The 288,358-nt window shown below is 45.7% G+C and overlaps 1 protein-coding gene across 3 annotated transcripts; it reads left to right on the top strand.

Annotated features, from left to right (window-relative positions):
- The first annotated feature begins 2,623 nt into the window (after positions 1–2,623).
- Positions 2,624–243,412, top strand: FHL1 (four and a half LIM domains 1). 3 transcript variants are annotated; one of them, XM_078688583.1, is made up of 7 exons: positions 2,624–2,949; positions 94,330–94,409; positions 213,809–213,990; positions 224,200–224,374; positions 237,630–237,799; positions 239,045–239,231; positions 240,885–243,412. In XM_078688583.1, exons 3-7 carry the CDS (start codon positions 213,835–213,837, stop codon positions 241,037–241,039), a joined length of 843 nt encoding a protein of 280 aa, XP_078544709.1. In that variant the 5' UTR covers positions 2,624–2,949; positions 94,330–94,409; positions 213,809–213,834; the 3' UTR covers positions 241,040–243,412. The 3 variants fall into 3 exon arrangements, with proteins under 3 accessions (XP_078544709.1, XP_078544710.1, XP_078544707.1); XM_078688584.1 differs by lacking the exon at positions 94,330–94,409 and having other exon boundaries at positions 2,780–2,949; XM_078688581.1 differs by lacking the exons at positions 2,624–2,949; positions 94,330–94,409 and adding an exon at positions 183,915–184,185.
- Positions 243,413–288,358: the final 44,946 nt, after the last annotated feature.

The following is a 288,358-nucleotide window of genomic DNA, read 5'->3' on the forward strand; positions in this document are numbered from 1 at the left end:
GGATAGCTGTGAAGAGACTTTGGGTGTTTGATGACAATTATGTACTGATTGCAAGAATACTTTAACCTGGATGCAGGTGGACTTTGGGTTGACTATAAAGTAGAAGCTACGAAGGCAATTGCATAGTTAGTGCTGATCATAAAAAACATGCACAGTAATATATTGCATACTATTTTTCTTTATACTGAGTGCTATTTTCTCTGTAGCTTTAAGAACATATATTGCATGAACAAAAAAACTGCAACTCGAACATAATGGTATCATGCAAGCAAAGTAACACAAATAAACATGTGGAGCGATTAGTTAATAAGACTATATTTTTATAACAGGCTTAGGAATCCAAACAGAATGAACAAAGCCATAACCCAGTAATTAAAATGTTCTTTGTTCAACAAAGTAAATACATCGAAGAGCCCACTCTTGCTGTAGTCTAACAATAGGGCTACTTGATTCCCCATCTTCAAAACCTAATGCAAACACAAATGGGACAAGGTAACCATCCACAAAGTGACACGGCTATCACGCTACCCAGGAAGGGACTGCACAAGCCCGACCCCAGATCTTATCAAGATCCTCACGGAACAGGACAGCCTTAATTCCGCTGCCGCTCCATTGCAATTGCACCTCGGCTAAGAAGCCGCCCTGGGCCCCCCCAACCCGCGCTAAGGCCGTTTTTATCACGAGGAACTCCTTCTGGATGTGCCTCCACGCTGCCTGCATTATCTCGAATGCCTCTTTAGGTTTTCTAAACTACTGTTAAGCCGGCTACATCTATTGTGAGGCATTACACCCAGACGCCTCGTTCCTCCACTGCGGTGGAACTAGGCGCTTTAAATCACTCAGGCAATAGCACAATAACTAGTCCTGAAGATGATCCCAGTTAATAATTGGAGCTAGGGATCGAAACGTCACGTCGACTTTCTTAACAGTACTGCATTTTTCAACTGTATAAAATGTGTTGCAGTAACTGTTGGTTTGAGCTTACGCAAGATTGTATTGTATTGTAAGCCACCTTCTGCTCCACTCTGTTTGCCTGTTAATTTCTTTCCTGTATTGTTTTCTTTCCCCTCTACTTGGTACAGGCTTGTACCCAGTTCATAAATTGTTTCGTGTCTCACGTATTCATGAATCCTTGTCAAAAATTTTGAAAATAAATATTACCTTGTCCGGCTGGACATTGGAGAAAAAGAGCCATAGATCTTATTTAAGTCTGTGTTTGCTATCCACAAATATATTCAAAAGCTAAGGACCTTTGTTCTTTATAAAACTACGGCCTCAATGGGCAGCCCATCAAAGCAATAGGAAACCATGAAAACCAGAAAGACAATAATTGAAGGGGGTTTATCCAGATCCCTCTGTCTGTCCTTCTTTATTGTACTTGGCAGTAGGTCATCCATAGAACCTGTGGCGTCTACAGGTAGACCTAAAAATCACAACCTTCAACGGAACGTAGTCACACACACACATGCAATGCAGACACAGAGAGACCATAGGTTAAACCTCACTGAACTCACGAAGGCACTTCACACTTGATAAAACAAAATACCACTCTAAGACAACACATAATTCAGCAACACCCCTCCAACAAGGCACAGATCCTCTGGTTTAAAGGGATAAAAAAAGAATCTTACCAAGGCACCACGCTCTCCAATACCACTTACTTCAAGTCAAATAATTCACGTCAGTCCTCCCAAATGGCATGTGCATGGTCTGTCAATGACTATAGACTACACACCCAATCCACTAACTACTATAACACACAACCAACCAAACATGTACACAAAAATAACATATTAACTACACAACTCTAATTATCCAACATAAAGAGCCAGACATCAGACTCACTTCTGTGACTTAATCCTCAAGACCAGAAAGTGCTTTAAGGTCATACTAATGGCCAGCGCTATACAAACCTCTGTAACAAAACGTTCCAGCGGGCTCACTAAGATCAAAAGAGGCGCAGTAGTGGATCAAAACCACCTTGCACTATCCTGATGGTTTCCTGGTGCCTGGGATCCAGGGTTGAAAACATGCCTCACTGCCAGTGTAAATGCCTGAGATTAGAAATATTTAAATTGGACTACCGTGGCCATTTTAGAGGACGGATACAGCATTCGATCTACAGTTGGTCGTTTCCTGTGGGAGTAGTTCCATCAAAGCTCAGAGTGCCTCAGTGATACGAGAGGCTATAACTGCTAAAATGATGGTGGTAATCTTGACTGGAGGGGTCTGTAAAATATTCTGGTTACCCCGTACCAATTGTCTAGAGAAGATTGTTTTGAATATTGACGATGTCATGCCTAGCAAGAATAACATTCTTCATCCTCTGAAGTACAAGAAAACAAGATGAACGTAAAAAATAGAATGATGAGAAGTGCAGGCACCGTGGCAAATAAAAGCTAGACCACAACACACCCGATTCAGGCGGTAGGCTCCCGATTTAATTAAACAAAATAATGGTTTTATTGTGCATTTCTCCCGCCTAAAATTACTCCCCCCTCTTTTAATGCAAGTCAGTGAGCAAAATAAATTTTGCGACATGTCCATCTTTTCTGCTTACAGTTGTTTACATGTATGCTTCCTTTGAGCACACAACCCATTCGTCTTGTCCACTGCATTCATTGTAAAGGAGAGCTGAGCCTGGACCAGCAAGCCACCTTTATTGGGCCCCTTCTGAGGGGAGGAGGAGGCTGGAGGGGTAGCGCGCGCTCCTCTACGCGCAGGTGTGGGAGGCGCGCGCCCAGCACGCAGTGTGTACCGTTTCCTTTCTCTCCAGTATCAATCAGGCCCAGCCTCGGCGTCCGCGTGCGCACGCAGTGTCTCCGGGCGCGCGCACTCTTGCTTCCCTGGTCTTCCCTGCAGTTCATGGTCGCGCTCAGTGCATCCTCCTCCAAGGCTGCCGCAGCATCGCTCGAGCGCCAGAGCCCGCTTCCCGGGCTGCAGCATCAGGTAAGACGCTTCTCCTTCGTCTGCAGGCGAGAGGCAGACCACCTCCGCCCTCCCCGGGGGCTCTGCAGACTACCTGGAAACTTTGAGCAATACCAGAAAAACTTCGGGCTCCTCTTTTCTACTACGGCGCGACTTTTCTTATTTGTGGTATATGTCCTTCCCTGTATTGTTAAGAGCATTTTCTGTGATTAGTGAGAGTGACCGCTGTCGTCGAAGTCGGGCTCCTCTGCTGGTTTGCCCCTCAGCTCTAAAGTGAGGGGTTCGTAGTTCTTAGATAATTTACATGGAGCGTCCGAACTTCATGATAATACGAATAATAAATAACCATGCGTTTTCTGTAGCGCGTCATACCACGCGTCGGCCCTTCTAGGAGCTGTAAATACCACGATACTACTGTTTTCAGTAACAAACAAAAAAGTGAGTTCCTACTATTTCCGTTCAAAGAGTTTCTCCAGTCAGCAGGTCAATGTCAGAAGATCCTATTGTGTGTTTTTAAAAGTAAAGTTGAGAGCTTTAGCCCTAATTTCATGAAAGTTATGGTAGAGGGCAGAACTTGTCTGTGCTGGGGACGGGGCGCTGGGACCCTCCTTCGCTTTTCGAAGATGAACATTATAACTCTGGCCGCAAAGCCGTTGAAGGTTGTTTTCCTCTCTGACTAAAACCGACCCGTTTCGAGCCCTCAGATGCCACACCTCTCCAGCGACTGATACACACCGAGAGCCCTTAGCAGTGGCACGCCTTTGTCATATGACTCTAACTTTATTGAGAGCTGCTGCCTCATTTTCACCCAGATTAAGTATATCGTGTTGAATATTAACCTGAATTTTCTTCCAGTATTCTATAGCTCACAAACACAACAAACTTTGCAGGACATTTCGGAATAAAGCAGGTGGGTGTTGCACCAGGCAGGCTGTAGATCTGCACAAGGGCAAACCTAGAGCAAGCTAATTTCACATGCTTTTGTCGAATTTACACAACGGGAAAAACTGCTCAAATGCTTATTACTCAACTTTTCAAATGTGAAAAATGATCTTAGGTTAGAGCAAAATGGTTTTGTGCTACTCCTTATTATGGATGAAGCAGCAATAGTGCAACATAAGTTTGCCTTTTTTTTTTGCAATACAGGTTATTTCAAATGTAAAATGACTACTATTTATGAAGCAGGAGCATGCCATATCCCTTAATTTGCTTCCTGTAAACTATGGGGTATATTTACAAGGGGATAGTGCCACCAGAACATAGTATTTTTGTGACGTTCTGTTGGCGATATGTCCTTCTCTATATTTACGAAGCAGCGTTAAGCCAATTTTTGTGGCTTAGCTTTGCCTTGTAAGTACAGCCCTTTTACATGCATCACTGTGCGTGAAAGGGGTGTGCAATGGGTGTTGCTGTGGGTGTTCCACCGCAACACCCATTGTTTTTTGACACTGCCCCAGATTTACAAGCATGTATAAATCTGAGGCAATGCCCAAAACTAACGCTATTCAAGAGCGGTGCTTAGAATGGCGCAATTAGGAGAAAAACTTTTATTTCTCCTCGTTTTTGCTTTTACCATTCAGCACACATAGAATGAGCAAAACGCCATTAATGATTGTTGATGTGCAGGAAGGTGTACCTTCCTGCACATAAAGGTGTACCTTCCTGCACATAAACAATAATTCCCTGCAACGCAGGCACCCTTCCACTATGGTGCAACGGTGCCTGCGTTGACCCTGGGCAGCTAATTTTAGCACCAGCGCTAGGGTAAACACAGGGGTGTGCTGTATTGTAAAAATGGTGCATCCCTTTGTTTTGGAAATGTAGGAGCGCAGCACTGTCAAATTTGACAGAGCCCAGTGCTCCGACATTTCGTTGTAAATATGCCCCTATATGTCTTGACATGACAAAGAAATGTGCCTGATACGGGTTGCAGATTGATTGACAATTACATTTCAAAACGAAAGTGAGAACCATATTCTGGGTAATATTACAAATAACTTTATATAGCGCTTCATACTTCGTTTCTAAGGCCCAGATGCATCAAGCTCAAATTCGCTCGCAAAGGGGCAGATTCTCAGAATCTGCCCCTTTGCGACCGGTATTTTTGAATTTGGGATGAATCATCTCAAATGCAAAATTCGCAATTTAAGAAATCGCAAAACTGCGATTACTTAAATTGCTATTGCATTAAAGGAATCTTGAGATTCCTTAAATGCAATGCATTAAAGTTAAAAGAATAGCGATTTCGCTAATAGGGGGCGCAAATTACCATGAAGTTGAACTTCATGGTAATTTGCAAACACTTTGAAAAATGCACTAAAGTGCATTTTTCATAGTTCCATTTTACACACAGACATGCCCTAAGGGCATGTGTGTGTGCAAGATGTACCCATCTGCAGATTTCAGGGGTGCAACAGGGTTTCCTTTTGACACCCTAGCACCCTTGAAATTGCAATCTCAATTTGCGATTCTTTAATTGAGAATCGCAAATTGAGATTCCTATAGGCCTCAAGGCCCATAGGAATGAATGGGGAGGTATTCCTTAATTGCGACTCGCAATTTGCGAATCGCAATTAAGGAATTTTAAGAAATCGCTATTTTTTAAGAGAGTTCTTCATGCATGGCATTTTGCTATTCCTTATTAGCGAATCCTTATTTTTCACTAATAAGGAATCGCAAAATGGATGCTTGATCCATCTGGGGGACTGTGTTGTAAATAACAGGTGGGACTGTTACTCAATTAAATCGTACTCACTTTACTGACCTTAGCAGGCTGGAAGGCTGAGTCGACCTAGCTAAAGTTTGAACGCATGACCTGCAGATCACTAGCTTTCCCAGCGGCGAGTATTTAACCCACTGAGACTTCCTGACTGAATTTGTTATCCTTATTATCCACAAGTGTTACAGTTCAACCATGTGACAGCACAGCTAGTTTTATTAATTAGTGGAGGTAATTACGCAGAGGTGTAGATGGTATTCCTTCTTATTAGAATAGTGTGTTATGAGGGACATTGCATTATCTCCTCATTGAGTAATTATAATGGTATGATGCAGCAGGTATGTCACATTAATTTTGATATCTCATTCATATTTGAGATTTTTATGAATGTATCTGTATCTTTATTTTCATATCCAGAGATGGCAAAGGTACTTTTTAAAATATTTCGCCATCTATCGTGTTTACTGGATAGTCTTAGAAAGCAGCATTGTTCACATGCCAAGCACGCCGCCATATTGCATGAGTGTCAAAAGTACAAATAATGTTTGGTTGCATTAAATGCTTATGATCCTTGCAAAACTTCTGCGGTGCAAAACTGCTATGTAGTTTAGTGGCTCTGCAAGATGCAAATGTCTTTGCGATTCACAGTGTCAACATATTACGTATGAATTGCAAGAAAACGGGGGGGGGTTGCAAGGAGGGTTTACATTACCATTGAAATCGGAAGGAAATGTATCAGTGCTGTAGGATTAATTCAGTAGACTCCTGGCTTCCCTTGTAAAGTCAGTAAGCATTCTCATAGTGGACGCTGTCTGGGACTGACAGCTGGGGGGAAGCAGACACATTGGTGAAGCAGGCGCTGCTCTCATGGGATGCAGCATGCTCCCTCCTGATGCCCACTACGCAGAACCTTTTTTGGCACTGCCACCCTCCTCTTGCAAATGTTCAAAATATAAGTTTGCTCCCAGCAGGCCTTTGGGCACGTGCAGCCACCACCTCAAATTAAGGGCTTGCAAACATCCTCTGTGCCGGATTGATACATCCTGTAAAGACAAAATAAGTGGCAGTTAATGTCACAGATGGTGCCCAAATGCTTCGCTGTGATACAACACGCGCAAGGGTGTAGCTATTATTCGTGCAACAGGGGCCCATAGTCTTGAGGGGCCCCTTGATCCCTGATCAATGCTGTATTTTACTACCCCAGCAGCAAACAAAGTGGCTTGTGTCCTGGCTTCCACCAGGACCTGTAGCATCCTTGCTTCGCTACTGACCCAGCCAATAATCCATCCGTCCTACATGTTCTTAAGAAGTGTAGGATGCTGGGGAGTTTCAGCCTCGGGCAAACAAACAAGCAGGCATCAAGCCTTTCTCAACCAGGCAGTCTGCACTCGACGTTTATTGTTTATCTTTATTTGAGAATGTGCGCTTGGGGAATGTGCTTTGTGGTGCACCGCCATGTTTACTAGCACAACACACATTCCATGTCTCACCAGATAAGTTCACATATTTTGTTTTCATTTCACTGGTTGAAATTCCATTCAGCCATCTGTGAAAAGGCGTTTTGCTAGTTGCAGTTGCGGCACTGGGTTTTGAACATTAAGTAAAGTATGCCCAGTAGGAAAATATAAGGGAAATTTTTACAAAGTAACAAAAAAATTAATAGAAAGGCACATTCAGCGTCAAACTGTTTCAAAATGCAAGTAACTCGATTTAGCTCGAAATGTCTTCATAGCAGATCTTTAGATTTTCAAAAACTCACATCCCAGAACACAGGCAGGCCAGTTGCATAGCACTAAAACAAACCCCAGCCTGATGTATTGATGTAGAGGAGAATATGTCAAAATAATATTTTATCAGATTCCGAGTTCGACACAACTTAATTGAATGTGCAACAGCTGCTGAAAATGTAATATTCGCACCTGCACTTATCACAAACACAGGTGTGTGCACAACGTAATGATTAGGTATAACAATGACAGAAATACTTCGACAGCTGTGCAAACGACGGTGCAGAAATCAGCTATTGGGGTTCCATAGTGTCACATTAGGGAAAGGCGAATGCCAGTTAGATATGGAGAGATCGGTTTATGTTTCTAAATACCCTATGCTTGTGAGGAAAAGGCAGCATGGTTTTATGCCCTCAAAATTTACCGTAAGGTCGTACCGTACAATGGGGGTTGGGTCCTGGAATGGATTGCATGGGTGTCGTGCCCCACGTGTATGCAAAAAGAAATGCATGCATAAAAAAAGGGGAATATAGTAGTGGTGCACAAATCAGTGTTTGCATGACTGCATATTGTTTCTGACATGGCTCCTTGATGTGTGGCACACTTTCCACATGACGCACACGGACATTTACAAATTATTCTTTTGCCCCACCCGTGCACATGTCTAGAGGGGTAGGAGAGGGATGTCATCCTTATCCATTGTGTTTACAGACCCCTCCAGGAATCAGGAGGAAAGCAGATCGGGCAAAAAGAACTTGAAAACGGACCATCGCTCGACCCCATCCCAAAATAGATCATGAAAAACAGCATAGCACCAGTTTTTAGGAAAAGTAGGCTGGGACTGTAATATGTGTGTATATCATGTAACTAAGACCTTCAGAAGCGTGGGGGGCGCAGGGGAGTCATTATTCTACAGGCCCTTGCATGTTGAGAGCCTGTGCTCATGCTTCACCATTTGTTTATCGATTTTATCAAGCACAGCTGTCCTGTTTATAAGATTAGATGGCAGCTGAAGCTGGGTGTGCGTTTTTTTCTCTTTGCAAGACATTTTGAAGCCCGGAACAGGTCCCTCGACAGGTCTGATGACGCAGGCCCGCTCCAACTTCTGACTTACCTGGACGTGACTTAGACAATCGTGATTTGCTGTCTTGGTTTCTAGGTCAACTGGTTTGAAGACTCGAGCAGGACAGCATCTTGTCAGGCACACCTACATAAACTGAGCATCTTATGCATACATTGTGTGGCTTTAGTATTAAAGAATCGATTGAAGGCGGCCTTCACAGGATGTGTGTTCAAGGAATTCACGATGGCATTGAATGGCTTTATTAGGTCTCGCCTAGCGTTGCAACCTGCATGCGCTGTTCGCTTTGCAAAGCATGCAGTATACGGTATAGCGGGGACGCTCCGCCCACTTTCTGGCCAGTTTTTTCATTGGCTTAAATTCTAAATACTGTATTGTAATTGGTTTTCAGCTTGATAGTCCCGCCTCCTGACGGCCATGTAATCATTTTTATCCTTCTTGGCTATCAGCCCCATTACTTTAAAAACAAATGTGTTCCCTTGCCTCCCCCCCGTTCCCTCCCGCAGTCTGTGACTTCTCGTCCCACCACCAACCCTAACCTCCTCTCCTGTGCGTGCCTTCGTCGACATCCCCACTTCCGTTAAAAATGAAATAGGTCTCGTATAAATACGAGTCCTATTGCATTTGCAAATGCTTGTTTTGTCATAGGATTGGCTGGGTGAATTCACACTGTATTTTGCCTGACCTGTCCATAACACATGTGCAACAGCGACAACTCGCCGCCGTCATTTAGCAGAGCATCACTTCCTGTACTTGACAGCTGATGGGTGCACGGAGCACAGACAAACAAGAACGTGCAGGGTCAGCCAGCCTTTAGCCAACTGAGAGTTGCTGCAGACCCCATAGGAGCCCCGGCGGGGGATGCATGTTTTGTTAGTTTACGCCGCCGCTCGTCTGTGCATGTTTCCATTCCTGCTTCCTTTTTTACTTTTTAAAAGCCAACGTGATGTTAACTGTAAACATCTTAAAATGCCATTGTGAATTTACTGACGGGCTAAAGCATGTGCGCGCAGCTTCCCTGGGGGCGTTTCACACTTTAATGATGTACTGGAAACTGATCTTCCTCGCCTCTGCTTTCAGTGCTGCGCTCCCCGAGATACATCTCTTTTGCTGGGGTTGTAATAACACTGCTGCCCTGCAGACTTTACAAACCTCTGACATTTGGTTGATGTAGGGGAGCTAAGTTTGATTGTGTGGTCTCGTCTTTACTGAGGTGTCCTAACTGGGGGAGAACATATTGCATCAAACTACCCCCCTCATCCCTCCCCCTGCACCCTCTCGCACGAAGGAGAAACAATGGCAACGGCGAGGAGTGTAACCTAACTTGCAGCAACCTGTGTACACAAGTTGGTGCAGTTAGGAGAAAATTCAATGAAGAACTCCTTGTTTTAAATAAGTTACCAGCTGACATTTAATGTAGATTCCGGTTTAAATTCTTCCCATAATTCAACTGTTCGTGACGGGAAGCCTTATGCGTTCGTGGCCTCGTCCCTTCCGTGCTCAATTTGTTTATGCGTGAACTCTCCATGTATTGCAATTTTTCTACCTGTTAGCCCTCCCTAACCCACCCCATACATACACATAGGCTTAGTAGTCATGTCATGTTACCATGTGACTGCGTAGCAACACATACCTTGTTGCCGTACCCACTGAAGTGGGTGTAAGGTCTTTTAGCTTGGCTTGTTACCCTCCACAACCCCGGCATTTTCTCTTGAGCATGTGCTGTTTGCTGGCATCAGCTTCTGGTGGCATAGAGGCATGTTATTCATCACAGTGTGCCGCACAGTTGTATATGTGTATCGGGTCCATGACCAGGGCAGTGAGCGAGGCTTTACTCAAGGGAGTGTAAAAAGAACTCAGTGAGTACAGCCCTACGCAAAAGTACAGAGTGAATAGCCTGGGTAGCAGTAGGAGCACAACCTGCTCTAAAATGCCCCTGAAAGAGTTCTCTCTCTTGTGCACCCTTCTTTGCCCTCAGCTGGGCACCATCATTTTCGGGTGGCATGCATGAAAACAAGTCTGTACATGCTGGCACCACCTGTCAATTGGCACTGCTGCTCACACCAAATACTTTTTTTGCAATATAGCCCAAACTCGAGCTGAAAGAAGTAGAGCACTTTGCATGTGCACCAGTTACATTACACAAGGACACACTCGTTTTTGATAGGTACAGGAGCTTAAGAAATTTGCCCAGAATCACAGCATGCTGAGCTCACACGAGGCTCGGACATAGTCCCCAGGTCCAATCAGACAGCTCTCCTCTTACACCACATCCACTCTCAACTGGCCGTGTTGTCTGCTTGCTCGGACTGTCCTTATCATAGATACAGAAGCATAGCATTAGATTGCAGCTAGCAAGTGAATTAATGTTTTTGTGTCAGGGTCGTCCACATTGATTATGCCAACTCTAAGCCCTTATAGGACATAGTCTCCTATATTCTCTTTGCACACATGGCTTTATAGACAAGCATATTGCTGACTGTATGGTGAAAGCATCTTTAATCTAATAACAGAAGTGAAAGGACGGGCGATTCCCAGAGAAAGGTGTCATAAAGAGAAATTTCTGTAATTAAAGTACGTTGCAATAATATGCGATAATATGCTGCATGGCCAAATACTTATAAGGTCCCAAAGGCGAGACCAAATGCATTGCAAATGCTTGTTTTTTTAATAGGGTTCACAATAATGAGCTTGTTAGACAAATTATTATGATTTTTTTATAATAATGGAAATAATAAACAAATAGATGGGCCTGAAGGGATTCTCAACACTGACCATTTCAAGTTCTATTTTGAGAACAAACTCCTTTCCAGATCGTGTATCCTTATTTCCAGATTACGAATCTCTAATTACCTCTTGCTGCTTCTGTATCGTTGCATGTTAACTGTGGAAACCTAATTTGCTCTTGCTGCTAGGGCTGCACTGCATCTGCAGTGGTACATGCCCAGTTTTCAGAGTGGGGGGTGCAGCTGTCACAGGGGTTGTGAAAAATCCAAGTGTTACACAGTGTTGCAAATGAGCCGCGCCCATTCGTCCGAAGAATGGGTAGCGAATACTGTAACATCGGTATTGCATTTTGGAACACATTGCCTTAAATAAATTAATAAAACATGGCATGCTCGGGTCCTGCCTTTTACAAAGAGCACATTTTCCATTGAAATAGCCTCTTGAACTGGCTACTAAATTTGCATCAAAACACACAAGATGATGGACGGAATGTTGCACAATGGCAAAACATTCACCCCCAGTCACAGATCTGGGTTTAATCCATGGTTATTTTGCTCACCAAGCCACCCCAGTTCAGACATGGCCATATGCAAATCAGTCTTGACCCTGTGCCTCATGGGAACAGTCCAGCCTGAACTACCAAGCCATGTCTTCCCTGGAATGGAATCAAGCATCCTAGGACCGGTTTCTGGCTATCAGCTGTCTTCAGCCAGGATAGCTTGACTCCAGTGGCTTAGTGAGCACGGGACCCACGTCTGGGCATACCCTTCCCACATAGGGTGAACAGCAAAACACACAAGATGATGGACGGAATGTTGCACAATGGCAAAACATTCACCCCCAGTCACAGATCTGGGTTTAATCCATCGTTATTTTGCTCACCAAGCCACCCCAGTTCAGACGGGGCTCTCAGCGGGCAAGGGCGGCTAGGCTCCTGGGTGTCACGGCCCTAGGAGGGGGCGAAGGGGCACAGGACTCAGCTCCGGCGGAAAGGAAGCACACGGCACGGTTGAGGACGAGCGAAGGCAAAATGAGCCCACTGGTCCTGGGGCTCAGGTCAGGGGGCTAGCTCAGATCAAGCCCTTGGAGATCATTTCAAGCACAAATGAAGCAAAGTCCTTTCTGGTCTTTTCCTCTCCTTTCTCAGCAAGGCACCACTAAAGGCCAGTCCTTCAGGTCAGGGACAGTCTCTCCTCCTTGAGCTTCTCTTGGTCCTTCTAGTCGGGCAGAGGTTCTTTGTGGTAAAACAGGATCTAATTTCTTAGGAGCAGGGCTCCTATATTTATACTCAGTTTCTTTTGTCTTTGCAGGCCAGGGGGCCTGAGCCTGGTTCAACCCAGTTTTGGAGCACTCTGTTTACAGGAAGCTGCCTTCTTCTTTCAGGGTGCAGGGCAGGGACATCAGACGCTCCGCAGGAGGTGGAGCCAGCATTGTGGTAGCAGAGCACAGCCCTATTCAGAGTCAAGGGGCACTCCTCCCACCTAGCCTGGGGGTAATCCCTCCATTCACCACCTGGCAGCCCAGACTGTCCCCTGGAATTCCCCAGCCCTGTCACTCACACAAACCAGACAGCAGATACACATCCTGGCAGAGGTGGGCTGAAATGGTCAGGCAAGCAAATGCTAACTTTATAAAAGTAGCATTTGCAAACACAGGATATTAAAATAAACTTTACTAAAAGAAGTATTTTATTATTCTGAGTTCAGGCATACTAAACGTGACTTTCTACCATGTTCCCTGAGCCTGCTGGGATTATAAAGTGGAATAATTCCAGCAGCCCATTCTGGCCTATGAGAACAGGTAGAATTACAATAGTGAAAAATGAAAATGGCTGTAATTCACTATTAGGAAATGCCCCACACATCAGGGTTTGTACTACCTTATGCTTACAATGCACCCTGCCCTAGGGCTTACCATAGGGGTGACTAATATGAAGTTAAGGGAAGGTTTAGAGGCTGGGAAGCGTGTGCACTTGCTCAGCCAGCATGACAGTACCAGACTGCACGCAGGTTTTGCAATGGCAGACCTTAGACACATGTTAAAAAGCTGCTTCTGTGGGTGGCGTAACCCGCGCTGCAGGCCCACTTGCAGCATTGGTATTTACAAGCCCTGGCACTCCTGGCGCACTTTACTGGGGTACGACAGTAAACCAAATAAGCCAATAATGGAATCCAAACAATGTATACATTTTACAGTAGGGAGAGCATATTCACTTTAGCACTGGTTAGCAGTGGTAAAGTGCCCAGAGTCATTAAACCAACAAAAACAGTTCAGAGAGAATATTGGAGGAAGGCAAAAAGTTCAGGAATGACCCTGCAGAAAGGGCCAAGTCCAACACAACCCCTTTCCAGCCAAAACGCAGGGTAGACCAATCACTACCGTGATGGGTTTCCCTGCTTAGGGCGATAGAACATGGACCTGACCCGCAACAGCAGGGGCATATTCCAGTTCTACGCCAATCTGAACCCATCTCAAATCCTCTGTCCATACTCTCAGAGTCCACCAAGCCAATCCATGGGGCACCCTTCTCTTCCTCTGTGGACACCACCTGTGCAGCATCTAACCTCAACTTGCTCACAGGTGCGTCCCAACAGACAGACAGCAAGTCATAGTGCCCACTGACATTAGTCAGGGATGAGACCCAGGCCTCATACCTCTCAGGACTCTCAAACCTCTGTGGCCTCAGAGAGCGGGGAAGTAGTCCCAGGTGCTTGGCACCCTTTGTCCACTCTCCCTCCTGTCAGGTCAGGTATGATATTCTGGCACTGACCCACCAGCCCCAGGCCTGTACCCAGCGGCTGGACCAAAGACTGGGGTGGGCTCTCCCACACCCGGTCCTCTTCCTTGGAGCTCTGTACCCTCCCACTTGGAGCGATACCCCCTTCCAGAATTGTCAGGGCACCTGTGGCAGGTGATCTGCACAATTCGCCCACCAGTTCAGGGGTGCTATCCTGCAACTGGGGTACCAGGTCAGGGGGGACACCCTGCACCTGGCCCTCTAACCTAGGGTCTAAACCCTCAAGCTGTACCAGGGTCAGAGGCAAGGACTCCCTCCCTCTACACCCCCTTCCAGACGGCTGTACACCCCAACTGGAGCGGTATACCAAAAAAGACAGACTGGTAGGGACAGTGATTACAGATGTCCCTCCCTCCAGGTCAGGCAATCCCTGTACCTGGCTTCCCAACTCAGGGACCCACCCCTGCAGTTGAACACTTGCCTGGAACACCAGGACTTCCTTGGGAGCACGCATGCCCCCCTGAGGGTAACACATAACTCCTGTGTTGTGTGTCAGTCTGCCTGGTGCAGATCTCCCGTCCCCTGTCCACCTGACAATGCGCGAAGACCCCCCAGGACAGAAGTGGTGTCACCATGGTCATTCCCTGGGAACGCAGCCCTTCTGGCTGGCCTCTGACCCACTTGTTCTTCCACTGGGGACTCTTTCCCCCTCTCACCCCTCCATCTGGACTTCTGCACCCTCCCAACTGGAGTGGCACTGCCAGACACCAGAACTACTGGAGCTCTGTTTACAGAGTCTCCACGTTCTCTAGATGCAGGGAGATCCTCCTCAAATGGCCTACAAGTACAGCCTAGGCCCCCGACCTGATGTTCCCTTAAGAAATCTTCCAGGCCCTGAGACTGGGTTTCGGGTACCTTGGGACAGAACCCACACTCACTCCTCCTCCTCTGAGACAGGACGCGAGCCCCTACACCCCTCCCACTACACTGAGACTTAGCTGGGCTACACTGAACCTGTTCCATCACACAGGACTGGAAGTTACCTGAGCCACCCATGTTGGAATCACTCCCCAATGCTTCTTTAGACCCTCTGGAATCCACCAAAGGGTCAGCCTCCAATGTGAGCTCCCTGGGGTCAGAGAACTCACTCTCAAACAGGTGTTGGCATAGCTCTGGAAAACAAGGACTTAAAATATGCTCTCCCAGAATTGGATCACACAGCCCCCTACAAGGGTCAACCAAACTATCCTTCACCTCATCATCCAGTGCCTCACACACATACTCCACATCACTCTTTTGAGACTGGCGAGACAGTATCTGACTGTCTCTGTCCCACAACCCACACTCTTCTGCGCAGTCTCCATACTCACATTCCAGGACCTCAACTTTGGGGGATCCCCTCTCCCTGTACCTCTCATCTAGAGTCAGTAGAGTGTCCCTCCCACTACTAGGACCATGAACCCCTACGCTGGTTGCCCTATTCCCTTCAGGGATACTGCGCACTACTGGAGCTATCTCATGACCGTGAACCTCCTGGTGTATGTTAACCCCCTCCAAGTCAGGTGCCACATCTCTGGGTGTGTGTACTACTCTCCCAGCACTAGATACCTGAATGTTGCTGCCACCATCTGAGCTGGACTCCACCTCCAACTCAGCAAAGCTCAATCTCTGAGCTACACACATTTCTTGTTGCTGGGCTGAAACCCTCATGGCCTCAAGCCCCTCGAGCTCCAAATCAAGTTTCCTCATTCTCAAGTCATGCGCAAGCTGCATTTTCTTTTCTTCCAGGGCTAACTTCCTAGCTTCTAGCTCCAGTTGCCCATTTATTTTTGCCATCTCCATTTCATGTATCCTGGTCTCCTTCCTGTCTGCCAATTCCTCTGGCGACATACATTTAGCAGAAACACTGCTACCCAATGGGGATGTTGCACCCCTCCCTTCTGGACCCAGTTGTCCCTCCAGCTGCTGCTCTGCATCCTCAAATTCACTCTCATTTCCAGGGGCATTCCTTGCCTCGACCCAGGCCCTCAGCGCCTTTTGGAACTGCTCCCTTCTGGAGAGTCCGTCATGGAAATTTTAAAATGTTTGCAGAAGCTCCTGAGCTGTTTGTTGGCGTAGTTTTCTAGTTTCTCCCAATCACAGTCAATACATGAATTGGATGCTGCCTTTTCCATTCTCACTGACACAGGCATGACTTTTCCAAAACACATGGAGATTTCCAGCAAAACGAAATTCAATAAATCTGTGGCTGCGTTATAGGTCTGCACTCACTATGTGATGATCAATAATTTACTGTACATAAATCATAAATGCACAATCGAAATCCTTACCGCTGCCTCCAATGTTAGAATTGGGGGTCTCTGGTTGGCACAGGTTTGCACTTGTGACAAACAGGGACCCTCTCCTCTAGTCAGGGCAAGGGAACTACTCCTCAGAATAACCCCTGCTCACCCTCTAGGTTGCGTGGCGCGAGCAGACAAGGCTAATCTTCAGGGCGCTAGTTAGTTAGGCATTTATGACCACATACAGTAAACACAATGACCCACCACAAATGGACACCAGGCGTAAGATTTGTATAAAAAATACGTAGGCTTTATATAAAAATACTTAGTTATGCAGAGTTATCACAAGACCTTCTAACGATTAAAAAGGAGGTCACAAGATGTAAAAACAATGGCAAGTGTTCTTTTAAAGTCTTAAGTAGTTTAGGCTGCTTCCACAAACTGCAAGATACAAGCGTTATTCTGTTTTGGCAGTGCGTCTCACTGCTGGGCGCTTCGTAGCGCTTTTGTACGCTGTACGCGATGTTTCAACGTAGCCTTGCCAACCCTCACGCGCCTCGTGGACACGGTCGTCCGAGGCGCGGCGTATCACGCGAGGCGTACACCGCTATAGCACAACAAAGGGGTGCGCGTCATCACACTCCCGTGCGAGGCGCATCTGGCTAGCGTACTCAGAGGGCTGTTAACTTCTACGCGCCTCGCGTATGAGGCGTACTGCGCTAGGTAGGTAAAGACAAACAGGGCTGGCGGGGAAAACAGAATGGTGCGGACCCCGGGTCCGATGTAGATTTGCTCGTGAGTTGCAGTACCTTGTTTCAAGTGTGGCAAGTACAGCGCTCACGTCCACACGGTGTCTCAGGCGGGGACGAGTCGTACTCTCTTGGTTCGCGCCGACGGGCAAGCGTGCCCTCGGATTCTCAATGGCTGGCGGCTTCCGACAGGAAGGTGCGGCCTAGGGCCTCCAGTACGGTCCGTATTGGGGGTGCTTCCGGGGGGCGGCACTGCCTTCTTCACGAGTTAGAGGGCAAAGCGGGGCAGCCGGGTACTTTGAAACGTACGGGCGGTCGTCCGGGACGTTATTCGCGCTCCAAGTGAAATTCCGGCGGGAGGGGCGAGTGAGCACAAGACGCGCTCCAAATAGCAGGCGAGGTGACAGGGAAGCAGGCGGCCTGGCCCGACGAGTAGAGAGCGACTCTGCAAGAGCGCGGCTCTCGGCGGGCAAGGGCGGCCAGGTTCCTGGGTGTGGCGGCTCTAGGAGGGGGCGAAGGGGCACAGGACTCCGCTCCGGCAGAAAGGAAGCACACAGCTTGGTTGAGGACGAGCGAAGGCACAATGAGCCACTGGTCCTGGGGCTCAAGTCAGGGGGCTAGCTCAGATCAAGACCTTGGAGATCGTTTCAAGCACAAATGAAGCAAAGTCCTTTCTGGTCTTTTCCTCTCCTTTCTCAGCAAGGCACCACTGCAGGCCAGTCCTTCAGTTCAGGGACAGTCTCTCCTCCTTCAGCTTCTCTTGGTCCTTCTAGTCGGGCAGAGGCTCTTTGTTGTAAAACAGGATCTAATTTCTTAGGAGCAGGGCTTCTACTTTTATACTCAGTTTCTTTTGTCTTTGCAGGCCAGGGGGCCTGAGCCTGGTTCAACCCAGTTTTGGAGCACTCTGTTTACAGGAAGCTGCCTTCTTCTTTCAGGGTGTAGGGCAGGGACATGAGACGCTCCGCAAGAGGTGGAGCCAGCATTGTGGTGGCAGAGCACAGCCCTATTCAGAGTCAAGGGGCACTCCTCCCACCTAGCCTGGGGGTAATCCCTCCATTCATCACCTCACAGCCCAGACTGTCCCCTGGAATTCCCCAGCCCTGTCACTCACACAAACCAGACAGCAGATACACATCCTGGCAGAGGCGGGCTGAAATGTCAGGCAAGCAAATGCTAACTTTCTAAAAGTCCGTAACAACAATGGATATGGCTCTAATCAGTAAGGCTGAGCCCATATAAGACAAAACAACCAGAAGTGCCAGTACTGATCACTGTTTAAATCATTTTAACGGACACATGCACCACGTCAGAATGTGTCCAGATAAATCAATTATCTTTATTTGATTGAAAAAATACTAAGTTCAAAACATTTTATACAAACATTTATTATTTTTTTGAGAAGATTAGAGTTCGGACAGAAAGTTGTTACAAACACCTGACGGTCCATTGCATTCTTTGCATTTCTCTGAAGTAATGTCTCTCTTGGTGTCCAGCGGGCTCTTTTCATTGTAGATTTTAATAGTTTTTTGGGTAGCCCCGCTCAGAGAGCCTCTTGCTCAGATTGTTGGCATGGACATTGTATTCATCCACAAATGTACAATTCCGGCGAATCCTCAAAAATTGGCCGTAAGAAAGATTCTCCTCGAGGCTTCTTGGGTGGTTTCTCGAAAACATAAGTGCCTTGTTTCTGTCCGTGGGTTTTATGTACAGTGTTGTCGCTAGACCTTCATTGGATGGATATCTGGGTCTAGCCGAAATTCCAATTGAGCTTTTGCTGCCTGGGTTGTTGTATATAGTAGTGTGGATGTGGAGTATGTGTATTTGGATATGTGATGTGTAAGTTTGAATGAATCTGGTGGTGAATGTTTCTCAATATTATCCCTATTGTATACAGAGTAGTATTTTTCTTTTCAGGTGGTGTTCAGATAATTTGAATTCTTTCCAAAAAGATGGCGTGAAGTTGTTTGTAAAAAATGTTTTGAACTTAGTGTTTTTTCAATTAAATAAAAATAATTGATTTATCTGGACACATTCGGCCGTGGTGCATGTGTCCGTTAAAACAGTGATCAGTACTGGCACTTCTGGTTGTTTTGTCCAACTTTCTAAAAGTAGCATTTGCAAACACAGGATATTAAAATAAACTTTACTAAAAGAAGTATTTTATTATTCTGAGTTCAGGCATACTAAACTTGACTTTCTACCATGTTCCCTGAGCCTGCTGGGATTATAGAGTGGAATAATTCCAGCAGCCCATTCTGGCCTATGAGAACAGGTAGCCTTACAATAGTGAAAAACGAAAATTGCTGTAATTCACTATTAGGACATGCCCCACACATCAGGGCTTGTCCTACCTTATGCTTACAATGCACCCTGCCCTAGGGCCTACCATAGGGGTGACTAATATGAAGTTAAGGGAAGGTTTAGTGGCTGGCAAGCGTGTGCACTTGCCCAGCCAGCATGACAGTACCAAACTGCACGCAGGTTCTGCAATGGCAGACCTTAGACACATGTTAAAAGGCTGCTTCTGTGGGTGGCGCACCCCGCGCTGCAGGCCCACTAGCAGCATTGGTATTTACAAGCCCTGGCACTCCTGGCGCACTTTACTGGGATCTTACAGTAAACCATATAAGCCAATCATGGAATCCAAACAATGTACACATTTTGCAGTAGGTAGAGCATATGCACTTTAGCACTGGTTAGCAGTGGTAAAGTGCCCAGAGTCATTAAACCAACAAAAACAGGTCAGAGAGAATATTGGAGGAAGGCAAAAAGTTCAGGGATGACCCTGCAGAAAGGGCCAAGTCCAACAACACTAATATTCTTATTAATAAGCAGTAGTTTGTCAGAAGACACCCCATGGCATTTCACCTCTATCTCTGAACTCATAGCAAATGCAACAAGATAAAAACTAAAGTTAAAGGTCTCTTTATTGTCCTTTCCTCTCTTCTGAACGTCTGGAAGGTTACCTTGTCACCCCCTCCCCCAGGTCCCCCCCATTTCCTGCACCTCTGTATATCTGCGGTAAATACATTGCAATACAGTTTGGCGTAGTACACCTGACAATCTGGAACTGTAGGCATATTAAAAGCCCCCGTCCTTGGGTATTGCAGCATGTGGCCTCTGCGGTTCCATGGTCATTGCTAGAGGCCTCTACTGTAAAAAGTTCAATCGGGTCGGGGACAATCGATATTTGCCCGGCGGTATTGCCTCTGTGACCCTCTAGTTATTTAAATCAATGAAGAGGCAGGCGCTGGAGACTGGAAAGCAGGAAACAAGGTTTTTATTCTCTCCGGAGGAGAACACAACGAAACGGACAGAAGGTATCGTTCTGAGGTGCTCTAACTGCATCCCGGAGGCCTGGCCTCTTATACACAAGTTTATCTCTTTATTACATGTAACACATTCTCGTTGATACTTTGATGTACGGAAAGACATCCTCAGAATTCCCCTTTGGGCCCGTTCCCACACACATTTACAGTTGAAGTCCCCACCCTAGTCACAACAGGTGATGAGCATCGCGCAGCTGGATAATCCGCCGATTCACGGAATGTGGGGAGTTTGATCGGATCTCATGGGGTGGGGGCTTTGATCAACCCGGGGATTCTTTGATGGGGGAAGCTTTCTATTGTACGGGGAGGGGCAAGGATGGTATCGGCAGAGCTGGGTGTCAGCTTGGGAACGGGGAGGACAAAACGGGCACACGGGGAAAAGGGGGTTTACATCTAAGGGCCGGAGATCATGAAAGGAAAACAGGGAGGTGTCGCGCTGGGAACAGGATGAGGGCCTGGGGCAGAGCAGCGCCGGAGAGGGGTTTATGACTCAAGGCAGGTGCAAGCAGGGGGTGGTCAGCGTGCAGGCTTAGTGAAGGAAAAGGGCTATGTCAGGGGCCAGCGGCATGCAAAAGGGTTTGTTCTGATCGGGGCATCTTAAAATGGCGGGCGCGCACGACAAAAGTGTGGCATCAGGGGAAGAGGCAAGATGGCGCAGATAATGTTCACCAAAACGCACTAATTTTCCACAGTCCTCCCTTTAACATATTCAAGACATCTTGCTGGTTCATTTTCTATTCGGTTCTACTGTGGTGAGCGTGAGAAAGAAAACGGTAGGAACCCTAGATGAAAAAGAGTTGTAAACAATACATTTTGAGGTTTCTAGTTTTTAGGAGGTGCACCTATTTGATAAACTTTGATAAATTTGTTCAGCAGGAAAGTCATAGGAATGAAATACAAAAAATGGCGAGCAGCAAGTACATATCATAACGTGAACTGGCAGGTTAATACATATTTCAGATTCGGATTGGAGCAGGATCAATACAATGGTGGCTGGGAGAGAAATGAGGCATAAAAAACGGTGATTGAGGATGTCAAATGTTCGAAGTTTTATGAGTTCTCATTGTTCTTTGTGGTCTTTCGTTGGCGCTGTTGAGCACCGGCGGTGGAGCTACGAGTCTAGCTCTGTTCTAAGTTCTGCGTTGCAGGGCACGACCCTTTCCTCGCGTTTCTGGTCGGAAAGGTCCTTTTCGCCCTGTGTCCTTTGAGGTGATTGTCAGAAAGTTCCGATGGAAGAAGAGCGTTCAAAACAGTCCATAGGGTAGGTCAGAGGAAAAAGGGGGATGGAGCAAGGCCAAATTGGGAACAAACTAGGGGAACGAGAGACTTCAAATAGGCGGGCGTGCGACGGAATTCAGAGAGCGGGGACTTGTCGAAAGGCACTGGACGTCGAGCAGGGGCATCAGGTCGACCCTTTCTTTTCATGCTGTCGAAAACAGTGCCTCGTCCTGCAGCTCCTTTCAGTCGTGGTCTCGCCTTGGCTAATGTCGCAGGTGTCCCTTAGTCTGCAGTCGGGCCTCGTGCTCCCACATCCGGTCCTTCTCTCCTCCAACAGCAGTACCCTTAAACAAGTTTGAAAAGACAGTCTTTAGAAAATTTGCAGATGAAGATAATCAAAAAAGTCTATTTCTCTCCCAGCTCCAGGCAAAGAATGAAAAAGTCCGTTATATTTAATGTTCACAACTGGCATATGAATGACCGGTGGCGGACCTGTTGGATTTACTATGACTTTCCTTCATAATCATTTATTACAGGCATGACAGTTCATCTGATGGTAACCCACCTTCGGGAGACAAATCTGGCAAAGATATGCCGTTCTCTAGAGTTTCACATTTACAAAGGGGTACAGTGAGTCGTCAACATGGTACTACACAGGTATTTTGCTGAGAGACGAACATGGCTAAACATTTCCTTTCTATCGGTGCATCCTGTTTTTCAACTACTGCGGGGTTCATTTTGATGATTTCTTTACCTTGGTCTAGTCTGTTAACCTTGTAAAACATCATTCTGGGTCCTACGTAACCTTTTACAGCCCGGTTACTTCTAGGAAGGACAGGGGTTTTATGGGAAACAACCAGGGACATAGACAGGGGAGGTAACGGGGGTGATCGTTTTTCTGGTTTGGGTATTGCGACGATTCGGGGAGGGGAGGGTCGCGTATTCTGAGGTCCTTGTTTTATACTATAGGAGCCGTTGACATGTAGTTCCCTTATTTCGGGCCAGATTAGGGAACCTCTGTCGTCTTACCTGTCCTTTCCCTTACGGCCCAACCTGGGTTCATTGACTTCTAGCGGAAAAGGAGAGGTAATGACGCGGCCTCAGGGTGATTGTATTAAAGACAAGCGTTTGTGCAAATACTGACGGTATTTGAAGCCAATTAGGTGGTGTGCTAGGGGTGGCAATCTGCCAATTTCGGGGCTAACCACTCGGAAGAGTGGTAGTGCAAAAATAGAGAGAGAGAGAGAGAGAGAGAGAGAGAGAGAGAGAGAGAGAGAGAGAGAGAGAGAGAGAGAGAGAGAGAGAGGGAGAGAGAGAGAGAGAGAGAGAGAGAGAGAGAGAGTGCAACGGCAGGCTAAATAGTACACGTGCAACAGAGAGGGCGGCAGTGCATTCAAGAAAGGCTATTTAGTGCATTACACAGTAAAGGGTATTCACGAGTCCGCGTTAGAATCTTGTAATCATGCAGTTTGAGCATTAGACAGGGTAGAGGGGACGTGCTTTGAGAAAAGGAAAGAAGAAAAAGGAGGTACCATTTTGTCGCACTTTCTCGTATTCTCGGTCCTTTGACCAGTTGGGTCAACGCCTCAGTCACACACACACATTCCCTCATAGTTTCGCATCATACGTGACATGGGTTCATTCATCCGGTCTGGTTTAAGGGTGATCACTTTTTATCAGGTTGTGCTAATTTTTCGGGTTTGTTCGATACGTGAGTAGTTTGCAGGCGTGCTTAGACACCACCTTGCGGCGCTAGTCCGCTTTGTGTATTAGACATGGCAAGGCTTCAGATCTTCGCCACGCCTCGGCTGTAATTTCTGACGTAACCTGCAGAGGGAGGAAAAGAGGGGGTGGGGGTGGGGGAGACAGCATTCGCGCGCATTCAAATACATGGATTCATAAGTCCTTTACTTACCTCTTACTCGTCTTTCCTCCTTGGGGCAGGGTCCCCGGGGATATGGTTTTCGGAGTCGGGGGGGGGTAGTGTGTTCATGTAGGGCGTGTGCGGGGAAACATAAAAAGGAAACCAGAGGTGCCTAGTGCGAGGTATCTAGTCAAAGGATATATCTCACTATCGGGATCCTTAACCCTCTTTCAACGCCGTGGCGTTCTAAAGTTCTTCGGTTCTTGAGTCCCTGCTACTTTGGAACGTTGTACTTTACAATATTTACATTATTTCATTTCACCCTCCTTTTACATTCCCTCATTTACACCATTCGTTTTACCCATCCTTGGAAGTCAAGGTCTTCCTCTACGCGAGAGTTCATGGGTCAGTCGCGTACTTTGAAGGCGGAGTGTCGTGTTGTTGATCCGATCCGTCCTCCAGGGCTGGGTAACCATCTTCCTTTAACCTTAAAGAGAGAGCAGAGTAGGGTGCACAGAAAAGAACTTTCCCACCCATCCCATATTGTTTTTTAAAATAAAGCATGCAATACCCGTCCATAGTTTCAAAGACTTTATTTTGCAAATTCATTTCAGCATATGGATTAGGAGGGTGTGGTCGTATTTGGTCGGTCGTGGCAATGGCTAAAGTGCGTACAGTGGGGGGTGTCGTTTGCAACAATAAAAACATCGGAAAGTTTTACTCATTCATTTGTAAGAGACTAAAACGTCTATTAATTGGCTGGGGGTTCGGGGGCATATATTTTCATAATTTAGAAGCATAATCATAACAGTTGTAATCAGATTTCCTATATGCATACCGTACGTGTGCGTCGTAAATGGGGTTTACACCAGTTATAAAAATATAATACTTTGTACATTTGTAATCAACATTTGTAACGGGGATCTTTTCACACTATTTGTCGAGTGAGTTCTCTTTGTCTTTTCTAGCCAAGTGTACAAGGGATCATATAAAATCTCAGAACATCAAGTTTATATTAGTGCGAAGGAACACCACGAGGTGTTCGTAAGTTCCGATTGATACCAGCGCCATTTTGGGCGGGGCCGGCACAGTCCGGAAGCAGCATCAGGGGGAAATGTTTCCATTACTGGCAGTTTGGACCAGAGTCCTTTTCGGCAGTTCTAGAATTCACGCTAACAGAAGGTGTGGCAATGTCATGTTTGTTTCGTTGGCGATCGAGGCAGCCGTCCCTTACCGGAAACCTGCAAAGGCCGAAGGTTCCGCCGGGGACCTTTGTATGATCTTCAAGGCTGCGAAGATGCTGTCGGAGATGGGGGCTCGTGCTCCATGGGACAAATGTTCGAGTTGTATGGCTGGCCAAAGTTACTCTAGTGGCCGGGGCCCGCCTTCCAGCGGATCCAGACGCCATTTTGAGGCCCTACAGGGGCCACTCTCGTCGAGTTTGCAAGAATGGAAGAGACCCTTCGGAGTGAAAGGAAGAGGTCCCTGTTTTGTGAGAGCGGGACGTTCAGCTGGGGTGCAGCAGTGATGTCCCCACCTGGGGGGGCGAGGGAGACTCGTTCACATCGTCTCCTTCTCCCGGTGCACTCCATGCCGCTCCTTTTCATCGCCCCGCATGAAGGCCTCTCCACATCCGGTGTTCCCCAAGTGCCACCATTGTACGTTCGGTGCTGCGCAAATACTGGGGTGCCACCATTGTACGTTCGGTGCTGCGCAAGTACTGGGGTGCCACCATGGTGTGTCCGGTGCTGTGGAAGTATGGGCACCATCGCCTGACTGGGGGTGTTCGGCGTCGGGCTGGGGGCTGGGAAACCTCCTACCGGTGGAGGTGGGAGAGGCTCGTCCGCGTCGCCTCTCCCTCCCAGCCCAACTTGGACAAATTGTTGTGGAGGTACGTGCAGGACATCCCGCCGTCCAGGACTGCTGCGGCTGTGACGGAAGAGAAAAGGAAGAGGTGCCTTGTTCTCCTCTAGGACATGTGGCGGGACTACCTTAGTCTTTCCAGGCCCGTTGCGGCCGGCCAAGGAGACATGTGGCGGGACTACCTGCAAATGCCCAGGCTGCGGGCTCCTGCCTCTCCTCCGGCTCCCCCATACGTTAAGATTTCCTGACCAAGAGTTGGCGGCGGGGCTCGCCTTATATGGGTTGCCGTTGGTTGGGCGTAGCCGTAACCCTGCCCTACTTTGGAAGGTTCCAGAATGGGGGGGGGGCGAATGTTCTGTTTGACTTTCATTTTCTACAGTTTATCGTTATTATTCCTTGTTTGTTGTGTTAAATTAAAAGTTCAAGTTTATTAATGGTCTACGGATTTTGTTTTACCATTTCTTTCTTTCCAGGTTGCTTTGATGCTAGGTTTCTGCTAACAGAGGTCGAGTAACACGGAAACACGTGTAGAGGGATGACGCAGATTTGTACATTACATACACACAAACTCAGACGGGGGACAGTACAAGTACGACATACAAAGACCCAAGACAAATATAAAAACAGTTATTGGTCATAATTATCTGTTTCCGTCTGTGAATTTTAAACGAGGCTGGGTTCCCGTCTTGACATTGCCCGACCTAGGAGAACTTGATCATGCCGCTGAGATTTTCCTGGCGAAATCTGTGCCATCGGGCATAATCAAACGTGGTGGTTCTGTCTGGTCTGTCTATGTAAGTCGGGTTCTTCTCTGTCTCGCGCCTTTTCTCGTACTGTCGGTCTGTCGTTCTTGTCGGCCCTTTGCCTTTACTCACGCTCAGTAGAGTCGGGCATTGGGCTTTCCAGTGTCCGACATACCTACAAAAAGCGCATTGGTCTGACCCTAAGTCTGGTCGTCCTTTGCATAGTGTCGGGGGATAAGTTGTGGGTAGCGGTGTCCTGGGGTTGTCCTGTCGGTATATTTCCCTACTTGGTTTATCCTCGTCTTTTCTCTGTCGTTTCGTAGCCTCTCTGCGCCACATACCGAGACTGTCGAGCATAATTGGCGTCGTCTTATTATTTCGAAGGGCTATTTCTAACGTTTCTATTTTATCAAGGTCAAAGGATCCTGCCAGTGGCCACTGTTTGTCTTGGCTATCTTCGGTATACCTGTGCCATAATTTATTATAAGCTATGGTGACTAACCCATAGTTTATGAACATGTCCTTATTAGGGGTGCCTTCTAGTGGAGCTATATGGTCCACCTCTAACACCCGGTCCGGGCTAAACAGGCTATTTATCAATGGGGAGAAGACAGACATGACGGCTCGTAACGAGGGACTAAAAAGTCAGCACTGCCTATCTTATCACTAGGTGCAAAGACTAGACAGAATATTTCTATTCTACGTTGTTTGCAGGTAGTGAATACCTCATGGATCCAAAAAAAATATAAAACCAAACGACCAATAAATAACAATGGGGAGAATGAGTAGGTCCGCAAAGATCTGCGTTACCTACCCTTTTCACTATCTGCAAAAAGGGTGGTCTCTTCCCTACTTGCAGACAGGGAATCTCCAGGAAACCATAGTTTGCGAACAACAGTTCAGTTTCAAGCAATTATTGAGTGGGGGAGAAAAAGAACAAGCACGGCTGCTACCCTACTTATCCTCCACTGCTTGCAAAGGGAGAGGGAGCCTGTTGTTTCTCCGTTTGCAGACAGTGAATCTCTAAATAAAAATAAACAAAAAGCAATACTAGTATTTTGAACAATCAAGCAATCAAACAAATTTTTCGCAACTTGTCGTGGCAACACGACCTTACCCGGACCATGTGGACAGTTTCTTGTCTTCCGAATCCAGCGCCCGATCGTCCTCTTTTTCTCGTATTTCTCACGGCACTCCTGATGGTTCCCAGTCAGGACCGTAGATCACTCGAGAGAGGTCTGTTCGGAACTAGTGAAGTTCGGATGATCGGCTGCCAGACGAGGGTCTATTGGGCAAGAGCTCTCCCGATCGTTGCAGTCGTTCACTCTGTCGTCGGGACCTCTCCCACTGGATCCACGAGTCGCTGATGGGCCCCACGCTTGGGACGCCAATTGTAAAAAGTTCAATCGGGTCGGGGACAATCGATATTTGCCCGGCGGTATTGCCTCTGTGACCCTCTAGTTATTTAAATCAATGAAGAGGCAGGCGCTGGAGACTGGAAAGCAGGAAACAAGGTTTTTATTCTCTCCGGAGGAGAACACAACGAAACGGACAGAAGGTATCGTTCTGAGGTGCTCTAACTGCATCCCGGAGGCCTGGCCTCTTATACACAAGTTTATCTCTTTATTACATGTAACACATTCTCGTTGATACTTTGATGTACGGAAAGACATCCTCAGAATTCCCCTTTGGGCCCGTTCCCACACACATTTACAGTTGAAGTCCCCACCCTAGTCACAACAGGTGATGAGCATCGCGCAGCTGGATAATCCGCCGATTCACGGAATGTGGGGAGTTTGATCGGATCTCATGGGGTGGGGGCTTTGATCAACCCGGGGATTCTTTGATGGGGGAAGCTTTCTATTGTACGGGGAGGGGCAAGGATGGTATCGGCAGAGCTGGGTGTCGGCTTGGGAACGGGGAGGACAAAACGGGCACACGGGGAAAAGGGGGTTTACATCTAAGGGCCGGAGATCATGAAAGGAAAACAGGGAGGTGTCGCGCTGGGAACAGGATGAGGGCCTGGGGCAGAGCAGCGCCGGAGAGGGGTTTATGACTCAAGGCAGGTGCAAGCAGGGGGTGGTCAGCGTGCAGGCTTAGTGAAGGAAAAGGGCTATGTCAGGGGCCAGCGGCATGCAAAAGGGTTTGTTCTGATCGGGGCATCTTAAAATGGCGGGCGCGCACGACAAAAGTGTGGCATCAGGGGAAGTGGCAAGATGGCGCAGATAATGTTCACCAAAACGCACTAATTTTCCACACTACGATGGGGATCCCAAGCTGCTCTCAGCATTTGCCTTTTTTTATTTCATTTTATTTTATGTGATTTTATATAGCTCGAACATTACCCGAAGGTGTCAGAGCGCTTTACAAAAGAAGCAGTTGCGTTACATAAGGACTTTTGATTACATAAGTTACATAAGAGATACAAACAGAAAACATTGCAAATGTACAAGGTGTAAAGTCACTCAAGGAAGAGATAAAAACAGGAAAAACTGCACATGAATAATTAGATACCTGCAACTGCGATGTAATGTTCTGCTCACAGCTCTATGTCCCAGTGCCACTGCACTTGCTGCACTATTGACAGCTACACCTATGTTAAACAGTATGTACTAGAATTCAGAAACATTATCCAAAGAACTGCAAGGGAAACATTGGCATTCACCTTGCTTTTCTGGGCTCAAGCGACCTTTAGAGGTAAACTGTGGATAACAAATCCAGCTCTTCGAAGTGTTGCAAGAAGTTACATTACTTCATCTTATAAAAAATATTAAATGTGAAGCCAAAGCAGTCAGCTCTATAGGTCATAGAGACATTTTAACTATTGCATCTTAGGTGTTCAAAAAACTGTTGCCCATAAAACACACTGCAGCTCTGCTAAGATGGCTCTTTGTTCCTCCATTAAAAAGAAAGTAGTGTTGGTATCCTGCATCCACAAGTCTATGTCAGATGAATGTTGACTGCCCAGATACCCCCTCACCCCTTTCACTGTATGCTTTACCACTGAAGATCGCATTTGGACTCCTTGGGCATACAGTTTGAGAGCAAGCCATGTATCTGAAAATGTGCCACCTTCCTCACTGTTATATCATCCCTGCTGGGAGGGGAGAAGGACACCATTATGAAGTTCTGTGCTGTGCTGGTTGACAATGGAATTAACCTGTCTTGGGAGGCAGTAACATCATTAAATCAATGGTATTCGTAATATCGATTGTTATTCAGTTCACAAGCAGGTATCAGTTTGAGACACCGAATAGGGACAACCTATAAAGGGCCACTTTTTCTTAACCTTGGATATTAATGTACAATTTCTTCCACAACACTTTTAGCCAGTTCATGGAAATCAGTAGCTCCTGACAATAGTTGCGATAGGCCAGTTTATTTAATACAAGTTTTTCTATAAATTGCTCTTTCTCAGAGGTGCTTGAGTATATCAACCCAAGTGGATCGCATGAAAAGTAAAAAGGAGAAAAGAGAAGACAACAATCAATCAATCAATCAATCAATCAATCATGCCATTTGTATAGCGCACTACTCACCCGGGAGGGTCTCAAGGCGCTTGGGGGGAGGGGTATGCTACTGCTCGAACAGCCAGGTCTTGAGTTGTTTCCTGAAGGCGAGATGGTCCTGGGTCAGCCGAAGGTGGATGGGGAGGGAGTTCCAAGTCTTGGCAGCCAGGTAAGAGAAGGATCTTCCTCCGGCGGTGGCTCTTCGGATGCGCGGTACGGCTGCGAGGGCGAGGCTGGTGGACCGTAGCTGGCGGGTGGGCGTGTAGAAGGTCAGGCGGTCGTTGAGGTACTTGGGGCCCAGGTCGTGGAGAGACTTGTGTGCGTGGGTGAGGAGCCGGAACGTGATCCTCTTGTCGACGGGGAGCCAGTGCAGGTTCCTCCGGTGGCTGGAGATGTGGCTGCGTCGGGGGACATCCACGATGAGTCGGGCGGAGGCGTTCTGGATGCGCTGGAGTCTTTTCTGTAGCTTGGCTGTGGTTCCGGCGTAGAGGGCGTTTCCGTAGTCCAGTCGGCTGGTGACGAGTGCCTGGGTGACAGTCTTCCTGGTCTCGGTCGGGATCCAGCGGAAGATCTTGCGAAGCATACGCAGGGTGTTGAAGCACGATGAGGAGACGGCGTTGACTTGTCTGGTCATTGAGAGGGAGGGGTCCAGGATGAAGCCCAGGTTGCGGGCGTGGTCGGTTGGCTTGGGTGCGGTGCCCAGGGCTGGGGGCCACCAGGAGTCGTCCCAGGCGGAGGGCGAAGATCCCAGGATGAAGACTTCCGTCTTGTCCGAGTTCAGTTTCAGGCGGCTGTCCTTCATCCACTCGGCGACGTCTTTCATCCCTTCGTGTAGGCAGGTTCTGGCGGTGTCGGGGTCTCTGGTGAGGGAGAGGATCAGCTGGGTGTCGTCGGCGTAAGAGATGATGTTGAGGTTGTGCTGGGGTGCGATGGCTGCGAGACGTTTCATGTAGATGTTGAAGAGGGTGGGGCTGAGTGAAGATCCTTGCGGGACGCCGCAGATGACTTCGGTGGCCTCAGAGCGAAACGGGGGGAGGCGGACTCTTTGTGTTCTTCCGGCGAGGAACGAGATGATCCACTCCAGTGCCTTCTCTTGGATACCGATGTTGCTGAGGCGCTGGACTAGGGTGCGGTGGCAGACCGTGTCGAACGCAGCGGAGAGGTCCAGGAGGATGAGGGCCACTGTTTCCCCCTTGTCGAGCAGGGTCCGGATGTCGTCGGTGGCTGCGATGAGGGCGGTCTCGGTGCTGTGGTTGGCTCTGAAGCCGGACTGCGAGGGGTCGAGGGATCTGTCTCGAGGAAGGCGGTCAGCTGTCTGTTGACGATCTTCTCGATGACTTTAGCAGGAAAAGGGAGGAGCGAGATGGGGCGGAAGTTTTTGAGATCGGTGGGGTCCGCTGTAGGTTTCTTCAGGAGGGCGCTGATCTCGGCGTGCTTCCAGCTCACCGGGAAGGTGGCGGTGTTGAAGGAGGCGTTGATGATGTTCCGGAGTTGGGGTGCGATGGTGGAGTCGGCCTTGTTGAAGACGTGGTGTGGGCAGGGGTCGGTCGGTGATCCGGAGTGGATGGTGTTCATTGTGCGGGCTGTGTCTTCGGTGGTCACCGTGGTCCAGGTGCGAAGGGTGGCGGTGGGGGGCATTGGTTCGACGGTTGGGTGCGTGGGTGGGGCGCTGAAGCTGTTGTGGATGTCGGCGATCTTGCGGTGCACAATAACGTGGTAGATGATCTTGTGTTAATGACCTAATCTTTTTTTACTCCTATTTGTTATGAGTCATTTACAAGGGAAAGTAATTGTCACTTACTAGGCCTGTTGGCTCTGACAGCTCGTTCATAGTTTTGTCTGCAAGTTGTTGATTTCTGTATTGTAGGAGCCCCTAGAGGGGTTGGGGCTTGTAACCTTCCCTTGCCCTTGTGTATGACTGTTCAGTGGGTCATCTCTTAGCACACATTTGTTTGCTAGTTGTCTGTGTCCTATGGATATAGCCCTGTAGTTGGTTTAGGTCTTGTCACCTTCACCAACATCAGTATGTGGTTGGTCAGTGTGTCTAGTCTCTGGGTGAGACTGAAGTCTGCTAATTGTGCCTTTTCTTATGATGGAAAATCCATGAAGGTGTTTATCTTCTTAGTCTTACCTCCCAAACACTAATGTACAGGTGGTGAGTAGGCCATGTCTTCAGTTGTCTTGCCTGTATTCCCAAGTAGAAAAGCTCGTGGGATTAGAACTAGCAATGTTCCCCATTCTTTGGACATGTAAGGCTGATGGTTGCATGGTGGAGGTGCATGGGGGTGATCAGGGCATGAATGATGGCCTGGCGGATTGTGCGGCATTAATGTGAGAGGTGAAGTGGAGTCCGTGGGCTGGGGAAAGAGGAGTGCTGTGAGATGGCATGACTGGGGGTCGGTGACAGTATATGTAGGGATTTTGAGTTTTGGTTGATTGGCTCAGGCTGCGAGAGCGGGAGTCAGGAATTGGAGAGCTGAGAAAACGTGAATGGATGTGAGGAGCTGTGTGTTTAGTGTCAATTGTTTTACCTGGATGTGTTATTAGCTCAATAGTGGGCCAAAAAATCCCAGTGGTAAACATAAACCCAAATTGAAAGCGGGTCCTTATTGAGGTGTGGATATGGGTTACTAGATCATTTAATGATGCACCTTGATCATCTTAGGTGGCATGATGGTAATGGCTGGTCTGGAAACCAAAATGAGCCATGGCAAAATGTTTAAACAAACTCCTCACTACCACAACTTGAATGGCACCACAGCGCCATGGTAGGGTCATGGCAACCCATCCTGCTCTGAAAACAGCCCCTTACCCTACAGTTCACCTGGAACATTTCAGAAGAGCAGTATGGCCAGTCCAGTCGTGATGAGAAAGATGTATGCAAGTGCATTCTCACAGGTAGCAACAAATGGGCACATAAGAAAGAACATAAAATAATGTCCAAACATTTAATCACATTACGCCACTGCAGAGGTCCAAGTTTCATAGTCTCAAACTATTTAGGGCTTATTCCAACAGCACATATTTCATATTCGAAAACTATTGTCAACATTTTCCATCTTTGACTCATATACAACACTTGTGAAAGCTTAGAACGGCACATGTGGTTAGTATAAACTTTTACCAAATAAGGCTTTTAAAATACTTAGCTTTTCCAGCAGAAATTCCACTTCGTTCACTTATGAGAGACAGAAAATAAAGAAACAAATAAATGTGACTGCTGCTTTCCAAACCCCACATTCCTAAATCTGATGTCATCTCAAGGCTCTCAGCTTCTGAAATGGTTTATATCTTCTTTTCATGATAACCCAGAGCAGTAGCTCTAGTCGGTAAGTGTTACCAGCAGCCACTGAACATATGCATAATGAATAGCGGGGAAGGAACGAGAAGTGACTTATAGGCTGTGGTTCGGATGTGTCTGCAGCATTGTCCCATTGCACTTTTCTGCCCCCGTTTGTAGATTCTGAGTCAGCTGTATTTATTTCATGCCCTGAGATCACATAACTAATCCCCCCACGGGTGCTTCGTATTTTTGTTGAATATTCTTTCTCCAGCATAGACTGTTTAGTGTAGGTTCTTGCAAGATAGACAAACTCCATGCTGAAACATCTGCAGCAGCCCCGCTTGCCTCCCACCCTCTTGCCAATGGCCTGGATGAAAGAAGATCGTTTCCACACAATAGCGTGTTAGTGGGCAAATGGATGTATATGTTAAATACACACTTGACCATTTGGTACTGGAAGTTCGCCCCCTCCTTTTACTTTGGCAAAAGTCCTGAAAGAGATGCATTTCAAAATGCCAAAGGGTCGCTCTAAATATAAGGACTTCAACCTTCAGGATTGAACCGGAGACTCCGCTTCAGCTGCCCCAAACTTCTGATGAACAATACTGCCTTGGTGATGGCAGCATTTTGCTCCAGAGAATATGTCTTAGCACTAACCAGCTCCCAGTCAAGAACACCTTTATGTGACCTTGAGTGGGGCATTGGTTTGATCCCAATTTCAACATATATGTAGACCACCACATCTAACGATGCCATGGGTTCACTGAGCCCTTATATGGAGACAGCCGGTCCTAAGATTGCCATGGACTCGCTAGGTATGTATATGGGGACCACCAGACATAGTTTGGCCATGGGCTCAGTGGGTATGTATGTGGAGGCTACTAGACATAATATTGCCATGGGTTTACTGAGCACTTATATTGAGACCACCATGCCTAAGATTACCAGACCTACAATTGTCATGGATTCAGAGAGCACGTATACGAGACCACAAGATTGCCATGGGCTCACTGAGCACATACATGGAGACCACCAGACCAGAGATTGCCATGGCTCACTGCGCATGTACGTGGAGAGCATATACGTGGCGACTACCATTACCATGGAGACCACCATGTCTAATGTTGCCATTGGATTACTGATCCACTTTTTTATTTTTTTGCAGAGATATATAGTGTGAACTCGACCCGAAGGTATTGAAGCTCTTTACATGAGCACCAATAACGATACACAAGAACACTTCATTTTTTGTTAGGCACGGGGAGATTAAGTGATTTTCCCAGAATCACAGGATGCTGATGCAACGCTGAGGCTCGAACCCGGTTCCCCGGCTCTAGAATCGACAGCTCTAGCCGTGAGGCCACATCTTCTACCCAATATATGGAGAGTATCTCCTCTTGAGATTTTGTCCAACAAAGTGGATGGAGCATGACTCTAGGCTAGGGCATACTCATAGAGGTCTTCTCCGTCCTGCAAGGTAAAGACCTCTGATAATGAGGAAAAGCAAAAACTTTGGTCAGAGGCAAGTCACTGTCTACAATATTCAGCATCTGGTTCAGTCTCTTCTAATAAGACGTACCGCTTTCTTTTCACCACTCATACATTAACCCTCCCCTCAGGCATCACATACAATGATTCTACAAGGCACATAATAACACAGTTCACCTGGGTGTGTTCCTGGGAACTACTCACGCGGTCGGTGGAGACGCGGGCTGGTGAGCGCCGTGTGTTGGACAGGAGGCGGTGCCGGCTGCCAGGCGGGAAGCGGCAAGATGGCAGCGGAAGGCCACGGAAGGCGATGACTCGCTGCTGCACCATGAGAGGCTGCTGGTGATTTGTGGGGAACCCGGCACATGCAGACGGGTCTGCAGGAACACCCTTGGTGGGCCGCGCTGAATGATTCCCTGTCAGCTGTGATCGGAACGACTGGGTCCTGGCTTTGCCTGCTACTGCGTCATGGCCCCATGCATTTGATGCGGTAGGGGGACTCCGCTGCTGATATACTTCTGCCCGGTTGCTATCTACTGCAATGAGGAGGTCGGTGCATGCAGGCGAGACTGTGGCACTGCAGCACTATTTATGAGGACACTGGAAGCGCTGAGCGGGTGATAGAGGGGAGAGCTACACAGCTGCCACTTACGAGACGCTTGACCGAGGAGGTCAGACGGGGCCTGCGGGGGGGGGGGGGCTACTGCGGGGTCCACGCTTATACTGGCACTGCGATGCTGCCCGGCGTTCTGTCCTGCACTGTGGAGTGACACTGAGATGTACCAGCTGGGAGGTGAATTTATCCCTGCTAGTGAATTGCCGGAGGCGTTCCCCCCATGAACTGTTCTTCGATACTTGCCTCTACTAGGTGACCTGATGGGTGTTGGTGGGGGTGGGCCCCCCACCCCTACCTGTTCGCACATATTCAGTGGGAGACAGACCTGTCTGGTTGGCGGTGCAGCCTGCACGCAGTACACAGCGTGACGACCAAGGGGGGAAGCTTTTGCGAGAGTTTCTTGCACGGATCCTGTGGAGTGCAGGTATCGCTAATTGCTCCAATGGGCCGCCCCAGGGCAAAACAACCTGACCCTCCTGCGTCAGGCGACCCGAACACTGCTTGTGCTCAAAGATGGGCCACAGGGTTCAGACACGGAGGTGATGCCTCCTACGGGGTCTGACCAACACCATGATAAGCTGGACCTTATCCTAAAAGAGATACGTGACTCACGTAGGGAGATAGAAATGCAAATTGGGGCACTCACCACTAGCTTGAACCTGGCTGCAGGCAGACTACAAGAACCTAGCTGAAAAGGTGAAGTCAAATAAACTTGCACTGGATGATCTGATACCTCAACAAACTATACATACCTCCCAAATGGAGCAATTCCAACGCCAGCAGCGGGGACTACAGGACAAGGTGGATGAGGCCGTGGGATGCTCCCGCCGCAACAATGTTCCTTTGCTGGGTATACCTGAACGTAGTGAAGGACGCAATCCCACCCAATTCGTGGAAACATGGCTGCAGGAACATGTGGCGAAAGAGGGCCTATCGGAACTTTATAGTGTAGAAAGGGCACATAGGGTGCCGTCCGAGCCTCCCCTAGGTGGGGGCACCGCCTAGAACATTAATAACCAGAATTCGGAACTATAAGGACCGAGACACGATCCTGCGGGCTGCGAGGGAGAACGCCCCCATCCGTTACGAGAACAAAACAATTTCTCTGTACCCGGATTTCACGATCGCAGTTCAGAAAGCGAGAGCTACTTTTCAAAATGCCCCCAAAAAATTGCAACAATGCAACCTGAAATATGCCTTGCTCTTTCCGGCCCGCTTGAAGGTCATGTATGGCAAGAAATCCTTCTTTTTTAATAATCCTGAGGAAGTGGAGGACTGGTTGGAAATCACGTTTACACCGCCTGTATCGCAAGCTGGGACGTCGCTGAGTCGACCTGCAAGGTCCTTGATGAGAGCTGCGGGAACAACGACCTCGGAAGAGGGAACAGGGGACGTGGAGGCGGGGCCAGTGTGAGGCCGGCGCAGATATCGGACAGTCAAAGGGACGCTCTCCTGACGGCGGCGGCTCTGGCGGACCACGACGCCCAATCCCGAGATAAGACTGTTCACACATGGGAGGACGATACAATCCAATCAGACTCTAAGAATAGTTTGACGTGGTTTCCATTGGTTACTCCACAGACTATTAACGAATGTTGATGTGGTGTATGGGCCCCTCCGGAAGATGGTATTGTATACGGTGCTGTTTATTGTGTTTCTAGGTACATAATGTCGCTTGTATGTCCCGTTCTTAAAGATTACATTGAGTTGATGGGGCTGGAGCTGGAGCGCTGAAAATTACGTAACTGCATGCGGGCTGCTGTATGCAACAGTTTGGTGGTTGCCGCTCCCCCCAACGGCGACTGCACTTTGGTATTGTTTTTGGTTATTAGTTCAGTTCTTCAGCGTTCTCTGGGGGACCCTTCTATTGGGAGTTGTATTGGGCAGTTTCGACATGAACCATACTATGGGTTTGCAGCACACTCCACCAGGGGCAGGGACGATGAGACAGGTCCCTTTCCGTAACATAGGCATAGATGGTGCACTCTAGCACATACGTCTTGGAACGTACGAGGGCTAGGTTCCATACACAAAAGCCATAGAATCCTTGCACAGCTTAACTGCAGGAAGGTGCACATTGCTTTCCAGCAAGAGTCTCATCTCACAAAGGGTGGAGCGCTTAAAATGCAAAAGAAATGGAGGTTCCATACCTCATATTCGGCATTTGCTAGGGGAGCCGCAATTTGGATATGGAATGGCACCTCTATCGAACTGTTAGAACCGCGAGTTGATGTGAATGGCAGATATGTGCTCCTGCTGGGTACTCTGGATGGGCGTCATGTGGTACTGGGAAGTATTTATGCCCCAAACTCGGAGCAGGATACATTTTTGGACCTGTTATCCAGAGCATTGGTGGGGTGGGATTCCTACCCTTGGGTGATAAGGGGCAATTACAATGCAGTGCTTGATGTAGATATAGACAGGTCCCACCCACCATTGCTAAATACAGGAAGCAAGAAACAAGCTAAGGCTCTGCGTAGATGAGCGGCTGGATGAGGAGTAAGTGATGTATGGCATGTGAAACACCCGGCAGCTAAAGAGTATTCCTTTAACTCCCCGCCCCACGGCCTTCACACCTGTATAGACAGAATTTTTTGCTCGCTGTCCCTAGTGGCTAATGTGTTGGATACTACATACTTAGGTAAAACTCTCTCCGATCATAACCCGTTGGCAGTAGTTGTGAAAGGGGGAATGGTGCCTACACCTCTTCCGACATGGAAACTGCAGCCCATTCTGCTGGAGGATTCAGTGTTCAGGGATGCGCTATCCACAGCGATAACTAACTATTTAGAGGCGAATGCCCATACTGCCAGCATGCGTCAGCTTGAGAGGGACGCATTCAAGACGTTGCTGCGGGGAGTTTCAATTAGTACATAGATGGGGGCCCGTTCTGCTATACTTAAACGCCTCAAAACTGTTGAAGATAAACTCGGTGAGTTAGAACGGGTGGCTATGCAGAATGCCTCTGGGAAGGCGGAACTACAGGAAGCAAATATTCAATATGCAGAACTGCTGGAAGACTTATGAGTACTAGATTACACCTTGTATACCCAAAAGCAGCATACAGAGGCTGATAGGGCAGGACCGTTGTTGGCCAGGATAATACGTAACGCCCCACAGACGGCTCCGATACTTGAAATTAATATGCAGGAGGGGGTACTCGCCACCACACAACTAGAAATAAATGAGGCCTTGCAATTATATTATGAGACGCTATGTGCCGCCTCGGCAGAGCAAGATCAGAACGAGTTTGACTCTTTCTTTGAGGAATTCCCCCTCACACAGATATCAGATGAGATTAGGAAGGAGCTTGAGAGCCCAGTGACGGAGGCAGAAATTAGGACTGCTATTAGGGCCCTTTCCAGAAATAAGACCCCGGGGTTGGATGGCCTGCCGGCTGAGTTTTATGTGACCTATTTCCCTTGCTGGTCCCTCACCCACTGCAAATGTATCAGAAATATCTGGCACTTGGCTCTCTGCCAATTACCACTCTTCAGGCGCTGGTGGTCTCTTTACCCAAACGGGGCAGGGACAGTAGAGATAATGCGGGTTATCAACCCCTTTCACTGCTCAATACTGACTATAAAATTTTAAGTAAATTGTTAGCCAATAGGCTCCAGTGTCACATTCCCCGTCTGATTCAGACGGATCAATGTGGATTCGTACCGGGACGTAGCACGGCCCATAACATCCAACAGCTGCATCAGGTTATGTCGCACTCTGGGCTGCACCCTCAACATCAGGGGTGTATCTCATTGGACATGTGTCATGCCTTCGACTCTCTCTGGTGGGACTACATTTTACGAACACTACTGAAATAAGGTATACCTGAAGCATTTACAAAATGGGTCTCCCTTCTATACACTAACCCTACTGCCAGAGCTTGCACGGGACAATATATATCGAAGCAATATGCAGTGGCGAGAGGTACGAGACAGGGTTGTCCGCTCTCCCCCTTAATATTTGTGCTAGCTCTGGAACCGTTATTGGAAAAAATCCGTAGGCTGGCGCTCCACAAGGGCATTACAACTAGCCATGATACGCATGAGGTCTCAGCTTATGCAGACGATATTATCCTATATCTCGCGAACCTCGGTGGCGACCCCTCGCCCCTCCTTGAGCTATTCCAAACATTTCGCGCATTGTCAGGGCTCGCCATTAATGAGACTAAGTCATATGCCTTCGCGTTTACAGAAGGGTTGCTGCCGGAGGCTATACAATTTGGGCAGTGGTCATTACGGGTAGCGCCAACTACAATTAAGTATCTGGGTATCAACGTGTATAGGGAACCAGTGGATGTCATTGATGGAAATGTGACCTGTGCGATAAATTAATTGAGAGGACAAATAAAGTTCTGGACGTCGCTCCTCCTTTCGGTGGCCGGTAGGGTGGCTATTGCCAAGATGATGATGCTTCCAGGGTTACTTTATTACTTCATGAACCTACCAATTGTGCTCCCAATGCGCGTGTTCAAGTTGCTGGACACACTGTTGGTAGAGCTGATCTGGGGTCCGGGTCGGTGCAGGATAGGATTCGCTAAGTTACAACTGTCCAGTAGAGGTGGAGGTATGGGTGTACCGGATTTCAGGGCATATTGCTACGCAGGACAACTACAGTGGTTGGCATATTGGGTTGCAGGGTGCAACCTCCAGGAAATAGACATGTCACAGGGAGAATGGAACAGAGGCACCTTACACTCGCTGCTGCTGCCCGGTGGAGTGATTGCCCCATCCGCTTCACCGTTACTGAAGGTGTCAATAATATACTGGAAAAGGGCACTAACTTACACGAAGACACGTACTCCATATGCACCTAATATACCCCTACTCGGTATAACTACACTGTTGCGACCAGTTTCGCAAAGACAAATTTCTACGTGGGCGGAGGCGGGTGTAGATACTGTTTGGATGTTGTTCATAGATAACACACTGTTGAATCATGACACCTTTGCAGAGGAGAGAGAAGTACCGCACTCCTGTTCCTCCTACACGCAACCATAGTGCGATACATCAGAACCACTTGGGCCCCGACTGGTGATGAACCCCCGACACACGCACCGGTACATTTACAATACTTGATGGAGAATGGCCGTTATTTGACTAGATGGCTCTACCAGGGTATTCGGTCTCATGCAGGAATATTACTGTAGGCACTTCGAGATGAGTGGTCGCCGAACCTGAATAGAGCATTCACAGATAAGTAATGGGATGCTGTGTTGAAATATCCAAGAAAGGTGTCACGCAATGCAAAATTTAAATTTATCCAACTTATGATTGTGCATAGGGCATACCTGACACCCCGCAGACTACGCACAATGTATCCGAACACGTCAGATGCATGCCCACGGTGCAGGAGCCCTAGCGCCTGCCTGCTGCATATGCTATGGACTTGTCCTCGCTTACAACACTATTGGGTGAAGGTACACGAGGTCGTAGGGGAAGTGGCCCCGGGGAGGCGAGATGTATTAGCGGAACATTCCTTACTGGGGGTGGGTATGAAGCCCAAAAGTGGCAACCCCACAATCAGATTTGTTAACCTAGCGCTAATCCTGGCTAGGCGTGCAATCACTAAACGCTAGAAAGCCACTAGGGCACTGTTGGTGACGGAGTGGTATAGCGAGGTGGTGAGATGGGGCAAAGCAGAGAGCGCTGCAGGGGGAGGAAGACCGGGGTCTGCGCATAAAGCCTACCTCTCTAGAGTTGAACACGATACTGGCAGACTTTAAGGTGAAAGAATTGTAAAGGAGACATAGCGGGGTCTGGAGGTTACATGGTCCAGCAGTTATATATGCGCAGCTGTGTAGGAGGTGTCCAAGACATGGTACAAGAACATTTAGGTAACATTTTGTATGCAGGAGAGTTGCTGCTAGACTGTACTTTGCTGGAGTGTGTTGTATTTTTATACTGGCCACCTATAATTTCATGCGGGTTCATCGGGTGGGATGGGGGGGTTATTTCAGTAGTTCTGTTAAAAGTGTCACAGACTATGTTTCATATTGTATATTGTCGGCAAAATGAGAAATGATCCTCAATGCAATGCAGCTGGCTACTTTTTATTACAGCCTAGGTGTGGCCGGTTTAAACTTAATAAAGACGAGACATTGGGTGGCCTTGCCAGCAGATTGCCAAAGGCTAGTCCATCTTCACCAACCCGAACCCACAATGCCCCCACTTCCGGCAACCAATGTTGTTCATTCAAGGAAGTAATTCATGGTAAATGCCCACTTATGTATGAACCAGAATCATTGCTTTCCCTATTTTTAAGATCCCACATACTAGACCTACTAAGTATCAAGGCCCTGAAGCAGGAAAACGTATGGCATTCCATTGCACTCCATAATGTCACACGCTCTTGTAATGTACCTTCTGTTGGTCATCAATGAACGAAAATCAGACCCATTGGCGTAACGATAATTGAGGGGGCCCCCCTGCCAGGTACGTGGAGGGCCCCCCTCCGGACAATATTAGGAACTCTTAAGGCCGAAGTGCAGTGCTGAGGGGGGCCCCTTGAGCTTGAGGGCCCCCCGCACTGCGGGGGATGCGTGGGCCTGTGTTACCCTCTCTAATGTTTTACTGCGTATGTCCTTGAACCTTGGCTCAGCATTAAAAAAGCTGCAACTCAGGAAGGGCCCTAATTTATAACCATAATCTTGAGCTGCATTGTCTCAGTGAGACCAGACTAGGAGCAGATTGTGACCCAGTGTTAAGGTTTCTTATTTCAAATAATTGTGAGGGCTTTAATTGGACATTGCACTGGCAATGGTCTAAAAATTATAGTGGAATATCATGTGAAAACCATAATCACTGGCTCTAGCCAGCACACATCTCTGGAGATATTATCTGTTGAAATATCAGCTTCATCTTCTTGTTCATGGAGCATTTTGCTAGGTTATCACCCCCACAATTCCCATTTATAGTTTTGATTTGTTAACCAAACATCTATACTTGTGTATGCTTGAAATCTTGTATACCGTAATAATAGGTGCATTAAATATTCACTTTGCTAAACCTTTAGTATTAATGCCACTGGTATTTCTTGAAATGTTTGCAATAATTTACATAATTGTAGGAAACATATATACCCTGTATTGTAAATATCACATGTTGTTGGTTCAAACTCTTCTACTCTCCACAAAGGTTCCTATGGCTTTCCTGTGGACTGATTATACTGATAATCCATCTGAATGGCATTGCGATTCTTCAGCTGCTCGGAGTGCTGCTGGCAGTGCCTTAAAAGCCATTGGAACAGGAAGAATATTTAAATTGAGTCTTTATCTTCTACTCCATAGAGTCAATTTGTTTCCCTGATCAATCTTGCTCCTCAAGTAGATATCCGCACTTATTGTTAAAGGACTGTACTGGGTGTTTGAAGGAGATGCTTGATCCAATTGCTTCTCTAAGACAAGCTTGATTTAGTGCGAAAAAAGAGGGACAATTTGTGATATATGCAAGATCCTAGTGAGATGAAGAAACAGTGTGGCTTCCTTCAACGTCATTGGTGCAAGGATTACAGTTCATCTCTCAAAATACGAAGGCAGCCACAAAGCCAGAATTACAAGTTTGGGGTCAGATTCACCAAATCTTCGTAATGCATTTAAAAAACGTTCACTACCCCGAACAATTACAATTCAGACAGAATATTTTCACCAAGAAAAGAGATTAGAGTGCCTAAGAAATCATTGACTATAAGGGGTTGGATGGAAAAACGTAATCCATTTGCTAACCGGTTCCTGGAAAGATTCCTTGTCTACTCGTCTAACCCTAATGTTGCCACCTGTCCTGGGAAATGCAGCGAAAGAGCCAGGTAGACGTGGTGCGTAAGACAAACAGCTATTCTATGTCATATCTAGGACCATTCAGTTCAGGCTCTCCTGTAGGGATTAGAACAATTCCACCTTGGTTCACAATCGGGAAATAAACAGGTGTGTTCAGGGTGCTGGAGCAAAATGGGTGCTTATGCGTCTGACTCAAATGGTGTCTGGCCATGCCCCCTTTAATTATGTGCCACTCAGCCAAATTTGCATGTCAGAGGATATTAGTTGGTGTAATTGCCATTTTAAAAAAAAATTCTGTGGTGCAAATGCCTCTAACAAATTGCCCACTAAAGGAGACAATCGACAGGAATCTGTGCAACATTACTGTGCTTCGATATGTAACCTAGCCCTTGTTCTTCTTCGCAGCATGCCACAGCCTTCAAGGTCCTTGATAATCTGTTACACACTTCATGGCGCTTTGCCCCAGTGAGTCAGAATGTTAGGCGGGAGAAACCTCTTTCAGAAACAGAAAACCAAGAATGGCTCTGGATTTTCCTTGTAAGGGCACTGAATCAAAAGCGAAGATATATTCTGCCAAAATTAAGAAACCCACGAAATCTTATTCCTCAAAGCTAGCCAGTTTCATGAGTCACCTTAATTTGTGCCGGAAATGTGGCCTCAATACTCCCAAAGAGAAACATTGAGCAGTAAAACTGTCTTTTCTTTCCTGTAAAGGTTACTTCAGGCTTCTCTATTTTCTGACCCAGCAGCAGTGATCCTCTCGCCCTCTGATTAAAACAACTCCGAGGGGTACTGCTTTGTATTCAGAAGGGTTTCCGCACCTTAAATGCCGCAAATGGCGATGGCTAAGAGTGCAGATGCTTGTATACCTGAGCACTGATGATGACTCCTGCGGTTGGATAACATGGAGTCTGCACACATTGATAGTTCTCAGTACAATTTACTTGCTGTCCCCTGTATCTTCAAGCTTCTTCGAAGTAGTCAACACAGGTTTCTGAAGCTAACTGCTTCCATGGGGCCTCATGTAGTCACAATTGTGCATCCACAGTGTGCTCTGGGCACACTGTTATAGCACACACCATAGGCCTTGCACAGATAGCAACATCTACTTGTGTTTGCCCACAGGAGGAAGGACAAGGCTAAGGCCCTCATTTACTGGCAGAATCAGGAGTATATGTAAGACATTAGAACTGCATTCCCGCTGTTTCCACGCTCCTACCGGCTAGAACTAAGGAGTTTTCACAGAACAGGTGCAGGCCAGGGAAGGCAGAGCCGGAACCAATAGGGACCCACAAGCAGCGCTATCAGGGAACGGGGCACGAAGCCTACGAAAAACACACACAGGCAATTGCCGCATGGTTCGAATGGCCCAATCCAAGAAGTTTGGGCGGGGTGGTTGGGAGGTCAAAAGGCAGGGCAGGGGGCTATTGTCATGAATTGACCTCTCCGGTCTCTATTTATTTATTTATTTATTTATTTATTATTTATTTATGCATTTTTATATAGCGCGGACTTTACCGGAAGGTGTCAGAGCGCTCTACAAGTTCGCTGCCACATCACAGTTTGCAGCGTGCCACTGGATCGCTGGAAGCGGCGTAAAGAGAACTCTCTCATCGCTTGCAGTGGCTGAGGACTGCTGGAAAACGGCCACAATTTATAAGTCATGCCCAGGCACAATTTATAAGTCGATACAGAAAAGGGGGTGGTGATGAACAGAGTGTCTGAATTAAGCAGACCACTCTTACCCAGTCCAAAGATCAGGGCTTGATCCATCACCGTTATTTATCTCACTGCCCCATCCCAGCTCAGAACCCGGCTATATGCAAATTAGTCTGTCCCTGGCCCAGTGCATCATGGGAACAGGGCAGACCAAACTACCAAGCCAATTCTTCACCAGAAAGGAGACAAGCTACCGGGGACCGGTTTCTGGCATTTCAGCCTCTTCGGCCCGGCTTGCTTGAATCCTGATGGAGCAGTGAGAAAGGGACTCATGTCTGAGTATACCCTGCCACACCTATAGTGGCCAAAAACGATACAGAAAAGGGGGTGGTGATGAACAGAGTGTCTGAATTAAGCAGACCACTCTTACCCAGTCCAAAGATCAGGGCTTGATCCATCACCGTTATTTATCTCACTGCCCCATCCCAGCTCAGAACCTGGCTATATGCAAATTAGTCTGTCCCTGGCCCAGTGCATCATGGGAACAGGGCAGACCAAACTACCAAGCCAATTCTTCACCAGAAAGGAGACAAGCTACCGGGGACCGGTTTCTGGCATTTCAGCCTCTTCGGCCCGGCTTGCTTGAATCCTGATGGAGCAGTGAGAAAGGGACTCATGTCTGAGTATACCCTGCCACACCTATAGTGGCCAAAAACGATACAGAAAAGGGGGTGGTGATGAACAGAGTGTCTGAATTAAGCAGACCACTCTTACCAAGTCCAAAGATCAGGGCTTGATCCATCACCGTTATTTATCTCACTGCCCCATCCCAGCTCAGAACCTGGCTATATGCAAATTAGTCTGTCCCTGGCCCAGTGCATCATGGGAACAGGGCAGACCAAACTACCAAGTCAATTCTTCACCAGAAAGGAGACAAGCTACCGGGGACCGGTTTCTGGCATTTCAGCCTCTTCGGCCCGGCTTGCTTGAATCCTGATGGAGCAGTGAGAAAGGGACTCATGTCTGAGTATACCCTGCCACACCTATAGTGGCCAAAAACGATACAGAAAAGGGGGTGGTGATGAACAGAGTGTCTGAATTAAGCAGACCACTCTTACCCAGTCCAAAGATCAGGGCTTGATCCATCACCGTTATTTATCTCACTGCCCCATCCCAGCTCAGAACCTGGCTATATGCAAATTAGTCTGTCCCTGGCCCAGTGCATCATGGGAACAGGGCAGACCAAACTACCAAGCCAATTCTTCACCAGAAAGGAGACAAGCTACCGGGGACCGGTTTCTGGCATTTCAGCCTCTTCGGCCCGGCTTGCTTGAATCCTGATGGAGCAGTGAGAAAGGGACTCATGTCTGAGTATACCCTGCCACACCTATAGTGGCCAAAAACGATACAGAAAAGGGGGTGGTGATGAACAGATTGTCTGAATTAAGCAGACCACTCTTACCCAGTCCAAAGATCAGGGCTTGATCCATCACCGTTATTTATCTCACTGCCCCATCCCAGCTCAGAACCTGGCTATATGCAAATTAGTCTGTCCCTGGCCCAGTGCATCATGGGAACAGGGCAGACCAAACTACCAAGCCAATTCTTCACCAGAAAGGAGACAAGCTACCGGGGACCGGTTTCTGGCATTTCAGCCTCTTCGGCCCGGCTTGCTTGAATCCTGATGGAGCAGTGAGAAAGGGACTCATGTCTGAGTATACCCTGCCACACCTATAGTGGCCAAAAACGATACAGAAAAGGGGGTGGTGATGAACAGAGTGTCTGAATTAAGCAGACCACTCTTACCAAGTCCAAAGATCAGGGCTTGATCCATCACCGTTATTTATCTCACTGCCCCATCCCAGCTCAGAACCTGGCTATATGCAAATTAGTCTGTCCCTGGCCCAGTGCATCATGGGAACAGGGCAGACCAAACTACCAAGCCAATTCTTCACCAGAAAGGAGACAAGCTACCGGGGACCGGTTTCTGGCATTTCAGCCTCTTCGGCCCGGCTTGCTTGAATCCTGATGGAGCAGTGAGAAAGGGACTCATGTCTGAGTATACCCTGCCACACCTATAGTGGCCAAAAACGATACAGAAAAGGGGGTGGTGATGAACAGAGTGTCTGAATTAAGCAGACCACTCTTACCCAGTCCAAAGATCAGGGCTTGATCCATCACCGTTATTTATCTCACTGCCCCATCCCAGCTCAGAACCTGGCTATATGCAAATTAGTCTGTCCCTGGCCCAGTGCATCATGGGAACAGGGCAGACCAAACTACCAAGCCAATTCTTCACCAGAAAGGAGACAAGCTACCGGGGACCGGTTTCTGGCATTTCAGCCTCTTCGGCCCGGCTTGCTTGAATCCTGATGGAGCAGTGAGAAAGGGACTCATGTCTGAGTATACCCTGCCACACCTATAGTGGCCAAAAACGATACAGAAAAGGGGGTGGTGATGAACAGAGTGTCTGAATTAAGCAGACCACTCTTACCCAGTCCAAAGATCAGGGCTTGATCCATCACCGTTATTTATCTCACTGCCCCATCCCAGCTCAGAACCTGGCTATATGCAAATTAGTCTGTCCCTGGCCCAGTGCATCATGGGAACAGGGCAGACCAAACTACCAAGCCAATTCTTCACCAGAAAGGAGACAAGCTACCGGGGACCGGTTTCTGGCATTTCAGCCTCTTCGGCCCGGCTTGCTTGAATCCTGATGGAGCAGTGAGAAAGGGACTCATGTCTGAGTATACCCTGCCACACCTATAGTGGCCAAAAACGATACAGAAAAGGGGGTGGTGATGAACAGAGTGTCTGAATTAAGCAGACCACTCTTACCCAGTCCAAAGATCAGGGCTTGATCCATCACCGTTATTTATCTCACTGCCCCATCCCAGCTCAGAACCTGGCTATATGCAAATTAGTCTGTCCCTGGCCCAGTGCATCATGGGAACAGGGCAGACCAAACTACCAAGCCAATTCTTCACCAGAAAGGAGACAAGCTACCGGGGACCGGTTTCTGGCATTTCAGCCTCTTCGGCCCGGCTTGCTTGAATCCTGATGGAGCAGTGAGAAAGGGACTCATGTCTGAGTATACCCTGCCACACCTATAGTGGCCAAAAACGATACAGAAGGGCTTGAGTCTGGGTACCACGTGGGTGGACAGCGTCCCCCCACTTACCTTACAGGGGGGACGCTGTTCCCCCTGCCAAACAGCTGGACTTCACCTTTTTGGCCTCTCTGGGACGAGATCGGAGCCACCTTTCGTGACGTCACTTCCTGTCGTGACGTCACTTCCGGTGACTGCGTCCCCCCACATCTTTTTTTAGGACTTGTGTTGTGCCCTGTAAGTCAGACAGTTGCATGAGGAGAAGTGTGCTGTCCGTAAAGGCTACAGCGGTGAGTGCCTTTGTGGCTCGGTTTAAGTAAGAGGCAAGCAGCTACGTGAGCGAGAGCGCGCTGCCAGATGGAAGAGGCTCTGCAGGTCCTGTTGGAGAAGACGCGCGGGCTGGTGACCCAAAAGGGGAGAGATTTGGTTGGCTAGCAGATTCTAGGCCAACTGGAACAGGGCCCTGCCAAGTGACGCCAACTGGCTCCGGCCCCTCAACCCGCTGAAAGAGCGCAGAGGCCCTCTAAGCCCATTAGCCCCGGTCAGAAAGGGCATGCAGATGGAACAGCGGCCTCCTCCAACAAGGGCAATGAGAACCGTAGGCAGAGGGGGGCCAGGGTCCAACCAGCAAAAGAGAGGCGGCCCGGGCTCAATAGGCAAAAGACACGTTGGGCTTAAGGACAACAACGAGGACAGCAACAGGGAGCAGGTACAACCCCCATCACACTTCCTGGGTATTCCATGGTGATCCTGGTCCAGGGCGGGGAATCCTTTTTCCACAGGTTATCCCCCCGTGCCCTGGCTGGGCATGCATCTCTGCCACGGCCAAGGGTTTTGGGGCGATGGTCCAATGCAGCCAGCGTCCGGTTCAGAAGGCAAGGACCTGGGGCCGGGGGCAAGCACGGGGCTGACTGGGCACACCGGCAACACAGGATCCTCGGCCAGGGGACACAGGACCACGCCCACAGAAAGATAACAACAAGGGCACAGGGGCAGCAAATCCAAGTACCAGTGACATAGCAACCCCTAAAGAGACCTACCCCACCAAAGCATGGGTTAGGTGGAGGGGTCCTGCTGGGACAAGCAATGGTAAACTGGCCAGTGAGTACATATGCTGCTCCTCCAGGGACCCTTCCATTACAGCCTGGGAAACTGGGCTAGTCAGTCTCATTCCTCATGCATTCGAGAAAAGAATCTGTTGCAAGGAGTATGGCAATATTTTCTTATTCATAGAGGTACGCAAAGAAGGGTTAGAACTGACCTCGCTAGACAAGAAGAGGAGAACAGGAGGGACAGGCGCAGACCTAGAGTAGAGAGGTCAATTGAGAATTGGTTAAGGGCCTTTAGAACCCTGGCTTGCACATTTTTGGAGAAGTTCTGACAGAGCACAACAGCACTATTTTTCCTTGAGCAAAGAGTACATGCAGCTCAACAGAAGTATCAAGGTGAAGCCTAGCTACGATATGATGAGGGCTTCCGGGAAAAGATGCAAACATAGCCTGTGATAAGAGTGGGTCCAGCAGGATGTTGAGTGCTTCACCAATCATATGGTGGTAGCCAGGGAAGGGGTGAGCACACAGGGCCACCTTTTATGCCCCACAGGGACAAGGAAGGGGCACAACAGTGCAGCACAGGGCGCCATGGCCAACACTGGGGGGAAATCCTGGAGGATTCACCTCACAGCCTGTTGGAAGTATGATATGGATGAATGCAAGTGGGGGAAAGCTTGCAAATGTAAGCATGCCTGCAGTGACGGCGGTGGGGCCCAACCACCAATTAATTGCAGGAAGACCAAGGGAGCAGGAGATGGCAATGACACCAGCAACAAAAAATAGGGTGTTGGCAGCGGGCCATCAAGGGAGGGAAGCTCAAGCACCCCTAACAGCCTTCACGACCCCCATCAGGATCAGGGCGCTCACCCAGTTACTTAGCAGATACCCAGAAAAGGAGAGGGGCAGCTACAAGCACACGGTTTTGACAGGCTTCCATATCCCCTTAGCAAAAACTTGAAATCGGTTAATGGTAATTCGGAGATGGCCAGGCTGAAAGTGACGAAAGAGCTCCTCCTAGGGATAGTAGCTGGGCTGTTCTTGGCCCCACCCTTTGACAACTTCGTAGTCTCCCCTCTGGGTGATGGACCCAATAAGGAGGACGGAAGTACCACCCCAGCCAACATTTGCCACACCCACCGGGCGAGTCGGTAAACGATGGACTGGACCCTGACAGTTATTCTGTGTCCTACGCATCCTTATATGACGCAGTGGATCTGATCAAAGTGGACCCTTGACCCTCGGGTAGGTCACTTCCCCGCCGCTACAGCGCCTCCTCAGCCTGCCAGCTAGCCGCCTCCTCAGCCTGCCAGCCTTCTCCTGCACCCCCGTGTTCCAGCAGCCCCTGACCCTGCGCCACCGCTTTTCCCGCCGCTGACCCCCGCCGTTTTTTCCCGCCATTGACCCCCCCTGCGGCCTGCGCCCCGTGCCCATTGGCAGCCTGCCCTCCCGCCTCCCAGCTGACCCCAGTTAAAGGGAGGCTGCTGCGCGACGGAGACAGCGACCCTTGACCCTCGGGTAGGCCGCTTCCCCGCCGCTACAGCGCCTCCTCAGCCTGCCAAACAGCCGCCTCCTCAGCCTGCCAGCCTTCTCCTGCACCCCCCGTGTGCCAGCAGCCCCTGACCACGCGCCACCGCTTTTCCCGCCGCTGACCCCCGCCGTTTTTTCCCGCACTGACCCCCCCTGCGGACCCGCCCCGTGCCCATTGGCAGCCTGCCCTCCCGCCTCCCAGCTGACCCCTCCTCCCCCTCCCACTTATGGAGACAGCGCAGCGACCGCGCAAGCCTGTCTGCGCCCATCCGTGCCTGGATCGCGCCCAGCACCAGGACCCCTGGCCCCCGAAGATGCCAGCCAACAAGATGGACTTACAACGCCGCCACCCTCAACGCACTCAAACCCGACCGGAACCCCGCCTGCCACCGAGCCACACCGAAACGCACCAACGGGCCCTTCACCTGCCAAGCCTGCAAGTTCACCTGCCTCTGGACCATCACCGCACCCGAAAGGTCAGGCACCAGCAACAACTACCTCAAGTGCATCCTGCTCAACACCCGCTCCGTTCACAGACACGCCGTCGAACTCTGGAACCTGCTCGACTCAACATCTCCAGACATCGCCTTCCTCACGGAAACATGGATGAACGCCTCCTCAGTACCCGACATCGCCATAGCCATCCCGAACGGATACAAGATCACCCGGAAGGACCGCATCAACCAGACCGGAGGAGGCATCGCCATCGTCCACAGGAACACCATCAGCATCACGACCAACTCCGACGACACCCTCACCGCCGCCGAGCACCTCCACTTCCAGATACACACCGACCCCAAGATCACCCTCAGAGGCACTCTCATCTACAGACCCCCGGGACCACGCACACAATTCAGGGAAGCCATCGCAGACATCATCAGCCCGCACGCCCTCGCCTCCTCTGACTACATCCTCCTAGGGGACCTCAACTTCCACCTGGAGAACAACGACGACAGCAACACCACTGCCCTGCTGGACAACCTCACCAACCTCGGACTCAAGCAACTGGTGAACACCCCCACCCACTACGACGGCCACACGCTTGACCCCGTCTTCTTCGCCAGCAAGCACATCGCCTTCAGCCACTCCACCGGACTTCACTGGACCGATCACAGCTGCGTCCACTTCAGCTTCAAGAGAACCACGACCCACCACCACCCGCAACAAGTTCCTCGCAGGAGCTGGAGCAAGATCACCACTGACCAGCTCACCACCTCCCTCAGCCAGAACCCTCCCACCAACATGACGGACCCCAACGAAGCAGCCCGCATCTTCACACAGTGGCTCATCAACTGCGCCGATGACCCCACACCACTGAAGAACCCTCCCAGCAGACACGGCAGCAAAAAAGCCTCGTGGTTCACCAACGAACTCAAAACATCCAAGAAAAACTGCCGCACCCTCGAAAAAGCCTGGCGCCACGACCAGACCACAGGAAACATGACCACCCTCAAGAACGCCACCCGCACACACCACCAGCTGATCCGCACCACCAAAAGGACATCATTCAAAGAAAGCCTGGACAACAACACCCACTTCAGCAAGGAACTCTTCAGCATCGTCAAAGAGCTCTCCAACCCCAGCGCCGGAAACAACGACATCACACCCTCGCAAGACCTCTGCGACTCACTCGCCTCCTTCTTCCGCCGCAAGATCGCCGACATACACAACAGCTTCGACGCACCAACCACGCACCCAACCACCGAAACAACACCCCCCACCACCACCCTCTGCAACTGGACCCCGGTCAGCACCGAAGACACCACCCGCACGATGAACACCATCCACTCCGGATCCCCTACCGACCCCTGCCCCCACCACGTCTTCAACAAGGCCGGCTCCATCATCGCACCCCAACTCCGGAACATCATCAACATCTCCTTCAACACTGCCACCTTCCCGGAGAGCTGGAAGCATGCCGAGCTCAGCGCCCTCCTGAAGAAACCGACAGCGGACCCCACCGACCTCAAGAACTTCTGCCCCATCTCGCTCCTCCTTTTTCCTGCCAAAGTCATCGAGAAGACTGTCAACATACAGCTCACCGCCTTCCTCGAGACGAACGGATCCCTCGACCCCTCACAGTCAACCACAGCACCGAGACCGCCCTCATCGCAGCCACCGACGACATCAGATCCCTGCTTGACAACGAGGAAACAGCTGCCCTCATCCTCCTGGACCTCTCTGCAGCATTCAACACAGTCTGCCACCGCACTCTAATACAGCGCCTCAGCAACATCGGAATCCAAGGGAAAGCACTGGAGTGGATCACCTCGTTCCTCGCCGGAAGAACCCAGAGAGTCCGCTTCCCCCCGTTCCGATCCGCGGCTACCGAAGTCATCTGCGGCGTACCTCAAGGATCCTCGCTCAGCCCCACTCTCTTCAACGTCTACATGAGCCCCCTCACAGCCATCGCACGCCAACGCAACCTTAACATTAACTCATACGCCGACGACACCCAGCTGATCCTCTCCCTCACCAACGACCCGGCCAACGCCAGAGCCAGCCTACACGAGGGAATGAAAGACGTCGCCGAATGGATGAAGAACAGCCGCCTGAAGCTGAACTCAGACAAGACAGAAGTCCTCATCCTGGGATCGTCCCCCTCCACCTGGGACGACTCCTGGTGGCCCCCTGCCCTGGGCACCACCGCCAAGCCAACGGACCACGCACGAAACCTAGGCTTCATCCTGGACTCCGCCCTTGCAATGACCAGACAAGTCAGCGCCGTATCGTCATCCTGCTTCAACATCCTGCGCATGCTCCGTAAGATCTTCCGATGGATCCCCACCGAAACCAGGAAGACGGTCACCCAGGCACTCGTCACCAGCCGAATGGACTACGGGAACACCCTCTACGCGGGAACCACTGCCAAACTACAGAAAAGACTTCAACGCATACAGAACGCCTCCGCACGACTCGTCCTGGACATCCCCCGCCACAACCACATCTCCGCCCACCTGAGAGACCTGCACTGGCTCCCCGTCAGCAAGAGGATCACTTTCAGACTCCTCACCCGCGCACACAAAGCTCTCCACGACCTGGGCCCCAAATACCTCAACAACCGCCTCACTTTCTACACGCCCACCCGCCAGCTGCGATCGACCAGCCTCGCCCTCGCCACCGTACCACGCATCCGCAGAGCCACCGCCGGAGGAAGATCCTTCTCCTACCTGGCGGCCAAGACATGGAACTCCCTCCCCATCCACCTACGGCTGACCCAGGACCATCTCTCCTTCAGGAACAACTCAAGACCTGGCTTTTCGAGCAGTAACGGACCCCCAGCGCCTTGAGACCCTTCCGGGTGAGTAGCGCGCTTTACAAATTGTTCTGATTGATTGATTGATTGATTGATTGATATATAAGGGGGCACAGTTAGCGAAGACAGACATAGCGTTTGCCTTTCTCCTCCTGCCAGTTCATCTGGATAGCTCCCACTGATTCGCTTTCAGCTGGGCAGCACCTATTACTATGACAAATGCCTGCAAAAGGGTTTCACAATCTCCTTTACTTATTTTGAGATCTTCAGCAGCTTTCTGGAGTGGGAGTTAGGCACACGGCACGCAGAGGGAGGACGGATATACTCAGGCCCGGTTCTAAACAGGATCCTTGGCCCTCGCAGTGAGGGCTTGAAGGCAGGCGTCTTTGGGATCTAAGTGCTTCAAACCTCCCCCGTCGCGTGTGTCAGCCCGGGCCGAGGGGCGCAGATTCACAGACAGTTTTAGAAATTATCGCAGCCGCACCCGAGTACTTCACAGGTCTTTAAAGACCATTTAGATGTTAACGAGGCTTGTTTATTTTTTTCACCCGTTCATCTCTGCATGGCGAAAGGCGACAAATCCTTTCTTTGACAAGGGTAACCTTTGGTAACCTTTGCTTACTGTTCTGCTGCGTTTATATTTATTTTGATATGCAGCGCAGGAGAAAAGAAGTTTCTTTATTCCTATTCACATTTCCTGACCCCTGCAGTGGCTTATCACATAAGGCTGTGACACAAAGTTTGACTAATGGAGTAGGTAAGAGAATGTGTTACTATATATTTTTCTTTTTAAAATTTGCACAGGCCCAGCAGTACATATACGTGTTTGCTTCATTTAAACAGTTTTTATTATTATTATGGCCGATGCAGGACAACAATCAGAATACAACATGCACAATTAACGCTGGTGATTAATAATCCTGCTGGAGAGCAATCATTTGTCTGTTAGTAGTTTTCAAATGCAGATGAACTGTATTTTATGTGGATAGCTCCAGGGCTTTGAGTGGGATGAAAAAAATGGGGGGGTCTCTCAAAGGGGCGTGGCCAATGTAATTGAGGACGTGGCTTAAAAACAGTACGTAAAAAATCTGTGTTTAGCAGTGTGCAGCCCGACTTGTATTATGCTGTTTCTGTCATTGCATCCAGGTATTTGATACAAGTAACATCAAACCTACAAGTCAGGACTATTGGCTTTGTCAATGGTTGTTAGTTGCATAAGATAAATAACAGCAACTATGGCTTGTATATAATTGCAAAAGCTTCCACTTAAAGCACTGGTGACATCAAAATAATGTTGCTGCTCCTGAGTTTCAAAAAGAGAAGGGGAATCCAGAGAGAAAATGACTCTCTTTAAAAGATTTCCCTTCCCCCTACAACGCTCACCTGGCATGACTTCATGCCGTAACATTCCACTTGTGAGTAGGGTGAACAGGGTACACCGATGTGCCTGCTGTCGCGAAACGGGTCTCTATTGGGCTCTGTTTTGTGCCCTGGCACTTTTTTCCAGACTCAGTCTGCTGTCACTGCAGTTCGGAAAAAACCGGACTACCTGTGACCAGCGCACAAAACAGACCCCGATAGAGAGCCGTTTCGAGGCCCCTTTAAAAAAACTGCCAGTGCTCAGACCCAGTGAGACCCGGCCCACTTAAAGCCCTGGATAGCTCAGTGGGTTACTGCTTTTGTCACAGAGATCCTTGTGTTACTTGCAGTTCAGAAGTTAGAATCCTAACATAGGACAGTAACCAATGAACTGTCATCTAAGAGCTGCATACAAACATGAATGGTATAGTTAGAACTTCGCTTTTTTGGTTTTGTGATATAGTTAGAACTTCCCCAGTCTTTCATTATTCTAATGTTGTTAAAATGAGTATGTTTGGGCAGATATACATGTTTATCAGTAAAGCTGACCCCCACGGAATACTCTCTATATCCTAAGGTTGTGTTTCCCCAGACCAAACTCTCTTAAAATATCCCGCCCACCAGTATGAATGACATGTGATTCATACACCTTGTAATCCTCATTGGCTTATGTGACATTCCCTATAGACTGATTTACATACTTGTATGATTCATTGTATCTGTATAATGTGTGCGTTGTGTAAAGTACTGACACACATTACACTGATATGAGTAGCGCTATGCGACAAATTAAATGCATATGAGAGAGGGGCTACGTAAAGATGAGGGGCGCTGTTGGAGGGTGGCAGTGAGGGAATCCGAGGAGGAGGTAGTGGGAGGGGCTATGGAGCGATGAGGGGCACTGGTGGAGGGTGGCAGTGAGGGAATCCGAGGAAGAAGTCATGGGGTGGAGGAGGGAGTTAGGGAGAGATGAGGGGCACTGGTGGACGGTGGCATTGAGGGAATCCGAGGAGGAGGTCAATAGGGGGAGGGGCTATGGGGAGATGAGGGGCACTTGTGGCATGTGGCTTTGCGGGAATCCGAGGAGGAGGTCAATAGAGGGGGCATTGGGAGATGAGGGGCACTGTTGGAAGGTGGGAGTAAAGGTATTTACGGAGAAAGAGGTTATTGGCGCAGCGCCCGAAAAAGACTTTTGCATCAGCGCTGAAGCCGGCCTTTCTGTTTTTGTTTATTTAATTAGCAGTCGGGTCATAAGGGCTACTGTGGAAAATACTTTAAAGTGTGTGCTAATTATATGTACTGCTATATTCAATGTTTTAAGTTTGAAGGTGATTTTCCTAATGTTTTTACCGGGAAAAATGAAAGTGGAGCCCAACGGTGCCTGATATGGGGCTGGGATCCAAGGTCAGCTATGAGATAAGGTGCACTGGAGAAGAGTAGTGGATAATCAAGCCTGTAAGGGAGTGTGTTGCAGAGTCCGTGTTCAGGTGGAGGTAGTAATGAAGAGGGATTCTCCCTGAAGGCTCGCACAGGGGGAGCCCGAGAAGTGTAACTTGCCTGATACTGCCACCTCAGAAACCTCCTCTTACCATCAAAGGGACATTACACAGAAAAAACACTTTTTGAGAGTAATCACATTTAGAAAGAGATTTGGGGAAAAGTGCGTTTTACTGGGCCTTGTACGACTAAGAAGAGATAAAGGATGGCCCTGAAGCAGGTCTGCCTAGAAATATATGCAACAAATCGAGCCCGCAGTGGCCCACCCAAATGCACCCTTGGCCCACCCAAATAAAAATTCCTGGAACCGGGCCTGGATACACTACCTCAATAACTTCATAATTATTGGCAAATTAGGCACCACAGAGTGCGCTGACATGCTGTGCCACTTCGTGGAATTGGCGGAAGAGCTAGGGGTACCGCTGGCGAGCGGAAAGACTGAAGGCCCAGTCCCACGGTTGTCTTTCCTAGGAATTGAGCAAAATACTTTGGTGGGGGTATGTCGGCTACCTGGGGTCAAAGTGGCTGAGCTGCAACTCATAATGGTGTGGCTGCTCGCAACAAAGAAGGCGACCCTGGGCGAGCTGCAGCAGCTGCTGGGTAAGCTCAATTTTGCCAACCGCATGATCTCGGCAAGAAGGTCATTTGCCAAATTGCTTGTCAGGTTGACAAAGTGCCTCACAAAGAAACATCACATAGTGCAGCCCCCAAGGGGGATGAGGGAGGACCTGGAGCAAAAGGTAGGCTTCTTAGCCAACATCAATGGGACACTCATATGGTGGGAACTATGGGTGCCTACCAGCCCCTCTGGAGCTACTCACGGATGCTGCTGGAATCGAGGGCCAATTTGGGGCCACCCTATGCGTAGCATGTACAGATTCCTGCTGGTCGAACGCTTGGCATGCCAAGGGGATCACCAAAAACATTGCGCTGCTGGAGCTCTTCCCCATTGTCGTGCACATTCAACATATTGTGCACTTCCTTCCTGTAACAATTACAAACGGAGTATTTTCTGTTACAACCCAACTCTAAACCAGACAATGGGTGACTGCTGGGGGTAGTCGGGCGCAGGGAGCTACCCTGTACTTGCCCTTTGGTAGTAGTGGTACTCCTCCTGGCACTAATCTAGTACCCCTGGTCTCAGGAGTCATGGAGGCAGCTTTAGGAAAATAAAGTAAACATTCTGCGTTTTACACTCGTAGCGTTCCCCCATCCGTGGATCAAGAGACAATAATACACAGATAATGGTGGCAGGGGCCCACTGTGATGGTATCGGGTGTCGAAGGGCGCATGATGTCATTCCTGCTACCTTAGGCAGTCTGTAGAATTCTTTAATCAGGACATCGGCTCCAAGCATCCGGAATTCGGGCTCCCTGACCCCAAAGTCACCAGAGGCTGGGGCAACATGTGCTTGGCGGCGGCCCAGCCAGACACCGCAGCAGCAGTGCCAGCCAGAGCCGCAGTGTCGACGCCCGGCTCCCGAGGGAGTCTGTGCTCTGCTGGAGAGGTCGAGGTTGTTATTTTGGTCTCCATTGTACTGAAGGGCAGACAGAAAATGCCAAAGGGAGCGTCCAACAAACGGAGAAGTGGTAAATAGGGGTAAGTAAGTAGCCTCCGGTGAGATGCAAAAGTGAAGGAGCAAAAATAGCTGCCTCTAGTATGACAATTCATGTGAGTGAGACAGGCGTTTTTAGGATAGTGAAGAATGGTTCGCTCCCTGATAAAAAGTTTGAAAAACAGTACAGTTTTTTCATATAAATGAACTAAAGCTACGTGGTTCTGAAGTGTCATTAATGAATCCCGTATAGACAGAACCAGTGAAAACAAATATTGTTTAGCTAATAATGACTCTGACATATGGCAGGAAGTGCTCCTATCTCATCAGCAGATGGGGCTCACACTCTAGCCAGTGGGGTGAGCCTTCTGCAGCTCTCAACTCACACAAACGTGTTCAGTGCCTAGAATGTTATATACCCAGAAGATTCCCTACATTCAGTGCCTACGATCCCCTACAGCTGATGGCAGGGCACAAGTCCTATAGAAAGAAGTGGGGGGACTTCCAACACAGCACATTACATCACGGCGCGTGACATCCCACATGGCATCACAGAAGTGACCTCACTGGAAGACTGCATTAGGACGAGTAGCGCTATAAAAGAAATAAAATAGTGCTATTTATATTATTTGTGTAAATAATGGGACAGACCTTCCCATCTAATATTCTTACAGTGCTTGCATTTACACACAGGGACTGAAAAACTAAAAAGCATGCATCTCTTAGCTATCTGTGAAGAGATAACAAGCTGTGTGCTTTTGTTTCCTCTCCTGTGCATTTGCATTACATTGAGAGGTTCCAGGCCGCCTCCCATCCCATATTCGAACAAAAGGAGGCCTGATGGCCCCTTAACTCCTGCCTTTATCTTTGGCAAGTCTGGAAGTGTGAAAAAACCCTAACTGCCTGCACGTTATCGCTCAGAATGAAAAGCAGACAACGTACAGGAGCTGTTGAACGTGTCCCAGGGTCCAGAAATTGACACTGGGACAAGTTCAACATATTTCTATGGTGCCTAACTTCTTGGCAGGGGGGACGGCGTCCACCCTGTTAAAATAGTGGGTGGACGCCGTCCACCCGCGTGTACCCCTAACTCGTGCCCTGGGTGATGGGGAACATCCTTTACGACGCGGATGTTACCCTGCGCTACCATTACGATGCGTCTCTTACAACGCAAGTCGTAACCACGACTTGCGTTGGAGGGCGCTCAAGGACAAGGAATAGTTAATTTACTATTCCAACACCTTCCCTACTATCCACGGGGACTGGTGTTGGAATAGTAAATTAAACTATTCCTAAGTCCGCACCCTACAGCACAAGTCGTGGTAACGACTTGCGTTGTAAAAAACGCGTTGTAACGGTACGCGTGGTAATAGCCCGCGTCGTACCGTCATACATCCCTGGGTGATGGATGGCTCTGACAAACTGCAGTGCATGCATCGAATCTCATACTAAACTGGTGAGGCTGACGCACTGGATTCAGTCCCAGAAGCGCTTGCAGTTGACAGGTCTCACACAAAGCACTACATGCCTAGAACCGCAACATCTCAGTGCGATTGCAGATGGGCACTAGGGCCCAGGATGCCACATAACTGTATGATATAGCTAATACCACTCTCACACACTGCAGTCTAGCCCTAGACACACATACCGATGAGGGCTGTCTCACCCATGGATCTGTATTCTGAATCTTGCACAATTCATGGGTGTAACACACTTCAGTCAGTAAGAATACCACGCACCTTGTCCGCCTTACAAACAGGCCGGGACCGGCCTTAGCGGGCACCAGGTGTGGGCCGGAAGGGTGGAGGCTGATTTTGGACCGGTGGGGGCCGTTTTTGCTACTGGGGGCCAGTTTTGCCAGTTCCTTGAAACAAAAGCACAGCAGCAGGGTTTAGCACCAGCGATCCTCGTTCCCACCCCCGCAGGGGTCAGTTGGCCATATTTGCCATGGTTGGTTTGCGATCGCTGTCCGGCCCTGCTTACAAAGTGAAGTCAGTGTTGGACTGTCACACAGGTGATGAGTCTCACACTATAAAGTCTGGGCTGGGGATCCCACACAAATGTTGAGTATCATTCAAGCTGACGGCAATGCCAAGAATCTACAGCAGTTCCGGATTACCACATAGGCAAAGTAGGTGCCTGCCTGTGGGCCCCACTCCTTTTAGGGGCCACGCAACAGCAGATCAAAATAATATTGATTTGATCTTGAAAGAAAATTACAATCCATCTTTCTTAAAATGTTTCCAAGAGATAGAAAAAAATGAATGAACTCGAAGAAAAGAAAACTTAGGGGGTCATTAGGATGGCTGGCGGACTTTGTCCGGCCGGCATCCTTTTGTGGATTGGGACTGCCCGCCATCGGTGTGGGGGTCCCGTTGCAGACATTAGGATGCGCCCGCCACACTGGCGGGCGCATCCTGCATTCCTGACATTGCTGCGGGCAGTGCTCTCAAAACCGCCCACCGCAATGCCAGGAAGGCATGTCGTGCACTTCCATGCACAACGTGGCAGGCACCGCGCTGTGCCTGCCATGTTGTGCATGGAACTGGGGGGGGTACCATAGGTACCCCCCATGTGCACCCCCCACCCCCTAGAATCCCTGGGGACCCGCTACGGGCCCTCAGTGGCAAAAACCGCCTGCCTTTCCGTGACGGAAGGCACATCCCCGCATTTATGCTAATATGTATGGCGGTGTCTCCCAGACACCGACACTATGTTAGCTGCTTTTCCGCCCGGTCGACTTTTCTGCGATCGGGCGGAAAACCGGCGGATGGTGGGGCACCCCAAGTGCATCATCTTCTTTCTGAGCATGCCTACGGTCAGCTCGCGGCTGTAGAAGAGCAAGAGTGGTGGCAGGACTGGGCTTTGTACCTATTATCTGCCTTGAAGAGGTGCCTACTGGCATCTTTCCTCTTTTAAATGTATCTGCCAGTGCCCTGCAACTGGGCCCTTCACTCCATCCATGTGGAACATGAATGACATACGTTTGTAGTATTAATGTACAACAGAAAGTGCATGGAGCAAGCATGTTGCATGTGACCGTGGCAACCCAGCAATCCACTTAGATGTCATGAACCAGAGTGGTAAATATGATGGAGTTTGGAGAGAGCCCCAGACCTGACGTCAATTGCCGTGCTCCTCCAAAGCTTACCTGAATAACAGACCTGACTCCAAGGTGTGGAGGAGAGAAGAGAGAACGTCCTTTTGAACTGTAGGGAAATTCCCCTGCCCTTTCCTGCTCCATGGATCCCTAACGGTGTTACGACCAACATTCTTGGTGGTAGATAAGTGGGGAAACCGCTCTCTTTTGTACCTTTGGTTTGGATCTTCCCTGAGAGGAGACTCCCATCTCCACCATTCCATCCTCCTTTCACAGTAGAACAAAAACTCTGCTTGACCATTCTGGGAAAAATACTCGGATGACAGGAACTGCCTCAGGGAACTTGTGGACAATGCAAACTTTGTCTGCAATCTTAATATAAGTATGAGGCAGAAACTACCAGCTAGGGTGCCAAGATTTCTTTACAAGAATACAGAGTCCCTCAGCAGTGGTAACAGATAAATTATTTCATGTATAAAGTATTGACTACCAACTTGCCCTGCTAAGTTTGGGACCAGAAACCTGAGGAGTTCAATAGGCTACTGGGAGGAAATGCCTTAGGCTTGCTTTCAAGGAAAGAGCTGACTAAATGCATCAGAGGAGCATTGAAGGTGCCCTTACATGAGGAAGATACTGTTTAGAAGAAGGGGACTGTCCATAATTGATGCAGGGTGAACTGAAGCTGATAACCTAGAGAACAGTAGAAGGACTAGAATCTCTAGGCCACAGGGTGTTCTCCTGAAACCTGGGTCTCCTAGGAGGGTGTTCCAGAGGTCCCAAGGAAACCGCAAATGTACCTCATAGGTTTCCCACCAAAAGAATACATAGTGCCTGTAACCCCATGTTGTTGTAAGTCTCACCTGAAGTACTAACGCTCCAGGAGGGGTATTGCACCAGGTCAAGATCCCTTCACACAGTAGGTGTGTGCATCGATATGCACTTCTTCATCACTGCTTAGACAGAGGGTTGGCTCTTCACTTTGTCTGGGTCGTGGCATTGTATTCGGGACCTATGAAGATTCCCCACTGAGGAGTCACCAGAGCGTGGGCAGTGCGACCCAAGTACAGCCTTTAGGTCTCGTGGCGATTACAGCGCGAAGCGCTGTCTCGCCAGAGACCTATAGTCACCGGCTCTGCTTCCCAGGAGACAGGAGATGGGCACGCGCAGCCTCAGGAATCGGATAAGGTCACGCGCTCGCTGTGCCCATCTCCTGTCGCCCTTGCAAACCCCTGCCCGTCAACGCGCATGCACCGAAGTCACAGCTCGTGCCCATATACAAAATCCCTCAGTGATGGCGTACGCCCCCCGTTCCCACCTGCGCAGCGATCCCGGCTGCCTCTCCGGTTCCACAGCTGCCGAGACAGGGCCTCCGCCCGTGCACAGCCCCTATTAGCTGGAGCTAGCGGCAGCGCGCACGGCCAAGCATCACTGCGCGAACCGTCTGACGTCACTGGCAGACATTGCTTGTTATTTTGATGATTCGAGTGCGCGCCGCTGTCCCTCATTTATGTCTCCGGCCCCGCTCTTTCACTGCTAGAACCGAGCGGTTCCCCGGCCTGCGCCAATCATGCGGGGCATGGACTCTGCTCCCGCGCCGCTGGAAATGCCAGAGGAGTCTCAGCGGGCATCGGCTGCCGGTGGCATCTCTTTAAAGGAGGACACCCCGCGAGAAGTACCGCCGAAGCCTGGGACCTGTAGTGATTGACCCTTGTTTCGGATCGCACACAGCCCCGTGAATGCCTACCCAGCCGGAGGAGGGATGGCCCCGCCTGACGAAGTTTGTGCTGTCCGCCTGCGCGGCCTCGGTGGCAGAGCTAGGTACTGGCATTTGACCCCAGTATCACTTCCCAGCAGCACCTTTCAGTAGGTTGCTAGTAGGAGTGAGATCTGCACACGGACATTATATAGTGTGTCCCATTATGCGACACCCCGGCGCTTATTCATGTTAACTTTGTGGTCATAATAATAAAGGTGGTTGCATTAGATAGGACCCTGTTAATTGTTATTAAACTCATTATGCTGGAAAAGTTTTAAAAAGTTGAACAACAGCAACACACTATGTAAACACTGGAAGACTCCTTTGATGACACACATGTGATCTTCTGGGGCCTTCATCATTTGTATGTGTATATATGTATTCATGCAGTGGCAGTAATGTGGCCCGATAGCAACTTACTTGGAGCAACTGTACTAATAAACGTACATTAGGAAATGTTGCTCAAAGATGCAGAAACTTGGCAGATTGTAAACTTCACTCGGAAAGTGTGCTTTTCGCGATGTTTGGGTCCACAACTATGGAGAGGCACTACGGAAGGTGCTTGACGCCATGTATTTTCTAGAGGACACTCAAAGGTGTGACAAATATTTTTTGCCGTGGGAAAATCCTCATTCCGCTCCCCCATCCCCCAGAAATTGTGATCACACAGCCAATATTTTGTTTTCAGAAACAGGCACTAAAAATCTGAAAAAAATAAAATAAAAATTACAAATTGTAAAACTCACTATTCGTTTGAAATGTGCATTTTTTTTATTTAAAAAGGTAAAACAATTGATGGTTGTGAGGTTGTACTGGTGTGTGCCTGCAGCGCTAGCCTCAAAACATTCAGCAAACCTGGCCCTGTAACAGTGTGCAATTGGCAGATTGCATGCAAAGGGCACGGCAGTGCAAAATTAAAAACAACATCAGAAAATTCTCGACAGTTAATTGTTAGTTATGTTCAGCAAACACCGTAAATCCCCGAAAGTTACCCATTATGTTATGCAAAGCACAATACACACGATTAATGCTGTTGCATACCGAAACTGGTCAACTTCAGGGCTTCTTTTTTTATGTTTGTTGAACCATACCTAACCTTTAACTGTTTCTTTTTTTAAATTGTATTTATATGTATGAGAAGTCGTAACACAAGAGGCGAAACTTCCAGTGAGTCAAGATGACCCACCTGTCTGTCAACACTGGTAATAACCTCCCATGATACGCCACTTCCCAGCGCTAGGATTCTGCCCAAAAAGGAAAGGCTATTCAGATGGAAGCGAAAAAAGCAAGGTTAGATGCGATTTCCTTAAGGATGCTTCTGATGGTGCCCGCTGAACTTTGAAACGCAGAATATTCCAAATTGTGCAGCCATATATATATAAAAAAACTGCCTCCTAAAATATGCATATATTCAAGATACATAGGTATGAAGTTAAGACTAGTAAACCTATACTTACCTATTTATGCTTACATTCACAATATTATGGTATGGATTGCCATATTTCCTAAGTACTTTTGGGTAAGATAAGAAATGATTTAAAATGCTCCACCCGCTTCGGACTCTAGACATTTCACTGGCTTCCAGCTGAGGTCAGATGTCAGTTTAAATCATGGTCCATTGCCTCTGGCACTTCGCTCAACAGGTCTCCTATTTGTGCAGTAGGTTTCAAGCCCTACAATTCAACGCCCCTAACCTTTCCGTGGCGATCTGCTTCCTCTCTGACCTACATTTCTGCCGTTGCCATCGTGGTGATGCTCCTGTTTTGTTAAGGCTGCCTACCTCTGGAACTCTTTGTTAGAGAAATTTTGTGAATTATGAAAATCAGTGCAACCAACAGGAAGTGCGACAAAAAACAATAGGCATATCGTACGTTGCATGCATCCTAGTTATGTGCTTTTCATAACTTATTGTGAGGTGCAAATCAGTTTCTGTGTGCAGTGAGAATTTGACGCTGGATTTAGCAACGTGAACGTTAAGGGTTAGACGTGTGCTCTGTTCAACACCCAGACGAATGAATGAGGCTTCTAGGCTTATGGGGCTTGGCAGAGTCATTCACAGGCCACGTGGTGGGGAATGGCAGAGTCAGTCACATGTCCGTCGAATTGTGATTTGTAATTGACTCTGCCCAACCCTCAGTATGTCAGAAAATATCACTCTCTTCTTCTATATGCGGGACCAGACATGTAATGTCTGACCTCAAATAGTAGTATTCTGATTAAAATATATTTTATTGTGCAATGAAAACGAGCACTTACTCTATAAGAGGTCAATAAGTCGATGACTTCCACCCAGTCCGGATCTTTTAGGCAACACCTGTGAGCCTGTGGAATTATGGAGATCCATACTTACAAGACATGTGGAACTACAAAACCCAGCATGCTACGTGTTTTGGTTTTTAAAACATAAAAGCCATTGTCATTTTTGACTTTGGAGGGGCGCCACGCTGAGTGTATATACAACTGCCCACCTCAGATATACAAGCCTCTAAAGATGGTGAAACGTTTCTGTTGCCACCCCTTACCCAATATATCCTTTGACCATTTTAACTTGATGTAAAATAATGTTCACTTTTAATGGTCGCCCTGAGTTGTCTCTCTCGATACGCCGAACACCCAGGACTGTAGCTGTGCCTTTATCCTGGTTACAACAGCAGCACTGGTACTTGGTTTCCATTCCACCAATGGAAATCATGAGTTAAGTGGTGTGTTTTTGGCTAGTGGTCTTTGCAGTTTATACTCATGCTCTTGAACAAGCTCAACTCTAGGTTACACATCCAGGCAATTGTTATTCTTGTTGCATCGTAGCTACTTATTGATTAAAATGAAATTGATGGACATATTTTCGAATGCGTCTTAGTTTTTTTTCTCTCCTTTTTAGGTCAACACATAAATGGCTTTGTGATTTACAATGCTAATAGCTCAAACTCTAATAAATGCGAGACCTATTGCATTGCAAATGCTTGTTTTAACCAGTACTGTTGCTGCCCACATTCATCCTGTCAAGCATGCGAATGATCACTAGACACAGCAGAGACTGCACACTCCCATTGGGTGGGCTCTGTGAGGAGACACACAACCCAAAGCTGCGCTTTCCTGCCTCCTATCAGCTTTTGTAGACCCAATCTACAGCTAAAGACAACCAAGGACATGAGGGTACTTTGAAAGAAGGAGACACCCGGCTGAGTGGGGAAACATTGTACTAGGACTTAGTTAACCTCAACTCTGAAAAGGATTCAGCGAACCCGCAATAGCAACTCTCGAGTATTGGTCACTATATTCCCCAGGACACCAAAAGCCTAACGTGCAGTGTGCAGCCATTCAGTACCTGTACTAGCAGCCCCGGCTTCATCCAAACTACAGTGAAGACTATCTGTTAACTATACCAACCGAAGTACCCACTGATGATTATACACAGTATTGTGCCGTGTGCTGAATTAAAGGATTACTTAGTCTCTAAGAAAAAGAACTGGCTGGACCTTGATTTACTGTTAGAGAATATTTCTTCGAGTTCTGAGTTTCTAACCCCAAACCACCTCTTGGAGCCTTGAACTGCTCAAATTTGCAACTATGAGGGTCAGAAAGGGGTTTACTTGCAGCTCCGCTTTTGGTTTAATAGTAGGTTTGCACTCTAGGACACGTGTGGTAAAGGCCTTGATTTTTACAGTCTGAGCCCAGTAACCGCTCCTTGCCCCGGGAACCCCGAAAAAATCCCAAGATATGCCCAGTAGCATAGGAAGGGGGTTGCGGGCGGCCACGGGTGTCTTCACTAAGGGGGTGACAAAATGGCAAACATATGTGTTTTAAACACATATTTTTGCCAATTTGTCAAGCCGGGGGTGACAAGAATTTTAACTCACCTGACCTTGCTAAGCCACTGGATATGCCTTCTGCTCGCTGGATGCTTAGTTTACTGTTTCAGAGACAGTTCTACAGTAAAGCTGCCTACTATGCAACCACCAAGGGGGAAAGCATGTTTTTAAAAACACTGGTTAACGCCCATTTTTCAGGGAAGATGCCGAAAAATGTCACTTTGCCCAGTATACCTGAAATCCGGCCCTGACTGTATTAAGTGATTCTTCTGCAGTTTGATGACCTTCTTTAGTCCAGAGCACCGCATGGCCTCAGTCGTATCCTTGCCTACTAACCACGCTGTGTGCTTGCTCCACTTTTGAAGTGCACAGAAATCTTCCACTCTCGGGCAGCTCTACCATTGCTCTTCCTACAATCTATATGATTCACAGTTTCATTTGGTTCTTAGAAAAATCAATAGTGTTTAGGTTTCTATGGTAGCGTGTAGACCATCTACTGCACATTGCAATCCACATTCCTTGTAGTTTGTCTTTTGAGGCCAGCCAGGATTGTGTTTTATGTCCATTAATAGGTCTACCAGCTGAATGTTATCCTTGACTTTCGCCCTTTCACTTTTGTTTGTCCTGCGGACTACGGGGCATCTCGGGAGCTCCATTTAGACCCCTCTTGTAAGTCTCATGGAATATGGCCAAAGAAAAAATCTGTTGTCCTGTTAGTCCATGAATGTGGGTACCAGGAGGGAGCATGAGATATTTTGGGAGCCATTTGGGCAAATGTGATAATGCCAACTCCACTCTATTAAAGGACAAGCATCAAACACGTGTAGATAGTTTCCACCTAAACACGTGTGCATGGGAAGCCGGGAGGGGAAGATGACATGAAAGGGCATACACGGAGTACATACAGTACAAGAGGCAGGCATCATTATGCAAGGGTGCTATTACAAAATTTGAGGTCACTACGCAGGATTTTAGTATATCAGTAGCACACAATTTACTTGCATTGCTTGCATTGCTTCTGTGTGCTCAGTGGCTTGCCTGCATTATGCATTCAAGACTGGTTATCTTCTGGAGACAGCAGGCTTTCTCTCGTTGTGACACAAAGGTTGAAATCCTGAAAACAAGCAGTAAAGGGTTTATTTTCGGTTTTTATGTAGGTAAACTAACAATGACTGTCGTGGAACAGATTGCAAATAAATACAATCATGCTGATGCTATTTAGGACAACAGCTCCGTTGTAGGGCAACACGCCACACGCAAGTAGTGGTTGTCCTGTGAGCCGTGCGTGTTATTTTTGCAATTGATTTGTGGTAACTAGGATCTGTCAAAAATAAATTGTTGAGGTTCAAAATAGCTGTGGATGCCTTAATCAATAGGACAAGAGAACTCGATGAATCGAACTCGTTTCTATTTTGTGCAGTTGCGGAAATCAGATAAATGTCATCTTTTGTGAGTGTGGGTTTATTGACATGGCTGCACTTTTTCCAGGTTTGAGAGAATACACAAAGGAAAATGTGAAACAGTCACACATTACAACTCATCATACACATTTCACTATACATCACTCCCATATCACTCATCATACCACCTGCCAACAGATGCACACCACACATGATAGCTGACTACATGACTCCCATTATGCAACACCCCAACTGCAAATGCTCCTTCTAGCCACTTCCTTAAAAACACCACACCACGTTATACTTTACCACACCATCCTCATCTTTCCCTCCCCTCTCCTCACATACCACTGAGTATCATCAGCAAAAGGTAGTACCAGACACAAGAGCAAGGGAAAAGCAGACAAGTCTTCAGTATGGGATCAGGCCATGATCAAGAATCTGGAATTCGCTACCATTTTAACTGGGTCAAATATGCCCTTACTCATGAAGTGTTGCAGATAATACACAAAGAACAGCTTCAAATAATTCACTACACATACTTCTAAGATACACCCACTTTGATCACATGGAAGGCCAACAGACCAGGTGATTTTACTGAGGTCTGACCAGGCTCATATATCAATGGGCTATACTATCCTAGCTGCGTGGGTTAGACGGGAGGTGGAAAATCCACAATCCCCACTGTGAAACAAGCTACAGTGGCAAAGCAGGATGTATATCAGCCAGACTCGGGTTGGGTAGGAAGATTTCAAGATTTCGAAAGTGCCACCTTGGCAGCAACCTATACCCTCCAAACGATATCGCAGCACAGCTTCAGTTGTGGGAGAACTCAAAAGGGCCTTAAACCGAGAACTTCATATAGTCCAACGGACAACTTCAGACATATGGCAGCAAATAAAGCACTAAGGCCTCAAGTAATTGGTGGATACTGTGCTACATAAAAAGTACAACATAGTATGACTTGTCCTTTGGTTAAAATGTCGGAGTAAAATAACACCACATCAGTGCAAATGTATGTAATCTGACCTACATTTTGGAGGATTTTCTCTGAATGTTTCTGAATAATCTTTCAGTCAGTTATTTAGCTTTCAAATAAACAGCGAACATTTCTTTGTTGCTTTGGCTTTACTTTGGATAATATTTCAGCTCTTCATGTAATTGAATCAACTCATTACAATGCATTCATTAAAGTATGTTTAAAATAACCCAAAACAAAACGTCTGGAATTCAAGTATTGTTTTGATGGGCGCAGTAGAATGATTGTGGCTGGAAGGAAACCCGCATGTTTCTTCTTGATTGCCCTCATCTGGAAAGGCATTTTAGGTAGCTGCTTTTCAGAAGGCAGATAAGGCTTTTATATATCTAGGAAACACATTTTTATGGTTGATGCACTTCCTTCAATAACGGCGCCAGAGAAAAAGCTGGATAAATGCCACAAAACCCATTTCATTTTTCAGGTCAGGACATTTTTGCCATCAGCTTCTGCAATACTTAACCACAGGGTTAGCGCATTACAATTACATGTGCAAAACACAAAACGTTGCCAGCGTTTTTTCTTTACATTTGCGGCACAGAAGTACCTTTAAAAAAGTGGGATTTGTAAATGGGAATTTCAGCTTGTGTCCAGGCAGATCATCAACCAGAGGGTCCTGAGGCGCAAGGATAGGGTGTGGTCTTGTATGATCTCACTTAAACTTCTTGGGCCTGAGCCTCGAGAGAAGGCTTTTTTGGTGTGTCTGGAGAGCAAGAGCAGCCGAGCCAGATAGACCTACATTCTCACACATGTCCTGCATTAAGCACAAATTTGCAGGTTGAAGAGTCACCTGGTCATCCAGCCTGGGAGATCTGAGTCCTTTTGCACATGATAGGAAAGGAAGATTTTTCTGTGTGTAAATATACGTGGAGGGGGGGGGGGGGTGAGGAAGGAGGGACGGGTCTTCAAACACCAGGAGAAGGCTCTCTATCGTGTGCGTAGTCACATACATCATGAGATATTTTTTACCACAGGCTTCATTTTCTTACATTAACACACATGTAAGGTACAGTTTATTCAGCCTTCGCATGTTTCATACTGTCCAGAGCTCTCTTAAGGATTGGTTTGTATGATTGACATGTTTTTAGTTTGTCCTGATCTATTTCTAAGTGCGTATTACAACATTGGAAGATCAGCCTTTACCTGAAATTGTCACACTAGCATGCAATAGTTTTGAAAGACCTGGAATATCTCTTTGAGTAAAGATAGCTAATATAACAGGCTACAGTTCACATCAAATAGAACATTGTTTGATTTTGCAGCAGAGAGACTAGAAAGAGCAGATAGTACTTAATCTGTATAAAAAAAATAGTGCTGGGTCCCAAAGTTGTTCTTTTTTTTCTTTCTTTTATTTATATATTCACAGCGAAAACACATATACAATACATAGAAATCCATTACAGTTCGCAACCTTAAAAGGAATAAATCAGCCCAGATCATCATACAAAAAGGAAAAGAGAAAAAAAAAGAACTTCATTCTTTCCATTGTTTTTCTGCACGTTTCATAATTTCAACAATTATTAATCCTCATAATTGCGGAATGCGCTCCAAATTTTTAAGCCCAATTGTCTCTTCCTAAAACCCCTAACCGAGAAAAGCCCCCATTCCAATTTGTATAAACTGTACATTCTAGCTCGCCATTGTTGAAATACAGGTGGGTTTTCCTGCAACCACTCAGTAGCTATACACAAACGTGCTATCGTCATAGAGAAGAAAATAAAATGGCGATGTTGATATAATACATCCGATGACCTATTTATAGGAATTTTCCCCAGTAACATCATGGCAGGTGTGATGACTAAAGGCATCTTAATAACCAGTGACAACGCCTTTTCAATTCCTGAAATAAAGCTTTGAAGTTTAACACAACTAAAATAAATATGAATACTATCCGCGTCATCATCCCTACAACGAAAGCATTTGCCCTCATATCCACCCCCCCATTTTGCCATGCGTACCGGAGTATAATATAGGTCAAACAAAGTCTTAAAAAATTGAGCTTTTAAGTTTGCAGACATTAATGATTCTCTCGCCAACATAAGCATATATTCTACTTCAATATCCGGATCCCCTAGCGCAGTAACCCACTTCAATCTAACTTTATCGAGGTCATCTGTTCTTCCCGAAAGTAGGATTTGATATAAAACTCCTATTTTAACCTGTCTTCTAACCCCTTCAACCACTGTGTTTGTTTGCATAACCACCCTAAGACGGGATAAAAAGTCACGTATTAAAAGAAATTTAAATAAATAGGTTCTAGGTAAAGCGAACTGGGCCATTACCTCATCAAATGATTTACAAATCCCATTATCCATGTACAAATCACCCAACTGTCTCACACCCTTCCTCTGCCACTTTTGTGACACATCATCTGAAAATATTCCTGGTAAAATGCCTATAGGCTTTGAAGGGTGTGTAATAAGAAATTTACCCCATTGCAGTTATTTTAACAAGCCATTTCCACACTTTAAATGCACTAATCAATACTTTAAAGCTCGTACATTTATAATAGCTGCCATCTAGCTCAATAAATCAACACTGCTTTGCGATTGGGCCTAATAGCATTTCAAAAATAGTAGGAGAAATAGCCATATTCGCAGCCATCTCCCCCGTGATCATTAGCCTCATTTTTAACAAAAAACAAGTAACATAATAAAAGAAAAAATCAGGCACCACCAACCCCCCTCTGTCCAGGGGTAATGTCATACATTTCATTGCCCGTCTGGGTCTACCAGGACTCCAAATAAATTTACCACACATTGATTGCAAGACCTGTATCCTATTTTTAGATATTTCTAAAGGTATTGACCTGAACAGATAAAGAACCTTTAGTAACACATTCATTTTAACAATATTAGACCGACCAATAATAGTAAAATATAATTGCTCCCACCTATCTAGTGAGGTCTTGATTTTGGCAATCAACGCATTCCAATTAGCATCCACCAATTGTGTCATGTTCGCTCTAATCTGAATCCCTAGATACGTGACTTCTTTTACCACCCTATCATCATGCCATACTAAGGTATCCGAGCACAAGATCTGAGTCTTTGATTCATTGAGTTTATAGCCCTTTACGCTACCAAACTCTTTAGCCAATCTCTCGATTTCTTCAATTGCACGTACAGGATTCACTGTAGCTACGGCAATATCATCCACGTATGCAAACACGGAAAAAGAATAATCAAATACTCGATATGGAGGAATGAGTGCGCTCTGGGTCAGTTGTTCAATAAAAGGGTTAATGTACAGGGCAAACAAAAGAGGGGAACAAGGACAACCCTGCCGAGTTCCCCGAGTAATGCTCAAGGAGTCCGAAAGCAATCCCATAGCAGATATCCTAGCCTTAGGGGATACATAAAGAGACTGAAGCGCAACAATACATTTCTGGCCAAAACCCATTATACCCATAACCCTCCACATATAGCCCCAATGAACACGGTCGAACGCTTTCTCAGCGTCAAGTAAGATAAGCGCGAGCTCACTTTTCTTTACACCTGCAATATCAAGTAAAGTAATTACTTTATTTACATGATCTACCGTGCCTCTTTTCGGTATAAAACCGCGTTGATGTTGCGACACTAGAGACACAATAACTTTAGACAATCGATTAGCCAGGATCTTAGAGTAAATTTTATTATCGGCATTTAATATAGATATTGGACGGTAAGATCCTACTAAATCAGGAGCCTTGTATTTCTTACAGAACACCGCGATCGTGGCATCCGACCAAGATCTAGGAGGGTAACCCGCCTGTGCCATCTGCATAACTCTCAACAGCTCATCCTTGATGATGCTAAAAAACTGTCTGTAAACCTCCCCGGGAATTCTATCAGGCCTTACCTAAAGCCAGGCTTTTTACTACACTTTCCAACTCCAGCATCGTAATCTGGGATTCCAATTCCTGTAAGTTTGTGGGATCGAGTACTTTTAAGCCCTCTTCCAGCATTTCTATCCAATCCGTCCCACCTCTCCCCCACTCTGTTGCGTATATAATTCAGAGTAGAACAGCTGAAAGATCTGGGGTTCGGAGTGTGATACCCCATTTACATCTCTCAATGCCAGAATGTTTCTAGCTGACTCCTTCATCCGTAATCGTACAGCAAGACGTTTTCCAATTGTTTCACCAAATTCATGTCTTTGCATTCTAGATGTTAAATACTTTCTGGCATTCTCTGCGCTCCAATACCCCAAGACATTAGCCCTCTCCTTTACCACCTCATTCTCCAATTCGAATAGATCATTCAAGCCGAAGGCAACCCCCTTAGTTAATGAGGTTTCAGCCTCAATTAAATGCTCATAAAGCGTGGCCAATTCTTTTTAAAATTTATTTTTCTGCCAAAAGGTGAAGCTAATACATTCCCCTCGAAAACACGCTTTAAAAGTGTCCCAGACTATGCTGACTGTGGCCGTCCCTTTATTATTCCCCCACAAAATCTGCAACCATCTATCCATGTGCTCCTTAAATTCCATGTTTAAACCTAATTTCCGGTCGTATGTAAAGTTTAGACATTTAGGTCTGTTAAGACAACCCAGTAATTCAAATACAATAGGAGCATGATCCGAAGTAATTCTTGGATAAACACTTAGGGGTCCATTACGATGTCGGGCAGTTTGCCTCCGCCAGGCTGGCGGTGGCCACCGCCGGCCTGGCGGAGGCAAACCGCCCGACATTGCAAGCCCAAATCCCCTCCACCAGATTAGGATGGCGGAGGGGAAGGCGGCGGTGAAAAACACCGCCCGCCTGTTTTCCGCCCCGGTCGCCTTGCGGCCGGGGCGGAAAACCTGTAACATGGCGGCGGTGTCTGTAAGACACTGCCCGCCATATTACAATGGGCTGTGAGGCAAAGTCAGGTGGTCTTCACTCTGGGGGCCCCCTGCGGGCCCCCAAAGTGAAGGACAGTAGGGGGTGCACACGGGGGTACCTGTGGTACCCCCCTGCATTTGCATAATGAAAGCGGCAGGCACCGCGCGGTGCCTGCTGCTTTCATTATGCAAATGGTGAACAGCATTTTCTGCATTGTGGCGGGCAGTGCAGAGAGCACCGCCCGCCACAATGCTGTAAATACAGGATGTGCCTGCCACTGTGGCGGGCACATCCTAATCTCACCCCCGGGACCCCCGCCCTTATGGCGGGCCGTCCCATTCCCCACTATGGTAGTCCGCCCGTCATCATAATGACCCCCTTATTGTGGACCCGCCCAGTAGTGAAACAGGGAAAGTTGTTCTTAGGAGTCTGCTGCTAGCACAGCGGAATGCTAGAGTTGCCCGATGCCAAGTTTGCCTAGCTTTGGTTCCATATCATCCATCTTTCTTTCAGTATCCCACACTTCATGTCTCTTTATCTCTCTCCTGCAGGTTGTTTTTCTTCCCTGCTTTCTCTCTTTGTCATTGGTTTTCTCTCTTTGCCTTCCTCCTTCTTTCTTCCTTTCCTGCCTTTCTTTCTCTTGTTTTAAGTCAGACGTGATGAAAAATAAGTCTCAGTCCCCAAAAGTTAGAGCTGGTCTCCTGCACTGAATGTGGGTGAGATAGGGGTTGCGGTCATTGACCAGTGTTACAAAGAGTGAGGAAAGCTGATTACCACATTCCAAGTGGCGTTCAGATTTATGTCTTTGATTCAGCTGCTCTTAAAACTGGAAGTGGATGGGAACACTGCAGATTGTAGTTCTGAGAGTGGATAAAAATGGGTCCTATCAAGGCAATGAGTCCCATGTAAGTAACCATGTTCAAGACAATGTAGAACATGTGTCCCACCAACACTCACTCACACACACACACACACAAACCACCCCCCACCCCCACCCCACCTGTAAGAGCTTGGGTTATTAGTTGCGAAGGATGTGCACCCTTCAAACATAAAAGTCTGCAATTGCCTTTTTACTGGGAACCAAGCACTTTATCATAGCACTTGACACTCTCAAGGTTTTGAAGCACAGCATCCAAGGCCTACCAATGTGCAGTGGTGTGGCTAGGAAATCCAGCTCACTTGTACACAACAATAACACTCAATACATCATTGTCTAGTCCGTACTTTTTCTTTTAAAAATGAAAAGTATTTTTGTTACACACACTAATAACTACTTTGCATTAAATTACAAATATGTGCAACTGTTAGATTGGAATACTTATGGTGACACCCTCCTATCACATTACACCCCTATGGGCCCTGTACCCTATGGCCACAATACCCTCCACTTATGGCAGGAGATTTAAACAATATTCACCACAGTGACCTGATGGTAAAAGTGCTCTCCTGTGGATCCTGGGCGGTTTTGGGGGAACCCAGAGGAGAGCAAGCCTTGATCGGCTTAGCCACGTTAATTGCAGAGACATTGCACAGGTATGGAAGTCTCCACATACCCAACAATAGCACAGTGGCGCAGGGTGATAGACTGGTGCGCTAAACAGGAACAACTTATATATACTGCTAGAGGTTGTCCGTGTATGCACCAAAAAGTGTAATGCGAATTGTGGTAATATCATGGGCTGGCAGATGTTTGAGAAGATGTGTCTCTGTGGGATGTCTGGGGGTCCGACACAGTATCTTCTGTAAGATTGGCAACAGGCGTTGGGTTGAGATACTACTTGTACTTGGTTTGGACAAAACCAATAAAATTTCTTTCTAAAAAATAAATCAAAATGTGGCTCTGAATCTTTATTTTACTTTAATCTGACAGCTAGTATGTCGTAGGCGGTATACAGTCAAAATATCGAGTTAAAAATATAGAATTGCATTAATATCAAGTTAAAAATATAGAATGGACTAAATATCGAATGGACAGAATATAGACAACAAAAATCTCGAATGTAATGGACAAACTATCGAATGGACATGATATAGACAACAAAAATATCGATTTAGAGGTAAGTTAATATCGATTTACATAAATATAGAAAGTCAAAATATCGAAGTATATAATATAGATGTTAAATATATCGATTTTTTAATAATATCGAATTTTTTAAAGTGTTTTTTATGTTAGTATATGTGTGAAAAGTGTATATTTATTTTATAATTTATTTTAAGTAATGAATTTTATGGTATTTCATATAACTTAAATCTGTTGTGGGTTTATAGGGGAATAGGGTGGGAAGTAATTTAATTATAATTGATTAAATGGTTTAATTTATTTATTGGTATTTATCTTGAATTAATTGTTAATTCATTTTTAATTGGTAACTAATTAAATTATAATTGGTAAATGTTTTATTAATTGATTGATTAATTGATAATTATGTTAATTGTATTATTATTTTTTCAGTAGCGGGTTGTGGGTTTATAGGGGAATAGGGTGGGAAGTAATTTAATTATAATTGATTAAATGTTTTAGTTTATTTATTGGTATTTATCTTGAATTAATTGTTAATTAATTTTTAATTGGTAATTAATTAATTAAATTATAATTGGTAATTTATTGTTATGAATTGAATACTTGATAATTATGTTAATTTTATTTTTAAAAAATCTGTAGCGGGTTGTGGGTTTATAGAGGAATAGGGTGGGAAGTAATTTAATTATATTTGATTAAATGTTTTAATTTATTTATTGGTATTTATCTTGAATTAATTGTTAATTAATTTTTAATTGGTAATTAATTAATTAAATTATAATTGGTAATTTATTGTTATGAATTGAATACTTGATAATTATGTTAATTTTATTTTTAAAAAATCTGTTGCGGGTTGTGGGTTTATAGAGGAATAGGGTGGGAAGTAATTTAATTATATTTGATTACATGTTTTAATTTATTTATTGGTATTTATTTTGAATTAATTGTTAATTAATTTTTAATTGGTAATTTAACTTATAATTGGTAATTAATATTTATTAATTGATTAATTGATAAATATGTTAATTGTGTTAATTTATTTACTGTAGCGGGTTGTGGGTTTATAGGGGAATTGGGTGGGAAGTAATGTAATTGTAATTAAAATTTTAAATTTATTTATTGGTATTTATTTTAATTAATTGTTAATTATTTTTCATTTGCTAATAAATTAATTGTAAATTGGTAATTAATTTGTATTAATAGGTAATGATTTTTAATAAATATTTTTTATTTTTATTTTTAATTGATTAATTATTATATTATATTAAATTGTTAATTATTTGTAATTAATTTGTAATTGGTATTAATATATTTTTTTTAATGAATATATGAAGTATTTACTTTCCCTACTGTTGCACTCACTGGAGTGGGAATAGTAATTTTTACCCCTACGCTATCCAATGCTTTCCCTACTGTTGCACTCTCTGGAGTGAGAATAGTACTTTTTACCCCTACGCTATCCAACGCTTTCCCTACTGTTGCACTCCCTGGAGTGGGAATAGAAATTTTTATCCCTACACTATCCAACGATTCCCCTACTGTTACACTCTCTGGAGTGGGAATAATAATTTTTACCCTCCCGCTATCCAACGCTTTCCCTACTGTTGCACTCCCTGGAGTGGGAATAGTCATTTTTACCCTTACGCTATCCAACGCTTTCCCTACTGTTGCACTCTCTGGAGTGTGAATAGTAATTTTTACCCTCCCACTATTCAACGCTTTCCCTACTGTTGCACTCTCTGGATTGGGAATAGTAATTTTTACCCTCCTGCTATCCAACGCTTTCCCTACTGTTGCACTCTCTGGAGTGGAAATAGTAATTTTTACCCCTACGCTATCCAACGCTTTCCCTACTTTTGCACTCTCTGAAGTGGGAATAGTAATTTTTACCCCTACGCTATCCAACGCTTTCCCTACTGTTGCACTCTCTGGAGTGGGAATAGTAATTTTCACCCCTACGCTATCCAACGCTTTCCCTACTGTTGCACTCTCTGGAGTTGGTATAGTAATTTTTACCCCTACGCTATCCAACGCTTTCCCTACTGTTGCACTCACTGGAGTGGGCATAGTAATTTTTACCCTCCCACTATCCAACGCCTTCCCTACTGTTGCACTCTCTGGAGTGGGAATAGTAATTTTTACCCCTACACTATCCAACGCTTTCCCTACTGTTGCAATCACTGGAGTGGGAATAGTAATTTTTACCCCTACACTATCCAACGCTTTCCCTACTGTTGCACTCTCTGGAGTTGGAATAATAAGTTTTACCCCTACGCTATCCAACGCTTTCCCTACTGTTGCACTCACTGGAGTGGGAATAGTAATTTTTACCCTCACACTATCCAACGCCTTCCCTACTGTTGCACTCTCTGGAGTGGGAATAGTAATTTTTACCCCTACGCTATCCAACGCTTTACCTACTGTTAATATTACGTTCATATACATATATATATATATATATATATATTAACAAATACATCTGTATTTTTTTTAACTTACATTAATTATTTATTCATTTTAAGGTTATTTACGTATTTTAAGTATGTTTAAGTTAATTATATTTATTTTTTCATTAATTTTTAATTACTTTAAAGCATTTAAAAAAAATCGATATTTTGACTAACTATATTTTTTACAACGATATTTTTGATTCGATATTTTTGTACTTACCTGTTTGGAGATAGGAATTCGATCGTCATTCTATATTTTTTACTTGATATTATGGTAGTTCTATATTTTTGTCATCGATATTGTTTCAGTGATCCGTCGTAGGACCCACCACAAGTGGTTATGATACTCCAGAGTCCAGGAGTGAAAGCTCCAAGTCCAGGAGTGTGTTGATCTGTAACCATCTTCTCTCAGGATCAGGGATTCAATCCACTGGAAAAGGTAGGGTGAGTTTCCTAAAAACATTCTAAGGGGGCTCCTTCATCTCAAGCAGCCCCACACAACACATTAGAAAAAGGTTGGTGGGGCCCCCGTCCCTTCTTTGGGCCACCACAAGCATCAATATTTAACTTCTATCATTCTTGCAGGTCATTGTAGTGCGCTCCGGGCCCAGAGCATTGTGTATTTTATAAGCAGCTTTTTCTGGTCTGTGATTGGTGGCCTTCCAGTAAATGAGCCTTTGGGTTGGGGGCTGCGAGGAGAGCCTCAAGGCCTCCGTAGTTATGTAATGTTTTAGAGTTTATAAAGTGCATAACTGCTCCAACAATGGAGCTTCGCAGCGCTAGTCCTGGGGGATAGATGTATAATATTTACTGGCTGACTGAGAGAAGAAGGAATGAAAGATGGAAAAGAGCTAAGTCTTCAGGGTTTTCCAGAAATGCAGGTGATTCTCAATGTTACTGATGAAAAGGGGTAACTCGTTCCAGAGAGCACAAAAAGAGTGGCCTCCCATTCTTGCTCCCCTAACTCACGGGATAATGACCAAATTAAGATCCGCTGAACGTAAGTGATGTGCAGGAGCTGGCATCTTTCTTTCTCAAGTTCTTCTGCTCCCCTACCCACCCTCTGCATTAGAGGCCAGAGTGCCCCACCCCCATACACAGGGGGCAGGCAATGCACCTGAGCAGTGCACCTGAGCAGTGCACCTGAGCAATGCACCTGAGCAGGTGGCGGTGTCTATTAGACACCGCCAGCCATATTGCAATGGGCTTAGGGAGATGCCTTTCCGTGGCGGCGATGCCGCCACCGAAAGGTATGTGCTCTTCACTCTGGTGAAGGAGAGGTGGGGGGTGCACACGGGGGGGTACCTGTGGGACCCCCCGGCATTTGCATAAACAAAGCGGCAGGCACCGCGCGGTGCCTGCCACTTTGTTTATGCAAATGTAAAAGTGAATTTTTAGCATTGTGGCACCGCCCGCCACAATGCTGAAAATACAGGATGCGCCCGCCATAGTGGCGGACGCATCCTAATACCGCCCGCGGGACCCCCGCCCTTATGGTGGGCGGTCCCGATTACCGATGGGAGGGCGGGCGGACTAAGTCCGCCCGCCATCCTAATGGACCCCCAAGACTCTAACCTGGATCTTCAGCTTCCAAGTTAGCAGCTCAGGCCGCTGTGCCACATCTTCTCCTTATTGTACAAATTCATCTCTATCATTTTGAATACAAACTCAAGATCCACCCATACTCGTACTACACCACCACACCTGAATGGTGCCACGCTAAAAACAATTCTCACTTGCAAATGGGCAGTTGGGCACAGTGCAGAAAATGTTCTTCCACTTACGTAGGAGAGCATAAACTCCATTGAACAAAGATCCAGAGAAGCGAAAACAATTGAAGCCGCATTTGTCCCAATTCTAGCATAAATGACATCTCCCTAAACTTTATGACCCCACATCTAAATTCCACTCTCATCCCAGTGCCAGCAAGAGATTTAGAAAAAAGTGAAACGCCAGACACCTAAGGAAACAATGAAGCCCCAATACTGAAATATACATTTGTTTGCAGGAGGTAACCTCCACTTACCAGAACTCTTGAAGTGTGGCTCACTGCTGAACTCTACACAGTGTAGCTATGAGTCCCTCCCACATAGTCAGTGAAAAAGCTACTGTAAGCCTCCATTAATAGAGAAGGGAATCACAAGTCATTGCACCCACAGAGCACATCAGAATGAGACCGGTGAAAGCTAGCAAAATGCCAGACTTCGCCAAAGATGAGATGCAATCCTTACATAGCCACATATGGAGGTGTTCTAAATTTTTGAAAGTAGCAATTGCTGATATTGAAGCGAGAAGATGCTAGTTATATATGGTCAGTGAGTGAGTGAGTGTGGCTCACTGATTAGAGCGGCAGACCCTGATGCAGAGGTCTGGCCCAGGACCAGGGTTCAATTCCCGTCGCGGCAGGGTCTTGAGCTCAAATGTCTGCGGACCCGATAATTCTCGGCACGGTGCCTACTCTAATCATGGGGTCCCACGCTGCAACTCTGGGCAATAGCTTGCTTAGTCTCCACACCGGCCCTAATCGCTAAGGATGCCTGGCTTCACCAGGGGGGTGCCCAGGAGTTGGCGCCTCACAGGAACAGGCCAGGACGGGTTCCTCAGCGGTTTATTCAGCGCGGGGACACACTGGTAAGTGTAACCATGCGCTTTATAAGCTTCAGAATTACAATTATTTATTTAATTGCTTTCTTTTGTGTATTACATGATGAAGACAACCTTTGTTTCCTCTGATTCTTGCTTCGTAGGTTTACCTCTATTTTGGGGTGGGCCTGGTGTAAAATATTTTCATTTGAGATCTCAGTGCATGTTTCCATTGCTTCAATAAGCGTGCTCTTGCTGAAGTCTCTTGCTTTCAGTCTTGTACCTGTTTGTTCCCTGTTTGTGTTGTATTGTGGATGAGTTTACTGGTGGCATGCAGAATGGAATTAATGGTTGCAGGCTTCCTGAAAATGTAAGATTTAAGTGTATCTCTTTCATCTTTAGAATTTAATATACAAAAACGTTATTGATTCTTTACTCCATGCCCACACACTTAGTTTTAATTTAATGGGAAGTCAACATCAGTAATGTAGTTTTATATATATTTCATAAATCACCTTCCACGAAACGCTCAGTTTCTCCTTTCACATGTTTGCGGAGCACCCTGGGAGGTGGTGGAAATGTACTGGGCTTCCCAAAAGGCATTACAGGTGATGATTCGTGACAGACAGAGACAGACTATAAGCCAGGCACCTCCCTTCCACTTTTCTCTCTTGCCCTTTCCTGTCAGCCTCTGAGCCCCTTGGTTCCCTTTGGGCTGCAGTTGTTAGTTGTGAGCATTGCTTTATTTGTGCAATGAATAGCAGGTCATGGGCCCCACCACTTATTTTCAAACCACATCTTATTTTTTATCTTAACACTTCGATTCAGAAGGAGAAGGGCAGAAAAGGGATGAGGAAGAGAAAGATCGGGCAGGAGTGACAAAAGGAGAACAAATGGTAAAAGTGAACTTACATTAGTGTGAAAAAGTGACAGGTGGTGCAGGTTGGTGGAGGAAGTGAAAGACTTGAGTTGTAATCAAGCAAAGAAATCACTGGTATTTGGTATTGGCCGAATTCACCCGCGGTGGCTGCTAAGGAAACCTTTGGAGCAGTGCACACGTACTGTGTACAAATTAAGAACTGGGTGCGACCAGATTGAGAGTTCTGTCTTATGTACGGGCAGGGCACAAGTCCTAAAAAAAGAAGTGGGGGGACACTGACGTCACGACAGGAAGTGACGTCATGAAAGGTGGCTTGCACCATCAGACTCATTGCCTCCCCTCGCTCACCCCTTAGATGCGATTGCATCAGAGAAGCCAGCACGTGAGCAGCGTTCTGAATGAGCTCCGATCTCGCCCCAGAGAGGCCAACGAGTGAATGTGTGGCTCCATTTGCTCCAGTTATCGAGCTCCCTGTAAAATAAGTGGGGGGACGCCGTCCACCCGCGTGGTACCCTGACTCGAGCCTTGTGTACGGGGTTCTTAACTCCTCAACTTGCACTGAGCGTGCCAGTGACATGGTTGGCAGGATGCAGCCCTCAGGGATAGCGGTGCCTTCCCAGAACGACGACAGCTTTACATTTGCCCAGAGAAAGACAGGCAAGTGTTCTCAAATTATGTGAAACCACACCACTAGAGAAAGACTTAGGACGTCACGGCAGACTGATAGATGAGAAAGACCACCAGCGCTTGCAACAACCTGGGCTCTTGTCCGACGCATATTTAATACATTTAAGAGGATTTCAAAAGCAGCCACGCAGATGTTTTTGTCAAATAAAAAAAATTGGTAAACCTTATCAGCACCTGAAAACAGCAACACTTTTCAAAATGTTCCTGTTTGCTTTGGTAATGGGCAGCCAAAACCAAAGCATGGAAAGATGTGTGCTTATTCCTTCCAGATTTTCTGTTACATTTCGCGGTTAAAAGTAAGAATGTTAAGCATTTGAAACTGGCTTGTGTGGAGCAGTGATCCATTGCATACGTAGGTTCAACAGTGAACTGGACTTGCAAATGCCTGCCGCACACTATTTAGGAAATTACGAAAATGTTCGCTGGCCAGCCTCCCACGGAGATTCTTACGTTCAAAGATAGCTTTCAGAACTGTAACATGAACATAACAATGGAAAGAGGCTAGACAAAAATTCCCACCTGGGCCGTCACAGGAATACACTTATCGATGATAAAACGAGCTAGCAATGAACAAGTAGCTAATAGTGGGACACAGTTTTAAACGTACTCCAAACAATCAGCTAGGGTCAGCCTAAGCCAACAGCACTCTGAAACTCCCACTTAATAGAACTTGGACTTACAAGGACAATAAACATTAGGCATGTGGAAACCGTGGAACACAACAGCCAGCGTGGGGCGCCACTGCAGCAAAACTGAACATTCCCAGTTATTTGTCTCTGAACCATTTTGACAACATTATTCCGGGACCAAGTGTTCTACATCACAGATGTCACTAAACTAGTGTAGTCTAGTGTTTTTGTATAGTGCATGGCCACATGATGGACTCCCAGCGATGCAACAGACACCGTGAGAGGATAGGACTGCAAGGGAATCAGTCACGGAAAAGCCACGTCTTCAGTGCCTAACGGATGGGGAGTTCGAGCTCCACAGAAAGCAGCTCCAGAGGCAGTGCGTTCCAGAGTTTAGGAGCCAAAAACGAGATGGAGCGACCCCCCATCGAGATCTTTTGATCTTAGGAATCCTCAAGGTCTGAGCGGAGGAGGATCTTCGAGTTCTCCCAGGCACATAAAGAGAAGCTTAGGTTTTTTTCGTTAAGGCTCCCGGACATTTTTGCTTGCAGCCCCTTTAAGCCCTCAAATTACTCACTTGGTCCCAGCATCAGCTCCAGCTCCCGGTGACTGTCTCCCCCCGCCGCCGCAGCTTCTATCACCTTAGCGTGGCCGCTGTGAGGGGGAGACTCCAACTCCCAGGGTGCTTAGCGGCAGAAAGCCGCTCCATCGGACTTTCGCGCCTGGAGGCGCTTTAAAACTGAGACCATCTCCGGGGGAGCGGGTGTTTCGTTAAGGCTCCCGGGACATTTTTGCTTGCAGCCCCTTTAAGGCCTCAAATTACTCACTTGGTCCCAGCATCAGCTCCCGGTGACTGTCTCCCCCCGCCGCCACAGCTTCTATCACCTTGGCGTGGCCGCAGTGAGGGGGAGACTCCAACTCCCAGGGTGCTTAGCGGCAGGAAACCGCTCCATCGGACTTTCGCGCCTGGAGGCGCTTTAAAACTGAGACCATCTCCCGCGTCGCGGGACGTGCCGGGCGAAGCCCGGGCAAAGGGCTGGCCGTCTGTGGCCAGAGGAGGTCGGGCCGGGCCAGTCCTCTAACATCGCTATCCCCATGACATTATGAGACGCGTCGGCTAGATAAGTGTGCTTTTCACCAGAACTGAGCGTATCAAATTATTGGCTTAAGCTTATTTGGTGTAGGGGGGCATTCTACTAAGGATTGTGAAGGCGGATCTTGTACTATTCATGAGTAAAACTAGTCGTAGGGGTGGGAAAGGTGGCGGTGGGGTTGGGAGGATAGATGCCTTTCTTAAACGGGCTGAATCAGCAATTAATAAGGAGATAGAACTGGTAGAGAGGAGGAGGCTCTCGTTAGAGCCATTACATCGTTCAAACATAAACTCTGATCAAGACTTGGGCTTTGAGGCCTCTGTTAGTATATGTCCTTATCCCGATTCCCCACAGGTGCTGGTACTTCCTTCTCAGAATGATAGTGTGCCAGTATTACAAATTTCCAATTCTATTAGTTCTCCTACTCCTAGTCCCTCACCCTCTCCCCCCATTACACGGACTAGGCAGTCACAACTGCCTCCTGGGGCTAGACAGAAGGAACATCCAGTAAAGAGAAAAGCTAATGGTCCTCCGAAAGGTAGCCATCAACAAGCTAAGTTAGCTAAGAATAAAAATTCCACATCTGGGTTGGGTCTCCAACCGGAAAACCCTACTCCCTTAATATTTCATCCAGTGCCTAATGCCTGAACTAATATACTGCCACTTCCTTCGAATGGGCTCACTGAAGGAATTTTGCCTGGGTTGATTGGGCACATGGAGGAACTATTTGGAGCACTTCTTCATCTAGTTATGAAGAAACTTGAGTCTATAGAACATAGGCTAGATTCTATGGAAAAATATCTTAAAAATGACTGCCTATATGATGGGGGGGGGGGGCAAAAAACAATAGCATTGATTTCTAACACTGCTGCTCCCATTGCTCTAATAACTAATGTGCAGGGAAGTTTGCAGCCTATCAATACTATAGCTATTTCACCCCTGTATTACCAGCAGTGACACAAAATATTAATCCCCCAGTAAAGCATGCTTCTAAGGGTCCGAGTGGGAGATTATTTCCATCGGCGAATAATTCTTCTAGGGAAGTCTTTCTTCACTTACCCCCGGAGGCTTGTCCCTATACTATCATTTTGGCAAATGTCCCCAAGCTCCCAGAATGCGAGGTGGAGCGCTGGTCAGCGCTCAAAAATAAGGCCCTACATTTTCTGAGCAACAAAACAGTACTGGGAGATCATTTATATGCTAATTTTAAGATTGTTCGTAGGGTATCATGGGTGGGCCATTCAAGCAAGGGTATGCAGGGGGACTGTGTCATCGTCAACTTTAGTTCCCCGGAACTGGTCAGACTTATTCTAAGGCAGACTGGATCAGTTAGGGTCCATCACGATTCTGTAAATGTGCTACCATTGGGTTATTTTTACCTTCCTTCATCCTACCCAGGTATTCAGGCTATGAGTCAGGGTTTACCACAGGTTGTCCCCCCCAAGTGCTACTCTACCACTTAGCAACAGATTTGAGATCTTTAATTCACTGGATAGTAACGATTGACTTTATCTAGAAGAGGGTAGACATCAAGAGGATTTGAGGCTTACTACTAATGATAGAGCACCTCCCCAACTTCGAAACACTTTATTGGAAGCTAATGTCCACCTTGGGTCTGACGGTTCATCAAAGAGTGGAATTGATCCAATTCATGAGCTACCCAGGGAGAGTCAATCATATAGCATAACACCAAGAGAGGGTCAGGTTGATATTGGTTGCCATGTTCCATCCAATAGTCCCGACTCTCCCTATCTATTGACTTTGGTTTCGTGGAATGTGGCAGGGCTGAGAAGTAAGGTAACATCCTTGGATTGTTTATCCTTCCTAGACAGTAGGGATATAATTCTTCTTCAGGAAACATGGTTGGTGTCACCCGAAATTAGACATGGATATCTGAATTTTTATGTCCCGGCTAATCCCAGCCTGCGGGGGAGACCAAAGGGAGGCTTACTTACATGGGTAAAGCAAGATAGTAGATACTCCGTTCATCAGTTGGATACCAATAGTGTAGACATTTTGCTAATTAAAGTTAAATGTCCTGATTGTAAGGACCTATTTGTTTTTAACATTTATTTCAGGGGTCTGCCAGGAGGCAAATCCTCTGAAGTAATTGACCAACTAGACATTCTCCTTGAGTTCTACTGTAATAAGGGTAATATTATAGTAGCAGGAGATTTGAACTGCTGTTTTGAACCCCTAGACAGCTATGATATAGATCTTCTTTGGAAGAAGACCATATCTGGAATATCCCTTAGTTGACACTAGCACCCATTAAAAAATGGTCAGAGGCCGCGCTTCATCTCAAAGTTTTATGTGTAGAGCACGGTTTACGTGCCACAAATGGAAGAACAACCTCTGATAAACATGGCGCTTCTACCTTTAACAATGGTGTATCACATAGCCGCATTGACTATATCCTCACTAACAAAGAGAATTGGGCTAGTATTGAGGATATGTTGATAGTGGAACGGGTGGAGAGCGACCATGAACCATTAATTTGATCATTTAGGCTGTTTAAATCACACCAAAGCGAGGCCCCAGAGGATTGTGTGGAAATAGCCCTTTCTAATGACTATAGACGAATAAGATGGGATAACTGCACAATGGAAGAAGAAAATATTGTTGCTATGAGGGATTTGACTGTCCAGGCTATTGTGGAACTTCAGAAAAATACCACTGTCGAGGAAGTTATATCCAATGTTGGCCAGACCCATGATAAATGTTTTAGCCAGTTAAGGTGTTTTTTTGTAAAAAAAAGGTGACAAAAAAGCATATTAGGCCTGTTAGAAAGGAAGACCAATGGTATGGCAAGTCTTGCAGGGCTGCGTACAAAGCCCTATCAGATGCTGTAAAAACCAAAGATATGGCTAGGATTAAGAATACCCGAGTCATGTACAAAAAAACGCAATACATTGCAAAACGTGAGTGGGACAAGGAATATTGGAGGGAGCTGCTGAGTGCCAGTAGAGAAAGATCAATGTGCTCCTTCTGGGATATGGTAAAATGGGGTAGGGGGCTAAAAGGGGTGAACCCACTAATCATGTTTCGCCTAATCTTTGGGTTTCCCACTATGCGTCCCAGTTCGCGTCTACTGATGCGGTTGGTGACGAGAGTGAGGTCCTTCCCATCTTAAACCAGGTTACTATCTCCCTATCCTTTACCAGAATAGAGGTTATTAAGATCTTGAATAATATCCCAAAGGCTAGAGCCCCAGGTTTAGACTCAGTCCCAGCAGACCTGTTTATGAATGACAAGGAGCTCTGGGCTTCTTACATTCATTTGCTAGCAAACGGCATCGCTATGGGCTCACCCATATCGGAGTCGTGGAAGAGTGCCGAGATTATCCCGGTTTTTAAAAAGGGGGAGTGCTCGGACCCAGGAAATTACAGGCCGATCAGCCTTATTGCTTGTATACAAAAGGTGGTGGCAAGGCTATTATTGCAGCGAATCCAGGGGTGGATTGAGGCCAATGATGTTTTATCGCCCCTTCAGGCCGGGTTTCGCAGCCACACCAGCACGGTTGACCAAGTTTTTAGATTTGTTTTAATTTACTGGCAGGTGGTGCTTTTAGGGGGGGGCATGCTTTTTGCGGCCTTCGTTGATCTTAAATCAGCATTTGATATGGTGCCACGCGCAAAAATGTGGGCAGCCTTTCAAGATCAGGGCATGCCCCTGGATATCTTGTCCCTTTTATTAGATTACACGAGGACAATTTTGTCCGAGTCCGTTGGAACCAGCAGGGGAGTGTAACTGACAAATTTCCAATCGCATTGGGGAGTTGGCCAAGGGTGCGGTCTGGCACCGACCCTCTTTTCACTATACATCAACAGGGTGATCAGCTATTTTGAGCACCCACCAACCGCTGCTCCCAAGTTGGATGGTAAGCTGATCCCCCTGTTGATGTTTGCAGACGACACGCTACTAATCTCAAGGACTCAACGGGACCTCCAGAAGGCCATTGATGTTTTTGAAGTCTTCTGCAATGACCATGGACTTGTCATTAACACAACTAAGACTAAGTTCATGCTCTTACACAAATCCAAGCATGTCAGAGGGAAGGTGGTAATGAATGGGGCACAACTTGAACAGACCCAAGTATTCTCCTATCTGGGCATTACCCTATCATCCAAATTAGATTGGAAACATCACTCAAATCAGCTGGTTACGAAGCATGCACAATTGTCGGGAGCCCTCACCAAATAATTTTATCTGTCACACACTAGGCCAATTACCCCGGTCCTAAAGATTTATGATGCTAAAGTCAGAGCAGCTGTCCTTTATGGTGCAGAATTGTGGGGACTTAGCAACCTAAAGAAGTTGACGAGCGCGCAAAATAAATGTTTGCGTAGCATCACAGGCCTTCCAGTATCAACCCCCCTGATTCCTCTTCTATATGATTTGGGATCTCAAAGCCTCGAAGATATGGCTCGGTATAGATCAGCTGCGTAGTGGAGGAGACTATGGGTTACCCCAGAACTCTCCAAGTACGCTCTGGCCTTTCTCGAGGTTAGAGATGCCGATAGGGCACACAAAATATCATGGTTGAGGGAGGTTAGGGCTATCTACATGGCCATGGGCCTATCCCCTTTGTGGGATGACCCATTAGTGAATTCCTTTCACCCAAGAAAAGTATTCAGAGACTTGTTCTAGAACATGCTTGTGCTAAAAAGATTTGGCCGTTGTATCGGACCATCACTAACGGTGGAATTCCTAGGACTAAAACACTCTCCAGTCTCCAGGGTTATTGTGACTGGATTACCATCCCTGGGGACAGTAAGAAATATCATCAGTTCAGGGTGGGGACATTACCACTCAATGCCTTCACTGCGAAATGGCGCGGGGGACAATGTTCCACCTGCCCCTTCTGCCCCACCCAACAGGAAGGCATTGGGCACATACTTTTTGTCTGTCCTGAATATAAAGTTCCTAGGATAACATGGCTAAAACCTATTTGTTTGCAGTTAGGCTTGAAAACAGGAAGCGAGTCCGTTAGGATTCTCCAAACTGACAATTCTCAGGCCGTGGTTATAGCTGTGGCTAAGTTTCTCCACTGGATGTGGATTACTCGCACGCAAAATGAGCCTACAGTGACATCTTAAGGGGTTCTTTTAAAGCTTTCTATTGGGTTTACGTCACCTGATATTATACACCTTGTAAAATGATGAATTTAGAGTTTTTTTATTGTGTTTTTATTAGGAATGTTTTTAAACGTATCTGTACAATGGAATGAATCTGTTTATTTATGACTCCAAACAGATTTAGCTAATATTTGCCGTATGTATGTAACTTATTGTTTTAATAAACTTACGGATGGTCTTCAATTGATGTGGTTCAAAGTATCATGTGGTATTGTGAAAACTTGATTTCTGATATAACAGTGGGTAATTTTTAATTTGTAAGTACCTAGCTGTTGTAATGTCTTTTATGATTTCTAAATCGAAATAAAGACTTATGAAATTGAAAAAAAAAAATTGAGAAGCTTACGGTCTCACCAAGGAGGGACCTTTGCTATTGAAAGCCCTGTTTAGAACGCAAAGTGTCTTGAATTGTACGTAGCGCTCCACCGGTAGCCAGTGGAGATCCATGAGGATTCACCAACAGTAAAGACTCACTGACGAGGAAGTCTGGTGAGCGGTACTATTCCTTTTGACAGTTGGCAATAATCCTAGCACTGGCTCTGGAATTAGCCTACAAGCAATGAATGTTAGCAAAATGAGAGCCTCCATCGCCATCTACCCTGCAATCATGTTGTCCTTCCGTCACACCCTTTGCACGTGACCGTCAGCAGCATCGCCTGTTGAAGCAGACCTGCAAGCTGCTTTTTAGGCTGGTCATATCAACCCCTCGGTCCTCCCTTACTCGTGATCACTAATTGCAGAGGGATATCAAACACCTAATCCCAGTAAATGACATCAAACAAGTGACCCAATCTCAAGTACTGTCAGGAGTAGATTCTGACAGGTCTTTTCTGTGTGGACTTCCAAAAACCCACCACATTCCTCTATGTAGCTCTTTATGTAGCGGCTCGACCCATTTCAGAGGGAATAAAGTGCGATCACACAACTCCTGCAAACTGTGCATTCTAGTCTGCCATTAACCACACAGGAGCCCAGGTACTCTCTTAATAGAAACCCTAGACTTGAAGAAAGAAGAAAACATGAAAAAATCCATTTTAGGAAGTGATCACAGGGCCTGGAACTCTATACCACCACCAATTAGAACTCTGCCCTTCTACAGCACTTTACAATGAAAATAAAGAACCTACTGTTCTATCACCGCTTCCCCATTTCAGGGACCTTCGTGAATTTGTTTTAAATTAATTCTTCCGTGATTTGGGGTTTTGCATGTGTGGTTGAGGAGTGGATCATTGCCCGCAATAGCTTAAAAGGTGAATATTCGCCAGGGTAGCTTTGAACGTGAATGACTGTGTTTTTTTACTCCGATTAGTCTTTGACCCGCTAGGTGAAGCAGTATGTATGGTTATGTGTACTAGCTAATGAACAACAGAGAACATATTCACAAAGGTAGACACTCGTAGAAATTTATTTTTTAATGCAGAACATTTACAGATCAATGCATTTTGGTCGTTTCCAGATCAAACATCCTGATTATCTTGCTTTAATGTGTCAGGTGCAGTTGGTGGGCTCATTAACGAAGTTACTTCTAACAAAAAAAAACACCTTTTTTTATGGCAAATAAGAACCTGGTTTTAGTCTATGTCGATGTTAAGTAGCATTAATGGTATTAGTCCCTTTTTGAAGAAAAATCTAAAAATATCATCCTTAAAGAAATTTACCACTGGAGTATTTTTACTTTTCCTCAAGCCAAATTTTTAAGCTGCGTTGATACAAAAATGTTCTCTGCAGATTGACATATCAGGCATATTTTAACAACTGTTTCATTTGTTAAAAAAAAAAGCCATAGGCCCAAAGTTTTTCTTATGAATTCCCTGCTGGTGGTGTGGAATACAGGGGTGCTGAATGTCATGATTGCCTAATTTTGATTCTTAATGCTCTCTGTTTCTTGCACCCACATCCACTCCTTGTCTCTTCATCTCACTTTTAAAAAAAAAACATTTATTTATTGTTGAGCAGAATTATAACAAAAGCCGTACATCCTCAAAAATCACAATGAATAGAATTATTTATAACTCGTAAAATCAAATACTTGTCCTTATCTTACACCAGATCCTTTGAAGGCGTAAAGCTATCGCCTAACTAAAGTGCAGATAATAAAGTGCAGTGCTATCAATCCTTCCAAATACCAGATATGCTTAAAAAAAATCTTTTACATTACAGCTTTCTCCTTTTGTGACTATTTTCCTATCTTTATCTTCCTCTTTCTTTCTCCATATTCTTCCGGTCTTTCTTGCACTATCTCAAAGGTTGATGAAGGAAAAAGGTTTCAGTCCCGAAAATGAGGGCTGGTGACTACCACCTGAAACCACTGACTCAAATGAACAATGCTAGGGACCCACACTTCAAGCCCTTTATTTAGAGAGATCCTTAAAATTATAGTTGGCATGCATGTTTTTTGTCGGAGATGCAGTTTATACTTGTTATAGTGTTATAGCTTCTTCTGCTTGTTCATGAGATTAAGTCATGTATTTGACAATGTTGTTTTCATACTGTTTTGTGTAGTTGCTATTGCTATATGCATGCTATTGTTTCATTCTGTAAATACAACACTTTTGGGGTGCAAATAGTTCTAATTGAGTTTGTCGTTTACACTGTAGAAGTGAATAAAAAGAAACAAGTCAAAGAGATGTACATTTTACTGTTGGATAATTAGGCACCGTCATGATTTCTACAAGGATAAGGAATGCACTGTGACATATGGACAATTATTAGAGTAAATTTAGATTAGCCGTGTTTCTGGCCTAGACTAAGGGAAGTGCTTGCTAACTGACCACAGCCTACAACGTCTTTGTGCTCCTGCTATCCAGTGTAGATCTTCTGCCCGCCCTCCCAAGTTTCAAGAGCCAATGGATGAGAGGCAGGCGTGTGGCATTATTAGAGGCCCTCTATGAGAATAGCTGCCCTTGTTGCTAAAGAGGCAACATGCGCTGCTGGAGTTTTAGAAGAACTACACAAAAGTCTAATCTGAAGCTATTTTATGTTGCAAATAACCATGGCATCCAAGCACTGTGCTTGATTAAAGGAAACTTAAACATGAGATCACTTGCGATCTACTACCAGCCGTATGGCACACCTGAAAACAGTGCAATACATATCGCAGCATAACACAAAAATATAATAAATTGTTATTTGGCTACCAATTTTGTTCAAGGCGTTCGAGATGCAGCCACATACTGTAGATATTAATAAGTACATAAAAACAACGAGGCCCGGAGTAGGACCAGATTGCAGATGAAGAGATATTTTACCAAGCTCCACTAATTGTGGCCGGTTGGGTCTGGCCATGCCTGCGCACATTCCCTTGGCTCTTCCCGCAGAGGGCTTTGCTGTCCCTTGGCTCTTCCTGCAGAGGGCTGTGCTGTCCCTTGCCTCTTCCCTTCCTGCAGAGGGCTCTGCTGTCCCTTGGCCCCTCCTGAGAGGGATCTGCTGTCCCTCGGCTCTTCCTGCAGATGGCTGTGACGTCCCTTGGCTCTTCCTGCAGAGGGCTGTGCTGTCCCTTGCCTCTTCCCTTCCTGCAGATGGCTGTGCTGTCCCTTGGCCCCTCCTGAGAGGGATCTGCTGTCCCTCGGCTCTTCCTGCAGGTTGCTGTGCTTTCCCTTAGCTCTTCCTGCAGAGGGCTGTGCTGTCCCTTGGCCCCTCCTGAGAGGGCTGTGCTGTCCCTTGGCTCTTCCTGCAGAAGGCTCTGCTGTCCCTTGGCTCTTCCTGCAGTTGGCTGTGCTTTCCCTTGGCTCTTCCTGCAGATGGCTGTCTGTCCCTTGGCTATCCTTGCCAATGGCTGTGCTGTCTCTTGGCTCATCCTGCCAATGGCTGTGCTGTCCCTTGGCTCATCCTGCAGATGGCTGTGCTGTCCCTTGGCTCATCCTGCCGATGGCTGTGCTGTCCCCTGGCTCTTCCTGTAGATGGCTGTCTGTCCCTTGGCTCTTCCTGCAGAGAGCTGTGCTGTCCCTTGGCTCATCCTGCCGATGGCTGTGCTGTCCCCTGGCTCTTCCTGTAGGTGGCTGTCTGTCCCTTGGCTATCCTTGCCAATGGATGTGCTGTCTCTTGGCTCATCCTGCAGATGGCTGTGCTGTCCCTTGGCTCATCCTGCAGATGGCTGTGCTGTCCCTTGGCTCATCCTGCCGATGGCTGTGCTGTCCCCTGGCTCTTCCTGTAGATGGCTGTCTGTCCCCTGGCTCTTCCTGTAGATGGCTGTCTGTCCCTTGGCTCTTCCTGCAGAGAGCTGTGCTGTACCTTGGCCCCTCCTGAGAGGGATAAGGTGTCCCTCGGCTCTTCCTGCAGAGGGCTCTGCTTTCCCTTGACTCTTCCTGCAGAGGGCTGTGCTGTACCTTGGCCCCTCCTGAGAGGGCTCTGCTGTCCCGTGGCTCATTCTGCAGGTGGCTGTGTTGTCCCTTGGCTCATTCTGCCGATGGCTCTGCTGTCCCTTGGCTCCTCCTGCAGAGGGCTCTGTTGTCCCTTGGCTCATTCTGCAGATGGCTCTGCTGTCCCTTGGTCCTTCCTGCAGATGGCTGTGCTGTCCCTTGGCTCTTCCTGCAGATGGCTGCCTGTCCCTTGGCTCTCCCTGCAGATAGATGGCTGCCTGTCCCTTGGTCCTTCCTGCAGATGGCTGTGCTGTCCCTTGGCTCATCCTGCAGTTGGCTGTGCTGTCCCTTGGCTCATCCTGCAGATGGCTGTGCTGTCCCTTGGCTCATCCTGCAGATGGCTGCGCTGTCCCTTGGCTCATCCTGCAGATGGCTGTGCTGTCCCTTGGCTCTTCCTGCAGATGGCTGTGACGTCCCTTGGCTCTTCCTGCAGAGGGCTGTGCTGTCCTTTGGCCCCTCCTGCAGATGGCTGTCTCTCCCTCGGCTCTTCCTGCAGAGGGCTCTGCTGTCACCGTGCCCGGGTGCATGGAATGCTCCACAGGCCCTCTCAGGAGTTTAAATGAATAATCAACGATGTCAATTTGAACCAATAAGCCTTTTGTTTTGGTTACTGTGGTTAGTGTTGGGGCTCCGGCCAGTGACAGTCCTGGTCCAAAAATAGCCTCTGAGCTCAGAGCTCGAACAATGCTGGGCTCCTGGTCCAGGTCCAGCGCAGCCTCATACAAAGAAGGGCCGCCTGTTCCCAGGAGAGGTGTTTACACAACTCCAGATTAGAAAAAGAATGCAGTGTGTTTCCAATTTACTTTGTTAGAACACTTCTTAGAGCTTTTAAAGTGAATGCATCCAGGGATCACGAGTTGTACAATAGTTGTGTTTAAACCTTTATCCGCAAATGTGAACTGGGTTGTGCTTTCCTTGTTTTGTCCAGGGATTCCTGAAGACTGACTAAAGACAGTGCATGTGACATCCACGCCCACACGTACAGCCCACTATCAATCAAACCTAGAGGTGAGTGTACCGCATCCTCACAGATTCTAAATGGCTCTTTAAATCAGTATTATTAAGTGATCTAGGTTCACCCGGCACTAAACACGCACCTCCTATAATAATAAAAAAAAAAATATGTACTTGCAGAATAATTCTAGTGCATTCCATGGACTTCTTATTTTTTATAATTTCAATCTGCAAAAAACACACCTGGAGATTGTAGTGCATAGAAAATGGCAGCAGCTGGCTATGGTAGGCGTGGTTCAGAAAGCAAGAAGAAAACGAGAAGACAGTAAGAGGTGTGGGAGTAGAGAGGACAGGAATAGAGAGGGCATAAAACTGTGCACATATCGAACAGCGTGGACAAGTTTGTGATAATCACAAATAAATGCTGTTAGAGAGGAATGCAGAAAAATGGTAACATAAAATTATTTTGATTGGTCCAATAGTGGTCATTTATAATCAAATGATTACTCAGTCTGATCTGAAAATTAAGGATATGAATACTCTCTCTAGTATATGTCACATTTTGAAAAACATTTTTGGTGTGAAAATAACCCTGCTTTAAAATGTTTTTCTTTATAAGTAGTACATGGCAAATGTTAAGCAGCGTTTACATACTTTTCTTGATGAGCAATGTCATTACTTAACTAAGCTCCTGCCAATTTTCTTTTCACTCTATGCATGCTCCTCACAAACATTGTATGTTTCAGCGTTTCTCTAACTGCGGGTAGCGACCTACCGGTGGGTCACTAGCTGCTTTTTCAGGTGGCTCGCAAAGATCCTGATCTTCAGAAGGGAAACGAGCATTAAATAAAGATGTCTGTAAACTTTGCATTTATCTAGTCACGTTTGCTGTGCTTCAAAGGCAAAATTCAAATGTCAGGCGATCTCTTCTGACAAATTGCTGCTTATTCTTTTAACATGGGGATTGGTGTTTACTTTTCCTTTTCTAACTGTGAAGAGAGAGGAGTTTTTAATATGGGTGGGCGGACATTTCCGTTCCGCCCACGGAATGTGTGAAAATTTGCACCTTCTGCCTTCCGCAAAGAAGGCGGAAAAACAGGGCAAATTTCTGCACATTCGCGGGCGGATCGGAAGATGGCCTCCCGCCCGCCTTATTAAATTATATTGAAAGGCTAAAATACAACTTAAATAAAACGTACCTTATTGCGCCGCAAACATCCCCAACGCAGCTTCATCGTGGAAACTGCGCAGGCGCGGGAGCCTGCGCATGCGCAGTCCTGCCGAGGAATGCGAATGCGCAGGCTCCCGCGCAGTTTCCAAGACGAAGCCGCAATGGGTACGTTTGCAGCGCAATAAGGTACGTTTTATTTAAGTTGTATTTTTGCCTTTCAATATAATTTAATAAGGCGGACGGGAGGCGGGCGGGAAGCGGACGGCGGGCAGCGGGCTTGCGTAACGGAAATATCGCGGAGAGGCACGGAAATTGGTTCAATCACCGTGCCTCTCCGCGATAGTCCCTTCCGCGACTTCCGCTCACCCCTAGTTTTTAACGTGAACTATGTGGTAAACTTACTGAGATCAATGTGTGTGAAAGGAAAGGCTGTAGGATGTTATTTTTTGTAACACAACAAAATGTAGATACTTGGAAATGAACTCTGGACCTAATTCAGAATATAGCAGCAGTTAGGAAAGCAATCATTACCCACCTTTTTTTACTTCTGAAATGTAATGGAAATTGGGATTTTAAAAAGAACAAAACAAATCAAGGCACTTTACTGTACAAATGATAAATATTCACTGGAACCATATTTCTACACATTATCATTTAACGGTTATATAGTTTTGCCAGTTAAACTGTATGTTTGTGCAAGTTTAGTTTCATGGAAAATTAGCCGTCTGTAGATGACAGCATGTTACCACACTATGCTTTACTAATATATTTGTGTGTGCTCCAAAATACACTACCAGCTACATACTACACTCTTACCACTCTCCTGCTGAACACATTTGCTACACTTGCTCTTTGTGTGAAGCTAGGAATTTTCAGAATCCCTTTGGCTTCAGTGATGTAACAGTGATGTCAGCACCCCCACTCTGAAAATTGTTTCAGCATCATTGGACCAAAGGTGCTCAAATGAGTTCCTAAGTCCAGTTTTAAAACAAACCCTTGCAAGTATTTCCAAGCAAGAGTCCGGGTGAACCTTCCAGTATTTGTTGCTGCTGCTTTTAAACTTCGCAAATCAATTTAAACAGAGAATGTTCTCTCTCCACCTGATCATACTTAATCATCACACTGGTGTTTGACTTGAACATGGGGATTCACCATTACTCATAATTCAGTGATGGTGCCTGGTTGTGGCCTATGGGCTGGCAGAGGAAGCTAATGACCAGTTAAGGGTGTCTGAAGGCTGACTGATGCTTTAGGACTCTGAGGGAATCCTATGAGTCACTGACGACAAGTTCAGGGAGTTGACGGTGGACCAGAAATATTTGAGAGTGGGCTAGAGTGTGGCTAACCAAACAGATATCACGGCCTGGCTGAGGGTCTCCGAGGTCATGCTGTTGGTGTCTGAACGATTCAGAAAAGGGGGTGGTGATGAACAGAGTGTCTGAATTAAGCAGACCACTCTTACCCAGTCCAAAGATCAGGGCTTGATCCATCACCGTTATTTATCTCACTGCCCCATCCCAGCTCAGAACCTGGCTATATGCAAATTAGTCTGTCCCTGGCCCAGTGCATCATGGGAACAGGGCAGACCAAACTACCAAGCCAATTCTTCACCAGAAAGGAGACAAGCTACCGGGGACCGGTTTCTGGCATTTCAGCCTCTTCGGCCCGGCTTGCTTGAATCCTGATGGAGCAGTGAGAAAGGGACTCATGTCTGAGTATACCCTGCCACACCTATAGTGGCCAAAAACGATTCAGAAAAGGGGGTGATTCAGAAAAGGGGGTGGTGATGAACAGAGTGTCTGAATTAAGCAGACCACTCTTACCCAGTCCAAAGATCAGGGCTTGATCCATCACCGTTATTTATCTCACTGCCCCATCCCAGCTCAGAACCTGGCTATATGCAAATTAGTCTGTCCCTGGCCCAGTGCATCATGGGAACAGGGCAGACCAAACTACCAAGCCAATTCTTCACCAGAAAGGAGACAAGCTACCGGGGACCGGTTTCTGGCATTTCAGCCTCTTCGGCCCGGCTTGCTTGAATCCTGATGGAGCAGTGAGAAAGGGACTCATGTCTGAGTATACCCTGCCACACCTATAGTGGCCAAAAACGATTCAGAAAAGGGGGTGGTGATGAACAGAGTGTCTGAATTAAGCAGACCACTCTTACCCAGTCCAAAGATCAGGGCTTGATCCATCACCGTTATTTATCTCACTGCCCCATCCCAGCTCAGAACCTGGCTATATGCAAATTAGTCTGTCCCTGGCCCAGTGCATCATGGGAACAGGGCAGACCAAACTACCAAGCCAATTCTTCAACAGAAAGGAGACAAGCTACCGGGGACCGGTTTCTGGCATTTCAGCCTCTTCGGCCCGGCTTGCTTGAATCCTGATGGAGCAGTGAGAAAGGGACTCATGTCTGAGTATACCCTGCCACACCTATAGTGGCCAAAAACGATTCAGAAAAGGGGGTGGTGATGAACAGAGTGTCTGAATTAAGCAGACCACTCTTACCCAGTCCAAAGATCAGGGCTTGATCCATCACCGTTATTTATCTCACTGCCCCATCCCAGCTCAGAACCTGGCTATATGCAAATTAGTCTGTCCCTGGCCCAGTGCATCATGGGAACAGGGCAGACCAAACTACCAAGCCAATTCTTCACCAGAAAGGAGACAAGCTACCGGGGACCGGTTTCTGGCATTTCAGCCTCTTTGGCCCAGCTTGCTTGAATCCTGATGGAGCAGTGAGAAAGGGACTCATGTCTGAGTATACCCTGCCACACCTATAGTGGCCAAAAACGAAGCTTGTTTCCTTCCCAGTGTAAGAATTGGCTTTTGTAGTCTGGTCTGCCCTGTTCCCATGATGCACTGGGCCAGGGACAGACTAATTTGCATACAGCCAGGTTCTGAAACTGGGATGGTGCAATGAGCTAAAAAACGGTGTTGGATCTAGCCCTGATCTCTTGACTGGGTGAGAGTACTCTGCTTAATTCAGAGACTCTGTCCATCACCACCCCTTGTTGTAAATAAGTTGGTGTCTGAAGGCATGATAATAAACTTTGAGGCCATCATGGGCTGTTTTAGGACCAGGCAGGGGTGTCTTATAGAATGTTGTGGGCCATCACGGGTGAAATGACACTCTATCGGCATGTGCCAAAGAGTCATTAAAGGTTATACAAGCCTCTTTGAAGATGGATTGTATGTGTCTATGAATTAGCTGTGGATTCTGAAGGCTGACTGAGGGGCCTCAAGGGCAAGCTAGTTATAGGACAGTCTCGACTATCGGAGCGCGTTATAAATCTTTATATAACATAACATAACATAACATAATGTGAGCTGATAGTCTGCAGGGATTTTCTGAAGTTCAGACAAGGCATTCTGGGACATTTCGTCTTTGAGGGCCTGCTAGAGGTATCAACAGTCTAACTGAGGCTCTCTAAGGGCTAACTAGAGAAATGAAATAATCAGCTAGGTGACAGAGGGCAGGCCGAGGGTATCTGGGAGCCGAGTTGGGCGTGTGAGGACAATCTGGGAGTATCTAAATAGAGGCTTAGGGTGTTAGGGCTCCCTTAAGCGTCTCTAAGTGTCTGTTGGGAGTGTCTAGAGACAGACCAACAGTCTCTGAGTGGGCTCCAAAGACCATATGAGGGTAGTGGTAGCTGAAGGTAGGCAGCAGGGCCTACTACAAATGTCCATTGATGTGGGTTACTATTATGCAGGCTGAGGGTCTCTAAAGGCCTGCTGGCAGTGTCTGAAAGAATGATAAAAGCCACCTGTGGACTTTCGGTGGTATTTAATGACTAGTTGGGGGTGTTTTGATGTGGATTGAGGTCTGGCAGACTGTAGATATGTATTTATTACCTGGATTGTTGGAATGTTGGTTGATGGTGTTTGAGAACCACTGGCAGTGTCAGAAGGATCTTCGGTTGCATGTGTTCCTGTTCAAAGAGGATCAAGGAACTACATGACAGGATCTGGCTAGGCAGTTCGGGCTGGACTGTTCCAATTGGAGTAGGATTAAAACTGATTTGCATATGGCTGGGTCTAATCTAAGGTGGCCTCTTGGGCAAAAAAATGAAGGGTTGGAATGCTACCCGAGCGATTGCCAGTAGTTAGACTTGTTGCAAGCATCCTTCCATCACATTTTGTGTGATGGATGTTTATCCTCTTCCAGGCTCATGATGAGCCCACCTCGTCATGGGTCACAGTAGAGCTGTAATCATGATAAACTGGGCTCGTCATAACTGCCGTGCTCCGCCCACGCATGATTGATTCCCCGCCTGTGCGGGCGAATTAATCAGTGGGCAGAATCGTGACGAGCCCAGCTCATCATGATCACAGCTCTACTGTGACTCATGACGAGCTGTGCTTGTCACCAGCACTGTGGCGCTGCGGCTCGCCCCCCCCTGCCATGGGGAAATTACCCCCGCAGCGAAGGGGTTAAAGGCAACCTGTGCTTCTAGGTCGCTGAGGGCAGGCTAAGGGTTTCTCAAAGATCATCCAGCTTGTCTGAGAGTAGGCCAGGAATGTTTCAGAATTGTCCAGGGTGAGTGAAAGCAGATAAAGGGTCTCTCTGGTACGAATGAGGGACCTCTGAAGGCCTTCTGGGAGCCTCTGTGTGCATTTCAAAGGTCTCTGTTGAAAGTGCTAGAGGATGTTGAAGGACCAGTTAGATGTATCTAATAGATAACTAAGGGCTATCAGTGGCAGGATGACATGTTTCCTGGATCTGGCCATCCTCCTGCCTGGAGATGAGTGCCAACCCGGCGGGAGTTTTATATATCTTTAAGCGGAGGCAAGCAGTGTTATGGACCAGATGAGAGTGTCTGAAGGAGGTCTGTGACAAGGAGGTGGAGTGAAGCAACTATTTTGGCGACAATGTTAAAAGTAAAATAAAAGCCCTGTAATGTACATGTTAACTGATTTGGTACTTGACGAGTCTATGAAGGATCTTCTCTGCAGACTTCTGTCTGGGAAGTGTCCTTTTTATTGAAGCTTTTATTACGAAAAGACTTTAGAATGAAGGCAGCATCTCAACTGCGTCATACGTATGCCCGTCTTTATGCCAAATCGTTTACTAGCTTGAAGATAAGGCTAACAAAACTGGTGGTATAAGGGCTAATGGAAGGGGCATTTTAAGGTTAAGGGAAGAGGTGGTTTTAGGTTAAGGAAAGGGGCGGTGTTAGGTTAAGGGGAGGGGAAGTTTTAGGGCTAAGGGAAGGGATGGTTTTAAGGCTAAGGGTGTGGGGAGTTTAGGGGTAAGGGCATGAGGGGGTTTAGGGTAAGGGTAAGGATGTGGGTGGGCCGTTGCGTGATTGCGCAATTGCCCAAAACGCTCAGCACCATCCCTGAGGCTCAGTGGCGCTTAAGAGCCAGGAGCGACCTGCAACCTTCCCCGACTGCAGCTGCGGCATGGACCACAGACTGTCCTGGAGTCTGCCCCGCTACCAGACCTGCCTGCAATGCCTGCAGACACCAGTGGGAGAAATATTGGTGCATTCATTCTTTTTGTGTGTTGGACAGCACTCTACGTGCAGTCGTGCTGATGTACTTCGTTAGAGAAACTGATGTGATAATGCCAGCTTCAACCTCAAGTTCTTTTTAATAGATCCTTCGGCCTAATGGCGTTCGTTCTACTGTCATACATCCTTCTCTCACATCTGAAGATATGTCAGTTTGTTTTTTGTTTTTTGTGCTTTCTCTTACATGTGGGATTTTATTCGCCAGCTGCCATGTGTGTATTGGGCAAAACAGATCTACTTGTACAGTGGCTACAGTAGTGTTCGTGACATCAGGAGAGCCATTCAACATGCCACTATGATGCTCTTATTTCTACAGCTATTGTTATTTCCTGTGACTGGACAACGTTGTAATGTTAGATCATGTCACCTGATTTGAATGTGAATGCATTTAATCTTGATTGTGAAATTCAATACACCATAACATTGGAATGTAGTACCTTAAAAGGCAGCTGCTAGCTGGAAAAAAAGTAAGTAATGTGAGAAAAATATCTGAATTGCTGATTATTTAGAAAGCCTGATTCAGGTCTAGCATATCCACAAACCTTATCAAGGCTTCTGCTTTATGGCGCCCACTATGTGGCACCAAATTACAAGAAATCACCAGACAAATACTGTGCTCTTAATGGATGGCCAGCCATATCAGGTGTTTGCCAATGATACTTGTCAGTTTATTAAGATATTCTGGTTCTCCTAGTGCTATTATAGACTCCAAATGTGCTTCATACTGCACACTATTTGCCAAACAGTCTGTAGATTGTTTTTTTTCTTATTGAAGCTTGTCAATTTGCACATATGAATGGCTCTAACAGACACTTCCCAGGCTGTAACTGTTAGTTGGTAGGGGTGGAATGGTCTCAAAGCAGATTCAGATGAGCAAAAGAAAAGATATTTTGAAAAGCATTTATTGAGCTCAAGCGGCATTTGTTTCATCCGCTTTAGTCATCAATCCGGGTAGGCCAGACTATAGGCAGGGATGTAGCCAGCTTTGCCAGAGTTGGGGTGGAAGGCAGATTATATGGTATATCCTGGTGCTGTACGGCATGGGGTAGTCAGGCGTCAGGTGGACATAATCTGGATTGCGTTCTTGATCTAGCATTATCTACTTGAACTTTTGCACATTGAGTTGTGTTTGTGCCTCAAAGATTCATGCATTTGAATGAGTGTCGTGCATTACACGTTTAAGGGGAACAATGCAATTATGTCATAAAAAAACGGAACTCAAATATTTTAGTTGGATGAGACCCCAACCCAATGTAAGACTTGGTGGATGCTCTTTAAAACGCAGTTACAGCTGCAAGTCAGCTGGGATTATCGCTAGAAAATTTGCAAAATTAGATTTGGCAGTAGCTGACATTTCTTCTTTACAAAACTGATCTTCAGATCTTGTCACAGGTATTTGATACAGTAGGTTCTTAGGGGCCCGATGTAGGTAATCTCGATTTGCCTACTCTTAAATACCGAATCATACCGATTCGGTATTTAAGAGTAGGTAAATGGGATGTAGGTAATTTCTATTTTTAAATTACCGAATCGGTAAGATTCGGTAATTACCAAAATGGTATTTACCGATTCGGTAATTGCCATTCATTCCTATGGGCCTGTAGGCATGTATGTCTGCAACATGGCAGCGTTTAAAAAGCAAAAAAAATGCTTGTTCACGGCTTTTCATTATTTACCACCAACTTCTAGTTGGTGGTAAATAATGAATTCTGAAAGCCCTGTAGCACTGATTACAGTGCTAACTACATAGCAAAATACAGATTCGGTAATTTTACTGATTCGGTAATTTTACCGAAAGGGTAAAATTACCGATTCGGTAAAATTACCGAATCTGTATTTTAGGTGGCCCTACATCTCATTTCCCAAATACCGGTCGGTAACAGCCGAAATTACCGAATTTCGGCCGTTACCGACCGGTATTTGCCTACCTACATCTGGCCCTTAGTGAGGCAAACAAGGCACCTTATTGAGCCCCTCCAGTGTAGCTTTAGTTGTGTGCTTTAGATCTTTGGCATGAAGAAAAGTGAACTTCCGTTATAGTTTCTACTTGTAGAGGACAGAAGGATTTCTGCATTTACCTTACTGTGCTTTCGTTCATTTGTATGTCATTCCGTTCTGATAAAAGCCCCTGCCCCTACCATTGTGAAACATCCCAATAGTATGTTGTCGCCTCCACTTGACTCCATAATAAGAGTGGTGTTGATTGTCTTGTCTCATATGTTGGGTTGCCCCAAATGCAAGAGTTGCTTTTTAGGCTGAAAAGTTACATTTTAGTTTTGTGAAACCTAAAATATACTCCACATGGCATATAAGCAGGGCCACTGGAATTATGTGATTCTGTGGCCACATCGTTTTTCTCATATCTGACCCATTTGCCCTTCCGTCCATTATCTGCTCTATAATTTGTAGATTTTTACAAAAAGAATGTAGTTCTATAACTGATGGACAAAAGTTACAAAAACGCAGTGGAATATGTTTCCGTGCACTGGAAGGTCCAACTGAATGTTGACTAGTCACCTTTCAGTTGCTTATTGCTGTATTTTTGTCTTAAAATGGTACTAACGAGGTGTACCCTTTGCCAAGATAGTGGTAAGGATGTAAAGATAATGAAATAATACTATTACAAAATGTGGCCCATTATGGCACATAATTTGTCTTTTTGTTGTTTCATAATTTAGTCAACCCTGACACATAATTTGATCCTTCCCGGGTGCATAATTCCAGTGGCCCTGCCTATAAGCAATATTGATGCCAAATGAACACTTTGTACTGTCTTGGCCAAAAATTCTACAGCTCAGAAGATATTCAGAATTTTACTAATGTGTTATACTCATTGCCCAGTCTGTGCCTTTCCACAAACCTTGTTCCAAAGTTTGTTTGGAAGATTCTTGGAGCTCATGTTTGACCCTTTGCTTAAGAACTGCAGATTTTATCTTGAATTCATGTGAAGATCTACAGTCTGGCAAAAGTGGAGTCCAATGACGGTCTTCAGTTTCATGATTATTTAGCCACTGAGACACAAACTAATTTAGCTATCGATTGTTTTCTAATTATGATATATAAATTATTCCCAAAATATCTGGGCCATGATGCAACTGCAAGCATTAGTGAATCGTTCTGTGTAGTGCCACAAAAAATACAATTGCAAAATCATAAACACAAGTCAATAGTTTATGCATTTTTAGGTCTCTACAAATTAATTATTTCCTCATAGCATTCATATTCTAGTGAAGTCACAAGACTGATAGCTTCACAGATTGACCATTAAACAAGACCCACTCATGTCCTATTTATTGCTTCTGCATACATGTTAGTACACCTGATTCAGACGGGAGACTCTAGGACTTTTAAGTCAAAATAGGCTTCATTTTACATTTTGCCTCTCTGAAATTTTCCCCTCTTCTTTGTACACCTATTAGGAAAATAAATTACTACGATTTTCTTGCAAAATGTACATTTTTCCTGCTTTCAAATGTAGGCATGTACGCTGCTTGCCTAGTGGATGGGCCCCACCTTGTTTCTTTCCGATACTTCACAGGGCAGAAAAGTGAAAAAAGCCTGCATGCTGTTGGTGGCGGCACCTGAAGCATGCTGACCCAGAGTTATGTGCTAGTATTACTAGTACAGTGTGACTTCGATAAGCAAAATATGGGCTGCCAGAGGCAGCATTGGTTGTAGGTTTATTTTTAAAAGTAAATGTGTATGTATATATGCATGTACAGATGTATGTTATATGTATAGCTGAAACCTAGGCGGAAGCACCATATCAATAAACACCAGAGAGGTACATGACTAGCCTGGCTGCCGCGTTCTGTATGGCGCAAAGTCTGTAGATGAGGTGTGCGGTGATTCCCATGTAGAGGATGTTGCCATAGTGCAGTCTGCTGGTGATGAGGGCTGTGTCACTCATGCGTCTGGTGTGCAGGGGTGGCCATTTGAAGATCTTCCGTAGCATGCACAGGGTGAGAAAGCAGGAAGAGGAGATGGTGTTGATCTGTGAATTCATGGTGAGCTTGTTATCTATGATGATTCTGAGGTTTCTCGTGTGGTCTGTTGGACTAGGAGCGGGTCCCAGGTCATAAGGGCTACCATGCGTTGCTCTTGTGTAGTAGTTGTTGTTGCTGAAGATCAGTTTCTTCCTGAATAGAAGTAGTTCTTAGGTTAGTAGAAGTACTGATCCAGATCCTGGGTGTATAGATCGAGAAGCCTGCCTTCTGTATTCATATTCATTACATCTTTTGGTCTCCATTCTGGCAATGCCTAGGTACGTTGGGGTGTTGTTGCTGATTATCTTGTAGGTGATGTAGCTGGTCTTGAAGAGGATGCAGGTCTGAGAGGGAGCCAGTATGGTTGTTTCATAGCTGATGTGATGTATTCAAACTTCCACATTTCCAGATGAGATGTGCTTCAGTGTGAAGGATGCCTTTTAATAGTGCAAGGGTGGAATCTGGGAGCTTGTTGTGTAGACTGTTGCCTCGAACCGGGTGTGATAGGACCAGGACTTGCACTGTCATTCTAAAATCTGTTTCTAAGAGAAAGTGTTCAGCTTTTTCCAGGAGGAAGAATTGATACCAACTTGTCATGGTCTTCGTGCCTATGAGTTATTTGAGAGCGAGGTCTGTGTCAACCGTAAATCCAGGGAGTTTTGTTTCATCTATCAGCCTGGGATGAAACCAACTAAGTTCATGTTGCAGAGCCAAGCTTGAATCTGTGACTATTTGGAGAACACAAGAAATTCTGTGCTTGGTGGGAGGAGCTTCGGGTAGGTGCCTGCCATCCACTTATAGATTAGTTTGAGGTGAGATCGAATCACAGAATGCCATTGAGAGTAAACTATGCAAAGCAGCCATTTGCATCTTTACGAGGGACTTGACTATAGCCTTATAGCCTGCTGTACCGGCTATTAAAGGTCTGCCCCAGCTTTCAGCTCCGGCCTTTAACAAGGGAGCAGGACTTTAATAGCCAGTATAGCCCTACTATGAAGGGCTATAAGGCTATTCGAACATTCTGCCACTAGAGGGCAGAATGTTCTAACAAATAAAACAAAGGCCTTTCAAACCTCGAGGGGATTTAAATCCCCTCGAGCTGCGAGAGGCCTTTGTAAAACATTGGAATGTTGCTTTGCACAGGCCTTTACCAGCCTGTAGCAGCATGAAGCACTCCATTGTCTTCAGTGGAGTGCTCCACATTCCAATGTTCTAATAGTGAACCCGGGGTTTTACCCACCTAGGGCACTGAACGTTGTCTACTGATATTTATTGAAGTAATTTGGAAACTATTTTCCATTCTAGATGTAGACGTTAGCAGCGTACTTGACTAGCAACTTAAAATGGGATAGACAAACATACAGGCTGAGAGTGTCCTCAATTACAGTTTATTAAGTTGAGAGGAATGATGATGAAAAAATGACTTTGTTCACTTTCTGTGGTCATTTTTGCAATAATGATCCTAGGTCAGGGACTGTAATATTCATTACTTGCCCTTCGGATTTGGGTACCTTACAGCTAACATTCGTCTTTTACCTCAGAGCTGTAACTACCAGAATATGATTTCCATATCTGCTATCGTTCAGATCCAGATAAATTTTGGGCAAATTAAATAGGGCTTTAGATGTAATGATGCTTGCGGAGCAAGCCTTCTATTGATCAAAGAGGTGAGCATTTAACCTGTGAACATTTAGACCTAATGCCAAGCATGATGTTCCTGTGGAACGTTTTCTTTCGAGGAGAAACTAAAGTGAAGGATGAGTCGAAAATGCATATTTAATTATATTGTGGCAGGGAACGTGTACTGCAGCCATAGTACGTTTGCTGTCGGTAAGAAAGGTAGCACCGCTGCGCCCTCTTCTGGTGTATCTACCACACAGGCTGGCACCTGTCTCATTTTTTCTCTAAGCATATTTCAGTCATTAATTACAAGGGATTTATTTATATACGCTGCAGGTGGGTATTTACGTACATTACATTTATGCTTGCTGGCATGATTTGTTAGATTGTGTTTCTTGCAAAGCGCTTTAAATCTTCCGTATGGCGCAGCGCTATGTAACTATTTCCCCAAAATAGTTTGGACAGATGTGTAAAATGCCCATATACCAGCAGTTTTTTTCTCATTCTCAGCATCCTAATTGGAAACATAGAACAAAGAAGCAGGGGATTTTAACACTTATGCTGTGGGTGTTTGGTAATGTGTAAAATTCCTTGTTCACAGGCATGCTCCCGTTAGGACATTTTACACCAGTGACAGAACATTACATACACATACACCAAGGCACTACCATATAGTTTGGCATCACTCTACTCTCAACTATCATCACATGCCACACACTTCTATACATCAGAGCACATTAGAGCACATACGTTTTACCCCAAATGTCCACCACAAAACATGCCTGCCAAGCAAATGGCCATGAGCATCGATTGAGAAGACATATAAATGTGTTGGGACTGGCCTCTGGTCTCACCTACATAACTTAGAACCAATGAAAGCTGGCCAATGCACCTAACATAAATGCATTCCCACTCAAGGACTGACCTTACTGCTTCACAGAAAGGATAAGGGTTTAATCTGCAATGGACCTGTTTGTGACGCCATCCCAGGACTACCGAAAGCACTGAGAAGCCATACCCATGGTAGGCAGTGCACTATTTAACACTAGCAACGACAATAGGATCAGCAACACTTTTGCACATAATTTTTTTTACTATTTTGCTGCTTGCCTAGGGGAGGGGTCCGAGTTGTAACTTTGTTTCTTACTGACACTTCTCAGGGCAGAAAAGTGAAAAAAGCCTGCATGCTGTTGGTGGCGGCACCAGAAGCATGCTTATCCAGAATAGTGTGCAAGTGCAGTGCTACGACTTTGAGCAAAAAATGGGCAGCCAGAGGCAACATTGGTCGCGGATTTATTTTTAAAAGTAAATGCATATGTATATATGAATGTACAGGTCTATATATAGCTGAAACCTAGGCGGGAAGAACCATAGCACTGAAAACCAAGGTGGACCCAGCAGATGATAATATCTTAATGAGGCAGGCAGGTAAGCGCTAGTATATTATGATGTGATGCTCCTTGAGTGGCTGCATCTTCAGTTTCTTCCTGAATTGTAGGAAAGTAGGAGCACTTCTTAGGTTGACAGCGCATTCAGTGAAAGACGGAATGGCTGCTTACAACCCGCTCCATATTTAACAGCACTGGTGGTACCCTCCTGCACTTTAAAGAGGGGACAGAGATTTCCCTGCTGGTGGTTGTAGTGAGTATGTCTGGGGTGTCAATAGGACTCCCTTTCCCCTCTCCCGAGGGTGCCTTGACGGGGTCCACTGAATTGTATGACACCTCTTTGTGGCACATGGACCGTGTACCTCCTAAGGACCTGTGTGCCTCAGCACCGACGTCGGTAATAGGGCACGAGCGCAGAGGCAAAGTGATTCCCTCATGTGCTGGTGGCGAATGAGGGAATGCCTTCGCAAATAGCAATGGTGCTACACGTGAGCCAGCGTTGTCACAAATACCATAGTGCCCTGGGTGGAAAAAGGGGCACTATGCACTATGCATAATACAGCCACTGGTGTACTCCTGGGTTTCTTAGTGAATCTGTAAACCGCTGGAAATATACATTAAGTAGAAATATTCACATGGAGCAGATTTATAGCTTTTTCTAAAACAAGAACTGAGAGTGTGAGGGAGCGCCTCTTGGCATCTGATGCACTTACATGTTAGGTATGTTTGGAAGGCATTGTTATCATACCCTGTGCTCTTATACCTTACAAGTCCTTACATCGCTTTTGACCCCCATTGAGTAATCTGGCCTTTTGCACCATGGCCATCCTTGACCATTGCAAGTTCAAAAAGAAAATCAAATCATGTAAGTGGTGGAGTTTTTAATTCGCTTGCCCCTCTAGGTGCTCTTACTGGGAATTATTGATGAAACAGGGGGAACAAGCGCCCAACGTACAGTTGTGGGGTTTGGCTATCTAATAGCCAAACGAGACATAGCTCGGTGTTCGAGGGACCCAAACCCTCGTCAGTGCGTGAGTGGCAAACAGGTAGGGATGACTGCTTCATGCTGAAATAAAGTGTATACACAGTCAGGGGACCCAAATAAGAACATGTCAGAGTATGGAGACAAAGGATGACACTGATATAGAGGCTAAGTCCAGAAACCTAGATGGTGACACTCTATCACACATGCCAGGACTAAAATCCCTGACTCCCTGTTGTTTCAACCCATATTCCTTTCTCCCATTCCGTTCAACCTTTTCTCTTCATGATATGGTTATGTTGAAAAGGTTGTGATTATACTTTAAATCTGACTTTCACTTTCCTAGAGCACCAAGATGATGTTACATGTGTGAGATGTGCAATAGCACTGTTATGTAAACCAAAATACAATTAAAATGCTTGGGGGAAAAAAGAAAGAAGATCAAAGCCCTTCTGTTCATTTTACAGCTCTGCAGCTGTGTCAATATTTGGTTACATGAATAGCCAGATGTCTGCTCTTAAAGTACATTTTTGCTAAAACTTGCGCATTCAAGTTTGCATACCTAACTTCAGTAAACTTTCTTTTAACTCCGATGTAACTTGGGAATCACACACTGTCAGAACCCCTTTCAGAGGACCACAGGGAAAGCAGGCATTATTAGTCCTATTGGGCTCACATAATCGCCTGGGACCACCAAAAGTTTAGACCTGGGGTTGATGATCGCAAAAGGATCATTCCATTGTGTGGAAGCCTCCACAGGCTCTACCTATGTAAGATCTGCATTAAGAAATGAGTAACATGACTGAGGCGGTAACAATACGAGACATGATGATTCAAGCCCACGTAGGAAATGGATGCTACATAGATATTTAGGATTCCACCCTCATACATGCACGCACTAACCTAAACATAAGCGAATAGCTTACTCGACTTAAAAAGATACAACTACTAGATACCATATGAAAGATGCAATACAAAAACAACTTATTGAAGTGGAAAAAATTAAACCACGAAATGCATGTTGATTCAATGTTGAAAATAGTTCTGTATAAATAACAGTAAAAAACATTTGATAACAGAAAATATGTTGTAAAGGTACGCATTAGAATACTTTCCTGTATAATTGCTATCATTAAACCGAATAAAGTCTTTAAAAAATATTCAGTGACACTGCTTAATTTCGGGACAATTAATTACTTTGGGAATAAATCTCAGAGTAATTGATTGTATCAGCATTGGATTGATAACATTGTTTAGTTCCCATTCTTGGTTTTTTTTTTTAGCTTCACGGGGGTGCCCCCATCTCCACCTTTTCATCTTTAATGAGAACCCTCCGTTTGCCTTATTTATTTCCCTTATTTTTACTTTGCAACCTAACACTTTCGCGTAGGTCTATTTTTACCTCTCTGTCTTATTCACTTGTCCCACTGTTTTTATTTACCGATGATTTATTCCCCGATTTTTATGACCATCAAAGTTTTTGATCTGAAATTAACATGTCACTGTACATTCGAAACCTCTGTAACTCAACACTGGGGCCATTCCAAAGCTGAACTTTTGCCCTTTCGAAGTATCTCTTCGTACTAACGTTGACATCCCAGCGGGTGGAGATGTTTTGATCCCTCCTGGCATTTCTGGTAATGACTTGTAGCCTGAGCCGGATGCTGACAGACAACACAAGTCCATCCATTCCAGATGTAGGGAATGCCCCGTTTCCAGCGCCGGATAGGCCTTTGATTCCACCGGGCATTTCCCTGGTGGGCTGGAGCCCCTTGAGGACGTTTTTTAAAGGCAGGGGGCGCTCTGGGTGCCTCTGTCGCTCTCCCCACCTCCCCGAGATTAAGTGCAGCAGGCACGAGGAGGCTTCCAAAGGAAGAGATAACAGAGTCGAGCGCGTTGCTGTTTATTTGGAGCCCCGATATCAAGCAGGGTGTTATAGTCAGGATTTCACTCTGGGACAAGGAGACCTTCTGACTTGACCCAGGTGGCTTTTGCCTGACTTAACAGTGCGTTGAGCTGAAGACGACACAATGCAACTTTTCTGGCCAAGACATTACAGTTCTGCGGATATTACATTGCAAACGCAAATCCAGCATTACCAGAGTGACGTGAACGATTTGCTGCTTTGATAGTTGTGAAGTGGTGAGAATTGACATTACAAGATACTGCAACGTGCATGCTTACTGCTGACAACCGATAATGTTAAATGCATTTGTAGAGGCGAGCAAGAATAGTGTGAAAAATAAAGAGAAGGAAGCGTGAGTTATTCAGCCGGGCACTGGGGATCCATACAGTGAGACTTGGTGCCAAGTGAGAGGCCCATGCCCGGCGGGGCAGTGCCAGGCCTGCCACACCTGCTCCTTCATTCCAGAGACTGGAAGTGGAAAGCTGTGATGCCAGATAACAGAATCAAAACACAAGCCTCAGCGAGATGGAATGTTTTAGTCACCCACTGCATACTTCCCGCCCTTTAATATCCTGCTATAACGGGAGGAACATAAAGGCACACTGCTGTTTAAAAGTGGAACAGGGCTCTGAGCAGGCTCGCACCTGTTGGGCTACTTAAAAATGGTATTTAGGCCACTAATGGGCTCTTCTTGCAATTGTAGCAAGGAGAACGTGATGGAGGAAGGACTAGGAACATTGGCTCCAGCCAGTCGTCGAAGTGGCGGGGATCGGAGTGGCGCGACTGGCCCATACATTTTTTATTTTAGAACAATAGGTCCCCTACTTTGTGTGGAAGAAATTACTGTCCCGGGACGGTTAATCCAGATGGTTGAACTGTTTCAGCTGAAGTGGATAGGAGGGAGTCTCTTTTGCGCTGTGACACCGAGGGGGGAGCAGACAGCTAAACAAGCCTTCCTGCCAGGGTGTCTGCTTGCCTGAAAGGAATCTGTGCGCAACTGGTCAATCTGCAAATGTAAAGGGTGCCTGGAAGCCAGAGTTGGCTTTAATGATGGAATCACTTGAAGTTTCCTGATGGCTTGCATTTATTGTTTTTGATAGGTATTGTCAGGGAACTACCCGCTAAGCTGTGAACTGGGTACTTTTAAAAGACCACTGTAAAAAAAAATGCACTGCATACTGTCGGGTATTACTAAAATCTATATTTTGGAAACACTTTATATAAATTCTTTTTGCACATTTTGTAGCAGCTTTTCTTATATTGCATCTAATGCAAGTTTAAAATAATGACTCACATGTTCACAGTGCCTTCTGTCACACACTAGGACCTTGTAGCACTAAACATACACAACTCACTCATCTCCAGTGCACCAATCAGGATTCAATTCTGTGGCTCTCAGGTGCAATGCATTAACTAATAGACGTGGTGCGGGGGGCCCCAAGCTCCAAGAGGCCCCCTCAGCACTGCACTCTGGCCAGAGAGCTCATGATTGAGCCTGGAGGGGGCCCTTCTACGTACCGTGCAGGGAGGCACCCTCAGTTTTCGTTGCGCCAGTGCCTCCTCGTCTCAGGGGTTATAAAGGCAACATCAGAAACAGAAAGTATAAAGCACTTTCATATCCGTGTTAACTTCCTGTAGTTCCTACACCTTGTCAACAGCAATAGGGAACTGTTGAAGGTCTAGAGGCGGGGGCAGGTAAGCCCTGTTGTGGGGTAGCAAACGGTTAGTGATGCCATGTCCACTACTTGATAAATCAATGTCACTGAGGAGAAAGGGAGAAGCTAAATTATCATTAGAGACATGGAGATTTGATTCAGATTTTGAAATTCACACCAACGGAGCAACAAGTTGAACTCCTGGAACCTACCAGGAGAGTAATGAGTAATTGCCAAATTATGCATACTGCAGGGTGGAGAAAGTCCTCGTACATACTTGTTTCTCCCTCACATTCTGTAGAGAAGGAAATATTCTAGTCAGGGTGCACCATTTCCCTGCTAATCTGGCTCAGGTCACCTACTCCTTCAGGGTGGCACAAGGGGGACGCTCCTTCTCTTCCCACTCTTGTTCCACAAAACCCAGGGTGGTATGTGGATCCAGAAACGTCTATTACTCTGATTGGGAGCAGCATCTGGCAGAGCAAGTCCCTGTGTTGCAGTTACTCTGCGGGTTGTCCCCATGGTCAGGTCAGCGAGACTGGGGCTGCTGCTGTGCACCCCGACAAGCTCCTAACACAGTTACCCAGGTGGATGGTGGGACTATATCTTGCTTATCCCCAGTCTCATGAGGTTGGTCTCCAAGCTTGAGTAAGGCCAGGCACTAGTCAGGGGGATTGGGATCACTAATCATGCCCTCCCATGACATTCCTCCTGCCCTAGCAGCGCTATCTGGTTACCTACTTGTCTCTGGCCAATAGGATAGGCCAGGTGTATTCCACAGGCCATCACTGCAACAGAACTACTGGCTAGAAATGATTTTGCTTATAGGATGTTAGGTAGATGTCTTTTACCATTGGTGGCTTGTGTTACGTTCCCAGCCTTAATCGCCAGACGAGCAAACCTTGATTTTTAACCTCCATGACAGGCTGGGAGAGTGACTATTGTGCACCTTTTGGCTAAGGACAGTGCTGACTACTGCAAACCTGTGAGAGATAATAGGTCTTTTCTCTCTCTCTGGCCGGTGGAGACAGTACTTGGAGCCCCATACTGTCACATTTTGTCACCTCCCTAGCACAGGCCAGAGAGGTGAAGGCAGGTTAGTATTGCTGGTGAGCTTCGGTAGCCTAATGAAGGTTAGGATTGCTTGTGAGATGTGGTACCCTTAGAGCAGCCGCCAGCAGGGGTTACCAATACCCGCACGCGAGTGCTCCTAGGGGGACAGTGAAACAATGCACTTTCTTACTTAGAGTCAGGGAACGCCCAGTTTCAGAACTGGAACACGGTGATAGCGAATAAATTCGAAATGGACACTGAGCCATCATTGTTTCCCTTACTCAGGTTATTTAACTAACGTTAAAATGAAGATGACGGGCGCTCCTCTGATTAGTGCCTCTCAAAATCGAGCTTTAGGAGGAGAGCGCGCGACGCGGCGGACAAGATGGCCGCCCCTCCTTGAGCTCCGTGATTTCGGCGGCGCTGCATTTACGGAGGTCCCGCTTTCAGACAGCGTTTCATTTCGGAAACGGCGAAATTCGATGTCGGAACTGCCCCCCACCACATGGGTATGTTCCTGACTGCGAAAATGCATCCTTGGTGTCCGAATTATGCATAAATGTCGGCTCCTCAGTTCCGGCCGCCATTTTGGTTTTTTTTTCGTTTTTCCTCAACTATTCTTCCACTGCTTTTTCAGCTGCCTGTGACTTTTTCATGAACTTTACTTTATTGTTCCAGGAGGCTCTTGTCTGTTTCTGAGGCGTCTTGTGGTCTTCTGGCACTATTTTTGGCGCTTGCTCATGCCTTTGATTTAACATTGTGCTCGCCTGCCTGGTGCTCCACTACTTCAGCTCTGTGCGCTATTCTCTGCCACGAAGATACATTGTTCATTATTGGGGGTGTTCCTGTCTCCATTTCTGCAGTTCACCTTTTATTCCCCCCACTGCCTGGTAGGCTGCTTCGCTCCTTACCCCACGCTGCTCTTTCGCCTCAGTCACCATGCAGCAGGCACACAACACTAAAGCCTCCACCGCAGCTTCTTCGACACGCAAGGACCCTACAACAACAGGCAAGCGTCTTAAGGCGGATCCCCCGTCCCCTTCTAAATCTCCGTCTACAGTTACCCTTGAAGACCTTATGGATGAGCTTCGTCTAATTCGTCCCTTTTTTGCGGATACTACTACTACTTTGCAGAGGTTAGACGACAAATGGTCCAGCCTAGATCAAAGGGTCACCAATGTTGAACAAACAATCAGTGACGCTCAGGACGTCGTCGCTAAGGTGGATCTCCTCACCAAAGAAGTTCAAGTCCTCAAGAAATCGACCGAGGATTTGGAAAATAGGAATAGACGCAATAACCTGCGTATTTACGGCGTTCCGGAGAATTCAGAGGGGTCTGACATCATCCTCTTTTTGAAGTCACAACTCCTACCAATAGTTGGTTTGCCTAAACATGTTGACTTGAATATTCAAAGGGCACATCGTCTTGGACCAAAAAATTCCTCTTCTTCTTCAAAACCTAGAGGCATTATTGCTTATTTCCTTCTTTATTCTCACCTCATGTCTGTTTTGCATTCAGCCAAGCAACACAAGCAACTACTTTGGTCAGGACATAAACTTTTTTTCTCTCAGGATGTCTCCAAACAGACTGCGATGCGTCGAAAGGAATTTCTGGATATGCGGCCTACACTACGCTCCATGAATGCTAGATACGGACTTATTCATCCCTGTTTCTTCAAGGTCACATACAAAGAAAGGTCTTATAGCTTCGAGGACCCGGCAGATCTCCGCAGATTCATCCACTCTCGCAGAGAAGACTCCATGGAACAAGGCGTCCCTTGATTTCTTCATGTCTTCCTCTCTGTGCTTCGCATATCGTTCATAATGGTGTTGATTTGTTTTTTCTTTTTTTGTGTTTTATTCTGTATGGTCTAATTGGTTTCTTGTCTTCCGTTGTCTTCTAGGTTCGACGTCATATGTTCTGGTTGTTTGCCCCTCATCGTACTGTCCTGTCTTCGTCTCCAATATTCCAATTCGCTGTTGTTCTTGCCTAACTGTTCGGTAAGTCTTCTCCATTTGTTTATATTGTCGTGCTCGGTCTTGGGTTCTATTCCTTTATTCCTTGTTCTTATTTTGTCTTTCTCTTTTATGTTCCTCGGACCGGGCTCTTTGACATTTTCCCTTCTGTGCGGTCGTCTTTCCCTGCTGCTCCCGCTCTCACTTTATTGTCTCTTTTCTCCGTTACTTGTTCTGTATGGCTGGTACCTTTTTGGTTTCCCTTGCCATCCTTCTTCTTTATGTCTTTTTTTGGGTAGCGTTTTGCACCCACTTCCTTTTTCCTTTTATCCTCTCCTTTCCCTTTCTTTTCCTTTTTGGTACTCTTCTCCTTTTTGGTCTCTCTCAGCATCCTTTACTTCACTCCTCTTTCCTTTATTATTCTTCTTTCCTCTTCTCAGACGCATTGGTGTTTTTTTCTACTCTATCTACCTTAATCTCCCTCTTTTTTCCTCTTCCTTTTGGCACCATGTTATAACTCACTTCTTCTTTTTCTCCTCCATTTATATTCCTTCACTTCTCCTTATTCCATCTCCCTATGATGGCTTCCCTCCTATTTCTTTTGCTCTTTTTACTTGGGGTTCTTTACTACCTCCACTGTTCCTCTTCTTACTATATCTGGCTTGTTTTTACCTCTCCTTGCCACTCTTTCTATATATTTTCCCTTTTTACCTGTCTTACTCTCTCTTTTTACTTTTCCCTTAATCTCCTCATATGAAAGGTTTCCGACTCATTTCTTGGAATGTTAAGGGTCTTCGTAACCCTATCAAGAAGCAACGTGTTTTATCTCATCTTGCTCGTTTAAAATGTCAAATTGCCTTTTTACAAGAAACACACCTTTCTACTCAAGAGTTATCGATGTTACGCAGACAATGGGTTGGGGATGTTTTTTGCTCTCTTGCTATTAATCACAAAAATGGTGTTGTTATTTTATTTCATAAAGCGCTGTCTGTTCAAATTTTAAATGAAACTATTGACTCTAATGGCAGGTGGCTGTTCCTTGACTGCATTGTTAATGACATTCATCTCTCTCTCTGTAATGTCTATGGTCCGAATGGTATTGATTCTTCCTTTTGGAATGATTTCTCCTCCCTCCTCTCTTCTAACGCAAATGATGATCTGATTGTTGGGGGAGATTGTAACCAATTGATGGACCCTTTTTTGGACCGCAAATCTCAAGCTCGCTACATTCCCAATAAAATGTAAAAGTCCTTCCACAAAGCTATCTCCTCCAGAGGCCTCATAGACTCCTGGAGGTTGTCCCATCCTGACTCTCTAGAATTTTCTTTTTTTTCTCCTGTGCATAATTCCCTCTCCCGTATTGATTATATTTTTCTCTCCCACCATGCTTTCCAATTTATGACCAACTCAGAAATAGGCTCTATCCTTATCTCAGATCATGCTCCAGTTATTTTAGATATGGACTATCCCTCTCCCACGCCTCAGACCCGCAGATGGCGCTTTAACAACTCCCTTTTACTTGACCCTGTTTTTATTGACCACTTTACTCATTTCATGGATGATTTTTTCACTACTAACTTACACTCCACCTCTGACTTTCATTTTCTTTGGGATGCTTTCAAGGCCACTGCTCGGGGTTGGATTATTGACTTTGTTTCCCGTAAAAAAAAGAAAGCGCTATCCCAAGCTTCCTCATATTTAAAACGCATTAAAGAACTAGAGCATCTTTACTATACTTCTAACTCTCCTGATTCCCTTTCCTCTCTCATTTCCGCTAAACTGCAATTTAATAAACATTCTTGGGAATCGGCCTCCAATCATCTTCTTCAATTTAATGCAAAGGCATATGGTGGTCGCAATAAAGCTGGTAGGGCTTTGGCAAATTATCTCAAAATTAAAAAACAGAAATCGAAAATAGTCTCGGTTAAAGATTCACACGGCTTGCTTCAGTCTTCTGATGCTAACATTCTGGATTGCTTTGTTCAATTTTATTCCTCTCTTTATACTCCTCAGTCTTCTCCCTCTGCAGAGCTATTAGACTCTTTCTTTACCTCTGTCCCCAAATCTCCCAATCCTTTGTTGGATTTTTCTTCTCTCGATATCCCGATTTCAGAAATGGAAATTCTTGCTGCTCTCTCTCTTCTCCCCAAAGATAAGACACCTGGCCCTGATGGCTTCACAGTTCGTTTCTTTCTCCACTTTAAATCTATCTTGATTCCTCATTTTCTTCAGTTAATTAATCACTTTCTCTCCTCTGGTGAATCTAAAGGCTCTTTTTCGCAGGCTATGCTAGTTCTTCTCCCCAAGAAAGATAAAGACCCTTCCCTATGTAAAAATTATCGACCCATCTCCCTCATTAATACTGATTGTAAATTGTACGCGAAAATTCTGGCCCTGCGGATTAATTCTATTGTCCCCAATTTGGTTAACATTCATCAATCTGGCTTTGTTAAGGGAAGATCCATTACAGACAATTCTAGAACCCTTCTGAATATTATTCATCTTTCTGCTAAAATGGATGTTCCCTTGGCTGCCATTACTCTGGACGCCGAGAAGGCATTTGACCGTGTCAACTGGGACTTTATGTTTGGCGCCCTTCGCTGGCACGGTTTCAGTCCCACTTTTCTTAAATTAGTTAAGTTGCTTTATTCTGCCCCTTCTACTTCTATATGGATTAATGGTATGCAATCTGACTACTTTCCCCTTCATAGAGGTACCAGACAAGGCTGTCCACTTTCCCCCCTTCTCTTTGTTTTGGCACTCGAACCTTTCCTTGAAAAAATTAGACAATCCCCTTCCTATTCTGGCTTTCTCTATAAAGATGTTGAGATTAAGTTTACTGCTTATGCAGATGATATTTTGCTTTACATTTCCAACCCTGTTGTTGCCCTTCCTGCCTTTTTCTCTTTATTACATGATTATTCCTCTGTTTCTGGATACAAATTAAATATTGATAAAACTGAAGTCCTTCCCCTTAATAAATTTTGTCTTCCTCACATGTTTCAGGGTTCTGGTTTCCAATGGAACTCTGGTTCTATCAAGTGTCTTGGCGTTCTATATGCTAACACTATTAGAGAAACTATCAAAATTAATCACTCCGATATCCTTAACAAGCTCTCTTCTCTTATAGAACGTTGGTCCCCTCTTTTTCTTTCCTGGTGGGGTCGTCTCTCTACTATTAAAATGATGCTCCTTCCTATTGTGAATTTCTGTCTCTCCATGCTTCCTATTTCTCTACCCCATTTCTTTTTTAAGTCTATCAATAGTCTTTTTTCCAAATTCCTGTGGAATAAGCGTAAGGCCAGAGTCTCTCTCCTCCGTCTTCAACAACCCAAACATCTTGGTGGTGTCAACTTCCCCAACATCTCACGCTTTCATTCTGCTTTTACTCTCAAGCAAATTTGGCCCTTTCTTCTTGAAACCTCGTCTCCCCCTACTACGGCTTGGAGCTCTCTGGAATTGGCTCAACTTCACCCCTTTACCTTCCTCATTGCCTCCAATCTCACACAACCACCTCCTAAGCTACTTTCTCCTATTTTTAAACACTCCAAAGCTTTAACACTTGCCCTTTTTCGTTCATTCTCTGCACCATCTATTCTTCATTTGAATACCCCACTTTGGTATAATAAGTCTCTTAAATTAAGCAATCGCGCGCTCTTTTGGAAGGAATGGATTGATAAAGGAATTCTCACTTACCAACATCTTCTTTCTGACAATTCCTTATTAACCTTTCCAGCACTTCGCGATACTTTTGGTATCTCTAACAAATTCTGTACTCGCTTTCATGAACTTCTGCCCAAACTATCCACTATTATCTTACACAATATCCCTTCGTCCTCTTCACCTCCCCTCCTTGCCTCTCCACCTAACTTTCAGGTTCCTCTTAAGGCCTCTGCTATTTACAAATTACTCTCTCCCTCACTTACGGATAGGCCTAAAACTAATCTTGAACTTATCTGGGAATCGGACCTCAATCAAACTTTCCCCTCACTTACTTGGGATTCTATTTGGTCCAAACTTCACTCCACCTCTCGTTCCGCTAGTACCACACAAACCCTTTATTTTTTCTACAATAGATTATTCTATACTCCCTGTGATTTGTTTAAATTTAAATTGTTAGATACCAAGAAATGTTGGTCCTGTTCATGCACTCCTGGTGACTTTGTTCACATGTTTTTCCTCTGTCCCAAGGTCCAACGCATGTGGTCCCATATTTGGGCTACACTTAATAAGATTTTATCTACTAATGTTCCCTTTTTTATTTCTTATGTATTCCTGGGTGGTTTGGCCCCAGTTTGGGATGTCCCACTCCATACTCGTAAGTTTATTGATCTTTGTATTGCTATTGCTTTTCAAATTATAACAACTAATTGGAAAGACACTACAAACGTGGTTTATAATGCTTGGTGGAATTTGCTCTGCCATCATCATAGACTAGATCGTGCATGTGCTTCTTCTATTCCATTGTTGATAAAACGTGATTTACTCTGGTCCCCTTTAACAGATTTTATATCTAAAAAAGCCTCTTGATCATATGTTATTGTTATATTTATTATTACTGTTATTATTATTACTGTGAACTTCTCCATATTTCATACCTCTTTACTTCCCTTATCATAACTTTTTCTATTGCTGTTCCCCTTCTATTCCCTCCCTTTTCTCTTTCTTCCCTCTTTCTCTCTCTCTTTCCTCCCCACAAAATGAAAAGTCATAAAAGCATTTTTTCCTTTGTATAGCGCTTTCCCCTTTTTGGGGGTCTTTCTTGTTTCTAGGCACATTATTCTCCACAATTATTTTATTCCTACTGCTCTTAATTTGTGCTATTGTACTGATGTTTTACATTGTTGCTTCAACTTAATAAAGCTTTTCAAACTTTAAAAAAAAAAATCGAGCTTTAGGCCATTATTAGGAGTGGTCTGTAAAGCAGATTAAATCAGTGTACGAAACAACGGGGAAACAGACGGGAATTGGAATAGAAATATGTTAGTCCCCCAAAACTGATAATGCATGCTGTTTCCCCATCACCAAATTTGTTGCGGGCAGGGAAATTATGTGAATTAATCTAGGCACTCTTATTTGAAGCCTTAATTGTAACTCCCTGATTTCGCAAATATATGTTCAGGAGTCTATGGTCTTTTAATACTTACTTTTGATAACTGGAGTAGCCTCCCTTGTTCTTTGTGGTCCACCCATAAGCTATTACAATGGGCTTGATTACGAATGGGTCAGTTAATTTTGGTCCATGAATTAATACCTGTTCACGCATGCATCGGAATTACGAGTTTGACGGTATTTAACATAACTGATAATTATCAGAAGCGTTAAATAACTCAACCTTCATTAAATTCTGGCAAGTCAAATCTGTCAAAATTTAACAGGAGAAAAGCATACAGGATTTACTGTTCATGAATTTTGAATTTGAATTTAAAAGCATTTATTTAGCGCGCTTATACCCAGCGGTTTCATGGCGCTATAGGAGCTACTACTAGCAACAGCAGCAAGAGGGGCAGGTTAGGCAGCAAAAGCTCTGGAAAAAAGGAAGATTTTTAGATTCTTCCGGAACTCCAAATAGGAGGTTGCGGATCTGAGTGTCATGGGGAGGGAGTTCCAGAAAACAGGTGCAAGGACCGCAAATTTCGCCCCACCTGCTTTCTTTTTCTTAAAGCGAGGTGTGACCAGGAGTGCCATGTGGGTAGAGCGGAGTTCTCTGCCCGGCAGGTAGGGTTTGATGGCTGAGCATATAAACTCGGGGGCAGTGCCCACCCTAGCCTGGAAGGTGAGGCAACCTAGTTTAAATAAGGCCCGCTCCCTCACAGGTAGCCAGTGCAATGATTTCAGCAGTGGGGTTGCTCGATGGAATTTGGGCAGCCCATGGATCAGGCGGGCAGCCTGATTTTGCACTAGCTGCAATCGGTGTATGGCATAGGCCGGTGCGCCGTTATAGATTATGTTCCCATAATCAAGGCGCGAGAGCACCATTGCCATCACAATTATTTTCAGTGCGGGGAGGGAGAAGAAGCGAGATATCTTCCTAATTATCCGGAGGGAAAAAAAGCAAGAGGAAACCACCGAACTGACCTGGGGGTTTACAGATAGTTGGGAATTGAGAAAGATCCCAAGGGTTTTAACTTTAGGAACCGGGAGGGGGGGACACCAAGTGAAGGGGGCCAAAACGAGGGGGACCAGGGGCTGCAACCACCTCCTGTCAAGACCAGCTCTGTCTTGTCAGGGTTGAGTTTAAGGTGGTTGCAGTTCATCCAATCTTGGATGAATAACATAACGGTTTGAAAATTCTGAACAGAGGAGGGGGAGTGAGAGAGATTAAAGATAAGCTGGAGGTCATCGGCGTAATTAAACACCGTGACCTGGAGCTGCTGCAATGAAAAAATGAGGGGATAGATGTATAAATTAAACAAAAGAGGGGATAAGGAAGAGCCCTGAGGGACGCCGCACTCCACCTTTCGTGATGAGGCAGTAAAACCAGCGAGATGAACAGCCTGTGCCCTGTCACACAGGAAGGAATTGAGCCAGGAGAGGGCAGAGCCCTCTATGCCCGCCGCCCTGACACGAGTGAGAAGAATGGAATGATCCACCGTGTCAAAAGCGGCGGACAGGTCCAAGAGAACAAAGGCTTGCGGGAGGTTGATGTCAATACCCTCGCGGAGTCCGTCCATCACTGAGATCACTACCTTCTCTGTGGAGTGTAGAGGTCGGAAGCCCGCCTGGCAAGGGGAGAGGCAATGATTTGCCTCCACATAAGTGCTCAGGGTACTCGTGACGTGGGTTTCTAAGACCTTTCCCAAATAGGGCAGGAGGGAGATGGGGCGGTAATTAGCTGGGGACAAGGGATCAGCGCCAGTTTTTTTTAAGATCGGGATGATGACTGCTGATTTGTGAGAGGAGGGAACCACACCATTGCTTAGTGAGTCATTAAGAAACGTGAGGGGAGGGGTAGGACAGGCCGAGAAGATCTCTCCTAAAACATGGGCGGGACCAAAATCCAAGGGGGAGCCCGACTTCACCCCTTGAAGCAGAGGGAGGAGTGAGTCCTTGGTCAGCAGAGGAATGCTAGCCAGTTTGGAAGTAGAGGGGGGAGGGGGCGGGTTAACAAAGGTTAGCGAAGGAGGTGGTATATTAATTTTTATCTGTGCGACCTTCTCCATGAAAAATTCATTTAGCGAATCGCAGAGATGTTGAGAGGGAGGGATTGTTGTCGTAACTCTATCGGATGCTGCCAGTTCATGGACGGCAGCAAAGATCTCTTTGGATTGGGACTCTGCCGCTAAAATCCTTCCTGAGTAGTATTCTGTCTTAGCCTCAAGAATGCCTTTTTTGTAAGTCTGTAAGGCAGAATGGTATGCGGATTTCAGGAAAGGGCTATAGGCTCTCCTCCAAGCTCTCCCAGCTCTCCGTGCAGCTAGTTTTTTCACCTTAAGGTCAGAGTGGAACCACCTATTAGCTGCATGGGCTCGCTTAACCGTAATCCGCCTCAGGGGAGCGAATTCGTCGCCCGATTGAATCAGCCAATTATTGATGGATTCCAATTGGTCTGAGGCTGCAAGGCCTGAGAGGTCAGGGCTGGACTCGGACAAGGACGAGCAGAGGGACGGCATATCGGCTTTGCCCCATTTCCTGATCCAGGTGTTCTTGGGGAGCGGGGGCTTAACCTCAGGGGATAGTGCAAGGGAAAAGGAAATGAGAGAATGGTCCGACCAAGGACAGGGAGAGATGGTGGGGGGCGTTGTAGGGACATTTAGGGCCCAGATTTGGTCCAGTGCATGACCATGAATATGAGTGGGGCTATGAATGTGAGGTACGAAGTTGAGGCTAATCATGAGGTCAGTGAAATCCTTGGAGTAAGAGGTTTCGGCGGGGTCGTTAGGCCAATAATTAAAGTCCCCTAGGACTAAGACTGACGAATTATTTATCGCCAGAGTAGCCAGGAGATCTTGAAAACTAGGAATGAAAGATGAAGTGAGTTGAGGGGGGCGGTAGACAAGGACGCAGGTCAAAGGGGTTTGGTATGAGGTCGAGCGCGCTACCAAGTAGTCAACTTCAGGGATTATAGGAGAGGGAAGAATCTGAAAGTGCAAGTTAGCACGAGCTATCAAGGCTACTCCTCTGCCCGTCTTGCCCTCAGGCCGATCCGCTCGGATCTTACTGCGTTAAACACCAAAATCTGCATGCTATTCCCCACTGACTCAAAAAATTGTTATTTATTGCACCCGATAAATACCAAATCCCATGGTATTGTTATTTGTCAGGTGTGTTATAATCAGGCCCTAGATAGCTTGAGTCTGCCGCTATTGCTTACGGTCCTCATTCTGTTTATGGTCTTAGCACCAAGAAACCGCTTTGTCAGCCGCAAGCTTGAGAGATATTGCACATCACATAACATTATCCAAAACATAGACTCTTCCTTTTGCAATCAGTGTGTTACATTTCTAAATAGATTTTCATGGAATTATTTCTTTTGTAAGTAAGAGATACATTGACCTGTCTTTAAGTTTAAATTTGAATTAATTGATGAACGCCATGAAAACAAAAGAGGTACTATGTATGCAAAAACTTACTATTTTAATATCAACTAGTTACATGCATGAGCAAGTTCCTTCAATGTAGTAGTGGTGCGTACTGCCAACTATTGACACTGTTTAACGAGCAAGAGCCAACGAGAGAAACAATAACATGGAAATGTGTGCTTACAAGATTTCTAAAGGAGAGTATGTTTTTTAGCACGGCTGTTGGTGTGTCTCTGCGCAGATGCATGTGCTGTAAGACTTTAGGTTTCGTTGAAGTGTCCTATTGTCTTCATTACACTGATTTCCAAGCATGCATACAAGTATGACACCCTTGTGCACTATAGCACGGTTCAGTAGCAGAGGCTGCTGATGATCTTTGAAATGTTTATGGAATAATTCTGAAAAAGCGGCCAAAAAGTGCACATTACAGACCATTTTCATATACATTTTCAAAAAAGGCATGGTGTCTGAAGGGGAGCTCATAAGATACTTAGGTTATGGCCAAGCAAGCCTGGCCTACCTGGAAGTTTTAATCCCCATCATGTAGCTACCTGAACTTCACAATGAACATTTGAAGAAAATGGTTGCCTCACCCTGGCCAAATTACTGTACACTACACTGCCTAAGTTTACTTAAACAAAACATTTTGCAGTATCAGATCAGCCAATTTGATCATTAATTACTATTTGATGTTTTAGGTTACATCACTGGCATCTGTTAAATAATGGGTGGACTCAGGTTGATATCTATTTGGGATGAAAATCTTTTGGTACCAATATCTGCGTAATCAGCCTCCCAGAGTGTAGCGAGGACCCCAACATGGTGGACAACTTGTAGAAGTGGTATAAAGACCTGATGCCAGTGGAGGATCTTACCCTGTTTTTCTCCATCGAGAGGGCCCACTGAGTCCCTGCGAAGCACCCCCCATTTACCCCCGGGGCTCCCCCACACCTGATTCTTGCCAAGCGCCTACACTTTATAGACCGCAGCGTAATCTGTAGTGGGGCCCACCAACCGAGCCTGGTTCTTTTGGACAATAACCAAATTACCTTTTTTCCCAGACTATGGCCTGGCAGTCCAGCACAAATGGGCCTCCTTCCTTGGGGTCAAGCGCCAATTTTGAGGCCTAGGTCTCAAATATGCTCTCCTTTTTCCCTCCAAATCAAAAGTCTTTTGAGACAACAAATAATTTTTCTTCAAGGAACCTTCCGAGGTATGGAACTAGTTGGAAGCCTCAATGCCAAACTTCACGAAGCAAATGAACTGGCGGGGATCAACCTGGCAATGAGATGGATGCCGCCGACATACACGACAGAGCTGTCTCAGACAATCCCCAGTCCTGGGACACCTTCACATCAGCAAGCCCTGGATAGCTGCCACTCCGCTTTAGAGGCGGCGGCGACCATATCAGAACCACAGAGGGACCACTCAGATTCCTTGTCAGTCCTATCGGGAAGTGGGAGCCCCAAGCCTTCTCCCTGTCTTTCATGGACTTATCCTGCAGGTGACCCCCCCCCCCCAAATGGCAAATGAGGTCCAATAGAATGATAGTCTATACCATACATACAGCCAGCCTTAGTGTATCGATTATGCCATTGCTGCTGACACGAACACTTCTCGGCAAAAGGCAGGGGTCGCCCCTTCCATTCCGTTACACGATCAAGAACCTGGCCACGAGACACTCCTGGATTCTTCCTTCTTCATCTTTTCCCTCACCCAAGATAAACAATACACTATGCTACCCATATTAGTACTGTTCTTTGTTGGTTGTGTTTTTTAACTGTTGACCCAAAGATATTCCTGATCATGCTATCACTCTTTGTACTCCTTGGCAGGGCCCCATCCTATACCTTGCCCGTCCCCACAACCACATCCACACATGCCCCACCATGGGAATAAGGGCAGGAACCCCTACACTTATGAGCCCATGACGATTCAGACATATAATGTCCTGTCTTGGAATATTTGTGGAATGCAAACCCTAGCCAAACATTATCAAATTCTCCCATTTCTCAAGTGAAAGGGAGTACATATTGCTCAACTACAGAAATCACACATCACTCAAGTCGAGGGAGTTATGTTATGTTAATGGGTTCTTGGTAAAGTGCAACGACTCGCCCCTGGAGTGGCATCTCGGTGCTGAGGTGACAGACAGATAGACAAGCAGCCATTAGAATAGCCAGGACTTGAGATGTTTTTTTACAACCAGGGAAGTCAATGTATGCCCGGATGAACAAGGGGAGCCGGTTCCAGTGGTAGGGAACGAGCTAAGAAAAGGCTCGGCCACTGTACCTGGATGTTCGAATACGCTGGGGTATATAAATTAAATTGATTCTTTGATCTAAGATTTCTTCTGGAGGGATAGAGGATGAGTTTATTCTGCAGTATTTGGGTCCATTTCCTGACAAGGCTTTATGAGTCAGACAGAGTAGTGTGAACAGTGTTCTTTTCAGTGAAAGGGATATGAATAATGGGACTGAAGGTGTGCCTGATGGCAGTTTAGTATTCAGGCGAGCTGCAGTGTTTTGGACCACCGGTATTTTGGATAGAAATGACTCGTTAGACGCTAAAACAAAAGATCATTTCCATAATCAAGATGGCAGAGTATCAATGCTTGGGTAAAGGTTTTTTGAGAGCTCAGCTGAAGCCACTGAAAAATTCTCCTGAGAATGTGCATTGTCCTGAAGCATGTGTTTCAGGGTGTGCGGGAGTCTGCCTCCAGAAACGTGAGAGAGGACAGGTTTACACTACTAACTACTCCGCATATGCCAGAGGCGCTCGCATCTGGGTGAGAGCCGGAATCCCCATCAGGATATTTTTGCATGAGGCTGAATTGGAAGGCTGATTTGTCCTCCTCGAAACGCATACCCATCCTTTTCGGCAGCATATAATGCCCGGAACACAGACGAGGCTGGGTTTCTACAGTGACTATCCCTTAGCTTATCCAAAGTGCACAACATCCATTTGATGCTGGTGAGAGTGGGACTTTATCTTTGTTCTAGACCGTTATTGATCGTTTTCACCCGCCATTTCCAGTCTCCCCTACCATTACCAATGCCAAGAGTTGACAGATGCCTAGCGACATCACCACCCAGACACTAGACTTTACTCCTTTTACTCCACAGTGCACTAAGTCATGCATCCCGGTTCCCCCTTCCTTCACTCAATAACACACCTACCCTGCGCCGAGATCCTAGCCTAGACCCACAAACTCCAATTGGCTCCTATTTCATCACAAGGGTAACAAGCTACTTTACTTTCCTGGTGCCCCCATTAAGCTGACCCCATCTAATCTTAGCTGCCAAGAATAGCACCATCCGAAACTGCTCAGAGCACCAACAATCTTCAATCCAGGAGCACCTGCTGGGCATTACATTTCTCATTTCAACGTTTGCTTACATGAATCTCCCCACACCCCCATGTGTAGAGCCTAAGACGTAGATTGGGCCTCCCCACTATCACGGGGGCCTCTGCAACCTCTCATGATGGACCCTCCTCACGCCACCTTCCTTTTTCCACCTCAACACCCCGCCCGTCCTACCTGTATACATATATATATGCATGCAATAAGAACATTTGGGGTTTCCATTTCTTTTCTTTAATCTTTGTGACTCATTTCCCTGGAAAATAATCAGATGAGAACGGAATGCATATATTGTGAAAATATAGTCGTCTTGTCGTTGCTCCATGTATGCATACTCTGTACACGTATTGAAAAACTCAATAAAGAAATGTGTTAAAATAAAAAAAGATTTAAAAAATGAGATGTTCTATGAGGTCTGGTACATTTGTGCCCTCTATTGGTAGTATCAACCACTGAAAACGGATATCCGCAGGGGCTAGGATCTCTTACCAGTGACTCTTGGAGACCAGGCTAGTGTGCAGAAGAAATAACGAAAGAAAAAGTGGAAAACAAGTGTGGCAAGTTCTCACATGGTACAAAAGGGGGTGGTGATGGACGGAGCATCTGAACCAATCAAACACTCACACCCAGTCAAAAGATCTGGGTTTGATCCATCACCGTTCTTTAGCCCACTCTGCCACCCCAGTTCAGACATGGCTATATGCAAATCAGTCTGACCCTGTGCCTCATGGGAACAGTCCAGCCGAACTGCCAAGCCAAGCCATGCCTTCCCTGGACCGGAAACAAGCTTCCGAGGACCGGTTTCTGGCATTCCAGCCGTCTTCAGCCCGGCTTGCTTGAATCCAGTGGCAAAGTGAGCAAGGGACTCACGTCTGAGCATACCCTGCCACACTTATGGCGGCCAAAGCGGTACAAAAGGGGGTGGTGATGGACGGAGCATCTGAACCAATCAAACACTCAAAGTTCTCAAATGGTCAATCTACATACTCCCCCTCTCATGCCAAAGGTCAAGAAAACCAAGTATGAGTACCCTCCTGGGATGCTAGAAAGCTCCTGTTCAAGAAGCCTGCAGCTAACGTGCCCACCACCCAAAAGGGGAAGGAGCCCGTACATAACAAAATCTGGAAGGTCACCAAACCCAGAACCGTTCATATTATGTGCCCATGAAAACGAGGCTATGCTGTACATCATTCAGAACACTTGTCTGGGCTTTGCTTAGGTCTCTCCTAAGCTTGAAAGGCCATTGCCAACACCCTGAAAGTCGAAAAACGTACATGTCTTGCAGATGGGCAGTTTAGGAGAGGCCAGAGCCCATTATCACCTACCCATAAATGCCGCCATCATAAGTCATGTTTAGAGGTACATGATGATGCCGAAAAGACATCGCTATTGGGTCATGGCCTCATAGCCTCAAGAGCAAAACGTATCTAGAAGAAGAAACAAAATGACGTATCAAGGAAACTTGGAAGACTGCTGATCTTCCATGATCGCTACTACATAAGCGACTCCTAGGATAAGGAAATAATGTTCCATATTCCTCCTGCAGCTCCAAAGAATCCAGAGTCCATGGGGTCAGGTGGCGGGCCCTGTGCCCTGTAAATGCATGACCATCCGACCCACTACTTAAGCATCAGAAGTTCTGAGGTCAAAAATAATCATCAACCCTTAAGTAGACCTCCTAAAGGAACAAAAACCTTACCCCAGAACCTAAAGCAAACTTGCAATAGTTGTCAGGAGTCTGAGGCAGTCTGGCCAAGTGAACGAACCTGCAAATGTCATCCACATCTCTGAACACAACCTGTAGTAGAATGGTAATATATGGTATATATGGTGGAAATGATGCACTTTGCTAAACATTGACAAATCAGCAGATGCATCACATGAGAGGTGGCCTTCCTGCTATGATCTACCCACCTCCAGGTCAGTGCACAGGCGAAGGTGATCTCAGGCCTCATGCATAGGAGAGGCTCTAGTTGTAAAACCCTGAGCTTGTAATACTCCAACAAGTCCATCTAGGAGGTGGATTCAGTCCACAGAATAAGGACTATACTTTTTACACTATCACCACGCTATACATAAGTGGTAAATTACAGCAAGTAGTTAAAGGTTGAGGTTATGTAATCCCTCCATTCCACCTCTGCCTTTTATATAATCAGAACTCTACACGTAGAAGTAAAGATGTGGTTTGACAAGCACCGAAAGAGTAATGGTGAAGTAACAGATGGTTGTTCTGTTAACATAAAGTCCCGATCGTTGGTTTCAAGCGTGAGAACGGGCGATGCTTGTGTCCTTTGAGCGTCTGTAATGAATGCATTACAGAGAGTGCTTGGATAGTTGTCATTTTAGAACCGACTGACATTTGATCTTGATATCTTGTGTGCACCAAGTTACCATCATAACACTATGAAAATAAACTCTGGCCTGGCTGTGTGACAAAGGGTTAGTCATGTCTCCAAGTTGATATTAAGAACGAGTCATTCTGCCAGAACAAAAAAAGTGCCGCTTCGCACGGAAGCAAATATTCACAGTGTTAATCATATGAACAGTAAAACGAACGGAGGGATTTGTAGAGTAAACCCAGTAGTTAATGTAGGCATATTAGTAACTTCAAGGCAATGGCTTTTACTAGACGAATATGTTACTGCAATGTTTTGTCAACTGCAGTTACAACAGCCCCAGACACACTGATAATCTGCGATTCAATATTTTGTGTGGTGATGCATAATAAGGAAGCTATTTAAGCCCTTATTAAAAATTTAGAGCCAAATTTGGTTCCCTACGTAAACAGGAGTTCCTACAGCAATCCGAATTACACCTTGTGTGATAATTAGCACATATTCTATTCCCAGTTTTTTCTTGGTCTATTCCAGTTAGTTATACCTGCTGCAAGTTATTGGGGGAAAGGCCTGGACAAAGGGCAAAACATGCAGAATTTAGGCTCTCAGAATGAGCAACCCATGACATTCTAGTATGTGCGTTAATGGTATAGCTGTAGTAAATTCCCAACCCTATTCCCCCAACTTTTAATGAGAGCCTAAATGTAAACCACGTCAATTCATTTGTTATAAACGATGGATCTAAGAAACAGATCTCTTTTAAATCTGAGTGCAACTTCAATGCAGAAAAAGTGGCAGCTACACACCTGGGCCTCCTCACACAGGGGCACACAATTCCGATCATTTGGCAAACTCTTGTTTACAAAGGGATCAGCATTCCAAGTAATTCGGAGCTTACTGGACATGGAAATTGTCAGGTGCATAAACACCCCCCCCTGCACTTTTCCCCAGTTCAGTTTCAGCAGTTGAAACCGGCTGAAAATTACCAGGAAAAAACGGCCTGGTAATTACCAGAGCATTTCGAATTTGGTGCAGTAGGCACCGAAGTTAACATGTTTTGCCTTATTTCCATATCTGAACTCTGAGTAGAACAGAGGTCTTCAAACTTTTTCTCTTTGAGCCCCACTAAGCAAAGTGTTTTGAAGTTGCGTCCCCCTCAAAAACTTTAAGGCAAGTTTTTGGGGAGTGGGAGGGTCATGGTTGAGTGCAGGGGGCGTAGTTTATGAGATCATTTCAGGGGTACTTTTCTGTAGGTCATAATCCACACTAAATGTGAGACTTATAAAAGAGAAAATACATCAAACAAAAACAGTTATTAACCCAAACATAATGTTCCCAATAATTAGTCTGCTGTGAGCCCCTCACACTCGGGTCCCAATGCAGCTGCAACTGCTGCACTAATGATAGTGCAACTGATTAATTATCAGTGAATAATGATAACTGTTGTCCTGAGTAGCAGGTTATCTCCTCTGCCTCCTTCTTCCTTTCCCCATCATGCCTGAGCATCACTTCAATCTTGAAACAGGCTCTGTCCTTTTTAGTAAACAATTGGCTCCCATATGTTCTCTCCCTTTTTGGAGAAAGGATGTATTCTGCCTTAATGCTAAAATGGAAAACGCCTCGTGTTTTTTTTACAATTTTGTACGAAAGTCATAATTGTGATGCTCTGGGCCCCCCAGCCTCCTCAGTCCTAGTGCCACTGCACCTGCATCACTATTTATTGCTTCTGCCTTGCAAAGCGGGCTGTCTTCTTTGCCTTTTGTTAAAAATATGGGCTACCATCTTGCCACATTCCCATCTCGCCACATTCCCATCTCTCAAAAGGCCAAACTAACTCTGCTTCTGTTTCCCCTTCTCCCAGACCATTGCTTTGAGGCCGAAATCAACATTGGCACAGCAAGTATGAATTGTTCCATAATACAAGCAAAGGTTGGGGTTTAGTTGGCCCCTCATAACACTGGGCCCAGGTGCCAATGAACCTGCAACAGCAATTAGAACTACAGCCCATGCTGTCTACTCTGTCCACTCCACTGGGCTATACTGTCTATGCTTCAGGCCCAAAGCAGACTTTCTATCCCTTTGAGTTAAAAAAGGGTAACCTGAACTCACGCTAGCAAGGAAAATGGGCCCCCCGTTCTACCGTTCCGTTTTGTTGATAGGGGTAGTGTAGGGGTGGGAGTAGTGTGTTGTGTAGGTGTAGGGGTAGGGATTTTACTTACCTTGCATACTTTTACTGCGAGTACGGCTTTACCACACATGGCTGTGTAATGGCATGCGTGGTAAAGGCATACTCGTTGTAAAAGTATGCGATGTAATGGTATGCGATGTCATTGACATCGTGTAGTAATACCCGCGTTGTAATAGCACGGGTGGTATTAGTATGCGATGTGTAGACCTACATTCCCCATGATTGGAGTGTAATGGCCACTCACACCCCTACCCCCAGTACTTCCTGCACAAATGGAAGTGACGACTCCTTAAACTACCCCCATAAGTTGTCCCATTCTCTTGGGGTTATCTCTCTGAGGAAGCTGTCTCTGTCTATTTTTAAAGAAAACAAATGAGCCCCAACATACCGCCCATCTTTTGGATCATCTCTTTGACTCACAATCCTTTACTCTTTCTCTTGGGCTATTACTTTGAGGCCTCAGGTGTCCTGAGAATCAGGGCTTTGCCCTTGAATGCAACCCTGCTGTCCTCCTACCTGCTATCCACTTGGAGAGACAGAGCTGAACAAGAAACAAGCCATCTCACCAGGCTTTAATTCATGGAGTCACTTAAAACTTCATGGTGACAAAGATTTATAATTTTTGAGAGCCAATATAAGGTAGTTAGTTATATGCTGAGTTTCTGGAATGCATCCGTTTAATGGACACAAATGTTTGCACTTGGTACTGTGTTATTACTCATTGCTAATACATATATATGTTATGTAGAAAGTGTTTTTTTAATCTTAAGCACTCCTTCATTTAGTGGTAGCCTAGCTTATACTTCATTTTGTGGTAGCCTAGCTTATACTGCATGCAACACTATTTGAAAATAATCACACACACACACACACTGCAGTGATCGCATTAGCCAACTGAAGTTTTATAACATAAAAGAGTACATTTTCAACCAATTAGTTTAACTATGAAGTTATTTGAAGGTGAAAATACCAAAAATACTTTACAGAATATTTTGTTCCTTTTGACCACTCTTTGACCCCACCACCACACTCACTGACCCTGCCCCATGACACTCAGGATTAACTACCCCACACTTTTTTCTGCATTTCTAGACCTGCATGTAAATGAAGACAGCCTGTAATTGCCACAAATAAACAGCAGATCTTCCTATGCATGGATGTCTCTTAAGACTGAGCAAATTCCATAAGATGTGTAGATCCAGAAATCATGGAAAATCATATTTATCGCTGTCAGAAATCCTTTCAGAGGGCCACAGGGCACGCAAGGGCTAATGGGCCCAACTGTGGGGGTGAGGTCATTTACTCCCGATGTGCCAAGGCTCAGCATACTATGGATTCTGAGCAACCGAGCCAAGTATCCATTTTGCACTTGACTATGTTGTACAAGTAGTTGAGCAGTCCAAGGCTCCATCGGGATGGAAGTGTCGATACAGATTTGTGAACACAGGCTCACAACTCAAAATGCAAGGAGGCACAGCAATAAATCTTTGTCCAGCCAAATACACACTTTTATGTTTTCTATTAAGTATTTTTTTTATTTCAAGTGCCTGCCAACACAATAATATGACATTCACAAACAATAACGCAATTCCCCTGATTTTGGGGCTCTAGAGTTTCAATGTCGATTCCCTGTCCCACTCCGTCCTCTTGTTACAGATGGTGGTTATTCCCCCATTCACTGTTGGCAGCATCCAGGGAATGCTCTACTAGAAGTCCATGTCTCAATAGTCCTAGCGCAGCAGGGAGTTCCCCCAGCCGATAGGCCCAAAACAAGTTTTGCCTGCTCTGGTTGTAGTGAAGCATTCAGAGTCCTGTAATCCTACTCGTTCATGGGCACTTGCAGCGGTTCACGTCCCAGTCAGCTAAGTCAGCTGCATAAGGACTTAGTGGCTGGGCTCACCAGACGCAGGCTCTCTCTACCTGTTGGTGGTGCTCTTGCAGCAATCAGAGGCTTCCTGCACTCCTCCTGCGGGATAAGTTTCTCCATGCTCCTAATGGAGGGTGTGATTCCGACACTCTGATCCTCAATCCCGAACCTGGTTGACAAAGCTCCCATGGCATCCTCACTTGCTCAACAGGGTCATACCAATCCTCATTGCTCCTGGTGACCCATGGGTCACCAACGCTCGCAGTCTACGGGCTTGAGCTCGACCAACATTGCACAACACGGCATATTAGGTTTTTACACAGCTTTTACACAAGGCTTGGGCCCTACCGCACAGAAGTCTTTACTATGCGGTTCCTCATGGCATATGGGGACACCTCAATGTTGCAGTGCGAGGCTTCTATCCTTACCACACAGCAGTCTTTTCATGGGCTATCTTCGCGGCATACCTCTCCTTGCATAGGGGGCCCACAATTCAGTCCTGCATACCGGCAGCAACCCGACTGGTGCAGCAGCTGTTTCTTCATAGCTCGCACAGAAGTTCACTCAACAGGGCTCCCACTGGACCTTGCTCCCTCCAACACTCTCCTCTTCCTCACAAGGGACACTGATTTTGGCACATAGGCCTGCTAGTGTTCCAGGCTTTTGACCAGGTGGTCTTGGATTCCATGGGTGATGTCCCCTCACCCAGCACAGAGACTAGTAGGCCTTGGCCTCCAGTCCTGGTCACAGGCAGAAGTCTTGCAGAGCTTCCCACCCTCACACAGCCAGTCTGGCTGCTTGGTAGATACAAATTTATGGGTCCTCAAACTACCCCTCTTACAGTCCATTTCCAGACACCAAATGTGATTTAGGGTATGAGTCTTTGAGGTTTTATGTTGGGGTTCTGGTTCTTTTTTTTCATAACACATTTTATTGCATTTAAACATGCAATGGCCAGAAGGCTGTATATATTTATCAGGTCACATATTAACTGGCCAAACAAAATATTTAAACCGAGGCCAAGTTCATTGTATTTGTATGAGTCAATCCTCGGGTAGCCTTCAAGTCCATCAGGAGCGACTAAGTACAAGTTGCGTCGTCATGTTCCTTGTTTAAGGCCTAGAGTCTATGATATCTGAAATCGGAGGGTGATCTGGAAGTAATAGTCCACGGTACTCAGCTCGTCGGTTCCAAATGTTCGAGTGCTTCTAGGGGCATACCCTACTTTGAAACACCAGCAACTCCAACCCCATACAAAAGTTCATACCTTTTTTCCATGCCCGGTTAGCCTGGGGTTTATTTGATTTCCATAATCGTGCAATATCCCTTTTGGCTAGAGTGAGACCCACCCTGTGTAGATGGCGTTTGTATCTATTATCCCCAATCTCGTCTGTTATGTGAAGCAGGGTAAGCCTTGGAGATCTGGGGACTAACCACCCACAGTACATCGGATAAACATGCTATAACGACGCACCTGACCGCTCAAAAGTATAGACGATTCTATCAGGCAGGTGAATAGTTATGCTGCCCAATCTATATCCAGTATTGTAGGCTCTATGGAGGATTTTGAATTGAATTAATCTCAATCTCATGGAAATGTTGGCGCCGCGCAGGGACTCTAGGGCCTGGGTTCTGTTTCTTTTGAACTATCTACTACTCTGCTCTCTCTTCCTCTTGAAAAGCAGTCTGTCACTCCAGGAGTGTCTCCAAAGCAGATATTCCCACAACAGGCCATGTTCACTTCTACTGATCACTACACAGTATGTTGCCACCACCGCGCTTGTGCTGCTTAACTCCTGGCAAAGGCAGTAACGTTCACTACTATGAGGGTAGTGCTTTTGGCATCCCTTCCGGTCCAACAAGGCCACAATCCATGAGACAGGTATATGTCATGGCAGACACACAAGATCCGTGTTTGCTCATGACAACACAAATCTGCATTAGAGATCCAGATATCAGAACAGTTGGGCACCTGGGGCAGGGCTGCACATCCATTACCATGAAGAAGACTTTATCACCCTAACAACCTCCTTTATGGGTGCAGAGTTTTGAAATCTGAATTCTGATTTGTGTTCACGCAATTGATTTCCTCCCATCAACATTGTGTTTAGGATACAAGTGCGCATGCAAAAATGCCTTTCTAAGAATACAGTTACACTTTTGTTTTTTTATTTATCCCGCCTGAGTCAATCCCTTTTCATACACTCCTAGCAAATGTTTTTGCATAAGAATGGTTTTCAAGCAAGTTTGTGAATACCCACAAAGTTGTGAATTTGTAGGTGCCCCTAACTCTTTAGACCATCCCTGCTCCTAAACACCCAGTCTTCGCTCCGGGAGTAGGATTTATATCTTCAGAACTTTAAACCATTGTGGGGTAATATTACGCATGTGTAAATTCCTTTAATTGTATGACTATCATATCGGAATATACACTCATGAAGTAAGCTATTTGTGCTTGAATGTAGGACTTACACACCCAAAAGGCTTTAACAAGCCACCTCTCTTGCACCACTAGCATTCCCCAACAACAGGCAATAGTCCATATTTGTTTGGAGTGGGCAATTCAATCTATTTCATGACCTCATTTATCCCACTGGATGGTATCAGCGATCCTACCTAAAGCTAAAGCTACCACTGTGTTCTAGTGTTGGCTTGCTTGTTCCATTCACTCCTCAGAAGCTGTGCCACCCAATCAGAACTACATTGGTAGATTTTTGGTGGAGTCAGTTTCAGCTATTTCACCTGATTTGATGCCAAAGATAGTTCAACTTTGGGTCCTTTCTTCAAATCTATGTGCCTTGGTCTCAAGACAAAAGGCAAACTTACACTTATCTGAGAATTACCAGAGTTGTTTCTGTGTTATTGATTTAACGCGGATTTGTAATAAACTATATAAAAATCAAAGTTTGCATTGATCAATTTACAGAATAGCCAACGTGAGCAGAGTCTGCTTTTAGTAGGTCATTCAGTCGCTCAATATCCCAGCTAGTCAAATTTGGTCTCAAAGGGACTATGAAGTAAGTGATCCGATTTAGCATTCTCTCCACAGACAACAACTTGTTCATTCTTGAGTACTCACCAAAACCTCTCTTTTTCCCCCTTCTCTAGATCTACTACCTTGACCTGGAAGAAAGCCCTCCCTAATCTTTGACCCAAGTCCTCTCTGGTCCGGTTTAAGAAATAAACACATACCTCCTCCTCACTTACCAGAATTAACCCGTCTTTTCTGTACCAAAATGTAGTGACTCATATACATCTCAGTTGCCTGTCATTGTTTGTGGAGTTATTTGCCATAGAACTACTACTACTGCGGAATTTAAAGCCTGTTCTACAGACCCACTATTTTTCATTGTAAATTGCGGTGTTACGGTGCTTATGCTGCACATAAACAGTAAAATATAAAAATTTAAAAAATCAATCCAAGCCAGATGCAGCTCATGAACTTTGAAAGTGGGAGGGTGTCTTTTGAAGTAACTGAGTGGTTGTGTTCCTAAGCAGTTTCCCTACAAAATGTTGAACAGACATAAAATCATACATTTGTGAATAGTTACAAACTTTTTGCTGGCCATTTCCCAAACTAAGAATAGAAGTAAGAGCAGTTCAGTAGGACACAAGGAAAGTGCCTTTCCAAAACGGGAAAGGAAATGATGCAGCCCTGAATATCGGCGGTTGGTGAAAGAGTAGGAAATGTCTTCTGGTGAAAAAATATTAAGTATAAAGTATTTCTCTACATTTCTGCCGCTTTTACGTTTGTAGATATTCCACTAAGTGGGAATTCTACTTCCGGAGAGGCAATATGCCTGAATCTGTGACTTTCTTAGTCTTCCCTATGCCCTGCTTCTGGATTTTATAAATCATTGAGAATATGTAAACATAAAGTAATTGTAGCTGGTGTGGACTAGTGGATTTGCGTCCCTCTTGCAAAGCAAGAATGTATGTATGCTTGTGTGTTGTATGTGTATAGTGTGAACGTAGCCTAAAGGCACCGAGTGATGTAAAGGGTCAAAGTCAGTGTGTGATTGAAGGGGTAGCTGGTTTTTGAGAGCGGGAGTGGATGTTATTGAATTGTGATGTAGTGTTGTTTGAGGAGGTCATGTTTTCAAACAGCATTATTTATCAGTTTTATATGTCACAATAAGCTGCTTGGAATCTGACAGATATTACAATTATTCAAGGACATAGCGATCAAACAGTCGATCAACATGGTGGACAGGACTGGAGCATCTGAATACTGTGAGTTCATGCAATTTGAAGTATGTTACATCAAGTAGTACAGATCTACTTCTGAGAGTCTAAGTGTCACTGTGTATACTGCGCATACTCAGTCACTAACAGTTGAAGAAAAAAATTGTTTTGTCAAAGTCTGAAATCTGAAAGTGAAAAACTGACATTTGGGCACTGAAGTCATTCGTGCAGATTTTGACCAACTATATATCCTTTTGGCCTTTGGGGCTGATTTTTTAATAGTCCATGCAAACAAACGCAGAAACAAGGCTTGCTGCATTTCATTGCATAGGGAGAGAGCAGAAATGTGCTATATCGCTTAAGATATGGTGCACTTCTGCTCACCTAGTCTCTCCTAGTGCTGCCTAGCGCTAACGCAGGCACCCTTGTGCGATGCTGTACGGGTGCCTGCTTTACAGGCTGGACTGTTTTTGTGGTGCAAGGAACAAAGGCAATCCAAAGAGTCGATTTTCGCTTTCTATGCATGATGCAGAATGTATCTTGCATAGAAAGAGGAAATAAAGAGGTGAAATATAAATATTTCTCCTTGTTATGCCTCTCAGTGGTGGGCACACCATTTTTGAGCAATCCTAAATTTATTTCCTTTAGTAAATCTAGGATTGTGTCACATTTCATGGGTGTTTGCACAGAAATGGCCATACCCACCCATGCAATGCAAGCCACTGTGTTGCGTTACATTTCTTTCCAAAGTCAAGTATGGTGCCGCAAAAAGCCCCTTGCACGGCTTTTTTAAATCCCATTTAAGGACTTGCTTTGCCTTGCAATGACTTGTGTCACGCAAGGAAAATACACGTGCTTAGTAAATCTGCCCACTATCTAAAGGTGGTTTTATTTTTTACGCTCCAACAGTCAGGCATATTGTTGAAATACACCATAACTTCCACATAGTTGTGATAAGTCAACAACGGGAATTTTTTCAAATAACTTCTGAAAAATATTTGACTCTAGCATACAATGTCTCTACCTCTGGTGTATTACTAACCCGTTTCTACATCTCAGATGTGCCCAAAACCTAAATGTCGACAAGACCAGAGAGTTATGAAGTGAAATAAGTGCAACAGATTCAATCATGTACACATGAGGGAAAGTGGCAAAGGGAAAAGGAGTGCATCTTGTGTTTATATATTCCATTGCAGCGGAAAGGATTACAACATAAAAAGGAACATTTCTGAACCATTTTAATAAAAGCGGTTTAATTATAATATATGTGTGTCTCAACTAGGTGTAAGTGAGTAAGTTGCAGTTATATAATGAGGGATTTAGTAACTAGAGGATCTTCAAGTGCCACTGTCAAGGTCTCGTATATCAAAATGAAGTCTTAATGTAAAAATATCAAAGCTGCTAATCCCCAGAGTGTCTGGAATTAGATACTGGTGTACATATCAAGCATAGGCTTTCCCAAGACACATTTGCTGGACAGCTGGCCACTTGGACAATATATATGTATATGTGTATGTACATACTTACATTATAGAGCAGCATTCACGACAGTGTAGATAATGTTTCAACCAACAACCCATGTAACATGTATTTATATGTTTATAAATAAATTTGGTGCAGATGTACAAGGGTTTTAGTGTTCGCAGACCATTCGATTCAATAAATCAGTGGTTTTGCGAATGATAAAAACCCTTTTTTGATGTACTGAACCCATTTAGTGATTCTGAAAAGTTTTTCTGAATCTTTTAATTGGGTTCGAAATCAAAGCCAAATCGCAATAGGACAGGGCATATGTAGGGCATCCCTTCCAAATTTCAGTTAGTTTTCCTGTGTATCATTGATGTGCAACTGGAATTCTGCCTCCCTCACGACACGTTTACGGGGGTGGAAGAGTACCAAGCAGCACTTCTGGGGATCTGGCCACGTTGGGGGCAGAATGAAGTGTGCAACAGTGCTCCAGCAGTGGGCCTTCTTTCTCCTGGGGGATAGAGTCCTCATGCCCGGACAGGAGATGGGTTCTCAGTTTGAATGTGAGTCCGGGGAGGGGTCCGATTTAGTTGATCGTTGGCTTGGTTTGTTCCTGGTGGTGAGCTCTAGCCACCTGGAGCATTTTTAACATGCCGCCTGGGCTCTAAAGGGTGCACCTTGCAGTGAGATGGATTTACTTGCTCCCTAGTGCCAGTCTTCTCTCCTGGCTCCTGGTGCTCCTCTCCTGTTGGTGGGGGCATCTTGCGCAACCCTCCGCTGACAGCCAGTAGAGGCCTCCTGCTTGCCCTCCTAGGTCCCAGAGCATCAGGGCTGTCTTGCAGGGCTAAAGAGTGAAAGTGGAGTTTAGGTTTTCCACCAGCTGCTCTTCAGGGACATAAGGGGCAGTACAATTGTCTCTAGAGAGACCCATCTAATCCTGGAGTAATTGGAGACGAAATCCTTAGTCCACCTTTGCAGGGCTTCAGGTAACTTTCCAGATGTCAATTACATCATCACAGGATCATTTTTTTTGTCTTTCCCATGTGCATAGGTTTATAAGTGGGGGCAGAGGAATGCTCTAGATACTATGCACACCTACTTAATCCTAGGATGCCCCTTCGTCTATCCACTCTTGTCCTAACCCCTCCTGCACAGCATTCGTGCACAATCCAAAAATGGTACCTTCAAGCTTTCTCAGGGAAGATCTCCTCTGTGGACCTTAGCTCCACCATTAGCTGACATCACTGTCAGATCCTTTCCCACCAAACCTTCAAAGAGGACTCCCTGGTCTATTGGCTCCAGGTGTCTGTGCTTCCTCCTTTGTTCAGTAGGCGTAGGCTGACCCAGGTCAGGTGCAGTTTGACAATGAATTATCAGATGCATATTTTCCCCTTGCCCCGTTCCTCTTCCAGGAACTGGATCAATCACTGATAATTTCTCCCTTTGTGTGGTGAGGCCTTTGTTCCCTGGGGAGCAGAGAAATTAACTTAGCCTAGCAGGTCAGTCAGAGGCTTGAAATCTGATTATGAGGTGAGCCAGACAAATATGACAATTCATGACGTCCCATAAAAAGTGTTTGTATGTTACTGAAACCTGCAAAATCAAACTCTGTGTGCATATTTCACTACAGTTTGACATGTTGCTGGACCGGTCACTCAAAGGCAAATTCCCCCTATAATGCAGTGAAAACACTACAGGTTTTCCAGTTAACCCCACTGACCTATCTGTGAATGGTCACTAGTTTGATAAGGCCTACCTCAGTAAGCACCTATCCTTGCAGAGTCCCTTCTGTTCCAGCTTACCTGTGCCCAATGACCAGGATGTGCACAACAGTAGTCTAACATGCGCAGCCCACACGTGTTCATGTGTAGCCAGCCAAGTGCCCCTTACCCTAATTGTGCTGCAACTGCCTTTTCTTAAAAGGTGGACACAGGCAGTAAACATTCCCAGTCCAACTATTGTGAAATTACAGGGAGTGAGATTCGGATAGTGAGACTCAGTCATAGTAGCGGTCCAAAAAACTGGTGATCATAGTGAAAACTCCTGGTGGACTAATATGGTGAAACACATTTCCAACATCAGGTTTTTAGTATTGTTTTTAAATCTATATATTATTTTCTGGACTGTGCTTGAAAGGTAGTTTATTCTAGGCTGGTGAGCCCCTAAAAGAAATGTTTTTCTTCCAAAATACTTTCTACAGAAGATACAATTTGTAGGTAGATATAGGAAGCAGAGCCCATGTTGATTGACAGAAAGAGGTTTTTAATGGGTAAAGAAAGCCAGCATCGCGTAAACGTATTCAAATGAGTCCTAAAACCATAAATGAGTCATAAAACCATAAATGAATATTTTCACCCATTGGCAATAAAGAGACCTGTCTAAAGGTTAACACAATATGAGTGCTTGGAGTGTTGGGGTCATCAAGAGTGATAAGTAATAAAAGTGGGAAGTATTTTTGAGTATAAGCTACGAGAGTTTTTTAAATTTTCTTAATTTATCATTTAAATTGCACCTCGACAAATGTCTTCAAAGTTTGTCTCTAGGTGCCTGTAATCTGCCAGCATTTGTTTCGCTGAACAATCGCTTCTTCAGTACTTGAATGTCAACGAAAGACACAGACAGCACATCTTACATTGTGAAAGATCATGTTAAAAAACATATTCAACAATTTTAAATTTCATATTCTCTTAATAGGTATTCGTTTCTTTCAGTGACAACCTTAATAAATAAATTCTATACCACAAACAAAAAATAGTTACTTCTTCTAATTTTTCCTCATTATGGCTCTCTCTAGAGAACCATTGAACATTCATATAAATGCGATTGGTTTTATTATAATTAATATGGGTGTGGTAACAGAATGTCACTGTCAGAATATGGTTTGGGATAAATATTGTGTCTTTAATATCGTATACAAAAATATCGTCCCATTGAAGTCATTAGTAGACAATCCACACCCAGTGAGATACTTTTGGTAACGATAATTAGTACACAACATTTATGTCAAGACAAATATTCTGACATACAACCTCAGTGTATTCTCATCTGGATCAATCTGATTAAGAGCGAGCGGGCAATCTTTTGTAAAACTTCTGATGTTACCTCTCAAGTTTTTTTCATACGCAACTCCTGAGTGACCTTATTCTTGTTAATGGCAACTCGAATTCCCAGTTTCTTTGAGTATATTGAGAAGAGCATATATATCCCCTTGAGACCAGGCTGCATGATAATCACATTCTCTGCACTACATTTATAGTTTGGAGAATGTGACCATCATGTCCTCGCACCAAGGGCTCGGAAAGTCTCTGGTGCGTCCACCAGAGTGCTTCACATCTAATAGAGCGCGCAGGTCACCCGACTAGGAATTTACCATACTCACCTAGGCCCATAATCAAATACACATTTCTTAAATCAGGTAACCTACGCTCTGACTACCAGATATTTTACCTACTAGGTCCAATACCATTGACTTACCAATCCTTGTCACTGGTACCTGTAACCTATTGGATCAGGGTGTTAGCATAATAGGAAAAATACTTTTGCACTCATATAATAACCACAGACTCGGTAAAGTTTTAAATTCTTTATCTAAACTTCATCAATGGTTATGATCCAGAGATTGAACACAATAAGACTCTCAATAACGAAAATCAGAAATAATGTATAGCTATGCAAAAGATATATTATGCCAATCATTTAGCAATATATAAAGGGAAGGTAAGAACAGGGAACATGCTATCAAAATTTAAAACAGACTTGCACAATTTGTCTAAGGGTGGGAAAGAGAAGGAACATGCTAAATAACACCACTTTAAGCACTTATCAAAGGGTAGGTAAGAAGAGGGAACATAATATGCAATTATGAAAAATTATTTGAGCATATAACTATAGGGAAGATAAGAAAATGGAACACACTATTAAATCAAATGACGATTTGATCATTAAAAAGGGAAGGGTAAGAAAAGGGAACATATGCAATCAAAGCTTTAACAATTTAGGGAAGGTAAAGAAAAGGACACACAGTAATATAACGACGATACCCACACAGATTTATATTTACCTAGAATGGTGTGAAGACCAACCCTGGTCACGGGTCAGTTAAGGACAGAAACCCCGAAAGTTGCAGTTGCCAGTAGGCCAGCAGGTGCAGATCAGAATCAGGACAGGATAAACCAGATTTGGATCAGGACCGGACCACCAAAGGTTAAGACCAGCACCCGCAGTTCAGTTTCAACGCCTGCGCTACTCCCTCTCTGCAGCTAACAGTCAGAACCCCGATTGGGTTATCGATTTCACCGACAAAGTGCTTCGCCAGCACCTCAGCTTCCCGGACCCCGATTGGGTCAGCCAATCTTCTGACAGAGTCATCCGCAGCCCTCTGCTCTTAGTCACCTATTGAGTGCGTTAGGTCAGTGACAGGTCAGCTATTCGGACAGTCGGACAATTTCTCTAGCTAAACCTACGCTAGTTATACTATTTTCCAGGTCAGTGTACCACCCCCCAATGTTGCAAGTGTAAAGATCCCCAATTTCGATTGGACAAAGGAGGAGGAGAGGTCGTCACACCACACCAAATTTTGACACTTCAGTGTTGAATATTAATTTTATGTTCCCGCCCATTAATTTATTTTCTCATGACATCTTTATTCCACCCAACAATGGAGAACTTAACATTGAATACATTGTAATACAACGGGTACAGTTTAGCTTTCTCTAGCAAGGTGAGGGTTCAGTTTCCCAGGCACATCTTGGCTGTGACTGTCTTTGGCTTGGTTTCAATGACAAATGACTTCAACTTCTCTCAGGAGCTTGTCATGCGCAGAAGGACTTTCAAAATGGAGTAACAACGTTCCCCAGGCCCAAAGATTACGATATATGAAAAGTAGAAACAAACATTATTAGAATACAGAATAAATGAGTAAACTGTATACCATGTATTTCTACTCTATACCCATTATCTTAATTTTAACTATAGCATTAGGATTAGGCAGAACGAACAGCTTGGCGAAAGCAGCAGTGCAAGCTTCTCGCATGTGAGAACATCGAGCAGCCATATTAGCACTAGTGCGCAGAAGCGAAAGTTTTCCCTCCAAAGTAAAGAGTACGTCATGTCACATGAGTATGACAGACGCATGCGCAATAGAAACCCTCGCGTAGCAGCAGCCATATTAGATGCAAGCGTATTAGGATTAGTAAACACATAAGCAAGCTTCACTCGGACACCCCGTGTAGATGTAAAATATGCAAAATTAGTAAAACAAACATATTGGTTATTTTATTAACGTTATTCGAGGTTCATGAGTACAAGCAAGTCGCTTCATGTGCGAATCCTTGCTCCATCACCATCATAGGCCTGCTGCTTGGGAAGAGCTTTCCCAGCGGTCTGAGACTTTGTTTGTTTTGTGACTGACAATCAGCAAGTATGGTGTACTGAAGTCATCACCAGGGATTTTTGTAAGGAATGAATGACGATTAGGGTGTTTATCCCAATCTGCCCACTCCCTGTTGGGGAAAGAGGGTTGTGGGGGGCGTGGAGGAGAGCACACTAGAACAATGAGGGGGCAGCCCATCTTGTCAATAAGCTTTCTTCGATTCTGCGTCTAGAAAGTCTCTTTCTGTCCCCTTGGGGGCAGGTTGGAGGTTTACCCTCAGCCTTCTGATTCTGTGGGGCCAGATTGCCCATTAGATTCCTGGGAAAATATGTTTTTAAATAAAAAGGAATGAGTTGGAGCGTGTCTCATCTTGGCATTGGGCCACACCCCATAGGGGAAGATGAGAGGGGTTACCCCCAGTCATCCCACCTAGATGGCTAGAAAGTCGACTAGGGTAGGTGCTGGGAAAATCATTAAAAAACAATAGGTGGGAGGTGGTCCATTCTGGCATTGGACCATTTTCTCCACACTTTCACCTTGCTAGTCCTGCTGCCCCCCCCCAGAACCCTCCCACCCCCTTTGTGTTCACATTTGGGTGTTTACCCCAGTATGTCAGCCACTGAGGGAAGAAAGCCCACTAGACGCTATAAATAAATTAAGGTAATGGTGTGATAGAGGTTGTCCATCCTGGAATCGGACTTACCCCCCGCATCTCTGGGTTTCTGGCAGTCTTTATGCCCCTTCTGGCGAATATATTTAGGCAGAAAGGCCACTAGACACCAGGGATTGTGATCAGAAAATGTAATGGGATAGGAGAGCAGCCCTTCCTGGATGACCCCACCCCTACAACCCAGGCACCAGACAGTCTGTCTGCGCATCAGGAGGGTATATTGAGGGTTTACCTCCAACCTGTCCTCCCCAGGGAACAAAATGTATTTTGGACACCTGGAAAGAGGTTAAAAAGAGGTTTGGTGTGGGGGTCTGTACTACCTAGCGCCATGCTGCTCCCACTTTATGCCCCAAGACAGTCTTTCTGCTTCCTTGGAGCCCAAGGCCTGAATACTGCAGCCATTTCTTATGAATGAGGAAATTTTGATTTTTTTATGTATAGCTTTGACCTATGGGCCCGTAGGAGGCATAGTTTGAGCTCAGAGTTAATTCGGGTTAAGAAGAAGTGAAGGGATCCAGATAAGTCACACCAGTCTGGGCTCTTTGTGTATCTTATTTTCAGATATGTCTCATTTTGGTTGGTTTTACTGGGTACCGATTGTCCATTTTGGTAGTTTTCACTGGGTACCGACAGACGTGAAGCCCAATAATGAAGCCACCTCCCATTAAAGTGTGAGGATTTTTTTTTAACATAATTACAACATATGCTTGGCGTTGTGGGCAATAAATCAATCGGGATCAATGCAAGCCACACCACTATGGATTCCCCTGGGTCCCTACATTTCAGAATAGCCCTTGGATATTAGGGGTCTATATATGTTGGCTGACCCCGGACCCCAATATTGCAGGAATCCTGCATGGCCAGTGAGAGAAACTTGGGTGTTCTAGGCAGTTATAGGGTTTTCAAGGCATTCTGGTAAATAAATCATAGTAGCATCCATGCAAGCTACAACACTATGGACTCCCTGAGTATCTATATTTCAGACATATTGTGCCATGATAGGTTTTCCTGGGCTCCACAGCTGCCAACATCCCTAGAATGACAGAAAATCAAAGGAACAATCTTGATGTTTCCATGTTGCATATGAGGATTTCCTATCACGAACACAAGGTCTACCAAGACAATCTGTGTACTATTTGGATCAGAAGAAGTGTAGGCATGCTGGCCAGTAGGAATTTTGTTTGCTCCCTCAGATGCAGAAGCTTTTCCTGACAGAAATGTTGGGGAAATCTGTGATTGTAGCCAAAGTTTGAAATGTGCAGGGCCTACTGGGTAAGAAAATCAGTGAGATCCTTGCAAACCATACCACCTGGACTCCCACGTTTTCTAGTTTTCAGGAATGACTGACATTGGTAGGTGTCCCAAGGTGCTGACTGACCCCAGACCCCAATAACCCAACTCAAACGTGAGGAGCTTATCCATTCACGAGAGCTCAAGCTTTCACTCGTCAGGCGTGAGCATCTCGTCATACTCCAAAGAGCTCCATCTGTCGCATGTTAGGTGGGAACAGCTGGCGCAACACTGACTATCAAGCAATCCCTGGTCAGGCAGAGATATGGTCACCCTCCCTGCTCTACACTGGGATACACAGTGAGTATTTTTTCACTTCCGCCCGCCATCCGAGGTCATCCGGACGCCCTGAGCAAATCCGGGGATCCTACAGTGCACCCTCGCAGCTGCACAAGGTAGTGCTGTACCACGCAGACTTAGAAATCCCGGATGAGAGGCTGAAATCGGCAAAGTTTGGGGAGCTGATCGCAGCCGCGAGGCGAGCAAAGATGGCGGCGCCCAGGGTGGAGCAACACGGCTGGGATGATGGCCGGGAACAGAGCCTGGACAGATCAAAGCGGTGGGTGTCCCCCCTTCCTTTGCCAACCGCAAGCCCTGAAATAAGCCCAGAGACGCCCCTCCCCCCCAGCAATCACACTGGAGGGGCAGAGCGGGAGCTGGTGCGGGCTGCACTGCGATCCCGCGCGGCAAGCGCTTCGGAGACAGAGCACCATGAACAGCCAGCTGCAGGAGAGGCAGTGCCCCCCCCCCCCCCACGGATGTGCTCGTGGAGAGTGAGCACACCAGAGACGGGTGCAGAGGTGACGGCTCCTACCGCGCTCAGTATGGAGGCAACATTGAGCAGGTCACCATGCAGCCCCTGCCGGGAAAGGTGAGCCCTGGCTGCGCTGTAGAGAGCGCTGTAGAAAAATGCCATTCTACCCCGGTGATCACCAGGCCCGTCTGATGTTACAAAACAAGGGAAGAAAGATGCCGAAAAACAAGAGTGAGCCCGGGGTCGTCCCCCTTGTTTAACTTTCTTTTTCTGACTTTGTTGCCTCCCGTTCTGCGAACAGCTGCCTTGGCGCCTGAGGTCTTCCTTCCCTGATCCCTGGTCTCCAGATCGAACTCCTCAGCCCCAGCTCCTCATGGACGATGAGGCTGTGACTTTACTGCGGACTGCCTTTCTCCCCCCGGACTTCCTGGCAATGGCAGCCCTCTTCCTGGACTTTCGTACTTGGACCTTTGCACTCCCTGCCATTTTCCTTTCCTTTTATGACTCGCTTCTTCTGCTACCTCTCTCCTCCACCATTTTAGCGTTCTCTGACCTCTCCCCTCTCTGTCCTGGAGACCTTTCTATTGTCTCTCCTGTTGCCTCTGACACACTCCTTGCTGTCTTAATCGTTACTATCTGCTTCCCTCTCTCGTTTGTCTCACTTTCCTGCCCTTCTCTGTCCCTCCCCTGGTGCTGTGACTGCATCCCCCCTCCGACTGCATTCCCCCTCCAACCACATTTAATGGAACTCTTCTGTATATAGAGTTAACTCTAATCACTAGTATATGCAGTAGACCGTTGTGCTCTCTACCATTCCTATGTGACTCTTAGAGTATATCCAGTCATATCCCTTCCCTATGTATATAGAGATAACTCTAATCACTAGTATATGCAGTAGACCGTTGTGCTCTCTACCATTCCTATGTGACTCTTAGAGTATATCCAGTCATATCCCTTCCCTATGTATATAGAGATAACTCTAATCACTAGTATATGCAGTAGACCTTTGTGCTCTCTACCATTCCTATGTGACTCTTAGAGTGTATCCATTTGTATCTCCTCCTTGTGTGTCTTCACATCTTGTACATTTGCAATTTTTTTCTGTTTGTATCCTTTATGTAACGCATGTAATCCTAAGTCCTTATGTTTTTCAACTGGTTCTTATGTAAAGCGCTCTGACACCTTCGGGTAAAGTTCGCGCTATATAAAATCGCATAAATAAATAAAATAAATAAATAAACTACCCACCATCCCAGAATGATTGAAATTCAAAGGAAAAATCATGATGTTTCTGTTTTGCAATTTGGGGTCTTTGTTGTCTCAAGCGATAGGCCCATCAACATAAGTGAGGTATCTTTCTATTGAGAAAAGTGTGGAGATCTGGAACCTAGGGCTTTTATAAATCGCAGATGATGCCAGAGCTTTCCCCTTATATAAATGTGAGTAAATCCGTTGGTCTTAGGTGATTTTTTACATTTGCAGGGCATTCAAGTGAGAAAAAGTCATGGGATCCAGGCAAGCCATACTAACCTGAACTCAATGGTGTCTGCTTTTCAAAAATGTCATGGTTTTGTAGGTTCCACTAGGTTCTATAGCTACCATCACCCACAAATTGATGTAAGTTTGAATCAAAATCATAGAATATTTCCATCAAGCGTTTTTCAGCATTGTTAAGATGCCAGCAAACACAATACCCAATTACAGCAGATATTACCATCACTACAATGTATGAAATTCAAATCAAAATGTTGACTGGTTACATGATGCATTTTTGAACATTCCTTCATTTCCATACAATAGGCTCACTCGGGCATGTGGAGAACGTACATGACCCCACTGGCCAACATCGTCAGCATATATGACCGCTCTGGTCAACATCATCACATCTCATGGTCTCAACAGTATATCCTATGTAGCTGACCCTACCACCACCAGGACCAACTTCCACAGATGCATACCAAGCGTCGCCTACTGATGAAAAACAACTACCTGAAGCTGAAAACGTACAAGATGGAAGTACTGATCTTCGGTAACAACAGCAACCCATAGAATGACTCCTGCTGACCATCAGACCTGACCTAGGAACCTCAACCACACACTCTGACCACGCCAGAAACCTTGGATTCATCTGTAATAACAAACTCACCAGGAAATCACAAATCAACGCAGTCTCCTCTGACTTTTTCTTCACTCTGCAAATACTACCTAAGATATTCAAATGGCTTCCCCTGCTCATGTGAAGCACCGTGCCACAGTCCCTCAACACCAGTTGACTGGACTACAGCAACACTCTCTATGCATAGCATAGAGAGTGCTATGAATCGAGCATGTGCTCGATTCATAGCACACCTCCTACAGAGACTCCAAACCATACAGAAGGCTGCAGTCAGACTCATCCTCGACCTTCCCCGATGAACCCACATCACAACACACCTCACCCCAGGATCCAGCCAGGAGGACCAGAGTCTTCTAAGGTGCGACCCTGTAGGACCCATCAGTACTAACGTGGCCAGATTTATACAGGGCTTGACCCTCCAGTACCAGCTAGGACCTTGAGAGCCAGGGGAGGAACCACCAATGTCATCCTCCGGACACACACTACCAGCAGGACCCAGGAAGCCAGAATTCTTGGCAATCAGAATTCTTGATGAGGCACCTGTCTTCAGATCCTCAGTAAAATCCAAGAAGGTCCAGATAGTGTGACGTCAGAGCAGGTAGCTTCAGTGAGATCATTGAATAGGGGGCTGCAGGGGGACCAGAGCTCCCAGTGTTAAGCTTGTGCCGGTTATTTTATGTGGTGGGCACCTGCACTATTTTGATTTGCATCTGGACATCATATTTTAATCCAGTGGTACAGAAAGAGAGGGAGAAAAAGGGAAAAGGGGAAGGATGAGAGCGATAGGAAAACAATGGCAAATGAGAAATTAGGGAAGAGTTAGATAAAGAGGCAGGAAGTGTGGTAAGAGGTGTGAGCTGGAATAAAAACTAGGCAACCTTTTGTATTCAGCAACCCTGCCATTCTGCAGGGTAGTGGCAATTATACTTGAGAAAAAACTTTGGGCCCTGCAGTTCCCTGTTTACAGATTCAGCACTGACTGAATAAGTGCAGAGTTTGAAGAGCAGATCCGGCTATGACAGGGAGGTCTTTGACAGAACTCGAGAGACCAGGGAGATGCTCTGGATCAGAATTTAACGCTCCAAAAAGTCACAATGCATGTCTGGGAGATCAGAGGGCGTGTCAAGGTGCTACCAGGAAGTCATTTTGCTGGGCAGAGTACAAGTTAGGTTGCTGATGGCGAAAGGCCAATGTGGAGATTGGGAAATTGTTGGGAGGCCAAAACATAGCTGCTGGTTTGGTTGATAGGGCAAATGGCAGAAGCTCAGAGACAAATTGTAAGAACAGGAGGATATATTCCATATGGTATAGAGGGGAAGTTATATTAGAGAGCCAAACAGGACAGTGTAAGGGAAAAAAATGATTTGAAGATTACCATGGCCTTGGAAGTGCCGTGTACTCATGATCTGTGTGCCTCATCCCGCATCTTCCCGGCTATCTTGCAGCCTCGATTGCTGTGTCTCACTCTTTCGTCCTGCTGACTGTGTCTCACCCTCACATCCATCTGTCACTCTTCTTTTTGTTCAAGGGGTCTCTTTATCCCTTTCTGACTGTCTCACATTGCTCTCCTTGATGCTAGCTCTGTTCCGTACTGAGAAAAACCATGGGTCTCTGGCACTGCCAACACTTGAACGTCTCCCTTAATTATTCACCGTCAGCTTCTGCTAAGTTCACAACTATCACCTCATGCCAGGGGGCCCCAGTACAGACTCCACGAGTACCAGCACATTTTTTACCATCATACCTATACTATCTCTGACCCATCATCTGGTCATCTCCTTATCATATATTCTGCCTCTTTCATCTCACCCAGTGCGACAACTGCGGGTTTAGCCCCACCACATGCTATCAGCTAACCCAAGACCCATCTGCCCTACACTGCGGTGTCACAGAGCCTCATGCTCCCTACCTGTCCCAGGGTACCTCCCTTGCCTGAACATCTATCTACTCCTCAACTAAGGTAATCTATCTCGCTACATTTGTGATTTTCAATCAAGATAAAACAAGAGTTCTCCATTTTACCACTTTAGTTGGGGCTAGGTTTTAGCCACACAGTGTTTGTTCCATTTTCTATTAAACAGATTGCAAATGTTTATTTGATGGAGTGTGCTACATCTATTTAAATGAGAGGATATTTCTAACTTAGATTATCGCCGCCTTGCAAATAAGGCCCCTTTTCATGCTACATTTTAGCGTGACATGGGCGGGCAATGGGTGTTGCCATCGGCGTTCTGCCGCAACACCCAGTGATTTTCACGCTGACCTCTATTTACAAGGGTGGCATTCATATGGGGCAGAACCAACAATTAAGCCAAATAAAACCTGGTCTTAACATGGTGAAACGAGAGGAAATTATTAATTTCTCCTCATTTTTGTTGTTTCTATATGTGCAGCACACACAGAAACCGCAAATTGCCATGAATGAGTGTTTCTGTGCAGGAAGGGACACCTTCATCCACATAAACAAATCATTCCCCCAATGCAGGAACATTTGCGCAATGGTGCAAGGGTGCTGCGTTGGCGCTAGGCAGCATAATTTAGTGCCAGCGCTAGGGAAACTCAGGATTGCGCCGTATGATTGTAAATACGATGCATCCCCATGTTTTTGAACTGGCGGAGCACAGCGTTAGCTATTTTGGAGCTAACCTGCGCTCCTCCAATTCATTGTACATATGTCCCCTGTGTGTTTCCAAAATAATTCTCCTTGTACTCACTGTTGACTAGTACTAGATTGACTCCATGAATGTTTCTATACTGAATCCTGCCTTGTGACTCCACACAAAATCATGCTCGTATTTTGTGCGCATTAGTGGGCATGTCACTTTGGATAGGTTGCTGTGTCACTCAGAGTGCCAGTATGCGACTAGGCAGGGTGGTCTATTTTTGGTCTTTGAATGGGGTCTCTCTTTTCTTGGTACATCTGATCAGACACATTGTCAGGTGATGTGGAGCCTAACATTACCTGTGGCTTCACTTGATTGCCTTAGCAGTGTAGTGTTAAGTATGTCTTGCCCTGCATGACAGTACCCTGCCTTTCATGTGTCATATGTGCAGGGACAATCTGCAGTCATCTGAAATTAGATAGAGAATGATATATTTATCATTCTGTACTTGCAAGGACAACAGGTATGGTATAAAGATTGCAAAATGACTATCTTCTTGCATACCGAGAGAGTGTGGGAGTGGGGCTGGGATGTCACCGATCCCTTGCTGAGTATCTGCACTTATGTATTCCCATTTAAAGCCCTGGGTGGAACACAAAGTGAGCTGGAAACCCATGCATAGAGTGGGTTTCCGGTTCATTTTTGAATGATCTGTTGGCAAGAATTTGTTTTGCTTTTTTTTTGGAAGGGGGGTGGTAAAAGCATCTTGCAGCCATTGCTCGGCGCAAAGCCCAGGACCCTCCAAGGTCACGCGCCCTGCTCAGACTGTGGAGAAAAAAAATAGAAGTTGGCGGGTTTATAAATGATATCCGATAATTGTGTGTTTTTCCACAGCTTGTTCCCCGTGTCCGAGGTCTGAGTCAGAGACCTGCTCTAGGCCCTGACATTTAGTAACGAGAGGCGGCTGGCAGCGGCTTCACTGTACCTTCACGGTCCGCACTGCCAGCCGAAAAAGCGGGGATTATCCGGGCCTATTTATACGTTGTTGTGTCAATTGGCAAAGCCAGCCACCTTGGATCTGTTTCCAGAAGTTGACAGATCGCCCGTTTGAGTATTGGAGTTGTACATTTTTGTCCCACTGACAATGCCTGTGCTCTGGGATTTGCTCATGCAGGCATCTTGATGTTTCATATTCTTACACACTGACTGCATTCATAGCAGGTTAGTAAACCCTATAGTCCTTCTTTTCTTTGGCAGTGGCTTTTCTTGATCCAATTAGCTGTCCAGCAATCATTACCCTTACATCGATCCCTTCCGCGTGGCTGCTGGAGGGCAAAAGTTAATTAGAGGTCTTGGTTTGATCAGTAAATCCTGCCTGTCATTCCTTGAGTGTGCAGGTTCTGGCTTGTTCTTCTAGATATCTATTAGTGCATCAGGTGCAGTGACACTGGGGCCCAGGAGTGAGAGAGGCGTATCTGCACCCTAGTTATGGCTGTCATATACTGCCCATCTGGGCCACATGATGCACATTGTACGTGTTTGTACTAGAGGCCACAGAATCATTGCTGAGCCACCATGGGTCTGATGTAGTATACGCGGGTCGCGTAACAGATGTTAACTTTTGCGTCATCTACCACGTGGCCTGAATATATTTTTGCCAGTAAAAGGGGGCCACAACCCGTAGCTGCATAGGTAGGGAGAGTAGTAGGAACCAGCTTATGGGACCTCTTTCCATCTTTCCCCCACAGAAGGGGATGATGATGATGATGAGAATCCCGGGAGGGTGCGGGCACTTGTGTAAAACTTGCACCCTCTCTGTGAGGTGTCTTTTCTAGTTGATGGTGTACTATGCACATTTTAAATGGAGGCGCGAGGAAGGACTAGACTACGTCCTAAGAACTAGACCGAGAGGAGTGCTTATGAAAAATAACCTTCTATAAAGCATCTTCTCGGGGTCCTGTTCCATTTCATGTGTTTAGATGAGGGTGAACCTGATTGGTTCCGCCTCGTACTCCTCCATAATGATATAATTATTCAGTGGATATGTTCCCTGACGCTTGCAGAATTCTACACAAAGCAATCTGTGTGAGGTTGTATGCTTCATTCTCCATGAAGTTCACTGTGTCCTGCTATACTATGCTTGGATTGGATTGTGGGTTGCTTGCTAGGTGTTTCGTTTGACATGCACTGACCTATGCTGCATCCTTGTCTCCACTCTGTATCTGTAAGCCTTGTTACATGCTATATTCTACCTACCCTGTTCTGTTCCCTGCTAAATGCAATCATCATGTCCCCGCAAGATCATTGCTACATGTTGGTACGTGATACATTAAGTGTGGTGATTTGTGCCCTTCTACGTGTTCCATTCTAGATCTGTTAGCGCCTTGCTGCTATATGCTGCATGCCTTGCAGCATAAAAGGAGCTGCACCACGCCACACGTAGAGTATTTGCTTTTTGTATAGCGCGTTATAATGGGGTGTTAGCCTGTTTCTAAATCATCCTCCTTCTGGCAACTACAGAAACTGGTCCAACTACAAATGAGAAGCAAGCATTTGCAATGCAATAGGTCTCGCATTTGCGAGAGTTTGAGCTATTTTAATTGTAAATGACATTGCCTTTTATTTATGTTTCGGTATTTGAAACATAAATAAAAGCCATTGTCATTTACAATGCCAATAGGTCAAACTCGCGTAAATGAGAGACCTATTGCATTGCAAATGCTTGTTGTTATCAAAAAGCCCTTTCTACAGCGCATACTGGCTCTTTTAACGTTAATCACAAAAACAAACAAGTACAGGTAAAGCACGTGATGGATTTGTGTTAACAAAAGCACAATGCTCCAGCACTGGAAGTATAATCAACATAGTGGCAGAACTTAAATCCCATTGGCAGGAGTCAGGAGGCCTCACAAGGAACATATTAACCTGTAATAATGTGCTACAATCTGTTGGAGGAATATGGTTAAAGGCCAGTGTGCACACTGATGAGAGGCATGTGAGTCTAGGACAGTGTCTCCTGTGAATGAGCAGTTCGGACCCTGAGTAACAGTCTCTTAATCATGCAGTTTTGCCATCTGCACTAGTCCTGTTATCATCAGCGCTATTCTTATTGTTATCATCGGCACTATTCTCGTTGTCATCTGCACTATTCTCGTTGTCATCAGCACTAGTCTCATTGTTATCATCAGAGCTAGTTTCGTTGTTGTCATTAGTGTTGTCATCAGCACTAGTCTCATTGTCATCAGCACTATTCTCACTGTTCTCGTTAGCACTAGTCTCACTGTTATCATTTATTTTATTTATTTATTTATTTAAACTTCTAAAGCACGCAGTTACCCGCAGTGGGCTTCCCGGCGCTAAGGGACAGACTGAAGAAGAAGACTGGCAGGCTGAGTTTACAGGCTTCTGATTACTGACAGAAGAGCCACGTTTTAAGTCCCTTGTGGAAACAGAGAAGATTGGTTTATGTCTTTAGAGTCACAGGAAGAGTATTCCAGAACTTGGGGCCTAGATGGGCAAAAGAACGGCCTCCCATTATTGCCGCCTAAATCTGGGAACAGAAAAGTCACCATGTAGTGATGATCTTAAAGTTCGGCTCGGTTTATAAGCCTGGATAAGGTCCCGAAGGTATTTAGGGGCTGAGCCGTGTTTAATTTTAAAAACGTGACACAAAGCTTTGAATTTGATTCTATGGGGAATTTTAAGCCAGCGAAGGTCGCGAAGTGCTGTAGAGGCAGATGTTCTCCTAGGGATGTTGCAGAGCAGGCGGGCAGCAGCGTTCTGCACAACCTGGAGTTTTTTTATAGTTGTTAGGTCGGCTCCAAGATATAGGACGTTGCCATAGTCCAGGCGGGAAACAACCAACGCCTGGACTACCGTTTTTCGTGTGGAAAGGGGCAACATCCACAGGATCTTCTGTAGCCATCTCAAAGTGGCAAAATAGATGGAGGCCACCTTTACAGCCTGCTGTCTCATTGTGAGTTTCTCATCAATGAGAAACCCAAGGTTGCGAACTACGGTTACATCAGAGCTATAGTCATTGTTATCATCAGTGCTATTCTCATTGTTGTCATGAGCACTAGTCCCATTGTTATCATCAGAGCTATTTTCATTGTTATCATCACCACTAGTCCCGTTGTTCTCACCAGGGCTATTCTCATTGTTGTCATGGGCACTAGTCTCATGGTTATCAGTGCTATTGTCATTGATGTCATGAGCAATAGTACCATTGTTATCATCAGTTCTATTCTCTTTGTTGGCATCAGCACTAGTCGCATTGTTATCATCAGTGCTATTGTCATTGTTGGCATGGGCAGTAGTTGCATTGTTACAATCAGTGCTATTCTAATTGTTGGCATCTGCACTAGTCCCATTGGTATCATCAGCGCTATTCTCATTGTTGTCATGGGCACTAGCCCCATGGTTATCAGTGCTATTCTCATTGTTGGCATTGGCACTAGTCCCATTGGTGTCATCAGCGCTATTCTCATTGTTGTCAAGGGCACTAATTCCATGGTTATCAGTGCTATTCTCATTGCTGTCATGAGCAATAGTCCCATTGTTATCATCAGTGCTATTCTCATTGTTGGCATCACCACTAGTTCCATTGTTATCATCAGTGCTATTCTCATTGTTGGCATCGGCACTAATCCAATTTTTTTTTACATGTTGCACAGCAGTGCAAGCTGCAGTACAACGAGGCTTAAAGTAAAAAAGAAGCCAAAAAACCGTATGACTCAGCCAGTGTTCACTGCCTCATAGCGCTTTTTCCCCCTGTCAGCCAGAGCTGCTTTGTAATATGTCTTAAAACAGCGCAGGGTGATTGGGTGAGCAAGCAACACGAGGGAGGAGAGGAACAAAGAACAAACAGCTGAAAAGCAGGAGTGGTAAACAGAACAGACAGATGGAGGAGGGCGAATAGATTAGGAAACAGAACGGCCAACAGGAGGAGGACGGGAAGGGGAAATAGATCAGACAGCAAGAGAAGGGTGGGGGTTGGGGAATAGAAGAGACAGCAGGAGCTGGGTGTGGGGGTGGAGAAATCAAATGAATAGCAGGAGAAGGGCAGGGGTGGTGTAACAAAGACAGGAGGGGAGGGTGCGGAAGAGAGTCTGCATACACATGCACTCTATAAGACTCTATTACAAAAGTAATAAGTATTTAGGTATGCAGCACAATATCCTTGGTGCAACAACATTAACTGTTGCATGGTTAAACACTTATAAGGTCCAAAAGGCAAAGTCAAGTAACAAGTGTGTTTCTGAAGTTAAAAAAAGATGTGTGGTTGAAAACCTCAGCTGCACGCGTTTGCCTCAGAAAACAAACAAACAACATTCCAAATACACAAACCCAGGCAATCGGAAAAAAATGTTGGGCAGTTACCCTAAATGGCGAAAAGCTAAATAAAAAAGCAAGCATTTGCGATACAATAGCTCTCGCATTACCAATAACTCAAACTTTCAGTAATGCAAGACCTATTGCATTGCAAATGCTTGTTTTAAAACCATGCTGTCACTTTCAAAACCAGCTGCAGAGTCAAGGCTGTTCAGCCCTTTTAACTCTCTTGTCACGGAGTGAAAGGCTGATAAGTATTTTGGCGACCTAGCTGAACTGCTGCTCTACAAGGAAAACATCTGCTATGCTTACTGTTTGATTGAAAGCGCCTCTCATGCGAGGGTAAATGTAACCAGAAAATAATGCCCCCGCTGTCTGTAATTAACAAGCTTACATGTAATACATTGCTTTTCAAACAGCGAAAATGAGCAAAAGTACGCTAACAAATTTGTGCAAATTTGTGCAGCCATGTTAAGTTGAATAAATGCCCCATGAAATAATACAAGTGTCGTATGAACAAATAAATGTAGCCGTGCTTGCTGCCACAAGAAGAATTTCTAAATGCAAGTACAAAAGTATGCAAAGATTAGTTAAATGTAGTCTAATGCTAAGACGCTAACAAATGTGTGAAGGCAGAGAACTTAATTAAAGGTTCAAATAAATAGTAAAAGTATTGGAGAAACAAAGAAATGTAGTCAGGAGTTCTCCCACAAAAAGATGCATTTAAATGCATTGGCTAAAGTTCGGAAACATTAGTTACATGGAGTCAGTTGCCAACACGCGAATAAGTGCATGCAGACAGGAAAAGTTAATTAAAGGCCCAATGAAAAAATTCAAGTTGTCCAAGAAACTGAGAAACAAAGAAATGTAGATGGAGGCCACAGCTTAACTACAGCCCACAAGTTTCAGGGTGCTTGAATCCGGTGATCCACGGAATACAGAGCTAGCTGGCTTCTGGAACGGGTTCTGGTACAGTAGTTATATTGCCCTATCGTGATTGAGTACAATGTGTAACTATAAAAAATAAATACCTCTGCAAGCACGCGGGGGAGGAGGGCGGGGACAAACTAGTTGGAAAGAGATTGTAGAATGACTCCTTCCGGATTGATCGACAAACCGCCAAGACATGGGGCCCACGTCCGATTCATACTTCATCGACACTTATCCCGTGTCACAGAGGACCGGTTGGATTCTTTAGTCTCAAAACATTGCCCTTTGGAGGAATTATCCGTTCCTCTCCGACCCCTTATTGGCGTACAAGATACACAGCACATTTTGAAGTGAATACTATCCTGTCCCCGATACCCCATTGATGTGGATGCAGAGTATACGTCTCGCCGCTACCCAGGATCTTCAATACGCATCCATTATCAGGTATGCCTCACTCTTAGTTACCTTGAGTTATATACCATTGTATTTAACGTCATTCTACAATTTCAACCACCAACCCTTTTCTTTCCAGTTTGGGACACTTGGCCTGTGTTTTAACTCTTGACCATCTCCTCAGTATCCTTGACCCCGACCGGGTTGGAAATATCACCGTTACAGGGATTGCACATACCGTCTATTACGACTTGGCCCTGAAGAGTCGGAGATCACTGTTTCTCTGACGAAACACATGTCAGCTGGCTGTTCTTTGTGCCAACAAGTATTAAAAGAAGCAAGAAAATCCACAGCGATTATTGTGTTTAGGTGTAGAATACAAATATACTCTGTTTTGACTTTATGTGTGCACAGGACTGTTGCAATTGTTATATGTGGTTGGTGTTCCAACACAAAGTAAGGGGTTAGTAGGGTCGCCTCTTTCCTGTTAGCACCATAGTAATTAGTTCTATGTCCATTTGACTTCCGTATACCTTGCAGAGCGCCATTGGTTCCTTTACACTAAAACCCTTTCTCTTAGCATCATGGTTGGAAAAAGATGGCCACGTGTTATTGGCTGAGGGGTATTCATAATAGCAAACAAATGCCGGTCTCTGATGCACTTGAGTGAGTTCCTGTCTGGTCATTGCATTGTAATTCCAAACAAGCACTGGCCGCTTTCACAGCCGCGAAAAGGGAAGCTATCGCCCCGGAGTGGTGCATGTCCGCACGCTCGCATTGTGCTCTTTTTCTAAGCACATAGTCGTGCTTGTGGCGTGCCCCTGCATGCTCCCGCAAGGCGTATGCAGCCACAAGCACGAGTATTTCCTCTGAAAAAGAGCTGCACGGCGCATAAAGGTCTCCTATGCAGTGCATACGCACTGCGTAGGTGAGACCTAAAAACAGAGTACCTGCAGGAGCCTGCTGCCAGTGGGAGGACACTGGCCGCAGACAGGGAGCTGTACTTGGTCCATACTCAGGGGCAGGGACATAGTGAAGCCCCAGGAGGACGCCGGAGGTGATGAGGAGACATAGAGCAACAAGAAGGAAGGAAATGAGGGTGATAAAGCCAACAAGTAGTAACCAATTTTAACTAATGGACATGCCCTAAACCCGTTTTAAGGTTTTCTGTTTACAAGAGATTTCGTTAGCACAGAGCAAGTGTTGTGCATGTGAAATCTAAACAGGATAAAAGAACAAAAAGTAAAAAGCATTGGCAAAGTACAGTACTCACATTTCTTTTTAAGTGGATCTGTAAGACTGCCAATTGCTGGAAAAAAATGTCAATTCTGGTTACCTGTGAGCAAGGTCTCCGTAGAGACCGAAACGCGTAAGGTGCTGCTGGCTCGCTGTTGGAAAACTGAATAAACTCTATTATTGACAAAATTGAACGTGTGGCGTAAATTTGAAAGAACACGGGAGTGCACGAAGAAATAACTCTCTGACTAAGGGAAAACGGAATTGATATTGACACGGCGGGTCCTGCCGTGCTTCGCGTGCACCGCCCGAGGAGCACCCGGAGGAGCACCCGGAAGCCTCAAACTTGGACTAAACGGGATATATATATACAACATTTCTGTGGCAGCCAGCCCCACACTTCTCCCAACGGAAGCGGACACCACATTCAATGAGATATGGAATTTGCAGCAAGAGGGACTATTGAATACACAGTTCCAACAAACTGGAAGGGAAGATATCGAAACATCTACACCTTTCAGAAGGAAATCAACGTTCTTTCCTATTATGACCCACGATAATATTGACCTCTACCAAGACCTTATCATTAAAGACTTGAAACAACTATACACGGCTACAAACAAGAAACATGTTATTCTTAGTCGACAGAACCAATGTTACAACAGCCTGGTAAGAAAACTAAAGGCGGATAAAAACATCATTGTAAAACAGGCGGACAAAGGGGGTAATATCGTCCTGTGGCATCGGGACGACTACATCAAAGAAGCAGAATCACAGCTAAGTGATCTGGACTGCTACAGAAAAAGTAACCCCATTGCGATTAAAGCTGCCTGGTCCGACTTGAATGCTAAACTAGTAGCCTGGAAGAGCGCAGGATTAATTTCCAGTGATGAATTGAAATTCCTCAAAAAAGATTGTCCAGTTATACCCACATTATATTTGTTGCCGAAAGTTCATAAGAGTCTGTGTGCACCGCCTGGCAGACCTATACTCTCGGCAATCAACAGCGCAACTGAGAACATCTCCAAGTACATAGACTTCTTTTTAAAGGAATGGGTTTTAACATTACCATCATATGTTAAAGACACTACCGATTTTATTTGCAAGCTGAATAACCTGGTTTGGGAAGATGACTACATTTTAATGACTTTAGATGTCACTGCCCTATATACTTCCATTAAACATCGGGATGGAATGAAGGCAGTTGAACATTATTTGTCTAAACGGTCAGAGAATTGCTCCAACCACAATCGTATGCTTTTGGACATGCTGAAACTCTGCCTAGAACAGAATTTTTTTCTCTTCAATGGGCAGGCATACCAACAGATGAGAGGGGTCGCAATGGGGGCCTGCTTCTCCCCGAGTTTTGCATGCCTCCATATGGGGCTTTGGGAGGAGCGGGTCCTGATGGGCACTTTTGGTAACATTATGACATCTCATGTACCACTGTATCTCCGTTACATTGACGACCTCTTTGTGGTTTGGAAGGGCGAAAAATCAGATGCTGAGCGTTTTGTGGAACAACTGAATGTAAATTCATATAACTTGCATTTTACACATCATGCTGATGAAATAACTGTGAATTTTCTTGATGTTCAGGTATATGTGGAAAATCATAGAATACAAACCAGGTTACACAGGAAGGACACAGCTGGCAACACAGTGCTCCACGCCTCTAGTCAGCATCCCCATCATTTAATTAATAGCATCCCCTATGGGGAGATGCTAAGAATGAAAAGAATTTGCAGTACGGAATCTGACTTCCAAATAGCACAACAGGAATGCAGGAAACGCTTTCTTGAAAGGGGCTACAGTGACAGGGTTCTCGAGACGGCCATAAGAAAAACTAACTCCGTCACGAGAGAGCAAGCACTAACACCTAGGAGTAAAGTCCCCATGGTTAATTCAACTGACACCCATGTAAATTCTAGGGTTATAGTTCCATACTGCCAACAGCACTCCGCCATTAAAAAGATCTTTTCAAGAAATTGGAACCTGATAAGAGGGGACTCTGTAATTGGAAGTGATGTTTCACTTAGACCGGAGATCACTTTCCGAAAATCCCCCTCTATGGCAAATGCTCTTACTAGCAGCCTTTTAGAGCCTGTCACCTCGGGAACATGGGAAGCCATAAGCACGGGCTTTAAAAAATGTGCTTTCTGTAAAGCCTGCAAAATCGGAACCAACAAAACCCATTACATCAGCCCGTTCAGGGATAACCCTATACCCATCACGAAAAGACTCACATGTAAAATGGAGTTTGTCGTCTATGTGCTACAATGCCCATGTGGCTTGAGTTATGTGGGCAGCACTCGCCCGGCAGCACATAAGCGGATTCTCCAACACATTAGGGCCATAGGGAGCAAGGATCAGGCATACCCGGTGGCACGCCACTTTGAAGCTGTGCATAACAGTGACCCGAGTGATCTACAATATTATCTGGTAGACACAGTGATGCCGCTAAAACGGGGGGGCGACAGGGAGGGCAGATTGCGTTTGCTTGAGACAAGATATATTCTTGAAATGAATACTAAGAGCCCGAATGGACTCAATGATCGAGAAGATCTTTATACCTGTCTCAAGGCTCCGTAAATGCTCTTTAGAATATCTCTGATAGTCCCTATGTCTGCGTGATCTAATAAATCCGATGCACCCCTGACCTGAACCCCCAGCTTTCACATCTGGTGGGGGTTCCCTTCGCCATTCCCAGTTGTAGTAGGCTTCATAATATATTAAATATATATTACTGCATAGACTGGTACTAGGGTACACATGATTAACATACACTACTATGTGAATCTTTCCCCTGGGTAACCTGCATGTATCCCAACCTTTTATTGTGAAATATCCCCTTTTTTTATATTTCTTTGACTTTATCCTTATTGTTTATGCAAACACGAGCACTTTATTCAGGTTTTTTTACTTTTTGGAGTTCACAGCTGCACACAAGGGTCATACACATTATTTAAAAGGGTGGTGCTTTGATAAGTTTTCGATTGATATTAGTTCAGTTGTAACGTCAATGATTTTTCGATTGGAATTAGCAACCTTAATCCAATATTAATTGTATTATTCTCAATGATATCACATCTCAAACATGAATATGCATGTTTTTATAGATCCTATAGGTAATGGGTAATCTGTTTAATGTGTAGATATGTAAATAGTGATGAATGTAGATATATGAATTACAGAATACAGTGACATATATATATTTTGGGATATGTCTTTCAAAGTAGTATTATTACAGAGATAGATTGTATATAATTGGTGTAAAATAGTTTCTTGTACATAGTAATGTGTGTATATATATATATATATATTTTTTTTGACAAACCCATTATTTTTAGCTCTTCAATTAACTGGGGTTTGAGATGAAATGCTTTTTTTCCTTCTCTTTTGTAAGTATACATTATGCCGTTACATAGAAATGACTGAACTATGACGATGTTGGGCACTTGCCCTTTATCTTTTGTGTAAAACGAAATTCAGAAAACTCAAATATGCACCTACCACTTTAAGCGCGAAGCCGCTCCCATGTATGGATGTATTTAAGACCCTTGTTTGTTTCAATCCACGTCATGTGATCAAGCCTCGTTGGAGGTGAAACGCGTTATGGCGGATGGCTGGTGGAATATTTAAATAAATCACCGAAAATATCAGCACTAAATCTGGGCTCACTCTCGTTATTCTGTTCGACTGTGGAAAAGAATGGCGTTTCGTTCATATATATATATATATATATGTGTGTATATATGTGTGTGTGTATATATATATATACACACATACATATATATATATATATATATATATATATATATATATACACATATATATATATCAAAGCTCCAAGAGTACCCAACGTACAAGGAGCACCCGGACAGCAGCCACAAGCATCAAGCCTTTAATGGTATGCGCACATCCAGCACACCGATTCCATGAGCAGCACGACCACTGTTAATGCCTTTAAGGCATTAACGGCGGTCGAGCTGCTCATGGATGTGCGCATACCATTAAAGGCTTGATGTTAGTGGCTATTGTCGGAAGTTCACCGTCGTCGCAGCCACATGCCCTGGGGGCCTCCTATCGTGGTGGTGAGCCGCGTTTCACAACACACACAGGCAGAGAACAAAATTGCGTCAACCGACACAAAACAGGAGCACACTCGAGTCTGTGAGTATTTTCTTTATTCGTGCAGATCCCCCCTCAGCACTGACAGGCGGGTTTCGCCGCTCTGGCTTTGTTAAAAAAAAAGATGAAATGCTTGGGGGTACGAGCCGAAACATATTGATCAATATCTAGCCTGCGGTTAAAACGCTTCATGTCGGAACAGAGTGGAGTGTTTCATATAGCTGCCCTGAAGCGTCCGGGTGCAGAGGTGCTGGATGGGTTGGTAGCCTCGCACACTGCACCGTAGGAAAGAGGGGGCAACCTCGAAACAGGCTGCAGAGGAGGACTTATGAACAAGTCCTGGAGCTCTCAACGGGGGGCTCAGTTTGTTAGGGTCCTGGGAGCAGGGAGGCACAGTCGGTTGTAGTGGTCCCATGCAGGGGACCTCGGGTGCAGAGGGCAAAGGAAGAAAAGGAAAATGCACCCCACTTCAACCCATATATAGCAATAAATGCACAAGTAACTTGAGCAATCCCAAACCTTCCTATGAAGTGTCATTAAACAATGTACACCTGTGAAAATTATGCAAAATGATGACTATTACATCATGATTTTAAAGGAATTTGGCCAAAAACTACACATTTACCTGTATTGCCCTATTTCTCTCATTCGCCATTTCTACATTCTTTCTTTCTGTTTATGCTACATTATTTCCTTCTTTCAATCATCTCTTTTATGTGTTTATGTGTATTTCATTATTTCCTTTCATCGTTCTTTCGGTCTATTCTTCCCTCATTCCATCAATCCTTTTTTCTAGCTTTCTTTCCATCTTTATATCTTTTAATGGTATGTTGGCCCTGGTATTCTTTCACACCCTCTTCGCATCATTTCTTGTTGTAGTCCTTCAATGCTTTAATTCTTTTTTTCTCGTCTTTCCTTCAATTGCCAATCCTTTCGTCTCACATTTCTTCTTTATTCTGTCATTATATTTTTTGTCTTTACATTTTTCCTTTTTGTCTTTTTAATATTTTCGATCTTTCCTTTTCTCATTTCCACCCTTCATACTTTATTTTTGTCCTTTTCTTCTTTTACACATTTTTACTTATTTCCTGTGTCCGTTTGTACCCTCTTTCCTTCATGCTTTCTTTTTCTTTCCTTCATTATTTGTATTTTACTTGCTTTCCTTTGAGCTTTCTCACTCTATTGGCCTCTAACTTTTTTCTTTGTCATTTAAATAGTTTGTCTTACTTTCTGTCTCAGTCTTCCATTTCATTTTTCTATAAGTCGAGTACCAAGACATAATTAAGTTAACTGTGCGCTCTCTAAGAATTATTGGTATTAATAAAATGAGAACATACCTAAATAGCCTAAGTTGGTGTTTTGCTCGTTTTTGTGTTCCTTAGCCTCAGCAAACCTTATTTGCAGTTAAAGGATAAAGTGAAAGGCATTGGTTACCCTACTATAGCTCAACTGGTTTGAAGCAGAGTAACATTAAATAACAGCGTATAAATTAAATATCCAGAAAGCAAGGCAAACAGATGGCGCCTTGGTTCCACAGACACACAAACTAGATTGCATTACATTGTGAAACAGTTCTTCTGCCAAGTGGGGAGCTGTCAGTGCACTTTAAAGTGCAGCAAACGGCGTTGGAAACCACCATGCAGTGCTTTGCTAATTCACCACAACACTTGGCTGTCATTACCCACGTGGCGTAACTCAAACGTTTGGGCCCACCCTGCAAAATGTGAGCCTCCATATCTAACAGCTGTGCTATCACAGTTTATTCTTGCTAAATGTATTAGATTTAACTTCTGACTTGCGACGACTTGCAAGCCAAAGTTAAATGTTAGGAAGAGCCATAAAACAATTACATCTGCTGTGGTAGCACCCCTGCTTAAGCTGGTGTAGCGGGTGGCAGAGGGCTTTGGTTGACTGAGCCTGTGCCTCAAAGGCACTCAAGGTTCTCGGTTAGACCTGAAGAAGGGAGGCAAAACAGGACAGCTGGGCCACTCCTGGTGCTGACTCTGCAATGCTGACTTCCCTCTTTGGCTGGTTGGTCGTTTTGGTGTTGGATTCCGGATTGGACTACAAACAAGCTTTCATTGTTGCAAGGGGTCCTGTACTGCAGGCATTGTCGCAGGGTGTCCCCAGTTGGTCCTAGAGTCTTCACACTTGGTGGGGAGATGTATTTGACCTGCTGAAGCACTGTGACCTCCTCTGGGTGGCTGCTGTGTCAGTGGTGCCGGTGAACAGCAGAACGGTGCACTGGACATTGAGTGAGGTGCCTGCAGGCTGCAAGGAAGTGACTCCTCCACTACAAGTGATAAGATGACAGCTTGGTAAAGTGCTGCAGACTCTCCAAGGCTTTTGGAGAATGCACAGCTGCAGGACTAGTTGGGTTGTTGTGATTGTCAGGACAGGAGCAGGTAGGTAGGCAGGGTTTGGTGCCAAAGTCCACCAGCAATTTGCAGTTCTTGCTTCTTCGGTTCTTCTTTGCCCTCTTCCTTCTTCAGTCAGACGAATATAAGTTATTGGTGTCAGGGGCCACCAAAATACTGAATCTAGGGGCATGAAGGAGAGTGAAGGTAGTAGCCAATGGGCTGCTTACCTTTTGGGCTTCTACGCCCCCAATATAAATACTTCCTGTGGGGAGTGTGCATAACACTGTCCCAGAGTTCCTAATTCTACCAACATCAAGATGGTGGAATCCTTATTTTGTGGGGAGCATCAGGCAACCCACCTTAGGGGTCACTTACAGATGTGCTTAAGCTCTTGCCAGTTGGGGACCAATTGAGCAGTTACCTTGTTTTAGCGGAAGAGCTCTGTCACTGTACACCTGGATATAAGGAACCCAGTGCACTTCAGATAAAATTGCATCAACTACCAGGCTGAAGTGGGGGTGATCATGTCAAAAAGGGGCCCTTTCCTACAGTGTAGATGAGACCGAGACCAGGGAATCGGCATAAACACTCTTGGAAAAGAAATGAAATACTCTTTGTCTTAAATATAAAAAACATTTCTGAAATAGTGATAGAAATGTGAGGGCGTGCCTGCAGACCTGTTTATAATGCTTCCTTAGAAGACCCACTATAAAATGGGGTTAGTGCTTACATTTACAAAGCCCCATGTCAGTTTACAAGTAAATTAATGCATCTATTTATATGTGACCACACACAGAGGTACTTTCTTCCAATGACCACAGCAAAGAAGTTAGTTTGACACTATCCAACGAACTTACCACCTCGATCACACTGAACTGATTTGTAACAAAAACAAATGTTCACAGAATGATTCTTATACTTTCACAAAGTTTCCATTCACTTCATCCTTTAATGTATGCTCATAAAACAATGAATATCAGTCGCGTAGTTAGGCCTTTTGCCACCCGTTGTGGTCCCAGCTTTGGTCGCGCCGCGGCAGCCGTAAGAGGCAGGGGGCGGGTTTGCTGGCAAACAAATCTTGTGTTTGCCGTTGCTTGACCACAGGTCAGGTGGGGGGAGGCTGCCCCTCCAAAACTCGTGCTGCCCATGGGCGGGTCACCCTTGCTTCGGCAGTAATACGTTTACAAAAATGAGACTATGTCATTCTGTCCTTTTCACACATTCAAATGGCATCAGTCTTCTATAAAAGCCAAAGCTTCTGGCTTTGATACTGATGTTTATTTCTCTCATAACATCCTTTGCAGGATAAATTACCGTATATGTGCACCCAACTTGCATCATGAGTCTAGTAGCCTTCCAGTGTTCCACAGTTGGCCCTTTTCTAATCCAAGATACAAACACTTTTACTGAATATCATGGATGATCTAGAAATCTTCCATTACAGAATTTCAAAAACAAAAATTGCCTCAAGGAACTTTTTAAAGTCGTCCATCAAACTAAGCAGCCTTCCATCCTTGATGATCCATTGACCAAAGCTCTGGTACCTCATAACAAACTGTCAAGCAGATTTACCAGTAATATTTCCATATTCTGTAATGATATCCAAAATCCCTCACAATGTTTACCTGTAGTCAAGCCAAGCGATCATCAAATACCAACCACCAATCCCAAGTTTCTGGCTTACACCCTTCTACACCACCACTCTCACTTTCCTCACAGTATCAGTGATTGCACTTCATCTAGAAACCTCACCCCCTTGAAACTGCGGAAAGAACTCACAGACACCTCTACCCCTTCCACCACACATTTCATAAACATCGGGTTAATTCCCTCTCCAACAAGCCATCATCACTCTCCTCCTCACATTCAACTCCAAAGCCCTCGGCAAATACAGATCCATTGCAAATGTGTCTGCAGTGCGGCAAACCCGATATACATGATCACCCAACTGCAAACACACACCACGCCCGCACAATCTCTTAAATATGGCTCCAGCTACAGAATGATGCATAAAACATGGACATGCCTTCAAAGCTTTTGGCCTTTTCTTAGTGCTCCTTCAAAGGGCTTTTGTTAATCCCGTAGATAAGAAACTGCTATATTGCCTTTCTGTAGTACACAGATTATTTTATTATTCTCTCTTGGGGTTGAGCCTCTTTTTCTGCTTTTGGACCGATCCAAAAGCCCAAACTTGGGCCCTCTTTATGTGATCCGTATTGTATGCAGTCAACCTGATGTCATTTTGAACATCTAGCACTCCCACCGAAAATACTTCAGGCAGACATATTGTCGGCTAGGTTACTTACACGTATGACATTCTGTTGAGCCTATGCATTACCAATAAGGGCCTCTAGGACCAAACTGCTTGACCTCTGTTGAAGCATGATTGGAGTCCATAAGGTCTTTGACTCAAAATGAAAGAATGATCTTTCACCTGCCTCAGTCCACCTCTGAGCCATGGTATCAAGCCTCACTAACACTTGCACGCTCGAACCCCCAATGGTATATAATTATACTGTATGGCATGGGCCAGGGAGGGCATCACTCTAATTCTTGATGCACACAGTGTTGAACCCAGGCTGATTGTCTCATTACAAAAGCCTAGAGCAGAATCTTCACAGCTTCTAGAATATCTCCTTCCTGAGCAGTGCGAGAGTTGTGTACTGTGGCGGTGCTAGTGCTTCTGTGCAGCACTGTGGTTCTTATTTTAATTTATTTGCGGTTTTATAGAACACTCAGGCCGTTTCTACCATTAGGCAACACTAGGCGGTCGCCTAGGGCGGCAAAATGGCTAGGGCGGCAAAAGGGGGAAAAATGTACTTAAAAAGTGTTTACTTTCTTTGCCCTGAAGCTGCACCTGTGCGTGCGCCAGTGCTTAGCGCAGGTTCCTCTGCTCACAGGGCCCTTGAGCTTGTGTCCCCGACTTTTGTACTACATTATGCGTATAGAAACCGGTTCCAATAGTAGGATCACCGTGTAACCCGACGGACTTGAGGTACGGCTTGTTTTGTTGCTGCCTCCGAGTGCCTATCATACCAGTGTCCTGCCCAGCAGGGACACTCCTCTCCACAAATCTTCAGAGGAAGCCCGAGCGCTGAAATCATAGTCCACACTCCGGGCTGAGAGAGGCTGCCATGGCCACAAGCGCACCAGAGGCCCCCGGCGTCCAGCAGCCCTCGGCCTCCCTTTGCACTGGGTACCCAGCAGCTGCTCTAGGTGACGACGCTTCCTGCATCATTTGCTTGGAGTACTTCACAGATCCGGTGACCATAGAGTGCGTGCACACCTCTGCCTCACCCATTACATGAAGTAGAAGATTTAACCATCTCCTGCCAGAGATGCAGACCTCAGCAAGGCCGCAGATGAGTTTTTGTGAAGGCCACTGTAAAATAAATAAGACAAGTGTGTGTCCGGTGTGCTGGAACCCCAAATCATAAATGTTACACTGGGGGATCTGAAGCGGAAGGCGGCAAAGAATACAAGGTACAGTAAAGTATGTCATCACTTAGTCAACACGTGATGAAGTAATCAATGCAAGCAAGATAATAGTACAAGTAAACGGTTTTGGGTTGGTGGATTCCTAGGTAATGAGGGGCCCTCTGCCACCAGGCCCCCGTAGAGCCCTCTGCATAAGCCATCCATGTGCCACAACCCACTAACTGTGCGCTGAAGCTGCCCCTGTGCACGCGCTCGTGCCTAGGGCCCTCTGTCACCAGGCCCCTGGAGAGCCCTCGTCGTGCCATGCGCCGTACTACCTCCCAGATGGAGACTTCTGTAAAGCACAAATTATTAAACACCAATCCCCAGGAGAAAGATTGTAATGAAAAATGTAGCGCTCTCATCAAAGTGATGGATAATTCTGCTTTCTGTGACCCCGACCCTGCTGTGTTGGTGGTGGGGAGTGGGCAGGGAAAGGGACTGCGCTGCACAGAATTTTAAGGGCAGTGAAAAGGCTTGTTTCCTTTTACACACAAAGAAAATCAGCACCTCTGTTTGAAGTACTTAAAAAATTGCATATTCAGTAATACATGTGAGCCCACACGTGCATCACGTGCAGTGAAGCATAGCAATGATGATGTCATTTTAAAGCGCCTACAACCTGCCGCTTAGAAGTGCACTGGCTCATAGGTTTTTATTTGAATTACCACAGCTACGTGTTACATAAGTTAGCTGCCCAGAACGGCTTATAGTCTGAATAGGCCCTAAATGATCCATTGCTAGTACATTCTAGTTACTCAAGCGCCGTAGCAGCAGGTGTTGAACCCACTGGACAATCCTTAGCTGGTGGGTTGTTAGAAGGCTAGAACCATCAATGTTCTCTTATTTTGTGGTTTTTAACGCTAAGCAAACGATTTGTATTTTGGCAAGTGTTACTTTGTGCTTGAGTCCACACTAATGGAACAATATGCATTATGTAAATGACTTCTAGCCTAAATAAATGGGATGCGGGGAATCTTTTTATATTTGCCCTCTCAACTAAACAAGCATTTTCAAAGCCAATAGGTTTCACCTGCGCCAGAGCTATTGGCTTTGCCAGTGTCTCTTAGCCATGTTGTGCAGCAGCGTGGAATGAAGAGGAGGGGCATAGAGTGGTGTGGCGTGGAGTTGAGTAGAGTGGAATGACGTGGAGTAGAGTGGTGTAGAATGGCGTGGCATAGAGTAAAGTGAGTGGAATGTGGTAGACTAGAGTGACGTGGAGTGGAGCAGAATATAGTGAGTGGAGTGGCGTGGCGTAGAGTACAGTGGAGTGTCAAAGAGTAGGGTGGTGTAATGTGGTGCAAAGTAAACTAGAGTGGCACTGACGCAAAGTGCAGTGGTGTGGCACAGAATGTAATGGCCTTAGAAAACACCATTGAAGTTAGAAGAGCGAAATTTAAAAATGAAATAAAATATAATGAACAGTGCTTATTTAATTATTTAATGTTTGATGTGTTTTATTGTTGAATGCAAGTTCTTTTATATCTAATGCATTAATTATTCTGCCCTGGCACAGGGGGAGAGAGTGATGGTAGTAAAAAGGGAGGGGGTGGCATTTTTCAATTCTCGCCTAGGGCGGCAAAACACCTAGAAACGGCGTTTTGTCAATGTTAGAGCACTCACAAACTCACAAACATGCCCTGATACATACATCTCCTTGTACTCAAAGTCCCGTTCGCGCTCTCATGTCCTCATGATATGCTGGGATGAGTACAACATGCTCTCTGTTCTCCCCTCCTTATGGGCCTCTCAAAGGATTCCATCTTCCAACCAAAGGTCATATCATTTTGATATCAACATCGATTATAATTGAGCCCTTTGAAGTAGCTTCAGCTCTCTGTTGTAGAATGCATTGTCGTCCTGCTGCTTTCAAATGATTTTTTAAATTGATGACTTTGATCTTATAGGACATACTGTACTTATTAATGTGCATCTGACCTTTGTTTTAACTAAATATAGCGGGCGTAGTTGAAGCTGTATTCATGCAGACAAAATTAGCTTGTTCATAAACCAAGGGTGTGGCATGGAACCAATATGGCATCCGTGACATGCACTAGCAAACTTAATCCTCCTTATATGATCGTCAGTCATTGGAGGGCACGTGGCTGTTAGCAACGCGCCCATAACCTAAAGGCGGGAACAAGTTAGCAGCCTTAAAATTATCTGAATCTGGGAGGAACTAAGGAGTGGGAAGCAATGCTTTTTTTGGTTCCTATCTCACGCTGAATATTGTGGGGCAAATTTACAAACCCCTTACGCCAGATTTGCACCATCGTTGTGTCACTTTTGTGATGCAGCGGCGGCGCAAAGCCAGCTCCATGCTGCTGGCTATTTACAACGTGACGCATCTAGGGAGATGCGTCACGTTGTAAAGCCCTGCGCCACATGTGGGCGTTCCTGCAAGGGGGGGGCTTTCCGGCGCAGGAACGCCTCCGAAAAGTGGATGAGTGAAATCTACAAGATTTCACTCAGTCACTTTTATGGCCATGCTGCGTTAAAACCCTGCGCCTGCTTGAAGCAGGCGTAACGATTGCCGCAGCATGTTAGGGATAGGGGCAACCCGAGCCTTGCTGGAGCTGCGTCGCGCTAAAGACACAACACTAGCAATGCGCCGTTTTTCAGCCGAGGATGCGACACACGCATCTGCCCATCCGTGCGCCACGGTGCACCGCATTGTAAATGCGGTGCATCAGTGGTGGTGCATGGGTGGGTAGATGCATCGCAACTCTTCTGGCTCATCCCTGCTGATTAGAAAAAATGCGCCAGAAGTAGTAAATCTGCCCCTGTGTTCTTTCCATTTATCTTTGGAAACTCGTCTAACTGTCTATTTTGGACAACGTTCATTGAGTAGAGAGTTATTATCAGAATAGGGAGGTAACCTAAATGGAGTCTGCAGAGACCTCGGTCGGTCAAGAAATGGGTCAGTCAAGGACCCTCAGTTGAAAGCTATTTAGGCCAACTCAAAAACTATATTTTAAAAATATTTTTGCAATTTAAAAGCATAATGTATCTCTCTTTTGCTTGGAGCATATTGTATGTTTCGATTGTATTCAAAAGCTTCAAAGAGACATATATTTAAACATGGTTTCGCAATTAGTGAAAACGTAGTCGGCCTGCATGTGAGCTCGAGAGATTGACCTCCTTGACAGCCACAAAAATGCATAGTTCTGCCTCTCTCACCTGAACCTTTTCACATATCAAGGTGCAAGTGTTATCACCAAACTAAAATGTACACTTAGAAGCAAACTTAAAGTACGGTCACAGATGATTGACAGTGAATATACTACAGGTAACCACACATTCATGTGCCATGGGCTCATTGAAATGTTGAAATATGCATCTGCCTTCTTTTATGCCTTTCAGGCTTTACATCAGTTAATTGCTCGATTGTTCCTCTCTAAAGACCCTCTTGTATCACTGCTCTTTTGTTCACTTGTGAGTTCCCCGGCCATTGCATGGGGTTCAGTCTCGTCAGATTGGCTGGAGTGACCACTTGTGCCTTTGAAGTCCAGTTTCCAAAACAGTGGGCAGGATACGGAGGCAGCATTACTGGGCAGGCTTCCTAAACTCCAGCCTGCTTCCGGACACCTCACTCCAGAGATGTGCACCTGCTGCTCCTTAATACCCTTTCTATGGCCGCAAGACATGCGGTCTTAGTCGGCGCTTCTCAGCTAAAGAAACAATGTATTGGGTTTGCCCGATTAGTTTAGGCCTATTAGGAGCAAGTGTCCATGCTTTCGTGTGTTTGGTAACTCTGTTTACTAATTCGCTCAATTCAGGCGCGCAACACCCATTGGGCTCACGGGGCTTCAGCCCCCCCCTCCCCCCAAGTCGTGTGTGTCAGCCCAGGCTGACACAGGTTTGAGGCTGGCGACCATCTATAATTGCAGCCGCACCGAGTACTTAGCAGGTCTTTAAAATATCATTTACTTCAATTAGGCTTCTATTTTGTTTTCACACCTTCTTTCAGTCACTCTGTCTATCGTTGGAAAAATGAGTCCCCCCCCCGAAATATTTTTCAACCCCCCCCCCCCCGAAATTTGGCTCTAGTTGCCCGCCTGGCTCAATTAGTCTCTTTTAAGTTAGCAATTAACGCACTCTAACGTGAGATGGGGTTCTTCAGACAGGTACAGATCTCTCTTTTCACAAAACAAAATCTAAAGAAAGTAGCCTGGTTAGTAAAATAATAAAGATAAGTTGAGATAACAATACTACTAAGGTCATATACACACACACACACACACACACACACACACACACACACATACACTCTCTCTCTCTTTCTCTTCCGCTCGCTCTCTATTTCATTTTCTCCCCCTCTCTTTCTCTCTCACTCTCTCCTCATCCTCCCCTTCAAGGGACAACCCCCACACTTGGAAAAGTTTTCACAGTTTATGCACTGAATGTCTCCACTAGAATGTTTCTCTTACTTTATTCTAAGGTTACATTTCGGGTTTTCCTCCAATTTTCATCCAGCATTGTACTGTAATACCATGTTATGAATTGTGATTCTTGTCAGGAGTATGAGAGCAGAGTGACACACAACAGGTTTTTAGCTAGCATTAAAATAATAAGCACAAAGCATTGAGTTTATGACCTTGGTCGGAGACGTGCAGAAGGGGATGGCTATTAAGGGTCTTGATACTCAGGTGTCAATGGCTCATTCAATGCTCTTTTCTGCCTAATAATCAGTGGTGGCAGCTTTGTATGGACATCAATTTAGAGTTGTTTATTAGTGCGAGCCTGGTCCAGTGAACTACAGCTCTTTATAACAGATTTGAATTTTCAGGCATATGCATTTCCACAAAACCAAGGCAGGGATTAGAACCTGGCTTCCATCTTCCAAAGTCAGCAGATCAACTGCTAGACCACACTCACAGCACATGACGGACCAAGAATGTAGCACACACACTGCATGCTCTTTACAAGACAAAAGGTTCAGTGGGGAAATGAAAGAGCATGGTTATGAAGGACAGACTAGATTTTTAGTAAGAGGGCCAGAAGACCCTATCCCAGGGGTCCAGTTTATAAGGCTTATGTCGTGCACTAAAGATCCAAGTAGTAACTACTACCAATTTCCGTGTCGCCTAACAAGGGTATGATAGTTGCCCTCCACTGTGTGCGGTGCACACTCTGGGTGTTCCCTTATGCATTGCAGAACCCTATACTCAGCTTGAGGATCAACAACAAAATGTTGTGTACACAGGTGAGCTCAAGGATTTTCGAGCAAAAAAGAGCCACATGGGGAAATACTTCAGCAGAGCAGAATAACACAAGAACTACAATATACTGGGCAATGGCTCACACATATCCCAACTTCTCAGTTAGCCTTCCAAAACCTTTATATTGTTTTGTTATCTGGCACACCTTCTGATCCCCCTTCTACATAAAACAAATCTGACTTCATTTAAGTCTTCGTGAAACCATAGCCTAAGTCATTCTTTTTTTTTTCCAATAAAGATAATATCTTTCCAAGAAGGTATAGTACCAGAATGTCGTATTCAAAATATTGCCTGCCTGACAAAAATATTGTGTTCTAAATATTGATTAAAAACTACCACCCTATTGGAGTCAATAGGAAAAAGCCTACACTCAATAACATGGTATTTTTGTAAACAATATTTAAGGCACAAATATTGCCAGACTTAATTGCTGTAGACAATACTCTTGACGTCCAACATCCATGATATCTGGATCCATGATGTGGATCAAGGCAGTCTCTTTTGCATCCATCTTGTTCAGTAACCAAGACTATAAATTAGAAAAAGAATCTAAATGGCATGCCAAATTACTTGAAACAGGGACTTTGTCTACGCCTTCTTTTCTCAGTTACTGCAAAATATTTTGAATATGGTCGGACACACACTCACATCACTGATTCACTTGAGGAGTCGCGCAGGCATTTCTCATCTTTATGACCAGAAAATATATATCTAATCCTTAGCATTCCTTATTTCAGACTAGTAAGGAAAGGTGCCTTCTCACCCTCTTATTATTCTCTTAAATATTTTTTGGACCTCTTGCCCTTGTGCAAGGAACAATTCTTGTCCCAAGGCCCGGACTGGTCGTTGTGCTTTTGTGGCATTTTCCTGGCGGGCTGCCGGCTAACGCCCTGGTTTCAGAGTAGAATGCCCCCATGGCCCCAACCACACACCATATACACCGTACAGTCACTGCCTCCTTTGATGTGGGGCTGGTGTGAACATTTTTACCAGAGCTGATTTTGGTTTCTAGTCTGCCTCTGTTCCCCTCTTCATAAGCAACCGGGTCTGTTATCCGAAGAACATGGAAAGTTGTTTTAGCCTTACCCAAAATCCTTACTCTTTGCAGCAAAGTACATTCATTTTTTATATTTAAATAAGCTCAGCAGCTTTCCTTAGTCATACCTGTTCACAGTAATAACTTTGCCATTAATGAGCATAATAGCTAATAAGAAGTCTCTATTGCAGATGGTATTTGGTAAGAATGCCTTTCCTCTTTGCCGGCATTTGGTCATAAAGGATCAACTTGTATACCAATGTCTGTATTTATTCTGGGGATCCAGACTTTACTTGGTCTCTAAATTTGCCATTTTCCCTCAGTATTGTTTTCCTCCTGTGTCTATCCTAGGGATTGTTAGTATTTCTTATTGTACATATCTGGTCTTAGAATTCATGTGACGCTTGTGTGAGTGATGTAGGAAAGTGGGATACTATTAGGTGGAGGTACGTAGCTTCAGCTAGTAATAATACCACAATCACTAATAAGGTACAGTCAAGTCTCAATAAATTAAGCCTTTATCAACCCTTGGTAGCTTGTCAGACAAGCAGTCAGGCTTAACGTGTGAGACAAGTGTGTAGAGCATTTAATATCACCAAAACAGTAAATAAGTAAAAGACTCAACACAATACAGATACAACACTGAGTTGTTAAACTAGAGAATATTTTTATCTTTAAAATCCAAGGTAGGGAGCTGGAGATGTGAATTTTTAAAGTTTAAATAAAGAATTGTCCATTCTAGTGCCCAAAAGTTAAAAGCGGTACGCGCAGCTATCTGCTCATGCCTTCGGTCAAAGTTTTAGGCTGACCGCAATAGAGCGCAGGTTGGATAGGTTGAGCTCTAGGTCCCAATCAAGATTTTACCTTCTCACTTAGTCACAGTTTTGGAGCATTTCTCTCGAAGACAGCCTCGTCAGGAGGTCCTTGGGCCCTGCCGGACCCAAAGTTTGATTCAACGACAATGGCCTGCTGCAGCGCGATGCCTCTGTGGGTCTCTGGAGGTCTTTGTCCTTGACGTTAATGACAGAGAGCTCTGGAGCTTTCAGCGAGACAAACCAGTGAAGTCATGCTGCTTTCTCAAGTCGATTGCACCAGCTTGACTCTCAACATTGAGCCGGTCTTCTTCTGGAGCATTTTACCAAACCTTTTTCCAAAAGTTCCCAAACTTTCTGAACTTTTTCTGAGTGGTTTCCTTTGTACTGAAAATTGTCCAGCCGCATCAGCCAAGGGCTCAGAAGTTGTAACTAGTCAGCTGGAGTAGTCCTTTCTTTGGATGTTGCTTATGGCTTCTTCCAGCACTTTTCTACCTGATGCTGTTCAGAGAGCCCACTCCTTTTTCTTGAATCAGGTACAGTCCTTTTGTGGAGCCTTGAGAGTGCAGCAGGCGCAGTCCTTCTGAGTGCAAGCCTTCTGTAATGCAGTCCAAGGGTCCGACAGGGCAGTCCTTCTTCTCCAGAAGTTTCAGTCTGGGATCTATGGGGCTCCTGCAGATCACAAATATGTATTCTCCATTCTGGGCTAGCAAGAGCGTGGCCTCCCCAACCAATAGGGTTCAAGTTGCCACCTTGTGCTATGATCACGTCCTGTGAAGTGTGGCATATTTTTGACCCAGAATGCACTGTTCTCCAAAAATCAAATTGGAGAAATTCTCTCCTTGAAGTGTGTGTCTGGCTAACTCAACCCACAGATCTGGCTACCAATACACTACACTCCCCTTCCAGCCCTTCTCCTAATCTAATTAGGAGGGATCCATCAGGCTGGGGATTAAGGACTTGGGGGCTGACCTGGGTCCTGTGACATCTGCTCTCTTGCCTTTAAAATCCAGCTTATCTTCCCAGCCCCCTTCCTCTACCTAGCTTCTCCAGGAAGCAAATCTCCTCCCGTCAAATGGCTGCATTGTTCCAGGCCCAGGCCTCTTCACACTTACTCAGGGAGCAGCTTGGCTCAGGCTCTCAATGGCTGGCCAATCAGAGGAGGCTGCTACAGGAGTATTTTAGGTAACTTCAGGATAGAAAGTCCTTAAACTGCTTTCCTTTAGTAGTTATCATAAATCTGAATTTGGCAAGTTGTTGGATTTATTGTAACCATTATTTTAATACTTTGAATTATATTGCTAGCTAGCTCCAATCAAGAGTTAGACTTTAATCAAATTTAATAAAGGCATCCCAGGTTAGCCTATGAGGCTAGCAGCGCTACAATGGGGAAAATGACTTTGGCTGTTTTTCCTTATCAGGTCATATAAGCATATTTTATAATGCTTTTTATAACAATGCACCCTACCCTTGGGGCACCTATGGCAGACCTTAAGGGTGACTTATATGTAATAAAAGGAAGAATTGAACTTAGGAAGTACTTTTAATTCCAAAGTCGAATTTGGGTATAGTTTTATTTACAGCCAGCCAGAAAGGCAGGTCCGGCTTTAAAATGGCATTAGACACCACAGCAGTGCACACCTAAGTGCAGTAAGTCCACTTGGGTCTCTAACCCTACATGGCCTACCATATACTAGGGACTTACAGGTAGGTTGCAGTGGCCAATTAGAATTATACAAATTACCATATACCTTTAAAGGACAGAGCACTTTCCCTGGTAAGCAGAGCCCAGAGCACTTTCAGAGTCAGTAACAACCAGTATCGGTCAAAAAATTGGGGGATCAGGGCAAAAAGGATGACTTTCCTTACAAGTGGGTTATGTCCTTCTGCCTGTTTCCCACAAATGTTTTAATCCTTGTGCAGATGGTGCGACATTGCTTTCCAGGCTGTTTTCTTAAACATGACCTCCTGAAAGCGAACTATACCATCAGGATACTAAAATCCAAAAATGAAAATAAGGTGTTTTATTTTTTATTGTTGAAACGCATCGGTTTTCCTTTAAGGAAAACAGGTTACAGCTCAACAACAATGAAAATGTTATCTAAAGGCAATCATAGACATGGTGGTCTGCTGACTTCAGCAGGCCACCATCTCTGTGATGGCTGCGATTCCTAATGGGTCGCAAACTATGACCTACCTCATTAATATTCATGAGGTAGGTCGATTTACCACGAGGAATTGCAAGAATGAAACATAAAGTTTCATACATAAGGAATAAGGATTTCCAAATAGCAATTCTGATAAAATAGCTATTTGGAAATGGCAATTCCTCTTCTTTGTACATATGACCTACAGGGAATTTTTTGGAGGACAGAGGCCGCATTTCATGAAACTGATGAGTTAGGTGTAGGGAAGAAATCAGACACCAATCCACAAGAGACAGATCTGTATGGAATTCAGGGGCATATATACAAGAACTTAACTTCGCTGTAGAGTCAATATTTTGACATTATATCGGCTTTTTTTAGCGCCGTATGTACAAGTTGCCACTAACTGCAGTTAGCGGCACTTTTCCCGCGTAAACCTGAATTTTTAAGATTGCCACTTCTGTTAGCGGGACTTAACCAAAATGAGATGCAAAGCGGGTGTTCCCGTGCAAAAACTACCACTAACCCCACTTTGCGATATTTACAATGAAATTCCCATACAGCGATAACCCCCCCAAAACTGCAGCTAAATCCAGTTGGAGGCCGTTTTTAAGACCAGAAAATAGCTGGTCTCAAAATTGGTGCAAACACTTGAGGCCTCATTTCAGAGGATTTGGTGCTGTACAGCGCTGCAAGGAATGTTTCTGCACAGCCCTGCGACAAAACAAAAGGGCAGGAATGTGCACTATCAATAAGATAGGACGCATTCCTGGGCTTCATTCATGAAAAGTGTTGCATCGCTGCGACAAAACAGCGTTGCAACACTTTTCACTGCACCCTCCTTGCGACACCATAGATGTACCGTATTCAAGGTGGGGCGCTCTGTGTCACAATCAATGACAGATTTGTCTGTAAAACTGAAGTATCTGGCAGCGCTAAAGTCACGTATTGCTACAGTTATGTTGGAAGCATGACGCAACTCCAGCAATGCATGCGGCCAGCCTATCCCTATGACACTGCATCACCCTTATTCCTTCCATGAGACAGGCATAAGGTTTTGACGCAGTTGTGTCCTAGAATTGTCACAGTGAAATCTGAGAAACTTCACTGTGCCAATCCTACAAGGCTTTGTTGTGTGGGAACTCCCACTCTACATACTTCATACCAGAAGCAGGTATATTGTGGAACATGGCTTCACAAGGTCACGCATATGCCTAGATGCGCCACTTTGTAATACGAGAGGCTGGGTCCCTGGTGCTGGGCGCAGTACAGGGGCAGACAGATGCACACAGGTTTGCCTTTGGCTTGCCTTCGGCGCACCAGTGGCACGCCCGCTGCGCATGGCCGCACATCGTCTGCCATTAGGTAGTGCTGCAGGGGGACTGAACAGCTGGGAGGCGGTAAACGCAGGAAAGGACATTGGAGGGGGAAGGGACACAGGGTATCACAGCGCCAACAAGGGAGAGGATAGGGGAAAAGGTACTGTGGAAAAGCACAGGAAAAACAAAGCCAAACAAAGCAAAGATAAAAAAAAGACAAAGGTAGAAAAGCAACGGAGAGAGTAGAAGGATGAACAGGAACAGCCGAAAGACAGACAGGAGGGCAGTCAAGCTGCAGAGCAATAACACTCTACCACTGGACCACCAGGCATGAGGCGCAGGCAGGAGACTCCAGGAAGAGGAGGGACTCAAATGCCTGACCTCCAGGTCAGAGGAACCAGCAGCAGCAGATGGGGACAGCAGCAACCAGATGGCGCAGTGATGTGGGAAGAGGAAGTCCACTAAGAGTTAGTCCCCGCACACCCAAAAGCAAACTAACAGGGGGCAAGGAAAGGAAGCACCACCCGTTGCCTCTTCCGATCTAACAGTGGCGACCAGATTCCGTGTTCCCCAGTGAGTAACGGCGGATCAAGCTGCATACCCAAGGGCCTGGACCAGAAGTGGCCCTGTGCCCCTGGCACCCACTGCCACCAATGGCCGATCTCAGCGATTTGAGCCAGTTAGTGGAGTCCCCGACCAGTCTTGTGCAGTGCCCTCTGTGATGTAGGTCAGCCGCAGCACAGGGATTGCTCAGGGCATGGTGTGCGTCACCCACAGGTGCTAGGCCTGGGCCCAACTCGCCCCTGCATCCTCAGCTAGGCATCCCACCTTCTTCTCACCTGGACATTGACACCGGCGCTCAATGCACTGCACTCTCTTCAAATCTCTGACTCAGACAGCAGGAGCCTCAGCCAGGTGGGATTTCACAAACCTGGATACAGCAGTCGCCGCCAAGTGCACTGGGGAACCTCCCAATGTAGGTGATGCAAAAGGGCCCCCTTAGGCGTGAAGTTGCAGCGCTTCTGCAACACAAGTTTGGCGCAGCTCAGGTGCCTCACCCTCCACAGCGCCCGGCTTGTGCAACATCCTCCGGCCTGTGGTTTAGAGAGGCGTAGCCCGCCATTGGTAAACTTCTCTGTGCACCCCGGTGTCGTGGTGGCGCCTGGTATGAGATGTTGACCTCTTTATGTACATGCGCAGGAGCACCTCTACCATTCACAGCTCCCAGGTGTGCCAGGCCGTGTTATCACACAGGTCAGCAACGTTTCTCCATGCGACCTGCCAGACTTCACCACCAGGTAAAGGCGATCGCCGACGCCTCAATGTCTATTTCCATGGCACATCAAATCCACAACACCTCTGCCTTCCACTCTGGGTCACAGACGCAGGCCCAACGAGACTTCCAGGCCCCGGGGACTGTCCCCGCTTTCAAGGTTTTGGCTGCCATGGTGTTGCAAAGAGGGCGCTATGAAAAGTGATGCATCACTTGTTTTCCCCAGCGATGCGCCTCGTTTCATAACTGTATCTTTGAATCTGCATTTACTCTTCCTCTGGGACTCTGGCTGGTCATCCTGGCTGTTGAGGGTTTGAGGGGTTGTTGACCTGTGCTGCACTTGTCCTTGGCTGCTCAATTCTGCATTCCATTGTTTTAATTCCTATTTTTCATTGGAGGTGGAGGTTGTATGACATTACAACGCATGCTAATGCATCGCATGCCATTACATTGCGGTTTTTACAATGCAAGTTGTTACAACGACTTGCGTTGGAGGGCACTGGACTTAGGAGTAGTATAATTTACTATTCCAACTCCAGTCTACATACAGTAGGGAAGGTTTTGGATAGTAAATTATACTATTCCTTGTCCTAGAGCGCCACCCAGTGCAAGTCGTTGTAACGACTTGCGTTCTAAAAACCGCGATGTAATGGCATCGCGATGTAACGACCGCGTTGTAAACGACGTTTCCCGAGGTGGACTTATAGGCTATTATTGCCTCTTAGAAGCAAAAAAAAAAGGCACGTTGGGCTGACTAACGTGAGTTTTTTTGCCGCTAATGGGCCTTTCATCACTTTTCTCTCACTAACATAAAAAATGTTAGCGCCTTGACGCTAGTGTTAGTGGCAGTTTCACGCGACTAGCTGTTACTATCGCCATATAGCGACGTATTGTAAATACATCACTAACAGGGCGATAGTTTTGGTGCTAGGCCGCGTTAAGAAAACTGCGCTAACTAACGCTAACGCGAGTTAGTGGCAGTTCTTCTACATATACCCCTCAGTCTTTTTTAGTTTTGTTACATTGAAAAGATAACATTTCCTTGATGGTTTGAGAGAGCGACCTCCAGACATGAGAAGGGGTACACTAAGGTAATACGATGGCCCCACCCGCCTTACTTTATAACTTATAGTGCATTCTTCCTGCAGCAATACTGAAATTGAAAGTCAGTTTTTAGTTGGGCGTGCCCTTAGGCTTGTGGTATCTGGCACGCTCTCTAAAGTGGCCTGTAGCTAAGCGCTGTACATATACCCTTGCAATGAGACAAGATGGTGATTTCTAATAATATTTGCAGTGGAAAAAAAGGGGATCTTCACAGCCACCACACCTGTGCCTTACATTGTGCACATTGACCAGATCAGCCAATCAGAATGCAGGACTCTGATATTGCATGAGAAGCCATATTACTGTTTGAAGTAAAAGTAGAGTGGTGCATGACTGCTAGTGCAATCATTTGTTCTAGGAGAAATCTCTGAAATACACCTGATGCCCGCTCCACTGTACATGACAATATACCAGTCGTGCAGTAAAAGTCACCATTAGTGGCCCGGTGTGTGCGAAGGATTTGCAGGGCGTGGCTTGGAGTGGCATAGCATGGGTATGGCAGTGCTTTTCAAAAGGTGCAAGGTGCCTTTGTGGGTTGAAAGGGACTAAATCAACACAAGCAAGCAAGAGATGCCAGGTAAACCTGATGACACTATACACAGGCACATTTTCAGTATATTTTTCAAAAGAAGCGCCCTGGGAAAACATGTGGGTACTCTCCGCTCTTCCACCCGGCTCGTGCGTGTGATGTGAATGGGACCAGGGACTCCAGAGGTCCCTCTGCACTGCCTCGTGTGAGTCACGCATCGCAGGATGGATGCGCCACCGGGGCGTGGGCGCCTGGACCGGCTCTGGACTAATTCTGCCGTTGAAGTAGTGGAAAGGGCATGTCCGCGCCGGGCCCGGGGTAGCCTGCTGGTCCCATTCTTCCTCTGCTGGATCTCCAAACATGGCCTGGCTCTCCAAGAGGGATTACAGGAGTGATCCCGGGGGAGGGAGGGGTGCGGACGGCCGCCTCTATCTCTCTATTTATAACTCACGTAAATGTGTGTGACCCGAGGCTGCCTGTTATTGTCAGCGGACAGAGGGTGGACCGGCTGCGCGTGCCTTCGCTCCTCACCAGCCATGGCCTACCAGAGACATACAGGTAACTTATTACCAAATAAAATACTTTTTTATTAACATTATGCAGCTTGCCTTTAAAAAAAAGTTTTCTGTTTTGAGTACAGCGCAACAACTTATACGAATTGTTCATATACAATTCACTAGATGTGGAAGCTTATGGTACTCACATTCAAGACATACTTCTAGCAACCTTGATAGATATCTGTCACTTTATGAGGCATTTGTTAATAAGTGCTTACACTGTGCAGTGTTTTATGGACATTGATTCATTCTTGTCTCTGAATAAGACAATCATGTGATACTGGAAGAAACTCCTAACATGAAAGCTGAGTTTGTGAGTCCAACAAGCCTTTAAATGGAAATATAAGAAAGACATATTCTTTTGTGTATTTTAGGAGACTTTTTTTTCATCGATTAAAAGTATGTGATAGATTCAACTTGAAGCTTTTGATTTTTCTTAAATCAATTTTAGTTGTTAGCAATCTGGGCCAGATTAACTGCTGCAAAAAAATCTTTGCACCAATTGGTGGGTGCAAGTCTATATGAAACGTTTGGCTAGAACAAATGTTGGTGCAAAATGGCACTGCACATATGCAAAGTGTATGTAATCTGGTGCTATCCTAACCGATGGGAGGTAGTATTTTACATGTTACATGATGCAGAGTGGGGACAGCCACTTGGATCGATTTGAAAATAAACCATATTTCATAGAGGCCCGTTTTGTATCTAGCTCGTCCTTCAGAGATCGTCTTCCTGGAAGGGGAGAAGGAGTAACTTTAATTCATCAATGGGTCCTGTGGAGACCTACCCCAAGCCATGTAACAAACATAAGACCTTGGCCCCGCCTTTGCTAGCTTTACATTGGCTGCTGATTTACAGAATGCCATGTTGGAGGGATAGCAGTTTCTTTAATACCGCACTTCTGCTCTTAGGAGGACCACTGCTTGGAAGTACTCAAGCTGTGAGGAGCAGCACTCCTGCAGGCACAATGCCAAGGTGTGCACAGACGCAGCGCGTGCAGCCACATCCAGAGTGGAAGGACCACATCTGTGCTCAACGACGGGTCTTTGTCGAGGCGATGAGCATGTTAGGACTGTTCTTAACAACAGTAGTATAATGCATGCAAAGGAAGATAAGATGCTACCAAGACAGCACTTCTGAAGAGTTTGAGCGCATATCACTGAAGCACCCCTCCACCTTTCTTGTTTAGCCTCTTTTTCAAGCCCCAAAGTCCTTTGTAGTAGCCAGAATTAGGGTACACAAGTATTCCCCTGTATTTCTTGAAAACGCGTAAGAATACTGGATTCGTCGTAGAGTGACGCGAAGGAACATCATGCGCTCACTAACTCCTAATGCACCTCATGATGGATATTACAAAAACCTCCATGCGACAGAACCATCTGATCCTAAATCTGATTATGTTGGTTCTGCTCCCGGGTAATTGCAGCCAGTAGTAATCAAATTAGAAGACTCTGGCGTCACCACTCAAGGCTCAATGAATATCTGCAAGACATTGTCATTGCTGTTTAAGTCTTCTTTTGTGGGGTAAGGCCATGGGCTATGAGTCGGGTTCTAAATATAATTTTTTAACACGTGAATCTATACAGCAAAAGATTACATTAAAAGGGCATGCTGATAAACTGTCAGGACTAAGGGGCAATGAGCACTCAGTATGAAGACTGACGCAGGCCAGTAAGGTCTGGGGCACTGACCACACCCACATTTGGAATGTTTGCTTCTTGTTCCTGCACTTGACTTGGGTGTTTGTACCTAGCTGAAAAAGATGCAGAAGTGCTGAGCAATCATACTTTAGAATTGACATTTTCCACATAGGAAGTCCGGCTTCCTCTGCAAGGAAGTGTTTGCAGAAACTCCCTGGGGTGAGAGTTTATATCCTGTGCCAAGCGCGCTAAATATCACTTGATATCAAAAAGCAATTGTGACTCAGCCAGATAATGTCATGATTCAAAATCAAATTCCACAGTGCAGGGGTGGGCGCTGCGAACACCGCAGGCGACAGACAGTCTGTCTGGGGACTGTTGAGAATATTTTAGAAAACAACCCCTCGGCAATGCCAACAAGTCTGGGTTCCAATTTGAGTCCTGGCTAACATTAAAGGGAAAACTGCTACCATGAAAAAAAAGAAAAACGATTGTTTGTAGGAGATAAATAGTTTAGTGGTTGCTGATTCGGTGTACTTTCCAAATGTACAATAGTCCCTCGTGTATGGCAATGCAAGTAGTCCATAGGAGGCGGAATGATACATCGAAGAGCAACTGAGAAGACTGAGAGATTGATACTCTACTGGGCGGAGCCAAAATCCACTCTATGTGTAGTGTAAGGAACTAGTAACAAAAGTCAGGCAGACAGCTGCAGTGTCAAGCCAGACCTAAAATGAGGTATTGCATGCCCTACATCGGGATTCCTAATATAACAAAAGTCTGATATCTATACTTCCAATCATACATTACTTATTAAAAAGCGTTAGTATGAAGTCCTCCATTCTTAGCACGAGAGGTTTGAGCACGGAATGGGTGCATTGCTGGACTAGAAACGAAGCATCTCGTTTCTCAATTTACATTTAAAAAGCGACAGTTTGCTCCACATTTTCTTGACCTGCAGCAAAAATGCAATCAAATTCTGAGCTATGACAAAAGTCCAAGCGGCATATTATCAAGGAACGGCGTTAAAATTATCGCACTTTTAACGGCAGGAAACTGCCGCTAAAACTGCAATAATGGGCTTGCTAATATGCGTTATAGAATTCCAATCGAAGCCCTGGTTAGATGTGCAGGACATCTAACCTGATGGTGCAATGAGCTAAAAAACGGTGTTGGATCTAGCCCTGATCTCTTGACTGGGTGAGAGTACTCTGCTTAATTCAGAGACTCTGTCCATCACCATCCCTTGTTGTAAATAATTGTGTTTATGTTTGTCATATATGTAGTTATGTTTGTTTGATTTAAATTGCATTCAGTTGAATTGAATTCTGATGAGGATTATTAATTGATTCTTACAAGTCACACTGAAATTGTAAATATCTGTCTAAACGAATTCCCTTGATGGCACTTTTACCTTTTCATTTAATTACCCAAGCCCTCAAGGGTAATCTGGGTCGCTCACTTCTTGTATCAATCAGAAATCAGGATAAGGCCCCGGTCTGCAGACTCCAAAGGCAACAACATGATTTTACAGTTGAATTTGACAATCACAAAAGTTGCGCCTTTAATTGGGAGGTAGGATGCAAGAGCTTGTGTGCAAGTACAATTCATCTGTTACCTTGTTTCAGTGGACAAGGTGCCTTCCAACACTGGTAGAATAAATTTTTAGGACTAAAAGGGCATAAAATGACACATTATCAAAACATAAATTAGGGTTATCTTGATAACAAGGGAGAGCTGGGAAGTAAGACCGGAAAATGGAGGACTCGAAGCACATTCCCTGCTTACCCTTATAAAAACATTGACATACATGGAGGGGGTGCCATGTACTTCACTCATTTATCTGACTCAACTGCTGTCTCCCTCTCAAAAACAGGGGAGCTGGTGAACATTGGTGTTTCCCCGCCATGCACATTTCCTGTCATACCAAAGATATTTTGAATTTGTCAGAATTTACACAAAGTAGACCACAAGATAAATCTCCGTCATGGCAGATGAGGAGCAGAGTTTTACACTACGAAAGGTTCCTGCGGCAGATCCTTACATAGTCATCATATCTATGGATGTATGATGTTACAACGCAGGCTATTACAACGCCTGCCTTTACAACGCGGTTTTTACATCGCAATCCATTACAACGCATAGTGATTTTGGGTGTTGGATAGTGAATAGTTTAATTTAATATTCCAACTCCAGTCCCCGTGGACACTAGGGAAGGTGTTGGATAGTAAATGAAACTTATTCCCTATCCTAGAGCGCCCCCCAGCGCAATGCGTTGTAATGGTTTGCGTTGTAATGACCGCGTTGTAATGGTAGTGCGTTGTAAAAGTTTTGTTGTAAAGGTTGTTTACCCATATCTATGTGTGTGTCATTCACTGCTCTTGTCTGCCCTTTAGGGTGAACCGAGGGGATGGGTCAATACAATTTAATATTATTTCCCCACCGTAAAAATTATTTGCCGTGGAAATTGGGGGGGTTTATGGTTGTCGATGGTTGTCAATGATGATAAGTACCAAGCTCTCAAAATTTTTGTCAGGAGGGTGTCCTTATGCCTAAAAAGCGTTGAAGGGGTGGTCACGCCATTAAAAAGTTTGAAGACCTCTGACCTAGATGCAGCAGCGGCCCATGCAGGTAAGAGCAGTGGTGCTGTGGGGACGGGTTGGGGGGAGGATTTCGATAGACGACGAAAAGGGGAAATTCATTATTTACTTAATTTCCCCATGTAATCATCTGTTGAATCCCCCCCCCCCAACTCGGCCCCACTGCTCTTACCTGCACATATGTGACAGGTGAAAATTGTGATCCTTGCTAGGGTGATGTCCAGCAGACCTTTGGCACATCCAAGTACAGCAGCATCCTGGATGATCCAAGATATGGAATATACTCTGAAATTGGCTGCGACACAAATCTCCTTGGTGTTTTGTTTGAATAATATTGGTAAACAGCTTTGTAGGTGCAAACTAGTGTGCCAGGATGTGCCCTTTTTAGCTTTAGGAGCACTTTGAATGTCAGGGATCCGGGGACAGTGCCAGCGCCATGGAAGGGAGATTCATAGTACGAAGGAACCTCTGCCCACTCTGATATTTGAGATTTGCATTGGCACTGCTTTGGGTACATTCCTGGCAAGCCAGAAAAGGCAGAGTTTAAAAGTCAGATTTTTGTGCTAATCCCTTACATTACTCAATACTCCAGAGGTAATCCTGTGACCTGTAGCTACGCGCCCAGCTACACTAGTGCGGGTGCACGGTCTCCTACCACCGGCCAAGGTTCTAAATCCAGCGCCTCGACCATAAAATGACCCTCAAACTGCTCGTCATAGGTTTCTTTGCTTTGTCTGCTCAATGCTTGATCTTCATTTTGTGTGCTAGGCTTTCGTGCTCCTACAGTGTGGGGGAGGGGGGCTTCAGGAGGGACAGTCGATGGACAGCAAATGTGTATGTATTCGATGCCTACACATTTGCACTTTTTTACATGGAACTTGTTTCCACAGCCTTGATGCTAACATCACTGTGTCTTCTGCACAGCGATGCAAAAATACTCTCACTTTCCTGATAACGGGGCCTAAAGTCATGGTTTTGCTTGGGGTGTGCATTGGCCCCACTGCCCCTGTGGTGCTGCAGTTCAACAGCCATCTGGTGTGGGTATGTTCAAAGCCTTGTATATGTGTTTTGGTGGGGGCACAGGTTGTTTAATGCCCCTGGGTAGCCACTGAGGAACTGAAGGCTAGAAGAGGTGCTATGAGGCTATCTGAGGGTGAGCAGAGGTGGATAAGCTGGAGGGACCTTCAGGACTCTGAGTAGCGGCATCTCAGGAACCCTGGGTCGGGTAGGGTGGACTGGCTGAGGGTCAGTTAGAGCCAGCTGAGGAAATGTGAGGGCGAACCAAGGGCTTCTGAGAATCAGGTAAGTGTCTCTCTGGGCTGACTAATAGCCTCTTGGGTCCTCCAAAGGTCAGTAGAGGGTCACACATGGTGGGCTGCAAGCAGGTCACTGGTGTCTGTCAGGATGCTGAGGCCCACTAGAGCGGAGCTTCAGTCTGAGTCCAGGCAGAGTGTGTCTGAGCATTAATTGAGGATGGTTGAGCAAGAGTGGAGAATCTGTGTGCCAGCGGAGGGCTACAGATGGTTGAGTGTTGGTTTCTGGAGAGCTGCCTGATGGTGTCTTCAGATTGGGAGGGAGCCTTTTAGGGTGGTTGACGACTAGTTTTTGTTTGGCTGATGTAGAGCTTGGAATCTGAGCTGGATGAGGGTCTCTCAGAGCCAGAAGATGTTACAAGGACAGTGTAATGGGAGGACTAGCTAAAAGCTTCCTGAGTACCAGTGGATCATCAGTGATGGTAAAATAAGACAACCCTTGCCAGTTTGCACAGGGTCCCTTAGCAGCAGGCCCATAACCACACCACAGCACTCCTTTATCACCACACTTGATTTCTCCTGCTCATTTTATACCTTGTCTGTCTATTACGAAAGCTTACACTGCTCTTGTTTGTGCTTTGCCTGTTCTATGTGTGTGTGGGAATCTTGAACTGCTGTGGCTTCCTGTGAGATATATACTGTTTGTGACACTTTGAGTTAATGTGTAAATGGGAGAGGTGGTGCACGTTATGTTTGCTTTGTTCACTTTAGCTTCAGTTTCTAGAGACTTATGCCATCAGAATGCAGGGTAGGGTGTCCCGGACATCCTTTTTTGGTTTTTTTACTCAACGGTAGCTTGGCACAAAGACATTTGAAGACCACTGGCCTAAGGTCTGCTATTTTCATTATGGACTGCCCTTTGATGAAAATTATGAGAGCCAACACTGACCTCAAAAAGTAAATCATATGTTTAGCAGTTATACACACTACTACCTCCCTTACACATTAAACAAGCACTAGCAAAGCCAATATGTCTATGTCTGGCATCCACCTTTTGGCTTTCTCAATGGGTTTTGTTTGTTATTGTTTTTGCAACCCTTAATTTGATCATTTTAGTGTCAAAACACACACATTGCTATAGTAGTCCCTAGCAGTTGAGTGACTACTTTGTGTGCAGATGTGCGCCTTCTGAAAGAACAGAATGCTGTCGCTCACAGTGAAGTTAGTGCATGGCCGAAGTGGGCTGACCCACTGCCACATGCAGTATACTGGAGTGGGTGGAAGGAAAATGTGAATGGCACAACAACAGACCAATGGATGAGGAGGACTGAATGAAAGCTCCTGTAAGTAAGTATACTATACAAATATAATTTTAGTAAAATCGAAATATCCAGCTAATGCCAGCCTAAAAATAGACCCCTCCTCAGCACTTAACAATCATGAATTTTGAGCTGCTTCTAAAACCCAAGGCAACATTCTGTGACACAGAACAGTCTAAGCCCAAGGGGAGAGGGCGTGATGAGACTAGACACAGCATAACACTACTTGCTCGACACAAGTGAGGGTCTGAAAACATCCGTTGAATTAGTGTTTTTTAGATTAGATTAACTGTGTAAGAAAGAAACAAAAAGAACAGTGCGCACACACACAGGCACACACACAAGCACACAGACTGACTGATGGGATGTGGGTCATGTAACACACTCACTCACTCACTCACGCACTGACTGACAGTATAGATGTATGTGTCTGCTAGAGCGAAAGGTCAAGGTTAGCATAACTGGAAGGTTTGTTGGGAGGGGCCTTGGCGGCGAATAATCATATTTCATCCCTCACAGCTGCATACAGTGCGAGATGAAAGCCAGAGGAATGCGAGTCTATAAAAGAATCAGAGCGCCGCCCCGTAGGCTTTCAAATACAGACTGTGGGATTAAAACGGACGCCTTTTATGTCTAGGAGAACTCAGTTGATCATAAGGAACACAGCCGGGGCGTGGCTTCCATTGGTGCAGCAGGTGCAGTGGCACCAGGGCCCACTAAACACTGATTATTGATAGATAAATTGTTTCGACAATGAAGTACTCACTTATTACCACTACTGCTCCGTGTACTGCCAAAACTGCAGCTAAGCATTTCACCGGATTTGGTAAATGATGTATACGTGCTCCAAGGATTTACAATCCTATGCTAGAAGGTGGAGATACTCACAACATTGGTCATTTTATTGTGTTTCATATCTAGCCTACATAAATTCAGGTTTGTAGAGCTTATGTGAATCACACAATGGCAGATTCAGTAGGGTCAGCATGTTTCATGTTCAAAGGTACCCAAAAGGTCTAGGCATGTAATGGAATGAGATCCCTAAACCTTTTGGGCACATTTGGGCATGAAACAGGTTGACTCTACTGAACATAACCAAAGACTCATTACTAAGCCTATTTGGTTCAGTCTTGTTTTTAATCTTGGCACAGTCACTCGCTAGGAATAAAAACTGCTAAGGGAACGTCTGTTGTCAATTTTAACCACTCGATTACCGGTTCTACCGCATACTCTCACATACACCCAACTAGGGCAGCAACATGAGCTCTGGATATACAGGGCCAGGGGGAGAGGAAAAAAGGTCTCTGGCAAAGAGCCCCAATTTCTGGGAGCACTGTGGGCAATGCAGCACCCCCCCAGCGAGGAGCTAGCCTAATGATGAAGCATGCCACCTAGGCAGGCTAGGGCCATTGCATCTTTAAAACAAGGATCCCCCTAGATCTGTGGATGTCGGCATACCAAAGGTCAACTTAACCTTCTGGTCAAACAGCAGAACGGCACACCAATTAGTTGTGTGATTTATCAGTGCAGAGAGGTTGTGCGCTGGACCACGTTAAGTACTTCTTCTCCATTCCACTCCATTGTGGTCCATACAAGCTTCTGTGAATTACACATCCCACCTTATGGTTTAAATATGGAAAGGGGTGTCTGTTACTATTTTTGGAAACCTTTTCATGGTCAACCTTATATGGGTCTGCATTTGTGGACCAGACAACATTAACAAAGTGATGGTCAGAAGCAATATACAACCCAATGTTTGTGGGTTTGATAATCTTATCATTAAAATGACTGAAAACATGTTCTGACTCTAACTGAATTTCCCTTTTTGCCATTCGCCTATAAAGGTGTCTCTGGTTTTTGGCCATACCTGCTAACAAACAACTTTATTTCCCATTACAATGTCAGAACCAACTGGAGTTCCAATGATCTGTTCGCAGAGGAGTATCTATGACAATTGTTTACGGCACCTTCGTTTAACCTTGCTCAAAGCCTTGGAAGATATGAAGCATTTTGTGAAAAAGCACCAGAGGCCATTATCTTTGGATTCTTTGGCTAATATTGTTTGTTTTTCTAGACAGTGTATTTTGTGCTGAAGCATGTCTAAGGTCATTAAGTCAAATTTAAGTGGTCCATTTCGAGTACTAAACATGTTTAATCCGGGAGTGAAGCTCATATTGCCATTCCATTTTAAGATTTATACAGTCATTTCAAAAGCACTGCTATTCCGAAAATAGAATTGCCTTGTTTCTAAGATGACACCAGTTCAAGTGAAACCGATGATGAACCATTGGATTCCAGATGAAGATGTCTACAGTTGCGCGATTTGGTTAACAACAAAAGAATAGATGTGAGGATCGTACTTGGTAACCTCTTCCTGCTACAATCATGCTTCATAGTTATTAAGGCCTTTTACCTTGGACTCTCTCAGAAATCTATTCCCGGAAGGAATCCTAAAAGTTGGATCATACTGAAAACTCTCAGACAATACTTGCTAGAACTTTTACCCGGAAAGTGAGGTTTCTGACTAGCAAGTAGAGTCCCACACATTTAGTGAGGTTATGATTGGAAAGATAAACCAGACAGAAAGCCAGGTTATTCCTTGGAAGTGATTGGCCCAGTGGGTATTTGAAAATTGGCCGGTGAGGGCTCCTCCATGGAGACACAGAGATAGTGAATCACCACTGTAGGAGGTGTTCCTTCTGTGACAAGCACGCTCTCTTTCTGTGTTCTCTCCATCTTTCAGCAACAGCAGATACAGACAAGAAAGAGATAGGAAGGATACCAATCCAAGAGGGCAGATCCGACTGTCATATGCCAGCCAGAAAATAAGTGAACCTCAACATACCATGCAAATAAAGATTGTCTCTCCAACTTTACGTACGCTTAGATACTCTGTGGAACCTCTGTTGTCTCTTGCCTTAAAGTTCCGTTTGTTTAACATCTTTGGTTTATCCTTTTTGGTAGCAGGGTTATTTTGAGATAGTTTTGATTGGCTGTCACACTTATGCAGCTGTTCACAATGCAGGTGTTAGTATTCTCATCACTGGAATCTGAATGGGGACTACCTTTCAATGGGTTCAGGACAGCGACATATGCATTCCTCACTGTTCTAATGCAGCAGCGAAAATTACCACATTTGAACAAAGTATAATGAGATAATACTTGTTATGGAGGAAACTAAAAGTAATGTAAATACATTGTTTACAAAGATAGTGGTAAGTGCATAGAACCACCTCCCTGCTAGAGGAACGGCTAACCAAATTTAGGAAGACACAGGAGAAGCATTGGTAAGTATAAGTAAAAAATAGAATGATGCCAGTACTTTGGACTAAGTAGAGACTGCAGTGTTTACAGAGGCAGGATAGTAAGGAGGATAAATGGGCCCGGCAGTACTGATCTTGGCAGTATGTGACGCCCCCGCGTGCTGGGAGACTAAAACATAATGATGCTCTTGTACTCAACATATTCTCAGTGAATGGTGTCTTGAGCTTTCCTGGACTAAGCTATGCCCAGTAGAGTGAAGGAGCCGGATTCCACGTTTTAGATCTGCTCTGGAACCCCAGGTCGATGACTCTTTTTATCAGCATGAAAGCGTTGAAGGGAGAGAAATTGTTATGCAATCAATCTTTGAAGTTCCAATGATCTATGATTCAGTAGAATCACAGGCTCCCAATTAAGTTAGTTAGTTTATTACAGGGCCAAGAACAACTGGAAATACAGACATCTCAGGATGAGGGAGTAGAAATACATTGGAACTAATACAAAGCCAAACCTACGGGTAAAGTTAAAGCGGTGCAGCATGCACAGAATAATCAGTTTGAGTACCAGAATACTGAAGAGGACAGCACAGACGTCAAGATTCCCTTCATTGGAAATTCGTGGGTATAAAGCATTAGTCTGTCTCTACTCTACAACTAGTGTGATGTGGTAAATAAATAAATAATACCTCTATTTTTGACTGGATATACAATAACAGATAGCTCAATAAATAAGAGTCAAGATTCGAGGTAGTAGGAGTTTGCAGGTTTAATACAGCATAAAGGACAGGAACAGGACAACCTGCACGGGCAAGATCTGGGATGGCTAGCCAACAGGGGGGGCCCCGACAGCTGTCGGGCAGGAGCTGGAATGAGCGCGCTAGCTTTTAATAACAATACACAAGTATATATACTAAAACAAAATACATTACAGTACATACAGTAGGTGTAACAGTGGGTGGGGCCTGTAACAGTCGCGAGAGATAAGGGTGAAAGTAGGTGTAACAAGAGGCGTGAACATAGACATGTGATGTAAACGTAACGGAATATGTCATAAATGGGGCGGAAACATGGAGGGGACTACCTAAGGAGCCGGGACCTCTAACCTAGTGGTGCGCGCAAACTGACAATGACGTGTTACTAGGAGAAGCTGGGGGCTATGACTTCTGAGCTAGAAGGAGAGACGAAAGTCTGGAGAGTCAGAGCGACATGTACCTAAACACTATCTAGTATCTGATGTTTAGAAGAACATATTGATAGAATCCAAAAGTTATCAGGGCAAAGGCTAACAGACACTAAGACTGGTGCATGCATTATTCTACATGTAGTGTGTGTTGAGGAATATTAAATGACCATAAATACAGTATTTCTCTTACATGGAGACGTAAAGGCTAGACCATGACGGAAACTATTGATGCGATTCAGTAGCTTAGGAATGCAGAGAAGGAGGGCTGGACTGATAACTAGAATCATAACATACTCTTGGCAGACTGGCAGGCAGAGCCAGGCCGAGCCGGGCACTGTGAGGCAGGAAGTAAGTGAAGGGTCAGGGATACAGGTGGGGGCTGTATCGCTCCTCGGAGAGGGTTCAGGAGACAGGAGCTGAATCTGAGTCCGGGCCCTTTTGAGGCCTAGAAACGGGGACTTTACAATGAAATAACGTGCACACTGAGAAATGTGGCAACGTAGTTTTACATAGGCCTAATACTCGTAGCTTTCACGAGAACTGGAAACTGGCATACTGGAGATGGACACAACTGTAATTGCGTCTTTAATCGATCATGGGGAATACATATGCATATTAATCATGCACACATAACATAGGATGGGGGACACGTAGGGACACAGAACATGGCAAAATTTACTTTTCCACATTCCCTCCTTGTCACTACGTTTCCATCAGGAAACATCAATATTCATGATACCATCTATCATTTCATACAGTATCATTTGCTCGTCTCGAATTTTCTTGGATCGGGATCTAGGACGGGACTTGGGACTAGGAATACAAGAGGTAGCACAAATGCCGCAAATCGCAGGGCCACATTGTATACAGAGGCAGCAACTGAATATGATCGCTACTGCAATACCTAGAAATGACAATACTTTCCATCCCCAGGCAGAAATAATACTCCAGAACCAACCGGACCATGTCCAGGTGCCTGGATTCTGGTGTAACTGATGGGCAATTTTATGAAGTCTGGTTATAGCTGAATAAACAGACGGCGCGTTATTAGGAATGAAAATGCAGCAACTAGATCCGATGACTCTACATGCTCCTCCTCTATCGGCCAGTATGACGTCAAGAACGAGACGATTTTGGAGCACGACAAATCTCATAGCAGATTGCTCTTCGGTTAAGTTACCTAGGGCAGAGGCAGTCTCATTCACTACTGCTTCAAGGGTTCTGGTTAATCTACGTATTAACTTACTATTCTGGATAGGTCCTATAAAGAAGAAGAAACCTCTATTGAAATCTGTATACTGTTCTAGAGCAGTTTCAGTTTGGTCGACAATCGGGGACTCGATCTCCCTTCTATGTCTAATGTGTACTAGATGTGTGTTTCTATGATAATCAGATGGGGCTAGGAAAACTGGTGGCAGTAGGAAGGCAATGTAACAGGTTCCCTCCCAATCGAGGGGCAGACGAACATATGCGGTCTGACCACAAACAAAATAAGAATGACGTGAAGCTTTAAAAATAGATTTCCCACTGTCACTATACTTGACAATAGTAGTACAATCACCATGTCCTACATGTACGGAACCATTATTTCTGACACATAATTCGCCTTTGACTGGTAGTACTGAAATAGCAGGTAAGTCTGGAGTAGGATCAGACTGAACATTCAGGACCATGAAATTCGAAGAATAATTACCCAAATTATAAACTTCATTTTCTAGATCTAACCCTGTTCTGTGGGGAAGACCTTGCTTGTCTGGAAAACATGTACTGTTCAAAAAGGACATATCTGTTGTGGATGACGTTAACATGGACCAGGCTCCACACGAGCCATTATGTGAAAATGGATAAGGAAAGAGTGGCAGAACTCCCTTAGGTGTCTGGAAAGGGGGGAGTCGACCACACACCCAACAATTAGTGGCATTGCTGGTCTGGTGTGAATAATGTAACATACGGATGAATGAATTGTTGCGCATAGCAAGACGATAGGATAGTTCGTGAGGAGGCAGATCACTAAACGTGTGCTCTACTGTAGCATTAGAATACTTATTTACATGAGAAATTGGAAAACATAAATGAAATGCATAGCTCGTGCAGGTAACCATCAAGCTGAGAAACAATATAAAACTTAGAAAAACGATACATCGGATTGAGTTTTGACTAACTCTCTCACTATGGGGGTCTATTTCATACATGTCAGATACCTGTCTAACCGTTTCACCTAGGGGAGGACTTAGACAATTAAACTGGCTGACTTATTTTACTAGACCGGAGCTTACTTTTATACTCCTGCTGTGGAGTTTTCTCTAACAGGGGAGGTTTGGTATCAATGTCATTTGCGGGACAGTCCTTAAGAATAGTTTCTTGGCAGTCTTTAAAATCTTGACAATCCTTGGAAAAGTTCTTGGAAACAGTTGTTAGTCCGTGACATTTCTTGACGTGTGACAGATGGACCCACCCCTTCCTGCCTTCCAACTTGACGGCAGTACGGGTGGTCAAAAGGACCAACTTCGGCTCCTTCCAGCGAGGCTCCAGCGGATTCGAACGATCAAAATTCCGGACGAGAACCAAGCTTCCTGGAACGATTTCATGCGGTTTCACCTCGGTATTGTCTGGAAATGCGGCGGCAACCTGTGAACGACAAGAGTGTAGGGCAGACATCAAGGAAGCTAGGTAATCTGTCAGCATATTACTGGAAACATCGGTAATACTTCGGGGTCTGGGTGTACCCCACACATTCGGGGGGCGGCCGAATACGACCTCATAAGGGGACAGACCTGATCTGGAGTGTGCGACCATGCGCATATAGAACAGAGCGACTGGCAAGGCAACTAACCAGTCTACACCTTTTTCTTGACACACTTTGGCAATACGGATTTTCAAGGTTTGATTATGTCTCTCTACGAGACCGGCTGCTTCTGGATACGTACACAATGGAACTTCCACTGGTACCCTAACAAAAGGGAAACGTGCTTCATGAGTTCAGATGAGAATGGCTGGCCGTTATCAGAATATACGACCCTAGGGAGTCCATAGCGGGGGAAGAATTCACGAACCAGCTGCTTGGCAGTGGTCGCGGCTGTGTAATCTGGGACTGGATATGCTTCTGTCCACCTGGACAAAGCGCATACAACTACAAGGACATACTTGAAACCTCGACATCGCTCCATCTGAATATAATCCATCTGGAGGACTTCAAAAGGGTGGTCAGGGGGCTGGAATCCACCTTGTTCCACTGGGACACTTTTACCTGGATTGAACTGACAACATATCATACAGGTACGGACTTTCTGCTTGGCTGCAGTTCGTAAATGCTTGTTAAACCAAATGTTCTGGATACTGTCTAACATGGCTTTTTCTCCTAAGTGTGCTGGACTATGTGCGGTATTAATAATGACTTGAACCATTGAGTCGGGGAGAAACCATGTGGCTCTACCCTTCGTCACCCATCCCTGATCTGTCTGGACCCCTCCTTGTTCGGACCATTTCTTGATTTCTTCGGGAGTAGCATGTAACTGGATATCTATGACATCTTGAGTAGGGTCCTTAACTGTCATACAAGTAGTCTGTTCTAGAGTGGATGTCGGTGTCTTGTTAACTGGTATGTCTGGTGTCTGTGCTGTAAGCTTGGCTGTTCGATCTGCTAGATCATTACCTTGGGAAATAATGTCAGTAACTTTCGTATGTGCCTTGCACTTCATGATAGCGATAGATGTCGGTAAATGTATTGCATCTAACAGAGCTTGAATGAGGAGACCATGCTGAATCTTGGTTCCATGAGAAGTCATGAAACCTCTCTCTTGCCAGAGCACTCCAAAGTCGTGTACGACTCCGAATGCGTAGCGTGAATCTGTGTAAATATTAACTTTCAGGTTCTTGGCGTGTATGCAGGCTTGGGTCAGAGCGACTAGCTCTGCTGCTTGAGCAGACAGGGTGTCAATACGGTGTGTTTCAATAACTTCAGTGTCAGTAGTCACTGCATACGCGGCTACTAGTTCTCCTGTACTTGTTCTCATACATGAACCATCCACATAAAGTGTCAGGTCGGGATCTGGTAATGGAATATCTGTCAGATCTTGTCTTGGCTTAGTCATAGTGTTAACTACTTCCACACAATCATGTGTGGCAGGATTTGAAGTAACTGACGGTAACAGTGTAGCAGGATTTAGAACGTTGCAGCGTCTGATTTCTATGTGTGGCTGGAACAGGGTCAGTTCATAACCTGTCAAACGTGCAATTGTCAAGTGCTGGGTCTGTGTTCGGTTTAAAAGAACTTCCACGGAGTGTGGAACTTGTACTGTCAGGGAGTGTCCCAATACTATGGAATCACTTTGTCTGATAGCTAGTGCTGTGGCTGCAACTGACTTGAGGCACGCAGGCAGAGCCTGGGCTACTGGATCTAGTGTGCTCGAAAAATAAGCACAGGGCTTGTACTGTCCGGCTTGAACTTGTGTGAGAACAGATAATGCAGTACCATCACGTTCTGTGACAAAAAGTGTAAAAGGCTTACTGTAGTTCGGTGTAGCTAGAACGGGAGCTTGGCATAAAGCTTTCTTTAATTCATTGAAACTAAGTGTATGTTCAGATGTCCAAGGGAGGACAGTCGATACGGCTGCCTCCTGTGTCGTTAACTGTATCAGTGGTTTAGCTAGAAATGCATACTGAGGAATCCATTGTCTGCAATAAGAAGTAAGGCCGATAAAAGCACGTACCTCCTTCTGGGTCTTGGGCTGAGGAAGACTCGCTATTAACTGGATACGATCAGGTGTCAACTGCCTACCCCACTTGGACAGCAAGTGGCCTAAGTAGATCACTTGCTGGACACAGAATTGAAGCTTTGAAGGGGACACCTTGTGCCCCATCTCGGCTAGGAAATACAGGACTGTAAGTGATGCTCGCTCGCAAGCACGTTCAGAACGGGCTGTGATCAGTAGATCATCGACATACTGGAGCAGGGCAGTGTCAGTTGGCATGTGAATGTTGTCTAGTTGTCTCTTAAGTGCTTGACTGTAAATACTAGGACTTTCTGTGAAACCTTGAGGAGCTCGTGTAAATTTATAGCTCCTTCCATTTAAACAGAATCCGAAAAGGTACTGGCTGTCTGGATGAATGGGGACACTGAAAAATGCGTTTTTGAGGTCTATGACTGTGAAAAATGTAGCCTCAGAATCAATGGCTGTCAATAGAGATGAGATATCTGGAACAACTGGATACTGGGGAATAATAAATTTATTAAGTTCTCGAAGATCAATCACTAATCGATATACTGGGGGTGCATTTGGATCAGTACGTTTCATGACTGGAATGATAGGAGAATTACATACATTGGAGTCAGTTTCTACAACTACTCCTTGAGCAATGAGCCCGTCAATAATTTTGGATAAGGCTGCTACAGCCTCAGGTGGCAATCTGTACTGTCTGATTCGTGGCAGGACTATACCTTGCTTGAGAGTCACACGATGGGGTGTGATTTGCATGAAGCCAACATCAGTTGGACCTTGCGCCCATAGATGCTGCGGAACATTAGACAATCTCGGATCAAAATCACGCAATACATAGTGACCCTTGAAGTCACGTAAAAACAAACTTATCCCCTCTGGGGAACAGCAAATAACTGCACCTAATTCTTTCAGTGTCTTAATACCTAACAAATTTTCTGGACATGACTTCGTAAGCAATAGATCAGTAGTTCGGGACAATGGACCTACTTCAAGAGTAACTGGTTTGGAAATCTCGTTAACAATTGGCTTTCCTGAAAATCCAAGGGAAACATTTCTAGAGCCTGAGAGCGGAGCCCCTGGAACCTCGTCGTGACTAATGGTAGTCCTACTTGCCCCTGTATCAATCAAAAACTTTCTGTCTTTCCCTAATACTTGACTATGGACATAGGGACCTTCTTGATCTACAGGAATCTCGATGAGAGGCAAGCCTACCTCCCTCTCTAGGCTGTTTCATGAATACGCTTGATACTCTGGATACTCTGTCTGGGCATACTGGTACATCTGCTGTGTAACATGCTGTGTTGCAGCAATAGGCTGCGGTGCTGGAACTGTCTGTTGTACATTCTGTGGCTGAGAAGTCTGTGAAACTTGTTCTTGTCTAGGCGGACGTGGTCTTTCTTTAGTTTTACCAGTGGCTATGTTGTGTTTCAGAACTGCACACTCGTTTATAAAATGACCTGGCTGTTTACAATAATTGCATGTCCCTTTAACGGGAGCTGCAGGATGACTGGCTTGATGCGGACCCCTCTTCTGACTGTCTTGAGGAACAGATTGTGCAACTAGTACTTTCATTTTCGTGTCTTTCATACGTCTTCTCTCGTGTTCTTGCTCTTCTCTGATTCTATTCTGGTGATATTGGAGCATCTGTAACATCTGGGACGGAGTACTAGCTTGCCATGTACTTTCGACTTTCAAAACTCGATTCTTAACTTGTGGACTTGAATTCTCGACTAATTTAGTAACAAAAAGATGAGGGTATGACTCGCTACTCGTCTTCAAACCACTGTTTATTATAAAGCATTTCTCAAATCTGGAATAAAAATCACTAGTGTCTTCGTCTTGTTTCTGTTTACAGGCTGAGATTGCATCCCAGTCTTCCTTTTTAGTGGCTAATAATCTAGGCAAAATTTGTATTAATAATTCTGGTAATTCTTTACATTTATCTCCAAGACCGGTACCTGGTACTCGTATCTTATCTTCAGCTTCTAGAGCTGTCCAATCGATCTTTTTCTCTCCCACCTCCCAATCCTTTTCCTTGAGTTTTTCGTATATGCCCGCAGGCAACAGGACTTTTAACATTTTAATAATATCTGGATACGTGTATTCTCCCATACGGAGCATGTCTTTTAATTCTCGGTGGAACCCTGCTGGATCTTTGTCGTGACAGGGAATTAATTTCTTCATCTCTAAGAGTTCCATCTTGGTAACTGGGGTGTAAACAAATACTCGTTGCATTTCACCATCTGGTGTCCTAACTGGGTGTACTTCTCGTAACGGATGCTGTCTATCTATGTAAAACGGTTTACTTTCTGGAGGTGAGACATGAACAAAATGCGGGTTCAAAAACGTTCTGTATTTGTGGCGCTGTTCTAGAATGACACTAATTAAATCAGTACCTAAACCTTTCCATCTATACTGGAGTAACTCGTTCAGGACATCATGTAACGGACCTGGATCAGAATGTTGACCCTCATACAGTGTAATGAGGTGTTGGATCATATACATACCCACCAGTCGCTGCTCGGCTGGGGGCAGCTTCAGAAACATTTGTGCCACTATTTCGTCTGGAAAAGTGGTAGAATCAGTAATCCATCGGACTGCTGATCGGGCTAGTTCTTGTTCATGCATAGTACTTAATTCACTATAACCGATTCGTGATTTCAGAATTTGATCGGTAGCTTGAAATACTTGTTCTAGAGAACCTTGTTCCGGTGCTGGAAGATGAAAGACTTTCTTGTGTTCTAGGCGTAAATGTCGGTCTGGAAGTCTAGGTTTACCTACATACGCTATTCTGGCGGTATTCTCGTCGTCTACCTCTTCAGTAGAAGAGTCATTTTCTTTCTCGCTTCCTAGAGCTTCTTTACGTTGTTCGTGTAACCTTATTATTTCTTTACGTATTTTCTTGTACATACTCTCTATACTATTGAGTGTCTTGTGCTTACCCTCGGCTATATTATCACTCCACTTTGTCAGAATTCTCATTTCGGTCGGATCTTTAGTCGGGGAATCTTGTTCCCGTATTAAACAATTGATCAGAAACTTTAATAACATGAACTGGATCTCAGCTTTCCTGAGAGACATGACTTCACCAATACTTTCTGGATCATCTCCTGTACGAATGAAACGATACATTCTGTCTAGATCTTCTTTCATATTCGGTAGGGTGACCAAATACTCGGACACCTGTCTTATACGTACGGAATATATAACCATACCATCCTCGCCTGGGACTGGATCATAACAGCATTCAGTAAGAAGTCGCCTGATTTCTGCAATGGACTTATATTTAGGCGTACGCTGTAACGCACGTTCATGTAACTCGACTGCTCCTAAACGTCTACTTGGCGGCGGGGTACCAGGAGGACCTCCTCCCGCGGCCCCTAAACTGGAATCGTCGACTGATACTCTTCGTGCTGGCAGAGTGACTGAAGTAGCGGGAATTTGTACTACGGGCTGGACCGGGGGTACCGTAACAGGTACTGCAACAGGTGCCCCGGTGGCTGGAAGACCATGAATTACATTATTCACAAGAGCTGGTGGAACAGGATTTGCATATTCTGGGACTGTGTCGTCCAAATAGGACGAGAGAAAAATCTCAGCTGCGGTCTGTTTGTGACGTAGCTTGGTCGGAACTAAGGGTGGCGGAAAATTACTGGATGCCTCCGGGGTTGCTTTTGGCAAGCCCTCGGCAAGAAGAGGCCCTTAATGAGGGCATTCCTCTGTCTGTCTGACTGTTCGGTTTTAACTCGTTCACCTATTTCGATTAGTTCCCTTTCTTGGGCTCTTTCTAAGGATTCTCTACTTAATTCTGACTTTCTGATTTCTTTTTCGGTTCTTTTATGAGATTCTTTGCGCCATAACTCGATGGCATCTTTCTGTGACTGTCTGGCTTTCTTTTTTCATAATACTTCTTCTACTCGCATGATGCACTCGGCATCCCATGTACCCGATACGGGCCATCTATACTTTTCTTCTAACTGTTTGGTGTACTCCACCCATAAATCTAGATATAATATGGCACTTATACCATGCTTCTGATACATAAAATGACCTGGACTGTCCCTAGGCGGGACAGGAACTGCTTCTTCTAACAGACCTTTTCTAGTTTTTAACTGACGTAATTTGGAAAACAAAGGCATGACTGGGCTGGAGTCTAGACACAATACAATACACAATGAACACAATAATTACACCACTTTCATACCACGACATTGAAATACATGAATGACATTTAAAATAACAGTTCGGACAAAATACTACCTGGAATACTGAAAACAGAATACATGAATTTCTCGAGAACAGAACGGACTAGAACAGAAACTAGATGCACTGCTAAAACAGTACGAAACTTACCGGTCTCATAAAGAGACACGTCAGGACCCGCATCCACCTAAGTGGACACTTCGTGTTGGATCTGTGTACCCAAACCCACGGACCAGAGACAATGCAATTGACCCTGTCTAGATACTACCCCAGCAACGGTACTCACCGGGCAGCAAGAACGGAAGGCCTCGGACTGGACTGGACTGCTACGACGCCGGACGGACGAACTTCGGACTTCTGTTACGGGTGGGCCTCCAGATACCTCGGACCTTGGACTCTCGGCTTGGGCTCTGGTCGGGACTCGCCGCGTTCCTCCACCGCCTCGTCTGGATGCTGGACCGCAACCTCCGTCTCCTCCGTGGGCCTGAGGGATACTTGAAGCAGAAATATCTGCACGTGCACGGTATGGTTCCGTCACGGCTGCAGAGGATCAGGGGGCTTGCGTGGCTTCACCGGCGCGTGGGGAAAGGGCAAGTCCCTGTTCGGGCGCCATTATGTGGTAAATAAATAAATAATACCTCTATTTTTGACTGGATATACAATAACAGATAGCTCAATAAATAAGAGTCAAGATTCGAGGTAGTAGGAGTTTGCAGGTTTAATACAGCATAAAGGACAGGAACAGGACAACCTGCACGGGCAAGATCTGGGATGGCTAGCCAACAGGGGGGCCCCGACAGCTGTCGGGCAGGAGCTGGAATGAGCGCGCTAGCTTTTAATAACAATACACAAGTATATATACTAAAACAAAATACATTACAGTACATACAGTAGGTGTAACAGTGGGTGGGGCCTGTAACAGTCGCGAGAGATAAGGGTGAAAGTAGGTGTAACAAGAGGCGTGAACATAGACATGTGATGTAAACGTAACGGAATATGTCATAAATGGGGCGGAAACATGGAGGGGACTACCTAAGGAGCCGGGACCTCTAACCTAGTGGTGCGCGCAAACTGACAATGACGTGTTACTAGGAGAAGCTGGGGGCTATGACTTCTGAGCTAGAAGGAGAGACGAAAGTCTGGAGAGTCAGAGCGACATGTACCTAAACACTATCTAGTATCTGATGTTTAGAAGAACATATTGATAGAATCCAAAAGTTATCAGGGCAAAGGCTAACAGACACTAAGACTGGTGCATGCATTATTCTACATGTAGTGTGTGTTGAGGAATATTAAATGACCATAAATACAGTATTTCTCTTACATGGAGACGTAAAGGCTAGACCATGACGGAAACTATTGATGCGATTCAGTAGCTTAGGAATGCAGAGAAGGAGGGCTGGACTGATAACTAGAATCATAACATACTCTTGGCAGACTGGCAGGCAGAGCCAGGCCGAGCCGGGCACTGTGAGGCAGGAAGTAAGTGAAGGGTCAGGGATACAGGTGGGGGCTGTATCGCTCCTCGGAGAGGGTTCAGGAGACAGGAGCTGAATCTGAGTCCGGGCCCTTTTGAGGCCTAGAAACGGGGACTTTACAATGAAATAACGTGCACACTGAGAAATGTGGCAACGTAGCTTTACATAGGCCTAATACTCGTAGCTTTCACGAGAACTGGAAACTGGCATACTGGAGATGGACACAACTGTAATTGCGTCTTTAATCGATCATGGGGAATACATATGCATATTAATCATGCACACATAACATAGGATGGGGGACACGTAGGGACACAGAACATGGCAAAATTTACTTTTCCACAGTGAGATCCCTAACTAGCTTTTCTCAAGGCAAGATCCATTAAGGTTTTAGCGTGTGAAATCTTCCTTAGAAGTCTCTACACGTTAGATGGGTGAAGTAGCATAAAGCTACAGAGCTCGTTCTAAGATGCTTTCTCTCTCTCAAGGCAAGGCAGAAGAAACCTGGACACTGTCCCTAATTTCGATACATCAGTCTTACAGGTAGTATTCGAAGATGCATTGCAGCCTCAGACCATCCAGTCAAGCCACCTACTCGTAGGTGATTTTCCACTAGGCAGCAATGCTCCCAGGCCTTGGCGAGATGACCTTGATTCCCCGGCTTGCTCCGATGAGACAGTACAACAGTTCTCTATTGTCAGTATCAATGCTCAATGTATCCTCTTCTCCCTAAGCCTAACTCCTAAAACAAAAACATTATTCTAGCTAACAAGGATGAATTTTCCACCTGCAACAGAAACGTGAAAAATAACAAATCCCACATAATCATGAAATTCACTATTAAATTTACTGCAAGAGCTTCCAGGGGAAATATACAATTCAGGCCTACAAAATCAGCCAACATAAGAAATGACACAAAAGCCTCACGAAATTACACATAAAGTGAACGTTATTTACTAAGCACATCTAAGTTAGCACGTTACATAAGCACATCAAATACATTAATAATTGTCAGCAGCATTTATGAATTCTGAACGTTAACCCCTTCGCCGCGGTGTGAATTTTGTCGCGGTGTGGGCGCCGCGCCGCGGTGCTCAGGATGGCACCCGGCCGTCATGAGTTACAGTGGGCGTGTGCTCATGACGGCCGGGAGCCGTCAGAACTCCGCCCACTGATTAATTCGCCCGCACAAGCGGGGTATTAATCGCACGTGGGCGGAGCGGCAACGTTCGGACAGCTCCCGGCCGTCATGAGCACACGACAACTGTGACTCATGATGGCCAGGAGCCGTCCTAAGCATGGAACAAGTTAATGTTTTCAGCGAAACACACGTAGTTGCAACAGTAATTTCTTCACGTTTACACTGAAAATATCCCTAACACGTAACCTTTCTTGTTATTACAGTTCACATTCTAATGTCCTAAGTTAATACAACAAAGGATTATCTGTAGGTGCAGACTACCCATGATTATAATGCACCCCTACAAATGAAAGAGCGACATTTGCGCTACAACAAGAGGCAAGTAATAAAAATCCCTGGACGATCTCTCTACCCACCATACTTATGGAAGGATACCGCCTCCTCTAGCCTAGCACAGTCAAACGTGATAACCTAGAATTAAAATGTAGAATTTGAGACTCTCTGGGTAAATATGATTAGCCCAGTAAATGTGTTGGGAATTAAGTCTAACTCCCCCTTCCTCCTGGTGCCTGGAAAACAAGACTATACAATTGTATCCATAATAACGAGGGCTATCAGGCATCAAATACAGAAAAGGACCCTGTTCTGGGGAGAGGGGGTTGGTTCATCTCGGGGTGTTGGGGGGTGGGCTCATCATCGATGCTGACGTTTTCCCACGCTTAAGGACACTAAGAAGTGGGTTTGGAGGAATGTGCAGGACATTGTGGGTTAATGGATGATCTAACTAACTTGAGATGTATACCCTGGAATGTGCGGGGACTCCACACCATGACACGGCGACACAAAATCCATGCCTACTTAGTGCGCAGAGGAGTGCAGGTCGCGATGCTTCAGGAGACACATTTGACACAGGCCGAGGGGATGGCATTGCAGCGTAGATGGCGGGGACAGATATATAACACTGAAGGGCAGCATGTCCTTCTGGGCCACCCTCCCATTGTCCATGGCGGGCCGCATAGCACTGCTGAAGATGGTGGCTCTTCCACGGCTCCTTTATTACTTCAGGACGCTGCCAGTATGGGTGCCTGCTGCGACCTTCCGACTTTTGAGATCCATGATTGTATCCTTCCTCTGGGGATCAGGTCGTCGGAGAGTGGCATTAGCGACCCTGCTGCGACTTAAGACGGCAGGGGGGCTAGCGGTCCCCGATTTCGAATTATATTACCTGGCAGCTCAACTACAGGTCTATACACAAGAGGTGGCTCGAGAATTCAGAGGCCCAGAACATACCAGGGGCCGAGGTATTCCTCGCCATGTTCTCTCCTTTATAGCACTACAACAGAAATTAGTTCTTAGAGACCTAACACAAGAGGAGAGAACGATCAGACTCTGCTGGAATCGCTCACAGTGCAGAGCGGGTGTGATACATCCGTATGCCCCTGAAATCCCTTTGGGGATGCTGACGGCACTACCACATGGCGTGGATTGGTCGCAACTACAGGATTGGGAGGAGGCGGGTATCCAGGTGGTAGGGGACTTATATGAGGGGGTAGACCTACTGCCCTATCCAACACTGCTGGCACGATTCGACCTACCTAGAGGGGGCTTCCTACTGCATGCGGCACTGAGGCAGGCTATACAGAAGCATTGGAGAGAGGGTCTGACGGAGCCAAGAACAACAATGGCTTGCCAATATGCTATGATGGCCGCGGGAACCTTCAAGGCAGTCACATGCCTCTACTCCAGATTGATTAATGAATGACTCGCCCCCCTAGAGTCACTGAAAGAAAATTGGAAAGCCGATATAGGTAGGGACATCACTGAGACAGTGTGGGCACAGATAGTGCGCAGGGCCTGGAAGAGTACACGCAATGCACGATTCCAGCTAGTGCACTTCTACATCCTCCACCGCGCATACCTGACACCAGGAAAGATCAAAAAGTACTTTGACGCAGACACTGCAGCGTGCCCTAGGTGTGCAGCATTAGGCGTAGAATTAGGCCATATGCTATGGACATGCCCGATCTTGGAGATGTATTGGAAGGAGGTGGGAGCCACTTTGAACACGGTCACAAGCAGGGGCTTAGAATTTGACATGGCAGTGAGTGTCCTACACTGGTTCCCTCATACCCCCAAGAACAAGGTCACTAGTAAGTTTATAGACATGGGGCTCATATTAGCAAAGCGAGAAGTTACGAGACACTGGAAAGCTGCGATAGGACCCAATGGCATTAGATGGAGAAATGAGTTTATTAAGTGGGCTCAGGGCGAAAGTATGTTAAAGATTTCATACTGCACGGAGACAACGTGATGACAAAGCCTTGGAAACAGCTCAGGCTTGGGACGCATTAGTACAAGCATTGCGCGATTATGATACACATGATGAGGCACCGGCCTAGCACTCTGCCCAGCGCACTCCTCCAAGACATTTCAGGTACATCACATTGAGCACTTCCCAATGGCTCCTGTACACACACGCTACTATGATGACTACTAACAGTATCCACCGATGATGAGGGTTCAGGGAGGGGGGAGCGAATAGGGGATTTCTTGTTAGTCTATTGGGCAAAGACACGCTAGGTTGCAGTTATAGGAGAGCCCACACACATGATCTGACTGTCATCCTGCTTCACTGCCTGAGAACGCGACTCTGGGATTTTGTTGGATGTTGGAGCGGCATGAAAAACGTTACTGACTCTGTATGTTCTATGTAACAAAACCCAATAAAAATTTGTTTTAAAAAAAAATCAAATACAGAAAAGGATGGTTCACAGTTATGGCAGAAAACAGGCGTGATAGACATCTCCAATCACCCTTTGGCAAATGGCATCACAAAGAAATTTGAGTGCATGTTGCTGTCTTTTATTCGGCGGGAGCAAGTCTTAAGTCGAATGTTTAAGCATAATATTTAGTCTTCACCCTCACATAGCTTGGTCTGATTTCTGCTCTTTTAAGCAGTTGTTGTTTTTCATTCCAAGTGATAAAAGTCTAACACAAACATGTGTTTGGCCATCTCTTTTTGTTGCAATATTTAATGTTTCCTTTTCATGTTATTCAAGGCTTTTGTCTGTCATCAATTGCTAAAAGGTCGAAATAAAAATGTTTTGTTTGGCTGCTCCATAAACGAAACCAAGGATGTGGTATTCCGTAGGAATCTTCACATCTGTATTTATAAGTAAAACATGCGCAGTATTTACATAGCTTCTTAACAGTGAATTAAGCAGTCTCAGATCTATCAACTCACATGGTGCCAGCTTATGTCTCATGATATCGGCACTCTTCACACAGTCACCCGGCGAACTAAAATGTTATGTTGGGAAACCATAAGCAGAGGTCGTGTGTGCTCTGACTCTAGCTGAAGAACTGGCTTTTCTAGTAGTCCCATTAGACCCTAAGTGTGGTTAGACTTACCCCGGTTCAGCGCTAGGATACCGTCCTTGGGCATAATGCACTCTACAAATTTGCATATAATAACATCAAGGCTTTTAAAGTGCCCTTTTCAGAATGTAGGAGGTTGCTTAAGACACCTTTGGGTAGTTGAGGCGGCTGGGAGACACTGCTAAACCCCTGATGAACTTCTCAAGTCCCTCAAGGGCTGGACTGCCCATCTATTCTGCCAGGCATTTCCCCAGGTAAATGAAGCAATTAAAGGCCAGTTGAAAGTCGGTGCCTCTGTCTCTAACTCCCCAGTGTTTATGGCAACTGGCACAGGAAACAAGTATTGGCAAAGCCAATAGGTCTTACATATGTGGGCTACTGGCTTTGCCAATGGTTTTTAACCTTGCTGCACAGCATCCATGTTGCTGTGCAACATGGCCGAAGTGTAAAAAAATAAAAAGATTTAGACGACCTCCAGTGTCACTAGAAAATGCTGGCCTGCAAAATGACTCTGCCACTTTTTTTAAATTTTAGTTTTCCTATCTGAGTTGGATAAGTAACTAAAAGGAAAATAAAATGACCAAGAGTATTTTTTTTGTAAGCAATCATTGAGGGGGTGGGGGGCGGGAGTGGAAGAATGGGTGGAGCCACACGGGAGAACAGGGGAACGTGGAAGCAACACAGAGGAGAGTGGGGGCAGGGCCGGACTGGGAACACAAACCAATCCTGGCCACTCTGCTGGACCAGCCGCGAGTGGGGGTCGGTTGGGGGGTGGGGAGGCTTTCTCTCTTGTCTTGAATTTGGCAAGAAGTTGAAGACCTGGCTTTTTAATTAGCCAACCAACCGTAGATAGGGCTAGGCACACACATCTACTCAGTGCCACAATACCCTTATCTTTTTCCCCAGTGCAGGTGAAGACTTTACTGAAAAAAAGTTTAGAAAAAAATCTTTCTATTCAGAATGTTGAAATTATTATTTTTACGCTCGGGCGACTTGCCAAACAGTATGTCAAGGTTGAAGCGAGATATAAAGGAGACAGAGGACAAAGTAAGTTGTATACTCCATGAAAGGTCTCATTATACAAGCTTTAGACTGGTTTATATAAATGTCCTTCACAGGGTAGAATACAGAACATGTTTGTATACATCTGGATAGGAAAGGTATGATATCTGGTTAAGGAGTTTTGGGTAAAGTGGCGCTTTCCCAAGCCTATTGCGCAGATGCATTGCAATAAAGGACTATTGGTGAGAAATCTGTGGCAAACGTAAGATGTTATGCTATGTTATGTGTATTTCTGAAGTGCACTATCACCCATGAGGGTATTGTGGCACTGAGTAGGTGTGTGTGCCTAGCCTTATCTACAGTTGGTTGATTGGTTAATTTAAAAGCCAGGTCTTCAACTTCTTGCGGAATTCAAGACAAGAAAAAAAGACTCTGATGCTGGGAGGCAGGTTGTTCCACGCTTTACGAACAATGTAAGAGAACGCTTGTTCACTTCTTCAGGTTCTCTGTATGCATGGGATTTTGGCAAGTAGGAGGCCTGTGGAGCCGAGGTGTCTGAATTGTTGGTGGAAGGAGTTGTGACTGTTCAGGTAGTTGGGGCCTGGTTTGTGGAGTGCCTTAAATGTGTGTCTGAGGAACTTGAATTCATTGAGCATGCTTGTGTATTGGGAGCCAGTGTAGGTTCCAGATGTGAAGTATAATCTGAGTACTGTATGGGAGGTTGAGGATTAGCCTAGCTGCTGAATTCTGGATAGTCTGTAGTCTTTTAGTGAGTTGCTTGGAGATCCCGGTGTAAACTGGTTCCCATAGTCCAACTTGCTGGTGACTAGAGTGTGATTATCCGTTTTTCTTTTGTTGCTCGGGAGCCATTTGAAGATCTTCCTCAGCATCTTCAGGGTGTGGAAGCAGGATGCAGTGATGAAGTTGTCTTGTCCAGCCTTGTCCAGTTTGCTGTTGATGATTATTTTGAGGTTCCTGATGTGGTTCTGGACGGTGGAGTAGAACATTGAGGCAACTGCAAAAAACATACTCCTAAACATACGGGCTTGGGAGACAAAGAACCTATCCAGACATCACTGGATATTGGTAAACCATAGTCTCATAGTTGCTAAGAGAGACATTGAAAGATGATGGGGAAACACCATATTGACAATGATAACCTAATAAAAAACACAGTATGAATTGGTGCATGGCTGCCAAGAATTGTGTGTAAAAAGGAACGGGCTGCACAAATAAAACTGAAAAAATTGTGACAGATGCGCTGAAAGAATATATATTGAGTAAATGTGTGATAATGTCTATATCGTAAGGTGTGGGTACTGACTGAAGCATAAAAACAGGAGGGAAGCATGATAGAGGATGGGTCTAAACACCTGCTTAAAGTGATTCATCCTGCTAAATGGGGTGTTCGATGAGATGTTAAGTCATTGAATTGCTGCCAAGTTCTGGTCTCTAATGGTATGTAGAGAATAATTACTGACTCATAGTGCCTTACTAAATTATGGAAAAGTATTTTGTCTCTAAGATTTGTAGCTCATATTAATCAAATTTCGGTCCAGTCTGCAGAATGACCACAGCCACCCAAATGATGCTTGATGATGCTCTCTCGAAATAGGCAACATTGACCCCCATCTGTTATTCTGTTGTATCTCACGACAGCGTTGGATGTAATTTACCGTAGCTAAGCTTTTAATTTCCTCAAAACCAGCCAGCCTGGCTGGTTTTGAGGAAATTAAAAGATTCAACTGTTAAAATACTGTACAGGAAACCCCTGTGTTGTTTCTGTTAGCTTTGTTCTTGAAACTTGAATAGTGTGTCGGTTGGTTGCTGACACACATCTGTGAGGTTATAGGGTCTTTTTCCCCTCACCCAGTTGCACCACACCCCCACTTTTGTATGATACATTTTGCGTCCACTTCAAGCAGAGCGCCCTGCTTTCACTCTGACTCTAAAAACCCTTTTTCTTGCAAGTACATCATTGAATGGGGAGTTGCCAACAAAAGTCTTTGCTCCCAACTTTATAGCTCTCAAATGACCTTGTATCGCTGTAGTACCACCACCTATCAGTGTCATAAAAGTAATGTTCAAGGTGATCACTGCCATTTTCACCATTAGCACCCAAGCTGTCGGTGATGTGGAAGGCATTGGAGCCACTGTTACAGTTTGTGTTTGGGTGTCTACTGTCTGCGATCCTAAACCTGCCAGTTAAAGAAGAGATGGAGTCAAAAATAAGAGGTGTCTTTTATAATTGGCCAAAATGCCACACCTGTTTTAGAAACACATAGGTAGAAGTGTTATTATCAACACAGTGGCTGATATGAAAGGAAAGAGGATGTACTTTTTGTTTATTAATTCATTAAGACGCTCAATATGTCGTGATCACACTGAGCTCTGAAATGATTGTTGAGTTACTCCAGGGGTCATAACAGCTTCCTCCCTCTCTCTCCAGGGCCCCGTAGGTACACTACAGGCACAATGACTGAAAAATTCAACTGCCACTACTGCAGGGACCCGCTGCACGGCAAGAAGTACGTCGAGAAGGAGGGACACCACTGCTGTGTCAAGTGTTTCGAAAAAATATGTGCTAACACCTGTGCCGAGTGCAGAAAGCCCATTGGCGCTGACGCTAAGGTAAGACAACGTTCTACCCCATTTAGAGAAGTTCTGCAATGTCAAAAAAATCTTCATATTCAACGAAGAAAGTACAATTTAGGTTCATCATGAGCACCAAATGACATCTGTATTCAGAGAGAGTGATGAATGCTCTGTTTGCAGAATATTAAATACTGAATTGTCTATAACTAGTATGTTGTGTGTGTTTTAGAACACTGGAATGTTGAGGGTTCCATTGAAAGCAATGGAGTGCTCCTGGCTTCTAATATCTAGTAGAAGCCCAGAGCATCAACATTCCAATGTTTAACAAAGGTTTCGCGAAACCGAGAGTATTTCAACACCCTCAGGCTCCGTGAGGCCTTTGTTTTACACATTAGAACATGCTTCCCTTTAGGGGTGGAATGTTCTAGTAGCCTTAGAGCCCTCCATAGCAGGCTTTACCGGCCATTTATTTTATTTATTTATTTTATTTAGAAACTTATATAGCGCCCAACTACCCCCAACTGGGGTGTCCTGGCGCTGCAAACAGTAAGCAGTTATGAGTGTCTCTGTGCAACTAGAGGTTGGTAACATACGGAGGGACAGTGGCAAGTTGTTCCAAGATCGAGCAGTGATAACTGCGAATGCTCTGCCCCCCATTCTAGAGCAGCGAAATCGGAGAGTATGTAAGAGGCAAAGGTGAGTTGATCTGAGAGATCGGTTGGACTGAGCATGCTTCAGTCTTGCTCTAAGATAGGCCGACCCTTGACCCTGCATTGCTCTATATGCCAGGACCAGAGATTTAAACTGAATGCGGCTAGTCACAGGTAGCCAGTGTAACTTTTTTAAGTGAGCAGCGATTGAGTGACGATATGGGATGTTACAAGTCATTCTTGCCGCCACATTCTGTACAATCTACAGCCGTTTGACCAGTTAGGCTGGTGCTCCAGCATACAGGCTGTTTGTGTAATCCAGGTGTGACGTTATAAGGTCGTGAATAATGGTTCGGCAAGCATCCAAAAGAAGAAAGGGAGAATTTTTCCGAATCATGCAGAGTTTACCGAAACAAGCAAATGTGACCTTATTTATTTGAGCCTTGCAGGATAACTCATTATCAAAGACGAATCCCAGATTCCTGGCAGAAACCACCGGTGCTGGAGGGGGAATTCAGTTCAGGTGGCCACCAAAGAAGGGGTAGAGGTCTTTTTTTTTAATTAAAAAACAACACTTAGGTTTTATCCAAATTAAGCCTGAGAGTGTTGAGTGACATCCAGGTAGAGATGTTGCTGACCCAGCGTCTGAAGTTCGAAAAAGGGGCGTCAGAGTGATCTCTAAATGAAAACACTAATTGCGCGTCATCAGCGTATGAGATCACTCCGACCCCACAGGATTTTGCCACCGTAGCCAGCGGCGGTACGTAGACATTAAAAAACTGTGGGCTCAGGGCTGAGCCCTGGGGAACACCACAACTAAGTGGTTTCTTTTCAGAGACAAAAGGTTGAAGGTAGACCTGTTGGGTACCATCACTTAAAAAAGATCTAATCCAAGCCAGAGGATAGCCCTGAATGCCAAGACTATACAGTCTCTCAATCAAAATGGCATGAGAGACCATATCGAATGCCGCGGGCAGGTCGAGGACCACTAATATTGCTGCCTCGTCTGCATCCACGCATTCGCGAATAGTCTCTGGCACCTCCAGAAGTGCAGTCTCGGTACTATACCCGGATCTAAAACCGGACTGCGAGTCGTGGAGAAGTTGCCCGGGCTCAAGGTAGTTAGAGAGTTGTTCTTGCGCTACTTTCTCCAGGATTTTGGCTGGTTTAGGTAAAAGGGAAATGGGCCTGTAGTTGCTAAAGACCGACGGGTCGGCGTCAGGTTTTTTTAAAATGGGGATCAGCATGGCCTGTTTCCAAGACGAGGGGAAGTGACCAGTTTGTAAGAAGGTATTCCAAAGCAAGTTCAGCGGAGAGATGATAAGATGGGCGAGTGCACAGAATAATTATGCCGGACAGGGGTCTAGAGGAGAGCCTGATTTGCATGCCAACATTTTTTGAGAAAAGGTATCAATAGAGATAGTATTAAAGAAAGTGAAAACCTCCTCCTTGGTTGCCCTGGAGTCAAGAACAGGGGAATCCATGGACTGGTTGAAAGTAGAAAGAATGTCTCTGATTTTTTCGTAAAAAAGTTAGATAAACCATCACATAGTTCTTGGATGGGGGATCGAGCTAGATAATGCAGATGGCTTAGAAAACTCTTTCACTATTTTAAACAGTGTTTTTGAGAAATTATCAGTGGAGCTGACTTTCTCAATGTAATACTCTTTCATGTTATGTTATGTTATGGTACGTTTCAATTTATGGAATTTCTTAATGGCGACTCTGTAAGTAGCTTTTGCCTCAGGATCATAGGATTGTCTCCAGTTCTTCTCAAGTTTTTTACAGAGGCTCTTCTCAGCACGCAAGGCGGAGGAGAACCAAGGAGCAGAGGGTTTTAATCTGGAAGAATTTATCGGTTGCTTAGGGGCAATCGCGTTTATAGCTGAGGAAAGCCAGTCATTAAACTTTGAAACATCAGTGTCTAAATCCCCTTCTGACTGCCACAAACAGCGGGAGAGTGCAGGGGCCAGTGATGAACAGGTAATTTTGCACCACTTCCTGCCAAAATCCCTGGCCTTAACTGGAATGTCAGAGCGAGGGGTAGTAGCCAGCCTAATGGAAAAAGAAAATGGTCTGACCAAGTGAGAGGGAGAGGGAGGGGTAGTGAAGTAGTCAGATTAGGATGATTGGTGAACAATAAATACAGCGTATGGCCAGCCAGATGAGTGGGGCCACTAACCCTCTGGGTCAAATTGAGGCCCATCATGGTATCGAGGAGCAGTCCTGCTTTGATACAGGAGGTGTCATCCACATGCGGGTTGAAATCACCGAAAATAGTGAAGTGGCGGTGTTTGATCGATAGATCAGCAGCCATAGTATAGAAATCCATAAGGGATTGTGGGATGGATCCGGGAGGTCTGTATAAGAGATTATCAGCCAAAATGGAATGCAAGGCTTCAGAAATGCTAAAATACATGGCTTCTAAAAGGCCAATATTAGAGAGCTTCCTGGAGGAGATCTTCCAGCCCGAGCGTAAGATCACCGCGATCTCACCGCCCACCCCTTGGAACTGGTACGATTAACCCCAACAAAACGATAGTCAGGGGAGATAGCCAGATTAAGGTTGGGATTTGAGGAGTCTTTTACCCATGTTTCGGTAAGAAACATTAAGTCCCAAGCATGAGTAGTGAGGGATAGCAAAATATCTCCCGAATGACGAGGTACCGATTTACAGTTGAGCAGACACGCCTTGATGTTTGGAGAAAGGAACGTGTGCTCAGCTACAGGTCTGGCAGGAGAGGGGAATAGAAAATGGGTGCTAAAATACCCCGAAAATTTACATAGCTACGGAGCATTACACCCTTTATCATTAACTTCCATTAGTTGGAACCTGGTCCAATGTATTCGTGCTCCGACGGGGTAGCCGGCAGCCTTGCTGGCGCTGGCAGCCGAACAGGCGCGGACGGGCACGGACGGGCTTGCCTTTGGCGCGCCCGCTGCATGTGACAACTGGCATGGTCTTAAGTAGCACCTAAGCGGATCAGCGCCAGAGCGCTAACCTCTAACTCCTCCCCTCAGCATGACCGGAAGCAAGAGCCCAGCAACCTGCTCTACCTTCCACAGCAATCGGGCACGCCTGTGGTGGACCGGGGTAGGGGCTGTACCACGGCGAAAACGGGTGAGTCAGCGTATGTCCAAATACAGAGAAAAATGCAGAGTGTAGAGTCTAAATTAAAAGTTTCAAAACTAGCAAAGTCTTTAAAAACGGTAATGCAGCTAGCGCGAATAACTCACAACTGCGTGCGTCTGTTGCGTGTGACAACTGGCATGGTCTTAAGTAGCACCTGTGTGGATTAGCGCTGGAGCGCTAACCCCTAACTCCTCCTCAGCCTGACAGGAAGCAAGAGCCCGGCAACCTGCTCTACCCTCCACAACAATCGGGCACGCCTGTGGTGGACCGGGGTAGGAGCTGTAATACGGCGAAAATGGGTGAGTGACTGTATGTCCAAATACAGACCAAAATGCAGAGTGCAGAGTCTAAATTATAAGTTTTAAAACAAGGAAAGTCTTTAAAAACAGTAATGCAGCTAGCACGAAGAACTCTCAACTGCGCGCTGCCATTAAAGGCCCACTCCATTGTTAAAGGCCCAAGCCAAATGAAGTAGCCTTTAATGTCCAGTAGAGCCTGCTAAGGAGGGCTCTGAAGATATAGAAGTAGCATCATACTTATAATGTACTGCAAAGAGTTTTAAAAGACCGTAAGAAAAAGAAATGAGAATACTGAATATTATGTTCGAGGCATATGAGCTGCAGATCTTACACTGGGCATTAGATCGCCACCTGGTGTCGGGCTTGGATGATTGCATGTTGTTGTCGTCTTGGAAGAAGTCTTTGTAGTCACGAGATAGGTGACTCCTCCCTTGGACGATAGTGTGCATGGGCCTCGACTCCATCCTTAGATTGTTTTGTCTGCCACTGGGTTCGGATGCAACTTTTCCGCTCCGGTTCAAAAATCAACTTTTCGAGGACTTTGACGCGCAAAACTTTCTAAAACTAACTTTAACTTCAATATACATAGACTTCAACTCATCACTTCGATTCCGGTTGTCAACACGGGCCGTCCGGCCTACCCACGCGGTGAGGCTTACACCTCATGGAAAGGACACCATTCAAAAGATGCCCCGAGTGTGGAGCAAAATTTCCACACAGCGACCATCACGAGGTGTGTAACCTGTGTTTATCACCAGAACACGACGAGTCGAACTGCACAGCTTGTGCGTCCTTTCGATCCAAGAAGACTATTCGAGATCGGAGGGCCCATGGATGCGACATGCAGAGATCAGCTCCGGAACCGGTGGATATCTTCGACGAAGGTCCATGTGTCCCCGAGGAAGATTCCGATGATCTGCAGATCCTATCTAAGGCAGACGACTCCGATGACTCCATACCATCTGGTCAACTTGTGAGTACGACTGCCCCTACCCCAGCCCAACCACCTACACCAAAGGCTTGGGTCTCGGCTAAGACCGAGACATTGCTTCTAAAGCCCCGCCATCGAGCCCTGCTCTAAAGAAAATATTAAAGCCTTCTGGTAGCTCCTTACTGAACAAACCGCACGTGCCGATACGACCAGCTCCCTCGGCACCAAAACCGAAAAAGACTCAGAAACCGCCGAATCCTAAAGACAATACGGCACCGAAACCAATGAAACCTGCTTCCACCCCAAAATCTTCGGTGCCGAAACCCACTAAACCTGCTTCCGATGCCTCCAAGCCCTCGAACCAGGCCTCAACTCCGAAAACAATACCTTCGGTGCCGAAAACTACGCCACAGGACTATACAACAACTCCTAAGGCTAAAGACAAACAAAAACCAGGCCTGGAGCCGAAAAAATCGGCGCCGAAAGCAATTTCTGAAGAAGAAGAGCTTTTCAGACCTGATCCTCTGCGAAAGAGGATATACATAGACCCAGAAACAGGAAATGTTTCCACCACACCACACAGGAAGAGGAAGTCAGATTCAGCACCTACACCGCCAGTGCCAGTCAAGAAGAAGGACTCTGCCACATCTCCTATGCACCCTTCTTCTCCTGTATCTCCCTCTCCTGCTCTCCCTTTAAACATTTCCCCTCAAAATTCTCCACTTCATTCTCCACAACATACACCTCCTCAGGATGCTGATGATGATCAGTATAGCATGGGGGGAGGATAAGACCCAGATTACCCTTTTCCCTACCCTACAGGTTATCCACTGGGAGTATCCAAACCCACAGGATATACTAGATATTCCTGACCCACATATATATCCATCTAAACCTTCTCCTCCAAAAGACAATATTGGGTTTGGACACTTAATTAATAGGGCTGCCATCTACCACAATGTCACCATTCATTTAGATGAGGCAGAAGAGGACTTCTTACTAGGCACTTTTGAACAATCCCAAAAATCTGTGTGAATACTGCCAATGATTAAAGGAGTCATTAAACATGCACCAGAAGTGTTTAAAGATCCTGTATGGGCTAGAATCTTAAACCCAAGGATAGAGAAAAAGTACAGAGCAGCTCCTGGGGATTCTGCTTACATTAAAGGACAGCTACCCTTAGACTCCCAAGTAGTTTCAAACGCTAGGAAAAGGGCAAACTCACAAACATCAGGAGAAGCACCACCTCCTGTTAAAGAATCCAAAATTATAGATGCTTCAGGGAAAAGAATAGCTGCCCAAGCTAGTAATACATGGCGCATTGCTAACACACAGGCCCTCCTAGCAAGATATGACAGGGCTCACTATGATCAGCTAGAGAAGCTCTTACAACATCTACCTGATCAATATAAGGCACAAGCAAATGACCTCATACAAGAGGGTAAGCTCATATATAATGCCTCTATTAAATGTGCACTAGATGTAGCAGACACTGCATCCAGGGCAATTAACACCAGTGTCCTTCTTAGACGCCACGCATGGCTAAGCATTTCAGGATTTAAGCAATAGGTACAGACCACTATCTTAAATCAACCATTCAACCAACAACAATTGTTTGGTCCAGAAGTAGACACAGCCCTTGAAAAAATGAAAAAAGACACTGACACAGCCAAGTCTATGGAAGCTCTGCAGTCCACTCAAGCTAGAGGCTCTTTTCTTCACTCCTTATACAGAGGAGGCTCCAAACAAGCTGGAGCAGACAATTCAGCTTTCTTCAAGACAAATACACAAGCATCCTCTAATAAAGGATACTTTAGAGGGGGCTACAGAGGTAATAACAATAAGAGAAGAGGTCGAGGTAACAACAACAATCGATCCTCTTCCACCACTAAACAGTGACTTCCTTCAGCTCCCCCAGCAGCATACCACTCCTGTAGGTGGGAGATTAACACAGTTCCTACCTGTCTGGAACTCCATCACAACAGACAGGTGGGTAAGACAGATTATCCAGTATGGCTACTGCCTCAAGCTTACAGCTACCCCTCCAAATATACCACCCAGACAGCGTCCAATGTCCACAAAACATCTAATGCTGCTCCAACAAGAGGTTCTCTCATTGCTATAAAAAGATGCAATAGAGCTAGTTCCATTGCAACATCAAGGAACAGGGGTCTACTCACTTTACTTTCTAAAACCCAAAAAGGATGGGACACTAAGACCAATTCTAGATGTGAGGCCTCTCAATCTGTACATACACTCAGATCATTTTCACATGATCACTTTACAACAAGTGCACCCATTATTGCAATAAGGCGATTTCCTCACTACACTAGACCTCAAAGACGCATACTTTCCCATTCCCATACATCCTTCTCACAGGAAGTATCTCAGGTTTGTGCTAGAAGGACAACACTATCAATTCAAAGTCCTTCCATTCGGGGTAACAACAGCACCAAGAGTGTTCACAAAGTGCTTAGCAGTAGTAGCAGCACATCTCAGAAGACAAAAGATCCATGTCTTCCCATACTTAGATGATTGGCTTATAAAGGCCAAGTCATTCAACCAGTGTGTTCAACACACATCTCACACAATTCAGACACTGCACAACTTGGGGTTTACAATAAACCACACCAAGTCACATCTATAGCCCTCTCATGTACTTCAATACCTAGGGGCTACCATAAACACGAATATAGCTCTAGCTTATCCCAGTCCAGCCAGGATACAGAGCATTCAAACCTTAATCTCAAGGTTTCAAAACCAACACTCTCTCCCAGCAAGAGTGTTCATGCAACTAATAGGCATGATGGCATCTTGCATTTTTATTGTACCATATGCCAGACTACAAATGCGTCCATTGCAGGAATGTCTAGCACATCAGTGGAATCAGGCACAAGGACAACTGACAGACCTGGTGTTGGTGGACAGCCACACACATCGCTCTCTGCAGTGGTGGAACACCAAAAACTTGTCCAGAGGGCGGCCGTTCCTCAAGCCTGTTCCACAAATAGTACTGACAACAGACGCATCCCTGACAGGATGGGGAGCACATCTGCTCCACCACACAACTCAGGGAAGATGGACTGCTCAACAAAAGGGGCTTCACATCAATCACCTAGAGTTGATGGCGATTTTTCTGGCACTTAAGTCCTTCCAAGTACACATACAAAACAAAGCGGTCTTAATCCGAACGGATAACATGACAGCCATGTACTACATACAGAAACAAGGAGGCACACATTCCCTACAACTGTCCCGGCTCGAAACAAAACATTTGGAGATGGGCCATTCCACAAAAGATATATCTGCTTGCAGAACACCTTCCAGGAGTTCACAATCAGATAGCCGATCTGTTAAGTCGACAGACACAACAGATTCACAAATGGGAACTACATCTGCAAGTTCTTCAACCATTCTTTCACAAGTGGGGTCATCCAGCCATAGACCTGTTTGCCACACATGAAAACACAAAATGCCCAACCTTCGCTGCCAGGTTTCCACACCCGTTGTCCAAGGGCAATGCGATATGGATGAACTGGTCAGGCAGATTTGCGTACGCTTTTCCGCCAACCCCACTAATACCACTAGTTGTACGCAAACTCAGACAACAGTCTCCCAAACGTATCCTGGTAGCTCCCACATGGGCACGCCAACTGTGGTTCACCACGCTGCTAGAATTCTCTCTAGTTCCACACCAAAGACTGTCTCTGACACCATCAATGCTAACGCAGAACCATGGAGACATGCGGCATCCAGATCCAAGTCAACTGAATCTGGCGATCTGGCTCCTGAAGTCTTTAAGTTTGGTTACCTTAACCTACCACCAGACTGTATGGATATCATTAAAGAAGCCAGAAGACCTACTACTAGAGCTTGCTATGCTGCAAAATGGAAGAGATTTGCTATTTACTGCACTAACAATCAAATTGATCCTATAGATGCTTCCATCCAAAATATCATCTGTTACCTTCTCCATTTACAAAGATGTAATCTAGCATATTCATCTATACGTTTACATCTTGCATCCATTGCAGCATATCTACAAAACAGACAACATATGTCATTATTTAGAGTACCTGCAATCAAAGCTTTTATGGAAAGATTAAAGATAATCTTTCCTCCTAGGTTACCACCATCTCCAGTGTGGAACCTAAACATTGTGCTTACAAGGCTCATGTGACCCCCTTTTGAACCTTTACATAAATGTGAATTGCAATTTCTTACATGGAAATCAGCTTTCCTTATTGCTATTACCTCTCTTAGAACAGTTAGTGAGATACAAGCTTTCACTATACAAGAACCGTTTTTACAATTACACCGTAACAAGGTGGTTCTAAGGACTAATACTAAATTCCTTCCTAAGGTAATTACTCCTTTTCATCTAAATCAATCGGTAGAGTTACCAGTGTTTTTTCAAAACCCAGACTCTGTAGCAGAAAGAGCTCTACACACACTAGGTGTAAAAAAAGCTCTTCTCTATTACATTGATAGGACTAAACCCTTTCGTAAAACAAAGCAACTGTTTGTAGCTTTCTCTCCACCACACAAAGGCAACCCATTTCAAAATCAGAAATTTCAAGGTGGATTGTTAAATGTATACAAATCTGCTATCACAAAGCAAAACACACATTAACAGTTCCTCCTAGAGCGCATTCCACACGCAAACTAGGAGCCTCCATGGCTTTCTTAGGGAACTTTCCCATAGAAGAAATCTGCAAGGCAGCAACATGGTCTACAACACACACCTTCACTAAACACTATTGTGTTGATGTGCAAGCTAAGCAGCAAGCTGCAGTAGGCCAGGCTGTCCTCAAAACCCTATTTCAAGCTACTGCAACAGATACAGGTTACCACACCTAGGGGAGACACTGCTGTACAATCAATGCACAGTGTAAGATCTGCAGTTCATATGCCTCGAACGGAAAATGCTATTTACCAGTATGCATCTGTTCTTGGCATGTAGAGCTGCAGATTCTTACATGCCCTCCCGCCTCCCCGGCATGGCGAAAAACAATCTAAGGATGGAGCCGATGCCCATGCACACTATCGTCCAAGGAAGGAGTCACCTATCTTGTGACTACAAAGACTTCTTCCAAGACGACAACAACATGCAATCATCCGAGCCCAACACCATGTGGCAATCTAATGCACAGTGTAAGAATCTACAGCTCTACATGCCAAGAACAGATGCCTACTGGTAAGTAGAATTTTCCTTTTTTTTCTTTACTATAGGAACTGCATTACAAGAATCGCTACTGGCACGATGACTGCTTCCGGTGCTCCAAGTGTTATCACCCTTTGGCCTCAGAGCAGTTCATGATGAAGGAGAATAAGATTCTGTGTTCAAAATGTTCCACCCGCGAGGACGCTCCCAGGTGCAGCGGATGTCACAAGCACATCTTACCAGGTAATAAAATGCATTGAGTATTGCAACGTTGAATTTATCTTTACATCATGGTCACAGATCATTTATTTGTGATTTTTGGGACAATTATCCTTTTAGTGCTTGAGCAGCTTAAACTTTGTATAGTACGTGTTATCTGCACCGTAGACAATCATATGCCCACGTGTACAGCGCGTGCAACTCCGGACTTAGTGAAACCGAAAATACTATCCTGGAACACACCAATGGCACCGGTTTCTCTAATCTTCCAACTATGTAGTGGGTTTATTGCCTCTAATTTGGATAGATATTCCCTCGTTTCTGAGAGGTGGCACCATCAGTAATTGCTTTTTGCACAGTGTTTGGCCGATTCACAATAGCATTTATAAGGACGGAAATTTGTTCTACAGGAGTACTCTTTCAAGTATTCTTAACTTTTGTAAATTGCCTGAAATCTCCAACTCCCCATTAACAAAAGTGCAAAAATGGCACATTCCTTTCTATATACACTAACCGTATATGAATATTGCCATGTTATTTCAATGTTAGATGGTTTGGGGTCAATTTACAAATGTATGTAAGCGTATTTTAAAAAAGTACTACAGCAGTACTACTTTCTTACATACTCAAAAACGTCTTTTTTAATAGGCCCCAATATCTCTTCTTTAGTTCCAGAGTTCGTGGTAGAGTACCATGTCTGTCAAACTCTAAATAAGCACCTTAGGGCCTGATTACGAGTGTTTTTTTTTTTCTGACCTCTGCATAAACCCCCGTTTGCGCAGTGTTCGGAATTTCAAGTTGAGTGTTATTTAATGCACCTGATGTTTATCGGATGCATTAAATACCTCAAACTATGTTAAATTTCAGCAGGTCAAACCTTCTGAAATTTAATGGGGGAAAAACATACGGTGTTTACTGCATCATGCAGGTTTTGGTGCATTAAACACCAAAATCTGTATGTTAGTCGACAGAAACCCATTTATCACACATGATAAATAACATACCCATTGGTATCAAAATGAATAGTACCTAAACTTGTAATCAGGCCTTAGTGTTCTTACTGAAAAATTTGAAACTATAATATTGGGTCAAAACCAGTTGTATGATGGAACCCCGCATGCCTTTACAATGCAAGCACTACCTTAACTGTGATGTTAACATGCGTTACTTTACTATGCACGTCGTTACAATGGCTTGCTTTAGGTGCTGGAATTTGGAATAGCATAAATTACTATTCCAACTCCAGTCTATTTATCAGTAAGGAAGGTGTTGGAAATAAAAATCCAACACCAGTCCAACAATGCGCCCCCTAAAGCAAGCCATTGTAACGACTTGCGTGTAAAGTAACACATGGTAACCTCGCAGTCAGGGCAGTGACTGGGTTGTAAAGGCAGGTTGTTTTTGTGACTGCAGGGTAAAGGATGTTTCCAGTCAAAACCAATGTATTTATGCTATGCTTCAGGATGATAAATGAGTGCCAATTTTTTGTTTAGAAAGCATAGAGTGCTGATTTTGTAGCACCATTTTCCAGTGGCAGCTGCTACCTGTTAGCAGCAGAGGGGCTGGGTGGGGAGGAAGGATCGGGGGGGGGGGGGGTCAAATAGGTTAAAAATCACTTACCTCCCGGCCGGCTGCCACACGTCTTACGTCCTCTTCCTGGCTTCTTGGGGGAGAGAGGAAGCACCAGGGCTCCCAGGCTCTTTACAGCCAATCGCATTGCTGCATTGCAGCGTTGTGAGGCGCTCAGGCAGGGGCTGGAGTGGTGGGTATGTTCTCCAAGCTGGCTGTAATGCAGCCTGCATGGAGAACACCGTAGGTGCGCATGACTGTTTTGGGCGGCCCAGGAGGGCCGGCCAAGCACTCATGCTCACACAGGAAGTGCACACCTTTCCTCCCCCTGCTCTAAGAGTAGCCCCGCCCCACAAGGATGCCGCAACAGGGAAAACTAAAATGATAATAACCTTGGATTATCATTTTATTTTTCCTTTTTTTTACACTGCAAAAAGCAGTACTGCCATTTTCTTGGTTACGTAGGGCACTAGCCCCTTCGATCGTTCTTTTATAACTTATGTAGAGGCTTTTCATGATCTATATTGCAAGCTCATTAGCACTCTACACACTGCAGCTGAGGCCTGAACTTGTATGATTGGTGTAATACTGGTGTAATTCTGAGTTGTTTAAATCTCTCTAACCAGAGGGATAGATCTGCTACCCAAGGTCCGAGTTTGGGAGATGTGTGATTTTTCATGTTCCCAATCTTCTTTCCAAAGTAGTATCCCAATTATATTATGTCAGATAATCTACTTAAAAGGAACAGCATGGGGAGCTAAAAGAAAGTGGAAGATAAAAGTGAAGGGATATACTGTAGACTTTCTGAATAAGATTAGACGTTCCTATCAAATTGTATTTTCAGAATATTTAACTTCCATGTAAAACCAATGGTTTGTAGGCATCTGCGAGAAATTGTGCTGTAAAAAGCACTGTATGGTTGATTTTTTTCTCCCCCAAATATTCGTTTTGTGGGGAGAGACCATCTTCACAAAACCACTGCAGACAGCAAGGCCTGTACCGCAGGCCATGAACTATTGTAACACTTCATTAATAACCGTTTAGAATTGCATTGGAAACCTGTGGCTTTAACAAATATCTGAAATGCTGCATAAAAATGAAATATCAGGCCATATGTTTTTCAAATGTGCTTTCTGTTGGAGGGCTCCTTTGAACTCGTTACACTTCGCACTGGGTCACTTTCCATCTATTTTAAAGTTTCCATCTATTTCAAAGTTCACTAGCTATCACAGACACATGAATTCATTGACCAACACATGTACAAATTATACAAATTATACACCATAAAACATACAAAGCCACCCGGGCAAGAGCACATTCCAAAGTAAATCCTCTCTCCACGTATGCTGTACATTAAACTACATATGCTAAAAAGCAGACCTGTTGGCTTTTGCAGTGTTTGGCGCAAGGGTATAAGTTCATGTGTGTATGTATTAGGGGGCAGATTTACAATAAACTAACGCAGCGCTGTGCAGCAAGTCATTTGCTGTGCCGTGCAGCGTTAGTTTTAAAGCACAAGGATGCAACATATTTACAACAATATGTTGCATCTCTGGGCTTCCCCCTGTGCTGGCACACAAACTGCTGCCATGCGCTGGCACAGGCACCCTTGCACTATGGTGCAAGGAGGCCTGCGTCACGGGGATGATTGTTTAGGTGCAGGAAGGAACACCTTCCTGTACACAAACAATCATTAGAGGTCATTTCATCCTTCTATGTGTGCTGCAGAATACAGCACGCATAGAAAGAGGAAAAGAACGAGGAGAAATAAATACATTTCTTCTTGTTGCGCCACTCTACACCTCCCCTTGGGAGGCGTAGCATTCAGACGCATTTCCAGATTTACGATTTCTTATAAATCTGTAAATGTGTCTGGTTCCATGGGTGTTGCGTGGGAACGCCCACAGCAACACCCATGGAACGCCCCTTTAACGCAAAGTGCTACGTGTAAAGGGGCCATATTTACAAGGACAGGAAAAGCCACGCAGGGTGGCTTTTTCATTCCTTGTAAATATGGGGCAGAAAAATGCGCTGCCGGTGCATCACAAAAAGTGATGCAGTGGCAGCACCTGGGGCTTGTAAATCCATCCCACAGTTCCGATTCGGGATATGGCGCAAGCCCCACATGCTCTTTAAAATATTCAGTAATTGGGTTATCACTATCAAAGTACTTTTGGTAATATTGCTAGTCATTTTTGGTTACAGACACTAGGAATCTCACCCTCACCGCTCCCCTCCTCGTTCAGTGGTGTTCTAGGTGTTCTGGTGTTCGAGGATGGCCTTCTCATTAGGTTTTTGGGTTTATTGGGCACCAGCAGTTAAAGTGCAGCAGTGGTGTTTGTAGAGGAGAAAACAAGTAGTACTGAAGTGAAAACCCGCTTCCCTGAATCTACTTCCCGATACTGGTGCTGACCAGGCACTGTACCTGGCATAAGGCCAATTAGTTTAAACATGATCTAATGATTTCCATGAAATTTCAGATTTTTTCGGCCAAATTTAAAATTATAGTCCAGTTCCATTTTGCTCCCAATATTACATATTTTCTGATTTTCTGTGCTGCCACCACCTCAGTTTCTGTGGCTTCCCTTTGCCCTTCTTCTAGGCCTGGCATTTTCTATTCATTTTACCACCTGTCTCCTTCTGTTCCCTCTACCATTCTACTGTGCCTTATGCTCACACTGCTGGCATTTGCCGCAGGTGCCAGCTCTGGGCCAATCTTGGTGGCATCTGGCTCTTCCTATCTCAGTGTGGTCAGCCGGTGGCTTCTCTTCTGCAGGACTGTGCTCATGAGACTCTGGTGAGGCACGGGCAATGATTGGGATGTCATATATTTCTGCCCTCCTCCCCCACCTTGTAAATTTTCCCTTGTGTTCTTCCTTCAGTGCTTTGGTTCTCAGCTCTATACTCTGCCATTCTCCGCCTACTCTTCACATTTGTCTCCGCTTGGAGTGGAAATAACATGTCCAGTCTTTGATGTCCCCCCTAGCCCCTCCCGAGGCTGGGGAGGATGCAGATAGGTAAGTACCCTGCCAGAGAGGTTTCCAGTCTGGATCACGTGGTTGCATTCATACACACAGCTGCATAGATGAGGTTGTGAAGGTTCTCATGGGCGACCTTCCTAAGTATCATCCATGTCAATTGTTTTGGGTGAGCAAGCTAGATTTGAGAAATTCACACCTGGGATGCCAAGTCTCAACAGGTCTCGTTTCCGAGATGATCGCATCCGTTATGCAAAGTTAGCATGACCAGGAAAGCATGGCGGCTACAGTCAGCAATAGATGTTTAATTTTACAGAAGTGTCCATGAATGATGCCTTCCTTATTCTTTGTGTGGAAGAGAGTGAACGCAGTTGATGCATGTCTTACACCAGATATGTGCGTGGAAATCTTGCACTGCTGCACCGTCTGCTGTATGTATCTTATGTGTATTCAAGGATGAGTGATTTGCTGTTCCTTGCTTGTCATGTACTTTTTCTGTATGGGAGGCAAGCTTACAGTGTCATTGCCCATGGCGTACACGTGTGTGCATGAGGAAGCTTGCACAGACGTTGATCATGCTGTAAATGTTCTCCATCTCTATGAGGGATGTCTTCCTTGATTCTTTGAATGATGTACTTATAAATGTGCTGTGTTCATTAGTGTGCATTAGTAAAGGTTGTGAACACATTTTTAGTATTGCAAAGTCAGACTGATTGGCTGTGCGCCTGGTTGTTTCTTTCTCTGTCAGTATAATTGCAAGTATCTCCCATTACCCTCAGACAAACTTTGAGACCCACAAAAACATGACAGCAAATGTATTAGTGAATAACAAGCCTGACATTTCTGAAGATCATCAGTGCAAAGTAAATCCCTCTGGCTTCTTCATGTTGTCGAGTAAGGCAGCTAATCACCCTTCACAGCGGGGTCTGACGGTAGGCTGTAACTCAATGCTCTTGGGTAACAAGGCTCGGAGACCGCTCTTTCAGTAGGCCAATCCTTGGAGAGTAACCACATCATCATCTATCCATAAATATACTAGTAATATAAATACACCATCGCTAAGTGTGAGTTAGGTCTTGAAGACAGTACTTCATCCCAAAAATTAACGTTAAAAAAATATGGAGAGGGAACTTTTTCGGGATCCCCTGGCCAGTCAAGGGTGACTCAGCTCAGAATGAAATCAATCAGATCCATTTACCACAGGCGTCTAGGCATTTAACCTTACTTTTAGGCTCAAAGCTGATCACCAAGTTCACCGCTTTAGCACCTGAATCTCAAAGTAGTGAAGTTGAGCAGTCCAAGGAAGGTCGTATGGGGTGAGACTCAGCACTCACCAGAAATCAGGCAAGAAGTACTAGTTTTTTTAAACTTTCATTTTCAATTTCGTAAATGGGGTCGTGTCTACAAAGCCAATGTCATACATATGAAATACAAAGATGATGAATACATTCATGTATCACACATAGTCTGCACAGCGGTATATACAACTTGCAGAAATTGCAGGAGGGGGTATAGGAAGCTCATCATAGCGGTGATATCCCATTATGGAGTTCTCGGTCTTCTGGAGTAATGGCTCCTGCTGTGTGTGCACATCAGTGAATGATTCGAGGATGGGGAGATAGGCTCTAAGTGGCTGCCAAATGTCACGGGGTCTAGATGTGGGAGGTTGAAAAGCAGCATACAGCTCGCTATTAATGTCACAGTAAATCATGCTGTTAATCCATGTGTGTTTAGTGGGCGGGTGTATACGGCCCCAGTGTATGGCTAGTTCCCTTTTAGCTAGAAGTAGCACGATTGCTACATATCTGCGCATTGTTTTGGGGATAGTCTGCCCAAGAGTGCCAGTAGCGGGGAGGGTTCAATAGTGAGTTGTGTCAAAAGGGAGAGTTCCATGAAGATGTCCTGCCAATACGATGCTATTTTCTGCATGTCCTTGTTATGTGGACAAAGTCCGCCATTGGCGCTTTGCATCTGGGACAGTCAGCCAGCAAGAAGTAATAGTTCATTATCAAGTCAGTACTTGACTCACTGTTCACAGTCTAACAGAGGGTGGTTATTTGGGTATTAATGGAAGCAGTACAGTAGCATATTAAGAGGCAGTTTTCTTTGGTAAGGTGCATTGGCCCTTGGTCCTGTCGGGAGGAATCTCACAGTGTTGTGATCAGGTGCTGCCTGTTGCTCTGATCACTTGTAGTGGCAATGAATGAATCTAATGGTCCCTAGTCTAGTACACTTTTTACCTTCCTTTGGGGATCAATAGTACAATAAATTTTTCTGTTCCGGTGGTGGAGTTTGCAATGTCCTTCCACAGGCACCCGTGTGTACATCGCTATCAGCGAAGCCCACACGGCTCCAATGTTGTGCACCCAACCCAGTACACCAAGCGGAGATTCTGGGATCTTGGCCTTGGACAGTTGACGGAGTTCAGGCTTAATACTAGTGTGCTGCTTATCACCTCAAGTAATTCTTGCCCCCATTCATCAGTCGGAGGTATGCAGGTTGTCACAGGGATCTTCCTGCTTGGTGCTTTCTCAGGCCCAATCTCAAATTCCCCTCCAAAACAAGCTGGTGTGCACCTCTGAGACAATACTCAAAAGCCCTTGGGGTTCTCTAGACAATTGGAGGTTTTTGAAAATCAGCCTGTGGCGGCAGCCAAGGTTGTCATAGGGCATTTGTACTTTTTGGTGCTAGATCACTGATGGGAATTCTCTTCTGGATGAATTCTGAGACGCCCTTCGTCACAGGTGTCGATGCCATGGATACAATGGTACAAATCAGGCCTCTGGACTTTGCTGGACTCGATATGGATCGTGCCCCCTCTCTGGCGGTGTTGATTCACCTCACCAAGCTCCTTTTCAGCCTTGGCTTCCTCCGAGTAGCGTCTTCTTCATTCACATGCACATAAACATGCTCCTCCACTGCCCCTGCTGTACAGTCAGTTAGCATTATCCTTTGAAATTAGTTGCAGGCAGCTCATCCTGACAGGTTAGTCGGCTCCTCCCAACTACTTGTCCTAAACCACGCAAAGGGAGTTGACAGTGCCCCAACTTCAAAGCTCAGAGGAATGTCCCGGTCACTACTGTTGTGGGACTCCATGCCTTAGGTCAAGAAATCTTGTCACCTTGACTAAAGGTTTCTGCCTCATCTTTCTACCCAAGTTGCAGACAGACCATGAGTGTTCCAGCAGGTCAGTTCTGTGACCAGTTCTTGGCGGTTATGCACTTTTGTAAATTCTATGCAGATCGGTTCATCCAAGGACTTTGTGACAATTGTAAGCAGGAAGGCTGGGGAGCTGGTAATCTCCTCTTGGGAGCAACACATAACAAGAGCACAAAGGCAAGTGAGGCCGCACCACTTATAGTACACGTTAACATAATTGGGTTAGCCTCTCCCACAGAACAATGAGTCGTGAAGGGGTAGTGGTAACTGTAGCTCCAATGTGGCCTCTGTCTCCTTTCCTAATTTCAGCAATACCTCACTGTCTGACTAACTGATGGACATCACGGGAATGCTTTTTTGGGTGTGGTAACTGCAATGCACATCGGCAGTCTGGGCTCCCCTCCGAGGCCCCATTCTAGGTACCATCAAAATGTGCTTAATACAAAATGGAACCCATGGTGGCAGTGGCGCAATGCACTTACTTGTGCTCCACATATACCCTTCACCTATGAGCAATGTACAGACATGCAATATACACACATCCGGAGTGCACACGCACACAACATCCATATACCTTATGCATGGGATCAAAACGCAGTTATTTAGAGGACTGGTATAACACTTAAAAGCATATGGGAGAAGCCAGTAAGCTGCTGTGCCATGCAAGGGAAAAGGCATGCACTGTACTATAATATCTTCTCTTCCACCAAGCCCATTCCTCTACAGCTAGATGAGATGACAGCAGTTGTCCTAAGAAAGGGATGCATGCTTAGTGTGCCCTCTCGACTACAGGTCCTGGCTCTGAGCCTCACTCCATGTCATGGAAAGGCCTCAGCACACAGGCATGAATGTCATGCAAGCTGAGATGTGGCCATAATATGCTCTAGCTTGCTATGGGGACTTTGAGTATAGGGCCCACACTCTCTCCAGAGCCATGCACAGGAGCTATCTGTGTCCCAACACATGGTAATAAAATACGCGGCTCGATCACCTTCACATATACCATACTCAATCTGCATCCAGTCCTTGGCTCAATAGCCCTATACTCTATCCCCAAATCATTATAATCATTGCAGTTTTTGTGTGGATCTGCTAATACATTTCCTCACACTTTGCTTCTGTGCCACTCTTTATTTTCATAGGTATTTGTTTTGCTTTTACTCAACTGCTGCTCCATTATTTTGTTCCAGAAGGAGTAGCAGTGCAGACTGAAGGCAGACTACTTAGCACAATATGATGACGTCATACACATTCAGTCACAGTCTTTTTTGCAAGGAATTGTCTTGCCCAGTGCAATGGAACTTGCCCCTACAGTCATGACTCACATCTAACACATATAATGTGGTTGTGCTCTACCAAGCCTGCCTTATGAACTTTCAGGGGTTCTGTTGGGTTTTAATATCCATTCTACTCTTTCTGATTGGGGGGAGTGGGGGTAGTTAAAGAAAAAAAACACCTGATATTGCAGTGGCACGATGGGCCCAACTCACAAAGTCATTTTGGGCCATAAATCTAAATAAATGGACACAAATTACAACATCTATCAAAAATTCACAAAAAGAATCCTAATAGATGAAAACGGTTTTACTACTGTGGATTTCTCTGCTATGTGTGCAGGGAAATTAGCAGTAGTACATCGCAATTAAGGGGTGAAAGTGGAAGTAACACAGTATGATCAGCCTTGCAAGTTTGTGAACACTCACAAAATGTGCATTTTCTGGCTGTCGCAAACTAAAATTCGACCTTGGAAATAGTTCGGAATTTACATGAGCCAAGAATCTGAGTAATTCCTCTTCCAGGACTGGAAGAGAAAGGTATTACTACCAGATCTGTTAGGGGTAAGGTAAACAGGTTTTTCTCCACAAGAAAAATGTTTTCCCCACACGGAAAAGAACAAGAATGCCCCTGTGCCCTTCTGGCTGCCTTTCCCACTGTCTAGAATTGTAAGTTATGTTAAATTCTGCATAGAGAGAAAAGGCACCAAGTCATGTGACGGGTGATTAGAAACCCGCGCTTGGTGTGCTTTTTAGGCCAGGTGTACTATTACAGTTTGTGAATGCCTAAATGAACGTCTACAGTGTTTTTTGTCAGAGTTGCAGAACTCTGCCTATACCTTTACACTTATCTTTATGGATCGTTTCTATGTGCTTTTTAATAACACATACTTTGCCTATGGCAGATAAGGGATCATCTAGAAGTTCAATGCATTATATTATTCAAGTAGTATCTTTGCTTACTAAAATGAAGGTTAAGTCTGAGGAGATCACACAGGTCTTACTCGTGGTGTTAATAACCACATAGTAATACTCTGACTACGGTTAGTATCCAGATGGCGTGGCAACAATTCAGCTTATTTACTCTATTTTTGGGGGTGTAGCAAGGCTGTGTGCTCACACCAAACTTTAAAAAAAATATTTTTCACCAGTGGCATAGACTGAGTTCGGTGGACCACTGAGGGTGAGGCCTAGAGGTCAGCAAACATGCTAATTTAGTTTTTTGTTTCCTATTGAGGCCTTATTTTCTGGTCATACCCGATGCTTTTTGCAGACTATTTACCAGATTCAAGGAGTAATGTCTAAATAAGGATTTGGTCGTGAATGTTCACAACAACAAATCATGATTGGTAGACAAAAATGACACCTCTAAAAAAATTATATAAGCAAGGAATTCTAGTTGTAATATTTTGAGGGTGCTTTGTCAAAAACTGGATTCTACTAAGGTAGGTAAAAAAGGCAACCTATCCTAGTGCAGCAGGTAGTCAGCTGTACTTGTTGGCTTTTTGTCAAGAAAAGTGGTCGGGATAAAACTACAAAAGTCATTAAAATCAGTACAGTACAGTGTCAAGACGATATCATCTGTATTGTGCGGAACAGAACACTGGAGTGTGGCAAAGATCTTTGCTATTATTCAGAATGAGAACAGTTTTATGAATATTTTCTACTTGGACAAGATCACTTTGCCCATATCACCGAGGCAAGAACTGCTTATTAGAGAGGTTAACGAATTGCCTGTGATCAAACCTGTGCGTAACAGAACGTAAGTGATTGGAGCCTGAATCAGCTTTATTTCAAGTGAATCTTTGAGATATTGTCCTACAGGAAATCAGTCTCAAGTTCTTAAATGAACCAATTAGTGTGAGCTGTCAAAGGATGGCCTATTTCCACTTGAAATGCGAACCTGAAGGATTATTTAAGCATTATGGTGCTTATTCAGAAACTGCATTTTGAAGTATGCTCAGTAGCACTACAATAGTACTACTAATATAGTAAAAATGCTGTTCACAAGCTTATGTCTGGATGGTGTGCCACTCCTACATTTTCCTTTGTGGAAATCTCCACCGACTGCATAGTCTCTGAACACATAAGTATATGTTTCAGTAGTAAATGTGGGAGGGGCAGAAGGGAGTGGTTACAAACTGGAAAATACTTATGACTAATTAGGGATTAGGGAAGAGTAAAGAGAGTGTTAGTGAGAGGTTGATAGAGGAAGGGATGTGCACCCACCCACAAAAGAGTAAGCCCATTGCTATTCACAAACTGCAGTTCTAAAATCATTAAAGCTGAAAAGGGAGCCAAACAGTAGTACATTTCCCCAGCTCAGAGCAGGAGTAAGTCCAGGCTCACAGATCACTAGTACTGTAACACTCTCACACAGAAAATAATGGATGTAGGGACTTAAAATATAAGCCTACATTGAATAATAATTAATGAAATAAAATACATTGATTAAAATAGTTAAAGTTATGAATAAATATAACTTAAACTCTACAAAATAATACATATATAAGTATATCTTATTTTAATAACACTTTAATGTAAAAACAAATGTAACATTATTTTCAATTAAATATATTCAACATCCTTTTACGTAATTTTATACATCACTTTATTAACAGACATTTTTACTTTAGGTGGGAATTTATTTTTAAATTTAAACTTCAGCAAAATAATTGTAATTAAATTGAATATATTTAAATTAATGAATGATGTGATTCAATTTAAGTTAATAGTGCTGCAGCATTTTTTCTTTTGTTAACCACTTGAAAAATATGATTAAAATTAACCTACATTAATATTTAACATAACATATTTGTACTATTTTATTCAAGTTAAATAAACTGTTTTACTACCATAGGGAGAGTCTGCAGTTGAGGTGGGGATCTCCATATGGTAAAGTATAGGGAAAGGTAAAAAAGTTTATTAAACTTGAAAATATTTATATGTTCAATAATAATGTCAATCAATTGTATATATTCATTTTACATGTGGAACAAAAGACAAAACAGCTACAGCATTAATAATTTAATTTTAAATTACATTTTAATGAATTTAAATATATTCAATTAAATGACAATTATTTTCCTGAAGTTTTCCAATTAGAAGTTATTTAAATATATTTTATTTAAATGTAATGTTACATTAATTTTTAAATTCTAAAACGGTCAAAAATATAACATTATTTCCTATGGAACAGTGTTGCAATGTCAGTGGTTGGCCATGAGTGGTGTTGGACTTACTACAGTTTCTTTATGACAGTAGTAACTTACACTTGTACATTTGGCTCCACCCCTGTTTCATAGGCAAGATACATGTAAGCCTACACTTTTAAGTAACTTTACACTCATATTTTGTCACTAGCCAAAAGTAGTAAAGTAACTTAAAAGTGTGAGAGTAAACTTACACATCTAAATTACTCACTAGTTACCTTTCTGAAAAGCCTTGAAAATTCCCAAGTTATATTTACAATTTCTATCGAAGAGTTAGCTGAGGTATTAAGTTCTGGCAGCCATGATTGTTTATTAGACAGAAAGACCGCCAATAAGTGCATTTGTTCCAAATTCCTCTCTAGCCAATTAGCGGTTATTCTGTCCCTTATTTATCAGACCAAAGCAACATGCACTTTGAGAAATTGTGCTATCTGTTTACTTATCGAGTCAACTATTCACATTCAGTTGGCAAGGCCTATATTTTAATAGAACCAGGGAGATAATAAATTGACTGCATGCCCAGTGGTAGAGATGATTTCTGAAGCGTCTTAATAATCTGTAATGATTATGTGGAAATAAAGTATTAATATTAGATTAAGCATCCTGACCCATGCTATTACTCCTTTGCCTCTTCCTCTAATTAATTTGTAATCTTATATTCCTGTAATTATTCCTTGTTTGAGAAGAAATTACGTTGTTGGTGACTTTAAAACAGGTGTTGAGTAAGGGTTAAAATTATCAATCGGTACAATGGTTTAGTTTTCAATGACATAATCATTGCTTATACATATGGTGTTTTTAATAAGAATAGTTTTAAAATGCTTATATTGCTATTTGGGTGTCGTGAAGTTCCTATTGAATCTACATGCTATTCGTAGTACAATACTAATATATTGTATGATGTATGTTTTATGGAATCGTGTTATGCAATTTATTTGAGGTCTTTCACTTCTAAAATAATTTAATTGCTTTTTACATGTTTGTGTAATGTTTTGGTGATGTATGGCATTTACTTGAGAACGATGATGCAAGCAATGGGAAGAGAGTGATTCTGATTTTTATTACACAATGCTTTATGCCATTTCAGGAAGCAAAAATATGGAGTACAAGAAAAGTGTCTGGCATGAGGAATGCTTCACCTGCAGCCAGTGCAAACAAGCAATAGGATCGGGGAGTTTCTTCCCAAAAGGAGAAGAGATTTACTGTGTCTCCTGCCATGAGCACAAATTTGCCAAGCTATGTGTCAAATGCAAGAATGTGAGTAGTACTGTGCAATTATTATTTATATAGGTTTTTGAACAGCCATGCCACATTCTACTTAGAAGGCATGTTGAAGATACAAAACAGGTAGCCTGATTTTCATCAAGGGGATGCTGATGTGGAAATGGCTTGTACAACTATTTTTATTTGACTTGAGTAGGTTTTTTTTCCAACTTGATTTTATTTTTGATGTTTCTTACGGTAATATATCATGTCACTAAAGGCCACATTCGAAGTCTGCCTACTGCGATGGCTTCATAAATATCTAGGATTAGTTCTGATTGACTATCATTGTTTTTGATGGTGCCCCTGAAGCATATCATGTCATTGGGCCTGATTTAGATCTTGGCGGACATGTTACTCCATCACAACGGTGACGTATATCCCATCAACCAAAATATAAATCCCATTATATTCTATGGGATTTATATTTCGACGGGTGGGATATCCGTCATCTTTGTGACGGGGTAACTCATCCACCAAAATCTAAATCAACACGATGACGGCAGTTATTAGTTGATCCGAATATCAAGATTACAAAATGTAATCACAGAGTTAATAGATATTGCAGCTCAAACAGAGAATATATTAGGTTTGTGAAACATTCGTGTATTTACCAACTGCTCTAGGTTATCCAGGAGGTAAGCACCCTCTGGCCACGTTTTCACATTATCAAAGTTTCTATAACCTCTATGAGAATATTTCCAAAAATAATTTCCATGGAAAGAGTTACAAACATGCACCAGATTCACACCAAAATGTTAAGGACATTATTAGACTTAAGCTAGCAACATTGCGATTATTCAGATACAAAGACCAAAGCCCTCCCTACATGTGTGTGTGCAGTAAAAAGGTTGTTCCCATGGATAACCATGAATGAGTTTTTACACAATTGTCTGTGGTGGCTCGTTCTACTGTGTAGTGATAGTTAAACACTGTGTTGCCATAAAGGTAACAGTCTAGTGACTCAGGTGACACAATATCCCCTGTTAAAGCAGCGTCTGCTTCAAACTGAGTAATTGGGAATGTGTTTGTTTATTGTGACTAAGGTATGTTTAATTTCAGGTTCTCAGTGGCATTGGTAATCCCCATGGGCAAATTATTTTTGACTCAATTTCATTCCAGTTATATTGATAATAAAATAATTAATTAATTCCTGAAGAGTGTACAGTAATCGCATAGATGAGTGAAAGATATGTTGTAAATTGTACATTGTGTTAATGTCAGTTACTTTGTCAATAGGCCATCACATCTGGAGGGATCAATTACCAGGATAGACCATGGCACTCGGAGTGCTTCGTGTGTGCCACTTGCCAAAAGAAGCTTGCTGGACAGCGCTTCACTGCTGTGGAAGACCTGTTCTACTGTGTGGATTGCTACAAAACCTGTGTAGCCAAGAAGTGCTCTGGATGCAACAACCCTATCACAGGTAGTCCAGTCATTCACATTTTATCTATAATTAGATGCAGTCTTGTAGAGCATTATTCATTCCACACCAAGAGTTTAGTAAACATCGGGGAAAAGTTCAGTGTGAGTTATTGATATGAAGCAATATTAGAGTATGGGTAGAGTTTGCTGCTTCTGCAGAATAGCTTGCACTATGAAAGCTTATAGTTAGTGATGCATGAAACAGCTTGTATATTTAGCAGCAAACATACTAACAATGCACATTATTTTATTATTTCCCTTGATACATCAATAATTGCTCTATTTAGGGTGTATACGTTTCTAATGGATATATATATTGGTCTTGCATAAGGGGGGGGGGGGGTAAAAATTACTATTCACACTCCAGTGGGTGCAACAGTAGGGAAAGCGTTGGATAGCGTAGGGGGAAAAATCACTATTCCCACTCCAGAGAATGCAACAGAGGGGAAAGCGCTGGATAGCGTAGGGCTAAAAATTACTATTCCCATTCCAGTGAGTGCAACAGTAGGGAAAGAGCTGGATAGCTTAGGGGTACAAATTACTATTCCCACTCCAGTGGGTGCAAAAATGGGGAAAGTGTTGTATAGCGTAGGGGTAAAAATTACTATTCCCGCTCCAGTGAGTGCAAAAGTAGGGAAAGTGTTGGATAGCGTAGGGGTAAAAATTACTATCCCACTCCAGTGAGTGTAACAGTGTGGAAAATGTAGGTTAGCGTAGGGGTTAAATTAACATACTTATCAATTAAATAATAAATAAAAAAATAACATATTAATAATTAATTAACAAATTAATAAATACCAATAAAATTAGATTCATATTTACTTAAATAACATTAAATTACTTCCCACACTATTCCCCCTTTAACAGTGCCTCCAGTGGCTGGGCACTTACCTGTCACTCTTGGATGACTCCACATTGTCTATTCACTGCTTGCTTAATACTCCTAAATATATCCACATGTGCAACCCTGCCTTTAGTCACACTACATGCTTATGGGAAACAGTGCCACTACTTCATGTTTAGAACATGTCTCCAAACATTACACACCTGACACAACATCACACACATAGATCCAATAGAACCATCATCCTTTATATCCATATACTCTGAAGGAGACCCCAAGGAACAGATGCAAATTGGAATTCTTTTCAACCTCTTTAGGGGTATTACGCACCATACAAATGCTACAATACAGTGGAAACTGTGGTAAATTCAATATCCTAATTCACAGAATCATAATTTGTGGAAATTCATGATTTTAAAATGCACCCGCGGAAAGACTGATTTTCTAAAGATTTAAATTCAGGATAAGCGATGAGGCAAGTTGTATTCTACAGCACAGGGCCTACAAAAACAGTGAACACCCACAAATGTATAAGCTTGTGGGAAGCCATAACCATTCTGGAGATAGTTTCTCACTATAGGAAGACATAAATATTTACTCCAGTCACCGTTGGGAAGTCTACATAATTTCATATAAGAATTTGTAGGAGTAGAAATGTATGGCCATCATATATTTTGTGAGATTTTTGTGACTTACAAAACCTACTTCAAACATAGGAAGAAATCAATTTAAATAGACTTCTGACATTTCAAATCTGAACTTTGTATCTCTTTTAATATATATTTTTTTGTTTGCTGTATTTCCAAACAGGGTTCGGAAGAGGAGCTAATGTCGTTACCTATGAAGAAAACTCTTGGCACGACTACTGTTTCAACTGTAAAAAATGCTCCCTTTCTCTGGCAAACAAGCGCTTTGTGTGCGTCCAGGATCATATTTACTGCCCTGACTGTGCCAAGAAAGTCTAAAGAGGAGGCAGACTGTGCACTGTCTATTGGAGTTGTGTGCATCTTACTTCTATGACTGCACCATCGCACCTTATGCTGCATGTCAATGCACACGCCTGCACAAGCTCCTCCCTTTCATTTGTTTCCATGGCACACCACAGCTCAGAAGGAAACTGCATGACAATTTACTTTCAAAATACAGTAGTATTAAAGCTTTGCCATTTCCTTTGCCTTTCCAACCTGAAATTAACTAAAGAAAATTACACTTTTATGTAAGCACTAATGTCAAAGTATCAAAGTAGGAAGTATTCGAATGCACTTCATTTAAAACATCTAACTATATAGTTTATTTTCTGCATGATGAATGCAAACTTAAGCTTTATGAGAAATAATTAGCTTTCCTATCTTCATTAATCAGTACATGCATAAAAACATAGCTATCACGTTCCCAACTTGCAGAAAAAATATGTACATCACACAGTTTGTAACACATATAAAGAGCAGATTGTATTATCTGTCTAACCAGCATACATACGTGAATTTTGTTTTAGTACCCGAAAACAGTCTTATTTACTCAATCTAACAAAATTAATTAAACATATGCGCAATAGTGTTGGGCATGGCTACTCGCATAAGATTGTTACGGGTTAGAATAATTTTCTTTTCTGAGTTACTGGCCCTGAAACGAGTAATTGGCCATAATATCAGTATCACTGTGTGTTTGTCCTCTCTTATTAACTTGTCTTTCCAATAGTAAAATATTTAGTTTAAGCAATATGTTTTTATCCAAATGTCATTAAGTCATTAATTTACAATTTTTCATCATGGAATGAACTTTACTTCAATATACACGTACTTTATTGTACAGGCTAGGGTATGTCCTTAAAATGAGTCGAGCTTTTAAAGGTGTGGTATACAAAAATGTGTGTGTATTAATGCCATGCCTGTAAAAATAAATGTGGCTGTTATTGGAAAGACGTGTACTAATAAACACACATTCGTAAATTTATTACTAGAATGGATAGTTCAAATTCTATGTTTTAATATACTTTTTTAACTTTACTAAATAAGTTTTGTTCCTCACGGATAACCTGTTACCATCAAGCTACTGCGAAGACAACTGGGGCCACACTCAAACACCTAATTTATGTGTTTTTATTTTTCTCACTGCCCATATTTAATCCTTTCTGTCCTTATTTTTGGTTTTAAATACCATGTGTATATATCTTCTGCACATTAAAAACAGCATGGCAGTAATCATATGCGGAGAACTGCAGAGAATATTCTACTATTTATCATGGTAGTTGCAGATGGAGTATTGTAACTGAGCTTCTTTTGGACTGTGGCACGTCCCCTCACTCTGCGATAGTAATACAATCAATGTACTACACATCTGCATATACTTTAAATGTGTGTGAGGAGTCAGCTCATATAGAGGTATAACGTGGTTAGCTACTGTTATTTGACAAAAAGCAGTGGTTTCAAACCAACATTATGGAGATTTTACAGTGCATTACTTTTCATAACTTGCTGAAATGGCATCAATTTAGTAAACTATGGATGATTTCCATTGGCAGGCCGGGGACATTAGTTGGTACTCTGGCAGCCTTCTCACCAACTCACTACTTTCTTAGCATACTAACTCATTCAGATGATCATTTGATGAAAACTTCAAAACATGCTTACCCGTTAAAAAATGTCAAAAAGGTGAGGTTTCAGCAGCGCAAAAGTAATCAACCAGTGCCCATTTTTAGCTGAACAACGGAGGCTGTGACTGCCCATGTCTTCATCTCTACAGAGAAAAACGTGGTTCTTAAAAGAGTCAATAATACATTAGCAAATATTCCACAGCTGAATTTTCATGAACAAACATTCTCTATTCTTTTTAGTACAGCCAAATAAACCCAGAATATGACTGATTGCTTTTAGTAAACATTATCCTGCTTGAAACAAGCATATTTTATTCTTGATAACTATAAGAAATGTACTTGGAAAATGAAAACTACAGAATGGATAATGTGTGTTTAATGATCCAAGAAAGCTATCCTAGGCTTCTTGTCACTTTTACAAACCACTCGACCTTGGGTCCCATAGCTTATTCTGTCACTTGAACCTCTCCATGGCATTACATCACAGTGAGGTTATCTGTAGGTATTTCCCCACCCCCTCTTACAACATATGGCTATATTTGGGAATCAGTGAAAGCAAGTGTCTAGTTAAAGTTCAGTCCTTATATAGTTCAGTATATATTACACTGTGTAAAACGGATGTGCTTTTCTATACATGTTTGCATCTTCTGTTTATTTTTTCTCTCTACAAAAATTTATGTAACACAGTTGGAGCTTTGCAAGACTTGTGCCTTCAAAATCATATCTAATAAAAATTTAACCCAAACAGCTTTTGTTCATATTTTCAAATGTAGAACTGATATTTTCTCCTTTTCTAAAAAAATATTAAAAATGTCTGACAGTTGATTTGCACAGATGACACATTACGCCTAGCAGCACAGGCAGGGCACATGCATTGCAGTGCACTTTGAGACCAAATAGCACTGATAGAATACAACCTTTGTTTTACTATGGTAGATTACTATTTATCAAACATAAAGTTTTTTTTAATAGTTTTCTGAGATGAATATGGTTATCACTGAAGGGATTATTTACAGGTTTTTTGGCAACCAGTCATCGAGAGCAGAGCCCTACCTGGAACTGCAGCACACAAACTGGTCATGGCTGGTTGAAATGGCTTCAGACCGCCTATCCTATTTAGTATTTAGGACAGACCTTCCAATGCCATCTCAGCTGTTGAGGTCGAGCCTAGAGGCAGTGCGCATGCGCTGCTCTGTGAGGCACGCTGTAATGTCTCTGGGAAGTTAGAAGACACCCATCACACGCTCACCGCTTGTGATTGGTTACTTGGTCCGCCTTTATAAATTCCATAGTTCTGGCGCGTGAATAGAGTACATGTGTCCCGCCTTGTGGCTATTTTGTTTCCGCGTTTACCCCTGCCGCATGGATCCCTTCGATTCTGGCCATATGATCTTGTACCTGCACTACTTATTCTTTTGCCTTGGCTTGTTTGGTAATTTCCTGTCGGCTTTTACTTTCCTCCCAACCCCTCCCTGTTGTCCTTGTTCACTTTGCTCCCGTCCCCTCCCATTGTCAGAATTCCCTTTGCTCCTGCCCCTCACCCCCGTTGTCCGTGTTGTCTTTTTTCATGCCCCTCCTCCTGTTGTTCCTATACCTTTTTTTCCCGCCCCTCCCCGTTGTCTGTGATGTCTTTATTCTGCCCCCTCCCATCGTCCACATTCCCTTTGCTCCCGTACCCCTCCCTCGTTGTCCATGTTGTCTTTCTTCTCGCCCCTCCTATTGTCAGTATTCTCTTTGCTCCTCCCCTCCTCCCCGTTGTTCGTATTGTCTTTCTTCCCGCCCCCCTCCCATGCTCACCCATGACCCGCACAGCCGTAACTGGCTAAGGAAGAGGTTCGGCATCTGTGCTGGATAGGTAAGGGAGGTTTGTTTCTATTTGACTCCTTCCCCCCACAACCTGGGGGTGTGGTTGAGGAGGGAGGGGGTGATTCCAGCAGTACTGCCGGTGGTTGCTCCTGACCGGGGCAGAAGAGCACACTATCATGTGCCTCTGTTCTTAAAAAGTTCTCTTGGCTTCGGTTTGCTTTTTTTGGCATTCCAGAATCCTGATGCTTTTACCAATCCAACTCAGATCGGTATATAATAATAAAAAAAACATGATCCCATTAATAAGCAAACTAGGTGAAGTCAAACTAGTATCTGCAAGTCAGAATACAGTCAATAAGGCTTAGGAAAAGATAAGGTAAGAGATGCCATCACAGGCCCAGTTCACAATCTGTGTAGAAGTACATATTTTTTACACAATATACATTTATATACGTTTATACACAAGCACTCATCACCAGCAGGCTGGACTACGGCAACACTGTCTACGGAGAAATCTCCAAACAACTCCTATACAGACTCCAGACCATCCAGAACACCACTGTGAGACTCATACTCGACCACACACGCTGCACCCATATCACACTGCACCTCAGGAAGCTTCACTGGCTCCCCATTCACAAGTGTAGCCAATTCAAACTTCTCATACACAACACAGCACCAGAATACCTGATCAGCCGCATGTACTTTACCAACCCACCAAACACCTATGATCTGCCTCACTCTCACTCACACACATGTCCCGTATCTTCAAAAGAAAATCTGGAGGTCGCTCATTCTCCTACATTATATCCAAGATATGGAACAACCTCCCTCAACTCATCAGAGCCTCCTCCTTGCTTACTGAGTTCCGCAAGAAGCTGAAGACCCGGCTCTTCTTGTAAACACCTTGGGACCACACAAGTACACACCGTGCCCAAGTGCATACATACTCCCTTGGGTGATTAGTGTGCTATACAAATCAACATGACAATGTATTTTTTTTTTATATATTTTTTATTGCGAAGATATAAAAGAGGCACAAAGTATACAGCCATCAATATCGCTTACATGTAACCGGTGGCAACATGCTGTTCCAAGGTCAATACACAGCCATATATGACCCACATCCTGGAGGCTGGTTGGAGTAGGAGTAAAGCATGTATAAGAGAAGGGAGAATTGCATTTGTGCTCAAAGGATATGAGACTGTGAGTGCCTTCGCCAGTTTTCTCATATTGCATTCTTATACTACTTAACAGTTTAACAATAACCAAATACCCCATGAATGGCATCACTAATACAGATCCGAACGAAGTAGGACATTTATGTGAGGGCCAGCTAAGGCACAGTCATTATAATGCAGAATGGGCCTATGGGAATCACAGTTATGTGCAAGCATACATATCAAGGAATATCGGCGTGGCTACGTGGGGCCTTTACACCGGACTCAGACACTCCACATCAGCCCCCTCCCCAGCACCGTCAGACTCCGAGTCAGCGGGAGTAAATAGCTCAGCGCTGGTGGCATCCGAATCATCCTCCGCTAGCCCCTCCATGCACAATATCCTCCAAGCAAGCAAGCAAATCATCTTGCAGCTTCCCATCTCTGCAAGTGCGTTGCATTCCCACACCAAGTGCAGGAAACCTGCCCTCCGTGCCCCACACCTGGGGCAATCGTGACGTCTATCCGCTGATATGCGATGTAGGGAGACAGGTGTCATATAGGTTCGATGGACAAAGTTAAAATGTATGAGTTTTGCAGGAGACCGCACGGGTCAAGAGCCCGATTCGCTTCCGTTGGTCAGGGTCCAGTTCCACCGCTAAGTCCGCTTCCCAAGCCGCCCAAGCCAGTGTCATCGGGGGGGTCGAGTCTCGGCGCATGGCCGAGTAGAGAAGGGAGATCAACCGTTTGCCTCTCCCACAGGATAAAATGATGTCGAGAGTATTGGTGAGCGGAGGCGCCTCTGGAAACTGGGGCCACGTTGTCCTGGCCACGTCCCGAAGACTTCTGTAGTGGAGGTATTGCCCCCCGCCTAGCTCAAAGGACTCCATGGCACATTCAAAGGACACGAAGGAGTCGTTCGGGTAGAGATCCACAAGAGTCTCGCATCCGCCAGACCGCCACTCCCGATAGGACATATTTTCTTCCAACCGGAGTATCGGGGCCAAGATCCAAATTGGGAGCTCCCCATGAAACGGTGCGCGTCTCAACACCCTTTCGACAAACCGCTGTCAAATTCCGGCTGTGTGACGCACCACATATGGTAGGGTGGTATCAGCGCCGCGACCCTGCATCAAGGCCTCCTGTAGGGCCTTGCCATTTGCCGTGCCAGCCAGCAGTGCCAGTTCCCAATTCTCATCCTCGGCAAACCACCTTGCGGCCGGGAGAAGCTGCGCTGCATAATAATACAGGTCAAACCTCGGGGCCTCGAGGCCTCCTTCATCCAACCAACGAATGCGGTTACAAAGATTGAGTGTAACACGTTCCAACATTACTTTTTAGAAAAAGTTGAGACTATCCTCTCTGAGATCAAGAGCAATACGGTGAGTGGCCTTTATGCACCGCAGTTGATCGAAGTACCGCAGGATTGCACTATTTCAACTTTTCCAGAGTTGGACGCCATGAGGCTTGAACATCTAAATGTCCTCTATAAAATCAGGCTCACCGGCAGATCCATGTCCTCCGACTATTTTCCGAGGAGCATTAGCCTTGATGTCAGACCATATTGTCTCCTTTTTAAATAGCTCGTTACGAACGGGCTATCTCCCAATGAAGCTTAAAGAAGCCCGGGTACGACCCTTGCTGAAAAAACCTGGAGCTGAACAAACAAATTTGAAATATTATCGACCAATCTCTCAGCTGCCGTTTATGTCCAAAATTCTTGAGCAGCATGTGCTACAATCGATGTCTGCCTTCCTGGAATCACACAACCTTCTCCAGGGACGCCAAGCAGGTTTTCGGGCACATCACAGCACCGAGTTGGTGATGCTCTCGGTGTTGGATGAGCTCAGGGACATGGCTGACAGTAGGAAACCGAGTGCCCTGATACTTTTAGATCTATCAGCGGCATTCGACACTGTCAGCCATGATCTGCTCCTGGACAGACTGGCCAATTTTGGAATAAAGGACACAGCCTATAAATGGCTAGAGTCCTTTTTGACAGGGAGGCAGCAGAGGATTCAATTGGGAGAGGAAATTTCTGAGCTGGGCAGGCTGAACTGTGGGGTTCCGCAGGGATCCGCATTATCACCGTTACTTTTTAATCTTTACCTGCAACCCCTTATTGAATCCTTGGTACAGATGAGTTGTCGGGTGTTCAACTACGCAGACGACACCCAACTACTCTTTAGTATTGAGAACTCTAAAGTAGCTCAGCTACATACACAGGAGGTACTTAGGTACACAGTCAGCTGGATGAGTGACAATCTGCTGAAAATCAACCCCGAGAAGACGGAGGTTTTGGTGGTGTCAACCGGCATTTCACCTTGGGGAGATCTGTTTTGGCCAAAAGAACTTGGGCCCACCCCAATGCCAAAGCCCAATGTGAAAAGTCTGGGTATAAAGATCGACAAGGACTTGTCGATGGTTACCCAGATCTCTGCTGTTGTGGGTACCTGCACTGGCCTAATTAGGCAATTGCGTAGACTAGTCCCTCTTCTATCCGAATCTATGCTTCGGACAGTGGTTTCGGCCACCATATTATCAAGACTGGACTATGGCAATGTCCTGTATTTAGGTCTACCAAAGAACTTGATCCAAAGACTGCAGGTCGTTTTGAACGACGCTGCACGCCTAATCTTTAAACTTCCGAGAAGATCACATGCTTCCCCCTTACTGTCTAAGCTCCATTGGCTTCCTGTGAAGCAGAGGGTAGAATTCAAGAGCCTGTGCATCGCACACAAGGCAATTCATGGGCAAGCCCCCGGTTACATTAAGGATCTTCTAACGCCCTACAACCCAAAACGAACCTTAAGATCATCTGATGCCTTACCGATGACTTGCTCCCGCTTTAACTTAGCCACAAAAGGCGGAAGGTCCTTCTCCATATTTACCCCACTGTTATGGAACAAGCTACCAGTGTCCTTGCGCAAGGAGTCGAATCTTCTTTGCTTCAGAAAACAGGTGAAAACGATCCTGTTTAGGGAGGCTTTTGGACACACAGGCTAACCTATAATCTGTTTTTAAGTTTCTGTGAGTAAGAATAAAGTGTGTTTTTTTCTTTGGTCCGGAGCGCCTTGAGACCTGTTGGTGAGCTGGCGCTATATAAACCAAAGTAACATAACATAACATAACATCCCAACACCTCGTCACTGTGCGTAAAGCTACCCTGCTGCGCCCACCCGCCCAAAGTAGGGAGGTGAGGAGCGAGTTCAACGTGCGGAACACTCGGGAAGGTAACGGACATAGGGTGTTCTGTAAGACATATAGGACCCTAGGGAGCATCACCATTTTGGCAATTGCCAATCGCCCCATGAGAGAGAGAGGAAACGTGTTCCAAAAGGTAACAGATTTGTGGAGGGCCTTGAGTATTCTGTTGACATTGTGAGTCAGTAGAGTCTCTTCAGATGTGGCCACTTGAATGCCCAGATATCCGAACACCACTCGCTCCCAACGGAGGCCTAAATAATGAAGATCCGTGCCTGGGTCTGGGACAGAGCTCATCAGCGGGAAGATCAGAGATTTGTTAAGATTGATACGCAACCCGGAGGCTGCACCAAATCGGTCCAGGAGCCGCAACAAGGCGGGGAGGGCCTCAGCGGGGGAGGTCAGATAGAAAAGCGCATCATCTGCGTAGAGGGAGACTACATTGGTAGTGTCACCCACTACTATCCCCCAGTTCTGTAGTTCAGTGCGGGCGGAAACGGCAAGGGGCTCAATTGCAAGAGCAAACAGGAGAGGGGAGAGAGGACAGCCCTGGCGGGTGCCTCGCTCCAATCACCACTCGTCCGAACGGGCCGATCCTAAACACACCCTCGCTCGGGGCGCCCCATAAAGCACCCGGATCCAATCGCGAAATCCAGGTCCTAACCCCATTTTCTGAAGCACCTGCATTAGATATCCCCAATGTACCGTATCGAAGGCTTTAGCCAAATCAACTGAGACCAACACCTGAGGACCCTCTCTTCCCTGCACCTCATGCAGGACATGATTTAGGCGGCGCAAATTCATCGCCGTGTTACGGCGTGGGATAAATCCGCACTGGTCGGAGTGGATGAGTTGAGTCATGAATGGGGCAAGGCAAGTGGCCAACAATTTAGTTAGGATTTTTGCATCCGTATTTAGCAAGGTGATAGGGCGGTACGCCGCGGGATCAGTACTATCACCGCCTGGCTTCAAAATCATGCACACTTCTCCCTGATTCATGGTGGGTGGAAGGGCGCCAGTGTGCAGAGCCTCATTGTAAACTTGCAACAGGAGGGGAGCCAGGACGTGCCCGAAGGAATGATAGAACTCGGCCGGATATCCGTCCCCACCAGGGGTCTTAGCATGAGGAAGGGCGGCTATCGCCGCACTAATCTCACCCAGCGTCAGCTTCGTGTCAAGTATTTTTGCCACAGCCGCCGGCAGGGCCTGGAGGTGTAGGCCCTCAAGGTACGAGTGACAAACATCCTCTGTAATTAATGGGTCAGCCTCATATACAGCCTGCAGATGGCACCGGAGAACCTCGAGTATATCAAATTCAGAGTGGACCATAATTCCATTAGAGTCTCGCAGGGCAACTATCCGTTCAGGTGCGAACTCACGACGGAGTATCCAGGCCAATAATCGGCCAGATTTATCCCCTTCGCGGTGGAGACATTGCCTGTACTGGCCCAGCGTAAATTTGTCAAGCCGGGTGAGTATATCATGTATCGACACTAAGGCATCCCTCTCCCTCCGCTGATCCAATGCGTCCGGATCAGATCGAGATTGGGCGCGTTGAAGCACAACTTCTGCATCTTGCAATTCAGACAACAATTGTTTCCGGACGCCATACGTGAGGCCCATACACGTGCCACGCACTACTGCCTTCAAGGCTTCCCACTTAGTAGAGTAGGGTAGCTCATCTCCCCCCCCCCCAGTTGAGCTCCAAATATTCCGACAGCGATGCTGCCACATGTTCTCTGCCCACCTGATCCTGGAGGAGGTCAGCGGGCAGTCTCCATGTGCGCGGAGGTGCAGTTCGATCAGGCCACTGCGCCATGCATGTCACTGGGGCGTGGTCCGACAGGTATCGGGCCTGATGAGTAACCGTCAAGGTAAGAGACGGGGTGAGGTTAGCCGCAAGAACGCGGTCTAGCCTACTATGGGTACCGAGCGTCAGAGTGTAACGCGTGTAGAGCTTCTGGGCAGGGTGACAAGTTCGCCACACGTCTATTGACCCAAGATTGTGCATCACTTCCCGTAAATGCGCCGTCATACGGGGCTTAGTGCCCGACCTGGGTGGATGACGGTCCAACTCAGGGTGCAATACGCAATTGAAATCCCCAAACCAAAGGAGGGGTGCATCCAAATTTGAAGCCACAAGATCCTGAATTCGAGAGAAGAAGGCCGGATCATCAGTGTTCGGGGCATAAGTGTTAAGGAGCATGAGTTCCTTGTCGTCTAATCTAAGCCTCACTAATAAGTACCTGCCGTCTACATCTGCATCAATATACTGAACAGCGCAGGGAATCCCCGGGGCCACCCAAATGAGGACCCCCCTAGCATATGTGGAGAAGGATGAATGGAAAATCTGGCCCCTCCATTTCTGTGACAGGCGCTGCGCGCCGTCGTCGCCTAGATGGGTCTCTTGTAGACAAGCAACCGAGACCCCATGTCGTTTAAGGAAGGTGAGGACCCTGTGTCTCTTGGTGCAAGTACCCAAACCACGCACATTCCACGTTAAAAATGTAAAACCCATGGCCAATGCTCACGCCCATTCGGGCCACAGTATAGGTACAACATGACCCGCCACCACTTGATCCCCACTGTAGTTAAATCTGGAGGTGTAGCCCTGTCAGTGAGCCACCCACAAATCGGATTCAATGTGTACATGATGCCAGTAAAACCTCTATCATGAACCCCAAACCACCCCCCAAGAATCCCAAAACACTTTTGCAATAACAGGTTCCCCACCCCCACCCACGAGCAAGAGGATAGCAACAAATAAAAACGCCACCCCGCCCTTCCCCTGTCAGTGCCAGGACGTACACAGCCACCCCATACAACACCCTCAACACACACACATACACACACAGCAAGTCAACCCCACCCACCCTCCCTCCCAGCTCCCTGAAAGACCCAACGATCCTAAGACAGTACCCGGGCATGCCTTCTCACCTCTGTCAGTAGTGTGGACACGATGTTACTCAAGACGAGAGTCGGCCCCCACCCTTCCCCCCGCACTCCAGGCCATAACGGGCGCTAGTCCTCTGGTATGATTCATTATCCAAAAGCCCCAGCGACAAGGAGGAGCCGCGATAGCCTACCAAAGTTTAGTGTGAGGTCCCTCAATCGAAGGTCATCCGCGTAGAAAGATACATTCAACTCAAGCCAAAAAGTTATTCCAACCTTGGCTCAGAGAGGGCCGTCTCCGGGACCACCGGGGCTGTAGAGTCTATGTCCAGTGGCGTGTCCTGCAAAGTGTCCGGCACCAAAGTTTCACCAGGGGCAGGAGCCTCGGCTGAACTCGGACCCGCTCTCATCGGTGAGGCTTCCATACGAATAGCTCCATCCGCCCCCACTGTAGGACGAGTGTCAGGAGATCCACGGGAACCAGAGCGGCGTCTTCTTCTACCTCGGCGCTTCTTTTGTGGTCTGGTCCCCCAAGTATCACGGGAGCCACCTCGCTCACCCGGGGGCAGGTCATCTCCCCTGATCTCAAGCCACTCCCATACCTCCGCTGGTGTCTCAAAGAAGTGCACACGGCCCTGGGAGAGCATCTTGAGTTTGGCAGGATATAAAAGCATATGCTGGAGCTTCATTTCACGGAGTTTTTGTTTAACCCTCAAGTAGGATTTCCTTTGTTCCTGTACCTGTTGGGTGTAGTCAGGGTAAATTGACACGCGACTGTTCTCAATCATGAGGGACTCCGTCTCCCTTGCAGCCCTTAAAATACAATACCAGTCCTTATAATTCAGAATCTTTGCGATGAGGGCTCTAGGAGCCTCACATGGGCGCGGAGGGGGCACAAGGGCTCTATGCGCCCGTTCCACAATGAATACGCTGGACAAACCAGTCGGGCACAGATGCGGGCGGATCCAAGTTTCTAGGAAGCGTTCAGAGTTTCCCGCCTCCAATCGTTCCGGCACTCCCAGGACCCTTATGTTGCTTCGACGGGCCCTCCCCTCCGCGTCTTCGGCACGTCTCTCCAATGCGCTAGTGGTGGATGTAAGTTGGGCCACTGATTTTTGTAGAGAGGCCACCTCACCCTGTAGCTGCGTAGTATTGCCCTCCGTATCCGAACCTTGTCTGCCACGTTGCGGAGATCGGTCCTGAGTAGGTTCACATCTATAGAGACAGTCTCTATCTGTCGTTCCAGGGCAGAGTGGGAACCCTGGATAACTTTCAATATTTCGGCCCTAGATGGTTCCGCAGGGCTCTCACTCCCATCCTCGGGCCCCGTCTGACGCGTGATCCTCTGCGACGGCAGGCGAGGGGTAGTATATTGCGTAATAATGTTAGGCTGGGAGCCCTTTGAGGACCGACCACCGCGAGCCGCCATCTTACAAGGTAGATGTCGCCCCTATCTAGTGTGTGCCACAGGGCACTCTCTAGGCCCCGCCAATCCAAGAAAGCAAGTGCGAGGAGGCCCAGGCCAGGAGCAGGCGGCGACAGGGGCGCGACAAGACTCGCGACAATCAGAGTATGGGCAGCGTTGATGGCAGGTCAGGCGGCCCCACAGAAAGGAAGGTACAGCGGTAGTGGATTTCCTACCCCTCGACAGCGTGAAGAGTCCAGCAGCGCCCAGAGACCGGCGCTTGTCAAAGGAGCAAAGAGGAGGTGGCCGATCCGCCCACCACGCCACTCCACGAAGATCTCCACACCTCTAGTTGGCAGCAGACAGGTCACCGGGGCTCCAGGGGCACCCCTCCTGACGGGCACTCAGTTGCAGCACAAGCTGTGAGCAGGATCTTTCTCCCTGCAAGTGTCCACAGCACCATCCAGGAAGCGCCCGACCATGCGGGGAAAGATGGCGGACGAGTGCGGGCCGGACGACAGTGCTGCCGCCACTCTCAAGGCGCCTCGCCTCACGTGCCCCCCTCGGGACCCGGGGCACCAGCAACTCTCAGGGGGGGGGTAGAGTCCAGGCTGCAGTGCGGATGGGGGGGAGCAAGGCCGCAACTCCCACGTGTCTCAGCCAAGGGATATGATAAGGCTGGCTGTCCAATAGTTCTGGAGACGCCGCGCCTGATGCGTGGACTCAGCAGGGGTCAGGGCCAGAGCACTCACGGTTTCCTCCGCGTCCAGTAGAGCCCCCGGGCCCCAAGGGACAGGTAGCCGAACCCCGGTAGGGTGAGCGCTCAGGCAGGAGCTCCGCCACAGGGGCACCTCCCGGAATGGGCGGCGCCGCTATCTCCTCACTTCGGCCAGTGGGTATCTCCAGTGTCCCGTGGGCGCCGATCGCCACCCCCAGAAGCACCTCGGCGGCGTAGTGTAGAGCGCTGGGGTCTGCAAAGGAGTCGCCCGCCTCAGAATCCTCCGCGCACCTCTTTCGGGCGGGTCGCTCGCAGTCCGGCCCTACTTCTCAGGCCCAGACCGCGGCATCGCGTAGTTCAAAGCGGCGCCGCAAACGCCGAGCACGCCACCGTCTCCGCCCACGGCAGAACTCTGAACCACTCTCGCAGCTCAGGGATCTCAATCAAGTTAGGAAGGTGTCCGGGACCATTTTCAAGGACTTAGACAGCCCAGGCAGGATGTTTAAGCAGGATTTGCGGGTCTTCGGGACGGAGCTGGTGGAGCTCACGTCCTGTCGGCCATGTTGCTTGGCCACCACATGACAATGTATTTAAAGTGGTTTTGTGTCTTGTGCAATATAGTAGTAGCAGTCTTCTCTTGTATTTAAGCCTCCACAGGCAGAAATCAGTCTCTTCCCTTCTCTATTCATGCTTCATCCTCCACTTTATGGGATCTCACATTAAAAACAAGCATTTGCAATGCAATAGGTCTCGCAGTTGTGAGTTTGAGCTATTGGCATTGTAAATGGCAATGCCTTTTATTTTCTGAAGACACACCTGCATCCGGCGGCCCGAGCGCCCCACGACCTTGTTTTTAACCCAATATGAAGCGCATTGAGTTCATGGTGCTCGCCATGAATTCCTTAAATAAGGGCAGGGGCGCGAGATGGCGGAAGAGCACACCCTGCGGCCCCATGTTTGGGCTGCCCCACTACCCTCCTGCGCACTTTCTCTGCCGGGATCCCTACGTGGTCTCTGGAGAGCAGGGTATCTGTTTAGATCCAAGTTCTAAATTTAGCCCCGATTGCCTGTTGTCCCCTCCCGCCCACATCCTCCCGCTGTTGTGCTGTTTGTTCGGTCACTCCCAGGCCTCGTGCGAGGGGAAGGGGCTGCTAGTGGGAGGTCAAGGAGGGGTGCAAGACTACTCTGGCTCCTGGAGCACGACCCTCACCTGCTGCAAAGATGGAGGTAAAGTGCATTTTCCTCTTTAAAATGTATGATGTCGGCCCTTAACTTAAAGCATGCGATCTGGTGTCACAGAGCAGATCGGCAATACTTGTGTTTATTTCGTCGACACAAACTCACTGTCTTTGAGAATAGTTTACATCTCGAACTTATTCAAGTTATCAGCATCCGAAGGATGAAAGGCTGAGCCAGCGCTACTGAGATTTACTCAGAACCTGAGCTAATTGCAAGTTACTTTTGAGTGAGGAAAACGTCTATAGTGCCTACCATAAGCGGATTTAACTCTATGCGCTGAAGTGCATTAGCGTACGCGTAGAAGGGTGTGGGCTGCTGCGGGTAGGGTGACCACACGGCCCCACTTTTTATTTCCAGGGCTTTGCTTTTACAAGATAAAGTGCAGCGCTTGTGAAAGAGCTCTGAGCCAAGCTAAATTATGTTAAAGAGTCTTCAAAGTTAAAAATAAAAATTGAGGCGGGCAAGCCACCTTGTGCCGATCAAAATAAAGGCTGACCGCCGTACTTACTGATTAAACGCAGCATCGCGATGTGCAGAGCTGGAAGTGCTTGATATGAATGTAACAATTTAAAAACGAGTAGAGGCAAGCCACCGACCTAATTAAGCAAGACGGCTGCTATCCATCGAATATTCTGTCGTTTATCACATGATGCTTCAGTGCCATGACTTGGAAGGACTGCTGGAAACTCTCTGGAACCGTGTTCAGGAAATAAAACGTACTCATTAAAAATAAAACTCTTGTTGCTCAAAGAGAGGACAGTCAGAGGAGGAGGAGAAGAAAGAACCAGTGATCGGGAGAGTGCCGCCACGCTGCCCGCGGCGACCCGGAAGCTCTTGGCCGGCCGGCCAATCCGCTCGCGGCCGACCGGAAGTCCCGCCTCCCCAGGTCCGCGAGCTGCCGGCGCATGGAGCGCCCTGCCGTCCGGTGTAGCCCGGGTCCCCAGGAGGGGGCCGGGGAGAAGGAGGAGTGTGGCGCCTGTTGCGGGGCTCCTCTGACCTGAGGGAGCCCCGATTTAGATGGAGACGCGCCGTGAGGAGCCCCGCCGGAAGAGCGCAGTTGGTGAGTGGGGCTCAGGGCTGATGTAAAGTGCGTGCGTGCCTGTTTGTATGCGTGGGGGGGGGAGTGTGTGCGTGTGTGCGCGAGGGAACGTGTGTGCACATGCGTGACTGTGTGTGATTGAGAGAGAATGCGAGGTAGCGGATAGTGTGCCTGTATGGGTGCTGTATGCCTGCGTATGCATGCGCGCGCCTGTGTGTGTGTGTGCGTGCGTGCATGCAGAGAGGTGGGGGCTGCCTGTGTGTGAGCAAGGGCTTTGCGCATGCGCAGCGGCTTTGCGCATGCGCAGATACCAGACGCTCGCTCCCGAGGTCAAATCCGACCCTGAAAACGCTCGTAACACTTTGGTGTCCACTCTCCTGAAAACGGATCACATTAGTTGTCGAGCTGACAGCATTCATGCTTCGCATGAATGCTAACGTCAGCTCGACCTAACTAGTTCTTGATCACTAAGAGGGTTCGAGGGTTCAGAAGGAGTGCTGGTCCCAGCAGCACTGGGGTGAATTCACCATTAATAGACTTGACTGAAGGTTTCGTTTTTGACCCTAGAAATCAATTCAAAATAACATTTGAACGTTTGTTAGATCAGATTATATAAAAAGTAAGAGCAAATTATATTTTAAAGGTACTGTTAATACGAAAATAATTATTCTAATCTAGATTATGGTGCTGTTGAAATCTTTCTTTTTCGAGCTGTACTGGGCTTTATACATCAACTCTTCTTTATCCATCTCTTAGGACTAATCTGTAGATTCTACTGAGGATGGAGAATACCGTGATTATAGTGGTAGAAATTCATTCACCCATTCACCCCACCCTTAAAAGGGTATATGCAGTTAGTGATTTTTGTTGTTATGTAAGGGTGACTGTGCAAAGGCAGCTGAGACTCCACATTAATCTTTTATTTAAATGTGTGGAGAAGATGACAGGGAATCACATGCTTTTTTAACAATATCTTCTGTTTTTCAAATTGAGGTACATGAAAAAAAAAGGTTTGGTTTGGGGCGGCAGTGCCAGGGGTGCAACTAGACCCGAACTTCGGTGGGGGCTAACAATCCCATTACTGTATCAAACAAGAAATCCACGGGTCTGCCGAGCTGGAAACAGCTCTAAGGCATAGACAATACAGGCGTTAAATTCCTACTCAAATAGTGAGGGAGTCCTTTCAAGAGGACAGAATCCCGTCACCCACCGAGGTGGCATGCTTCATCATCTGGGCTCTCCTCTAGGTTGCAATACCTAGTGTAACCAAGAGCTACAACCCCCTCACTGTGAGGGAGTAGCTCAGAGATGTTTTAATGAACAATTGGCCGGATATCCTTAAATTCTTTTGATGCAAAGTGTTGGATAAATTACGGGTGATGGTTTCCAGTGCAAAAAAGTATTGTGAAGAGTGATCTAAAATTGGCTACCAAAAGAAAAAAGAGTTTATTAATTAACTCTTGGTGTCAAGGGTAAAAAACAGTGTATGTGCAGTTTAGGAAATAATGATTGCACTAGTCCGAAAAGCAGGTCTACATGTTTCTGCCATCGTGATAAAGTTATGATTGCAGCCTTCCTCAGGACCTAGATAGTAAGTGCTACTGCAAAAAATGTGTATGATAATTGACGTGACAATACTACGGTTGGAATAAATACAACCTACGTAAATTAGTGGTCTCGACCGGCATTTGAGGCGGTGGTGTGACCTTGCCTGCCGGCAGCCTTATTACCACTCGGATCTCCTTTGGCATTCCACCTACCTCTCCTGTTTTGGGTCCTTGGTAAGCAGATTTCCCATCCCCCGGGCCTACCACTCTATTGCACAGTAAGGACCAGTCTCCTAGCTTGGGGTGCTTGGCAGGGTGCACAGCTGGAGCCTTCAGTCGGGGCTAGTTGAGGCCTTAAGCTGCCATTGAGCTGCCCATCGTGCACACTGTAATGCTGTGGGGCCCTAGGCCCCCGTGTAGTATTAGTAATGACACAGATGCCACATGTACTTGGTAGAACTGACCCAGTGCACGTGCACATGACCCCTTTTATTATGAGGGTCACGTTTCCCGTGACTTCTGTGCTGGATGGGTGTGGGTGGGGTGTAAGCCAGCCCTCGGGGAGTGACTGGCAGGTCCCTACATCCCTCCCAAACTTTATTCAAATTGGAACAACAAAGTCCAACCTGTGGGAGAGAATAAAACAATAATCTGTTCAGCTGCTTGCAGAAACAAGATGATGGTACAACTGCAGCTCGGATCACCAGTTCGACTTGGCACATTTCAGCGGTTCCCTGCGGGTCCGGTCCTCCTCTTATTCAAAGTGTGGAAGTTGGCACCAAAGTCTCTCTATGTACAGTTCTCTGTGATAGTGCAGATGGAGTGATACTGAATCTGGTAGATGTCACGTTTTCACCAAAAGTCCTGGTTGTTGTTGCGTCTTCACAAAGGCAGCATTTCTTCTAGCTACAGAATGATGGAGCAGGTGCAAACATCCCTCTCTCACCAGGATGCCCCTCTCACAGGTATTCCCCTCACACGGGATGTCCCTGAGGTCCACCTCACTAGGCTGCCACTGGACTGGGTGTACTTCGCTGTGTCACTCCAATGCCACCCTCTAGGTACGTGGAGGAAGTGCTACGAGTCCCACATTCAAGTCCTTCACTCCACCTGGACGGTAGTTGTTTCTTGGTAGGATTACTCAGGCCGCCTCACATGAAATCTTTGTCTGCCTGGGACCTGCGGAGGAGCGGCTGTAGACTCCTCTCTCGTGGCGGTATCTGCTCTCACCGGCGTCCCGGAGGACTTTGCCCCTGGGTCGCCACAGCCTGGTGAGGAGTGGTCGGATCCTCTACTCCAGGACATCTGAGCAGTCTCACCGTCCAGTCTACTGTTCGACCCCAAAGGTGGATGTCACAAATGGTCCAGCTTGCGCACCTCTGCCGCCACCAGGTTTGCTTGGCAAAACGAAGAATCCTGGATAGCTAGCTTCTCAAGGTGCCACTTATGTTTCAAAGTGTTAGATTTGGGGATCTCTAGTTGGCACAGGTAGGAATTTGTGACAAATAAGGACCCTTGCCTCTTGTCAGGATAAGGGGATTACACTCCTACATAACCCCTGCTCACCCCCTTGGTAGCTTGGCACGAGCAGACAGGCTTATCACATAGGCAGTGTGTAAAGCATTTTTGACCACATACAGTAACCCAGTGACAACACTACAGATGGACACCACACAAAGTTTTATATAAAAAATAAGTATACTTTATAGAGATTTACCACAAGAACATAAACGACAAAAATACACAATACTGTTACTTTGAGATGGTAGTTTTAGCTTAGTTAAGTTCAGTTCTTAAGATACAACACTTTGCATCAATGTACCTTACGATGCGTTGCGTTTCCACGACAAGCAATGTCGCAGCAAGGGATATGCGGCAAAGTCCAGGTGCAAAGAAATAAAGACATGAAGATCTTCCAGATGCAGCACGCTTCTCCGGGGATGGGAGAAGTTCTCAATTTGATGCGTGGACTGCAGCGGCGACACCCTTGTTCAGAAGTGCGACGGAACAGCTTCAGCTGCGACAGTCTTCTCCCACGATGATTGAAGCTTCCGCACAATACGACAACTACTGCGGTGGCATCCTTGTTCAGAAATGCAACTGCAGCAGCTCCGACGGCGGCGCGCTTCTCGGGGATGCGAGGCGCTTTCCTCGATGCAGTGCAATGCGACAGTTCCAGTGGTGACACTCTTGTTCAGAAGTGTGACAGCAGCGACGGCGACACACTTCTACCTCATTGCGAGACTCTTCTAACAATGTGGTGCAGTGCAACAACTCCAGCGGTGACACCCTTGTTCAGAGGTGCGACGGCAGAAGCAGCGACGACGACATGCTTCCTCTTCGTTGCATCGCGCTTCCAGCTCCTTGCGACACGCAGTTCCTCAGAAGGCCCAAAACAGCAGCAGGCACTTCCAAAAGAACTCTGGTGAGCGGGGGTTGAAGTCTGTTGTCCCTGATACTCCAGCAGGAGGCAAGCTCTTTTCCAAGCCCTTGGAGATCCTTCACAAGTTTAAAGCAAAGTACACAAAGTTCCTTTCTCCTCTCTTTGGCAGTAAGGCAACCACTGCAGGCCAATCCCCTAAGCAGCACTTCAGATTAGGAATAGTCTCTCCTCACTTTCTTCAGGTTCCTCTCCTCAGCAGAGGTTTCTTCTTGTAGTCCAAAGTGATCTAATTTCATAGGATCAGGGTCCCAATGTTTATACCCCAAAATCCTTTGTTCTCTGAGGGAAGAGGGGCCTTTGCCCAGTCCAAACCAGTTCTGAAGCACTCTGTTTACCAGACTTCTCCATTCCTTTCACAGTGCAGGGCAGGCACATCAGATGCCCCACAGGATGTGGAGCCAGCATAGTGGAAGGCAAGTACAGTCCTGGAGCACTTTGTTTACAGGGCTCCTTCTCTTCTTTCAGTGTGCAGGGCAGAGACATCAGTCGCTCCCCAGGAGGCGGAGCCAGAATTGTGGAAGGCAGGCACAGCCCTATTCAAGGTTCAGGTGCAACTCCTCCCTCCCATCTAGATGCAGATCTCTCTATTCACCACTGGGCTGACTCATCCTGTCTCTTGGAATCCCCCAGCCCTGTCACTCACAAAACGACACAAAGGAATACACAACCTAGCAGAGGCAGGCTTGAAAGGTTAGGAAAGCAAATACCTACTTTCTAAAAGTGGTATTTGCAAACACAGAATGTTAAAACCAACTTCACTAAAAGATGTATTTTATCATTCTGAGTTCAGGCATACTAAACTCGAATTTCTACCATGTTCTCTGGGACAGTTAGGATTATAAACATGTAATAATTAAGGCTCCCGGTTTTCCGTTTAAACGGATTTTTACACATAAATACAGATGGAAAAATATTTTTCTTCCGTCTGTATTTATAAATAGAAATGGAAAAATACGACCAAACCGGAATCAGAGAAGTGTTTGGAAAACTGTGCTCCAGACAAGTGGTTACCTCGCAGCTCTTCTTGATTTCAGTGTGTGCCTACCCACATTAACACCTGCTGGGGCCATTAATCTTTGATTACGCGTGGGAAATTCGTTCCTGTGAGGGTCTTGTATTGACCTCTGGCCTGCCCTCCATAGCCCTTTTGTTTCACTGTTTGCTCTTTATGGAGGCTGGTGATGGCGCTAACGAGTTGATTGCAGGATGGATTGTGAGGATCGGCAGGGTGACAAAGCATTTTAAAACTCCTTCAATCCTTTCTTTTACCTGTGGCTTCAGTTATTTTCTTTTTTTTTTTAACTGCTTATTGGAAGTGTGGCAATAATAAGTCATTAGCCAAATGGTCACTGAGTCCTGAAATCTTATTTATTAAAAGCAATACACAATATAGCCGATAAACAATATTTACACGAAATATGTTAAATTGAATTATGTTCATATTCATAGCATTGTTCTGTATGTCTGTGCCTTCCCAAACCCTAAAATAAACAATGTTTATGCTTGAGCCCATATAATGAAGTAACTGATACGTAAGGATTTGTTCAAGTTGACAGAGTGGAAGCCTGCAAACAAAACATTTATTTGGCATGGCATTAGTTCTTAAAGATTCTGAAACTGTCATTTTGAAAATGAACTTCATATTCTACCAATGCCCCTCAGTAAAGTTTTTTCAATGGCTGCTCCTTAAAAGGACAAAAAATACTTTCTGCACACCGAGTACTTCTGCTAAAGTAACAATCATAAGAACTTCCATTTTCCTGTTGAAGCTGCTCGTGTGGATTGTAACCCTTTTATCCTTAGACATGTTTGGATTTAAACAGATACATCTGTGTTTTTCTAAATGTTTCGTTGGTAATAGTTGATTAAGTCTTGCTCCGTTCTAACCATTTACATTACAGCACGGTATGGGCCTGTAAAATCAAATTGATTTCCCCCTAAAACGTGTCTCATTGCCATTTGGATCCTTACAAGTAATATTAGGAGCTGGATAACCTGGAGCATATGCTGTTTCATTTGTGCATTTCACTGGTTCTTGTGTTGTGTAACTTATTTCTGGATCTTTGCAAATATATTGTCCAAGCCAGAGCTCCTCGCACTTAAAGGACGCTGTGGCTTCAACAAGCGCTAAAATGAAACTGAAAAAGCATAAGAGTTTTAACACTGGCCACATCCAGGCGATCGCCATGATGTACTGTGCTAGGTATGCAAGCACCACCGATCTCCTTTCAGCTTCTGGTCGGTCAGCCACAACGTGCCATTATAAAGACCCCTTCCGACGCAAAAGCTTCTGAAGTGGGTGCAGTCCGTGTGCTGAGCCACTGTACGCGGGAGTGGAGGGGAAGAAATAAATCTATGAAGCCTTAGATGCACTCTAGTTGTTGTTGGAAATGGAGGATACTACAATCTCGCTTCAGGGCGGAGTCAAGGTCTGGTGTCGGAGAGGCAGGGTCGGTGCAGAGCTTTTGATTACCTCTCGGCACTCCTATGAAAGACTGGGAAGTGCTACAGACAAATTCCTGACCAGTGGCCCTGAGTCACGTTGAGAAACAAAAATAAATCTTTTGAATGTGACTCGAAAAGGGTTAAAAAAAACGGCAGCATAAACACAGGAATTCGGTCAGATTAACATTCGGATCCTTGCAGGCCATAAAACGAAACTTTCCACGCTGACTTTGGTTGGTATGAAGAAACACAGCAAGAATACAATAACAGAATCTAAACATTCCTGTGAGGTGCATCTTGGCAGAGACAGCCAGGGCATATCTGTAAACTCTTTTCAAAGTTAAATCGTGTTTTGTCCACCATGGCCGCAGTTAAACTGCTTGATATAGCGTACTAATTCACTGAAAACGTCTTCAACAAACAGAACTTTGTCTTCTATATTCAGTAAAAGGTTCAATGCTACTATGCAGTAAAAGGTAAAATAAGGCAAATGATACACTTCTAAGGGCCAGGCTCTTCAATGCAGAGACTGTCTCTCCCTTCTGAAAAATTTATTTTGCATTAGCGAAGGAATTAGTTGAAAAAAAGGGATTCAAAAGCTGCCAGCTCATGTGGGTGTTGTTCAATATTTCAGGCTTCAGAAGGGTGATGGAAATAGACCCCAGCAGGACTAATGCAGGGCCTTTAATTTCTGAGGTGTGCAACTTTATTCCCACACCAGGCAGATGATTTATTCTCAAAACGGCCCTACCCACATGGGAGATCGTGGCGAAAGGCGGATATGAGAGAAAGGTGTTGGCAAGACACTTTAAAGATCCTTGGTGGTCAGAAATAAGAGCCCGCTGCCTCAAAGGAAGTTGTTTTCTCGCTCAGCTGTGGACATCAACTTGCACCACAGAGCATGCTACAGAGAGGTGCATGGAACTGGCAATAAGAGCAAGGAGGCACCCAAAATATCAAAATTATCATGAAAGCTGTCAGTTCTTTCATGCCCTCTTTGGCCAGGTCACTGGCAGTGCACAGGTGCACTCGTCGAAATTTTAAATGTGTTTACATCTAATAATCATGACTAGTGACATAGGGCCAGATGTAGGTAGCCAAATACCGGTCGGTAACGGCCTATTTAGGCCGTTACCGACCGGTATTTGGCTTTTGACATGTAGGGGGAAGGAAACAGGCCAATTCAGTAATTTTACCGAATCGGTAAATATACCGGTCGGTAAATTTACCGACCGGTATTTTTACAGAATCGGTAAAATTGAGATGTAGGTGGGACTCTTCTGAGTCCCACAAGCCCTACAAATTCGGTATTTTACCATCAAATTCAATTTGATGGTAAAATACCGATTCAGGTGTGCATGCACATGTGTGCATGCACACCTGTGCCATATGACAGGCAGACCTGCCCTTAGGGCAGGTATACCTGCCACATGGCCCCCAAACCTTTTTTGGGGGTGCTAGAGGGTGTCAAAGTGACACCCCCTGCACCCTTGTCAAAATCGGTATTTACCGATTCGGTAAATACCGACCGGTAATGCCCATTCATTCCTATGGGCTTCAAAGCCCATAGGAATGAATGGGCATTACCGGTCGGTATTTACCGAATCGGTAAATACCGATTTTTACCGATTCGGTAAAAGGAACATCTGGATGTTCCTACATCTCCCCCCTTCTTATTTACCGATTCTTATTTACCGAATCGGTAAAATTCGGTAAATAAGAATCGGTAAATTAGTCCTACCTACATCTGGCCCATAGTGTTTTTAATATTGTAACACAGCAACAGCTCACAAATGTACTGTATTCACTTAATTTGGCATATATATATAAATATAGCTGAAACTATAACCGTGTGCACTGTCTATTAAAATAAATATGGAAAAACACTAGCTCCAGAGTCTTACCTTGCTTGCGCCAAAAATAAATGCGGATATATACAGATAAAATGACAAAAAAATAAATATGGATAAATACAGACAGAAATGGTAAAAAAATAAATACCATAAAACCGGGAGCCCTAGTAATAATCTAACAGCCCATTCTGGCCTATGGAGAACAGGTAGCCTTCCAATAGTGAAAAACGAAAATGGCTGTAATTCACTAGTAGGACATGCCACACACATCAGGACTTGTCCTACCTTATACTTACAATGCACCCTGCCCTTGGGCCTACCATAGGGGTGAGTGGTATGAAGAAAAGGGAAGGTTTAGGGACTGGCAAGGGGGTGCACTTGCCCAGTCAGTGTGACAGTACCAGACTGCACACAGGCTCTGCAATGGCAGACCTTAGACACATTTTACAAGGCTGCTTCTGTGGGTGGCACAACCAGTGCTGCAGGCCCACCAGCACCACCACCATTTGGATTTACACGCCCTGGGCACACTCAGTGCACTAGACTAGGGTCTGACAAGTAAACGAAATAGCCAAACATGGAACCACTGATTAATACATCAATTTAAAATAGGGAGCACTTGCACTGTGGCACTGAATAGCAGTGGCACAGTTCCCAAAGCATCTAATACCATCAAAAAAACGTGAGGCACCAGCAAAAATGGAAGGGAGACCCACGCCAATGGTGCCAGGTCTAACACCGAGGTACTGTGCTCCCTTCCAGATGTTCTTGCACTCAGTTGTCCTTTATCTTATGGTGTGCGAGTTGTCTGATCACAAACTCCTCTTTTCTTTTCTCTTCTTCTGAAATTTTTTATATAGTGGCCTCATGCCACACAATTTCCTCTTTCTGGTTCTTTCACTTCGTGACCCAGTCTAGTCCCATCAGGTCTTGCACCTCTTTTCTGACCAGGCTTCTCGGTGTGGCGTGCACTTCACATTGGTTTCCCTGGCCCTGTCCTACCCCTAGGACAATGCATTCTCTTCATTCGTTGACCAGTCCTGTCATCGCGACCTTCTTCCTTTCACTACTTCTTGTAGGCTTTCATACTTTGACTTCTGGTCAATCTTGTCAGACTTCTCCTTGGTCATCTTCTCAGACCGCTCCTCTGTCATCTTCTCAGACTTTTCTCAGGTCATCGCTTCTCTGACCTCTGGCAGGTCATCTCATCTGACCTCTGGCAGGTCATCTTCTCCCTGACCTCTGGCAGGTCATCTTCTCTTTGACCTCTGTCAGGTCATCTTCTCTCTGACCTCTGGCAGGTCATCTTCTTCCTGACTTCTGGCAGGTCATCTTCTCACTGACCTCTGGCAGGTCATCTTCTCCCTGACCTCTGGCAGGTCATCTTCTCCCTGTCCACTTGCAGGTCATCTTCTCACTGACCTCTTGCAGGTCATCTTCTCCCTGACCTCTGGCAGGTCATCTTCACCCTGACCTCTTGCAGGTCATCCTCTTGCTGACCTCTTGCAGGTCATCTTCTCGCCGACCTCTTGCCGGTCACCTTCTCACTGACCTCTTGCAGGTCATCTTTGCTGACCACTTGCAGGTCATCTTCCCTGACCTCTTGCAGGCCATCTCTTCTCGCTGTCGCAGGTCATCCTCTCTCTCTGACCTGCTGGTCATCCTCACTGACCTGTCGCTAATGGGCTCCAGCCTGTACCATCAGTGGCCAAGGTACGATCTTCAGCGCACTACTCTCCTTGTGCACTCCTTTCTTCATCAGACGGTACAGCTGCATCGAACGTCTTACACACTCACTTCTTCGATTGCTGTGGCGTCAAATCCTGTGCATTTGCTGCTGCAGTGACCCCCTATGGCTACTATGCATCACTGCATCTCTCCTTCACAGGCCCTGGCAGCCTTTCTGCTTAAGGTTCTTTCAGTGCTCACTTGCTGACTGAAGTTGTAGTCCTTTCTTCACCCGCAGCAAAACAACGACCTGACAGGTCTACAACTTCAGTTTAGGTTTATTGTCCACCTTCCCCCATCATCTTTAGATCACAGCAGCTGTACCTAAGCTGCTGTGAATGCACCTTGCCCTGTCACTTTAAAATGTTTCATACAAAAAAATTGTCAGTCGTGGTGCCTCTCGTAACCTGTAGGTGGCGCTGCCACCGGTTCTGGACTCTCGGCCTCCAGGCCACAGCCTCCATCTGGCTAGGCTGCCACATGCGTACTTTCAGCCCCTCACAGCACTGTCAACATCTTCGCAGGCCACGCAGGAGTCTCGACCCCTACGCTGGCACAGCAACAAGTGTTCAACTCATCGGAAACACCTCCTCAGGACTCCTAACTCTGCCAGTAGTGCTCCCGCTGTCCCCATGTCTATTCTTTTCTTTTTTTTCTCAATTGTGAGCGCGACCCTCGCTGCATCTTGCTCCGCAGCAGCCCTCCCACTCACTTCAGCATTAGCATCCTGATCCTCAAGGTATAGCCACACACACGGCACTCCTTCTCACCTCGCAGGGTCTCGCACCATGCAGGTGCAGCCTCGCCTACAGCCCTGCATGTCCTACCTGCAGGGAAAATACCAACTGCTGGCTGCAGGCCCACATCGCGGGACATCCTCTGGCGGGCAACAGCTCGGTTCTTTTGCGCTGAGCTCACCAACATGAGGACAGCCACGCCAGTGCTTGTGGTGACGGTCTAGTTTCCCCGTCACCGGAAAGGGAAACGGAGTTAGAGGAAGCGGAAGGCGGCCATATTGTTTTATCGGCGCCGACCGCTGTAAGAGCGCACTTTCTCCCGGCGCTCCGGGCTCAATAAAGAAACCTAATTTAAATATAGAGTTTGCGCCTATCTTTTCAAACTCTACAATGGCGACGAGGGTTACGGAGTGATCCGTGTACACACGACGGACCGCGGAGTGATCACGTGGTGTCAACTCGGCACCACTTGCAGCCCGGAGCGTGGCAGAGGAGCAATTTGCGCGTCACAAAGGGCGCGAAACGAGGTGGCGCCCCACCGTTCCTCCTACGACGAACCCAGGCACAAGTGAGTCCCCTGGCGTCGCTCTGCTCGTGCGAGCTACTGGAATAAGAGACAGTGGGACATTCTACAAACAAGCACTTGGCAATGCAACTGTTCTAGGCCAGTGCTGAGGGGCTTATGAAACAAGCTGAGGCCACTCACAGCCCGCAAAGGAGTATTCCTTCCCCAGCAGTGTCAAGTGAGCAAGGCACCCTGGCGGAGCAGCAACAGAGCACGGAAGCACCCAGCTCCACGACTCAAGCCACGGGGGACGCCCAACAGGTGTTACCTGGTCCCTCGAACAGAAAAGGGGGTGAAGACAGCGCTAGCGACCTCAGCGAAGGCGACACCACTGAGCAGCACACGCCGGGAAGCCCACAGGGTAAGAAAGTCCCCGTTCAATCTCGGCAAAGCAGCGCATCCAAGATGGCGGTCAAGTCTTCGTCCCTCACCCAATTGGTGCCGTTTCTAACGAAGAGTGGGGAGCCGGAGATGAAATGGGAAGACTGGAAGAGGTACTTCCTAAATTATCTGGATGCCCTGGAAGAAGAAGGTGACACTCCATTTTCAAGTAAGAGAAGGAAAAAGATACTATTGCACAACTTGGGCCCTGAAGGAATCAGGATATACGACACTATCGTCAAAGGAGAGAGGGCTGATACAGACACGGACGTATTCAGTCACCCCATCGCGGATCTCGATGCGCATTACAGACCAGTAGTATGTGTCGCAATAGACAGATACAATTTCTTTCAAAGGAAGCAAAGGAGTGGAGAAACAGTGGACGAGTATGTCGTGGCCTTGCAAAGGTTGGCCCTCACGTGCAAGTTCGACAGGTTACATGACGACCTAATTAGAGACCAAATTATCATGCACACTACCAGCTCCCATGTCCAGGAAAAACTTTGGGTGAACGGAGATGCTCCTCTCAAAGAGATATGGGCCATGGTCAAAAAGGCGGAAATATCAAAGCGTTGCGCACAAGCGGCCAAGAAAGAAGCAAGTGGAGCACAGACGGTATGCAAGATCACGACGCAGGCGAGAAATGATCGGCCGCGGCAGAGAGAACCGCAGAGGAATCAAGATGGAAAGAGGTCCAACAGCAACAACTACGCTCAAACAGACAACAGATCAAGTAAAGGAAGTAAGCCGAGCTGCTACAGGTGTGGCAGCACCACGCACATGGGAAATGACAAAGCGTGCCCGGCGTTCAGGGCAAAATGCTCATTTTGCAGCGTGTTCGGGCACTATGAGAAGGTGTGCCGCCGCAGGACCAAAGGAGCAGTAGTCAGATATGTAGACCAGGAACAAAGTGAGGAGACAGAAGACCAAGAAGACGCAGATGACCAGGTAGAGTTCTTGTACATCGATGTCCAGGTGCTGGAAATGGAAGGGGAAGGAACAGACAAACCCAGACTGGATATGCACATTGGTGGGATACCCCTGGAGATGATCGCAGACAGTGGAGCACCCATCTCCATCGTGCAACGACAAGTGTGGGAAGAAAAGTTCGCCACCAAGATCAAAGAGACGCTGCACCCGATGGATTTGAGGCCAGTCACATATACAGGACAAAGAATTCCCATGTTGGGGTATTGCCCCCTCCTGTTCGAGTTCCGTGGTCGCCATGCACAATGCAAACTATACATCGCTGAGAAGGGCCCCTCAGTGTTGAGTTGGAAGGACCAAGGAGCGTTGGGAATACAACTCAACCCAGGGGGCATTGAGAAGATACTACTAATGGACATGGAAAGGAAAGATGACGTGGAGTCATGGCAGAGAGCGTACCCCAAAGTATTCAACAGACAAATCGGAGAACTAGCGAAATACAAACACCTCATAAAGCTAAAGGAGGGAGCGAAACCAGTGGTGCACAAGGTGAGAAACATTCCCTTCCGCAGTACGGAAGCGGTACAATCCGAATTGGACAGACTGGAGAAAGAAGCTATTGAGAGTGCCGAATGGCTATCCCCGCTAGTGGTGGCCCAGAAGCCCAATGGCAAAGTGCGGCTGTGTGTCGACTTGAGAGAACTGAATAAAAACATTGTGATCGACAAATTTCCCCTACCACGAATCAACGAGATGCTAGCGAGAACAAAAGACATCAAGTGGTTTTCCACGATCGACTTGTCGTCAGCCTACCACCAAGTAAAACTACACTCATCATGCAGCCATCTCACATCCTTTATCACGCCGTTTGGTTGCTATGAATTTGTGAGAATGCCATTCGGGCTAGCATCCGCAGCGGCTGTCTTCCAGAAGCTGATGCACAAGTTACTGAAAGGAGTAGAGAACGTGCAGTTTTTTCAAGACGACATCATGGTGATGGGCAGAACTAAACAAGATCACAACGAGACACTCCACATAGTACTACGGACACTACAGGACAATGGCCTGACGGCCGAATGGACAAAATGCAAGTTCGGAGTGACGTCTGTCACGTACTTAGGGCATGAAGTGAGCGAAAACGGGATACTACCGAAAGTGGCTAACATGAAATCGATTCAAGACGCTCCCACCCCAACCAAAAAGGAGGATGTTCGGTCGTTTCTCGGAATGGCCGAATATTACAGTAAATTCATTCCACACTTCGCCACGAAAACGCATCTCTTACGCCAACTCCTGAAGGAGAAAAACAAGTTTGTGTGGGGTCATGAGGAACAATCGGAGTTTGAAGCACTGAAAGGAGAAATTAGCACGGCCATACCCCTCAAGGGGTTTGACCCCAGCGCAGAATCTATACTCACCACAGACGCCAGTGATCGGGGCCTAGGAGCGGTCCTTATGCAGAAGTCGGACAACGGAGAAGTATCGACGGTCAGCTTCGCCTCAAGGTCGCTTGCACCCAATGAGGAGAAGTTCAGTGTGGTGGAGAAGGAGATGCTGGCAGTGGTTTGGGCGATGGAGCGATTCAGACAGTATCTGTGGGGAGCAAAATTCTTGGTCCGAACGGACCACAAACCTTTGGTCCGAGTATTGACTTTAAGCGGCCATGCTCACGCAACAACAAGAATTGCCAAGATGACTCTTAGACTTTTGGACTTTGTTTACGAAGTGGAACTCATTCCTGGACCACTGAACAAAGTAGCTGACTTCCTGAGCAGGGCAGCGGCGATGGAAGCAGCGGATAACAAGGGAAAACAAAGATGGGAAGGTTATGTGGTAGCCACCATTCAGGATACAGAGGAAGTGATCGGCGCCCAGGAGTGGGAAGAAGCGTACCGAGAAGACGTCGATCTGGAGGCCATCAAAGGATATGTGGTCCACGGGTGGCCAGAGAAAAGACACCTCAAGGAGGAACTGAGGAAATTCTGGGAAGTAAGGGACGAACTATCGTTAGCTGAGAACCCCATTTTCTTGCTCAGAGGCGACAAAGTGATTCCTCCACAAGGCATACTAGAGCACCTGATGAATTTATTACATGAGGGCCATCAGGGAATCACCAAGACAAAAGCGTTGGCCAGACAAGCATATTGGTGGCCAGCCATTGATGCCCAGATAGAGAGACATGTGCGGAAATGCGAGTCATGCGCCAAGGCCGACAAGTCACAGAGCATGTTAAGACCACCTCTAGGAAAATTCCAGGTACCGGATGGACCATGGGAGATGGTTTCGGTGGACATCATGGGCCCTGTCCTCAACAAAGAAGGAACACAGAAGTACGCTGTAGTTCTAATAGACAAATACTCCAAGTGGCCTGAGGTGGAGATACTGGAAAATGTGGACACGGAGGCAGTAATACGCTTCCTGCGTACCACGTTCGTCAGAGAAGGCATCCCTAAAATTATCACGTGTGATAATGGGCCGCAGTTCACCTCTGCGAAATGGACCGCGTTCACAACCAGGAACGGCATAGAGGTAAAGCACACGCCCATCTACCATCCCGCCGGGAACGGTCAAGTGGAAAGGTTCAATCGGGTGATCATGGGCACCATTCAGGCGGCCATAAACGATGGCATGGACTGGGAGAAGGAATTGGAGAAAATGATCTGGGCCTATCGCATCACTCCGGAAGCACTGGGTACAGCCCGTTTAAGGTGTTGAGAGGAAGAGACGCCTTTACGAAGGACAACATGGCATGGAGGAAGTTGGTGGTGCAAAGTAAGTGGTCACCTGCCGTTGTCAGAAGGAATTTGGAGAAGGCGCAAGAAGTATACACTGCGCACTTTAACAAGAGACGCAATGTTCAGGGTGCAGAACTGGAAAAGGGAGATTGGGTGAGAGTAAAACTGGCCATCCTCAAGAAGAAGGGAGAAAGCAAATTTTCACCACCATTGCAGGTGCTGGAGCCCTACAACCGGTCTGCCCTGCTCAGTGACGGAAAAGTATGGTCACAGGACAGAATGGCTAAATGCAGCAAGATCTTGGATTGGGGTAACGAAACAGAAGAAGGAACACAGCAAGTAGGCGATGAAGGAGAAGTGGGGGGAGGAGCCAAGATGGCGGACGGGACGGACGTGTGAGCGCCCGGCTCCCCAAGCCGCCTGACTTCACATTGATATCCTGGAATCTATCCTTGCCTACACCGTGCTAAGATGAGGACACGAACGCGCTGATGACATTCGCGTTCATTTGAGATCTCCGCCGGCCGTTTTGGATGTAAACTCATGGAACTCGCCGATCACCGGGGCTGCCCATGAACCCTGTGCCGATTGCCGCCGCTGGACACTGCTGCTCGTGACCGGTGGGACGGGCTGTGGAGGTACCGGTGTTTGGGACTGCGTGCCGATTGCGGTGAATAGACGGAGTTTATCCTGTCCTTTGTAGTGCGACTCCCGTTGGTTCAGGGGTGTGTGCTTGGGAGACTGGAGCCCTTCGTACTGTGCTTTCCACTTCTACGCTGCTCCTAACTTAGGCGGACTCCATCTTGCGGCGTCCTTTCAGTTGTGGACTGCCCGTACCCAAGGGAGGCGAGGGGGCTCTCACTGTGCACAGCCCCCTGTACTGATAGCCTCGTGCCCTTCCGTGTTTGAACGATGGTTCTTTGACAACGGAGCCGCCCCCCTCCCTCCGGTGTGGACTCGCGGACGAGATGGTAATGGCGCCTGCCTTCCAGCATGGACAGAGGGCTGCTCCCCTATCCCCAGTTTGTGCGGACCTGCCTGCACTTGAGCCGGAGGCTGAACCGAATGCGTCACTGTGCAGAGCGGATCGGCTGGTGCTACAGAGTGACCTGACCTATGGTGATATCCTGGATGCCCTTGCAGACTTATGGGCAACATGGCGGCGCAATGCTCAAGAGCTGGGGGGGCAGATCGAGGAAGCTACGTTTTCCATACAGCGTCCGAGGTTGCCTGTCTCCCTGCTGCCTACGGACATTCCTACAATGGATACAATGTTGCGGCATGTGCGTACTGCTACAAAGTCTCCCCTTGCTCCGGGAACTGTGACTCTGCCAGAACAACTGCTATCAGAGCTCCGCTTATCGCCCCCCCAGTCGTTTGCCCCCTTCGAGGGTTTTGCCTCCGGAGCCTCCTTTCTACTTGGTTGGAGTGAGTGTCATCCTGCATGGCAGGGGGGGTTCGTCATTTTGGCCGCTGAATTTGTTGGTGACTGGGGACATTCGTCTTCTTCTCTTCTATTCCTTCCATGTCGAGAGTGGCCATCTTGCTCCTTTGTTCTGCCTGCACTGTATCCGTGGCGATGGTCATGCTTGGAGAGGTTTCATCGTTCTGGCCAGGGTTGAGGGTGCTCCTCGCCTCGGCTTTGCTTGACCGGCTGGCGGAGACCCGGACTGTACTGTATTTTACTATGCTGACTGTGTTGCATGTGCAGCTTTTCCCCATTTGAGATTGCGATTACTAAATTCTGTTGTGTTTCTTGTCGATGGGGAGGCGGTTCTGTACGGGCCCGGGGTGCTGCGTGTGACTGCTTTTTACATATAAGAGCTGGCTTTGTCTTGCACCCGCGATCTGGCCAGGGTTAGGCTGATTCATAAAGCTATGGCTTCCCGGGTGGGCTGGACAGGGATTGGAACTGTTTCGTTTATGCTGTGAGCACACATCGCGAAATGACTTTTTCCATCTATGTTACTGTTGCAATTTATTATAGCACTGCTGCTTTCGTAGTAGGAGATTTTTGGTGTGCGGCAGCTGTGGATGGCCGAGGGTCCCGGGCGCTCTGAAGTTAAGTGGGCTCCTCCCCACCTTCTTTTGTTTCCTTTCTCTTTTGGGAGTGGTAGAATAGCTTGTTCTTTTCTTCCTCCCGATACTTCAAGAGTGAAAATCTTTATTTTCTTTCTTTTCTTTCTTTCTCTTCTATTCTTGGTCTGTATTTCGGGTTTCTTTACTGGGCGACAGGCACTTTGCCGGGGGGGGGGGTAGGCCGTAGCCTCCGGATTGTTGTAGGGTGGGGGGGTAGATTTATTTTTCCCTTTTTAGTTTCTATGGGCCTTATTTTTCTAATTTCTGCGCTTTCTTGTTCTGGTTTCTGTTCTGGGTCTGCAATAGGGGTTAGTGGGGAGTGGGTGGCGCTGAGGGTGGTACGTGAATGCGGACTGCAGCTCCTGTTGTTTTGTATGGTACTGCCGTATTGACGGGGTGTTCTTACTACTGTTGTTCTTATTGATGCTGCCTGCTCATGTCGTGAAGCTAATGTCCGGACTCAGTTCTTCTTGTTTCTATTCTTTACTGAGTTATATTTCGATCAAAAACTTTAAAATTTAACCTTCCATGCTCCTTCTCCTCGGCGACATGACTCCATTCAGTGTAACTGCTACTAATTGCTGCTATCTTGCCTGATGCCGCTGAGGAGCCGCATTGCTCACGCTTGTGCTTAAAGTCTTGTGGCCGGCCTGATGGTTGTAGGCCCGTATTTGTTGTCTTTTTCATGCACAATAAAGGTTTTAAAAAAAAAAAAAAAAAAAAAAAAAGTAGGCGATGAAGGTGGTAGAGAATGTGGCGGAGGAGACAACGAGGATGTAGAAGAAGGAGAGCGGCAAGTGGAAGATGGCGAAGGAGAAGGAAAGGCGAGCGAAGAGATGAGAAGCGGGAGCAAAGCTGAAAGCAAGGAGGAGGCAAGTGACAGAGAACATGAGAGCGCAAGAAGAAGTGTAGACAGAAGAGGATCGGGAGAGGAAGGTAAAACCGAAGTAATGAGAACCAGAGTTGGGAGAGCGGTAAAGGTACCAGAGAAGTTCAAAGACTATGAAATGGACTGGAAGTAAGAACACTGTTGTTTAAATGTTGTTATTGCATAAAGGGGGGAGATATGTGGTGACGGTCTAGTTTCCCCGTCACCGGAAAGGGAAACGGAGTTAGAGGAAGCGGAAGGCGGCCATATTGTTTTATCGGCGCCGACCGCTGTAAGAGCGCACTTTCTCCCGGCGCTCCGGGCTCAATAAAGAAACCTAATTTAAATATAGAGTTTGCGCCTATCTTTTCAAACTCTACAGTGCTCCATCTGCACCTACCCTCATTCACAAACGTTTTCCTGCACTGCTGCACCGCCCACTTGCACCACAATAGTTTTCTTTCCACTGTAGCAGCCTCTCACCATACTGTCGGAGATTTTGGTGCTTGGTGTTGCTAATCTGCGGTCCCAGACCAGGGCGGGACTCGGATCCAAAACCGGCCCTTGCAAAGTGCTCGGCCTGCTCCCCCTCAGAGTTGGAGGGGCGGCCAAGCTATTTGCTAGGGCCGGTTTCGGCCGATTTTGTTACAGGGGGCGATATTGCAGCTATGCTGCAAAAACGGCCCTGTAACAAAAACGGCCCCCAGGGGTTCCAAACCGGCCCCCACCCTTGCGACCCACCAGGGAAATGCCCGGTGCCCGCCTCGGCCAGCCCTGCCCTGGCCCAGACATCGGTCGGACGGACGTTCCCTTTTTTTTCTTCAGACGCTCCAACCGAATGCTGCTAGCCGCCACCCCTTCTCACGTCGGCTGTGCTCCTCCACAGCTGGCACTTCTGATGCGTGGTAGGCTCCCGGTTAGCTTCATATCCACGGTCCGTATATCGGACTAGTGCGCCACCCCTTATTGCCTGGGGGAAACAACACCGCTCACTGCACCTAATCTTCCACGGGGCTCACCTTACGCCCGCTGGGCAGGCTGGTGCTTTGCTGACTCCTCACTAGCTTTTCTGGAGTTGTGACAGACTGCATACTTCTCCCGCCTGTCCCTCCTCAAGTCCAGGGACATTATTCTTGATGCAGGCACCGGTTCACGGCAATAGACTGAAGCCGGGTCCCACACCGGCGGACACCATCTGCTTCTCTCCCATTCTGCAGCATGTTGGCAGGGGGGCCCTCGATAGTGGCACTACTTTCCCCATGTTCCACCCACAAGGCGGCTGCACAACGGGGCTCAACCCGCTCGTCGCCAAAGTAATGCTGTGAGGCCCTAGGCCCCCATGTATTATTAGTAATGCCACGGACGCCACATTGTACTTGGTAGAACTTGCCCAGGGCACGTGCACTGGCCTCCTTAAATTATCAGGGTCTCATGTCCTATGATGCCTGTGCTGGATAAGTGTGGGGTGGGGTGTAAGCCAGCCCTCGGGTAGTTCCTGGCACAGACAACAACTAGAACAGTGACCAGAAGGTCACCGCCCTAGGTGGGGAGCCTGACATGAACGCTTTAGGCCTGCCTTGATATCACATCTGAAATTCGAACAGTTGGGCTATTGAGCCTGATGAATCACGCATCCACTCCCTGTGAGCAGTTCACGCACTCTGTAGTGCTGCGTGGCCACTGTGAGCCGGTGCGGCCTCGCCGCGCCCTGTTCGCTGGCCCCCACACACTTATAACATTTTGAAGCGGCTGGATCCTGTCCCTCTATTGGCCCTCTGCTCTGCTCACTACTCCTGCCTTTGCAGTGATACGTATGGGCCATCTTATTTTAGTGGGTTACCTACCCAGACAAGCTGCATTGCATGAAGGTTAGAATTCTGCAAAGATTTGAAGACAAGACCTCTTGGCTTGCTGTGTGGCACTGGCTCACCTTACTATCCATTTCCAGCTGCCTGCCTCAATATGTGTCGCCCACATCTGCTAGATACCTGCCATCTATGCCCAGTTGCCTCTTTGTGTTGTTGACTTGCCTTTCTCCTCACTGGAACATTGCAACACTCTCCTCTTTCATCTGAAACTATTGGATCTCTCTGTTGTTCATTGTGAGTCCTTAGGTTCCCCTCACAATCTGCTTGACATCAATGGGCAAAACCAGGTAATAAGCAAGCCCAGCTTCAGTTTGGTAAAAGACACTTGTTCTTGCAGGCTGGGCATCATGATGCTGCTCCACCAGAAACACCTGAATCCAATATTGCGGAATTGTTGAAAAACATAAAGGATACTATTAGATCCATCAACAGTAAAATAGACACCCTCACCTCTAGAATGGACAGGTTTCAGGAGGGAGTGGATCATCGCAACACCAGACTCTGACATTGAGGACATGCAACACTATTTGGATCTTGCTCTTTCCTCGATCATGTGAGAGTTGAAAGGAAGATCCTGCTGAAATAATGTTCGCATTATAGGCATTCCTGAATCCTCAATGACTAGCAACATTTTGTAGAGGACTTAGTTGATAAAATATTTGGACACAACAAGTTCTTCAAGGTTCTCATCATGGAACGGCACATCGGTCTCTCTTTCCCAAACCTAAGCCTGCCAAAATTCTAGACAACTTATTGCTAGACTTCCAGGACCCAAGTTACCAGATTCTCTTGCAGCAGCTGCAAATGCTGCCCTGCGCTGCATGAGAAGGGGGAGCAGGAAAGCACCATAGTAGTAAAAGCTAATACCCTTAATTCCCATTCATGCCTGGAAAAGTGACAGGCCCCCCCCCAGGTCCCCCCAGCCCCCCCTCAGTGTGGCAGGAAAAAGTGTGTGGTTTGCCCGGAAAAGTTTGGCAGGAAAAAGTGCGTGTCCGGAAAAAGCTGCGTGTCCTTAAATGTGACAGGCCTCAAGTCCCTGGAAATACAAAGGGTACAGCATGGGCTTTGTGTCAGAGAGTTAAATGTGTCGTTTTTAAAAGAGGGATTGTAAAGAGTAATTAAACACAGATGTAGCTGCAAAAGGGGTGACAAGGAGTCTTCTAAGGCGTGAAATGTAATTTAACGCAGTTGCAAGGGCACACGACCCCACAAAAAGAGGTGAAGGGACGGATTAGCAGAGGTCCTAGGAATAAGTCACACTGTCGCAGGAGACACCCTAGAGCACGTGAAAGATAATTACGGACGAGGACAAAATGAGCACAAAGGCCAGCAACTTAAAGTCCCTGAAATGTAATTAGCCACAGATACCGTGATAAGATGAGATGAACGCAAAAGGATGACCCGTAGGACCATTTGAAGCGCCGGTAAGAGGGCCTCAAAGGTATGTCCTCAGGGCCTGTGTTAGGAAATGAAGCCGCAAAATCAATGCATTGTCACCCATCAGGAGCACCCCTCCACAAAGGCTGCATGTATAATGAGCAGACCATTCAAAAGTATAAATCCTTTACAAATACAGGTCTCAAACACAAAGCACATACAGAGGCCACACTTCTGGAAGGTCGTATTGGCGATTTGCAGTGATACAGTCCCAACAGCCCCTGAAGATTAAAGGGAATAATGGATCAGAGCAACTTGTCCCAGATTAACGCTGCCTGCGACAACTTAAGGAAGGTAAATAAATAAGGGGCTGGGTGGTGTATGCTGATTTTATTTAATGTATGGGGTTGCATTTAAGTGAACAGAGTTGCATTTTAAAATGTTTATTTTTTTAGCTATAGAGGCTGGTGCTCACATTGTTTCAAATAATGCTTAAGGATCTGTGTTATGCTCTTTAATATGAATAATGGGGACTGTGAAACACGGCTGTAATGATTTTGTATTTTTAAGGGGTTTTAGAACTGTGTAGGAAGGTGTTCAAAGTGTTTTCAAATAATTAAGGTTTTAGGGCTATGTTGTTTAAGGGTAATGTTGATGGTGTTGTATTTAATGTGATCAATGTTGTATTTTTTAAAGGGTATTTAACGCTATGTATGTTGGGGTTAACGCTGGTTTAAGTAATGTTGAATGAGGGTTGGTAAAATGTTTAAGGTGAACAATGCTGGCTTTTATTTTTTAAACACAGGGTGGTGTGTTTTAGGTGGGCATTTAAGAGTGAATACCTAGAATAGCTAAGGGTATACATATTGATACAGGCATAACAACCTCTTAAACAGGGTATAGAAACCAGACCCACGTGTGATCTTAATGCCATACAAATACAAGCACTGTTTTACAAATAAATTAAATATCACATGTTGGTACTCACCAGCAGGGGCCGGGGCTCTGCATAGACGCTGGTGAGTTGTACGGTTCCCATAGTAGCCAAGGTGTTGGTGTGTGGCATTGCCGGTGGCTCCTGAGCACCATGGCCAGTGCTGGGGTCCTCGGGGGTCCGTGGTGGGGCGTGAGGCCCCGTTAAAAAAAATTAATGCTGCTCACGGCGTTGTGGTGGGACCTCCTTGACCCCTGAGGCAATGTGTGGCCCTCGGGGGTGCTGTTGGGGTGTGAGGCCTCGTTTAAAAAAATAATGCCCCAGGAGCTCACTGGGCTCCATGCGTGGCTCCGGGGGGTTTGAGGCCTGTTGGGGGGCTACAGTGTCCCATGTGTGGCGCGTTAAAAAAAAAATATATATGAAACCTCTGGAGCCCCGTGGTGCTACATGCCGGGGGCTCCGGGGTGTTGAGGGTGGTTGGCGGGCTCCGGGCCCATTTGTGCAACTTATGGGCTCTAGGCCCCGTTTTTAAATTGAAGCTCCACCGGAGCCCCTGTGCTCCATGCAGAGCTCCGGTGGGTCTGCAAGGCGGCGTTGGCGGGCTCCTGTGCCCGAGTTTGGAGGTGTGGGCAGCGTTTTTTTAAAATTGAATCCCCGGAGCCCACTGTGCTCCATGCGGGCTCCGGGGCATGTGCGGCGGCCGTGGGGGCTGCTGGGGCTCGAGGTCCTCCCTTTTTGTAAAAATTCAAGCCCCACCGGAGCCCCTGTGCTCCATGCGGAGCTCCGGTGGGTCTGCAAGGCGGCGTTGGCGGGCTCCTGTGCCCGAGTTTGGAGGTGTGGGCAGCGTTTTTAAAAATTGAAACCCCGGAGCCCACTGTGCTCCATGCGGGCTCCGGGGTATGTGCGGCGGCCGTGGGGACTGTTGGGGTTCGAGGTCCTCCCTTTTTTAAAACTTGAAGCCCCGGAGCCCCCTGTGCTCCATGAGGGCTCCGGGGCATGTGCGACGGCTGCTGGGGCGTAAGGTCCTCGTTTAAAAAAAAAATTCAAGCCCCCCCAGGAGTCCGCTGTGCTTCATGCAGAGCTCCGGTGGGTCTGCAGTGCGCAGCGGCGTTTGGCGAGCTCCGGTGTCCAAGGGTGGCGCTGTTTAAAAAAATGTATCTATACTACTATAATAAAGTAAGAACTTTCAGGCTTTGAGGCGGGTAAACTCGGAAACCACAGCGCCAGTCTACACACCCGATACACCGTTGAAATCGTCAGGGTGTGTAGATGGTTATAGGCTATATAAATGACAAAATAAAATGTTATTTACAATATTTATATTTGAAAAAAAAGTAGTCCCACCCAAAGTAGCGCCGGCCGCGACGTGCGTGCTCACGTCAGCACGGGGAGGAGAGACGTCCAAGGAGCGATGGACATGGCGCGGGGAGGAGCGGTGACGTGAGGCCAGCAGCGGTAGGAGCAGCGGAGAGGAGGACATGGCGCAGGGGAGGAGCGGCGGTGGACAGGCGGTGAGGAGCAGAGCGGCGGAGCGGAGAAATGAGGACCGGCGGCTGAGGCGCTAGGAGCGGTGAAATGAGGACCTGCGGCTCAGGAAAGGCTCCGGGGACAATGTCGGGGCAGGCGGGTGTCGGGCCAGGCAGGGGACGGGAAATTGGAGCGGTGAAATCAGGACCTGCGGCTCAGGTAATGCTCTGATTCAGAAAAGGGGGTGGTGATGAACAGAGTGTCTGAATTAAGCAGACCACTCTTACCCAGTCCAAAGATCAGGGCTTGATCCATCACCGTTATTTATCTCACTGCCCCATCCCAGCTCAGAACCTGGCTATATGCAAATTAGTCTGTCCCTGGCCCAGTGCATCATGGGAACAGGGCAGACCAAACTACCAAGCCAATTCTTCACCAGAAAGGAGACAAGCTACCGGGGACCGGTTTCTGGCATTTCAGCCTCTTCGGCCCGGCTTGCTTGAATCCTGATGGAGCAGTGAGAAAGGGACTCATGTCTGAGTATACCCTGCCACACCTATAGTGGCCAAAAACGATTCAGAAAAGGGGGTGGTGATGAACAGAGTGTCTGAATTAAGCAGACCACTCTTACCCAGTCCAAAGATCAGGGCTTGATCCATCACCGTTATTTATCTCACTGCCCCATCCCAGCTCAGAACCTGGCTATATGCAAATTAGTCTGTCCCTGGCCCAGTGCATCATGGGAACAGGGCAGACCAAACTACCAAGCCATTTCTTCACCAGAAAGGAGACAAGCTACCGGGGACCGGTTTCTGGCATTTCAGCCTCTTCGGCCCGGCTTGCTTGAATCCTGATGGAGCAGTGAGAAAGGGACTCATGTCTGAGTATACCCTGCCACACCTATAGTGGCCAAAAACGATTCAGAAAAGGGGGTGGTGATGAACAGAGTGTCTGAATTAAGCAGACCACTCTTACCCAGTCCAAAGATCAGGGCTTGATCCATCACCGTTATTTATCTCACTGCCCCATCCCAGCTCAGAACCTGGCTATATGCAAATTAGTCTGTCCCTGGCCCAGTGCATCATGGGAACAGGGCAGACCAAACTACCAAGCCAATTCTTCACCAGAAAGGAGACAAGCTACCGGGGACCGGTTTCTGGCATTTCAGCCTCTTCGGCCCGGCTTGCTTGAATCCTGATGGAGCAGTGAGAAAGGGACTCATGTCTGAGTATACCCTGCCACACCTATAGTGGCCAAAAACGATTCAGAAAAGGGGGTGGTGATGAACAGAGTGTCTGAATTAAGCAGACCACTCTTACCCAGTCCAAAGATCAGGGCTTGATCCATCACCGTTATTTATCTCACTGCCCCCTCCCAGCTCAGAACCTGGCTATATGCAAATTAGTCTGTCCTGGCCCAGTGCATCATGGGAACAGGGCAGACCAAACTACCAAGCCAATTCTTCACCAGAAAGGAGACAAGCTACCGGGGACCGGTTTCTGGCATTTCAGCCTCTTCGGCCCGGCTTGCTTGAATCCTGATGGAGCAGTGAGAAAGGGACTCATGTCTGAGTATACCCTGCCACACCTATAGTGGCCAAAAACGATTCAGAAAAGGGGGTGGTGATGAACAGAGTGTCTGAATTAAGCAGACCACTCTTACCCAGTCCAAAGATCAGGGCTATATGCAAATTAGTCTGTCCCTGGCTCCGGGGACAATGTCGGGGCAGGCGGGTGTCGGGCCAGGCAGGGGACGGGAAATTGGAGCGGTGAAATCAGGACCTGCGGCTCAGGTAATGCTCTGGGGACAATGTCGGGGCAGGCGGGTGTCAGGCCAGGCAGGGGACGGGAAATTACTAAAACAATGATCGGGGTCGGGACAGGCGGGGGATGGGGCAGGCGGGGGCACGGGCTGCTGGCGAGGCGGGCGGAGGCACAGGCTGCTGGGCAATGTCGGGGCAGGCGGGGGTAGGGGAAGCCTAAATGCTCCCGGACAAGGTCGGGACGGGCTGCTAGTAAATAAATAAATAACCGGAGCCCGTGGTGCTCCATAAGGGCTCCAGGTCCGAGTGGTGGGGGCTCTGAGGGCCTTGGGGTAGTGTGGGACGCAGGGCCCCTTTTTTTTAAATATTGAAGCCCCCCAGAGCACGCATGTGGAAGGTGCGGCTCTGGGGGTTGGGGCGGGTATCGGCAGTATCGAGGCTCCCACGAGGCTTGCTATGGCGGCGGCATGGTGTTTTCCCCTCCAGTGACATCAGGGGAGTCCCGATGATGTCACTGTTGGGGCGGTTCCTACCTCCGTAGTCCCTGAGGGTAAGTGTGTGGGGAATCCCAAAATCTATTTAAAACGTTTTTTATAGAGCACTGAGTTTACCCGAAGGTGTCAGAGCACTTCACAATAGGAACAAAAATGGTACATGAGAATATTACAAGTGAACAAAATACAAAAGCAAACGTTACATCTAATGAAGCAATAATGACAATCATGAGCCAACAAAATACAAGAGGTAGCAAACGGTGCATTACAGAAGGAAAAAGTGACACGGGTGCAGGTTACAAACAGCGTACAAAGTACATGTAGCGGAATAATACTGCAATAAATGGGGTATCACGCAATACAATGCAACATGTTGCTTACGTTATGGTGCACGAGGAATAGTGGCACTTGTGCAAGTATCTATATTCACCAGAATGTAAGAGGTAGCAAACAGTGTGTTACATGTGAAAAGTAACGTGTGCATGTTACAACAGAGTCCCGAGCACATGTAGAAGGATAATAATGTCATAAATGGTAGAACCCCTAGTAAGGCACTTCTATAGCCATGTAGAGCAGAATTTCCTAGTCAGTTTTGAAGGCCTGAGCATGGGTTTTAAATGGCTGTTTTTTCAATATTATATACACGCATGAAGTCGCTGGTTGTTTATTTTATGCAGCTACCCACAAGTAAACGCTAATACTCATGTGTTGATTTTCAAGGTGTGATATGTGTTTCTCTATGATGTATGTAACTGTAACATCATGTTTATGAGGTGTGTTTTAAAGCATCCGCTTTTTCATTTTATATATTTAACCCAGGCGCAGGACCTGCCTGTATTAACCCTCACAGACTCTGACCTGCCTGTATTAAACCTCACAGACTCAGACCTGCAGGAATTGTTCCTCACAGACTCGCAAATGCAAACCATAGAGAAAGGTATATGCATTTAGAGAATCTTATTTCCGAGTTACTGCACACACCTGTATCTTAGAAGCCCTGCCTTCTTAATGTGTTCTCACATATGTATACTTTTTATAGGTCTGACTCCCGAACTACAGAGGTTTCTTGACGAACTACAGCGCCTACCCACGGCTCAAGACGCGTCGCTGAGTACACAGGCTAATCCCCTTCCTACAGGTAAATCAAAAGGGCGGTGGTTTTCAGAGGTTTAAGACCCGGGAGGCTTGTCTAGTACCCCTAAAAACAAATGTGAACTATAGGAACGCTCCTCAGAGGGGTCTGCTAAGGTCTGGCTTATACTACAAATGTGCTTATTTTTTCTTTATAGGTCCCGCTGAGTCACGCCAGGACATCGTGATTGTGCAGGAGTCGCCCCAAAGCCCAAAAGAAACAACTGTGAAAAGGAAAGCTACAGCATCTAAAGACGGACCTGTGAAAAAGAAAGGATCTGGGAAAAGCCATCTAAAAGGTGTGTTTTTACAAAAGGGTGTGAAACAAAAAAGAACTCTCTGAGTTTTATTCTCTCAAAACCAAGGGACCCCTCAGACTTAGAGTACCAGGGTCCTGCGGAGGGTCGTGTAAGCATCTTATACAAGATTCAAGCGTGTTTGTAATATATATATTTTTTTATTTTACATTTCTAGGAGCAGCTCAAAAGAACATCGGCGCTGATACTCATAAGGCTAAGAGAGCTACAAAACCGTTGGCGGATATCACAAAGATCGTTCTGAACAAAGGGCCTACAGCAAAAGGTGTGAGTAGGCGTGTTGGCCAGGATAAACTCTGTTCTTATTACAGCCATATACACCGAACAGGGACATCTCAGAAATGTAAAATCAAGCCCACCACCAAACTGTTGAACCCTTTTACAGGACAGTCTATTTTACCAGGGACGGGTGTCAACCGTGGAGTAGTGCTCACAACCCCAGCAGTTGTAAAGCCAGTTTTGTGTAAAAAACCCTCAGCGTATCTGAAACCTCTCAAGGCATCAAAAGGGAAGCTCGTCACAACCAAGCCTGTCCTTAACAAAAAGCAGATGAAACCCGTACCCCATACCAGGCCCATAAACCTCAAGAAGAAGAAGGGCGGTCATATGTCCCAACAAGGTCCCTTAGACCTCAGCAAGAAACCTGTGGCTTCTGAACCCCTGACGCCGCCTTTAGATCTATTTTTAAACAATGTTGTTAAGCAGGGGAGCGAGCCCACTACCCCTGTTCTCTCTAAGGACCCAGTGACAGCGACGCCTGTTGCGGAAACTCTGTTACAACCACAAACCCCTAAAGTCAGCAGGCTTTCAAGAAAATATCTTAAGAATAAGCATAGGTTAGATGTGTCAGAAGTAGAAACACCTGAGGTCCCCTTAAGCAAACCTGTTACACCTCAGACCCCTTATTCGCCTATGAAACCTTTGGGAGTTCCAAGCAAACTAACGAATCAAGCAGAGGCGTGTCCCCTAGACCAAACCCTAAAAACTTTGATAGGCACCCCTTCCGTTTTTAGGGAAAAAGTGTCTGAAAAGGGGCGACCCTTAGGTGGAACGGTAGACAGACTTGAGGGAACCTCAGAAGCAGCGTACGAGGGCCCTTCTAACAACAACCAGGTGGTTTTGCAAACGCGTGTTACACCGACGCCTCCCCAACCCAACGATAGGGCCTTAGCTTGTGGCACCCTTGATTATTGCGACAGTCAATTACACGCACCCCTTCTTATGACCCCTATACCCCCTCAGGGAGTTTACAACCCAACCAGCCCAGCGACACCCCCAGCAATATACACTTGTGCTAGTACAGGGTCTGGCGAATGGTCCAATCATAGTATGGTGGGGACATTTAGTATGATCCCGCCCCCAGATGCCCCGGGGTGTTCGCACTGGGCCCCTGTTTCCATGATCCCCCGAGACCCACAGTTACAGAATGGTGGGGGGTTTGAAGACACTAGAGAGGCCCCTGGAGCGTTAGAGGTTGCTACACACACAAGCTCTGTATTCACCCCCAACCCTCCAAAATATGACTCTATAAATCCAAAACCGGTACTAGATGCGTATGTAAAGGATATACAATTGGCTGTCGGAAAACTAAAGCGCCAAGCGGTCACCGCAACCTTAAAATGGGGGTTGGGGGGTAGCTGTGACAGATCCATGGCGGCGGCACAACAGAAGATATTGCAAAGGGTTGACCTCTATAAAAGAGTGATCCTCCAAACTTGTCAGGAAGCAGGATCAGACATAGGGGCTATACAGCCGTGACTAGGACGTCGCCAGCTCCTAAAGAAACGTCAGTCCCCCGGGGTTAGTAAAATACGCACCTCAAAATATACCCGCAAGGTCCAAACAGTTCTAACAAAATCCTTGCGTTTCTTACGCTTACGCGGTCATAAAAAGTGTATAGAACACCGCAAACAGAGGCATGCTGTTTCAAAAGCCAAGTCCGAATCATATACTGCGATACCATCCATACACCAGAACACTTGCGTGGGAGAGGACAGTCAGAGGGGTGGCCCCTTGAAGGGTTTTGGTGTTAGAGCCCCAACACAACCCCAACCGGAACCCTTAGAGGAGTCTGTTTGTGGTTCTATAGCAGAGGCCTCAACAAACACTCCACACATAGGTACAGTACATACTGCTCAGATAGGCTGGGGTCTGGAACCTAGAAAAGCAGGGCCCCATAAAAAACAAAAGTGGGCCAATAGCGCTAAACAACACCGGTTTTTAATCAGGAAGCTAAAGAAAGCCAGAGTATGTGCTACAAGGCGCTTTAAAAGACAACAAGATCCCCTACTAAACCAGAACCCTCAAAATGATACCGCAACAAGCTCCCCAGAAAGTCAAACCCCTCAAGATGAGGATTCAGAGGCTGTCTTTTTAGAGAGCGTTAGAAGCTACAGGCGTAATGTGGAGAGATTTAGGGCCACCGAGCACTACGAGGAGTTTAGGTTTGCTAACCTACACCGAATAATGTCCACCGATCACTGTGTTTTTGCTATACATCAGGCGGTGCAAGCGCTCATTGAAAGGTTGTTACGCGATGTGGGGCCCAATGATTTTTTCCAGCTACGTTTCCAGGGCCAGGGTTTTGATAGTCCGCTGTTCACCAGAAGGGCATCGCGAGATGTGTTTGACGCCGTAGACTTTTTAGAAAACCTGTCGCGGCTTTTACAGAGCAATGCTGAACTAGTCGCCTTCGGCACTTTCAGAGTTATAGCCCTCATTGTACGGGGTCGTGAGGGGGGTGTTTCCCGCCCTTTAAAGAGCGTGCTATACAGCCAGATAATAGGTAAGAAGCAGCGCTGGCTGCTCGACTTTAACAATGCCACAGCCAACACTTGTCTTGCGGCCAGCATCGCTGGCTTGTTGATGGGGCGCGACACCACCGACGCGGTCATCCTGGCTAGAGCGTCTGAAGCCCATAATGTTCTTGAAATACCTCCAGACCGTCTGGTCGGTTTTGGTGACATCAGTCTATTTGAAAACTATTTCTCGGTGACCGTGAAAGTTCTTCATCACAGCGGCTCTTGGAAGTATTTTACAACCGGGGCCCGTGTGGGGCACAAGACTGTATATGTCCTTCACCATGATAACCACTTTTACGGCATCTTGAACCTTAAAGGTTTTCTGGGAGCCCGATACGTGTGTACACACTGCGACCACATATACAGCAATATGGAATGTCATCAGTGTGAAATGCATTGTAAGATGTGCCAGAGGGATGGCTGCGTCGAAGACGCAACCACGAAGGTGAGGTGTCGCACCTGTAAGATGTTTTGTCGCTCTCAAGACTGTTTGAACATCCATAGGAAAGCTGCTAGATGCAGCCCTAAAATGGATTGTTTTGAGTGTGGCCGGTATGTGCCTGATGATCACAAATGCAGGGGTATGAAATGCCCCAGGTGTCAGATGTCTTTTGATGCTGGTACCAACCATCAGTGCTACATGGTTAAAGGTAGACCCCAGACCAAGACCGAAGCATACATTGTGTTTGATATAGAGTGCACGCAGGAGACGGGAGTACACCAGCCTAACTATATTTACGCACACCATCTAACTTCCGACGACAGCTGGGAGTTTGAAGGTAGAACGTGCGTTGGTGATTTCCTTAACACCTTCATTCAAACAGAATTCAAAGGGTACACCATGTTGGCCCACAATTCAAAAGCCTACGACTCATTCTTTATTTTGCAAAATATGATTCGTGAAAAGGTACAAGTAGACCTCATCACTCAGGGTTCCAAGCTGATGCTGTTAACAGCCGGCCAGTTACAAATAAGGTTTATAGACGCCTTGAATTTTTTACCCATGAAACTGAGCAAGCTTCCAAAAGCCTTTGGATTCCCTGGGTGTAAAGGTTATTTTCCACACTTTTTTAATACCTGGGCTAACCAGGATTATGTGGGTCCCATACCCCCTCCTGACAGTTACGGGGTTGAATACATGATGCCTGCCGAGAAAGAGAACTTTCAACAATGGTACTCTGAAAACAGGGATAAGGAGTTTCATTTTAAAACAGAGTTGAAAGCTTATTGCCAGGCGGATGTAATGATCCTGCGACAAGCGTGCAACCTCTTCAGAGACGCTGTGGTGGAGATGACTAAGAAAGTTAAGCTGTTAAAACCAAAGAAGCCTCAAAGACCAACGGCGGTCAGAGCTATGAAACCCAAGAAACCTAAAACGGTAAAGAAAAGCAAGGCCTTGAAATCCAAGAAGGATCAGTCGCCAAAGGCGATCGAATACATCGACCCTTTTCAAAACATCACACTGCCTCCATGTGTATGTCCATTTACAAACACATGTTTTTAAAACCAGAAAGTATCGCTCTAGTCCCTCCAGATCTCTATAACGGCAAACAGAAATGTTATTCAACCCCCTCTATCCGATGGCTCATGTACATCTCTGAGAAAGAAGGCATACAGATTCACCACGCCTTACAAGGAGGTGAACACCGTTTGGGTCCCTACTACCTGGATGGGTACGCTAAAATTAAGGGAGTGCCGACGGCCTTCGAATACAACGGTTGTTTTTACCACGTTTGCCCTCAATGTTACAAGCCTCACGAGTTTAACAG

Source organism: Lissotriton helveticus, chromosome 4_1, assembly GCF_964261635.1.
Source record: "Lissotriton helveticus chromosome 4_1, aLisHel1.1, whole genome shotgun sequence".
In the NCBI taxonomy this organism is placed as follows: domain Eukaryota; kingdom Metazoa; phylum Chordata; class Amphibia; order Caudata; family Salamandridae; genus Lissotriton; species Lissotriton helveticus.

Excerpts from the sequence above, each read along its gene's own strand:
- FHL1 (XM_078688581.1), top strand. The coding sequence starts at position 184,083 with ATGTGTGTGACCCGAGGCTGCCTGTTATTGTCAGCGGACAGAGGGTGG. Across the intron at positions 213,991-224,199 it reads CCATTGGCGCTGACGCTAAG|GAACTGCATTACAAGAATCG; the intron begins GTAAGACAACGT and ends TCTTTACTATAG. Across the intron at positions 239,232-240,884 it reads ATGCAACAACCCTATCACAG|GGTTCGGAAGAGGAGCTAAT; the intron begins GTAGTCCAGTCA and ends ATTTCCAAACAG.